This window comes from Bubalus kerabau, chromosome 6 (assembly GCF_029407905.1).
Source record: "Bubalus kerabau isolate K-KA32 ecotype Philippines breed swamp buffalo chromosome 6, PCC_UOA_SB_1v2, whole genome shotgun sequence".
NCBI classification, from domain to species: domain Eukaryota; kingdom Metazoa; phylum Chordata; class Mammalia; order Artiodactyla; family Bovidae; genus Bubalus; species Bubalus kerabau.
The window spans coordinates 50194532-50402078 of NC_073629.1; the positions used below are offsets into that span (position 1 = coordinate 50194532).

The 207547-nt window shown below is 43.9% G+C and overlaps 1 protein-coding gene, 2 long non-coding RNA genes and 1 pseudogene across 3 annotated transcripts; 1 reads left to right on the top strand and 3 right to left on the bottom strand.

Moving 5' to 3' along the window:
- Positions 1-83402: 83402 nt before the first annotated feature.
- LOC129655108 (uncharacterized) lies at positions 83403-85039 on the bottom strand. Its single transcript, XR_008715772.1, has 2 exons — positions 84838-85039; positions 83403-84453 (listed from the first exon to the last, which is right to left on the bottom strand). It is a non-coding gene; the product is annotated as an uncharacterized LOC129655108 (long non-coding RNA).
- On the top strand, positions 83497-202809 carry ABCA4 (ATP binding cassette subfamily A member 4). The gene is made up of 45 exons (XM_055585074.1): positions 83497-84084; positions 101092-101181; positions 103446-103686; positions 104707-104846; positions 105466-105582; positions 106446-106643; positions 120119-120324; positions 121003-121179; positions 123425-123647; positions 130616-130837; positions 132715-132919; positions 138696-138761; positions 142077-142166; positions 144128-144302; positions 151158-151289; positions 152237-152376; positions 152858-152995; positions 153933-154126; positions 155203-155287; positions 158630-158835; positions 159203-159251; positions 163688-163947; positions 164540-164664; positions 165153-165251; positions 166017-166203; positions 168880-168974; positions 170465-170497; positions 171867-171972; positions 172102-172176; positions 172428-172597; positions 174502-174679; positions 181035-181150; positions 182360-182507; positions 185560-185683; positions 186249-186375; positions 189532-189652; positions 190080-190142; positions 191782-191888; positions 193923-194064; positions 195643-195777; positions 196665-196768; positions 196856-196948; positions 198910-199159; positions 200424-200510; positions 202014-202809. The coding sequence occupies exons 1-45, from the start codon at positions 83818-83820 to the stop codon at positions 202047-202049; spliced, it is 6342 nt and encodes a 2113-aa protein (XP_055441049.1). The 5' UTR covers positions 83497-83817; the 3' UTR covers positions 202050-202809.
- Positions 100511-104670, bottom strand: LOC129655109 (uncharacterized). Its single transcript, XR_008715773.1, has 2 exons — positions 103785-104670; positions 100511-100945 (listed from the first exon to the last, which is right to left on the bottom strand). It is a non-coding gene; the product is annotated as an uncharacterized LOC129655109 (long non-coding RNA).
- Positions 202810-206385: 3576 nt separating the features above from the next.
- Positions 206386-207043, bottom strand: LOC129656435 (poly(rC)-binding protein 1-like; annotated as a pseudogene).
- Positions 207044-207547: the final 504 nt, after the last annotated feature.

A 207547-nucleotide genomic window follows, 5' to 3' on the forward strand; every position in this document is an offset into this window, starting at 1 on the left:
GCTCAGTCGTGTCCGACTCTCTGCGACCCCATGAATTGCAGCACGCCAGGCCTCCCTGTCCATCACCAACTCCCGGAGTTCACTCAGACTCAGGTCTATCGAGTCAGTGATGCCATCCAGCCATCTCATCCTCTGTCGTCCCCTTCTCCTCCTGCCCCCAATCCCTCCCAGCATCAGAGTCTTTTCAAATGAGTCAGCTGTTCGCATGAGGTAGCCAGAGTACTGGAGTTTCAGCTTGAGCATCATTCCTTCCAAAGAAATCCCAGGGCTGATCTCCTTCAGAATGGACTGGTTGGATCTCCTTGCAGTCCAAGGGACTCTCAAGAGTCTTCTCCAACACCACAGTTCAAAAGCATCAATTCTTTGGCACTCAGCCTTCTTCACAGTCCAACTCTCACATCCATACATGACCACAGGAAAAACCATAGCCTTGACTAGATGGACCTTTGTTGGCATAAACTCATAATTTTCTTTTAATCTACTGAGACAAGCCAAAGAGTATTTCATCAACAAGTGGCTCTCTGTTTCCCCTCAATTTTTAAACCTCACAAGTTCAAGTTCCACTTCCGGCTCCTGTCTGCCTTGAGGGCTCTCTGGCATCTTGTTCAGCTAAAGCTATCAGCCTGTAGATGTTTTGTGGTTTCCTAGGACATTAAGCAAGTATCTCGGGATGTTGCTGTTTCCAGAGTACCTACAACATCCACTATGCTCTGCTACCCAGTAATGTGGTGGCAGTCATTCATTAGAAGTTGTTTTATGTCACATGGAAAGAATATGAGCCTAGGGAAAAGGGAAGAGTTGGGAGTCCTTTAAGAGCTGCCAGACCACCAGAAAGCTTGTGGAGAGCATACTGTTCAAGATTCCAAGAAGTTATTTGTGAAGGGTTGATCATAACTTCCCTAGATAGACTTGTTTTACGATGGTGTGATCACTCTCATAGAGCCAGACATCCTGGAATGCGAAGTCAAGTGGGCCTCAGGAAGCATCACTACAAACAAAACTAGTGGAGGTAATGGAATTTCAGCCGAGCTATTTCAAATTCTAAAAGATGATGCTGTGAAAGTGCTGCACTCAATATGCCAGCAAATCTGGAAAACTCAGCAGTGGCCACAGGACTGGAAAAGGTCAGTTTTCATTCCAATCCCAAAGAAAGGCAATGCCAAAGAATGTTCAAATGACCACACAATTGCACTCATCTCACACACTAGCAAAATAATGCTCAAAATTCTCCAAGCTAGGCTTCAACAGTACATGAACCATGAACTTCCAGATGTTCAAGCTGGATTTAGTAAAGGCAGAGAGGAACCAGAGATCAAATTGCTAACATCTGTTAGATCATAGAAAAAGCAAGAGAGTTCCAGAAAAAACATCTGCTCTATTGACTATGCCAAAGCCATTGACTGTGTGGATTACAACAAACTATGGAAAATTCTGAAAGAGGTGGGAATACCAGACCACCTTACCTGCCTTCTGAGAAATCTGTAAGCAGGTCAAGAAGCAACAGTTAGAACCGGACATGGAACAACAGACTGGTTCCAAATCGGGAAAGGAGTCCAACAAGGCTGTATATTGTCACCCTGCCTATTTAACTTATATGCAGAGTACATCATGAGAAATGCCAGACTGGATGAAGCACAAGCTGGAATCAAGATTGCTGGGAGAAATATCAATAACTTCAGATATGCATATGACACCACCCTTATGGCAGAAAGTGAAGAACTTAAGAGTCTCTTGATGAAAGTAAAAAGAGGAGAGTGAAAAACTTGCTTAAACCTTAACATTCAGAGAACTAAGATCATGGCATCTGGTCCCATCATTTCATGGCAAATAGATGGGGAAACAATGGAAAGTGAGAGACTTTATTTTTCTGAGCTCCAAAATCACTGCAGGTGGTGACTTCAGCCGTGAAATTAGAAGACACTTGCTCCTTGGAAGAAAAGCTATGACCAACCTAGATGCATATTAAAAAGCAGGGACATTACTTTGCCAACAAAGGTCCATCTAGTTAAGGCTATGGTTTTTCCAGTAGTCATGTATGGATGTGAGAATTGGACTATAAAGAAAGCTGAGCACCAGAGAATTGATGCTTTTGAACTGTGGTATTGGAGAAGACTCTTGAGAGTCCCTTGGACTGCAAGGAGATCCAACCAGTCATTCCTAAAGGAAATTAATCCTGAATTATTCATTGGAAGGACTGATGCTGAAGCTGAAATTCCAATACTTTGGCCACCTGATGAGAAGAACTGACTCATTGGAAAAGACCTTGATGCTGGGAAAGATTGAAGGCGGGAGGGGAAGGGGACGACAGAGGATGAGATGGTTGGATAGCATCACCGGCTCTATGGACATGATTTTGAGTAAACTCCAGGAGTTGGTGATGGCCAGGGAGGCCTCGCGTGCTGCAGTCCATGGGGTCACAAAGAGGCAGAGACGACTGAGCAACTGAACTGAACATGCTGAGAACTTAATTAAAATTTATGTGTATTTAAAATTACTTTGAGTGCACATTTAAAATTACTTTTGGCAACAGAGATAAAGATATGACCCTTGAAAGGGATTTGTTGCCTAGAGGTCTCAAAAGCAAATAGAATCATATGTTCTTGATTTTAAAAATTTGAAGAAGTAACAAAATATACAGAAAATCTTTGTGGAAAAAATTTTAGACTACATCAAGAGGCATTGAAGGAGATCTTAAATGTTATAACATTTTATAACTGTTATATATGGATTGGAAGTCAATATTGTAAAGATATTCATTTACCTTATTTATAGATTCATTGTGATCCCATCCAATATAATTTTTGAACCATCTGAAAGTTGTATAATGATGCCCCATTAATACTACTTGAGTGATACTTTCTTAAAACAAGAATACTCCTGCATAACTAACCATAGTATGACCATCAAAATCAGATTAACATTGACATATGGAAATGGTAAACAGCTCTAATATTCTTGCCTATAAAATCCCATGGGCAGAGGAGCCTGGCAAGCTACAGTCCAAGGGGTCGCAATAATGGACATGACTTAGCAACTAAATCACCATGACTTCTAACCCACAAACCACATTCAGATTTTGCTGATTGCCCCAATAATGTTCCTCTCTGCTCTAGCATCCCACCCAGTCCAGAATCTCATGGTGCATTTTAGTTGTCCTTTTTTCCTCTTCAATATGAAGCAATTTTTCAGTCTTTTCTTTCATGACCTTGACAATTTGGAAAAATATAGGCCAAGTACCTTGTATAAATGTCTCTCAGTTTGAGTTTATCTAATGTTTCCTCATGATTAAACTTGGGATATATGCATTTCCCCCCCTGCCCCCCAGAAATACCACAGAAATGGTGTATTCTTTTCACTATATCATATCAGGTAGTGTACCATGTCAAGTTGTCCCATTGCTAATAATACTAACTTTGATCACTTGGTTAGGATAGTGTCTATCAGGTTTCTCCATTGTAAAAGTTAAAAGAACTTTGTGAGAAGATTGTTTGAGACTGTGTAAGTGTCCTTTTTCTCATCAGATTGTCACCCAATTAGTTTGAGTCCAATAACACTTCTTGCCTGAATCAGTTATTACTATTCTGGTTGTCAAATGGTGAGTTCATTCTTTCTTATGTTTTGACTGATGTTTGCTCATTTGTTTATCCATCTCTATTAGCGAACTCAGATTCCTGCTTTATACAGTAAGTTACAATACATTACTGTCATTTATTTTGATACTGAACTTTCCCTAGACTTGGTCTATTGAAATTCAAACTCACATCTCTGTCCTTTTGACTTTGAGCTTTTATTTTTGGCGCATCAAGGTGTCTCAAGCTTAAAAGTACTTTTTTTTCCTCCTGCCTTAGTCATACTTCCAAGGACCTCTGATTCCTTTAAATGGAGAGTAGTATATGGAAACCAAGAGCTGAGAAGTACTTATTGTTACTCACAAGTCATTGGTTTTAAGCGTGATTGATGGACAGATTAAAAAGATACATGCATGTATACACTATATATATATTTCTATCACATAAATTGAAACCCTTGACTTCACATTGATACCTTCGTTTCTAATTCAGTATGTCAGGGTTTAATCTAGTCTTTTCCTTTCTATACTTGTAATTCTTTCTCTCATAGTGAAAAACCTGACTCCCATAGTCCTAAATACATCATTTGCTTATTCTTCATGTTCCAACCTCCTGCCAGCACCAGCTGCAGCATTGATTCACTAGCCCCAGATATGTCAAGTAAGTCCTCAGCCACTGCTGCCCTGATCCTGACCACACTGCTCCCTAACATGCCACTCAGAGCCCTAGCTTCAACTACAAGGAAAACCGGGCCAGCTGAATCCTTGACTCCAGTGATGTCAACCCTAACCATGACATTTTAATTCCAGATCTTGGTCATCTGGCTGAATTGACCCCAACCTGCAAGGAAGGAAGGGACAAATTGATGATCTTTTGATAAAGAGCAGCTATTAAAGGCTGTATACTATCACTCTGCTTATTTATATGCAGAGTACATCATGCAAAATACTGGGCTGCATAAATATCAAGCTGGAATCAAGATTGCTAGGAGAAACACCAACAACCTCAGATATGCAGATGATATCACTCTAATGGCAGAAAGTGAAGAGGAACTAAAGAACCTCTTGATAAGGGTGAAAAAGAGGGAAAAGCGGGCTTGAAATTCAACATTCAAAAAACTAAAAATCATGCCATCCAGTCCCATCACTTCATGGCAAATAGATGGGAAAAAAGGGGAAACAGTGCCAGATTTTATTTTCTTGGGCTCTAAAATCGCTCCGTACGGTGACTGCAGATATGAAATTAAAAGACACTTGCTTCTCGGAAGGAAAGCTATGACAAACCTAGACAGCATATTAAAAAGCAGAGACATCACTCTGCTGACAAAGATCTGTATAGTCAAAGATAGCCAGTAGTCATGTATGGATGTAAAAGCTGGACCATAAAAAAGGCTGAGCGCTGAAGAATTGGTGCTTTTGAATTGTGCTGGAGAAGACTCGTGAGAGTCCTTTGGACTACAAGGAGATCAAATCAGTCATTCCTAAAGGGAATCAATCTTGAATAGTCAGGATTGGAAGGACTGATGCTGAAGGTGAAGTTCCAATACTTTGGCCACCTGATGCAGAGCCGACTCACTGGAAAGGTGGAAAGGACCCCAATGCTAGGAAAAATTGAGGGCAAAAGGAGAAGAGAGTGGCAGAGGATGAGATGGTTAGATGGCATCACCAACTCAATGGACAGGAATTTGAGCAAACTCTGGGAGATAGTGGGGAATAGAGGAGCCTGGCATGCTATAGTCTATGGGATCTCAAAGTCAGACACAACTTAGCAGCTGAACAATAGCTATTAAATATTTGTTTATTGAATTTACTAGGAAAAGTTTAAAAATGAGTTATTATACATACTTACCAGAAACGTCTAAACATGGATTTATGAACTACATATAAAGTTTTAAATTATGATTTTGCTTTTTGTCTCAAAATCAGATCAGTCGCTCAGTCGTGTCCGACTCTTTGCGACCCCATGAATCGCAGCACGCCAGGCCTCCCTGTCCATCACCAACTCCCGGAGTTCACTGAGACTCATGTCCATCGAGTCAGTGATGCCATCCAGCCATCTCATCCTCTGTTGTCCCTTTCTCCTCCTGCCCCCAATCCCTCCCAGCTTCAGAGTCTTTTCCAATGAAAAGACTTTTCCAGAGTCTTTTTCAACTCTTCGCATGAGGTGGCCAAAGTACTGGAATTTCAGCTTTAGCATCATTCCTTCCAAAGAAATCCCAGGGCTAATCTCCTTCAGAATTTTGTCTCAAAATAGTTGGAAATAATTTTAAAGTTTTAGTATTTCCTGTATAACTAAACCATATCACATATTATGCTATTTCTTAAAATCAACCAGTTTAATTACTCTGCATACATTAAATTAGCATACTTTTCAGAAGATAGAGTAAAAGCAACTAATTGTCCATGTTTCTGAGTTATATGTTTTATTTGGGTTCTTTGTCAGCTTTTAGGTAAACACCAAATGAATAATATTCACACATCACATGGAAACCTGGCTTAATGGTCCTGCCCACTCACTATGCAATATCATGTCTTCCTTATAGTGTTGAAAGAATTGAAGGGATGGTATAGCACTGTGAATAGATCAGTGAGCTTTTCATTGTCTAAGGAGTGCTGATTAATAAGTGAATATGGCTCTAAAATTTAAAAATTTAAGAGACTAAGTGTGGTAAGATCTTATTTACTCTAGTAGGCACAGAGCCTGGAGTATAATAGTTGCTGTCTTCTAAACCAATTTTCTATATCTTACTTCATTTCACATCAGAAGTTTGCTTTTTGAGATCCAAGGAAATAAAATTTTTTTATATCCAACTATTTTCCTCCAAGTTGTGACTAGTCAATTGCCAGTCAAAACATGTAGTGATTAAACACAGGAGAAAGCAGTGACTCTTCCATCTACAAGTTGAGATACATACTTAATAATTCAGAATCAGAATTTTAAATGATTTTTTGTTTTGACTCAAATGCATAAGTATGTATATGGGTGTATGTCACATATAAAGAATAATTGTAGAATGAACTCCCATTAACCCTCAATCCCCTTTAATAGAATGTTAAGAAGCCACCAGAGCCCACTCCCTGATCATGTGACAGTCACTGCCTCTCCCGTCCCAGGTGTAACCGCCATCTTGAATTGTTACTCATTATCTGACTTTTTAAAAAAATTACTAATCTGTGTATTATTTAATTTTGCCTGTTTTTGAAGCTTTTACAAGTAGAATCATCATTGATTTTTTTGTGGCTGGCTTGCTTGCATTCAACATGTTTTGGGGATTAATTCATGTAGATGTTTGTAGCTGCAAACATTTTTCCTGTTTTTTTTAAAAACTGAAGTGTTCCTGTGGAAAATACATACGATTTAGTATTCATCTAACCACCGATAGATATTTCATTTGCTTCTGATTTTTCATCACTATGAACAATGCTGCATTGAAAACTTATTCTTTACTTTTTTTTTTATTTCACTTAAAAAAAAATCTGTTTTGTCATATCATTTAATCATTATCATAGCAGGTATTCTTAACTGCCTTTTTTCAGATAAACAAATAGACTTCAAAGAGATTAAAAAACTTATTACTGGTCATACACCTAATAAGAAAGGGTAATAAGACTTGAGCCCAGGTGTCTGTATTTCAGGCTTCCTGGGTAGCTCTGCTGGTAAAGAATCTGCCTGCAATGCAGGAGACCCCAGTTCAATTCCTGGGTTGGGAGGTTCCCCTGGAGAAGGGATAGGCTACCCACCCCAGTATTCTTGGACTTACCTGGTGGCTCAGATTATAAATTCTGTCATTTCTAAATTATTTCATCTTCATTTTTTCAGCCAAAAGCTGTGACATATTGTGTACTTTCAGGCTTTTATCTTTTTCTTTATAATTGCTAGGATATTGAAGTTAGGGTTATCCATCCAACGTCAAGGTCATTTGTGTGTGTATGTGTATGTGTGTATTTTATTTGGTTAAAATGGGTCTAAAATTGCTGAAATTTTCCTGGGTTATAGTGAGTTTTGTAGGTAAATTTTGCTGATAATGAGAGAATAAAAGAGCAGATAACAATAAATAAACAGTTCTACCCCTCCACACTCTATCTCAAAAGAGTAGTTTGGAAAACAATTCTGTAATGGAGAGCTGCTAAGGATTCTTTACACAGAGAGAATAGGGTTTGCCTGAGATCTCTTACCATCTGCTTGTAATGGGGGAAGGAGTCAGCAGTACAGGTGAGAAATGGGTCCTAAATTAAGCCACTGGCTATGGGGATGATGACCTAAATTCCAGTTTATTTTTAGGAACATAACTGACAGGGATTAGGGACCCATCATGAATGTGGAGTTGGTAAAGGTTGAAGATGGACTTGGGCTGGGTGGAGAAAGACGTACTTAACCTGGAAGCCAGAACATAATACCTCTCTTCATTATCCTAAGTGAAAACAATTTAAGTTAAATATCTTACTTGCTCCTTTAGAAGGATAATTTTCCATCACTGGGAGTTACACAGAGGCAAATTTCATTTCCGTACACTCCAAGGAAGTAATTTATCATTAGAATTTTTTTTGTGTGTGTGTGTTCTTTTTTTTTTTTTTTTACTTTACAATATTGTATTGGTTTTGCCATACATTGACATGAATCCGCCATGGGTGTACATGTGTTCCCCATCCGGAACCCCCCTCCCACCGCCTTCCCCATCCCATCCCTCTGGGATGCATCAAACCTGGACTGGTGATCCATTTCACATATGATAATTTACATGTTTCAATGCCATTCTCCCACATCATCCCACCCTTGCCCTCTCCCACAGAGTCCAAAAGACTGTTCTATACATCTGTGTCTCTTTTACTGTCTCGCATACAGGGTTATTGTTACCATCTTTCTAAATTCCATATATATGCGTTAGTATACTGTATTGGTGTTTTTCTTTCAGTCTTACTTCACTCTGTATAATAGGCTCCAGTTTTTGAATGAAATGTGTTAACTTGTGATTTGCTGAGCTTGCCCAAACTGGAAAAGTTCAAGGCAAAAACAAAATAGCCTCCTTTGTTACTAGGGAGGAAATTGGGCTAGATGATTTGTAGTCTTTTCAAACTCTGATCATGATTTTGTGACCTTGAATTTAAACTGAAGGAGATGTTTATTGGTGCTGCAAATCCTAAAATCACTGCATTAAGCGATTTCAATGTTTTCAGTATGCCACTGTTTTTGATGTCAGCAAGCAAGCATTTAAACCTCATTACCTACAGGACAGAAAGTGAAGAACTAAAGAGCCTCTTGATGAAAGTGGAAGAGGAGAGTGAAAAAGTTGGCTTAAAGCTCAACATTCATAAAATTAAGATCATGGCATCTGGTCCCATCACTTCATGACAAATAGATGGGGAAACAGTGGCAGACTTTATTTTGGGGGGCTCCAAAATCACTGCAGCCATGAAATTAAAAGACACTTGCTCCTTGGAAGAAAAGCTGCGACCAACCTAGACAGCGTATTAAAAAGCAGAGACATCATTTTGCCAACAAAGGTCCATCTAATCAAGGATGTGGTTTTTCCCAGTCATGTATGGATGTGAGAGTTGTACTATAAAGAAAGCTGAGTGCCGAAGAATTAATGCTTTTGAACTGTGATGTTGGAGAATACTCTTGAGAGTCCCTTGGACAGCAAGGAGATCCAACCAGTCCATCCTAAAGGAGATCAGTCCTGAGTATTCATTGGAAGGACTGATGTTGAACTTGAAAACCCAATACTTTGGCCACCTGATGCAAAGAGATGATTCATTTGAAAAGACCCTGATGCTGGGAAAGATTGAAGGCAGGAGAAGGGAATGACAGAGGATGAGATGATTAGATGGCATCACCAACTCAATGGTCATGAATTTGAGGAAACTCCGGGAGTTGGTGATGAACAGAGACGCCTGGTGTGCTGCAGTCCATGGGGTCACAAAGAGTCAGACACAACTGAACTGAACTGACTGACCTACAGGACATCCTTAAAGTGCTAGGGGAAAAAATGTTAACTGAAAGTTCTATTTAGAGTTTAAAATACCTTTCATATACAAAGGTGTTTTTGGCGAACAAAAAGGAGAGTTGGTCACCAGCATGCCTGTGTTAATCAAAATTCTATAGAGAGGTCTTTAGTCAGAAGGAAGCTGATCCCATATGGAAATACAGAAATGCAGGAAAGAATGAGGACCTCTAGAAAGGTTGAATATAAATGAATATTGACCATTAATAAAAATGATAGTAATATGGAGTATAAAATTCATATAGAGTTAAAATATATGGCAACAATAATGGAAAAGTAAAAAAATGGAAGTATAAATTTCCAGCATTATCAGGGGCAAATGTACTAATTTGTAATAACTGCAATCCAGATGTGTGTTGTAATATTAAAAAGAATGGTAAAATAAAGGGAGAGGAAAGTGAAGTATTAGTATTTGAGTAGTCCAAAAGAAGACAGAAGAAAGTAAATGAAAGAGTGCCTCAAATGGAAAACAAATTGATGGTAGATATGAAAGCACTTAAATCAGTGGTTATGTCAAATGAAAATAGACTAAATATTCCAAGTAATAAGCTAATGTTATCAGACTACAGAAGAAAATAAAACCAATGTATTAATATATCCTGTTTACAAGAGATATAACCTTAAGATGCACAGAAAGTACTAGGATGGAAAATGATAAACCATGCAACTACTAATAAAAAAACAGATATAGCTATACTAATGTGAGATAAAACAGATTTAAATCAAGAAGCATTATTAGAGATAAAGAGGGTATTCTGTAATGATAAAGAAGTCAATCTACCAAGAAAATTAAAAATTTTTAAGAACATTGCTTCAAATATGTAAGGCAAATATAGACAAAAGGAAAAGTGGAGAAATTCACAACCATAGGGTTACTTTAACACACTTCTGAACAGACAAAAAGAGCAGTAAAAAGGTAGATCTGAAGAACACAGTTAACAACTTTGACCTAATTGACATGCAGGGAACACTGCCAACAATGACAGAATTCATATTTTGGTTAGGCCCATATATAAAATTTATCCAAACTGATAATAAGCAGTCCATATAAGAAAGCTCCAAAATATTTCAGAGCATTGAAATAATTTAAACTATGCTTTCTGACCTCAGGGAAATTATGCCAGAAATCAGTAATAAAAGCTAGAAGATCCTCAAGTGCCTGGAAATGAAATAGAACACATTTCTAAATAACCCATGGATCAAAGAAGAAGCAGACATTAAGAAATATTTTAAGCCAAATGATAAGGAAGATGTACCATATCAAAAATTGTAGGCTACAACTGAAGCAAAGCTTAGAAATTCATGGCCTTAACTACAGTTACTATGAAAGTTGAGAGGTTAAAATCAATTAAACTTCATCTCAAGAGACAAAAATAAATCAAATCTAAAGAATGTAGAAAAAGGAAAGAATAATTAGAAATAAGTGAAATAGAAAACAAAGTAAAGTAAAAAGCTGGTTCTTTGAAAAGTTTGATATATTCCCAGTAAGACATCAGTAAAAGAGAAAGCAAAGTAACATTAGGAATGAAATCAAGAATATCATTAAAGACACTGCAAACACTACAATTGTAATGCCATAATGAACAACTTATAATGAACAACAAAATTTGAATAAGGACAAATTCCTCCAAAAAATTAAACTGACAGAAAAATCTGAAGAGTTTCCTCTCTTAATGGGAATTGAATCAGGCTTTATTAAAAGCCTTACTAGTGATTTCTTTCAAACATTTAAGGAAGAAATTATTCCAATTTTATATACATTCTTCCAGTAAATAGAAAAAGGGAACATTTCCAAACTTTCTAAGTCCATCTAACCATGATATCACAATCTGTCAAGGACATCAAATACACAGAAAAAGAACTTGCTGTACATAAAGAGGATAACCAAGTGAGGTTAACACTCCCTGTATGCAAATGTAATTTACATTTGAAACATCAGAGTAATTTTCCACCTTGATTTCTTAAAGGGAATAAAACACAGATGTAAATTGAAAAAAGGATTTAATGAATTTCAACATTTATGATAAAAATTAATAGCAAACTATGAATTGTTGAGTCACTAAGTCGTGTCCAACTCTTGTGACTCCATGGACTAGCCCACCAGGCTACTTTGTTCATGGGATTTCCCAGGTAAAAATACTGAGTGTTAGCCATTTCCTTCTCCAGGGGATCTTTCCGACCCAGGGATCAAACCCATGTCTCCTGCATTGCAGGCAGATTCTTTTCACTGAGCCACCTGTGAAGCCCTAAACTGTGCATAAAACTTCCCTAAACTGATAGAAATACAGATCTATTTAGTGGTAAAACACTGAAAGTTTTACCCCTGAGATAGACTACCTGCCATTACTACTTCTATTCAACATTGTTCTAGAGATTCTAGCCATGCAATAAAGGGGGAAAAGAGAAACAAAAGGCATAAAGATAGAAAAGGAAGAAATAAAATAACCATTTGTTTGCAGATGATATCTAATTATGTACACGGAAAATCCAAAGGAATTTACCATTAGAATTAGTAAGTCAATTTAACAACCTTCTTATCAGGTCAGTACTCAAAAGTCATTAATATTCATATATAAACACCAAATAGAAAATGGAATTTAAAGTCAAAACATCAGTGAGCTAGGAAATCTACCATGGGATATGTAGAGATGCTTATACATTGAAATAATTGATACATATACATTTGTATGTATAGGTATATACATATACATAAACATTGATATATATACATGCACAAACAAATATATTTGATACAATTTAAGAAGGACTAAACAGGGGGATATGCCATTTTCATGAATTGGAAAATTCAATATTATGAAGATTGGAGTTCTTCATTTGGAGTTCTCACCAAACTAGTCTGTACATCCAACCCAGTCTTCTTTATTTGTGTTAATTTTTGACAAATATGCCTTAATACTTAAGATAGTGTCATGATCCCCAGAGAAGCAGAGCAGGTGTTTTGAACTTGCCCTTAGTGTCTTCAGAGGGGATAACTTGCCATGGAATATACAGCTAGCAGAGAAGAGGTGGTACATGAACCTGTGGGATTCTTACTGGGACATTTTTTTTTTTCTCCTCTACTCTTCCACCAAAGACTGCTCCAGTCCTATTCTTCCTGGTTATGCTCCTTCTTCCTAGAATCTTGACACTGCCAGAAACATGCTATAGGATTTAACCTACCTCAAAATCCCAGGCTTTTTTTTTTTTTTTAGTGTTCTATGTATTGAAGTGGTCAAACAAGAGATGGCAAGAGTGAATGTCGACATTCTGGGAATCAGCGAACTGAAATGGACTGGAATGGGTGAATTTAACTCAGATGACCATTATATCTACCACTGCGGGCAGGAATCCCTCAGAAGAAATGGAGTGGCCATTATGGTCAACAAAAGAGTCCGAAATGCAGTACTTGGATGCAAATCTCAAAAACGACAGAATGATCTCTGTTCGTTTCCAAGGCAAACCATTCAATATCACAGTAATCCAAGTCTATGCCCCAACCAGTAATGCTGAAGAAGCTGAAGTTGAACGGTCCTATGAAGACCTACAAGACCTTTTAGAACTAACACCCAAAAAAGATGTCCTTTTCATTATAGGGGACTGGAATGCAAAAGTAGGAAGTCAAGAAACACCTGGAGTAACAGGCAAATTTGGCCTTGGAATACGGAATGAAGCAGGGCAAAGAGTAATCGAGTTTGGCCAAGAAAATGCACTGGTCATAGCAAACACCCTCTTCCAACAACACAAGAGAAGACTCTACACATGGACATCAGTAGATGGTCAACACCGAAATCAGATTGAGTATATTCTTTGCAGCCAAAGATGGAGAAGTTCTATACAGTCAGCAAAAACAAGACCAGGAGCTGACTGTGGCTCAGACCATGAACTCCTTATTGCCAAATTCAGACTGAAATTGAAGAAAGTAGGGAAAACCACTAGACCATTCAGGTATGACCTAAATCAAATCCCTTATGATTATACAGTGGAAGTGAGAAATAGATTTAAGGGCCTAGATCTGATAGATAGAGTGCCTGATGAACTATGGAATGAGGTTCGTGACATTGTACAGGAGACAGGGATCAAGACCATCCCCATGGAAAAGAAATGCAGAAAAGCAAAATGGCTGTCTGGGGAGGCCTTACAAATAGCTGTGAAAAGAAGAGAAGTGAAAAGCAAAGGAGAAAGGAAAGATATAAACATCTGAATGCAGAGTTCCAAAGAATAGCAAGAAGAGATAAGAAAGTCTTCTTCAGCGATCAATGCAAAGAAATAGAGGAAAACAACAGAATGGGAAAGACTAGAGATCTCTTCAAGAAAATCAGAGATACCAAAGGAACAATTCATGCAAAGATGGGCTCAATAAAGGACAGAAATGGTATGGACCTAACAGAAGCAGAAGATATTAAGAAGAGGTGGCAAGAATACACAGAAGAACTGTACAAAAAAGATCTTCACGACCCAGATAATCATGGTGGTGTGATCACTCACCTAGAGCCAGACATCCTGGAATGTGAAGTCAAGTGGGCCTTAGAAAGCATCACTACGAACAAAGCTAGTGGAGGTGATAGAATTCCAGTTGAGCTCTTTCAAATCCTGAAAGATGATGCTGTGAAACTGCTGCACTCAATATGCCAGCAAATTTGGAAAACTCAGCAGTGGCCACAGGACTGGAAAAGGTCAGTTTTCATTCTAATCCCAAAAAAGGCAATGCCAAAGAATGCTTAAACTACCGCACAATTGCACTCATCTCACACGCTAGTAAAGAAATGCTCATAATTCTCCAAGCCAGGCTTCAGCAATATGTAAACCGTGAACTTCCTGATGTTTAAGCTGGTTTTAGAAAAGGCAGAGGAACCAGAGATCAAATTGCCAACATCCGCTGGATCATGGAAAAAGCAAGAGAGTTCCAGAAAAACATCTATGTCTGCTTTATTGACTATGCCAAAGCCTTTGACTGTGTGGATCACAATAAACTGTGGAAAATTCTGAAAGAGATGGGAATACCTGACTACCTGATCTGCCCCTTGAGAAATCTGTATGCAGGTCAGGAAGCAACAGTTAGAACTGGACATGGAACAACAGACTGGTTCCAAATAGGAAAAGGAGTATGTCAAGGCTGTATATTGTCACCCTGCTTATTTAACTTCTATGCAGAGTACATCATGAGAAACGCTGGACTGGAAGAAACACAAGCTGGAATCAAGACTGCTGGGAGAAATATCAATAACCTCAGATATGCAGATGACACCACCCTTATGGCATAAAGTGAAGAGGAACTCAAAAGCCTCTTGATGAAAGTGAAAGTGGAGAGTGAAAAAGTTGGCTTAAAGCTCAACATTCAGAAAACAAAGATCCTGGCATCCGGTCCCATCACTTCATGGGAAATAGATGGGGAAACAGTGGAAACAGCATCAGACTTTATTTTTCTGGGCCCCAAAATCACTGCAAATGCTGACTGCAGCCATGAAATTAAAAGATACTTACTCCTTGGAAGGAAAGTTATGACCAACCTAGATAGCATATTCAAAAGCAGAGATATTACTTTGCCAACAAAGGTCCGTCTAGTCAAGGCTATGGTTTTTCCTGTAGTCATGTATGGATGTGAGAGTTGGACTGTGAAGAAGGCTGAGCACTGAAGAATTGATGCTTTTGAACTGTGGTGTTGGAGAAGACTCTTGAGAGTCCCTTGGACTGCAAGGAGATCCAACCAGTCCATTCTGAAGGAGATCAGCCCTGGGATTTCTTTGGAAGGAAAGATGCTAAAGTTGAAACTCCAGTACTTTGGCCACCTCGTGCGAAGAGTTGACTCATTGGAAAAGACTCTGATGCTGGGAGGGATTGGGGCAAGAGGAGAAGGGGATGACAGAGGATGAGATGGCAGGATGGCATCACTGACTCAATGGACATGAGTCTGAGTGAACTCCGGGAGTTGGTGATGGACAGGGATGCCTGGCGTGCTGCTATTCATGGGGTCGCGAAGAGTCGGACACGACTGAGCGACTGAAGTGAACTGAAGTGATGTATTGAAAAACATGTGGAAAGCTGAAAGAATATGTGCTTAGTCATGTCTGACTCTTGTGACCCCATTGACTGTAGCCAGGCTACAGTATGCCAGGCTCCTCTATCTATGTGATTTTCCAGGCAAGAATACTGGAGTGAGTTGCCATTTCCTTCTCCAGGTGATCTTCCTGATCCAGGAATTGAATCCATATCTCTTACATCTCCTGCATTGGCAGGCGGATTCTTTACCATTGAACCACGTGTTTCTACATATTATAGAAATTTTACTCTTATAAATAAAGTCTTTGAATTTAAAGTCAGAAATGACTTCCATGCAGCACTGGGGTTTACAGGCAGATTGTCAACAAATACTTTGAGTCCTACTTTAAAATTATTGCTGTTCAGGGACATTCTGGAGATGTGAGCCTAAATATTTAACTGAATGTTTGTTGTTGTTGTTGTTTTTTTATTTTATTTTATTTTTAAACTTTACATAATTGTATTAGTTTTGCTAAAAACAAAGTTCTAGCTACCCCCAGAAATTAAGACCCAATCTAGAGCAAGCCTTAAATTATTTGGGATCCTGTAAAGATTTTTTGTAATAAAGACAAAAATTTTCCTAGCATGTGAGAGTTGAGTGAGTGGTGTTAATCACATCTTCTTTTGGTTATTCATTGGATAAGCCTTTTGTTTCCTTACTATGTCGCTCTCCTTAAGCTATGTTTAATTTCAAAAGGAAGTTTTTAAAATGTATTTATTTTTGGCCATGTTGGGTCTTTGTTGCTGTGCTCCGGCTTTCTCTGGTTGTAGCAAGGCTAGCTACTCTCTAGTTGCGGAGTGCAGGCTTCTCACTGCGGTGGCTCCTCTTGTTGCAGAGCACGGGCTCTAGGTGTGCGGGCTCAGTGGTTGTAGCATGTGGGCTCAGGTAGTGGAGGCGCGTGGGTTCCGTTGCCCTGCAGCATGTGGACTCTTCCCCAAATAGGAATCAAATCCATGTCCCCTGCATTGGCAGATGGAATCTTACCTGCTGGACCACCAGGGAAGTTCATCAAAGAGAAATTTTTAAAGCCGGTAATCTTACTTGGGCTAAGCTATTATCTGACAGAAGGCTCCCCATAAAAGAATGTGACCAGAGCTTCGCAGGGTTTCCTCATTGTTATCTGACTTCCTTGGACTCACTCTGAAGTCCTCGCCAGTCAGATAATATTTGAAGTATAATGTGTCATAATTCAATGTATAAATGTATAAAACCACCGACATACCTGTTGGCAGTGGAGAGGGAGCACTGAACACTTGTTTGAGGAACTGAGGAACTGTAATTGATTTTAATGACCTATTAGGAATGTGGAGTTGGGAAAGGTGAGACTGGAGTTGGATAAGGTAGAGAATAGTCAGAATCTAGAAACTGGTCACATGATAAATGGTTGAAGACCGGGGGATACATAGCCTGGAAAAGAGGAGAGCTGGGAACAGGACACTTACACTCAGACACTAGAAGAGGAAAGAGATGACAATCAGAATGCTTGCTTGCTCCTGTAGGGAGACATGTGACCACGGCTGGGATTTATAGGTGACAGGGGTCTGCTCAGTAATACAAGGAAGTAATACAAGGAAGTATTTTACAAAGAAGTAATACAGCTGGAATAGATCTAAAATGAAGATGTGGGGGACACATCCAAAACAAAAACTAGATGACCACCCTTTAAGCATAGTTTGAAGGGGGAAATAACCTCTTGGGAGAGAGGATGTTGGGGGCAGGAGGAGAAGGGGACGACAGAGGATGAGATGGCTGGATGGCATCACTGACTCGATGGACTTGAGTCTCAGTGAACTCCAGGAGTTGGTGATAGACAGGGAGGCGTGGCGTGCTGCGATTCATGGGGTCGCAAAGAGTCGGACACGACTGAGCAACTGATCTGATCTGAAAGCACTTTCTAAACTGTGGTGTTGGAGAAGACTCTTGAGAGTCCCTTGGACTGCAAGGAGATCCAACCAGTCCATTCTGAAGGAGATCAGCCCTGGGATTTCTTTCGAGGGAATGATGCTGAAGGTGAGACTCCAGTACTTTGGACACCTCATGCGAAGAGTTGACTCATTGGAAAAGACTCTGATGCTGGGAGGGATTGGGGGCAGGAGGAGAAGGGGACGACAGAGGATGAGATGGCTGGATGGTATCACTGACTCGATGGACGTGAGTCTGAGTGAACTCCGGGAGTTGGTGATGGACAGGGAGGCCTGGCGTGCTGCGATTCATGGGGTCGCAGAGTCGGACACGACTGAGCGACTGAACTGAACTGAACTGAAAGCACTTTCTAAGTCTGAACTGAAGATTGTTAAGGCCTTGAGTTAAGTGTAACCTTCCACTTAGATACAGCCCTGTTTGCAGGAACAGCAAGGAGCAAATAAACCTCATTACCTGGTTGGGCTTCTTCCGAACATGCTTTGAGACAACTGGCAGAGACCTTGGCTGACAGCTCATGTCCTATGAGCTGTCATAGGACAGGATCATTGCTCCTGGTTCCTAGGCTCCTGGCCTACTGGCAACATAAATGTGACGGTACTGTTGTATTTCTATGTTTGTAGATTTTTGTATATTTTATTATAGAAAGCTTTAGGGTACATTGTATTTCTTTATCACTTAATTCAACAAGCATTTAATGACAACTTACCATGAATCATCTATCCACTAAATCAGATCATAGAAACAAAACAGAAACTAAAAAGGACAGGACTTCCTGTCCTTGCAGATCTTACCACCTAATGTTATCAGAAGTTGGCCCTTGGTTCTTTTTTTCACATTTGGAAAAGCCAGAATGGTTAAATATGGCTTTTTTAAGGAATGATAGGTAATTTCTCTGTATACAGTCTGAGAATAGAAAGAACATTATACATTGAAACTAAAATAGTATGACTTGTTCCTAAAATACTGTTATTACCCATATCTAAAATTCTGCAGTGAATAATTAGGAGAGTCATGTCCACAATTTTAGGAAACTTGTTGAAAACAACCATGAGCTCTAACTGAAAATATGTCTTCTGCTGCCCATCTAGATCTGAGTTGTCAATACAGTAACCAGAAGCCACATACGGCTCCTTAAATGGAAATTCATTAAAATTATATAAAATTAAAATTTTAGTTCCTCAGTTATAATAGCCACATTTCAAGTGCTTAATAGCCACATGTGTCTGGTGGTTACCATATTTGACCATGAAGATTTTGTACATTTCTATTATGGCAGAAAGTTCTATTGGTGCTGACCTAAAGAACCATTATATTTAGAAGCTGGATTTGAAGATGTTTAAAAACACAAAAGCATTTGATAACTTTAATACTTATTTATGATAAAGACTTTAGCATACTATCAACAGAGAATGTCATTAAAGTAGTTTAGTTTCCACTAAATGACTTGAATCAGCAGCAATACATGATATTAGGAAAACAGATAATTTGGAAAACCACTTTATTCTGTATATATAAAATATATCTTGATGGTTTGTACAAATATGCATTGATAATATATTAATCAAATATTACAAATTCAACTACAAGGATACCAGTAAACTAATTTATCTAATACGTTTTATAACAGATGGGAAATTCTGCCATGAATCAATACCAAGTAAGGGATGTGTTGTGTAAAGTGAGAATTATCCAGGATCTATCCAGTTTCATAGTTAAGTATATTGGTCTAGCTGCTCCAAAAAAAGGGTCAAACTAGACTTATGAAATCGCTAGGTGTTATTTTTTAATATGCATTTGCCTATGGTCTGATTTATATTCATTATGCACATATATGTATATTTTTATTTCATTAAATATACCATTTTATTCACTGTTTTTCTTTATAATTTATTTAGTTTCAGAGTTCATACATGTTGATAGAAATGTCTCCACTGTTAACTGCAGTTTTATACACTAGTAGAACTAAATTCCATTTTATATTGATCTGCAATCTAGCATCAATAATAAAAGCTAGAATCAATGATAAAATAGTATCAATAATCACAGTGTCCAAAAGAATGGTGACAAAAACCAGCAATTTCCTACTTTCTCTATTTTGCATATTGTGCAAGGTGCTTAATTCCATTGATTTTATTTCATATAACAACTCTGAAATATTTTTTAAAAAAAAAGGTAGAATTAAGCCCAGTAAACTCATAGTCCAGCAGGCCAAGAACATTTTCATAAGATTCCCTATATCATACCCCTACTAAATTGTTCAATCAGGATGTAAAAACCCAGTCTGATTCCTATATATGTGTTTATTTCACTATTCCATTATGTAGGGTTCCCAATTATGAATAATAGTAAATGCCATTTTTTTTTTTTTTTTTTAGTTTAAAAGGCAGACATTTCTATCTCATGATTGTAGAAGCTGGGAAGTCCAAGATCAAAATGTTGGCAGATTTGATGTCTGGTGAGAACCTTCTTCCTGGTTTCCATAATGTCGTTTTCTTGATATACCCTCACATGAAGGAAAGAAAAATATCACTTTCTAAGTACTTACAATATACTAGATAATTCTAAGCACTTTTCATGATTAGATCATTTAGGCCACACGTTGCCATAGATACAATTATGATTCCTTTTGACAGATGAAGACACTGAGGGACAGCTAGATCACCTTGCCCTCTGCAAAGGGGCAGAACTGAGCTAAACTCAAACACTGGGCTTCAGAATCTGCACTCTTATCCATTGTGCTGTGGTGTGCTTAGTTGCTTAGTCATGTCTGACTCCTTGCAACCCCATGGACTATATAGCCCACCAGGCTTCTCTGTCCATGGGGATTCTCCAGGCAAAAATATTGGAGTGGGTTGCCATGGGGATCTTCCCAAGCCAGGGATTGAATCCAGGTCTCCCACATTATGGGCAGATTCTTTACCAGCTGAGCCACCAGGGAAGCCCTCTCTTATCCATTACACTGTAGTTTTTTTCCCTTAGAACTAAAGAAAGCACTTTGGTGCCTAAGGGCATCATCGACACAATGGACATGAGTTTGAGCAAACTCTGGGAAATAGTGAAGAACAAGGAAGACTGGTGTGCTGCAGTACATGGGATCACAAAGAGCTGGCCACGACTTAGCAACTGAACAATAGTCAACTGAAACGTGTCAGGTCCCTTAAGGTATTCTATACACATGGGAAAGGACCTGGGAAATCAAAATAAGACAGCATTGCACTGGAAGCCCAGGGAAGCTCCATAGTCTCAAGTAAGAAGGAAGATCAAATGAGGTGGTAACTGTTAAGTCATTCTGATGGGCTCCTGTCTGCAGGTTGCTGTCCCCAAAACGTGGAAGAAGGACCTGGCAACAGAGCATGCTGTGCTCAGGGTTCTGAAGCTGAAGTTCAAAGCCAGAGTTGTTTGATGTTTTTCAGCAATAAAAAGGAGTGTGAGCAAAGAGCTGGAATTTTCCAGCTGGGAATTTTTCAGGGAAGACTTAGCAAAAAGAGTCAGGGTTTGAAGAAGCTCAGGGAACTAGTTTGAAAAAACATGGACTGTGGGTTAAGTCTGGGAGTAAACTGTAAATAAGAAGAATGGCAATTTTTACCTAAAATAAAACTATTCACTGATTCATGTTGAGGTTTGACAGAAAACAACAAAATTCTGTAAAGCAATTATCCTTCAATTAAAAAATAAATTTAAAAAAAGCTATTCAGTTTTAATCAGACAGGATGAATGTTACAGTCCATGTATTAGTTGATCAGATTAAGAAGGGCATCTAAAGCGTTTAATATGATAGCTCTCACTGTGCTATGGATTTGATGTATCTGAAAAGTGGATTAAGTGAATTGACAAAAGCCTTGGGATTCAGGGCACATGCGTTTGGTTGGTGTAACTTTTCTGAGGTTAATTACCAATATCTGCCTATTGAAATCATGACAACTCTTTGGAACAACAAGTTTACTTCTGTGAATTTGTCTTGTGGAAATTCTTACTGAAATTTTTATAAATAGAACTTCTCAGAAGGAGAGTTTTTTTTTTCTTTTTTTAAAAGCATGTTTTGTAGTTTGTTACATTAATTTAAATACCCACACACACATATATAATTTTACAATTTCATTCAAAGTGTACTATTAATCCTTTAATATATCTTTAGGGATAGGTATTCCTATTGAGTAGGAAACAGTTTCTGTCTACTTAGTAGAAAGAAATATTCACTAATTCCTATGTACTTTTTAAACTGAGAGCAGCTTGTTTTAATAAATTATCTCTCCATTGTTCTGTGAATGAGTCCATCTGTCAATCCACATTTTTTATTAAACATCACATTTGATTTTGATACATAAAGTGATGATCCTTTTTTTTTTTTTCTTGTCAGATGAACTTATTTGCAAAGCAGAAATAGAGACCCAGAGGTAGAGAATAAACTTACAGATACTAAGAGAAGGAAGTGGGTGAGATAAATTGGGAGACTGAGACTGACATAATACACTACTAGGTATAGAATGGGCTTCCCTTGAGGCTCAGCTGGTAAAGAATCCACCTGCATTGTGGGGGACCTAGGTTCAATCCCTGGGTTGGGAAGATCCTCTGGAAAAGGGAAAGGCTACCCACTCCAGTATTTTGGCCTGGAGTTCCAGGACTGTGTATTGGAATTCCTGGAATTCCATGGACTGTATAGTCCATGGGGTCACAGAGTCCAATACAAGTGAGTGACTTTCATTTTCATCTAGGGAATAGATAACTAATGAGAACCTATTGTATAGCAGAAGGAACTCCACTCAGTGGTCTGTGGCAACCTAAATGAGAAGGAAGTCTGAAAAATAAGGGATATATGTATAAGTATAGCTGATCGCACAATTGTACTCATCTCACATGCTAGCAAAGTAATGCTCAAAATTCTCCAAGCCAGGATTCAACAATACGTGAACCGTGAACTTCCAGATGTTTAAGCTGATTTCAGAAAAGGCAGAGGAACCAGAGATCAAATTGCCAACATCTGTTGGATCATGGAAAAAGCAAGAGAGTTCCAGAAAAACATCTACTTCTGCTTTATTGACTATGCCAAAGCCTTTGACTGTGTGAACTGCAACAAACTGTGGAAAATTATTCAAGAGATAGGAATACCAGACCACCTTACCTGCCACCTGAGAAATCTGTATGCAGGTCAAGAAGCAACAGTTAGAATAGGACATGGAAAAACAGACTGGTGCCAAATCGGGAAAGGAGTACGTCAAGGCTGTATATTGTCACCCTGCTTATTTAACTTATCTGCAGAGTACATCATGAGAAATGCTGGACTGGATGAAGCACAAGCTGGAATCAAGATTGCTGGGAGAAATATCAATAACCTCAGATATGCAGATGATACCACCCTTATGGCAGAAAGCGAAGAACTAAACATCCTCTTGATGAAAGTGAAAGGAGAGTGAAAAAGCTGGCTTAAAACTCAACATTCAGAGAACTAAGATCATGGCATCTGGTCCCATCACTTCATGGCAAATAGATGGGACAACAATGGAAACAGTGAGAGACTTTATTTTGGGGGGTTCAAAATCATTGCAGATGGTGACTGCAGACATGAAATTAAAAGACACTTGCTCCTTGGAAGAAAAGTTATGACCAACCTAGACACATGGCATCCCACTCCAGTACTCTTGCCTGGAAAATCTCATGGACAGAGGACCCTGGTGGGCTGCAGTCCATGGGGTCATGAAGAGTCGGACATGACTGAGCAACTTCACTTTCATGCATTGGAGAAGGAAATGGCAAGCCACTCCAATGTTCTTGCCTGGAGAGTCCCAGGGACAGAGGAGCCTGGTGGGCTGCCATCTATGGGGTTGCACAGAGTCGGACATGACTGAAGCGACTTAGCAGCAGCAACAGATGCATATTAAAAAGCAGAGACATTATTTTGCCAACAAAGGTCCATTTAGTCAAAGCTATGGTTTTTCCAGTAGTCATGTATGGATGTGAGAGTTGGACTATAAAGAAAACTGATCACCGAAGAATTGATGCTTTTAAACTGTGGTGCTGGAGAAGACTCTTGAGAGTCCCTTGGACTGCAAGGATATCCAACCAATCCATCCTAAAGGAGATCAGTTCTGAATATTCATTGAAAGGACTGATGCTGAATATGAAACTCCAATACTTTGGCCACCTGATGCGAAGAACTGACTCATTTGAAAAGACCCTGATACTGGGCAAGACTGAAGGTGAGAGGCAAAGGGGACGACAGAGAATGAGATGGTTGGATGGCATCACCAACTCAATGGACTAAAGTTTGAGTAAACTCCAGGCGTTTGTGATGGACAGAGAGGACCTGGCATGCTGCAGTCCATGGGGTCACAAAGAGTTGGACACATCGGAGTGACTGAACTGAACTGATTGCTGATTCACTTTGCTGCATAACAGAAAGCAACACAATATTATAAAGCAACTATACTCCAATGGTTTTTCTTGTGGTCGTGTATAGATATGAGAGTTGGACTGTGAAGAAGGCTGAGCGCCAAAGAATTGATGCTTTTGAACTGTGGTGTTGGAGAAGACTCTTGAGAGTCCCTTGGACTGCAAGGAGATCCAACCAGTCCATTCTGAAGGAGATCAGCCCTGGGATTTCTTTGGAAGGAATGATGCTCAAGCTGAAACTCCAGTACTTTGGCCACCTCATGCAAAGAGTTGACTCATTGGAAAAGACTCTGCTGCTGGGAGGGATTGGGGGCAGGAGGAGAAGGAGACGACAGAGGATGAGATGGCTGGATGGTATCACTGACTCGATGGACATGAGTCTGAGTGAACTCTGGGAGTTGGTGATGGACAGGGAGGCCTGGCATGCTGCGATTCATGGGGTCGCAAAGAGTCGGAGACAACTGAGTGACTGATCTGATCTGATCTGATACTCCAATAAAATTTTTTTCAAAAGATAAAATCATATACCTACTTGAAGTGCTCAAAACATCATTCCTCTCTAAAATGAAAAATCTCTAATCAAATTCCTTTAAAATCTGACTATACTTGTAACTCTGCCTATACACAGACTTCTTGTAAGTTCTTCTAATGAGAGAAAGAAAGAAATAGGAAATGTAAAGACAAGTTTTGCACGTGTTCTTCTGTAGAATCTGGAATATGACCATCTTGTCCATCATGGTGAAACTATCCAAGAGAAGTTAAGCAATTTAGTTTTGCTGGATATGAACCTAGGCTGGTGGACTTCCAAGACTGTGGTCATCCTGTTACCTCATGATACAGAGTTCATTCCAAGAAACGTTGATCGTGATAAAATAGCTAATTGTACTGAGAATTTGTTAGATCAGGTACTGTTCTAAGCACTTTGCATCTATCTCTCAACAAACTTTAGCGAGTTCTCTATTGATTTATAAGGTTACACATCTATAAACTCAGTCAAACTTAGCTACTAATTAAATGCCCTTCAAATTTGCTTTGTAAAAAATTAATTGACATTCCATTTTTTAAAAAAAATTAGGTTTTGGCCTTGAAACAAGATACTCTTTTTTAAAAAATCAGTAAGTATCCAGATCTTGCTCAGCTTTAAATTCTTGAGCTACTTTCAGGGCACTGAGAATGTTGCAGCCCAAATATGCTAATGATGTTCTAGGAATCCCTCAGAAGAAATGGAGTAGCCATCATGGTCAACAAAAGAGTCCGAAATGCAGTACTTGGATGCAAATCTCAAAAACGACAGAATGATCTCTGTTCATTTCAAAGGCAAACCATTCAATATCACAGTAATCCAAGTCTATGCCCCAACCAGTAACGCTGAAGAAGCTGAAGTTGAACGGTTCTATGAAGACCTACAAGACCTTTTAGAACTAACACCCAAAAAAGATGTCCTTTTCATTATAGGGGACTGGAATGCAAAAGTAGGAAGTCAAGAAACACCTGGAGTAACAGGCAAATTTGGCCTTGGAATACGGAATGAAGCAGGGCAAAGACTAATCGAGTTTGGCCAAGAAAATGCACTGGTCATAGCAAACACCCTCTTCCAACAACACAAGAGAAGACTCTACACATGGACATCACCAGATGGTCAACACCAAAATCAGATTGATTATATTCTTTGCAGCCAAAGATGGAGAAGCTCTATACAGTCAGCAAAAACAAGACCAGGAGCTGACTGTGGCTCAGACCATAAACTCCTTATTGCCAAATTCAGACTGAAATTGAAGAAAGTAGGGAAAACCACTAGACCATTCAGGTATGACCTAAATCAAATCCCTTATGATTATACAGTGGAAGTGAGAAATAGATTTAAGGGCCTAGATCTGATAGATAGAGTGCCTGATGAACTATGGAATGAGGTTCGTGACATTGTACAGGAGACAGGGATCAAGACCATCCCCATGGAAAAGAAATGCAGAAAAGCAAAATGGCTGTCTGGGGAGGTCTTACAAATAGCTGTGAAAAGAAGAGAAGTGAAAAGCAATGGAGACAAGGAAAGATACGAGCATCTGAATGCAGAGTTCCAAAGAATGGCAAGAAGAGATAAGAAAGCCTTCCTCAGTGATCAGTGCAAAGAAATAGAGGAAAACAACAGAATGGGAAAGACTAGAGATCTCTTCAAGAAAATTAGAGATACCAAGGGGACATTTCATGCAAAGATGGGCTCGATAAAGGACAGAAATGGTATGGACCTAACAGAAGCAGAAGATATTAAGAAGAGGTGGCAAGAATACACAGGAGAACTGTACAAAAAAGATCTTCACGACCCACATAATCATGATGGTGTGATCACTGACCTAGAGCCAGACATCCTGGAATGTGAAGTCAAGTGGGCCTTAGAAAGCATCACTATGAACAAAACTAGTGGAGCGGATGGAATTCCAGTTGAGCTATTTCAAATTCTGAAAGATGATGCTGTGGAAGTGCTGCACTCAATATGCCAGCAAATTTGGAAAACTCAGCAGTGGCCACAGGACTGGAAAAGGTCAGTTTTCATTCCAATCCCAAAGAAAGGCAATGCTAAAGAATGCTCAAACTACTGCACAATTGCACTCATCTCACACGCTAGTAAAGTAATGCTCAAAATTCTCCAAGCAAGGCTTCAGTAATATGTGAACCGTGAACTTCCTGATGTTCAAGCTGGTTTTAGAAAAGGCAGAGGCACCAGAGATCAAATTGCCAACATCTTCTGGATCATGGAAAAAGCAAGAGAGTTCCAGAAAAACATCTATTTCTGCTTTATTGACTATGCCAAAGCCTTTGACTCTGTGGATCACAATAAACTGTGGAAAATTCTGAAAGAGACGGGAATACCAGACCACCTGACCTGCCTCTTGAGAAATTTGTATGCAGGTCAGGAAGCAACAGTTAGAACTGGACATGGAACAACAGACTGGTTCCAAATAGGAAAAGGAGTATGTCAAGGCTGTATATTGTCACCCTGCTTATTGAACTTCTATGCAGAGTACATCATGAGAAATGCTGGGCTGGAGGAAGCACAAGCTGGAATCAAGATTTCTGGGAGAAATATCAATAACCTCAGATATGCAGATGACACCACCCTTATGGCAGAAAGTGAAGAGGAACTCAAAAGCCTCTTGATGAAAGTGAAAGTGGAGAGTGAAAAAGTTGGCTTAAAGCTCAACATTCAGAAAACGAAGATCATGGCATCCGGTCCCATCACTTCATGGGAAATAGATGGGGAAACAGTGGAAACAGTGGAAACAGTGTCAGACTTTATTTTGGGGGGCTCCAAAATCCCTGCAGATGGTGACTGCAGCCATGAAATTAAAAGACGCTTACTCCTTGGAAGGAAAGTTATGACCAACCTAGACAGCATATTCAAAAGCAGAGACATTACTTTGCCAACAAAGGTCCGTCTAGTCAAGGCTATGGTTTTTCCAGTGGTCATGTATGGATGTGAGAGTTGGACTGTGAAGAAGGCTGAGCGCCAAAGAATTGATGCTTTTGAACTGTGGTGTTGGAGAAGACTCTTGAGAGTCCCTTGGACTGCAAGGAGATCCAACCAGTCCATTCTGAAGGAGATCAGCCCTGGGATTTCTTTCGAGGGAATGATACTGAAGCTGAAACTGCAGTACTTTGGCCACCTCATGCGAAGAGTTGACTCACTGGAAAAGACTCTGCTGCTGGGAGGAATTGGGGGCAGGAGGAGAAGGGGACGACAGAGGATGAGATGGCTGGATGGCATCACTGACTTGATGGACATGAGTCTGAGTGAACTCCGGGAGTTGGTGATGGACAGGGAGGCCTGGCGTGCTGCGATTCATGGGGTCGCGAAGACTCAGACACGACTGAGTGACTGAACTGAACTGAACTGATTAGTCTCTTGAGTGACTTCTGAGCAGTACAAGCATCAATATATTTTGTGTTTTGAAACATAAATAGAACACACTGATGTTTAAATTGTAAAGTTTCATTGATTTTTTTTTTTTTTGCTCCTGTAAAATGGACTCTTAATCTACCTTCAATAAGTACAGTTGTCAAGCTGATAGATACACTCAGTAAGAAGCAGTTTCACTTTCTTGAGTGCAACTAAGCGCTTATTTATAGAACTGAATTTCTGACTACAATGGTTAAAAAAATAAAAAACCTCCACTGGTATAAATTACAAAGTTATGAAAAGAGATGACAAGACTTAACAGTTGTCTTGTTAATAAACATAAGCTTTTGTATTCCAAATGTAGACAGCTTCTTTCTAATATTTTCTGTAATAGTCAAAGGCTAGCAAATATATTTATATATTTTTATTTCAGGATTGAAGTTTTTACCAGTGACAGTCATCTGGATTGTACAAAGAAGATGCACAGAGGCCTGTTTCTGAATCACATGGTTTAGTTATAGCTCGTTACTTAGATTTTAAAATGTTAATAGTTTACCATTCAGCACTTGGGCTTTGATATATGTAAATTTTAAACTTTCAGTTAGATTCAAGGTGGCAATAAATATTTTGTATAATGGTGAAAAAGTCCAGGACTGAGTTACATATTAAAAAAACAGAATGTACAAAAAGGAAAGAAGAAATATTGGGAGAGGGATGAGTGTTTTAAAGCCATCAAACCACATTACAAATATTACTATTTCCTGAACTTCACAATTCAGATGAGATTACTTGCATTTTTTCATTATAGAAGTACAGATATAAAACTGTCAACGACTAACATAGACACACTACTATGTATAACATAAGCAACAAGGACCTACTGTAAAGCCCAGGGAACTGTATTCAATATCTTCTATTAATACTAACCTATAGTGGAAAAGAATCTGAAAAAGAAATTATATATATATAACTGAATCACTTTGCTATACACCTGAAACTCACACATTATAAATTAACTATACTTCAATTAAAAAAAATAAAACTGTCAACAACTGAAATATGAGCATAAAAATAAATAAAATACAGTTTTAAGCTTTTTCACAATTTTATAAGACATTTAAAACTTGGTTATGTTTATATTTACACATATAGATATATATAATGTGTAATTTTATTTTTTCATATGTGAACAGTGCACAGATTGTTAACTAGTATAGAGATCAGGTTAATTTAAGCTTGCTTATGATTAGTTGAGTAAGTCAAGTTATTTAGAATATGATACATGGCTTAGTTCAGACCACATCTGACTTGCCACATATTTTTGTTAATAAAATCTTATTGGGACCCAATCATGTCCATTCATTTTCAGTGTCTGTGGCTGCTTTCCTTCAGAGTTGAGTAGTTGGAGCAGAGACCCTACGGCCTGCAAAACCAAAAATATTTACTGTCTGTCCCTTTATAGAAAAAAATTTGCTGACCTCTGTATTTGATGAGTCAGATGGTGCGCTAAATATTACACTTGCTATTACAATAAATGTTTTACGTACAGGAATTCCCTCTTCTGTGTTTTGACTAATGTGTCTAAAATAGAATATAAGACTGGCCAAGATAGCCTAAATGTCCATATTAGTATGTGCATATTATGTCTACCCATAGCAAATGTTTTATATGACCTTGTTATAGCTGATTTATATATATATATATATCTCATATATGTAAACTCAGTATTTGTAACCTATTTCAAGGACTCATGGCTCCTCTGAAATTGTGATCTCTTAGACTTTATTCAAGTCTGAGCCACTCACATGGTTTTCAACATTTTGAATCATACTTCTTTTGGCTATGAGATAAAATAAATTTCACAGGAAGTTGTATTACAGTACTGAATGTCATTAAGAAAGAGAGGGAAAAAAAAATAGCCCACTCTCTTTGCCTTAATAGCTTTGTTTTTAGTCCTTAGTGCTTGAAATATAAAAGCATTGTATTGTTTATGGAAACCTAAAAGAAATCATGGTAACTATGGCATCACTGACTCAATGGACACAAGTTTGAGCAAACTTAGGGAGATAGCAAAGGACAGGGAAGGCTGGCGTGCAGCAGTTCATGGGGTCACAAAGAGTTGGACATGATTTAGCAACTGAACAACAGTAACAACTTATTGAGCCTCCAACATGTCAGGCCCTGTTAGGTACTCTACACACATCATCTCATTTCATCCACATAAGCTTAAAAAATATGTTGGTGTATTATGCCTGTTTTACATATGAGGGCATGAAGGCTTAATTAAGACACTTGTCCAGGCTCACACAACCAGTAATCGACAGAGCAAGGACTCACACATTGAACTGTCAGATTACAAAATCAGGACTCTTAATCTTACCATTAAATAATAGGTGTTAGTATTTATGCACTTCAGAATACCTTCACATGTCTTTTGGCATGTTGAGACAACCAAGTCAGAGAATATAATGGAATTACCTGGTGAACTGACATCTTTGTTTGCCCTCACTGGCAAACCTCCTTGGGAGTATCGTTTCCTGCTGCCATTTCTTCCTTCTTAGTTCATCTCCCTTTTCCATTCCCCAGCACTTACCAACCTACATACATTGAGGTGAGTCAGGAAGTCCTGCTTCAGGGGTCTCAAGTATCTCATTCTATCTATAATCCTCAGCTTATAGACACTTTCCAGCTTCTGAAGCCATTTAACAAGAATATATGTTGCTATTTCTATTGTGGAAGTCACTAGTTTGGAAAGAGATTTATTACAAATGGGCAGAGATATCTGACTGATAGAAAAAGACAATAATAGCGCTGAGTTTATAAACCTACTGACTACCACGAGTTATGCCAGTGTAAAGGAGAGTGTCTGAGGAGGTGGTGAACTCTAGTTTAATCTGGCTTTATGACTAGAAGACTTAGTTACAAAGATGGGCAGACATTTGGAAATGTTTCTTATGGTGTGCATTTGGACAATGAATACAGAGATGGATAATGAGTGTTTCCTGTGATGAATTCTCTATTTTGAGATCTCAAAAGCAAATGGAATTAAATTCTTTCTTCCTTAGTTCACTTACTTGAGAAATGATACCATGACTTTATTAGGTATAATGCTTCTTATATTTGTCAGTACTGGAGTTTACTCCAGGAATTCATGGATGGTTCTGTAATTTAAAAATTATTAATATTATTTTATCTAGGGATGAAGTGGAGTAACAGCCTAAAATATCAATATGCATTATACTTTGTGGATGAACAATACCAGAGGCATCCTGATATAGAAAAACATAGCAAAAATACCTATCACTACTATTACTTAACTACGATTTAATATTGTACTAGAAATATTGGCTAGTACAATTAAGCAAGAGAAGGAATGTAGAGGGAAAAAGCTTGGAAACGACAAGATAAAATGATCACTATCTGTAGATGAAACATGATCGTAAACCTAAAACCTCAAAGAGAATCACTGACAAACTGCAAATAATAAGAGACTTTGGTAAAATAGTGGAGTGTAATAAAATCCTGATGTAATGAAGAGCACCTGACATCTATATTGAACTAGTATCACTGACACAGCTGTTGATAATGGTTTCTACTGAGGAATAAACACAAAACTGACTGTTTAGTTTGGATTTTCTGAAAAATCCTCAAGCAGATGTCCTCAAATCACCCAACGAAATCTTCCTAAACCAAAACAGAGACTATGATAAGTTAATTAAGCAATTTTTTCTAAGTAGCCTATTAAAAAAAACTCAATGGAATTTTTGGTATTTTTATCATATGAGGACTACCTTGGCTTTGTTCCCTCCCCTATAATAATAGTGGTCCTACCTGAAACTTTTCAATTTATGTGAATAGGGTCTTTTGAGCATTTTCAAAGAAAAAGCAACTTTCCAGGCAAGGTTGTTGCAGCTATTTCAATAATCATTGTGCATATGTCCGCTTTAATAATACTTAAAATCAGATGATGCTGACCCAGTTAGAGCTAAGGATTAAAGAAATCTGCTTAGAACTGAATTGGATCCACTAGAGCAACTGCCAAGAGAAATGCATTCCACAGAATGCCCTTCAGAGAACCTCTCATTAGCCAGACTGCAAACCTTTGATTTCTTTTCACTTGATATACAACTGCCTAGAATTCACTTAAACATGGATGTAATATATGTTCATATATGTTCACAGCATATTGGTCTAGTTTTTCTTTTTTTTTTTGTGGACAAAATATACAGTCTTTTGCAGAAATTAGTTATTTGCAGTTCTACCTTAAAATATAAAAATCATATAATTTTAATACAAATTGTATACACTGTAGGTATACCTTTTATGTAATTTTAATACAACTTCAAATACATCTGAAGATGTTAAAGCATTGCCTTTTAAACTAGAAGCACTTTTTCTGACTATAAACCTTTAATTTGAAATTCACACACACACAAAAAGCAGTAACAACAGCAGAGTGTATTATTCCTCCCGTCAACCAAATGTAATAGAACCTACCCAGAGAAATCTCTGTGCTTTCCCTAACCTCTGACAATATTGCATTTATCCTTGCATCTATTCATTTGTTTCTGCGTCGAACTTGATGCTATCTACCACTATTGTCTTTTGTCTAATAGGTACCCTTACTGCTGCTGCAAATGCTAAGTCGCTTCAGTCATGTCCGACTCTGTGTGACCCCATAGACGGCAGCCCACCAGGCTCCCCCATCCCTGGGATTCTCCAGGCAAGAACACTGGAGTGGGTTGCCATTTCCTTCTCTAATGCCTGAAAGTGAAAAGTGAAAGTGAAATCGCTCAGTCCTGTCTGACTCTTAGCGACCCCATGGACTGCAGCCCACCAGGCTTCTCCGTCCATGGGATTTTCCAGGCAAGAGTACTGGAGTGAGGTGCCATTGCCTTCTCTGGGTATCCTTACTACTTGTCCTATAACAGATTTATTTACATCAATATTACCTATTGTAGACTAAAATTCATGGATGGTAGGATTTTTACCACCACAGCTTTGAACCTTGGCTCTTCATTAAGATCACCTAGAAGGTTTATATTCTGTCGCAAGGATATTGCTCCTGATGAATCAGCAGATGTTGGGTGGGCCCCATACTTCAGTATTTTTATAAAGTGTTATAGGTAATTCTGACATATAGGTAAGAGTTGGGAGGCACTCTTTTTAATATTATGCTTAATTCCATCCATTGCACCCAGCATAACTGACCCATAGACAACCCTCAAAAACCGCTTATGATACAAACCCTTTTGAGTCAGGTCCTAACAAGGGTCCTCCTGTCCTGTGTCACTCATACCAATAGAAGGAGACCGAGTTCAGTTTGGAAGCAAAGGAAAGCTTTGTTCTCCTTCTTCTTTTTAAAAATATTTATTTATTTGGCTATGGTGGTTGTGTCATGCCTTACTTGTGGCATGCTATTTCTTTCTTGCCACAAGTGGTAACTTTACTTGCACTGTGCAGGATCTTTTTCAGTTGTGGCACGCAAACTCTTAGTTGAAGCATGTGGGATCTAGTTCCCTGACCAGGGATCAAACTTCACCCGCTGCGTTGGAAGCCTAGTGTCCTAGCCAGGACCACCAGTGAAGTCCCAAGCTTTTATCAAAGACTGGAGCGGTGCAAGGTCTCACTCTAGTGTATACACTCTCCAGAAAGACCGTTGGCACTGCTGCTTTATAGGGTTCTCCTTAGCGGGGGTTGTGGGGAGGTGATGGTGGTGAGGAGGAGAGCGGGACCGGTGGGAGCTCCTGCTGGTCCGGCGCAGGCGTGTTGCTCACGGCACTCTCGCCAGATTGTCGCAGTGCCAGGCGCAGGGTCTCTGCACTCCGCCGACAACGGCCACCGCCATCTTGAATTGAGGTGTCACGTGCACATACCTGCAGAGCTGTGTCTGACGCAGCCATTTTGTACTTGGAACACTGGCCTGAAGAGGGACTCTGCATGCAGTACCCGATGAGCAGGTGAAAATAGATGAAGCACAAAGAAAAAAGGTTAGACTTTATTACCCAGGTTCTATTTTTATTTCCGGAAAATTGTTAATGGATTTTGCCCATGACAAGTCCCGCCTCTGCCTTTTGTCCTGCTCCTCATTCACGAGGGGTGCTGAGAGGCAGGTCCATCTTCTATAACCACTTTCTGCTGCTTTGGGCATCACGAACCCAGTTGGAGGAGCAGAACTTCTCCCCAGCTACACTTTAGTGTCACCAGACCTCAGTCCTGATGTTCCTATCTCTGAGCAATCACCAGTTGTCTAATCTTTTAGAGACAAAGGGCACCAGACAATTTAATAAGACACATGGCCAAATTAAGACACCAGACAATAGAAGACACATTAAGAATAATGGTTCTTATTATTCAATGTGCAGATGTTCAAGCTGGTTTTAGAAAAGGCAGAGGAACCAGAGATCAAATTGCCAACATCTGCTGGATCATCAAAACAAGAGAGTTCCAGAAAAACATCTATTTCTACTTTATTGACTACACCAAAGCCTTTGACTCTGTGGATCACAATAAACTGTGGAAAATTCTGAAAGAGATGGGAATACCAGACCACCTGACCTGCCTCTTGAGAAACCTGTACACAGGTCAGGAAGCAACAGTTAGAACAGGACATGGAACAACAGACTGGTTCCAAATAGGAAAAGGAGTACGTCAAGGCTGTATATTGTCACCCTGCTTATTTAACTTCTATGCAGAGTACATCATGAGAAACGCTGGACTGGAAGAAACACAAGCTGGAATCAAGATTGCGGGGAGAAATATCAATAACCTCAGATATGCAGATGACACTACCCTTATGGCAGAAAGTGAAGAGGAACTCAAAAGCCTCTTGATGAAAGTGAAAGTGGAGAGTGAAAAAGTTGGCTTAAAGCTCAACATTCAGAAAACGAAGATCATGGCATCTGGTCCCGTCACTTCATGGGAAATAGATGGGGAAACAGTGTCAGACTTTATTTTTCTGGGCTCCAAAATCACTGCAGATGGTGACAGCAGCCATGAAATTAAAAGATGCTTACTCCTTGGAAGGAAAGTTATGACCAACCTAGATAGTATATTCAAAAGCAGAGACATTACTTTGCCAACAAAGGTCCGTCTAGTCAAGGCTATGGTTTTTCCTGTGGTCATGTATGGATGTGAGAGTTGGACTCTGAAGAAAGCTGAGCACCAAAGAATTGATGCTTTTGAACTGTGGTGTTGGAGAAGACTTTTGAGAGTCCCTTGGACTGCAAGGAGATCCAACCAGTCCATTCTAAAGGAGATCAGCCCTGGGATTTCTTTGGAAGGAAAGATGCTAAAGCTGAAACTTCAGTACTTTGGCCACCTCATGTCAAGAATTGACTCATTGGAAAAGACTCTGCTGCTGGGAGGGATTGGGGCAGGAGAAGAAGGGGACGGCAGAGGATGAGATGGCTGGATGGCATCACTGACTCGATGGACATGAGTCTGAGTGAACTCCGGGAGTTGGTGATGGACAGGGAGGCCTGGTGTGCTGCAGTTCATGGGGTTGCAAAGAGTCGGACACGACTGAGCGACTGAACTGAACTGAAGAATAATGGTCACATGTCAGTTTTTTCCTGAAAGTGAAGGTGTCTAGGTCTTTTACCCATAGGCAAAAGTGTGCTCTGATGACAAGGCTCACTGCTGTGGCCCGAATCTCTCCGAGTCAAACTTTTCTTGTTTTCCAGAAGAGAAACTTCAGGTCAGAGAGAAGTTCCATGAGTAGTCAAGGAGGTTCATTGCCCCAGGTTGTGTCTCTGGACGTTTGGGTTTGTGGGCCCTCTTCACCTGAGTGTGATGTCCCCACAGAGTGATCCCTGCAACTGCAGGGCAGAATGGGTAGTTAGGATCACCAAGCAGGATCTGTTCCACATAGGACTGAGCTGATCTTGTGAGCTGCTGGTTTTTCAGGTTTTTAGATACACCCAGTTTCCTGGTCAGGTGCGGGTAGCACCTGGTTATCATATACCATGAGGGCTTGCATGGTTTCTCCTACCTGGAGGGCACACTTCAGTTGCTCTGTTTCAACTAAGGAGGTTAAGGGGATAAGAGGGTTAAGGTATCCCTTCTTTCAGGCTTGGGGAATGGGTCTACCATACATGAGTTCACATGGACTTCACTTTAACTTATTCCTTGATGCTAACCACATGCAGAGCAGGGCTATCAGAAGCAACTTAATGCAATTTTCTTGAGTCTCCTGACCTAGTCTGGCTGAGGCTCTTGTCAAAGTCTGATTGAATCTCTACTTTACCTGACAATTGGGGTCTCCAGACTGAGAGCAAGGTCAATTTTTATGCCCAGGGCACTCATAATCCCCTTCATCACTTGAGACACAAATGCTAGACCATTACTGCTTTGGAGGGATATTGGGAACCCAAGCCTGGGGATTATTTCTTTTAGTAATGCCTTAGCCATTTCAGCTGCCATTTTGGTTCTAGCATAGAATACTTGTATCTACCCAGAAAATGTGTCTACTAGCACCCCAGATGGCACTAGTGGTAAAGAATCCACCTACCAAGGCCAGAGACATAAGAAACACAAGTTCGACCCCTGGGTCAGGAAGATCCTGTGGAGGAGGGCGTGGCAACCCACTCCAGTATTCTTGCCTGGAGAATCCCTTGGACAGAAGAGCCTGGCGGGCTACAGTCCATGGTGTTGTGGAGAGTCAGACACAACTGAAGCGACTTAGCACATGCACACAGCACCAAGAGAAATCTGAAATTTTCTGGTACTTGGCAATGGCAGTGACATGTCTTGGCATGACAGTGAAATCAATCTACCAGTCTTCTCCAGGTTCCCTTCACAGGTGGCTCAGCGGTAAAGAATCCGCCTGCCAAGAAGGAGACCTGGGTCGATCCTTGGGTTGGGAAGATCCCTTGGAGAAGGAAATGGCAACCCACTCCAGTATTCTTGCCTGGAGAATCCTATAGATACAGGAGCCTGGCAGGCTATAATCCATGGGGTCATAAAGAGTCTGACATGACTGAGCAACTTAACAGCAACAGCAGCATAGTGCTTCCAAAAGCTTCAATATGCTTAAGCCATGTTTCACCTGTTTATTCTCCACAGTAAGTATACCCTGTTTCTTTACAAACAGCCCTGTGTCCATGTAGGATGCCAGATGCATATTGGGAATCTGTGTAAACATCTAAGGTCATCCCTGTCCTGAGCTCTATGGCTCAGGTGAGGGCTATCAGCTCAGCCTTCAGGCCAGAAGTCCCAGGGGTAGGCATCTTGTTTCCATGACATGGGTCTGGGAAGTTGTTATGTATCCCACCAGCTTTTTCCTCTCTTGTGAAACTGCTCCCACCTGTGAACCATTCTTCTTTGGCATTGGGAGAGGCTCACTTCTTAGGTTAGAGTGACTAGAGTAGGTTGTTTTATAGAGTCATGCTCCAGGGAGAGCAGAGTGGCAGGATTTAGCATGTAACAGGTATTTATGGCAGCCATTGGACTATTTAAAAGTCCAACATGAATTTCTATCTATCTTCTGAGGAATAGCATTCAGTTCCCTTAGAACATACTAAGGCCTGAACCCGGTGTGGAGTCCATATAGTGACTGGCTGACCAAACCTCAACTTTTCAGCCTCCTTTAGCTGTCAATGCAGTAGACGCAAGTTCAGTCCCTGGGTCGGGAAGATCCTCTGGAGAAGGAAATGGCAATCTGCTCCAGTATTCTTGCCAGGGAAATTCCATGGACAGAGGAGCCTGATGGGCTACAGTCCACGGGGCTGCAAAAATCGGATACAACTTAGCAACTACACAAGTAGCTGGTACAGCCCTTCTCTCATGAATGTAAAGGTCAAAATGATTAGCTAAATCTGGGAGGGCCGGGGATGGGTCCGAAATAATTGTTTTTTCAATTCTTGAAGGGCCCTTTTTGCTTTCTGAATTCCATTCAAAGAGATCGTCATCTTTCAACTTTTCACATAGGGGCCTAGATCATACTTAAGGATCCAAATGTGGCAAAACCTGGCCATCCCCAGGAAACCCCAAAGCTGTTTTCTAGTTTTAAAAGGGGTGAGGCTGCTAATGGCTTGTGACTCTGGGGCTAATGGAGTACAGAAGAAGGCATCTTTTAAATCTACCACATAATACCCGGTCCTGGTGGACAATAGAGTGACCAGCAGGGCATAGGGATTAGGGACTACTGGATGCATTTTCTCAGTTGCTTCATTGACAGCCCTGAGGGAGAATAGGGGTATTACAGCCCAACTGGCATAGTCTAACGAAGCCCTGGTCAGTTAAACCCTGTATAATAGGGGTGGTGCCCAATAAGGCCTCCCAACAGAGAGCGTACTGTTTGCCATTGAGTCATGTATGTCAGGGTTTTATCTGGACTATCACAGGACTGGCTTTTATAGCTCATCCCACCAGTCCCTGGGCTCAGACCTCAGGATTTATTCTGGAGAGATTGATTTATTCTGTCTGGGGAAGTTTATCTTTAGTCATTAATATTATCATCTTGTGCCCTTTGTTTAAGGGGATGCTGGTCTGCAGTTTGTCTCCCAATATGTGGATAGTAACCCCAAATTTATGCAGGACACCTCTTCCTAGCAGGGGTATAAGGCATTCAGGGACATACAGGAAGGAATGAGTGATGTGTGTTGATCCAATTAACATTCTAAAGGTTCTATGAATGCCCATTCTTAGACCTTCCCTGTTATCCCCTCTATTGTTTTATAACTCTTGTCACTGAGTTTGCCTGATCTGGTGTTCAGAATCGAGTAAGTGGCACTGGTGTCGACTAAGAATTCCTCTGTTTTTCCCACTATGTCCAGTGTCAGCCAGGGCTCCTCAGGGTTCAGTAGGAATGCCAGCCTGAGTCTCCTGGCCCCATCATTCTTTATCTTTGTTGACTATCTATCTTCAAGGGTAGTGGTTGGGATCTGCCATTTCTGTCCTCCTTCAGGAGTGGCAAGGGCATTCTTGTCCCTCTTATTTATATATGGTGAAGATTGGATCCTAGTTTCCTTGGCTTGCTAGCCCTCAGTGGGGCCCTGGAGTCACTCAAAGGAGTTGAGAGTCTTCATGGGTGGTTAGTCCAGATTCCTGACATTGGAAGGCAACAGCCAGTAGATGGGCTTGCCTCTGGGCCTTTTTATCCTCTGACTTCTCCTCCATGAAAAGTGAAAGTGCAAGTCACTCAGCCGTGTCCAACTCTTTGCGACCCCATGGACCACACACTCCATGGAATTCTCTAGGCCAGAATACTGGAGTGGGTAGCCTTTCCCTTCTCCAGGGGAATCTTCCTAACCCAGGAATCAAACCCAGGTCTCCCACACTGCGGGTGATTCTTTACCAGCTGAGCCACAGGGAAGCCCAAGAATACTGGCTGCTAATGGGCTAGAAATAGAGAATTCCTCCTCTGTATCTCAGTTATTAAACACCTGGTAGGCAATCTTGATCAGGCGAGTGGTAGGAATGTCTGCGTCTATTTCCAGTTTCTCAAGTTTATGTGCTTTGGGAAATGAAATATAACCTAAGGATTGCATTTGCTTCCAATGAAGGAAGGGTTGGTGATACTATAGATTTGGAGGCATCCCCTGAGGTCCTTTAGTAATGCCAAAGGGTTTTCCATTGCTCCTGATTGATTTCCTTTATCTTGTTTCAATTGACAAGATTTTTCCAGGATTCCCTTTAGGATCACATTTTTATAGTGGGTCAGACTCTGTCTTCCATTTCTTTCTTCATTATCTCAGTGGTCCCAGGTAAGTTCATTATCTGGGATCACTTGATTCCCTGGTCTGAAAATAGCATGACCAGCATTGTTTCTGTTCTCTATGTCTACTTCCTCTTGGATTTTTGAGAAGACTGTGGCCTCTTCTTCCTCTCTTAGGAGTAAGTTGAGGAGGGTCTAGATGTTAGCTAGCCCACCTATCGTGGGGTGATGGATCTGAAAGATTCCCCTAATCATATGCAGGAACCCCTCTGGATCTTCTCTCAATGACTTCCTGTGACTTTTCTAGTTATATGGATCAGAAATGGTAAATGGAATGTATACCTAGATAAGCCCTCCTTCTCTATCAGGGACGTGCCTCAAATGCAGTACTTTTGTACTTGCTGGACCGGGTTCTTGGGGATTTGGGCCTGTAGCCCAAATCGCGATATATGAAAGGAAAAGTTTTGGGAGGGAACAGTAGAAAGAGGATTAGAAAAGAGATCAAGAAGGTCCTCAGGGTGAGGGTCAAGGACTGGTATTACCCCAGTGGAGGAGAGTCCACATTCCTTTTGAAGGTCTTTGTTCTAAGGCTATTAAAAACTGGACATAGGGAATTCATCTGATTTCTTTTGTCTCTCACATAACAGGTCCAACTGTAAAATAATGTAATTTAGAGACCTCTCAGCAGGCCAACTCCCAGTTGGAGTTTGGGGCCAGGCTATATTACATGATTCATAGCTCAGGAAATTTTGGGAAGCAGCACCAACTACTAATGGTTTCCTCAAAAGATCACAATAGAAGGTATAACTGATATAACTGGAGGTCCCCCTTAAGTTTGTAAAGATCTGTACTTGGGTCAGAACATTCCTCAGAAGTTTAGATGGGACTAACTGCCCAGATCACTGAGGCAGGTGGTATTCTGTGCTGATAACAGGAGGAGTTCCCATGGAACGTCAGTCAAGAATCACCCAATTTGCCTCATAAGCAGAGTGGGGAGAAGAGATTGAGGGTGGGTGTTCCCTGTTCTTGCCAGTAGCTCACAGGGCTTCCTGATCATGGGATTCCTGGTTCTGCAAGTGGCTCACATGCTCACCAGCCCACTTCAGAGAAACTAGCGCTGCCTGGAAGAGGTCAAGTCACAGTCCCATTCCTACCTTGGGACACTTTCACATTTGAGCATTGGATTGAGTGTCCTCATTCTGAGTTAGCAGGTGGTCCTTGTTACCTACTCCCTTTTCCAGTCTCACCTCTTGGCTCACAGGGCTGGCCACTTTCCTTAACCAAACCGCAAGTGATAATGGAGAATGCTACTGTTGATCCCCAGAGTTTCGCAAAGAAGCAGAAAGCCCTAGGGCAGCCACTGTTGCCTTGTAGAGAAGTCAAGAGGAGATAGCATTACTGGCAAAGCAGAAACAAGACTGCAATGGTTCCCTCTCATCCACAGGTTCCCTTTGTCCCTGGGCTTCTGATATCATGAAAGACCAGCCAGAGGCAATAGACAGACAGGTGTGAGGTTTCAATCTCCAATCCCCAATGATTCCATATTATGATCCCTTCAAGAGGGGCACAGTCCAGATTACTCTGGGAGCTACACTGTGTGTGTACCATATCGAAGTGTTGGGTTGCTGGGCTGAGTTGCTTTGAATTTGGCTGAAGGCTGCCACTGTTCTACCCCATCAGGGTGTACTCAAAGATCAGAGTCAGTCATCCTCACGTGAACCTCCAAAGCCTCTGCAGTCCTCTGCAGGCAGTACCCCATGAGCAAGTGAGACTAGACCAAGTACAAAGGGAAGAAAGGGATTAGCCTTTATCATCCAGATTCTATTTTTATGTCCTGAAAATTGTTAATGGACTTTGCTGGTGATATTTATGTAATTGGTGAACTGGTTTGACATGGAGCTTCACTTGAAAGGTAAATGACAGTCATAATATCAATTAAGTAAGTCAAGTAAGTCCAATGATTCCAAGTAAACAGAATACTGACAAAGCCATAACTGCACTTGTTTGAGTTGTGTCATTTGAGCCAACCAAATTATTGACTTAACCTGGACAGACCTAACCTTTTGTAATTAAAAAAAAATTTTTTTTCAAGGAGATTCTGGTTGCCAGCAGTCTGTGTTTGCAGAAAGAATATGCCTTTGTTGTCATAAACAGTCTTTATGGAGTCCTTTTCTTTGAATTAAAAATGAGTAAATAACCATGTGTTCAAAGAAGAGCTTCAAATAAAAGATCCCAGAGCTGAGTTACAACATTCCCAAAGATTTGCTTGTGATTGGAAGTCAGTATTACATTTTCTTAGTATAAACTAATTCCACTTTTAAGTAGTTCCTACAACAGCAATTGGTTTGTAGTAATCCTAGTCATGAGAATTAATAAGACTTGGATGACAGTGTCTGAAGGCAAACCCTGGCACCCCAGTGAAAGGCTGGCCTATCTTTCTGTTCTTTAGGTTGTTCCTCAAAGGTGAGGTGCAGCAGAATCACCTGGAAACCTTGATAAACATGCAGATTCCTGGGCCTCACCCCCAGAGACTCTGAGTGGCTTAGCCACCAAGGCTGAGAATATGTATGTTTAACAGCTGTTGATTCTGATGCAGGGGGTGTGACACCTATAGAAGGATTGGATTGTGCTGTTTTGTTTTCTTGTTTTTTTCTCTTTCCAATATCTGAAGGTAACTTGTGCAAGGGCTTAACAGCCTAAGCCATCATGGGAGTTTTCCTGTGCTAGGCAGGTATTAAACTGTTTTTTGTTTTAATCTGTTTTTTAACACATGTATTTGTATACCAAAGAATTTATATGCCCCTTGGACATATTTATTCCTAGTTGAAATTCAGTCTTGAAGCCAATGTTTTCAAGTCTAGTGAATTAAACTCTCACCAAAGCAGTTGGGAATGTTTTTACAAATCCTACCCTTTGATCCTAATGAAAATAGAATACAGACAGTACTAAAACAACTGCAGATATAATTCATAATCTAATCAAGAGAAAACACTGCTAAGTAATCTGACCCAATAGCAGTTCTCAAAAGTGCAGCAGCAGTGGTAAACCATGTTGCAAAATTACTCAGTAGTAATGATGATGATTTAGACTGTGAAGCCTTTGTGGTCGGGGAGGAGAGAAAACAAGGAATAATGATGCTTTCCAACTGTTTGCGTGCCACTGGGATTTTCCCTGTTTGGGGTTTAGGGACTGTGAGAGGGACGTGAGGTTAGCATGTGCCCCTTCTCTCTGCCCTCAACTTTTCTAGTTATTTTCCTCCTTTCTCCCTTGCTCTCTATTTTTGTTTTCCTTTCTTTTTTCTCGAGAATATGTGTGACATCTGGGCCCTAGAGCCCATTGAAGGGGGTTATTTGACCTTTTTAAAAGATGACTGGGTGATACATTGACCTGCAGGTTCTCAGCCAAAGGTCTCCTCTTCAGGATTGAAAGGGCACAACAGTTTGTAAAACCAACCCGTTTTTTTTCCTTTCTTTGAGTGCCCACAGCGGTAATTAAAGTCTATTGTGATACTTTCTGAAACAGGGAGGAAATAGGAAATTAACATCCTGAAGCTGAATTGGAATCCAGACAAGTTGCCAACCTGTAGCTGAGTCACTAAACGATCTGGAAGCTATTTGCCATCTAGCGAGACAGAAGGAGGTTAGGATGGAAATCACTGAAAAACAGATGACTCAGTTTTCCTTTTTAGAAAATGTTCAATTCCAGCTGCCTGATTTCCCAGTTTAAATAAAAGGGATAAAACCGCAACAGGCCAATGGCATCTAGGACGGAGAGTAATAACCGCTACCTGCATTCGTATCAATCGAAAGGCACTCACTGAGGCGCTGGGGAACTTTATGCAGAAGCTTATGACATTTTGTTGGGCTTCCCTGCTGGCTCAGATGGTAAAGACTCTGCCTACAATTCAGGAGACCCAGGTTCAGTCCCTGAGTCAGGAAGATCCCCTGGAGAAGGGCATGGCAACCCACTCCAGTATTCTTGCCTGGAGAATCCATGGACGGAAGAGCCTGGTGGGCTCAGTTCATGGATCCCAAAGAGTCGGACCCAACTGAATGACTAACACACACACAATGACATTATCTACCCGCAAGAGGAGATATAAGTCAAAGGAAGATTCAACCATGTAGTTATTTCCTGCTTTGTCAGAGACTCACGTGGCAGGAAAGAATGAGAAGTCCTGTTTCCATCCCAGCTTTTCTATTTATGCACTGTGTGGCACTGGCAGGTCATTCAGCCCCTTTGAGTGTGTTGCCTCATCTGTGAAATTAGAATAATATCTGCATGACAAGGCAGCTGTGATGGATAGGTGAATTAGTATACTTGAGGTAATGTACATTTTCAGCCCTATAAAAATGTAAAGCATCTTTGTTGCTGTGAAGGTATTTGCAGGGGTTGGCCATGGTTACTTGGTCACAGTAATAAGGTGAGAGAGGCCAGTGTACTGTTACTGCATTTAGAGGGGAAATAGTGAGTGTTTGAATGAAGATACTCATTATCATAGATTTATTTTTCTAAGTATGAAGATGACCTCCGTTTGAAAGTTCAATTATACCACCTTTAATTTCAAAATATTAGGTAGCAAATGCATCAACAGTAGGCATTTCTTACCAAAGTAATAATAATAGCCATCATCTAATGTTTTCTTTAGACTGAGCATAGTGATAACAAACTCTTCCCTTTGTACCATCAGACTGAGCCATAGCCCCAAAATGTAAGCATTCTTCCCAGCCACTGTAGACAACAGCCCTACACCAATAAGTATTATTATGCCCACTTTAGAGATAATGAAACTGATCAAAATTAAAATTTAAAAAATTCCCCAAGGGCATATACCTAATAAGCAGAGACATAGACTTTTTAACCCAAGTATATCTGACCCTAAAGCATGTGTCTTTAACTACCAAAATCTTGAAGAGAATGGAAACCACACTGTTTTCCACTGAATTGGAACAGAAGTCTTGTCTCTGTGACAAGCTGACCTTGACTTAAGGTCCTGTCTTTGAAATCGGTACATGATGATGAGAGTAGCTTAGACACAGGCACACACACACACACACACACAAACACACACACCTCCTTTATACCTGGCTCCTGTCAGCCATGAGTTTGTTATGAAGGAGACATGTGTTATAACTGACTGATAAAGGGCCAGAAAGCTTAGCTCATATTGCTGATTACCTATGTATCTTTGTGTAAGTGATTTAAAATCCGAGCCCTAATATCTGCTTTGAGTGAAGGTCATAATGTTTATCTAACCCACCTCATAGGGAGTTGTGAGGGTCAAGTGGAATGGTGCGCATAAAAGTATGTTAAGATATTAAAGAAAGGGGAGGGTGTTGTTAGGAGTTTCTCAACCAGTAAGAGACTGAGAGAAGGTTTGGTAAGTAATATAGAAAAAAAGAAAAAAAGGAACCATTAATGCTCTGCAATAGTCACTCCTTTTATTTCCCACGCCACTTCCATCACCTCACAGAATGCTGCCTCAGTATACAATAGTCCGATTATCTAAAAAAGTGGCTTTCAAAGTATGATGTGCCGACTGGTGGGACACAAGATTATTTCAAGAGGTACTTGAAAATGTATTTTAATAGTCTTGTTTATTAGAACAATATAGAATAGAAAAATATCAAAATACTGTGATTTCCCAAATTATTTTTGAGAATTCAGCTAAGCATAAAAAGTGAATCAATTGAAAATTAAATATAATGAAGTGCAGGTATTACACAGATCCAGCAAACATGGCAAAAGTAGAAGGCAAAATATGTTAGGAAGCACTGACAAAAGTGCTCTATTTGAAAACGAAGTCTTATGTCAGAGGAGCTTGTTGGAGCTATCTCCTGTTGATCTCTATTGATCTCTTGTCTTCAACAACAGTAAGAATAACAGTAAAGAGCTCTGTTGACATTCTCTCCAAAGCTCACCCCATACTCCCACCTTCCCTACTCTGGTTGAATGTACTTGCCCCACAAGGAAGGCAATTTGAGCCAAAGTATTGTTTTATTCCTTCTCCAAAAAATACACTTTTCACCCTACATTACACAGAATTCAAACCATGGGTGCACCTCTACACAGGGCATGAGTCTCTACTTTGAAAAATGAGAATTTACTCTTAGTATCATAAACATACTTCAGAAAGAAAGCCTAAGGGCTCTGGAAAAGTCTGCAACAGTCCTACTGGGACTGATTGCTCAGTTCAGGCCTTGAATATTTGCCAGGCCCTAGCTGGATCTTATGGAGAAGGCAATGGCAACCCACTCCAGTACTCTTGTCTGGAAAATCCCATGGGCGGAGGAGCCTGGTAGGCTGCAGTCCATGGGGCCGCTAAGAAGACTGAGCGACTTCACTTTCACTTTTCACTTTCATGCATTGGAGAAAGAAATGGCAACCCACTCCAGTGTTCTTGCCTGGAGAACCCCAGGGACGGGGGAGCCTGGTAGAAGGCCGTCTATGGGGTTGCGCAAAGTCGGACACGACTGAAGCAACTTAGCAGCAGCAGCAGCTGCATCTTAACTGCTAAAGGTTAAAAGCTAGTGACAACTCTTCTACTGCAAGGCTTGTTTTGCAAGCCTTTGATGACAGGGCTTTCATTTAGGATGGCTTCTCCAGGCTTGTTGAGAAACCAGTATTGACCTCATGTGACCTCAAAAGAAAGCAACATAGACTTCTATATTAAGGGACTTCAGTGGACCATGTTGGATTTTTCTCCAAATATAATCTAGTAACTTAAATAGCGATTAAAACTAAAATAAAGAAGCATCATTTATTAAGAAAAGAAAAATCCCTTCATGTATTTTCCTGAGAAGTTCCTGGTCTAATAGAGACATTTTCTCTTACTAGCAGTCACACAGCTAAGGGCAGTCTGACATCCAAACCAGGGTCTCTCTGGTTCCAAAGACAGGGACTTTCTCCCATACCACAGTCCTTGTACTCAAATCTTTACTGATTGATATCAAAGAGCAGCACTTTGGAAATCATTTAATTTCATTAAGAAGAAAAGAGAATCAGAATTTAATTAAGCTATGGAGACGGAAATGCTTGCACAGCATTCATGGGGATTCCCGGGAGACTGTTGGGGAAATGCTGGGACCCCATCGCTGCCTCGGCTCTTGGTGTTAGATAAAATGACTAAGCCACATTCCTGCTGGGGCTGAGCTAGAAATGAATCCAAAGCAGGAGCGAAGGCTGGCACACACCCCGCAGCTCTGCGTGTGGATCTTGCCCCATCCCCCTGCCCCAACAGATGCAAAGAGCAGGGGAGACGGAGGGCCAGGGGGGCCCTGAGTGCTGGGAATCATTAAGGCAGGGGGTGATATGGAGCTGTTTGAAGAGAGAGATTTCCCTCACCCGACAGAGGTTTTTCTCCCTTTGACAAATTTAGCTGAAGGAATCTGACAGCAAACCACAAGCTTTCTTTGTCAGGCTGAGCAGGCAAGAATCATGTGAAATATTTTCCCACGCCACTTCACCACCTCATAGAACGCTGCCTAAGTGTTCAATAGTCTCTGTTTTCCTCCTGTTTTTCTGTGCTCAAGGTCAAACAGTTACTGGAAAGCTGACATCGTTGTTGGCCGTTGCGTGGTTTTGCCACTTGGCGGGTAAATTGGAGCAAGCCCTTCCTCTTGGTTCGCCTGTGGTGAGTTGCCCATTGTTGAGTTATGCAGACCTCTCGGCAGTCTGCAGAGACTTAACTTGTTAACCTCCTGACAGCAAATTCCCAAGGAGGGGCACCAAGCCTTCCTTGGTGTTATAAGGAAGATATATCTTCCACATGGGCACTCAAATTGTTGCTATTATTTGTCTCACTAAATGGATCACCACAAAGAACTTGTTCTGAATTAGTCCGGGTCCCTGAGTCTCAGTTATTTTTGGCACTGAAATACCTCTTTTCCTCTGTTCTTTAAGCTTACCCCTTGGTTGTGCTGCTTGCCTCTAGCTGGAGTCCTTCGGAATGTCTGGTTCTGGAAGCTGAGCTCATGATGCCCTGAGATTCCAGATTGGCAGGTCTGGCCCTGGGAGTGAGGTTACTCAGGTGTTATCAGACTCTGCCCACAGCCAGCAGCTCATACCCCCACTGAGGCCCATGTGATAACATCCCAGACTAATGGTCTGCTATGAAACACTCCTCAGCATCCCCTAAAACTCTGTTATCTGACAAGCATTTTGTACTTAATTCCCAGAAAATGTGAAATCTCTGGGCTCTTGTGGGTTTTCTGAATGTCAAGTCAGCACAACTCTAAACAGCTTTTGAAGTGAGTACATAGAATGTGCTTGGAATAGCAACCTGCCTCCTCATTTTTGATAACAGCTTGATTTAGTTTTATTTATTCTGTTAGAACAGAGTCCTTTATACTGGGGCAAGTGGGCTACCCTCCTCCCCCACCTCCAAGAGTCCTCAAAGACTTTCCCAAGATACCAGACCAAGACAGCTGACATGGATACATTTCCAGAGCTTCAATTTCCAGATGATTATTTCCCCAAATTTATCTGCCTTTGATGGAAATGAGGATGCCAGTCAGGCTGAAGAATGAGAAGAAATTCAGATCGACTCCACAAACAAGGCTGGGACTGGGCATCCAGGGAAGAGAGGAGGGTGATATGCGAGTCCACGCGGCCTTGTGGAGCATGCCTTGAGGTGGAGGTGAGACCCAGGAACCCAGATCTTGTTTCCCCAGGGACAGCTGACCTTTCATAGGGTCTTGCCCTCCCAGAGCAGAAGTAACTGTGACTGGGATAGGAATCTCCAGAAAACACTTCAGTTGGTGCTGGTTATCGGTTTAAACCGTCAAGTTGAATTAATAACAAGACCCTACCTGTGACTTGCCAATTCATTAGGTGAATATAGTGACAAGTATGTTTGGGGGAGGAGGGGTTCAATGAATAATTTCACCCCTAAGAGCTCTACACACTGCAGATCTGTTACTCTCCCTTTATAAATGGCTCAACATGCACTTTGCTTAACAAAAAGCTCAAAGGAGGACAAAAGAAAGATGAGAAATAAACTTGCATGTTTGTCTCTCATTCAGTTCACAAGGTATTTTCACATTATCTCATTTAATCCTCTTATTTTTCCTTTGCCACGTTTAAGACAGGAACCACTAGAGTGAGGTCCCTTAGCTCCTGGCCTCCACTCTCTGAAGTGAATCTGCCCCTGCTCCTTGTGTATGGCAAAAACCACCACAATATTGTAAAGTAATTAGCCTCCAATTAAAATTAAAAAAAAAAAAAGAATTGGAGAAAAAAAAAAATCCTTCCCACAATGATTGTGGGATGCAAGGTGTCCATGCCCCTGCCCAAGGCTAATTCTACTTCCTCCCCTTCCTTGGGGCCACATTAATCATCCCCACTAGCTTTAGCATCTTCCTTTCAAAGTACTCTTTTCCCCACATATTAACAAGGTCAAATCTCTCCTGTCTTCAGGGAAAGAAAGCCTGACTGACCTGATGTCCCTCCGTGCGTCTCATGCCTCAGTCCTCTGCTGTCTGGGGTCTACCTCCCGTGAGACTGTTCTCTCAGAGGCCAGTCATCCTACCTAATAGACAGCTTTCAGTCTTCATTCTACTCAACCTCCTTTCTTGAGCCATTTGGCACTTTGAACCAATTCCCCCTCCTTGAAACATCCTGTTTCCATGGTTTCCAGGGTATCGCTTTTTCCAGACCTTTTCCCATCACCTCTAGCTAATCCTGCTCAAGTGCCTTTGCTGGGTTCTCTTTGTTCACCTGCTTTTTAAGAAACTATTATTATTGAAGTATAATATACACATAGAGAAGTGTCCAAGTCCTAAGTTTACCGGCTAATAACTTCCACAAACTGAACACACCAAAATAACTAGCACCCAGGTCAAAACACTGTTTCCAGTGCCCCCAGAAATCACCTTTGCAGCTGCCATGCAGCCAACTTGCCCCCGCAAAGAGTAGCCACTCTCCTGATTTTGAAAATAAGGCATGAGTTTTGCCTGGGCTTGAACTTCATATAAATGTGAACTATGAATGCTTTGTATCTGGCTTCTTTTGCTTGTCATGTGTATATGGGAGAATTAGCTATCATTTTCTGACTTTGTTCCCACTCATTGCTGTATGAGCTTTGACTGAGAGAACACACCACAATTCATTTATCCATTCTTCTGTGATGGCTGTTTGGTGAATTTCCAAGGTTTTGCTATTAGAAGGCATGATAACAGCAGAACACTCATGCACCTGCTTTTAAATGGTGAATTCTCTAGATTTCCATCCTAAACCTCTCCCTCTACCTTGTCACCCAGAGAAGCTCTGGAATATTTGAGGGGCAGATGGGCAAAGATGGCTTAGACATGAAAGCCAGTGTCCCTTCTCACTAAATAAGAAAGAAGCGGCTAGAAGTATTTCACATAATTTTTTTCAATTACGATTTTCGAAAGTTTAAATTTAGCATCTTCAAGTTAGCCCAACAACAACCTGGATTCCAGAACTCTTATACCAAAGATTAAAGAAGTGCCGGGTAGTGTGCAAGGGCTCCCTGTTGGCTCAGCTGGTAAAGAGCCTGCCCGCAGTGTGGCAGACCCAGGTTTGATCAAGAAGATCCTCTGAAGAAGGGAATGGCTACCCACCCCGGTATTCTTGTCTGGAGAATTCCATGGATAGAGGAATATTCCATGGATAGCTCCATGGGGTCGAAAAGAGTCGGACATGAATGAGTGACCAGGCACATAGGTAATGTGCAAGATTCTCATAAGAGAGATTAATTTAGAAAGTTTGTTTTTCAGCATATAGGGCCGTTGACTCCATAGTACTACTGAAAGTTTACATTCTCTTATTTTGGTCATTAGCTTCTACTCCACAAAAATTGGCAGGGCTTGGACCTCTTGATGACACAGTGTAAATGTTCTAGCAAGGTACAGTAGACAGTGTGCGTGCCAGTCTTGCTGCAGTAATCAACCAAGTCAAAGCAACCTGTGACAGCTGCAGGTCACAAGGCTCACCGATAAGACCACGTCAAGTAAGAGTCAAGACCAATTAATAGATGACACTGAGCTGTGGATACTATACGTAAAACCAAAGTTCTGGGGTTATACTTGCATCAAGTCTGTAAAGGGATTTTTAATGTATTTTGCTACTGCTTTATTTGATAATTCAGAAATTATTTTTATTTTGGTATAACCATTCTCAAAAAAAAGGTCAGTTCAAATCTAGTAGTATAATTAGCAATCCATAGAAAAAGATATTAATTTTATACTATCCTGAGGAGGTAGAAAAAAAAAAAATCTCATGCTCTTTCTCACTTCCCAAAATTTCATGATTCACGAAATTTTTTATTTCATGAAATAAATATTTAAATATAAGACTTGTAGAGATTATTTTTATCCTTCAAATATAAGACATGTAGAGATTATTTTCTGAAGCAATTCTTCTACTCTGTGCCAAATGGTTTGGAAATAGTCATCGTTTCCCTCTGATGATAAACTATGTGATATTGCTTCTCCTTTTAAAACAAAGAAAAAAATGTGTTTACAGTTTCCCTTTGAGGCTCTTTAGAAAGAATTCTTGTAACACTTAGTGAACAGTAAATAAATGTTAAACAAAAAGCTGGCTCAAAATTGGAAACAAATATCAATATCACACTTGATTCATTGGCCACCAAAGTATAATATGTAAAGAATCAGTTGACATAATTTTCAGTTTAGATCATCGATGAAAGTATAGTCCCAGCTAAGAATTCACAATGGCTGATGTGCTTTGACCCTGCCCCACATCTTCCCACTTGTTATGCCTGCATGCTGCTTAGCATGTTTTAAAAAATTGTCAACCTTTTCCTAATAGAAGAGGAACTGACAGTGTTGAACATTTTCAAATTCCTTTGCTTTCTTAAAAGATCCTCATGACAGTGTCAGTTCAGTTCAGTTCAGTCGCTCAGTTGTGTCCGACTCTTTGCAACCCCATGAATCGCAGCATGCCAGGCCTCCCTGTCCATCACCAACTCCCAGAGTTCACCCAAACCCATGTTCATTGAGTCGGTGATGCCATCCAACCATCTCATCCTCTGCCGTCCCCTTCTCCTCCTGCCCTCAATCTTTCCCGGCATCAGGGTCTTTTCAAATGAGTCAGCTCTTTGCATCAGGTGGCCAAAGTATTGGAGTTTCAGCTTCAACATCAGTCCTTCCAATGAACACCCAGGACTGATCTCCTTTACCATGGACTGGTTGGATCTCCTTGCAGTCCAAGGGACTCTCAAGAGTCTTCTCCGACACCACAGTTCAAAAGCATCAATTCTTTGGCGCTCAGCCTTCTTCACAGTCCAACTCTCACATCCATACATGACCAGTGGAAAAACCAAAGCTTCAACTAGACGGACCTTTGTTGGCAAAGTAATGTCTCTGCTTTTGAATATGCTATCTAGGTTGGTCATAACTTTCCTTCCAAGGAGTAAGCGTCTTTTAATTTCATGGCTGCAGTCACCATCTGCAGTGATTTTGGAGCCCCCCAAAATAAAGTCTGACACTGTTTCCACTGTTTCCCCATCTATTTCCCATGAAGTGATAGGACTGGATGCCATGATCTTAGTTTTTGAATGCTGAGCTTTAAGCCAACTTTTTCACTCTCCTCTTTCACCTTCATCAAGAGGCTCTTTAGTTCTTCACTTTCTGCCATAAGGGTGGTGTCATCTGCATATCTGAGGTTATTGATATTTCTCCCAGAAATCTTGATTCCAGCTTGTGCTTCCTCCAGCCCAGCATTTCTCAGGATGTACTCTGCATAGAAGTTAAATAAGCAGGGTGACAATATACAGCCTTGACGTACTCCTTTTCCTATTTGGAACCAGTCTGTTGTTCCATGTCCAGTTCTAACTGTTGCTTCCTGACCTGCATACAGATTTCTCAAGAGGCAGGTCAGGTGGTCTGGTATTCCCATCTCTTTCAGGATTTTCCACAGTTTATTGTGATCCACACAGTCAAAGGCTTTGGCAGAGTCAATAAAGCAGAAATAGATGCTTTTCTGGAACTGTCTTGCTTTATCCATGATCCAGTGGATGTTGGCAATTTGATCTCTGGTTTCTCTGCCTTTTCTAAAACCAGCTTGAATATCAGGAAGTTCACGGTTCACATATTGCTGAAGCCTGGCTTGGAGAATTTTGAGCATTACTTTACTAGTGTGTGAGATGAGTGCAATTGTGTGGTAGTTTGAGCATTCTTTGGCATTGCCTTTCTTAGGGATTGGAATGAAAACTGACCTTTTCCAGTCCTGTGGCCACTGCTGAATTTTCCAAATTTGCTGGCATATTGAGTGCAGCACTTTCACAGTGTTATCTTTCAGGATTTGAAATAGCTCAACTGGAATTTCATCACCTCCACTAGATTTGTTCGTAGTGATGCTTTCTAAGGCCCACTTGACTTCACATTCCAGGATGTCTGGCTCTAGGTGAGTGATCACACCATTATGATTATCTGGGTCGTGAAGCTCTTTTTTGTACAGTTCTTCTGTGTATTCTTCCCACCTCTTCTTAATATCTTCTGCTTCTGTTAGGTCCCTACCATTTCTCTCCTTTATTGTGCCCATCTTTGCATGAAATATTCCCTTGGTATCTCTAATTTTCTTTTTTTTTTTCTCTCTAATTTTCTTGAAGAGATCTCTAGTCTTTCCCATTCTATTGTTTTTTTCTATTTCTTTGCATTGATTGCTGAGGAAGGCTTTCTTATCTCTCCTTGCTATTCTTTGGAACTCTGACAGTGTAGTTCTTTAAACTTTGCTGCAATTCTGTTGAGTTTTCTGCTATATTAATATTGTAATTATGTACCTACCTAGGTACTTTATTCAGATACATCTCACAGGCTGCAAACCAATTTTTGCCCTATGTCAGTTGTCCAGGGGATAGCCTCTCCTTGATTACAATAACTCACATTAGTCAGGAGTTCTTTGGTTGCAAGTGATAGACGCCAAACTTGAGCTAAGTTAGGAAAAGTGGATTTTATTGGAAGGACTGGGGTGTCTTACAGCTAAATTGCCTGGAAGAAAAGCTAGAGAGCGGCTGTGTCCCGGGGACAGCTGGAAGCAGGGCCACAGCTGGAAGGAGGGCCACAGCTGCAGCTGAGACTGCTGCTCTCGGCCTGTCTCTCCTGTGCATTCCTGTCATTCCCTCTCACTGCAGATCAGATTTCTCTCCATAGTGGGGTACACAGCCTGGAGGCCACTGCCAGTCCATGGCATGTGGGTGTGCATGCACGTGCCCACAGAGCCTCTCAGTTGTCTGTCAGTTGTGTCTGACTCTTTGCGACCCCATGAACTGTAGCCAGCCAGGCTCCTCTGTCTATGGGATTCTACAAGCAAGAATACTGGAGTGCGTTGCCATTATCTTCTCCAGGGGATCTTCCCAAGCCAGGGATCAAATCCACGCCCTATAGCACTTTCAAACAAAGTAGAAGGCAGAGACAGCTCCACAGTTGCGTGGTTTGGTGAGAAGAGGCATCTTCATGAATTGAAAAATGCACACGTTTTTCTTGGATACAAGAACAACCTATACCAGGGCCCATGGTTTGGTCAGTAAAAGTAAGTGAGATTTCACCCACTCCACTCTTCACCTACACAAAGTACCAGCTGGACCTAATGACCTAGCATGGCCTCTGATTTCTCTACCAACTTCTGTGCTTTCATAATGATAAACTCAAGCTTCTCTCAGGCCCACAATAAAACATTCTGTGACTAGGCTCTGAGTGACTCAACTAAGGTCAGAAAACCACTCGTGACCAATCAGCTCTGACCGCAGACCCACAGCATTTCCTAGTCTACTGTAGACCCTTTCCTTGGCATTGGGGTCATCCCCAGAAGAGAACAAGTCTGTGAGTCAGGCAGCCAATCTGTTGGCAGCTCCTACCCAGGTTTGGATAATTTTTTTTTGGAGAAAATTACATAAACTGAATTGTATTCATTTATTGTACTATTGGGGCTTCACAGGCGGCGCTAGCAGTAAAGAACCCACCTGCCAATGCAGGAGAGTTAAGAGAACACGGGTTCAATCCCTGGGTCAGGAATATCCCCTGGAGAAGGGCATGGTAACCCACTCCAGCATTCTTGCCTGGAGAATCCCATGAACACAGGAGTCTGGCGGGCTTCAGCCTGCAGAGTCAGACTGGACTGAGCACAGCACATCACACTACACTATTACCTTATCAAATATTATTGAATAAGTTAAGGAGATGTTATTCGTTACAATTGAAGGAGTTTGAGAATTTAACTGCCAATTATTTAGTTTTAAATCTGGTAGGAGTAAACTCTGGAGAAGGCAATGGCACCCCACTCCAGTACTTTCGCCTGGAAAATCCCTTGGACGGAGGAACCTAGTAGGCTGCAGTCCATGGGGTCGCACAGAGTCGGACACGAACGACTGAGCGACTTCACTTTCACTTTTCACTTTCATGGTTTGGAGAAGGAAATGGCAACCCGCTCCAGTGTTCTTGCCTGGAGAATCCCAGGGACGGGGGAGCCTGGTGGGCTGCCATCTCTGGGGTCACACAGAGTCAGACACGACTGAAGTGACTTAGCAGCAGCAGCAGCAGCGGCAGCAGGAATAAACTCAAAGTTAGAAAGCAAAATATTTTCCCTTTTGTCTTACACTGTGATGTCTGAAAACTGTCTTTATGCTTATGACATAGATTCATACTGCTTCCCACCCCACCTGTAATCACCGTTTTCAAAGAAATATGTGTCCAATGATGGATTAGGGGAACATTGTATTTTCTTCAGCTTGTTTCAAATGAACTATTGTTATCTATTGGTATCAGTTCATTATCAAGTTTATCTCCACTCCAACATTGCAGTGTTTCTAATTCATTTAGCTTACATATTTTCCTGAGTATTTTCTCCAAGAAGAAACTTCTTAAAATTATAAATTATTTTTCTCTGCTACAGAATTTTTGCAGAATAACTGGTATAAGTAATAGAATGTTTCTTTCTTGATCACACTGCATTTCAACCCTCAGAAATAGAAATGAAATCTTTAAACTTCACCATTTGTCTTGAATTTCTGTACTTTTGAAGATAAATATAGGTTGATATAATCTATCACTTAACTTCACAATTCCCAAACCACAAACAATTCCCAATCCTCGTGTAGGGTCCTAGCATGAAACCATTGCATTCCCTACATTTACATCAATTCTAGATTTACTCCCAATCAATTAGTGTTATTGGTGATAACTATCCATGGGGTCACTAAGAGTCGGACTCGACTGAGCGAATTCACTTTCACTTTTCACTTTCATGCATTGAAGAAGGAAATGGCAACTCACTCCAGTATTCTTGCCTGGAGAATCCCAGGGACCGGGGAGCCTGTGGGCTGCCGTCTATGGGGTCGCACAGAGTCGGACACGACTGAAGCGACTTAGTAGCAGCAGCAGCATGCAAGGAGATCCAACCAGTCCATTCTAAAGGAGGTCAGCCCTAGGATTTCTTTGGAAGGAATGATGTTAAAGCTGAAACTCCAGTACTTTGGCCACTTCATGCGAAGAGTTGACTCATTGGAAAAGACTCTGATGCTGGGAGGGATTGGGGGCAGGAGGAGAAGGGGACGACAGAGGATGAGATGGCTGGATGGCATCACCGACTCAATGGATGTGAGTCTGAGTGAACTCCGGGAATTGGTGATGGACAGGGAGGCCTGGCGTGCTGCAATTCATGGGGTCGCAAAGTGTCAGACACGACTGAGCGACTGAACTGAACTGAACTGATAAGAATAAAATGTGAAGTTATTAGCACCATTCTTGATTAACTAGGCATATTCTCAGAAGCATTTGAGAAAACAACATAGGATTTATTTTGACATAATTTTTAAACAACTATAGTTACCTGCAAGGAGTAAGGTGGGGAATTACACTTAAAAATAGCTATAATATTTAAAGAGTAATTGTCCTCAACGTCACCAGTCGTTAGGGAAATACAAATCAAATCACAGGATACCATTTCATACCCGCTAGGATGGCTATTGGGCTTCTCACATGGTGCTATTGGTAAAGAACCTGCCTGCCAATGCAGGAGATGTAAGAGACTTGGGTTCAATCCCTGAGTCGGGAAGATCCCCCTGGAGGAGGGCATGTCAACTCACTCCAGTATATTTGCCTGGAGAATCCCATGGACAGAGGAGCCTAGCGGGCTACAGTCCATAGGGTTGCACAGAATCGGACACGACTGAGGCAACTTAGCACACACGCACAGGATGGCTATTATAAAACAAAACAGAAAATAGTAAGTGTTGGCGAGAATATGGAAAAATTGAAGCTCTTGTGCACTACAGACGGAATGTAAAATGATGCAGCTCTTATGGAAAACAGTCATTTTTAAGAAAATTAAATGTAGATTTACCCTTTGATCTAGCAATTCCACTCCTGGGTGCTTATCCAAAAAAACTGAAGGCAGAGACTTGAACAGATATTTGTGCACCTATGTTCATAGCAACATTATTCACAATAGCCAAAATGTGGAAACAGCACAAATTACTGTGGATCAAAGAGCAATGAAATATTATTTTGCCTTGAGAAGGGAAGAAATTCTAACATAATGCTACAATATGGATGAACCTTAAAGATTATGCTAAGTAAAATAAGCCAGACACAAAGGACAAACACTATTTTTTACTTATGTGGGTACCTATAGTAGTGAAATTCATAAACACAGAAAATAGAATGGGCCTCGGCAGAGGAGGAGGGAATAGTGTTATTGTTTAATGAAGATAGAATTTCAGTTTGGTAGGATGAAAAACTTCTGTAAGTGTACAGTGGTAATGGTTGGACAACAATATAAATGTACCTGGCACTACTGACCTATACACTTAAAAATGGTTAAAATGGTAGATTTTATGTTACATATATTTTGCCACAATAAAAATAGTGTCAACATCAACCAATATTTGTGTAGACAAGAACATCAGTTACATGGGAATAATGCCACTGCAGTATCATCAGTTGAGTTTAACAAAGTGCTCAAAGTTTAACATTTTCTGTTGTAACTCAATGAAAAACAGAATATTTGTATACTGTGACAAGACACAATTTACATAGCAGATATCTGATGACTACAACTTCTTCCCTTTGGGAATTTGAAAGGAGGCATATTTTTTCACCAGCTGTAGCTCCCCACAGCAATTCCACATGCTCTCCAAGTTTATCCTCCCTGGGGAATCTACTTAATCACTCCCAGGGCTTAATCTTCTGTTTATATGCTGATGAGTCCCAAATCTATGTCTCCATCTCAGAACGGCCTGCTGAATATCTCCAGCCAGATAGGGAGGTCATAGGGACCTCAAAGTCAATATGTCAAATCTGAGCCCATCTTCTCTCCCACTTCCTCCTACTTCCCTAGGCCCTCCTCTGGCATTCTCCCAGTTACGGGCAACACCAACTTCACTATACAGCCAGCCAAGCCCTGAACTTTAGTTACTCTAACTGACTTCTCCCTCCTCTTCCTCACCCACTTCCAGTTAGCCACCCAGCCATCTGTGCTGCCTTCCTTTTGTCACTCCAGTCCCTCCCCTATTACCTGCTGCCTTGGCTCAGGCCTTCTATTTCCCCCACCACTCCCTCCCTACTGCCAGAGTGAATTTACCCCTCTTGGCAGCCACTGGATTAAAATCTCCAATAGCTTCCTACATGATTAAACCCATACTCTGTAGCATGCAGCAATATCGTAATGATTCTGCACAGCGCCCACTTCTGTTTGGGTGTGCCTTGCACCCGTGGACCACTGAGCGATCACTTCATGGGGGCCCGGGAAACCTCAGTCGAGTCAAAGGTAATCATCAATTTGTCGGTCTAGTTCCCTTTCTAGTTGCTTCTTTCAGCATTTCTCCATCCATATCCTCCACTTCAGCCTGTTGTACTTCTGGTTTTCCTGGGCAGGATTAAGCTATTCCTGCCTCTCTGGCTTTGCATGGGGTTTAAATGAGATGTTCAGAAATCTGGCATTGTCATGTGTGACCCTAAGCACAGTATTTAATCTAACTAGACTTCTTGTTCCTTGTCTTGTAAACACCTACCATACAAAATTATAGTGAGGATATAATGAAATGACATATGCAAAAGTGGTCTGTAAACCATAAAAATAAAATGTTATTTTGTAATTCATCAAAGCCTAACTTTAATGCCACCACTTTCAACAAACTTATTTGATATCCTAAGCAGAAACCAAAGAATTGATGCTTTTGTATTGTGGTGCAGGGGAAGACTCTTGAGAGTCCCTTGGACAGCAAGGAGATCCAACCAGTCAATCCTAAAGGAAATCAACCCTGAATAGTCATTGGAAGGACTGATGCTGAAACTGAAGCCCCAATACTTTGGCCACCTGATGCAAAAAGCCGACTCATTGGAAAAGGCCCCAGTGCTAGGAAAGATTGAGGGCAGGAGGAGAAGGGGACAACACAGGATGACAGTTGGAGGACATCATCAACTCAATGGACATGAGTCTGAGCAAGCTCTGGGAGACAGTGAAGGACAATGAAGTCTGGAGTGCTGCAGTCCATGGGGTTACAAACAGTCAGACAGGACTTAGCTACTGAACAACAAGCCAGAAACCATTCTCTACCTCTTGGAAACCCTACCATACACAGCCTGTTTGTGCTCATGGATTCCACCACACTCCTTAACTTATCCAAGTTCATGTCTCATGTCTACAACCAGATCATTAATTCCATGAAGTCAGCAGCCATTCCTACTCTATGACTCTTCCTCCACCCTATCAAGGTCTCAAGGGTCTGGAGTCTTTAAAAAAAAAAAGTAACTACTAAGATTTGAAATGGTGGAGACTAAAAGTTCCCAGTGGTGAAGCAGCAGAAAGGCTTCTGTTTGAGATGTTTGGGATCATGGATCCACCTGCAAATGATGAGTCCATCCACCGTGAGCTGGAATATAGTAGCTTATCCACCCACTATTTCTTCTCAAGCCTAGACTGTGTCAGACAAGACTGGCCAATCACAGTCTGTTCTGCTGAGCATGGAGGTTTCCAGAAACTTTTCCACCACAGCTCCAGGTAGCCATGACTAGCTGATCAATTTCAGCACAGGAGAAAAAAACTCTTTACCATCCACTAAACTCAGAGATGCCTACAAATAGCTGACCTAAAGTCACTACAGAGCAAGATAAAGGTTTTTTAAAAGGAGAGATGACTTCAGATCTGGCAAGTGATCTGACTGGGCTTTAAAGTAGTCATCAGTCCTTGGGTGCTGGCTCAGGGCAAGCTATTTCAGAGGACACAGCCCACCCTATATTTATGGGGAGAGATTCTGTCCCAAACTGAAAGGTCAGAGATTCCCAAAGGCATATCCCCTTCAGGAACTCTAGGAACCCCTTTGATGGACAGGGAGTCTGAGGGTCTTGGTTTCCCATGAAATGCCCCCACCTCGATTCACTTGGTGCTCAGTCACTCGTGTGTTCCCAAAAAGAAGCCAACAGAGTGTCAGCCTGCTTTCCTCCACGAAGGGCTTATGTGTAATTAAAAGGGATTATGCTTTGAAGAAAGTAGCCTTTAATCACCCCGTGAAGGACACAGCAGCCTAAGCTAGAGGTGCTCTGGGCACCATTTATGTCCATTGCTGCCTGTGAACCCCTGTCACAGACAGAGGGCTGAAGTGATCTCCGATCTTCCGTGATCACCAGCATGGGCTTTGCCAGACAGATCAAGCTTCTGCTGTGGAAGAATTGGACCCTGCGGAAAAGGCAAAAGGTAAGAGAGGAGACTCTGTGGTCTTGGACTGAGGAGGTGTGGAGCAAATAGACAATGGAGAGAATGGGTGGGGTGGGAGCAGGGAGGGTGAGAAGCCAATGGGTTGGTTGCTATTTGTCACCGAAGCAGCAAGTAATGTCTGGCTCCTCAATGTGCCGCTCTGACAAGTGTCCTTCCCAGGAAGATGCGCTTCTCTGTCCTGAGGTAGCCACCCTCCATCCACAGCCCAGCGTGGCCATACTGTGAAGTCTGCTTTTGCCTGCCCTGCACATGAATCCCTCCCCTGCCCCTGGTTTTTAAGCCTCCGTCTCTGTCTGCATTCCCTTGTGCATTCATACTGTGTGGCAGAAAGAGTCCAAAGCCCTGAAAATCAGGCTCAAAGGAAAACTACGGTTTCCAAGAGCTTCCCAAACCAATGATACTATATTTCATTGGTTTTAAATGGCACACTGTTTTATCACATTTCTGAAATTGAACTACAGCTCACAATCAAATGATACATTCTTTTCTTAGTGTGCAAAAACAACAACCCATTAAAAAAGGTAACAACGCATCTTGATGGTGTCTTAGATTCGATGAGCTATAGTATCTTATCAGCACCACAGATGTTTATTGAGCCTTCCGGTCAGCACACATGTACTGGGCTGAACCAGGGACTTAAAAGGCACAGATCCTACCCTGGACTCATTTCTAGTTTGGCTGAGAGAAACTGAAGTATGTTTTGAGACCAAGAGCAAGAAAAAGGATCACAGGCCAAATATCCCCTGAGAAGAACAGCCAACAGCCACAAGAGATCAGAGGACCCCAAGGGTGTACATGTAAATCCAACTGGCCTCTGTAAATTTTTTCTGGGAAAGGATACAGAGTGAATACGTAACTATAGATAATGCACATTGCTGCGGCCTCAGGTGCATGGAAATGCTGGGTGACTAAAGGAGCCAAGAGAAGAAGAAGCAGGGGAGGATTGAGTGGATAGGACTGAGAGCCAGGCGAGGTAGGAGGAGACGGGGAGGAAGATGGGCTGTGGGGAGGAAGATAACGGATCTGTTCCTAGCCTCGATTTGGAGTGGGTTTTTGTGATCAGGACAGGATTTTCAAGGGTATTGGAAAGGAGGTTGGAGAAGGAAGGGGGCCAACAGATGGAACATCTGAGGACCCCTGATGAGTATCTCAGTCACAGTCCAGTCAGAGGGACTCTAATGGAAGGAGGCATTAGCTGGTAACCGAGCTGGTACCTAGGAGAAGGCAATGGCAACCCACTCCAGTACTCCTGCCTGGAGAATGCCATGGATGGAGGAGCCTGGTAGGCTGTGGTCCATGGAGTTGCGAAGAGTCTGACACGACTGAGCAACTTCGCTTTCACTTTTCACTTTCACGTATTAGAGAAGGAAATGGCAACCCACTTCAGTGTTCTTGCCTGGAGAATCCCAGGGATGGGGGAGCCTGGTGGGCTGCCGTCTATGGGGTCGCACAGAGTGGGACATGACTGAAGTGACTTAGCAGCAGCACCAGCAGCAAGCTGGTACCTGAGGATGTAAAAGAGCTCCAGGTGACATGGAGGCAGCAATTGCAGGATACAATTACCACCCCTACAGCTGAGAGAACCAGGGAGAAAGTGGGATTGCTAAGTCTTAGAAACAGGTGATGTCAGCAGAGCCGAAATGCAGATCTGTGAGGAAGGGACACAACGAGGCCACTGTTGAGGTCTCTGAGCCCAGTCTCAGGCTCAGACCCAAGAGGAGGAAGCCCTGGCTGGCAAGAGGGTTTGGAGCTGAGAGACAATAGGTTAATAACTGGCATGAAAGGGAGAAGCAAGGGCCACAGTCAACCAGTGGACAGATGATTCTTCCCATTTGTGTGTCTTGGACAGGATTTAGGGAGACTGCAGGGGAAGTCAAGTTAGGATCCCTTCCTACTGGGAGACACCATTATCCTCAGGCTACTTTCCTTTGTCAAAGCTGGTATGATTTTCAAACTAGCACTGAAGTGATATGTTACCCCAAGAACCCTATACTAAAAGTAATCAGAGACTTAATCTCTATTTCCAGGAGCTTCCTTTGTAGAATGCAAATAGGCAAAAACTGAAGCAGACTCGTTATTAAATTCATTCATTTATTCATTTGCTCCTTCAGTTAACAGATACTTAATAATCGAGTCATTGGAAAAGACCCTGATCCTGGAAAAGATTGAGGGCAGGAGAAGGGGGCAACAGAGGAGGAGATGGCTGGATGGCATCCCCGATTCAGTGGACCTGAATAGTGAAGGACTGGGAAGTCTGGCGTGCTGCAGTCCACAGGGGCGCAGAGTCAGACATGACTTAGTGACTGAACAACACAGTGATGGCCAGGCACTTGGCCAGGCGCTGGGCACACAGTAACAAGACAATCACGGTCTCCGCCTACATGATGTTTAGTCTAGATTTTCACTCAATTTTACTCTCAACGTGCTCTTCATGGTCCTCTAAAAATGCACCCAGGGACAATAGCTGCTGGCCTGAAATGATTCCATTCCTGTGGCAAGTGTGTTGCTGGTACAGAGAATAACCCTATTTTCAAAACCCCTATCTTCAAAACCCTATTGGCTCAGAGGCCCTCACGGTTTCTGCTTGCTTTCCCTGGTGCTGGTGGGTGGTCTCTGTTCAGGGATTCTATCTTCTCCCCAGTGTGCTTCATGGAGGCAGCATTGCCAGCGCCTCTGTGGTGAGACAGGGCCTTTCAGGCTGAGGACCTTGGCTGGGGGAACCTCCCAGGATGCACATAGTCAGGCCTGACAATCATTTGGTGCCATTGGGATGACGGAGATTGAAGTCTTTGTCTGGTGTGCCTCCAGCTAGCTTCTCCACTGCTACATTCCAGGAATTTCCAGGATGTCTGGGTATGATGGAGATATCCCCACAGCCCCCAGTAGCTCTGATAGGGATCTGTGGCCCCTTCTGTACACTTTTTGGAAGCTTCTGCCTCCACAAAATGATGACTATAAGAAAGAAAAGAAAAAAAACTCACCCAGCCCATAACCCAGCTCCTAGGTTTTTAATTCCTCAGACTTTCATGGTTTTGGATGTTTACTATTGTGGCCAGAGCAAGAGCAAAAACCAGATACCAGATTTCCCCCTTCCTCCTCTCTTTATCCCTTAAGGTCATAAAAGGAAAGTCTTCAGATCTTTGCTTCCCCCACCCCCATCCCTTTGTTTTTCCTTCCTCTGTTGACATTTATCAAGTATTACTGAATGTCTGGCGTCGCACTAAGTATCGCTTCATTTAACCCTCATCTCAATTCTGTGAGACACCCACCACTATTATCCACCATGGGCATCAATGACGTCATTGAGTCTTTGGAGGTTAGTGACTGGTGGGGCTGGACCCAGGGCTCCAGGACAGGCAGACACGCCAGGGACCCCGCACTGCCCCCAGGTAGCAAGCCCTGTGTAGTACGCTGGTCAGGAAGACAACAAAGATAGGGTGACCATCTAGTTTATCATCCAATCCAGGGTAGCTTTAAAAGTGAAAGGAGGCACTAATGATGAGTATACCAGAACATAAGTGTAAAGTGATAACAGACCTGGGAAAGTGGGTTTTATGGTCACTATCTGTGACCTAGGGGCTTCCCTGGTGGCTGAGATGGTAAAGAATCTACTTGCAATGCAGGAGACCTAAGATCAATCCCTGGGTTGGGAAGGTCACCTGGAAAAGGGAATGGCAATCCACTCCAGTATTCTTGCCTGGAGAATTCCATGGACAGAGGAGCCTGCCGGCTACAGTCCATGTCGCAAAGAGCTGGACGTGGCTGAGTGACTAACACTTCCACTTTCTGTGGCCTATTTATCCACGTGTTAAATAGCCCCTGTCCTCATGGAACTCAGAGCCGGGGTGGGAGCAGCTATCTGCGCACAATGACTGAACAGCAAACCATGTGCAGCAGTGGAGAGGAAGGCGGCGAGGGGCAGGAGACGGAGATGAGCTCTGGGAGATCAGAAGAGAGAATGGGGTCGGCAGAGATAAGAGCAGACTCCTCAAGGAGTTCATTCCCCAGAGTATGCATTTCTAGTGATAAGAGCTCTCCCACTGTTCCCTAGCAAGTACACACTTGCTCATATTTCGATGAGGCGGGCACTGTGTTGAGTGAGTTTATAAAGACATATTAGGTGTGTCTCTTGCCCCTTAGAGCCCACAGTCTAGGGCCCCTTGGTGTCATTTCTCTGGTCCCAGCTTCCATATCAGGGCAGGATATTTGGGGAAACCTGAGAATTCATGGAGCTTCCCAGGTGGCTTGGTGGTAAAGAACTCACTTGCCAATGCAGGAAATGCATGTTTGATCCCCAGGTCCATAAGATCCCCTGAAGAAGGAAATGGCATTCCACTCCAGCATTCTCTCCTGGGAAATTCCATGGACAGAGGAGCCTGATGGGCTACAGTTCACGGGGTCGCAGAGAGTCAAACATGACTTAGCGACTTAGCAGGCGCACATGAGGATTTGTAAGAGTAGGGGGCTTATCATTTCCTGGGCCCCAGACCTGGGCATCTGGTATATCCATGACCTTTGATCTAGGGGCCAGAATTAGGTGAGGAGAACCTGGCAGGTGAGGGAAGGCTGGGCAGCTAGTTCCAAACCTCCTCAGGTCCTGGGGCATATTCATTCAGGATGAGAATCCTGTCTGGGCTCTCAGTTGCAGAAGGGGAAATCATGCAGCTGTTTGGATCCTTGGCCACCCGCTTTCAAATTGAAAACAGAGTAGGAGGGAAGAAAACCTAACTGACCAAGGTTTCAAACAACAAGCATGACTCTGCCCTTCCCTGTGACCCCCTCCTCCCCTAAGTAGATTGAGTGGTAAAGGGGGAGGAGGGGGCAAAAAAAAAAAGAGAGAGAACAAGGAAATACCAGTTTGAGAAAAAAAATTTCCACCAGCCCCTTCTGAGCTCAGGCTGGGCTTAATTAGTTACAGACATGTTTAAAGACGAGGGGTGTGGGGGGTAGAGAGCTACTCCGAAAACATGTGTTTAATTACACTGTGGAATTTCTCCCTAGGGTATGCCTGTGCACAGTTGAGCATCAAGGACAAAGATGCCGCTCTGGGATGGGGGCTACACATACAGTTCTGGGGGAGGGGACGAGGTTGTTGTGGGGACTTGTCAGGCTAGAAAGGCTAGAAAAGAATTGCTGGTGGTCTTTGTGCAGGAAGTGAAGTGTGAAATGCAGCCCTACCTAAACAAATGCTCGCAGAGTTGGAACAGTAACACTGACTTCTCCAAAACTGCTTTTCAGAGATTACCAACTACTACTTGGGCCAGTGGTTCTCAGTCCCAGCCACACACTGGAACTACCTGAGAAGTGTTAAAAAACAAACAAAAAATACCAAACTGATGTCCCATGGACAGACACCCTGGTGTAATTGATGTGGGGCATGGCCCAAGCTCCCTACAGATTCCTGCATTCAGTCATGTGAGAACCGCAGACCTAAGTTGATGAAGGTGATCATTTGAGAGGCAGGGACTTTAGGTGGAAAATAGAGGCCCTAACTCAGAGATGTGGTAAAGAGGAAAACCTGCAAAGCTGTACTAGTCCTTGCCCTCAGCAAAGGGTGAAGGAGGAAAGTAAAGTTCTGAACTGGCCTCCCCAGATAGGTGGACTTGCAAAGACCAGATATTTCAAAACTACAAGTGTGAGTGAGTAAGTGGGTAAGAGAATGTGTGACTTACATGACAAAGAGGGATGAGATCCACTAGCCTGGGTTTGGGAATTTTATCCACGGGACAGGTAGGCTAGGCTGGCTGACTCTCCCCTGGCCCAAGATCCTCCATGGAGTAGGGGACAGTGTGTGGTTAGTTTTCTCAGAAAGCCCCATGCTTCCAAACTGAAAACTGAGCAGTTTTGACTCCAGAAAGGGAGAAAAAGGAGGAAACGTGAATGTGAGTGGAGGGCAGACCTAGGACCTTGCAGATAATTTAAATTATAGCTCCTTGCTCTTCAGACTTTACAATGTCCTGTCACTTATAATGTCCCTGTGACCCTGTGGGAAGTGAGAGTCAGTAATAAATGTCTCAAGTCCATAGAATGTTTCCATGTGCCAGACTCTGCTTCAGGTGTTTTACAAACTGAACTCACTTCATTCTCACAGCTGCTCTGAGAGGTAGGTCCTGATAGCACTCCCATTTTACAGATGAGACCCCAAGGCATGGAGAGATCGAATGGGTTACCCGAGGTTGTACAGCTAGTAGACAGAAAAGTCAGCTAAGAACCTCGGCTGTTGACACACTTGTAACCCTCAGTATAAGCTATAGGATAGAATAGGCCGATTTCACAGATGAGAAAACTGAGACTTGGAGATAAAACAAGCCCCAAAGTGATTCCTAACCTAGGTCTCCCCATTCCCAAATCAGCAGCAATGTTTCATATACCAGCCTATTCCCAGGTAGGCATTGCTACATGGAAGGTGGCTGACTTACTAGATGATAGACAGCCAATGCTGCAAGCAGTTGTCTTAAGGAAGAATCAAAGATGTAGAATTTGGACTGGTTGTCTCATTTCCTTGGTGAGGACACCAGGAATAAGTTTTGGTTTCATAGTTTGCACCTATCACTCACATTACTATCTTGCAGAACTTGCTCTCCAACCTTACCAAGTGATGGGGACGGGTTGGAGAGTGGGTGGGATGGGGAAATTTGGGATGGAAGCTGTGAAGCCAGCGTACTGTCCATGAGGGAAGCAGTTTGTTCAATTTGCAAACTGTTGTTTACCTGAGCCACTGAGTCACCTCCAACTTTCCAGAGAAGCCTCCTAGACCAGTCTTGACAAAGATTCACTCATTCCGCCAATATTTACTGGACATTTTTTATAAACTTGGCCCTGTATTGGGTGTAGTGACAAGGACAGACATGGTCCCTGCCCTCAGGAAGCTTATAGCCAGGGAGGGGTCCACCTGCATGAAGGAGTAATGACGATGAGTGCCATGGGAAGAGCTCTAGTGACCAGCAAGAATGGGTGTGTCCTTAACAGTGAAACAGGGTCACTGTGGACAGTTTTTACCCCTCCACCCTTGATTTGCATGGCTTGGGGGAAGGGCCAACATTTTATGACTATCAAGCGTGCTCGGAGTCAGTCCTTTTAATACTGGATGGGACTTGTCCGATATTGGTGTTTTGCCATTTGTGGGGAGAATGTATAGGAGAAGCCTTAAAAACGAGTGGTTTAAGGAAAAATCTACTATTCTTTCTTCTTCCCATAATGTTTGTGTGAGTTTGTCTTCTAATACATCATCCCTAGACATATTTTGGATAAAAGGTTTTGTAAATGTTACAACAGCATAATCACCACCTATCCTGAACATTTTTTTCCTTTTCTTCAATGTATTGTCTTTTTTCTCTCATTGACTTATGTTATGATTTGTAATAATCTGCTTGCCAGCAGACCTAAGCAACAGAGCAGGAACAAAGATTTATTGAGCATATGCTCTGTTGTCTACTGCAGATGGTGATTGCAGCCATGAAATTAAAAGATGCTCACTCCTTGGAATTAAAGTTATGACCAACCTAGATAGCATATTCAAAAGCAGAGACATTACTTTGCCAACAAAGGTCCATCTAGTCAAGGCTATGGTTTTTCCAGTGGTCATGTATGGATGTGAGAGTTGGACTGTGAAGAAAGCTGAGTGCCGAAGAATTGATGCTTTTGAACTGTGGTGTTGGAGAAGACTCTTGAGAGTCCCTTGGACTGCAAGGAGATCCAACCAGTCCATCCTAAAGGAGATTAGTCCCGGGTGTTCATTGGAAGGACTAATGCTAAAGCTGAAACTCCAATACTTTGGCCACTTCATGTGAAGAGTTGATTCATTGGAAAAAGCTCTGATGCTGGGAGGGATTGGGGGCAGGAGGAGAAGGGGATGACAGAGGATGAGATGGCTGGATGGCATCACCGACTCGATGGACACGAGTTTGAGTAAACTCCGGGAGTTGGTGATGGACAGGGAGGCCTGGAGCGCTGCGATTCATGGAGTTGCAGAGAGTCGGACATGACTGAGCGACTGAACTGAACTGAACTGAACTGATGTTGTCTGTCATTCTCATGAAAATTTAAGTACATTAGTCCTAACCCATAGAAAAGGAACAAAGGTTTATTGAGCACCTGCTATGGTGTCCACCATTCTGCTGAGAATTTAAGTACATTTCTTTGGAAGGAACAATAAAGGGTTAAATTTAAAGCCACATGAATAGCCCCTAGCTGATCTATATAGGCTTACATTTCTATTTTCAGCCATCTGCTTAAATTCTGCTTTAGTTTTAATGTGTTTGGGGGTTTGGGTGGAAGAACTATTACATTCCCCAATACATATCTCTTGCTACCAATAATCCCACACCTCCAACCACACCCTGACATGCTATGCCTTGGAGTATGGGCTGCAGCAACCAACTGGTTCTTCTTTGGAGTCAAGAGTCCTTAAACTCTAAATTGAACCTAAATTAAATACCCACGTTCAGTCATATGTTGATATTGATAACTTCTTCCAGTATTGTAAAATCTCATGGCAGTGTGCCCTTCTTTGTTTATTTAAGCAACAAGAAATTGTTGAAGAAAAATGTCAGTAAATTTAGATTTCTGGGTTTGACTTTACTGTGAATCACAGTATTTCATGGAAGGATTTGCACCTTCATTCATTCATTCAGTGACCACACATGAAAGTCCAGTGGCACCATAAGAAAACAGGGCAGTGAGGAGGGGGAGAGCTCTGGGCCTGGAGACAGGAGGCTGGATTTTGGCTCCAATGCCGTCACTGCCCATGAGATACTGCACCAGTCACCTGCCCTTCCTGGGCCCCTGTTTCCTCATCTGCAGAAGGAGAGGTTATCAGGAGACCTTTACTACCTGCGGCATCAGCATTACCTGGGAGCTTGTTAGACATGTGAGATCTGATAGGGCCTTACAGAATCAGAATTTGCATTCACGTGCACAGCAACATCCAAAAAGCACTGAAGCACTTAGCCTGATGATTTTTGATGAACGTACTGTGTTAACAAAGTTTTCAATTGGGTTGGCCAAAATAATCAATTGGATTTGTCCATATCATCTTATAGGAAAACCCGAATGAACTTTTTAGCCAACCCAATAAAATAGAGGCAGACTGGAACCCAGATGGACACCAAGTCTTGGGAGTCCAATATATCAGAGTAGAGGCAGTATGGAAGGTAAGGTCTAAAAAAGGAAGTCCCTTAAATATGCCACAACCAGAGGTCCTGTTGCAGAGACAGACATGGAAATGAAGTGTGTCTGCTCGGGGTATGTTTCCTTTAGTCACTTAGTATCACTGGTCTTTCTCACTTTGTGTTTTGTTTTTCCAGATTCGCTTTGTGGTGGAACTTGTGTGGCCTTTATCTTTATTTCTGGTCTTGATCTGGTTAAGGAATGTCAACCCCCTCTACAGCAAACATGAATGTAAGCATAACAGAGCTGGGGTAGGGGGAGCCTTGGCATGCCTGGAGGTCCCTATCACTTTGTTTAGAAAGGGTCTGGGGACTGGGGGTTGCCAGGATCTGATCTGCTTATCATCATTTCATGCCTAGAATGCAGAAAACAGACATTATGCAAACTAATTTTTAAATCCTGCACATTCTACGCAAATACATGTGGTTACTAAAGAATTGTGTAATTATTTTTTGTTTGGCTGGTGTTTTTCTACACCTAAACTCTTTGTACTTTTAAAGGGAGCAGATTATAGATGAGTTCTTTGAAATATTGGGTTGGCCAAAAAGTTCGTTCAGTTAAGCTGTAGATAAACCCAAACAAATTTTTTGGCCAGCCCTATATTTTGAAGATAGTTTAGGGATATGTTAGGCATGGTGCTAAAGAAAAAATAAGAAGGGATATCACCAGTCCAGGTTTGATGCATGAGACAGGGTGCTCAGGGCTGGTGCACTGGGATGACCCAGAGGGATGGGATGGGGAGGGAGGTGGGTCGGGGGTTCAGGATGGGGAACACATGTACACCCATGGCTGATCCATGTCAATGTATGGCAAAAACCACTACAATATTGTAATTAGCCTCCAATTTAAATAAATAAGAAGGGACAGAAAATAGTGTATTAATAATGTAGTATTTCTTGGACCCCAGAGGTGTCCTGGGACCGAGGATGAGCCTATGTGTGCCTCTCTTACACTATGCCCCTCAGAGAAAGCTTTCACCTGGTTTCTGGCTGGGATGACTTCTTCTGGGCTCTTGGCAGCTGGTGTGGGGTCCTCAGGAGTCATACCAGCTGCTCAGTCCCCTGTTCTGGTTTTCCATCCTCTTGTTAGTGAGTTTCAGGCCCCATGTTCTGAATCAGCCTTCTGTCCATCAAACCCTTGCTGGTTTACCTCACCCCTCAAGGAGCCTATAACCTGGGCTCCCTCTTTAATGCTTGGGGGTAGATGCTTGATACACAGTTGTGGAAGGAATAGACAAACCTCTTCTCCTCCTTAAACATCAGCAATGCATGGAGGCTTCTCGCTCTAACATCACTCCACCCCTTCCATCTCCCCACAACACAGTGTGCTCCTCCTCTGTTCGCCCTTCACAGGTCCATCCATGCCTCTGTTAGGTATGTTTCCATCTCATTACTACCCTGGAAGCTTGAGAGAAGAGACCCTGTCTCCAGCACCCAGCACAGGGCCAGGCGTACATTAGATGCTTCTGCTTCTTAAACGTTGGTACATGAAGGAAAGCACCAGAAGGACCAGGGTCCATCCTGCAGAGGCTCTAGCTCCTAGAACCTGCATCCTTCTTAATGTCAATGTCTAACTCCTTGTCTTCATTTCCTGTCTTAAAGGCCATTTTCCCAACAAGGCGATGCCCTCAGCAGGAATGTTGCCATGGCTCCAGGGAATTTTCTGCAATGTGAACAATCCTTGTTTTCAAAGTCCCACTGCAGGAGAATCTCCAGGAATTGTGTCAAACTATAACAACTCCATGTAAGTGCTGGGATTCCCACCGTACACCCTTTATACTCCTCTTGCCTCGGAGTTCGTGTATGGGCACACAGAGCATGTGCTGCTGAATAAGTGGTCTCGTGGCTTGAGGAAGCCTTAAATTCAAAGGACCAGGGCATGTTTCCACTCTGGAACATTCTGAGAAAGATATGATTTGGACACTAGACCTTCTTAAAAAGCCAAGAGCAGCAAGCAGTTCTCTGGGAGGGGGACAAGAACAGAAGAACCACCAGGAGCTGCTCCCTCCTGTCTGGGCCTACAAGGTCCAGCCTCTCCACCACCGTCTGGGGTTCTACTCCATCTGCCTCTCTCCACTGAGCACTCTGCCCTGCTTCTCAATGCCTCGGCTGGTGCTAGTGGCCCAGTTCATGACGCCTGGGCTTGGGCAATCAGAAGAGCATCTCTGAGTACCATTCAAATTCCTGGGAGCAAATTTGTTTCCCCAGCTTTATTTTCCTTGTCCAATCAGCCTTGGCAAAGGTGTGTGTGTTCATGCATGCAAGGAGGGCTTTGTAGATTAAGTATGGCTGTTAGAACCTGAGTATATGAATGGCTGGAAGGGCAGGTCTCAGAGAAGTGGGTACTGGCTGAAAAGAGCCCCTAATAATATCTCCTATTATCATCCTAAGACTTCTTGGAGGAGGAAACACATAGTGAAAAGAGTTGAGAAGTGACCCAGCCCTGACAAAGTTGGAAGACTTTTGACAACAAATTGCTCAGAGCCTCCGTTATCTTATATGTATAAGGAAGTAAAAATATCTCCTTTTGTCTTGGCAATATTGAGAGGATATATAATGTAGGTATATGCAGCGGGGTCAAGCAGGTGGTATCTTAAAAAATTACACAATGTATTATAATAATGATGAAAATGACAGCTATGTCTTTAATGATGAAGCTCATGCTTACAGCTTGGCAAGGGTGTATAGAGATTTTCAAGAACTCCTCATGGATGCACCAGAGAGCCAGCACCTTGGTCAGGTTTGGAGAGAACTCCGCACCTTGTCCCAGCTCATGAACACCCTCCGGATGCACCCCGAGAGGATTGCAGGTGAGGTGGGCTTCAGTGTTCTTAAGCATCACTTGCTTCTCGTTTGCCTCCTCCACCAAACTGAAAATACAGAAAGGAATTAGATTTGGTTGGAAAAGATACCAGAGGGTGTAGGAAGGGATCTAGAGACAGGAGGAGGCTTACCTTGGTGAGAACTCCTCTTTCTACCAGGCCTGAATGTAGAAAGTTAGGAAGGAGGGCAAGAAAGGTCTCATCCCAGGTAAGTCGCGAGATAGGAGAATGCGGAAAGATATGTGCTCTGGAAAGTCTGAGGCCAGGTGAAGGGGAAAGAGTTCATGGAGCCTGAAAAAGATGTGGACCACATTCACAGAGTCCCAGAGAGTGAGCTACCCAAGACTGTGCAGAAGCAATGCCAAGTAGCAGTAAAGAGCCAGGAAGATCGGTGCACATGTTTGTTGTTGTTATTTCTGTTGTTTAGTCGCTAAGTCATGTCTGACTCTTTGTGACCCCATAGACTGTAGCCTACCAGGCTTCTCTGTCCATGGGATTTCCCAGGCAAGAACACTGGAGTAGGTTGCCATTTCCTCCTCCAGGGGATATTCCCTACCCAGGGATCAAACCCACATTTCCTGCATTCGCAGGTGGATTCTTTACCACCGAGCCACTGGAAGCCCAGAGCATGTGTTTATCACGACATAAATATGTATAGTCCTTCTTTTTATTCTGGTAATATTCAGCGTCCCAGGCCCTGAGGCACAGCAGGTGCAAAGTTGGGGGAAGTAGGATTGGGGGCTGGTAGGGCTGGTAGGGAGGTGCCAGGGAAGGTTCAGGAGGTCAGGGGGTTGAGGGGAGTAATTGGACTACACAGATAGGGTCCAGGCTGCATATGGATGAAGGAGAAGCCAGAAGGACTGAAACTGCCCAAGGGAAATGGAGAGGCAAAAAAATGGAGGCCTCAGAGGGTTCCATGACGCTGGTTACAGACTGAGAAAACAACAGGATAGAAAGATTGACAGCTGTGGTCAGAATGTGAAATATGTGGATTCAGGATTTCAAAGGCATGCAGGACAGATGAGAACAAGCCCCCAGGCATGGCCCTGGAGGTTGAAGTGGAGCAGAGGTGAAGGTTAGGCGACGGGAAGGCAAAGGAAAGCAGGCTAGATGGACACAGATGTTGCGGGGGTGGGAGAGCCCCCTGGAATCCAGAAGCTTGAGGACAGAGGGGGAAGGAGCTCCCTCTCCCATGTCCCCCCTCTCCAGGGGAAGAACTAGAAACAAGCAAAACCCAAACCCAGAAACCCTCCGACATCTCTTTTCAGAGCACAAGTGGATGCCGTGCGGTTTCGCGTCCGCCATAGGCTCCTCTGTAGGTGGTTGGAGTTACTGGCTATGGAAACAGCCTGGGCACCAGGTGGACCACACCCCCTTTTCAGGGGTAAATGAACAGCTGGAAGGCAGCAGGCTGTCCAGGACCCCAGGGGTCAGTGTGGTTGTGGGGGTGGAGAAAAGGCTGCCCGGGTGGGGAAGTTTGTTCAAGGATGGGCTCAGAAGCTGTAAAGGAAGTGGTTTGTGGCTGCTGGGAAATGTCAGCTCTTTGAATGGAGATGAACTGACTATGAGGACGACCTTGCAGGATGACAAGGGTGAGGAAGGTGATGTCCAAGAAGACAGGAGGGGCTGGATAGGACAGCTTCTGGCTAGGGAGAATGGTACGAAACAGTCGCCCAGGGCTCCTCACCCATGCAAGCCAGGTAGTGTGCTGGTCCCTGGAGACAGAGTCATTAGACCAGTGCCCTCCCCCGAGCGATCCCTGGACAGAAGTGGAAGGCCCAGGTCCGCACCCTGTGGGGGCTGCTGGAGGGAAGCAGGGGGCCAAAGAGCATAGGTGAGTCGGTCCAAAGAAAACCCAATCCTCCTGCCACTGGGCCACCTTCTCCCTTCTCTCCCCATTGGAGCAATAAAGCACAGGAGTCTGATCAGATGACGGTTAAGATTCCTTCATTACATTCTACTGCTTCCAAAATCAGTAATGCATACACGTTATGTCGTAAAACTAGATTACAAACACGACCTTCTTTGCTGCTCAGGAGTTTACTAAGAGTAAGGGTTGAAAGAACCGCAGGGCCTTGCAGGGTCTGGGCACAGTTGGCATTTTAATATGAGGGAAATAAGGGGGAGAAGCACCGACAAGGCAGCAGTTTTTCCCAAGGTTGAACAGCAGATGAGAACACGGGCTTGCCCAGCGCCTGGAATGACTATCCACCCTGTTCATCAGTGCACGTTTCACTGCGTTTTCTCATTGTCAGATGGTCTGGCTGGAAGGAAGCAAAAAGGAAGTCATTTCAAACCACAGTGTCTCTGTGGTCTTTCAAGCCTTTATATGAAGACCGAAATCACTGCTTACAAGCCAACACAATGCTAGTTTTGAATCAGCATACAGGTGCTTCTTGTGTCAGCCTTCAGGCTGTGGGGGAACATTCCCCTCATGAGACTGGCTTCGGGGGGGTCTGGGAAAACAGCATTAGAGGAGGCCAGCTGAGACTGTCCAAAGGAATTTGGGGGCTGAGAACACGGACTCTGCAGAACCCCTGTCCTTGGTGGCCATGAGAGGGGAAAGCAGACCATCCCCAACAAAAAGTACAGGGTGTCTGAAGGAATTTCTGGCCAAGCACTAAAGTCCACAGTCAGTAGTGAGGATAGCTTCAGAGTCTGTCCCTGGGCTCCCAGGACCTTGCTGGCTGTGAGCACTGAATCCTCAGCCCCAGGCTGCAGTGGAGGGTTAAGCCTCTGAAAGCAAGATGGGCGGCTGTCACTGGTGTGTACTTTTGCTTGTCAGTTCCCCAGTCACCTGGGAAAGTATGCCAACAGTGACCTAGGGCATTTTCCTTTCCTAGCAAACCTGTAGTACTGCATTCTCCACAGAGGAGGATTAATGGTAAAAAAAACTAGCCGTGAAGCCCCCTCCCCTCTTACCCCCAAGCCAGCTCTGCAGTCTCTCAGTCATCTTTAAACATTGCCCTCTGAGCCTCACGCACGCATTTTCCTGGTCTCCCCACCCCCATCCCAGCCGCCCTGAGTTCCATGGGCCTCAGCAGCCCCTTCCCCCAGCCTCTAATCTTCCCAGGGAAGAGAACAAGAAGAACAACATTTTAAACTACATTTATTTTCTTTTCCTCGGGGCCCCCCAGTTCACATTTCTCCCTCGGGAATCCTGCTGTCTGGTATCGGCCGCTGCTTTCATTCTGGCCCCACATCTCCCTGCAGGGTGGCCCCCACCCTTCCTCAGGTGTGCTGAACCAGCACGCTCTTTCATGCGCCTTCTCCCTGGGGCCACGGCAGCCCAGGCACCTGGGTGGGAATATGGGCCAGGGCCAAGTTGCTGCCAGTTCCCCTTGTTTTGTCCCTTTTCCCAAGCGAGATGTTTGTAGATGTTTGTATGTAAGGTCAGGCGAGGGAGTTAAAGAATAACGAAGAGTTCAATAGTCAGATAGGGTCCTGACTCTCAGGTCAAGACAACAGTTATTTACTGGGTGTCTCCTATTACTCCATAGACATTCACCAAAGCCCTGATTCCATGTCAGGCTCTAGTGCTGGGTGTCACATAGAGATGACTTGGAGGGCTTACATCTCTGTGCCCAGCTAGGTGTGATGGGGAGTGTGATAAAAGCAGTATCTGTAGCTCTCTACTCTCAAGAGACTCTGTGAGTGTGTGTGTGTGTGTGTGTGTGTGTGTTGGGAGTTGTGTTGCTGGATGTCAGAGGATATAGTATGATGCTGTATACAAAGAGATGATTTGGAGATGAACTACCAAGCTGGAGCTCCAGGGGAAGAAAAAAGAGGAATCTGGGTTTGGAAGATAAGTTATTGAAAAGGAGAGAAAGCAAGAAGAAAATAGAGCAGCCCCTCTCAGAACCACTGCTCTCTCCTGGGGTAGTGTCCCCGGTCCATGGTTTCAGCTACCTGAGGTCATCCAGTCTGAAAATGTAAGTGGAAAATTCCAGAAGTAAATAACTCATAGGTTTTAAACTGTGTGTCTTTCTGAGTAGCATGATGAACTCATGCACTTACCTGCCTGGGATGGAAACCATCCCTTTATCCAGGTGTCCTGCCCATTAGTCACTTACTCCCTGGCTTTTCAGATTGACTGTTGGAGTATTACAGTGTTTATGTGCAAGTAAGCCTTATTTGATTTAATAATGGCCCCAAAGTGCAAGACCAATGATGCTGGCAATTCAGATATTCTCTTACTCTGCCTAGTTTATAAATTAAACCTCATCTTAGGTATGTATGTACAGGGAAAAAAACACAGTATATATATATATATATATATATATATATATATATATATATAGGGTTTGGTACTATCTGCATCCACTGGGAGGTCTTGGAATGTATCCACTGAAGATAAAGGGACTATTGCAGTCAGGTCCTCCTTAAGGCTTTGGGTGACACTGGATTCCCTGGTGGTACAACTGTCAGGGTGCTCCATGGTGGTGAGGGAGGCGTCCATGTGATAGAACTTCAGGGTTGGTTCCCTGAAGCTGGCCCCAGCTGCATGGGCAGGCCTGTGGCTGGCCCATCCCCTTTCAAGAGGAAATTAGCAGAACATCAATCTGGAGGCGGCATATACAAAGAAAGTCATGACCTGAACATGAAGGGTGGCTGTCAAGCACTCAGGGAACCTCTTGGCTGCCTGGGGAAGGGAGGATTTGGGAAGAGAGCAGATGAGGCACTGTAGTATTAGAACCTGGAAGGAGCAGGGACATTTGATGATTAAAGTTAAAGAAGAACTAAGAGATAAGCAGTCAACCAGGCTCCTGGCAAAGATAGGATGTAGAGATAAGCATTTTCATGCAACCCAAATACTTGAGTCTGACACAGCTGAGCAACTGGAACTGAAATGAACTGCATGTTGAAATGATTTCTTAAATATCTGGACCCTCTGCCATCTTCTCTGGCTGGTGCCTCCAGAACTGGAGCAGTGGCCAGCTTGAGACTGAAGGTTGGCCCTGGAAGCAGGCAGAGAAGGTGAGTGGGAATTCCCTAGAAAGGGTAAGAATAATATTAATGCAATCAGGACAAGCATTTTTTTTTTTTCAGTTGAGAGCTAAGTACTTTACATTCTTTATTCCAAGTCACTCCCACAACAATCCTAAGAGGCCTATGTGGAAAATGCAGACCCAGAGAGGGTCAATCACTTGCCCCAGGGTCACTGTAATGGTTAGGAATCCTTTATGCCTCCTTATAAAGAAATTTCTGCTTCTAGTGGGTTTGAGTGGAGTGGAAAGAATGTGACTGGGCTGATCAGGGCATGCAACTGCAAGCCCAGGCAATGGACCCTCCCCTTTCCCCACTTGAAGATTTTCTTGCCCCAGACAGCCCCATCAGTCTTAGTCCAAGTCCATACCCTGAAGTTAGAGCCATAGCTGATGTGACAGAAACACCAGGAAGGGTTGTCTGCCCCTTGACAATGGCACTGTAGACACAGCACGTGTCTCCTCCAATTCCACGTGTCTAGGGTTTGAAATCAGTCCTGAATATTCATTGGAAGGACTGATGCTGAAGCTGAAACTCCAATACTTTGGCCACCTGATGCGAAGAGCTGATTCATTTGAAAAGACCCTGATGCTGGGAAAGATTGAAGGTGGGAGGAGAGGGGGAGGACAGAGGATGGGATGGTTCGATGGCATCACCAACTCCATGGGCATGAGTTTGAGTAAACTCCGGGAGTTGGTGATGGACAGGGAGGCCTGGCGTGCTGCAGTCCATGGGGTCGCAAAGAGTAGGACACGACTGAGCGACTGAACTGAACTGAAGGGTTTCTCAGCCTCAGCACTATTGACCATTTGAACTGCATAGTTCTTTGTTTGGTCAGGGAAGCAGGGTTCTTCTGTGCATTGTGGGATATTTAATGGCATCCACTAGTACTTACCCACCAGTATTTTCCAAGTTGTAACAACTAAAAATGTCTCCAGACATTGCCATATATTCCCAGGAGGACAAAACTACTCCTCACCCCACCCCATTGCCCAACACCAACTCTGCAAAGGATCTGATGACCACCACCACCTCCAGACCAACCTAGGTTTTTTCAGCTTGTGTGCCTTCTCACAAATTTTGCCTATCTGCTCCAGCAGTAAATGCTGTGACTGTTTTGGTGACAGGCCTCACCCTTAGGTGCTCCCATGGAGCCCCCAAACAGAGCCTTCCTCTGAGAGTCCAGTTAGAAATCACTTCTAGATATTTTCCCTTATTCGACCCATTTTTCCTTCAACACCCTGCTCTTTTTCTCTTTCGTATGCAGGAAGAGGAATACGAATTCGGGAGGTCCTAAAAGATGATGAAACATTGACACTGTTTCTTGTGAAGAACATTGGTCTGTCTGACTCAGTCGTCTACCTTCTGGTCAACTCCCAAGTCCGTCCAGAGCAGGTAGGTGGATGTCATTGGTCCAGTGGTCCCTGGAGGGGAGGGATAGGCACTGAGCCTGAGAAAGGCAAGGGAGACCTTGAGTTTCTTTTTTCTTTCTTGCTTTCACATTCAGAAGCATTCAGATTCATGCCACATGCTCAGGAGAACACCTCGGGTTCAGTGAGATGATACAGTCCCCATGATGGGATTCTGAAGTGGCACAGAAGCTGGCAGCACTTGAAACACCTCAGAGCTTTAAGACTGGAAGGAACCTAAGAGATCACGTGGCTCAAACTCCCTTTATTGTTGAGGAAACTGAGGTTTATTCATGTAGCCATCAAATACATAGAGAGGTTTTAGGTACCAGAATGCAGTGGGAACAATGCGAGGAAACCCCTGACTCCGGGAGCTCACATTCCAGTGGGGACAACAGGCGATGACCACGTAAGCCAAGGGCACCTACGTGCGTTCCCAGGTCGCGAGGAAGGTCCGGCAGGGTCTGAGTTAGGAAGGGAAGGGGGGGGTAGTTTTCAATGTAATCGTCAGAGAAGGCCTTCCTGAGGAGATGCTATCTAAGCAGATCTTACTGAACAGTAGACCCAGTGCAAATGCCTGTGAGAGGAGAGTGCCAGCTGAGAAACAGGCAAAGCCAGGATCAAGTGTGCTGAGGTGACCTTCAAGGTCATGGAGCCTGATAACAGCTGCACACAGAGCAGACCTCTGCTTTCCTGGGCCGTGTCTCCTCAATGCCAGGCAAACTGCTTGTAACTCCGCTAAATCTGTGTCATCTGTTTTCATAATCTCCTGTATTTGTTCAGAGCATTTTTACCACTAAAGTAAGACTTCCACCTCTCTGAGCACCTGAGCTCCTCACACTAATCCCAAGATGGGCCAAACAGATGAGAAACTTGACATGCCTGGTGGCCGAGAGACTGGTGCCCAGCTATAGAGCTGGAATTGCTGGAGCTGGAGTGGAATCGGGGTCTTCTCATTCCCAGTCTTGGGCCCTTTCATTGGTTCTCAAGGTCCCCAGACCAGGAGCATCAGCAAGGACTGGGAGTAAATTCACAGGCCTCACCCCAGACTGACCAGCACTCTCCACTTTAACAAACCCACTGGATGGTTCTAACAGCTCAGGGGTGAGAACCATGGCTCTAATTTAGGGCTTCATGGGCTCCTGGCCCAGCATCCTGGGTGTGTGGGTTCCTAGTGTGATAAACACAGTGAGAATGCATGATAAGCAGGAGCCTTAGCACAGACATCCTGCCTGCCTCTCCTGGCCAGGACGGCACCTCCTCTAGACTCCGGAAGAATTGTTGTTTAGTCACTAAGTCTTGTCTGACTCATCCTGACCCCATGACTGTAGCCCACCAGCCTCCTCCGTCCAAGGGATTTCCCAGTTAAGAATACTGGAATGGGTTGCCATTTCCTTCTCCAGGGATCAAACCCACATCTCCTGCATTGGCAGGCAGATTCTTTACCTCTGAGCCACTAGAGACTCCAGGGAAGATGGAGATGTAAACAGAAATTTCAGGGCTGTGTCAGTCTTGAGGCAAAGGTCTGCACAGGGTGCCGTCTGAGCCCGGGGAGAGGAGGGGACTTACCCGCCTGCCTGGTTGAGGTTGGTTCTGTTGGATGGGCTTTTCAAACTGGTTCCCAGTACAACAGTGAAGAAACCCATACCTGCCTTTCTGGCTTGTCAGGCCCTGAGGTTTTCATGGAAACTAGACAAGGGGAAATAAGGTTCAGCCCTGACACAGCACATCAGGGCACTTGGAGCGAGGGCAGTGCCCAGGCGCGGCCCCAGTGCATGCCTGGGTAGGCCCTGGGGGTCAGGCCTGGCTGGCTGCCCAGCCCTGCTGGCTCCCCCTCCCACTCCAACCCAATGGCAGGCAGCATGGATTGCTCACTTTCCCCTTTGCTTTCTCTTCAGCTCATAAAACTCAAGTCCTGGAAATGCCTGTGATGACTTCCAGTTGGTAACACAAGGGAGATGGAGATAAGGGCAGGAATTTAGGGGAAATTTCTTTCCAGTTCCTCACCTCTGTGACATTTAGGTCTCCAGCTGCTGTGTTGCTAGCATCAGGGCAACAGCCTTTCATGTGGGGAGGAGACGGGGCCATTGGGGTGTGCCTGTGTTTAGTGTTGCAGGCTCTGATTAGCTGAGGCTTCCCTGAGCTTAGGAAGGAGCTCAGCTCCTGCACTCCAGAGGCCAGTCATGTGGACCCAGCTCCCTCCATGCCTCCTACCCACCCTGCTTCTTAGCCCCAGTGACTTGTGAGTCTTCCTCCTGACCTCCTTCTCCATCTCCAACCAACTCTATAACTCCTGGACAGAACTGTCCCCTGGAACTTTCCTCCATGCTGGCAAAGTTCTCTCTGTGCCATCTATAGGGTAACCATAGCCATGTGTGGCTGGTGGGCATGTGAGATGAGTCTAGTACAAGTGAGGAAGTGAATTTTAAATGCCATTTAATTTTAATTACCTTAACCGATCACATAGGGTGTGCTACTCTCTAACTGATCATCATTATACATGGGATTTTGTTCTTGACTGTCAAGACCGGATATCCCTCTGCCTAGTATCTGAGCACAGCTCCAAAGGGAATAGCATCACCCCCTCGCCCCATCTAGGGAATTATTAGATGACTGAAGTAGCAGAGTACTCTGGCTTATCCCTCACCACACCCCTTACCCACAGCCCAGGAAACTCCTGAACTTTCTTCAAGGCCCATCTCAAATGTTACTTCCTCAATCCAATGGTTTATAAACTCTCCCTTCTTTGTCCCGCCCCTCCCCCTGCCCTACTTGACAAGAAAATTGAGAGCAAAAGTTGTTCAAAATAGCTAAGCAAAAGCTCTGGGTTCAAATCTCAGCAAGGTCACACAGTTAACTGCAAGTTAAATTAATCACTCAATTTCCTCATGTGTAAAATGGAGACTAAAATTTCCTACCATATACAGTGGTTGTGGGAGGTTAAAAGACTTAGTATCTATAAACCACTTAACGCCTGGCACATAGTAAACACTTAATAAATACCAGCTACTTTTACTAGCGATTCTTAATGCTCCCTCTTCTGTGCTCTGGTTTCACTACTTTCAGTCTAGCACTTCAGTTCAGTTCAGTTCAGTTCAGTCGCTCAGTCGTGTCCAACTCTTTGTGATCCCATGAATCGCAGCACGCCAGGCCTCCCTGTCCATCACCAACTCCTGGAGTTCACTCAGACTCACGTCCATTGAGTCAGTGATGCCATCCAGCCATCTCATCCTCTGTCGTCCCCTTCTCCTCTTGCCCCCAATCCCTCCCAGCATCAGAGTCTTTTCCAATGAGTCAACTCTTCACATGAGGTGGCCAAAGTATTGGAGTTTCAGCTTGAGCATCATTCCTTCCAAAGAAATCCCAGGGCTGATCTCCTTCAGAATGGACTAGTTGTATCTCCTTGCAGTCCAAGGGACTCTCAAGAGTCTTCTCCAACACCACAGTTCAAAAGCATCAATTCTTTGGCGCTCAGCCTTCTTCACAGTCCAACTCTCACATCCATACATGACCACTGGAAAAACCATAGCCTTGACTAGATGGACTTTTGTTGGCAGAGTAATGTCTCTGCTTTTGAATATGCTATCTAGGTTGGTCATAACTTTCCTTCCAAGGAGTAAGTGTCTTTTAATTTCATGGCTGCAGTCACCATCTGCAGTGATTTTGGAGCCCCCCAAAATAAAGTCTGACACTGTTTCCCCTGTTTCCCATCTATCTGCCATGAAGTGATGGGACCGGATGCCATGATCTTCGTTTTCTGAATGTTGAGCTTTCAGCCAACTTTTTCACTCTCCTCTTTCACTTTCATCAAGTGGCTTTTTAGTTCCTCTTCACTTTCTGCCATAAAGGTGGTGTCATCTGCATATCTGAGGTTGTTGATATTTCTCCTGGCAATCTTGATTCTAGCTTGTGTTTCTTCCAGCCCAGCGTTTCTCATGATATACTCTGCTGCTGTTTAAATGCCTGCATTTCCAGCTAGCCCATGAGCTTTTTGGAGGGCAGAAAATTTATCTCATTCTCTCTGCATGCCTGGTAACTCTCCTAGTCCCTGCAGAATGGTAACACAGTGAATGAGCATTGAATGAATGAGTGGCACTCGTATGGTGTCCCAGCTTTCCTCCAGCCTGTTGTATAACCCTATCAAGTCACCTAACCCCTTCAGCCTCACTTCTCTCCTCTGAGATACTAGAGGTTTGGACAAAATGAGTTAATTAATTCCCTCCCCTGTGTAGAACCCATGGGACTGTGGAGGCCAAGGAAGTCCATGAGCCTGTTCTGTTCATGGTATTTAACACTTTTGTCCACTGGGAGTCCAGGACTCCAGGAGGCCAGTTACTGTGCTGGGTGGATAAGGGTCCCTGGCCAGGGCTGAGGCCTCCTTTGCCTCTGGAGGCCATCAGGGAACTTGTGCTTTGAGAGTCACTGCCCACGGGAGGTTTCTGATGTGGGTGCTCCAGGGGTTAACATCATTGGATAAAATACAGGGTGCCTAGTTAAATTTGAATTTTAAATAAACAATAAATAATTTTTTCAGCATAAGGATGTTCTATTTGGACTCCATTTGGGACATACTTGTACCAAAAATTGTTCACTGTTTATCTGAAATTCAGATTTAACTGGGCATCCAGTATTGTATATGTAAATCTGGTGAGACAGGAATGGGGAGAGGTGGTCATTCACCATCACTCCAAATGCATTCTAGCTACTCGCCCCGCTCAGCTTCACGCAGTAGATCCTGATGGTACCTTAGCATCATGTGCTAAGAAGGAATGGCTCATGTTGTAAAGTCTCTCTGTTAAAATGAGGCTTGGGAGTGTTTTCATTTTCTGTGGCTGCTGTAACAAATTACCACAAACTTAGTGGCTTAAAACAACACACATTTATTATTTTATGGTTTCAGAGATTACATTCTGAAAGTCAAGGTGCCAGCAGGGCTGTGCTCCTTACTGGGCGGTCTAGAGGAAAGTTCATTTTCTTGCCTTTTCTAGCTTCTAGAGACTGTCTACATTCCTCAGCTGGTGGCCTCCCTTCATCTTCACGGCTAGTAGTGGCCGGTCCAGTCTTCCCTGCATCAAATTATCCTGACATTGTTTATTCTGCTATTCTCTTCCACATTTAAAGGACTCTTGTGATTACATTGGGTTCACCCAGATAATCCCAAATCATCTCCTTATTTTAAAGTCAGATGAATAGCAACCTTAATTTCATCTGCAATCTTTAATTCCCCTCGCCATGCCACATAGCATATTCACAGGGTCTGTGAGTTAGGACATGCAATCACTGGGGGGCCAGTATTCTTCTACACAGGGAGGTTTCCAGTGTTGCTTTTCCTTTCTGCAGTTTGCTCATGGAGTCCCAGACCTGATGCTGAAGGACATCGCCTGCAGCGAGGCCCTCCTGGAGCGTTTCCTGATCTTTCCCCAGCGCCGTGCAGCCCAGACAGTGCGTGGCAGCTTGTGCTCCCTCTCTCAGGGAACCCTACAGTGGATGGAAGACACCCTGTACGCCAACATGGACTTCTTCAAGCTCTTCCACGTGGTAAGGGAGGTGTTCAGCTGCTCGCCCCTTGGGAGGTAATTTCTGGAGGCAGTATGGCCTGGGGACAGGCCACTGGGGACTCATGAATGAACAGTCAGGGAAGGCATAAACTTGGTGTTCAAGACGGGCTCCAGAGGTCCCCAAACCAGCTGACAGTATTTCCAGAACATGGCCCAGACGTCCAGCAGTCACGAGGTTCACCATTAGACTTGCGTTGTGGCAGGCCTAGGCCCGCCCCAGACGTGGGGCCAGCCCTCTTCAGCACCACTGGCAGCATGCAAGGGAGGAGGCCTGGGGGACCCCTGGATTGGCTTCCTGGCTAGGTCATCATGGACATGATGGTTAACCTTTCTTGGCCCTATCACTCATCTGTAAGACAAAAATGATACTTTGAAGAATAGTAGAAAAGATACATTAAAAATATATGCAAAACATTTAATAAATGTCAGTGAATGAGAGCTTTACACTCCCTTCTCTGGGTCTGCTTTTGACCTCAGAGCTTACTGTTTATGGGTAGAAAAGAACAGAGAAAATGTCATAGAAAATTTGCAAAAATTTGGCATGCCTTATCTAGCACAACGCTATGCTCAGAATGACATCCTACGTAGTCTTGGGATTCGATTGTATCTCTTCTTTTGCCCGAAGGGGCCTCCCTGGTGGCTCTCAGATGGTAAAGAATCTGCCCGCAATGAGGGAGACCCAGGTTCAATACCTGGGTCAGGAAATCCCCTGGAGAAGGAAATGGCAACTCACTCCAATATTCTTGCAGAGAATTCCAAGGACAGAGGAGCCTGGTGCGCTACAGTCCATGGGGTCTCAAAGAGTCGGACACGACTGAGTGACTAATATACACACACACACACACACACACACACACACACACACGATGAGAGGGATAGGAGGCTTCAAGCATTTGTTCTCGCACTTCAGAGTGCCTGAAAATCATCAGGGAAGCTGGTAAAAGACGCAAGCTCTAAATTCCTACCCCCAGAGGTTGATTCAGGAAACCTGGGCTGGGCCGCAATCTGCTGTTAACATAGGTGATTCTGATAGAGGTCTTTGTAGGCCACGCTTCAAGAAACACTCAGAATTAGAGTTTTCTAGCATTGAATTGTGTTTTCTCTTTCACCTACATTTTAATATCTGGAACTATATTTCAGGGAGTGCCAGTCAACTGAGAACTTGCCGGAGGAATTTGTGTTTTTGTCTTAAAAAAAACAAAAACAAAAACTGCTCCTTAGTATATTTTTAAAAGAGTTATTAATTGATTTATTTTTGGCTGTTCTGGGTCTTTGTTGCTATTCATGGACTTTCTCTAGTTGCGGCGAGCGGGGGCCACTCTCTAGTTGTGGTCTATGGGCTTCTCACTGCAGTAACTTCTCTTGTTTCAGAACACAGGCTCTGGGGCACGTGGGCTTCAGTAGTTGTGGCATACAGACTTAGTTGTCCCATGGCACGTGGGATCTTCCCAGACCAGGGATCAAACCTGTGTCCCCTGCATTGGCAGGCGGATCCTTAACCACTGCACCACAAGCGAAGCACTGTGGATTTTTGCTTTGCTTTGCTTTTTTTTTTTTAAATTTGCTCTCTCAAGTAGAAAATTTGCCCTAAGCTTGTCTTTAAAAGCAAGGTGAAGGCCTTTAAAAACAAAGTTAAACAAGACCCCACAGTTAATGGCAAGGTTCACACTTCATTCCTTTCAGTGTGACTTTTCCTTGAAATGTCACTCCATAATTTTCCCAGTTCACTGGGGATCCAGAGTGGGTAAAGGGGTCATATCTATGGATGCCACCGATACTGAGAGTCAAGGGCCCCAGAAAAGATCTCTGCCAGGAGAATAAAAAGTCATGCATTTCTAACTTCTCTGTCCAAAGTGCCTCGAGGAACCCAATTTTAGACAGTTCTCAGTTTGTTTTCAGATTCAGACAGGAGAGTGAGTAGGTGATGAAGGTCCTTATTCTGGACAGCTGAACCCCAGCACCATGGGAGACCAGCTCCTGCATTTGTAGGTTTGTATTTGAAGAGCTGTGGGAGGTTCCCTGAGTACCTGGGATATGCAATCCTGTGGGCGCTAGAAAAGGCGTAGGGGCGTGTGTCTCTTTTTGAAGCACCTTTATAGCAAATGTACCTTTGGGGCATGAGGACAGACAGCCTGGATACAGCAGGACAAAGGGCGACCTCGGCACAATGGTTCATTAGGGTCTGGACCCATAACTTAGGCTACTGACTTCAGATGTTTATTTATCATATAAGAAAGACCAGCATGCTTTTTCTTCTGTCTTTATATGCTGCTCTGGCAAGTGTCAGCATTCAGAAACCAGAGAATTTTGGTTGGTCACCCTCACCTCCCTGAGATGGACCCTGGGTGCTTGCCCACCACCCAGGTACACGTGTCCATGCACTCAAACCTGAATTGGACCAGGCACTGAGGCCAAGGGCCCAGCCACGGTCTTCACACCCTTACTGAATTCCCAGCTACCCTGAGACAGACAAACAGGCCATGTCACAGCACTGAGGCTTAGGACATTTGGCCTCTAGAACAGTGGTTTCCAGCGTGGTTGCATACTGAGTTACCTGCGGAGCTTTTAAAAGTTACGAATACCACCTCTCCCCACAGCTGATTGATTTTGATTCAATTGCTTTTAGCATTTAAAAAAAATTATTTACGTATTTTATTTTTGGTGTGCTGGGTCTTCATTGCTGTGTGGGCTTTTCTCTGGTTGTGGAGAGAGGAACTTCTTTAGTTGCAGTGCAGAGGCTTCTCATTGTGATGGCTTCTTTTGCTTCGGAGCACTGGCTTTAGGGAGCTCGGGCTTCAGTGGTGGCGGCATGTGGGTTCAGTAGAAGAGGCGCCCAGGCTCTAGAGCACAGGCTCAATAGATGTGCACACAGGTTTAGTTGTTATGCAGCATGTGGGATCTTTCTGGATCAGGGACTGAACACGTGTCTTCTGCATTTGGCCAGCAGATTCTTTACCACTGAGCCCCTAGGGAAGCTCTCTTTTAGCATTTTTAAAAGCTTCCCAGACATTCTCATTCCAGCCAGGGTTGAGAGTTGTGGACCTACAACATAGGAGTTTGATTTACAGACTTAATTTCTGTAGACCAAGCATGTGAATGAGTGCTAGTCGCTCAGTCGTGTCTGACTCTGCAACCCATAGACTGTAGCCCACCAGGCTACTCTGTTCATGGGATCTTCCGGGCAAGCATACTGGAGTGGGTAGCCATTTCCTTCTCCAGGGGATCTCTCTGACCCAGGGATGGAACCGGGGTCTCCTGAATTGCAGGCGGATTCTTTACTAACTGAGCTATGAGGGAAGCCCAAGCGTAATAATAATAGTACCCAAATGCCCCGAAGGCCTCAGAGCACTTTCACTTTTCACGCCTAAGACCAGGGTGTTGTGCAGAAGTGTCTTCCCTGCTGTTGACCCAGAGACTGCCAAGAGGAGAAAGCCCTGGCAGGAGATGGGCTAACCCTGCAGATAGGGTTGCCCTACCTTCCATCTTCTTGCTCCTGCTTGTCTGTGGGGGAAGACCTGCCCAAGACAGGACACATGGGCCAAGCAAAGAGGACAAACAGCCTAGGTGGTGACCTTGAAACGTGCTTTTCCAGCTGACAAATGGACTAAGTAACTAAATATCTACAAAGAAGGAAACCTACGTGGCTCAGAGGGTAAAGAATCTGTCTGTATTGCAGGCAGATGCAGGTTCGACCCCTGGGTCAGGAAGATCTCCTGGAGAAGGGAATGGCAACCCAGTCCAATATGCTTGCCTGGAGAATCCCAAGGACAGAGGAGCCTGACAGGCTACAGTCCATAGGGTTGCAGAGTTAGACATGACTGAGCAATTAACACCAACATGAAGAAGGAAACCTATAAGGAATTATTTGCAGTAAGATGGGACTTTTGCTCCTATACCCACCCTATCAATGTTTTTAGAAAAACAGTGATGAAACAGGCACAGAAAAGCTCAGGGCAGACCCTCCAACCCTCTCAGAGGGGCATGGGCCAGGCACGGCTGCTCTGAGGCCGGGGCAGAGGCCTCCCTGGGACAGGGCTGTTGTTGCAGCTGGTTGGCAAGCAGCCAAGCTTAGGTCCTGTGCGGGGAATGCGTCTTCCGTTCTCCTGGGCTGTTTTTCAGGCACATGTGTATCAGTGTATAAATAAGCTTTCAGTAAGTGCCAAATTGGTGCTCACTAACAAAGAGAGAGGGGCCAACTCACTAAACCACTGCATGACACCTACCCCTGTTGTGTCAGGACCTGGGCGTGTGGGTGGAAGTTTAACCTCCAAACCGGCCATACAGCCAAGAAAACTAGGAGAAGGGGGCTGGGGACTCAGCACCAACTGGGGCCAGCTGTGTTTTTCCTCAGCCCCTTGGAGATCAGAAGTGAGTGTTGTCATCCTCAAATAATCCAAGTGCAGTACCCACGCCTTCCTCCACCCCACCCATCCCCAGATGTACGCTCGCGTACACACACACACACACACACACACACACACACACACACTCCTCTCTCTCTCTCTCTCTGCCCAGTAACCTAGGCAGACTGGGAAAAAAACAGCAGCCAGCTGACTGGATTTACTCCAAGAAGAATTAGCCCCTCTTGCTTTCACCTGGGTTGAGATGGTTTGAAAGAGCTTGCCTTCACCTGTGGCCTTTTCAGACCTAACGCCCCCAGCTTGAAACCCAGCAGCTCAGACCTGGGCCGAGGTACTGAGACTGCCGAGGCTACCTGAAACGTCTTGCACCTCATAAAAAACGGTGTGTCAGTTTCGGGTGAGGGGTTGGGCTGTTTCCCATCTGATCTGGCCCAAGGCGTGTGTGTCCCTCCCCCTCCTCCTCCTCCCCCTTCAATCCTTCCTGTTTTCTCCCTGACTCCTGGTGCACAGCTTTGAAATCTTGCTGAGAAGCAAATCTGTCCCTTCAGCTCCACATGTTTATTTGTGGAAGTTCGGCAGGGGAACTGAGGCGGGTGCCAAGACCTGCCACGCTGCTGGGAAATCTGCGTTTCCCTCCCTTCCCCCTCTCAATGGACACTGATAGAGGAAATTGGCCTCCCCGGCATTTTGGCCCATGGTTTTCCCCTTTGCAGTCGCTTCCAGTGTGACATGATTCAGCTTTCTTTCCTTTCCCTCAACTACTACTCTGAAACGTTTTTTTGTTTTCTGACTTCATTTTCCCTGTGTCTTTGTGACTAAGGGGTGGCTGAACATTGATTGAGTTCCACAGGAGAAAGGCCAATCTTGGGGGTGCTTGCTACATGCTCTTTTCAATGTCCTGCTTTGTTCTTGGCTCTGCTCCCTAAATTCCTGAATCACTGGGAATAAGTGTGGGTGGACTGCCCCTGCTCAGTGTGAGCTGGCCGTGGTTTCTGCTCTCTTGGATCATTCGTTGCAGTTTGTTAAATTTCAACTATGCGTTTCAGTTTTCGGGTGACGTTGCCGCCTCAAAATTCTCTGGAAAAGCCCCATGTCTCCAGGATTTTGTGATGGTTTCTCCCATTAGTGACTTCACTTCATGATCTCTCTCCTCCCATCTTTGAATCCTTGGGCTGTCAACATTCTCCCATTTTTGCAGGGTGTCTCGGGGGAAGGAAGAGAAAGCAGTGGTGCTCGGTGTCAGCAATGTGGAGGGGAGTGCAGCAGGCTGAGTGAAAAGAAAATCAAGTTAGAAAATAGATTTTTTAGTTTTTTGAAAATTATTTAGCCACAGCAAATACAGCTGATTTATAGCATTAGTATTTGTTCTTTCTACAGCTACAAAATTATGTGTCTATTATAATTCAACATTTTGGCAAGCTGATTTTGATAAAAAAAGAAATGAAATGGAAGAGAGAGGGACATTAATGTATGTTAAATGTATATTAGGATTGTGGGCTTGACTGGCATTGGCCTGCAATGGTTTCTTTTAGGCTCCAGGCACCTACTGGTGCCTGGAGCCTAAAATAGGCCAGGGCTTATTTTCTTACCAGATGAGTTGTAGTTTTATGAATTTAAAAAGGAGAAAAAGACTGAGAGGTCAAAACTAAAGTCACTTAGGACACAAACAGTCCCCTGCAAAGATTGCTCTTAGGATAAAGTGTCCTGGGGTTCTGGCCTTTATTCAGTAGCTGTAGATAGAGCAGCAACGTGTTAGGCAGCCAGTCTTCTCCAAGGTAAACTGGTTTAAAGAAGGATTTCTGCCTCTGAGTTTTCTTATCTCTCCAGAACAGTAGTTCTTAATCTTTTTATAGATTAGGACTGCCTTTGAGAACGTGACAACAGCTCTAAGCCTTTTCCCTACAGAAATGTGAGTTCACACAGACACACAGCAGGTGGGGGCGCTTGAAGCCTCTGAAGTCAGACCCCAAGTTAAGAGCTTTTGCATTAAAATTTCTTTCCTACTTACCATTCATGTATATCCTTTCCAAAAGATTTAAAATACAGCCACAGATTCTTCCTTAATTCTCCTTATCAAGTAATCAGCGTCTCGCCTGAGCACAGGACCCCAGAGACAGAGAAAGGACCAGAAGGCCGACAGCCTGCTGGGGTGCACAAGGTCTCCTGATGGTCAGGGGCCTGGTCCTGGCTCTGCACTGGCCCCTTCCTTGCTGTCATTTGCAAGGAACTCAGCCTCCCCATGTGTAAAATTGAGACAGCAAAACCTATTCCCTGGATCTCATAGGATTCAGTGGTGAAATTTACATTAGAGGTAGAAAAGCACTTTGAAACAAAAAGCATTTTTGCTCTTACAAAAATAAGAATGTGGCTGCTTTGTGGGGGGCCGCCTCATTGCTCCACTCCCAGAAGTGTCCTCCTCAAACACTTAGGTGGGACATTCTTCCTCCCCAGACCCCCAGACCCTCAGACTAGGAAGAGGACTATTTCAAGGGGTAGTCTCTTGGCTGCCCCTAGATTCCAAACTCAGTTTTGCATTCATCAGCCACAAATACTGAAAACAAAACTGAAGTCACCGCGGAAAGAAAAAGGCCCAGTTTCTGTTGAGCCAGAGAGAGTCCCATTACTTGTCTGTTCAAGAGCCCACCCTCTCATTCAGACTCTCTGCCCCTCCTTCCTCCCCAGTTCTGGGAGACAGCTTGTCTCTGTGACCTCTCCCGGTAGAGACAGTTTGGCATTTCCCCACTGCTCTGAGTGATTTAGTCTGAATTCTCTATTCATGACGCATTTCCTGGTACTCAGGGTGTCCCCTCCTGGTTGCCCCCTCACCGCTGAAGCTGGTTTCCTCTCTTTTCATCTGATGCTTCACAACTGTCAGGTTGCAACAAACATGCTTCAAATCTACATTCCTCCAGTTGCCTAGCAACAACTTCCCTCCCGGATAAATCTGGATTTCCTGTAGCGGCCCACAATTAAACACAGTGGGCCCCTCACTGTCTGCCTACCGCTTCGTCTGCTTTTCACCTCTGTCTGGGTGCTTTAAAGACAGAAGCTCACCCTTTACTCCAGAGCCCTCCACCAGTTCCCAGAGGCCACGTTATCCTTGTAAAGACACTTTTAACCCAAGGCTACCTATTCACCCTTGTGTTATATCCTCAACTTAGAAATCAATACTGGTTTCCAGATGGCCTTCTTTGAATCAGAGAAAGTAAAACAAAAATTTCAACTCATAAAACATGCCTTTTTTTGTGCTGACAGCATGGCATCTGTTTGATTAACCTGTCGGATCCAAAGTGTCAGCAAGAATTGCTCAAATGAGACTTTTTTAGTAGCTGCTGCTGCTGCTGCTAAGTCACTTCAGTTCTGTCCGACTCTGTGTGACCCCACAGACAGCAGCCCACGAGGCTCCCCCTTCCCTGGGATTCTCCAGGCAAGAACACTGGAGCGGGTTGCCAATTCCTTCTCCAATGCATGAAAGTGAAAGTGAAGTCACTCAGTCGTGTCCAACTCTTCGCGACCCCATGGATGGCAGCCTACCAGGCTCCTCCGTCCATGCGATTTTCCAGGCAAGAGTAGTGGAGTGGGTTACCATTGCTTTCTCTGTTAGCAGGGAATACAGTTTATTCTGCCTCAAGAAAAAATATTACACAGTCCCAAAGGACAGGCATGTACCTCGTCCCTTGAGAACCCAGAGACTTCATGTAACCAGAATTTTCTTGGCTACGGGGTAGGACCTTGTATCCATTTTTCAAGTTCTGGACCAAGGCCCAGGAACCCCTCAGACCTCCCATAGCTGATGGAAGATGATAGAGACCTACTTTTCTATGGCCCTATCTGTATATCCAATCTTCCTTATGAGATCTAATCAGGTCTTAAACGGGTTGAGTTCAACTTGAGTGCTGAGGACAGTCATGACATAGAAGGGTTACTTGTTGTTTGGGAAATTGAGAGAATTTATTTGGCATAGGAAACAGTGGTGTGCGTGTGTGTGTGTGAGAGAGAGAGATGATGATACTTGCCATTTTGGTCTGTGACCTTTTTTTCCAGAAATGTTTTCATATTTCCATTCAAATAAATTTACAGTCCCTTCCGGTTCTTTTGGCAGGAACAATCCATGCAAATTTGAATAGATACTGGGGGAGGGAGCCTGGGAAAGTTATTTTATAATTTATGGCAACATCAATCAGACAGTTGGTGACCAGACACATATGAAGTGTTCCCTGGGGAGACGGGCTGGGGGAGCACTATTCTGAGATGTCGGTGGTATCTAAAACAGAGGTTCGAGTGCAAGATCCTCATTATTTATCATCTCCACTGGAAAGAGCTAGGAAAGGCATTGCAGCTGTGGTACCAGGGATACAACTGGAACTCAGTAAATATTTATATTAACATAATATTATTAAATTATTTTTAATGGGATATAGTTGCTTTATAATATTGTCAGTTTCTGCTGTGCAACAACATGAATCAGCTATATTCACACATATATCCCCTCTCTCTTGAGCCTCCCTCCCACCCTATACCCATGTAGGTCATCACAGAGCAGCGAGCTGAATTCCCTGTGCTATATGGCAGGTTCCCACTAGCTATCTATTTTACACATGGCAGAGTATATATGTCAGTCCCAATCTCTCAATTCATCCACACCATACCACCCACCATGTCCACACATCTAGTCTCTATATTTGTGTCTCTATTCCTGCCCAGAAAAGAGGGTACCATTTTCTTAGATTCCACATATATATGCACTAATATAAAATATTTGTTTTTCTCTTTCTGATTTACTTCACTCTATATAACAGACAAGACTGAAAAGGAAAATGTTAACCAAACACAAAAACGTACCTCCAGCAGTTGTTCCTCCTGTCCCCCTTCCCCAAATTTCTGGTCTTATTCTTACTGGCTGGCCCTCTAGTCTCTCTTGCCATCTCTCCTTACATTCCTCCTCTTCCTGAAATTCCTGGCCCTCCTGTTCTGTCCATAAACACTGCCCTCACTCTCATGATCATCACCTTGTCTTCTTTCAAAGCATAACCAAGTGTTAGCTTCCCCCATTCCTAGGCAGAGCCGACCACACCCTTTCTGTAAATCACCATTGTATCCTGTAAAAATATCTCTCATTGAACCTAAAATCACAATAGACTGTCTCTTATCCACTAGATTGTGTTTATTTTCTCATTAAATGATACAGTACACATTTATTGCACATTTACTATGTACCATACTCTGAAGATATATTAAAAAAAATGTATTCCTATGTTTAATGAATTTACAGTATAGTAGAAAGACAGAGGGCCTTCCCAGGTGGCTCAGCGATAAAGAATCCACCTGCCAATGTAGGAGACACAGGTTCAACCTCTGGGTCAGGAAGATCCCCTGGATCTCCAACCCGCTCCAGTATTCTTGCCTGAGAAATCCCATGGACAGGGGAGCCTGATGGGCTACAGTCCACAGGGTCACAAAAGAGTCAGACATGACTTAGCAACTAAAACAACAACAACAGAAAGAGAGATGACTTAAAAAAAAAAATAGCAAACCAGTGTAAAAGTGATAAATGGACAGAGGATTTAGGAGCAACTAGACGGGGTACATTAACTTACGGGGAAGCAGGACAAGAAGAGCATGACGGTGAAGGGGAATAAACCTTTCTGGAGAAGATGAGGTGGTTTTACATGACCTGACTGGCCAGTAGGGTGAGGATGGGGTGAGATGGAGTGGGTAGGCTGTTTTATTAGCCCCTAAAATGATAACTTAGCAACTAAGGGCAACAGGGTTTGCAGAGGCCTACAAAAATGTTTGAGATCTAAAAATAAAAAATTAATCATACTCTGGTTTCTCTTCAGATCACATAAATCTTTCACCTTTTACTAAAAATAAAAATAATGGCTTCAAAATACAAAGAAAAAGCTTTAGAATTAAAGTTAATAAACATTAAATTGAATCCTTAAGAAAGGTAATGTTATTCAACTTTATGGTTCAGTTTAATATTCATGAAATTCTAAATTTAAAAACTGGTTTATAGACCAGAGTCTTTCCCTTTACAAACATTACTAAGTATTTGCAGTGATTGCTTAGACATTGTACCAGATCATTCATTAAATGAGTTCAGTTCAGTTCAGTCACTCAGTCGTGTCCTACTCTTTGCAACCCCATGAATTGCAGCATGCCAGGCCTCCCTGTCCATCGCCAATCCCGGAGTCCACCCAAACTCATGTCCATCGAGGCTGTGATGCCATCCAGCCATCTCATCCTCTGTTGTCCCCTTCTCCTCCTACCCTCAATCTTTCCCAGCATCAGAGTCTTTTCCAATGAGTCAGCTCTTCACATCAGTTGGCCAAAGTATTGGAGTTTCACCTTCAACATCAGTCCTTCCAATGAACACCCAGGACTGATCTCCTTTACGATGGACTGGTTGGATCTCCTTGCAGTCAAAGGGACTGTCAAGAGTCTTCTCCAACACCTCAGTTGAAAAGCATCAATTCTTTGGTGCTCAGCTTTCTTCACAGTCCAACTCTCACATCCATACATGACCACTGGAAAAACCATAGCCTTAACTAGATGGACCTTGTAGGCAAAGTAATGTCTCTGCTTTTGAATATGCTATCTAGGTTGGTCATAACTTTCCTTCCAAGGAGTAAGCGTCTTTTAATTTCATGGCTGCAGTCACCATCTGCAGTGATTTTGGAGCCCCAAAAAATAAAGTCTGACACTGTTTCCACTGTTTCCCCATCTATTTCCCATGAAGTGATGGGACCAGATGCCATAATCTTAGTTTTCTGAATGTTGAGCTTTCAGCCAACTTTTTCACTCTCCTCTTTCACTTTCATCAAGAGACTTTTTAGTTCCTCTTCACTTTCTGCCATAGGGTGGTATCATCTGCATATCTGAGGTTATTGATATTTCTCCCGGCAATCTTGATTCCAGCTTGTGCTTCTTCCAGCCCAGCGTTTTTCATCATGTACTCTGCATAGAAGTTAAAGAAGCGGGGTGACAATATACAGCCTTGACATACTTCTTTTCCTATTTGGAACCAGTCCATTGTTCCATGTCCAGTTCTAACTGTTGCTTTCTGACCTGCATACAGGTTTCTCAAAGGCAGGTCAGGTGGTCTGATATTCCCATCTCTTTCAGAATTTTCCACAGTTTATTGTGATCCACACAGTCAAAGGCTTTGGCATAGTCCATAAAGCAGAAGTAGATGTTTTTCTGGAACTGTCTTGCTTTTTCCATGATCCAGTGGATGTTGGCAATTTGATCTCTGATTCCTCTGCCTTTTCTAAAACCAGCTTGAACCTCTGGAAGTTCATGGTTCACATATTGCTGAAACCTGGCTTGGAGAATTTTGAGCATTACTTTACTAGCGTGTGAGATGAGTGCAATTGTGCGGTAGTTTGAGCATTCTTTGGCATTCCCTTTCTTTAGGATTAGAATGAAAACTGACCTTTTTCAGTCCTGTGGCCACTGCTGAATTTTCCAAATTTGCTGACATATTGAGTGCAGCACTTTCACAGCATCATCTTTCAGGATTTGAAATAGCTCAACTGGAATTCCATCACCTCCGCTAGCTTTGTTCATAGTGATGCTTTCTAAGGCCCACTTGACTTCACATTCCAGGATGTCTGGCTCTAGGTCAGTGATCACACCATCGTGATTATCTGGGTCGTGAAGATCTTTTTTGTACAGTTCTTCTGTGTATTCTTGCCACCTCTTCTTAATATCTTCTGCTTCTGTTAGGTTCATACCATTTCTGTCCTTTATCGAGCCCATCTTTGCATGAAATGTTCCCTTGGTATCTCTAATTTTCTTGAGGAGAGCTCTAGTCTTTCCCATTCTGTTGTTTTCCTTTATTTCTTTGCATTGATTGCTGAGGAAGGCTTTCTTATCTCTCCTTGCTATTCTTTGGAACTCTGCATTCAGATGCTTATATCTTTCCTTTTCTCCTTTGCTTTTCACTTTTCTTCTTTTCACAGCTATTTGTAAGGCCTCCTCAGACAGCCATTTTGCTTTTTTCATTTCTTTTCCATGAGGATGGTCCCTGTCTTGATCCCTGTCTCCTGTACAATGTCATGAACCTCCATCCATAGTTCATCAGGCACTCTGTCTATCAGATCTAGTCCCTTAAATCTATTTCTCGCTTCCACTGTATAATCATAAGGGATTTGATTTAGGTCATACCTGAATGGTCTAGTGGTTATCCCCACTTTCTTCAATTTAAGTCTGAATTTGGCAATAAGGAGTTCATGATCTGAGCCACAGTCAGCTCCCAGTCTTGTTTTTGCTGACTGTATAGAGCAGTTAGTCAAAGTCAAATTTCAAAAGTAAAATTAAGAGCCTTAAAAATGTGTATCTATCTACCTGTATCAATATAGCTATAGGCAGAGACACAGATGCTTTAAACATGTGAATTTGAGGCAGGATCAAGTTTTAAGATCAGAGTGTGCCTAGAGTCTATGGAGATGAAGGAGAGAGGATGGAAAGAAGCTGTCCACTGAGGCAAAGCACAGGCATAGATAGTATCTAGTCCACAGTTAAGTGAGGAAAACACACAACAAACTCACAAAGAAGAGAAAGTACTTAAAAGTGATAGGAGCTGTGACTGACTGATTGCTGTCCAGTCTCTGGGTGCATGAACGTGACAGTTGCTTATCTTCTGTGCCTCTGGGCTTCTCGTCTCTCTTAGGTGCCTCCCATCATCTAGGACCCTGCTTGTTTTTCTCTGCACAGCTTCTTTAGTCTCCATCCCTTGATTCCAACTTCTTTCTAAGGCTGTCTTTCCTATTTCTCTTTGCTCCCCTCTCTGCATTTTGATGGCTCATCCTGGCCCACACTCAGATCCAGCACCAGCTTCTAGATCTTCAGGCTTGGATTTTGACAATGGGATGGGGAAGAATCACCCGTGACCCCCAGGCTTCCAGCTCTGGTGACCGGCAGGAGGCAGTGCCACCAACTGAGGAAGGGCATCCCAGAACGGAAGCTGGTTTGGGAGAACATAATGAGATCAGTTTAGGACAAATTGGATTTGAGCAAATTATCCAACAAACAATTGAAAGTTGGAGATGCAGATTTAGAAGTCATCAACAAAAATGTAGTGGATTAAATGATTAAGGGAATGAAAAAACCCAGACAGAGTGTGTGGAGTGAGAAGAGCGAGGGTATGGAGGTCCTCAGGAACCTCAGCACATAATGCAGAAGGTGGAAGCAGAAGCACTTGTTGGACAGGCAGAGAGAGAACAGAGGAAACCAGGCAAGAAGAGTGTCATGGAGGAAAAGAGCATGACCAAATTGTCAAGAGCAGAGAGGTCTGAAAAGACCAGAACCAAAAGCATCCCTTAGACTCTAAAACGGGATTCTAGTGAAAGCATCTTGGTAGGATGATGAAGGTAGGAGACTGGGAAGTGCTGGTGAGGAAATGAATCACTGAATGTGAATTGTTCTTCTAAGAAATGTGGGAATAAAGGGTGGAACAGGGAAGACCTTCTCCCAAGTAAGAGAGAATTCTTCCTGCCTTACTAGCTTTGAAATGGGACATTGATTCTTTTTCTGCTTTTGAACTCAAACTGAAACACCAATTCTTTGTGGGTCTCTGGCCCGCTTGGGCTTCCCTGGTGGCTCAGATGGTAAAGAATCTACCTGCAGTGGAGAAGACCCAGGTTCAATCCCTGTGTTGGGAAGATCCCCTGGAGAAGGGAATGGCTAACCACTCCAGTAGTCTTGCCTAGAGAATTCCATGGACAGAGGAGTCTGACGAACTACAGTCCATGGGGTGGCAAAGAGTTGGACATGACTCAGCGACTAATACGCACTTAGCCTACCAACTCACCCTGAAGATCTTGGGATTGGCCAGCCTCCATAATTTCATGAGCCAATTCCTTATAATAAATCTCTTCCTATCTATCTATCTTCCTATCTACCTATGCACTGCCCTTAGTAAGCATACCATTTCATGAAGTAGCAGGCACCTGCTTGTTGCTATGAGCATTCATTCATCATATTTGATATGTGCCTGAATGTCTACTATGTGCCCAACACACAGACATAGTTCCTGTCTACGTGGAGCTTAGAGTATAATAAGAGAGACAGATAACATGTGAACAGTAGAATAATTACCTATGGTGAAGAGTGCAAGGAAGGAAATAAACAGGGCACCTTAAAAAACTCAACAGAGCAAGGGTATGTGAAGAAGCATATAAAAAGAAGCATCATCTAAATCTACCATGAGAACACTGTCTTTCATATAGATAGTGGTCTTAGGAATCAGCCTTGAAGAATGAGGAAAACTTTACCAAGCAGAGGAAGGAGGCAGACAATGTGCACAGGCCAGGAAGCATGAGAAAGGGACCGGCACTTTAGGGGGTGTAGAATGAAGTCTAGACTCTGAAGGAAAAGTAAGAGACAAGGCTTGAGAGGGAGCCACGCACCAGCTCACGAGAAGTCATGTGTCCAGCACGGGTACTGACCTCTCCTGGAGACAGTAGGGAGCCACGGAGGATCTTTGTGCAGGAGAAGTAACATGATTGTATTGTCATGTCAGGTAACTCAGGCTATAGTGCATCTGAAGGAAGGAGATTAGGGTCAAGAGGCCAGCAAGAAGGCTGTTGTGATAAGATGTTCTGAGAAAGAAGCAGAGAGAACTTAAGCAAAACAGTTTAGTGAGGAAAGAACAAAGAGAGGCAAGAGTATTCATGCAATATTAATTTATTTATGCATGCAAAAACCTTTTTATTTTTAGAATTTTATTATAGAAATAACTATAAAAGAGAAAATAACATCATAAACTCCCATGTACCCATCACCCAGCTTCAACTATTATCAGCATTTGGCTGTTCTTGTCTTATCTGTTCCTTTCGTCCCTGAAGTCTTTTAAAGCAAATCACACACATTTCACCCTCACATATTTCCCTATGTATCTCTAACATAAAAACTTGTTTTAACAAAACCACAGTTCTATGATTACTCCCAACAAAATTAATTCCTCAATAATACCTAATACCCTGTTATGTTAACTTTCCCTTTGCTTGTTACAGGTGGTTTGTTCAGATCAAAGTCAAAATAAGGTTCACAGTAGCATTGTACTTGGTTATGTCTTATATCCCCTTTCATCTGTAATAGTTCTTATTGGAGGTAGTTTGGAAGGCAAGTCAGCAGGACTGAGTGATATCTTACCATTGGCACATATTTTTACCTGCTGGGTTCCTCCCTTCCTACCTACTCTTCTCAGCCCCACCATCTTATGGGAAAACAGGAATTAAAGTACTTTGCCCAACACTGAAGCTATTTTCAAGGAGTTTGCAAAGTAGTCATGGCAAGACCAAAGTCTGGGACCAGTGTAAAGGTTAAGGAGAAAAGACTTTTCTCAAGGTTACAGTTTCAATGGTGGCTTTACTGCTCCTTAGTCTAGAAAATTCTCCTGCTGCTGCTTTGTAGCTCTCACGCATAAGGAGGTCTTTCATATTGCAGTTATAAAGTAAGTGTGAAATGCTAATGCTCCATAAGTGTACATACACTTATTCTTCAGTTCAGAGTCAAAGAGAAATATGAGGGCTCCTGCACCTACAGCCAGGAGAGAGGGGAGCAGGGCCACAGCTAGAAATAGCCAGGCTACTCAAAGCCTAACTCCACCTGCTTCTCTGCTTTGCTGCAGCTGCGTCAGTACCCCCAGCATTTAGGAGAGTGGTACTGGCAAATGAGAAGGCAAGGCTTGTGGCTTGTGGTCCACAAATATATGAATGAGAATTATATGTTGAACTTGTTAAAATGCAGATCCCCTCCAGGCCTACTCAAGGGGCACACTTGAGTCTGAATCACCATCTCAAAAGTTAGAATTCAGTCCTAAAAAAAACAGAGAACTGGTGATTCAATCATTTTGAAACTCTGAAGAATGAAGTGATTCATTCAGGACTAGAACTTGATTTCTGGCAAACAAGGTGTTCACATCAGGCTCCGGGACTCAGAGCCAGAAAACTCGTGAACTTCCACCTTCCCCGCAGCGGTGGAAAACACGCAAACAGCGCTGTATTGCTGCACAGGCCTGGGATCACTAGAACACTAGCGTGAGACAGAGACTCTGAGAGGGAACTACTCTCTCTATTCAAGGCTGCCAGCAGCAGCTTTGAAAAGAAAGGTGCTGGAGTTGGCACGTCCATAAGAGATTGGTGCTGAACAGAGGAAGAAACACAACCTGTCTGGAAAGGACATAAAGGGACAACAATGACAAGGAAGCCTGCGAGTGTCCGCAAAGCCCAGGTGAACCGATGGGCACCCTCTGCACGCAGCCTCCTTTTCGCACCAGCAGCTGCTCTCTTTTCCTTCCTCCAGGAGTCTTGTTTGGTGTTACTAAACCAGCAATCAGAATCACTTTGGTGTATTTAATGTCACCATGAAACTATTTGTGATTGACTAGTTCAGCGGGGTTGAGAATAAGAACCTTTGATTTTCTCAATTAGACAAAAACTTGTTTTTGAAAGCAATCTTGCAGAAGAGGTCCTGTAATCAGAAAGAAGGTAGGAAATGTTTTACCAGCATACCAGAGATCAGATAGCACCAAACGTGCATATGTAGAACTATACACACACACACACACACACACATATATATATGTCTTTAAAATATTTTTTTCCTATCAATTACAGTTTCCCAGACTCCTAGACAGCCGTTCTCAAGGTATGAATCTGAGATCCTGGGGAAGAATATTATCTGATATGTCACCAAGAATTCAAGAAGTAAGTGGCTTGATGATAGTAATATAATTCCATTATATCTTTTCACTGTTTTATCACACTTAATATATGAAATAATTTAATTGTACCTCAGACCCATCCAAGGAGAAATACACTTGATTTTTCCATCTAGCAATTTCAAAACACCTGTTCATATATCCTTAATTTTCCATGCTCCTGAGTTGGAGGCAGACAAAAAGGAACCATTTGTCTAATTTCACACCTAGAAGGAAACAACACTTTAACTGGTATAGTGGATTATCAGGGGACTGACAACTGAATTCAAGTCTTTTCATTCTTTCTGACATGATCCTATATTCTCTTATGCCCTTAAAATCCACATAAATCTATACCATTAATAGTAATAGCATATACTTATAGACTCTAAGTGTCTTACATACTTTACTCATTTCATCACAAAGAGAGTGGCTTTTTGATGTTGTTTTATAAACGATGTGCACATTTTAATCAAATACACAAGCCTTTGCCCATATATAAACGATTTTCCACTCAACAGATGAGAGGTGCTGTGGTCACGATGATGAAGAGACAGATATATGGTCACTGCCTTGTGAAATGTGTAGTCCAGCAGGGAGGAGAGCTGTGAAATAAACAATTAGCTTCACATGTAATGAATATTATGAAAGAGAGGCAAAGGGGAAACATAATTTCCCCCAAACTTTTTTCCCTCCAGTATTCTCAGCTGATTTGGGCTTTGCCAACCTTGAAAACTGCATGGTTAGAATCTGTCCTCATAAAACTAAGCTCAGCCTGGGCAGAGTGCTGTGCAGGGCAAGTTAGAAAAGGGCCCATTGTACTGATGACCACCTGCTGTAGTGGGAGTCTCTATTTAACGTTCTTCTCTTCATAAGCATTTAAAAAATGTATATCAGTGTAATAGGGTTGAAGTTGATAGAGAATTTTTTTTTAAATCTCCAAAGCAAATCAACACTCTTAACTCCATGTGGGAGTTCCAGAAAGTTTCTTGGCTGACTAGATAACAAGTCTAGCATTCGTGAACTGCACTGAAGCAGATGGCCCTGTTTATATTAACTGATACTAGACCATTTGACCCTGGAACAGGCTCTTCATCTCTGAGCGCTTTGATTAAATGAGCAACATAATAATGGTAATAACCTCTTACAAGACTGTCATAAGGCTTACTGCTATTAAAGCAATTTGAGATTCCATCTTTATTATTGAAGCCTAGACTGTGATTATAGGCGTGACTCACTATGTGGATTCTCCACGGCACTCAACAGTCTCAGAGGGCAAGTGTTGGCTTGTGGACAGAGAGGCGATGACAGGTAAACATCACTTATTGCAGTAGGAGAACTATTTTCAGTCTCACCTGATTGAATGGGTTTTTAAGACCTCCATATGCCTTTGAAAACAGGTAACCAAGTGTGTTTGGGGAATAAAAGCAGCATGGTTTTTATTTTGTATTTTCCTTTAAAGTCAAATGGTAGTATGGAAACTGATATCTTGGCAACTCGGGCAGCCCTTAACCTAGTTCTCAGCATTATAGATTCACCTTCAAAAAATGAGGCCAGTGAGTGCCACCAGTACCCATATGGAGAGAGGACCACCAGCCTCTTCTTAGTTTGGTGCAGAATTTAAAGAGTTTTTCCAGGAATGGAGAGTTTATTTGTTCTATATTTGCTTCGATCTTAAAATATATACACACACACATAGACTGAAAGAAACCACAAACCACACATTTCAGGTAAATGGAACAGTCCACATTTGGTAAAGCTAAGCTAATAAGAAGATAATTTTCCAAATATAAGAAACTAATTTCTAAACTATTTGGCCAAAGACCAAATTTGCCCTGACTTTGCCTTTCTAAGACAGAGCTACTCCTCCATTTCATTTCCCAGTTTTTTCCAGTAGCTCCATCTTGGTGGGAATAACAGAACCAAAGAACTGACTTACAAAGAAATATTCTCTACATTTCGCTAAGGATACATTCCCAGGGAATTCACACTAAACAAACTGGGAAAGAGAAGTAATATTAAAATGCTTTTGGAAGTTAACTCTTTTATCTTCTTTAAGGCTCATCCTAGTTTCCTCCTAGGGCCTGAGTGGATGGCAGTAGCTTTTATTTCACACCTGGATTAAAGATCGCCAAGAATACTTATGTTTTCTTTTAAATGTGGAAATCAAACTCATATGCTGAGATCTCCCCAAACTTTGGAGCTTTGGCTTCACAGTGGGTTGTAACTCTGACTGCCTTAGAATGACCTGAAGCCTTTGCCTTGCCATAGTTCATCCACCGGCCAAGTGTTCAAGACTTGCTGTGGGTGACCAGGCCACTTGTGCAGACTGGTGGCCCGGAGACCTTCACACAGCTGATGGGCATCCTGTCTGACCTCTTGTGTGGCTACCCCGAGGGAGGAGGATCTCGGGTGTTCTCCTTCAACTGGTACGAAGACAATAACTATAAGGCCTTTCTAGGGATCGACTCCACAAGGAAAGATCCTATCTATTCTTATGACGAAAGAACAAGTAAGTTTTCTAAGTCCTGCATATAAATTGGCTTCTAATGTTGGGTTAAGCTGATAGGGTAACACTTGCAGGTGAAATTAATCCTGGGGTTGACTTACCCTGGGTTTTGTTGATCAGCTTTGGGCAAAGAGGCTTCTCCTTGCACAGAGTCCATTTCCCCAAGTAGGAAGAGGGGCAGTGCTCAGAAAGAAATCTGGAAGTGAGTCAAGGAAAGAACTGAGACCCGCTTGGAAAGGGAACAGAGGGGACATTTCCTACTGATCTGATTGAACTAGGGTTAAGTTCTAGAGGAAGAGAAAGATAAATGAGGAGGCAGCCCAGAGTTGTAAGCAGAGCTGGGGTCAGAAGGGCTCTGGCAAATAAACATGGCTGGGGGATGTTTTTACAAACACAATGCGGTGAAAATCCGTGTGAGTACTATTGAATCGTGTTCCAAATGGCAAGTTGCTTGCAAGTTATCTTTCCCACTTTTCCCTATTTTTTTTGGCTCCTGTGGGGTAAAGGAGGGTGGGGTATAGATGAAATGCAACCTAACCCACTAGTTAAAAATTAAAGAGGCAATGAGGCACGCACCCAAAGCAGTTGGGCCCCAAGATAGCCACACACAACAAAGAAGTTAAGCGGCTAATTGAAGCGAAATTATTGAAACTAAAGCTGAGATTTCCAGTGAAGGCCTCGTTTGGCCTCTCGGTCCCTTTCATCTGAGAATGTCCTCTGTTCCTTTTAATAATCGCAAGCAGGCTTCTCAACCTTCTTCTAAAGCAGGGGGGAAAAAAAAGAAAGTGAGGGCAAGCCCCGTCCTTTGTTTCTCTGATGAGGCCTTTATTGAGATGCACTGCGGCATTTTGTTACTTACTAATGATGAGCTTGTTATTGGTGGAGTGCAGCCTATTAATTTAGGTTATTTGTCAAATCCTCCAGCATATAGTTGAATGAAACATGTGATTTGAACACACTAATGACTATGTTTAGCTGAATAACAGGGAGTTTCTATAAAATCCGTCCCTTCTCTCCTGACAGCGACCTTTTGTAACGCATTGATCCAGAACCTGGAGTCAAACCCTCTAACCAAAATAGCCTGGAGGGCAGCAAAACCTTTGTTGATGGGAAAAATCCTCTTTACTCCAGATTCCCCTGCAACACGCAGGATACTGAAGAATGTAAGGTCCCAGCTGGTCTTGTCCCTTCTGCCTTCTGCCTCTGGCTGTCCAGTAGAATGAGAGTGTATGTGCATGCATGTGTGTGTATGTGTGAGTGTGTGTGTGTGTTGTACTGTGCCCTCCTGGTGGTAGCCTTCTGTTTGTTTTTTTGCTCAGTGGACACTTGGTTCCTCCCATGGGAAGGCTTTGCACCGGTGCCCCTGCCTGGACCCTCCCTTCTCTATGGAGCCTGCAATGATATTTTCTTCCTCATTGCCTAAATTCTATCCCTTAGAGAGGGGTTCACAGTTCTCTGAAGCCTGGCTTCCGGGAATAGACAAAGATAGGGAGGAAGGGAGGGAGAGCATTTGCTCACAGGGAGTCCAAATCTAGCTTTAATGAGATTCTGAGACAATACATCATCAATATTAGGAATACCACTGAGAAATGAGATTCTGTCAGTCCTGGAGGCTGGGAAATAGCCGATTGTTCTGGGAAATATCAGTTGACTGAGAAAATAAAGACACTTCCTTGAAAACCCTTTCCTAAACATTGAAGGTTAGTGACAGGAAAGGTACAACCAAAGATTCTCTCTTACTTTTTCTCTCTCCATTCTTTTGCTGTCTCTGTCTGATTTTAGGCTAATTCGACGTTTGAAGAGCTGGAGCGTGTCAGGAAGTTGGTCAAAGTCTGGGAAGAAGTAGGGCCCCAGATCTGGTACTTCTTTGACAAGAGCACACAGATGAGCATGATCAGAGTACGGATGGCATTAGAGGTCGGGAGGGAGAGGGGAAGAGAAGGGCCAGGAAAGTTCCATTTGTTTCCTCTTCCCAAAACTTTCCCTGGAATTAGATCAAAATATAACAGGCGCCAGTTTTTGAAGCTGTCCTTAAGTGGAATCATTGACTTTGCATGGGACCTAGGGCTTTGCTGGTGGCTCAGATGATGAAGAATCTGCCTGCAATGCGGGAGACCTGGGTTCTATCCTTAGGTTGGGATGATCCCCTGGAGGAAGGCATAGCAACCCACTCCAGTATTCTTGCTTGGAGAATCCCATGGACAGAGGAGCCTGGTGGGCTACAGTCCGTGGGGTCACAAAGAGTTGGAAACAACTGAGTGACTAAGTACAGCACAGGTTTCTGAAACTGGGGAAATACAAGAACCATCATAAGACAAGTGACCTCCTGAGGTTCTTCACTGTTATGCATATACATGAGGGCCTCCGATTCAAAGGGGCATCTCCACAAGGGGCCAGTTCTGTAACTGCAAAGATAGTCAAATGTGTCTCCCTGGTTCCATTTTCCATTTTGCAAAATCAGGAGATAAGAGTCCTGCGTAGCAGAGATAATTTAAAGGAAACCAAAGAAAATCCTTAAGAAAAAGAAAGCTTCCAATATACCATGTCCCTGCCCCCTCCCCCATCTCTCCTTTCTTATAGAGACCTATGTATAGGGGGAAAACAGGATATAGCTAGATATGCTTTATGATAGAAGAAAACCCACTAGATTTTTAGGGAACCTTAGAGTCTATCCTATTTGTTAAAAATTGGCAACGGCCTAAAAACAAGACCAGAGATCCTGTGGAATTCTAAATGCTGTAATTGTATTGCTTCTTCCCAAGGACACTCTGGAGAACCCAACAGTAAAAGCTTTTTGGAATAGGCAGCTTGGTGAGGAAGGCATCACTGCTGAAGCCGTCCTGAGCTTCCTCTATAACGGGCCTCGAGAGGGCCAGGCTGACGATGTGGACAACTTCAACTGGAGGGATATATTTAACATCACCAATCGTGCCCTACGCCTGGCTAATCAGTATCTGGAGGTAAGGGTAGCAAGTCACCTGAGGGCCACCCAGGACCCCTTCAGGACAGCCCTGTACATGGAGCCAGAGATTCCTTAGCAAGTCAAGTGGTCTTGGGTTTCAAATCTCATTTTCCTCACTCAAAGATGGCCACAGTCCCCAAACAGAGATGGATCTTGTTCTCTATCAGCTTATCCACAATTGAAACAGTTCCCTCTTCACATTTCCTGCCTCCTAACAGCTCCCTAACTCCTTCTTGGCTGCTCCCTTGTAGCCCTCATGGTGTCATGTCTGTCCTTAGCCATCTCTCGTCTGCACTGCCTCAGTGGCTGTCCACCGCTAGTGCCACCGAACCTCAAGTTATGAGGTCCCCCTGCTTGTTAGACACTCCCACCCCCAGGTTCTACAGGCACATCAGACTCAACATGTCCCAAAATAAATTTGCGTTCACCCTCCCTGTAAAATGCATCCTCCTTCAGCATTTCCTACCCTGATCAAGTCCTCTGCATTTTTCCAGATTCTTAAATTAGAGGTTTTAGGGTCACCCTTAGATCACCCTCCGCACAACACTTCTCATTAATTGTGTAACTTTGTGCCAAACTCTGTGCTAAGTGTTTTTACGTACATTAGTCCCTTCAGTCCTCCGACAGCTCCATCAAGTGTTGGTTGTCATCATTCCCACTTTACAGATGTAGAAGCTGAGGCTTAAAGAGTTTAGGTAAGATCCCCATTAGCTATTAGGTGGAGCAGACAGGAGGTAGAGCCTGCTGCCCAGACTCCTGCCCTGCCTCTGTCATGCCCAGTCACTGAGCTTTGTCTTCTCATCTCCTAGTATTTCTCAGCTCCTCCTCTTACCTTCTGGGCTCTCTAAACCCCAGAGGCCTTCTCATCTCTCTACCAGTCCTTCCTAAATCCTCCCTCCCTGGACTCCAGAGTCCATTCTTTGTTGGTTCAGGTTCTTCTCCATGATGACACCAGAGTTACATTCCAAACTCACGTCTGTTAATATCACTCTCACACTTACAGTCTTAATGACCCACCCTCCAGGAAGGCAAGTCCCTTCCAAACCTGCCCCAGCCCGCCTTCCCAGCCTCTGCTCGTTCACACATCTTCAGTTCTGCCCCACTGGCCCTGCCACCACCCTAAAGCACACCCTGGCTTCTCATGGTGTCATTCTTTACAAATGGCTGTTTCTCTGCCAATGTATTGGAGGCTTTTTGTCTAAATAAAGACAATTTATTGGTTGACATAACCTGGAAGTTCAGGGGACCTAGGACACTGTGTCCTTCCCTCTTACCTTGCTGTTTGCCTTGGCCCGACTCTGATCTCAGCAGATCCTCTCCACTGGGTAGTGAGTCAGCTGCTCGCAGCCCTCAGTGGTCATCCTTATACCAAAATATCTGCGGAAAGAGGGAGTGGCTTTCCCACAGCATACACAGTCCGCCTGGACAGTACTGGCCTGGCCACTCTACCTATCACCAGCCCCTTAGGGGACTGTGTACCACCCCGGGGTAAGGGAGGCAGCGTTAGCTTCATCTGAGTCTCATGGACTGAGCAGGGTTACTGTAAAGTGGGGGAAGGTCTTTCCCCAGGAGAAGAAACACAAGGCAGAGAAATCCAAAAGGCTTTCCCTTCCCCATCGATTGAGTGACTATTCATTCATTTTTTGAGACTTAGCTCTCAAATGTCACTTCTGCTTCAACATAGGGTTAGTCATTCACTCCTCTGTGCTTCCCTGGCCCTCTCTTCGCATCTCTCTTAGATCTTGTTCCAGTTAGATTCGTGTCAGCTATTAACATGTCCATCTCCAGCTGATCAGCAGACTGGAGTTATCAGAGTCAGGGAACATATCCTAGTTATGTTCAAATTCTCAACCTCAGATTCCCAGGGAACATCTCTGTCTGGGAGCTTATTGCAGCTACCAATGGGCCTCATGTCATACAGCACATTGACACAGAGAAGATGCTCAAGGAAATAGGAGAAGAAATTAGCCAGTGGACCCCAAGAGCAAGCCCGTCTCCCCCATACTCCGTGGTCCTAAGGATAACTGACTAGTGAAAAAAAAGCCCACCTTCACCTGTCACCACAGCGTTCTTAAAGACTCCCTGCTGCTCTTGGAGCCACCAGAATTCTCCCAGTGTGTGCACCACTTCCTCTCCAGAACCGTGGACATGTCCGCACAGGCTTCCTAGGAGGCCTTTCAGAAGGGGCCAGGTGTGGCAGCAACACAACCAAAGTTCAGGTCATTCAAAGTGATTCCCACTTGTCTGAAGGCAGCAGTGACCATAGGTGCTTTCTACAAAACAGATTTCTGAACACAAACCCAGATGGACTGACTCAGAATTACCAGGGAAGAGGCCTAGTAATCTGTACCTTCACAGACCTATTAGATTGGTGGGGCCTCGGAGTCCCTCGTACAATTACTCAGTTGCTGTTTTCTTCTTGCAATGCCTCTGCCAGCTAAGCCCCCATTCCTGGCCATGCCCACCCCGTCTGCCACTGTGGTTATAATATAGGCAGGATTTGGGGATGGGTTATGGACAGAGGCGCTCTATTTGTTTATTCTTGCTGAATGGAGTTCATTGGGTCTCACAGTGTTTTTTGTGAGGTCCTGTCAGAATACCTCTTATCTTTTGTTTGACTTGATATTTGTATAGTGATGTAAAGGACTTATTTTCTTGAAAGATCAGTTTTTCCACATATCTTGTGCTTAATATAGTACCAAATACCAAATAGATACTTAATATATATTAGATGGTTAAGAATTTAGTTTCTAGAACCAGACCACCTGGGTTCAAATCCCTGCTAATTGTGCCTCAATTTCTGCATCTGTAAAATGGATATATTGATACTTATCTAATAGGCTTGTTATGAGAATTAACTGGGTTAATTCTTGCCAAACACTTAAGACAGTGCCTGGCAATTAGTAAGCACTTAATATTAACTTTTTAGTAAAATACAAACAAACAAACAGAAACTACTGCTTGGGAGGAGGGGAGTGGAATTAGTGAAATTAGGCCCAGCCACTGAGCCCCTCCTGCTGCTCCTCCAGGAATTTCAAAGCTGTAATCTCATCTAACATCAGCCACCAGCATGTCCCCAGGGACTTGCAATCCCATTAGCCCAGCCAAGTGCTCCTAAGCAAAGACTAGGATAGCCACCAGTTAGTGGCCTGCCCCAGGGGTTCCTAACAGGGGTTTTGATGGTGGCAGAAACCCAGCAGGTAACTGTGCTGAGGTTTCTGATCTTCCTGCCCTCAGGAGTGGTGGGGGGAGGAAAAGTGAGGACCAGTGACCTGAAAAGAGAAGAAGGGGGTGAAGAGTAGTGAAGAAGAATCTGATCCTTGCAACTGGTCCCGGGATGTTCTGTTTTTGTCTTTGTGTTTTGGGAAGTCAGGAAGAGCCTTGGAATTGGGAAGTCCAAGGCAGAGCCTTGGAAACTCCCCAGTTCTTATCCTCAGGAGCAGACAGGGCATGAAAACCCCTTCACAGTGGCTGCAGGACTTCTCCAGGACAGGGCAGCAAGCGTGTTCCTGCACAGGCTGTTTAAGGCTTGACTGAGCCTCTCCCCTCTTCAATAATATGACTTTCATTAAAGAGCTTTGAGAACTTCTGGGCCAGACTCAAAGCCTACTTCCCTGCCTGTTCCAAAAAAGAAAAGAAAAAAATCATTTCAGGAAAATTCAGCAAAAAATACTGTAAAACATAAATTATGTTGATCCAGGTCAGCTTTCCTGGTGGCTCAGCTGATAAAGAATCTGCCTGCAATGTGGGAGACCTGGGTTTGATCCCTGAGTTGGGAAGATCACCTGGAGGAGGGAAAGGCTCCCCACTCCAGTATTCAGGCCTGGAGAATTCCATGGACTATACAGTCCATGGGGTTGCAAAGAGTCAAACACGACTGAGCTACTTTCACAGGTCAGTGTGGCATTCAGAAGTGATATTGAACAACAGCAGCTCCAAGAACTAAGAGCAAATTTTGTCATTATAGGAAAGGGGAGTGATTCAATAGGTTCTCTCCTCACCTCATAGAAGTGCTAAATTTTCTTTCTCTCTGCTTGGGGGTAAGGCCTTAGTTACTGGACGTTCCATGGAGTAGGCTGGAGAGCATACCATGCCCCTGGAGCTGCCTTGCTGGGTCATTGTATACCATGTTAGGTCACTGCTTGAGGAAGCTTCTCACCCACCAGTGACGATAAACACCTTGGATCTCGCTTATAAGCTGTATCCCTCTGGGAAATCTACTTTACCTGCCAAGGCTCAATTTTGTCATTTGTAAAATATAGGTAATAACACAACAGATCTCACAGAATGGCTGTGGAGGATGAAGTGAGTGAAGTGTGCAAGGCACTTAGAATGATGGCACTCACTCAGTGCCATTGATTAATTAAGCCTCTGTGTAAATTCTCTGCCCTTGATTCCTCACATCTTAGGTGGGGCTGGCAGTGCCCTCCTTTCCAAGTGGCTGTGACGATGAGACTGGAGAGGGTTGGGCACCTAGCCATTTGATGCATGGCAGCTCTTGCTGTGAACCACAAGGATGTCTACCCTTGAACCACAGGCCATGTGAGGAATGTCCCTTTTTCTCATTTCACGTAAGCATTAACCAGGGATATGAAGCCACTCTTCATATTAACCTTATGAACTGGTTTAGAATCAGGACTGTCAGATTATTCCAGAAGGGTACAAAAGTCTACAGCATGAAAGCATATTATTTCAAGAGCCATGAACTGGATCACAAACAGCTTATGGACAATGATCTTATTTTATGTCTCATCAGTCTTTCAGAAACATAGAACTGGATGGAGGAAGGAGAACACAGGTCGGGGATAGGGAGGGCTTGAGTCATAGGTGGAAGGAAGGAAGGTGTGTTTGAGCCTGCTGTGACCAGCTGCAGTCATCTCGTGCAACACTCCCGCCTGCCCAGTGGGCATAATTGTTACCATTCTATAGAATTAAAGACCTAGTTGCCTAATACACCACAGCAGATAAGAGATGGCTTCAGAATTCTAACCCAGAACTGTCTGGCTGTGAAGAGGAAATTTTTTCTTCTACCATAGGGGCCACATTAGTAGGGAGCTCAGTAAGTTTGGATAAATTATATAATGAGTTGGATGCACGCTTCAGTCGTATCCAACTCTTTGCAACCCTATGGACCATAGCCTGCCAGGCTCCTCTGTCTAAGGGATTCTCCAGGCAAGAGTACTGTAATGGGTTTCCATTTCCCCCTCCAGGGGATCTTTGTGGCCCAGGGATCGAACTCTAGTTCTTTACCTCTAGCACTACCTGGGAAGCCCATTTAATAAATTGGATAAGGACAGTAATTATTTTGTAAAGTTCAGGATAGCAGATACTATTCTTTTTCAGTCTTTTCTGCTTGGAAATAGCTAGGTTTAGAGGCTTCCCAGGTGGCACCAGTGATAAAGAACCCACCTGCCAGGGGTCGGACATGGGTCGAATCTCTTTACTGACTGAGGTACCAAAGCCTTCCTAGTGGTAGTATCTCAAAGAACTGCTACAATTCAATCTAACGGAGGAGAAACAAGTTGCGCAAATCCAAAATGTCACAAATCCTCCAAGCACTGTCAATTATCCTCCAAATTGTCTCTGAAATCCCCCTTCCTCACTCTCTCCATGTACGGCCTCTGTTTACAGGAACCGGTACCAACTCTCCTAGCTGGTTTCTGGGCCTCTGGTCTCTCACTGCTTCTGTTCAGCTCCCACACTGCCCAGTGAGATTTTTCTGAAACTCATCTTGCCATCACTTACTGGTTCTGTGATTTCAGGCAATAATGTTCCCCTGCCTGCTGAAAATAAGGATGATAAGTGAAGTTACAGCCAGGGCAGCGTTTACCAGTGTGGCTGGACTGGGTGTTTGTGATTGGAATGTGCTTTCAACGGTTAGTGCCCGGCTCTGTTGCTTATTAAATATTTTAAGTATGATAACACTCACCTTCCAAAGTTGTTGGAATGATTAAACAAGAAAGCTTTGAGAGCTAAAGTGCCCTGCAGTCAGCCAGACTGTTCTCTTTCCTTGAACCCAGCTACACAGGAAGCATCACCTGGGGGCTTTGGTGGAGTGTGAGTCTTCATGCTCCAACGTGACCTTTTTATTTGTTTCATTATTGTATTTATTTTAGAAACAGACATTTTTAAACAGCTGTGCATTTCCTCTCCCTTTGTTTTCCAGTCATGGTGCATTTCCTCACTTTTTACAGTTGAACATTTCAGATGTCTGTTCACGGTGCCCAGTGTGTTAGATAAAATTTATTGCGGCGCCTCTGGCCTGTACTTCACCATCCCAACCAACACAAACAGCCCAAAGCTATTTTATCCAGTGGCTTTTTCCATGTGGGGAGAAACAAATCTTGAGTGTTAAGGTTTAAATCTGCCAGGAAATTCATTCTGGGATGTTTGCCCACATCCACTGGCATTTTTCAAAAGGAACCCCAGGTGTCTACATTAACACCAGCAGGACCACTTGAGGCATTCATCAGCCACTTTGTTCTCGGCCTGAGAGTGGAAGTTAAAGATGTAAGAGACAAGGTTGCGGAGCCAGCGTCTCTAAGGGTGCAGTGCTTTTCTTATCCCTGAAGATTTATCCCTCACATGTCCTGAACGTATTAGCCAAAAAAGGTCAGCCCAGAGTACCAGTCCCCTTTGATTATCAAGTTCAAGCCAAGAGAATGGTTCTTTCTTTCTTTGCCTCTACTGGATATAGTTTTCCACTTAAGAGATAATTTAATTTATTTATTACTTAATGTGTTTGAATTAGCACTGGGGGGGTCACAGTTGAAGAAGGAAGCCTGCTGCTACTGCAGCTTCTTCTCCCAAGGTGGTGTTTGACTGAGCTGTATAAACAAATGACTGCATTCTCCAGAGGTCCTGAACACAGCTGTCTGCCCTGGAGAAGGCCACACCTCTTCCGGCAGGGTGAACTCTGCTTCCTGCTGAGAATCAGCAAAACAACCAACAAGGAATTGTAGGAATTGTGTAGACTTCAAATGGCAATGACCCTGCCACCCAGATTTTGGCCACAGCAGTTGGAAACTGAAGGAGACAAGGAAACCTCTTCTCTGCTTTACTGCCCTTGGCTATCACAGGGCATTCTAAAAATTCTCTTTGAGATTCTCAACTCTGGTTGCAAAATTTGTCTAGACTATAGCCATGAGACCCCAGAGACACTGTCTTTTTAATCAGTGGAGATGCCCTTTGAATTTTTTCCTGGTCGTGATGCTATCTTCTGCTGAGCCTCTCTCACTAGCCAGTTCTTATCTACCTACAATATTCTTCCCAGCATCCATGATCACACTGTTTCTCTCTGTTTAGAACCAAAGACCTTTTATAAACAGGCTCTGTGACTTCAGTCTCATTAGAATCTACTATGTTTTAACTTAACAAGCCAACCAGACCAGACCAGATGTGTCAAAATTCATGACCTTGGTTAAGGGTGTAGTCATTCACCATTGCTTCCCAAACACACTCATGCACCCACTCACATGAGTATACATGTTCATTAGTCAGGATCTTAACTTCAGGGACCCAGAGTAAGTACCAGTAGGGAATGAGGTCACTTGCTGTGAGGCAGGTAGCCTCCCCATGAGAATGCAAGGATACATTATGAATCATACCTCAGGGTATGACCTAGGGACTTCTGACTCATGTCTAAACCAGCTTCCACAGCTGCTCTGCCTTGACCTCTGGATTAGTTTCATAAGACCTTCCTCTGGATAGAGTTGTCTGACTTTCATCTAATGGACAATGAACAAGCTAGTGAACACCAGTGGCTTAGGATCCATCCCACCACCACCCCTGTTGCCCAGGTGGAAGCTTTGGCTTCTGTTCATAGCATACTTCTAACCAGATGGGGTGCTGCAGATATGTTTGGGATGGATTGTGTTCCCAGCCATATTGTTTTTTTTAAATAACCGTCTTCTTCCCTAGACAAACAGCTATTATAAATGCCTGGGCTTAAATGTCACTAGACTCTTTTAACTTTGAAGATATTTTGCAAAAACAGTGATTAAAATGGTATTGATCACGTCCTCATTATTTGTGAAATAGTTTAGTATCCTACAGGCTTCCCTGGTGGCTCAGACAGTAAAGAATCTGCCTGTAATGCAGGAGACCTGGGTTCGATTCCTGGGTCAGAAAGATCCCCTGGAGAATGGAATGGCAACCAACTCCAGTATTCTTGCCTGGAGAATCCCATGGACAGAGTAGCCTGGTGGGCTACAGTCTATGGGGTCACACAGAGTTGGGCACGACTGAACAACTAACACTCACTCACTCTTAGGATCCTACATAGTTAAAACACAGGTTGTCTCCAGAGGAAGTTTGCTTGTTTCCCTCATAAGAGAGCTTGGAGTGATCATCATAAAGTGGTTGGGAGGATTCACGGGGTTAATATAAGCAAAGTCCTTGGACCAGTTTTGGGTACATAGTAAGCCTTCATTAAGCATCAACTGTTATTCTTACCAGAAGGCAGTGGTTGGCCCTTCCCAAACACACTCATGTGATGCTTAGAACATACCTATAAGGTAGGCACATCTCCGTTTTGCAAATAGAGAAAGAGAGGCCACATGGTTAGCAAACAGCAAAGTAGGGATGGCATTCAAACACTACCCTGTACCATCTTTCTAGAGATGATAATTTGACTTGGAAAATGGGTCAAATGTTTCAGGGTGAAAATGAGTGAGAACCATTTAGATTTTGTTTTTCCAGAGAGTATCAGAGTACCAATCTAGAGAGACACAGCAGGAAACATGGCTGTGAATCAGCTGCCTGATAAAACAGCCAGGATGGAGCCCCGGTCATTGCAGGACTAAACAATATCACTGAAAAATCAGCACTTACTCTACTATAGATTTCCCTTTAAGACATGAAAGAAGAATTCAAAGAGAATGGGTTAGATTGCTCAGAAAGTCATATTATTAAAATGTATTTGTTTTTATTATTATTATTATTTTTGCTTTAATGAGAGTTATACTCTTGTTAACATTATACCAAAAATTCACCTTACACTAATTTCTCCCAGTTTGTCATCTGATTTCAGGTGCATAGGATTATGTTCAAAACACACAGTAGTAAGGTTGTATTTCTTGCAGCATTTGGGACTTCTAAATTTAACTCAATTCAGTATACACTTATTAAGCCCCTTTCATGAGGAAATACTGTTACAGAGACTTAGTAAACAAGACATGGCCCCTGACCTCCGGAAATTTACTATCTTTAGAGCTGTGCTAACAATACAGTAACCAGCAGTCACATGTGACTATTTAAATTTAAATAAAGTGAAAAGGCCAGTTTCTCAGATGCATTAGCCTCATTTCAAGTGCAAAATAGCAGTGTGTGCTTCCTGGCTACCATGTTGGATAGGGCAAAAGTAGAACATTTCCATTGTTGTGGAAAGTTCTACTGGACAGTGCTGGTCTATTGACCAGAAGCAGGAGATCTTGTTCAAGAATTCTGTTACTGCTCTTGTGCTCTTGTGGCTGCTCTTAGAGGAATGTGAAGGAACAGCACTACCCTTCAGGCTTAACATTTGAAGACATGGATCCATATTCTGCTTCTGACCCATATTGACCTTAGACAAGGACCTTTGCCCATCGGATACCAGTTTCCTCATCAGGAAAGCAAAGACATCAAACCATAAGACCTCTATGACTCCTCTGGCCAAGTGCCTTGTGATGCTATGAGGGAATTGATAGACTATTCTCTGTGTGTGTCACAGCTACAAGAAACTGCAAAGAATTCCCATCTCCCTAATAATATTCTTTTTTATTTGGAAGTTTAATTTCAAGTTCACTCTATTTGTCAATACTAAAACTCTATATGTGCCATCCTAAACTTGACAAACTGATTTTTTTTTAAAAAGGGAGATATTATTATTTTTAAATAGATAGATAAGTAATCAGATCAGATCAGATCAGTCGCTCAGTCGTGTCCGACTCTTTGCGACCCCATGAATCGCAGCACGCCAGGCCTCCCTGTCCATCACCAACTCCCGGAGTTCACTGAGACTCACGTCCATCGAGTCAGTGATGCCATCCAGCCATCTCATCCTCTGTCGTCCCCTTCTCCTCCTGCCCCCAATCCCTCCCAGCATCAGAGTCTTTTCCAATGAGTCAGCTCTTCGCATGAGGTGGCCAAAGTACTGGAGTTTCAGCTTCAGCATCAGTCCTTCCAAAGAAATCCCAGGGCTGATCTCCTTCAGAATGGACTGGTTGGATCTCCTTGCAGTCCAAGGGACTCTCAAGAGTCTTCTCCAACACCACAGTTCAAAAGCATCAATTCTTCAGCGCTCAGCCTTCTTCACAGTCCAACTCTCACATCCATACATGACCACAGGAAAAACCATAGCCTTGACTAGATGAACCTTTGTTGGCAAAGTAATGTCTCTGCTTTTGAATATGCTATCTAGGTTGGTCATAACTTTCCTTCTAAGGAGTAAGCATCTTTTAATTTCATGGCTGCAGTCACCATCTGCAGGGATTTTGGAGCCCAGAAAAATAAAGTCTGACACTGTTTCCACTGTTTCCCCATCTATTTCCCATGAAGTGGTGGGACCGGATGCCATGATCTTCATTTTCTGAATGTTGAGCTTTAAGCCAACTTTTTCACTCTCCACTTTCACTTTCATCAAGAGGCTTTTGAGTTCCTCTTCACTTTCTGCCATAAGGGTGGTGTCATCTGCATATCTGAGGTTATTGATATTTCTCCCAGCAGTCTTGATTCCAGCTTGTGTTTCTTCCAGTCCAGCGTTTCTCATGATGTACTCTGCATAGAAGTTAAATAAGCAGGGTGACAATATACAGCCTTGACGAACTCCTTTTCCTATTTGGAACCAGTCCGTTGTACCATGTCCAGTTCTAACTGTTGCTTCCTGACCTGCATACAAATTTCTCAAGAGGCAGGTCAGGTGGTCTGGTATTCCCATCTCTTTCAGAATTTTCCACAGTTTATTGTGATCCACACAGTCAAAGGCTTTGGCATAGTCCATAAAGCAGAAATAGATGTTTTTCTGGAACTCTCTTGCTTTTTCCATGATCCAGTGGATGTTGGCAATTTGATCTCTGGTTCCTCTGCCTTTTCTAAAACAAGCTTGAACATCAGGAAGTTCACGGTTCACATATTGCTGAAGCCTGGCTTGGAGAATTTTGAGCATTACTTTACTAGCGTGTGAGATGAGTGCAATTGTGCGGTAGTTTGAGCATCCTTTGGCATTGCCTTTCTTTGGAATTGGAATGAAAAGTAATAGCTATGCTCTATTTTTTTTTTTTTACCTTTTTATTTTGTATTGGGTTATCCCTGTAGCTCAGATGGTAAAGAATCTGCCTGCAATGCAGGAGACCTGGGTTCAATCCCTGGGTCATGAAGATCCTCTGGAGAAGGAAATGGCAACCCACTCCAGTATTCTTGCCTGGAGAATCCCATGGACAGAAGAATCTGGTGGACTACAGTCCATAGAGTCACAGAGTCAGATATGACTGAGTGACTAACACACACATAGATGATTAACAGTGTTGTGATAGTTTCAGGTGAACAGCAGAGGGACTCAGCCATACATGTGTATCCATTCTCCTCCTAACCCTCCCCCATCCAAGCATGCTGTCTTACTTTATGAGACAATCGTAGCACATGGAGAGCCCATAGATTGGGCTGTACCAGTGGCTCCTGATGTGGGAAGAAGTCTGGACCTAGAGTTGAAAAATGGGGAGAGAAGCCAGACTCTGCCACCATCTAGCTATGTGAGCTCTGCCAGGTCTCCTCCTCAATAAAACTAGGGTTCCAGGTCACTCACCAGGCTCTGTGGAAGAGTTAATGTGTTCCTTTAAGCCTGTGTTACATCAACAGCCTTCTAACCAGGCTTCCAGCTTCCCCTTCCTACCACCAGTGAACTTTGAGAAATATGATCTAATCTCATATGTCACACCTCTGCTTAGAGCCCCACAGTGGTTTCTTGTGGCTTTTTAGGGTTTTGCCAGGAAAACTCCTGACTTTAGCATGGAAAGCCCTGCATCCCATGAAACCTTTCAGTTGGCCAATCACCCTGCAAACCCAGGAGAGCAACTGACCTGGTTCCCACCTGCCTTTTTAGTGCACACCTCTCACCACTCACCTCTGCTCACTTACATTCTTCTCTATACTCTAGGACAACCTGGGTGTGGGCATTTGACAAAATACTGATGCCATGGTCTTGCCTTCTGAGAATCTGACTTCATCGTTTGGAGTGGGACTTAAGTATATTTGTCTTTTAAAATCTCCATGGTGGTTTGAAAGCACCAGGGAAAGGGATCTCTCTTCTGTTCTCACAGGTCTGCAGAAATTCTGTGAGTGATTCTCCATGCCTGAGCTGACCTTTCCCTTGCTTTCTTCCCTTGACTAATTCCTGCTTATTCTCATCCTACTCAAGAGTCTCTTCCTCCAGGCAGCCCTCTAGGATCCCCTCCAGGTAGACTTAGCCTCATTCCACCACCGGGCTGCTTGACTACCCCAGGCCTGCTTCCACCAGAATCTGCATTCTGATTGTTGGCTTACACCAACTCTCTCTCATTAGGTCTGGAGTTTCTTTCAGGAAGAGATTTTATCTTTCTTCCTTGTATCTCTGGAGCCAAACAGGCTCTGGCACTTTGCAGGCTCTCAGTAAGTATTTCGTGAACAGATTAATCAAAGCAAGGCCAGCTGACCTCTTGTGAGTTACATTCTAAGAAAGAAACATCGCACAATAACCCCAGTGTATTATAGAAACAGGAGCTTAAGGAAAAAACACACCCAAGTACAATACAATGCTTTAATGAATCTATAAATTGGACAACACCCAATATTCAAATTAAAAGAAATTCTTAGTTCTGCTCTTTTCTAGATAATGATTTTTTTCTCTTCCAGGGGGAAAAAAGAAAAAGACAGGTTAGGAGACTCCTTCTCTATCCTCATTACCTGTCATAAAATTGTAACTGGAAACGATTTCTCTGACGAAATGCCTTTGGTTTTCTGTTATTTTCTCTCTTCCTCCTCACTCTTCCCTCAGCTGGCCATCCTTGTATGTTTGCAGAGAGGCAGGAAGGTTCACTGCTGGGACTGTTTCTGTCTCCCTTTAAAACTCTTTTATCGGCAGGCTTTCTGATCTTCAAAGCAGCTTGTATCTGATGTGACCCCACTCCCTAGACTCCATGTACTGGGGAGTGAGAGCTGGGAGTATTTTTGTCATTTTGATGACTTGCATGTTTGGACAGCCTTGGACAGCCCAATTGTGCAGTCCTTACTAAATCTGCAGGGATGAGAGCAAGTCAGTGTTTCTAAGCCCCCTTTCACCCCCCAAATCTACACACATTGAAAACTTGACACCAGAGCCCAGAGTTAAGCAAACAGCAAGTTTATAAGTCTTCTTGCTTTTGACCCATCCACTGGGGCAGCAGCCCTGATCCTCTGCCCTGTTTTGCCCTTGAGTCTTTGCCGTTGGTGTTCCTCAGACTCAATCTTTGTGATTATGCACAGTGCTTGATCCTGGATAAGTTTGAAAGCTACGATGATGAATTTCAACTCACTCAGCGAGCCCTGTCCCTGCTGGAGGAAAACAGGTTCTGGGCTGGAGTGGTATTTCCGGACATGCACCCCTGGACCAGTTCCTTACCACCCCACGTGAAGTACAAGATCCGAATGGACATAGATGTGGTGGAGAAAACCAATAAGATCAAAGACAGGTGATGTTTCAGGAGATCTCAGAAGGCCCTGGGTATCCCCAGTGATGTATGAGGCAAGGAAAGGGGGCTCCTGTGGGCTCAGGCCACTCATCTCCTTCTGAGACAGAAGGGTCATTCGGAAAGGCACAGAAAAGCACTTTGGTATCAAAGAACTAAGCTAGACAGTTGACCCTGCTAGTTGGTGGGACCAGGCGAATTCAGCTACATGTGTTTACTTCCTCACCTCAGCACTTGTCCTTGGCTGGCCTTCGAGCAATTTGGAGATGAAAATCTCTAGGTATTGGGTTATCTTCACAGAGATTCTGCAAACGAGGTTTCACCAGAGTCACTGGGAAATTACATTTGTTACAGAGTAAGGGATTGAAACTGGGCTCAGCCTATACATCAGTAAAAATTAAGTTAAATCAGAGGAAGTAAAATAATTTGTAAAGCTCAAAGTAGAGTCCTTGAATGAAAGCCATTACAAATCATGCTGAGGTTAATATTCATCACTGAGATTTAAACTTTGACCCAGAAAACAGAATCAGACAGTGTGGAAAAGTTCAGGAGAGAGTTTCAGGAGAGTGAATGCCAAGTCCCCTCGTGCTTATAACGAGTGAGTTGTCCTGTCCATTCCCATCCACTTCCCTTGTCCATTCCCATCCACATCCCTTGTCCCTGTCTCTGGTTTCTTCTCAGGTACTGGGATTCTGGCCCCAGAGCTGATCCTGTGGAAGACTTCCGGTACATCTGGGGAGGGTTCGCCTATCTGCAGGACATGGTTGAACAGGGGATCAGGAGGAGTCAGGCCCGGGAGGAGGTTCCGGTTGGAATCTATCTCCAGCAGATGCCTTACCCCTGCTTCGTGGATGACTCGTGAGTCAGAGGTCCCAGGCCCCCTCCAGGACAAGCTAATCAGGTTTCTAGGGTGGGATGAAGGGGAGGTGCTCCCCAGGCTTCGATCTCTTTGGAGAAAAATCTTTTTGGGTCCTGGGGTCAGCTCGGGGAGAATAGAGCTCTGATTGAGGAACCTGCCCTGCCCCCTCAGCTGCAGGCAGGGCCAGATGGATAAGTAAAGTGGGAAAAAGGAGTTGGTAGAAAAGGGAAGGTGAAAATTAAAGCAGGGAAAGTGAGGCTGGGGGAGGGAACACAGGCTTTTAAAATTTCCACTATGTAATATGTTTGGTATGTGGAAGAGTTCAGGTCAGTGTTTGCCCAGTGATTGCCAAAACAGCAAAGTAGGATTCTGCATCACAAGTAGGTCCGGTTCCTAGGAGCCTTGGAATAATGCAGCTCCTTCCCTAATTAGCATTCCCATGATGTGTGCTTCATGAAAAGGTGGAGGGGTGTTGGATGAGCTTGGACCCCCTTTCCTGTCCACCCCATCCCCAAGCCTGTACATTTGCTGCCCAGTAGCAAGACATGCTAGTATCCTACTGTTTTCTGAACATGCATTTGGGGGTGGAGCAGTAGAGGGAGGGACAAAGAGGAAGAAGGGGCTGGGAGGGCTCATTTACTGTGGTGGGCGGGGGCAGAAATGTCCCAGGACTGGAGCAGAGATCTGCAATTGGCTTAGGGATTCAACTCCTAGAAAAAAAAAAACAGAAACTGGCAAGTTCACCATAGTGTATATGTGGGTCTGTGGGGTTCAGGGAGGAGAGAAATGTGCACAGCCTGAAGAAAAGAAGAGTCAAATTGCCAGCTGGCCAGGTTGTATAAATAAAACCCCATATGGGTGTAACACCTTAGGCCAATCAGTTCTTCTTGCTCAGCTCTGCAAAAGACTGAAAGAGATAACAGGGACTGTTCCACAGTCAGTTTAGGGTTGGACAATAGGCAGAGATGGGAAATGGAACCAGGAGCAAAAGCCCAGTTCCACTTTTATGATCAGAATAGAAGTGAGTGGCAGGTAGACAGTGAGGAGGCAGGAATTCTGGCCATTCAATGTGGGAGAGCCCTCTGGTGGCAGGTCCCAGAAGGGCGGACTTTATGAATGTATGATTCTCTTCTAGGGCCATCTTAGTGCAACTCTCCCACCCTGGAATTGGGCCCTTACTGTGTTACCCAGCAGTTTTCAATAGATAATAACCTCAAGGGCTTTACTAGCAAGGTCAAGTGTAGGGAAAACATATGTAAAGTTCACACTAGAGTAATTCCAGAATACCAAATTTGCCCTGCTTGCTGGAATGAATATCCATGAATGTACTCCATGAGTATAGGCCGGTGGAATCAGTGACCATTGAATCACTGATTGATTTGTCAGTGGGTCAGTTGCCTTCTAAAAGTGCCACAGTGATTAGTTATTTTGTGCCTCTTCCTGTATAACTGAGGTTTGATCCTCAGGGTAGGCAGTGCTTCACTGGCTGACCCCTTGTGAGCTCAGTTAATGATCTCACCACAACCAGTTCCCTTGGTCCGCCTTCTTGGACTTCAACATCCGTTAGCATGTATCTCTTCCAGTCACATCCTGTATTATCAGTCCTTTCCTGGGAGATCTTATAAGAAGCTATATAACATATATAATATGATTTAATTTACATGTTTATGTATAGAGAGAATTCACCTGTACTAACCAAAAAGCTAACTGAGATCTTATAACGAATGCTGTGTAATATACATATACTGTGTCATATACATAGTACAATTTTATTTACACATTTTACTCACAGAGTTTTCATCAGGGCTAACCAAAAGGCTACCAACTTGCTCTAAGGGAAAAAGTAATCCTTTGGGGCTACCCTAGTGGCTCAGACGGTAAAGAATCCACCTGCCAATGCAGGAGACCCAGATTCAATCCCTGGGTCGGGAAGATCCCCTGGAGGAAGAAATGGCAACCCACTCTAATATTCTTGCCTGGAAAATCCCATCGACAGAGGACCCTGGTGGGCTACAGTCCATGGGCTTGCAAAGAATCAGACACAACTGAGCAACTAACATACAATTTGGGAGGAGGCAGAGTGCAATATATTAAAAGATTCAAGTCCATTGAATGCTCAGTGGAGATTTTTCTGCCTTTTCCCTCCACCTGGGCGTCATTCTCAATCCATTACTTTATTACTCAAACATTTACTCCACCAGATTCAGGGCAATCTACTGTTCTGCTTCTCTCCTCTTGCTTTAGTTTTATGATCATCCTGAACCGCTGTTTCCCTATCTTCATGGTGCTGGCCTGGATCTACTCTGTCTCCATGACTGTAAAGAGCATTGTCTTGGAGAAGGAGTTGAGACTGAAGGAAACCTTGAAAAATCAGGGTGTCTCCAACAGGGTGATTTGGTGTACCTGGTTCCTGGACAGCTTCTCTATCATGTCAATGAGCATCTGCCTGCTGACAATATTCATCATGGTAAGCCAGATGGAGAAGGTCCGGAAAACCTTGAATAGTTTTGTTCCTCTTACTTCCCTTCCTGTTAATGAACTTGTACCTAGATTAGTCATCTCACCAGCAATGATAGCATCACATGTAGCTGTCTTGCCATTTAGGCCAAGATGGAAGACAGAGAGACAAATTCTTCCCCAAGGAGCCGCTGTATCCGAGCATCTTCCCTGCCCCCACTTCCTGCCTGGGGAGCCACAATCTATTAATAGATAGATTATTTAACCCCATTACATGAACTATCTGGAAAAGCTGCTTTAGCAGATCCCAGACTCTGCTAACTGGGTGGTTGTATGCGCAAAGGGTTCTATCTTGTCAAATACAGAAGAAATGAATCTAAGGAGTGTTTTCTTGGGATTACTGTCCCAACCACTAGCTGGAGTGGGAATGTTGAGAGCCTTTTCAATATATTAGGAGAGGAGATCTGGACTGTTTATTAATAACCATCGTGGTCACTCCATTCATTGCTTGACCAAAGAACATTCTGATGCCTACAAAATCTTGGATAGAATTTGGAATCCATCCTTTCCAAGTGACAGATATTTTATCAGCGCAGACAGTATGCATAGGTCATTGTCCACAAATTTACAGCTCCCATTGCAAGCTAAACTTATATATAAAACTTTATTTCATAATACCCTTTTGTGCTTCATGTTCAACTCCTCTACAATAGATGAACTTTTGTACTTATTAAGTGATGGGACATAAATTTAGGTAGTTTTTTACATTTATTTGTTGGGATTTAGTATAAGGCTTAGACTTCAGGCTTTGCAAGCTTCTGATAACTTGTGCCTCTTTGGCATCATGCTATTAAGAGCTTCTTGCACTAAGCAATATGTGTGCTGATGCATAGGCTCTGGCTAAGTGTGTCCCTTGTTTTGCTGGACAATACCTGGTGGCTACTTGATCCAAGAATGTTCCATCACATATCTTGGCCAGCCAACACATATCCAGTTAAACCAAATCCTGTCCCTTCTCTTTGCAGTAAAATGTACTAAGTCTGAATGGTTTTGGTGTAAGTGTTGCATTGAGATTCAGTGAACAGTGGCCTTAGCCAAACCCTGGGCTAGAGCCCTATCAAAACCAATGCTGATTTTGAAGTCAGCCTGCTCAGTCTGACCAGACCCAGATATAGCATTAAGTACTCAAAGGGTCCTGGAGTTCCACGGAGAGGAGGGGAGAAGCTGAGTAACTTGTCTTCCTCTAGGGATCTTTGTTCCTTCCCACCCTTCAGTCTACTCTTTTCCTCACTACTAAGACATTTAGTGTCCTCAGAATCAAAGGAGTCAAAATACATGAGCATCTGACTCATGCAAAATGCATAAACATGCATGACGCCTTGTAATGGCCCTGAGACGTGTTGCTGATAAGTGGCATTGAGAGTTGCCTCCCTGAGAATGGGCATTAGGACTTCAAAGCTTTTAGGACGTGAGGTAAAGAATGTTTATGAAGACTTTCTTGTACAAAGGGGTTTCTCCTTGTGGGAACCAGGACATTGTTCCAGTGATGGCGGAAACAGAGCTTTCCACAACAAAATAGGATTTTCCTTTGAATGATGTTCTCATCTTTCCCCTGTCCTTACTTCCCACCTCAACTATGCAGGAAAGAAGCTGGAAGCGGGGACAATGGAAGGGTTCCATTGTTACTCAAGCTATTAAAACAAAAAAGAAAAGTGGTCATAAGAAAAAGCCAAGGCCAACCACTTTCATCTCCGTCTTAAGCCAATGAGAAATTATATAGCCTAGAAGTTTGTAGGACCTTACTTTGATCTGAGATAAGAAATTGATTTCATTCTTTTGAGATTAACAACCATCTTAAAGGTCTTCCAGCCAAAAGCCATGTGCTCAGTCTGGGACTTGCTTTTATTGAGTTGCATGGCTTTAAGGATAAGGAGTGAGATTTCCAGGGTAATGTGGAGAGCTCTTTCATACAAAATCAGGCCTCTGAGTCTTAATCATGATTTTATTTAGATTTCCTCAAAGTTTACTTTTAGTTAAAAGCATGGCTCTTTTCCACCTCCTTTGCCATTTGTTTTATTCCATTATTCAATCTGTTCTGTCAGTGCCCAGCAGGCATGACAGCATGAAGGAAGAAGAAATGGTAGCAGCAGGAGGTAAGTGGCCCATTTTCTTTGTATTCAAATCTTACATGCCCATTACAGATATTGCTCTAGAGGAGAAAATGGCAACCCACTCTGTTATTCTTGCCTTGAAAATTCCATGGACAGAGGAGCTGGTGGACCATGGGGTCACAAGGAGTTGGACACGACTGAGCACACACATCAGTTTCAGTTTCAGTTCAGTCGTTCAGTCCTGTCCGACTCTTTGCGACCCCGTGAACCACAGCACGCCAGGCCTCCCTGTCCATCACCAACTCCCGGAGTTTACCAGACTCATGTCCATTGAGTCAGTGATGCCATCCAGCCATCTCATCCTCTGTCGTCCCCTTCTCCTCCTGCCTTCAATCAGGGTCTTTTCAAATGAGTCAGCTCTTCACATGAGGTGGCCAAAGTATTGGAGTTTTAGCTTCAACATCAGTCCTTCCAATGAACACCCAGGTCTGATCTCATTTAGGATGGACTGGTTGGATCTCCTTGCAGTCCAAGGGACTCTCAAGAGTCTTCTCCAACACCACAGTTCAAAAGCATCAATTCTTCTGCACTCAGCCTTCTTTACAGTCCAACTCTCACATCCAAACATGACTACTGGAAAAACCATAGCCTTGACTAGACGGAACTCTGTTGACAAAAAAATGTCTCTGCTTTTGAATATGCTATCTAGGTTGGTCATAACTTTCCTTCCAAGGAATAAGTGTCTTTTAATTTCATGGCTACAATCACCATCTGCAGTGATTTTGGAGTCCCCCAAAATAAGGCCAGCCACTGTTTCCACTGATTCCCCATCTATTTGCCATGAAGTGATGGGACCGGATGCCATGATCTTAGTTTTCTGAATGTTGAGCTTAAGCCAACTTTTTCACGCTCCTCTTTCACTTTCATCAAGAGGCTCTTTAGTTCTTGTTCACTTTCTGCCATAAAGGTGGCGTCATCTGCATATCTGAGGTGATTGATATTTCTCCCGGCAATCTTGATTCCAGTTTGTGCCTCTTCCAGCCCAGCGTTTCTCATGATGTCCTCTGCATAGAAGTTAAATAAGCAGGGTGATGATATACAGCCTTGATGTGCTCCTTTTCCTATTTGGAACCAGTCTGTTGTTCCATGACCAGTTCTAACTGTTGCTTTCTGACCTGCATATAGGTTTCTCAAGAGGCAGGTCAGGTGGTCTGGTATTCCCATCTCTTTCAGAATTTTCCACAGTTTATTGTGATCCACACTGTCAAAGGCTTTGGCATAGTCAATAAAGCAGAAATAGATGTTTTTCTGGAACTCTCTTGCTTTTTCCATGATCCAGCGGATGTTGGCAATTTGATCTCTGGTTCCTCTGCATTTTCTAAAACCAGCTTGAACATCAGGAAGTTCACGGTTCATATATTGCTGAAGCCTGGTTTGGAGAATTTTGAGCATTACTTTTCTAGCATGTGAGATGAGTGCAATTGTGTGGTAGTTTGAGCATTCTTTGGCATTGCCTTTCTTTAGGATTGGAATGAAAACTGACCTTTCCTGTGGCCACTGCTAAGTTTTCCGAATTTGCTGATATACTGAGTGCAGCACTTTCACAACATCATCATTTAGGATTTGAAATAGTTCAACTGGAATTCCATTACCTCCACTAGCTTTGTTTGTAGTGATGCTTCCTAAGGCCCACTTGACTTCTCAGTCCAGGATGTCTGGCTTTAGGTGAGTGATCACACCATCGTGATTATCTGTGTCATGAAGATCTCTTTTGTATAGTTCTTCTGTGTATTCTTGCCACCTCTTCTTAATATCTTCTGTTTCTGTTAGGTCCATACCATTTCTGTCCTTTATCGAGCCCATCTTTGCATGAAATGTTCCCTTGGTATCTCTAATTTTCTTGAAGAGATCTCTAGTCTTTCCTATTCTATTGTTTTCCTCTATTTCTTTGCATTGATCACTGAGGAAGGCTTTCTTATCTCTTCTTGCTATTCTTTGGAACTCTGCATTCAGATGCTTATATCTTTCCTTTTCTCCTTTGCTTTTCACTTCTCTTCTTTTCACAGGTATTTGTAAGACATCTTCAGACAGCCATTTTGCTTTTTTGCATTTCTTTTCCATGGGGATGGTCTTGATCCCTGTCTCCTGTACAATGTCACGAACCTCCATCCATAGTTCATCAGACACTCTGTCTATCTAGTCCCTTAAATCTATTTCTCACTTTCACTGTATAATCATAAGAGATTTGATTTAGGTCATACCTGAATGGTCTAGTGGTTTTCCCCACTTTCTTCGATTTAAGTCTGAATTTGGCAATAAGGAGTTCATGATCTGACCCACAGTCAGCTCCCGGTCTTGTTTTTGCTGACTGTATTGAGTTTCTCCATCTTTGGCTGCAAAGAATATAATCAATCTGATTTCGGTGTTGACCATCTGGTGATGTCCATGTGTATAGTCTTCTCTTGTGTTGTTGGAAGAGGGTGTTTGCTATGACCAGTGCGTTCTCTTGGCAAAACTCTATTAACCTTTGCTTGCTTCATTCTGTACTCCAAGGCCAAATTTGCCTGTTACTCCAGGTATTTCTTGACTTCCTACTTTTGCATTCCAGTCCCCCATAATGAAAAGGACATCTTTTTTGGGTGTTAGTTCTAGAAGGTCTTGTTCTTCATAGAACTGTTCTACTTCAGCTTCTTCAGCGTTACTGGTCGGAGGACTTGGATTACCTTGATATTGAATGGTTTGCCTTGGAAACAAACAGAGATTATTCTGTCATTTTTGAGATTGCATCCAAGTACTGCATTTCAAACTCTTTTGTTGACTATGATGGCTACTCCATTTCTTCTAAGGGATTCCTGCCCACAGTAGAAGATATAATGGTCATCTGAGTTAAATTCACCCATTCCAGTCCATTTTAGTTTGCTGATTCCTAGAATGTCAACATTCACTCTTGCCATTTCCTGTTTGACCACTTCCAATTTGCCTTGATTCCTGGACCTAACATTCCAGGTTCCTATGCAGTATAGCTCTTCAGAGCATCGGACTTTGCTTCTATCATCAGTCCCATCCACAACCGGGTGTTGTTTTTGCTTTGGCTCCCTCCCTTCATTCTTTCTGGAGTTATTTCTCCACTGATCTCCAGTAGCATACTGGGCACCTACTGACCTGGGGAGTTCATCTTTCAGTGTCCTTTCTTTTTGCCTTTTCATACTGTTCATGGGGTTCTCAAGGCAAGAATACTGAAGTGGTTTGCCATTCCCTTCTCCAGTGGACCACATTCTGTCAGTACACACATACAAACTCACACACACACACACACACACACACAGATTGCTAATTGGTTTCTCTTCTCTACTTAGAGAAACCCAGTGCTTTAGGGTACCACTACCAAATAATCAGAACCAATTCAAGAGGTAAAGCAATTTGTACCTTTATGTTCCCAAGAAAAGAACAGGACGATCTATACATATTTGGAGTTATGTGCAAAGCGTAAAAATCCTCATAGGAGGCCTATTGCAAAAGAGAAACAAGTAGGCTTGATCAATTTTAACATCTCAATTTATCTGCTAATGTAATTGTATAGTAGCTCACTCATTAAAAATAGCTAGTTTGGTTCTATTTTCTACATAGCCAATGATTGACCCATTAGTTCACATGAAAGGTACTGAATATTGTCCACAGATTCTGTGAAATGTATTTCTATAATATCATGTGCTGCAAGGATTAATCCACTTTCAAGTGATGTGGATTAACTACAGACATTTTCACCAATGTGAGAGGCAAATCTCAGAATATAAGTATAAATGATTAAGTCAGCAGACCAGGTGGTGGTGATTTAGTCTCTAAGTCATGTCCAACTCTTGCAACCCCATGGACTATAGCCTGCCAGGTTCCTCTGTCCATGGGATTTTTCAGGAAAGGATACTGGAGTGGATTGCCATTTCCCAGAACCAAAGCAAAATGTTAAAGCTTGTTGGGTGATCTCCCACATCCCTCTTTTGTTCCTCATAAATTCAGTATATCACAGGAACTACTGATGCTCCAAGACCCCCTTTGCAGATCTTCCTCCCTGCTCGAGGCTCCTTCCTCCACACTTTCCTCTTCCCAAGGATTTCATTACTGAACCATAACAATTACTCAGTACTGATAGGTAGCTCAATATGTTATCCTCCTAGGAGAAAATAACATAATTAGAATTAAAGGACCTCAACATATTGAGTTGGAGAAGGCAATGGCACCCCACTCCAGCACTCTTGCCTGGAAAATACCATGGATGGAGGAGCCTGGTAGGGTGCAGTCCATGGGGTCGCTAAGAGTCGGGCACGACTGAGCGACTTCACTTTCACTTTTCACTTTCATGCATTGGAGCAGGAAATGGCAACCCACTTCAGTGTTCTTGCTTGGAGAATACCAGGGACGGGGGAGCCTGGTGGGCTGCCGTCTATGGGGTCGCACAGAGTCGGACACGACTGAAGTGACTTAGCAGCAGCAGCAGCAACATATTGAGTATTAAGTGTGGAAAATTAGACACTAACAGGGCTTCCCTGGTAGCTCAGATGGTAAAGAATCTGCCTGAGATGCAGAAAACTGGGGTTCGATCCCTGGATTGGAAAGATTCCCTGGAGAAGGGAATGGCTACCCACTCCATTATTCTTGTCTGGAGAATTCCATGGACAGAGGGGTGTGGTGGGCTACAGTCCATGGTATCACAAAGAGTCAGATACGACTAAGCGACTAACACACACTGGGCTCATGGGAAAGATCCCTTTGGGGCGGAGGGCTTCTGAACGCATAGAGATCACTTCCTAAAGGGGTGGAGCTCCTGGATGTGGATGGAAATTACTGACTCAAGTGGCCACTTTGGTTTCAGCATGGAAGGATCCTGCATTACAGCAATCCGCTCGTCCTCTTCCTGTTCCTGTTGGCTTTCTCCATTGCTACGATCATGCAGTGCTTCCTGCTCAGCACCTTCTTCTCCAGGGCCAGTCTGGCAGCAGCCTGTAGTGGTGTCATCTACTTCACCCTCTACCTGCCACATATTCTCTGCTTCGCTTGGCAGGACCGAATTACAGCCGACATGAAGATGGCTGTGGTAAGGGACCCTGGGCTTACACCTAGAATATGATGCATTCCACTTGCAGGGTATGTAGCAGTCTGAGAGGACTGGCTCACCCTTTAGGGGGTCCACTTTGCCTTTGGCAGAAATGGACATAAGGTTTAAAGGCACAGGTACAAAAGTAGGAGTAGTCTTCATCTTGAGCAACCTAACAGTTCCTCTTCACCAAATCTGCTTGATAAGTCTGCCCTGGGAAGTAATCGAAAATCAGTTCAGCTCATGGGTCCCTTTGTGTATCCATAAGAGGAGAAAAATGGGGCCCATTTCACTCAGTTCTTTTTTTTTCCCCTAACATCTGAGAAGATTCATAAGGGAGGGAGCTTCTCCCTTACTAATCTGCCCAGAAAGATGTTTCCATAAATTAAAAGTTTTTGTTTATCTGTAAAATAATTTGAATCAGAGTAGCTCTAATGTGTCTTTGTCATGTTCTACCACAGCACTCAGACAGGGGTGCACAAACGAGCCAGTTGGGCCCTCTTCCCAGGAGAGGTCTCCAGAAATTAACTCTGGATTGCCTGAAAGACCTCTTCACAATGCCCAAACAACATGTTTGTTTGTTTGTTTGTTTTTCTCTAATTGTTTTCAAATGATCTATGTCCACTCTGTTATTAAACAGATTAAATAGCTTCTAAGCCCTGTAGGATGCAAATTTGTTTGTCCTCCAAAATCTCCCTATGCATGGTTCTTTGTACAATGCAGTTGAGAAAGGACTGTCACCTGCATCTCACTGGGGAAAATTTAAGTTGAACTTGTTCTCATGACTCAAGCTTATTTGGCTCAAGTGCTGCCAGGGCATCTGCCTTTTATTTCTCATGTTAAATAAGAATTAATTACTGTCATTTATGGCACCTAATTTTCTAACAATGGGCAAGAAATTCTTATGACTCTGGCTGTTGGCAGAGCTGGGCTATCTTGGTATACTGTGTAGACAGTTGGTACTTAGAAGCCACAACTAGTTCTTTGCATGTGTGGATCTACCAGGAAGCTATAGTTCTGGCTGCTCTGTGGACCAGGGCTGGGCTGAGATTTTTTTAATGGTTTTTGTGAAGATATAGCTAGGGAATCCCTTCCTTCTGCAGAGAGATGCTCTGAACCCCATCCTGTGTCCTGCAAACTAGAGGTAGGCCTCCCAGCAGAGCAAGTGGGAATAGCTCATCCCTCTGTATGTGCGTATGTGCTTTCTGCCATGCCAGGGAGCAACTGCGGGGATGTGGCTGGGGGACTTCCTCTTTAGACTTTCTGCATACCACTTATTCAGTTACTTGTGCTCTTCAAGGAGATTCTAAGAAAAAGATTTTCCCTAGTCTGGAAATGAGAAAAGGTGATAGTCATTATAAGCTGAGGATTTTTGGCTTAACATTGCTCAGGAGGTCATGAGACAATATCCTGTCTAGCCTCCTAGTCTGCTCTAAAACACTGATGACTTTATGGACAGTTCTATTGGGATTCTCACAAAGCAGCTCAAGTTAGCTTCTTTGTTGTACCAAAACCTGTGAGATTTTATGGAAGAGGTAGGTAGAGGCAGGGAAAGGTAGGAAGACAAGCTTGAGGACCTTTGGTCCTTCGCTGTGCTGTGCTGTGCTGTGTTGTGTTGTCTTCCCTAGTGTACCACTGTGATCCACTGGACAGGTGAAAGGTGGCCAAGTAGGTATTGGGCAGGGGTCCCTGAGGCCTGAGAAGTATTCCCAGAACTCTCTTACTGTGGGAAGACTGCCTTAACCCCTCCCTGGGGTGGTCTTAGACCAGAATACATTGTAGACCCTCCATCGGCCTTCCTCCGTACCTTGTGGGTTCTGTTGGGTTGGGTTAAAGATCCTCTGCTCATCTTTTATGCCTTCTTTGCCCCACTGCAGAGCCTGCTGTCTCCTGTGGCATTTGGGTTTGGCACTGAGTACCTTGCTCGTTTTGAAGAGCAAGGTGTGGGGCTGCAGTGGAGCAATATTGGGAACAGTCCCATGGAAGGGGATGAATTCAGTTTTCTGATGTCCATGAAGATGATGCTCCTTGATGCTGCTCTGTATGGCTTGCTTGCCTGGTATCTTGACCAGGTGTTTCCAGGTAAGGGTCCTCCTCCATAGGGTAAAGGTAATTATGTTCTTTAGTTCCTCTGCCTTTTCACTCTAGTTTAAATCTTAATCAAATATCCCATGCTTTTGGATTGGAAGAATTAATATTGTTCAAATAGCCATACTTCCCAACACAATCTACAGATTTAATGTGATCCCTATTGAATTACTCCAGTATTCTGGCCTGGAGAATTCCATGGACTGAATAGTCCATGGGGTCGCAAATAGTCAGATATGACTGAGTGACTTTCACTTACTCACTCACTATCAAATTACTCAAGATATTTTTCACAGAACTAGGACAAGTAATCCTAAAATTTATGTGGAACCATGAAAGACTCAAAATTGCCAAAGTAATCCTGGGGGAAAAGAACAAAGCTGGAAGCATAACCTCCCAGACTTCAGACAGTACTACAAAACTATAGGAATCAAAACAGCATGGTATTGGAGCAAAAACAGACAAATGGATCAATGAAACAGAATAGAGAGCCCATAAGTAAATCCACACAACTACACCCAATTAATCTTTGATAAAGGAGGTAAGTATATACAATAGAGAAAATACAGTCTCTTTAGCAAGTCCATTCTGAAGGAGATCAGCCCTGGGATTTCTTTGGAAGGAATGATGCTAAAGCGGAATCTCCAGTACTTTGGCCACCTCATGCAAAGTTAACTCATTGGAAAAGACTCTGATGCTGGGAGGGATTGGGGGCAGGAGGAGAAGGGGACGACAGAGGATGAGGTGGCTGGATGGCATCACTGACTCGATGGATGTGAGTCTGAGTGAACTCTGGGAGTTGGTGATGGACAGGGAGGCCTGGCGTGCTGCGATTCATGGGGTCACAAAGAGTTGGACACAACTGAGCGACTGAACTGACTGACTAGCAAGTGGTGTTGGGAAAGCTGGACAGCTACATGTAAATCAATGAAATTAGAACACACCCTCACACTGTACACAAAAATAAACTCAAAAATGTTTAAAGACTTAAAATATAAGACGTGATACCATAAAATCCTAGAAAGGGATATAGGCAAAACACTCTTGAACATAAATTATAGGAATGTTTTCCCAGGTCAGTCTCCCAAGGCAAAAGAAATAAAAGCAAGAATAAACAAATGGAACATAATCAAACTTCTTAGATTTTGCACAGCAAAACAGGCATAAAGCAAAAAGACAGTCTATGGACTGGAAGAAAATGATTGCAAACGATGCATTAGACAAGGGATTAATTTCCAAAACATATGAACAGCTTACACAATTAAACAGCAAAAACAAACAAACAAATCTAAAAATGGGCAGAAGACATTTATTCAAAGAAGAATAGATATTTATTCAAAGAAGACATACAAATGATCAATGAGCTCATGAAAAGATGCTCAACACTGCTAATTATTAAAGAAATGCAAATCAAAAATATAGTGAGGTACTAGTCAGAATTCAAAAGCAGAGACATTACTTTGCCAACAAAGGTCCGTCTATTCAAGGCTATGGTTTTTCCAGTGGCATGTATGGATGTGAAAGTTGGACTGTGAAGAAAGCTGAGCACCAAAGAATTGATGCTTTTGAACTGTGGTGTTGGAGAAGACTCTTGAGAGTCCCTTGGACAGCAAGAAGATCCAACCAGTCCATTCTAAAGGAGATCAGTCCTGGATGTTCTTTGGAAGGACTGATGCTAAAGCTGAAACTCCAATACTTTGGCCACCTGATGCAAAGAGTTGACTCATTGGAAAAGACTCTGATGCTGGGAGGGATTGGGGGCAGGAGGAGAAGGGGATGACAGAGGATGAGATGGCTGGATGGCATCACTGACTCGATGGACATGGGTTTGGGTGAACTCCGGGAGTTAGTGAGAGATGGGGAGGCCTGGCATGCTGCGATTCATGGGATCGCAAAGAGTCGGACACAACCGAGAGACTAAACTGAACAGAGTCAGAATGGCCATCATTAATAAGTCTACAAATAACAAATGCTGGAGAGGGTGTGGAGAAAAGGGAACCGAACCCTCCTATACTATGGGTGGGAATGTAAATCGATACAGCCACTATGGAAGGTAGTCTGGAGGTTCCTTAAAAAACTAAAAATAGAGCTCCCATATAATTCATCAATCCCATTCCTGGGCATATAGCCAGAGAAAACTGTAATTTGAAAAGATACATGCACCTGAATATAAAGCAGCAGTATTTATAATAGCCAAGGAATAGAAGCAAACTGTATGTCCATTGACAGAGGAATGGATAAAGAATATATATACAATGGAATACTACTCAGCCATAAAAAGAATGAAATAATGCCATTTGCAGTGATGTGAGTGGACCTAGATATTGTCAAACTGAGTGAAGTAAGTCAGATACAGAAAGACAAATATCACATGATATCACTTATATGTGGAATGTAAAAACATGGTGCAAATGTTTTGTTATTTACAAAAGAGAAATAGACTCACAGACATAGAAACTTATAGGGACTTTCCTGATGGTCCAGGAACTAAGAATTTGCACTCCCAATGCAGGGGGCCTGGGTTCAATCCCTGGTCCAGGAACCAGATCCCACACTCCACAACTAAAAAACTAGATCCTGCATCCCACATGTTACAATGAAGATTGAATATCCTGCATGCCACAACTAAGACCTAGAGCAGCAAAATAAATAAATAAAAATAAATAAATATTTTTAAAAAGAAGAAAAAAAGAGAATGAACTTATGGTTACGAAAGGTGATAGCAGGGTGGGGGGGATAAATTAGGAGTTTGTGATTAACATATACACAATACTATATATAATGTAGATAAACAACAGAGACCTGCTGTACAGCACAGGGAACTATATTTAATATCTTATAACAACATATATTGGGAAAGAAATATAGGAAAGAAATAAAAAAAGGAATATAAATATAGGTATGGTGTACAGCAAAGTGATTCTACCAAAACCAACACAACATTTTATATCAACTATACTTCAATTTTTTCAAAATCTTATTCTTTCTGAAGTCTTTCAGCTTGAACTCTCAGAACCCATATTTAAATCTTAAATCCAGGAACCAGAAATCCATCAGTGAATGCTTGACTCACCTTTAGAAACAGATTCCGAATATGATCCCTTGTCACCAACTCTACACAGCCTTCTCAGTCCAAGCCTCCTCCTTCCATCATCATCTCTTACAGTCTGTTCTCCACAATGTGTTCAGGGAGATCCTTTCAGAATCTAGGTCAGGTGGTGTCAATCCTCTGTTCAAATTCTTCAGAAGATGTCAGGGTAAGAAGATGCTGAATTCACCTTCCCTCATAGAGAACTGAGTCTTTAGCTTCATATGCCACCATTTCCTCTTTTAAAAAAACTTAAAGTCTGGCTGAGTGATAACTACACATCAGGCAAAGCAGGTAGGGGAGTCTAAGACACAGTTTCACCATAATCCCCACCCTTGGCACAGTGATCCATAACCAGGAGGGATCACAGAACCCAACACCCATTTGCTAATTGTATTCATCATAATATTGGAAGTCCTAGCCACAGCAATCAGACAAGAAAAAGAAATTAAAGACATCCAAATCAGAAAAGAGGTACATTTATACATAGTAACATTTGTAGATGACATTATTTTATGTATAGAAAACTCTAAGTGAAAGTGAAGTCACTCAGTTGTGTCCAACTCTTTGTGACCCGTGGACTGTAGCCCACCAAGCTCCTCTGTCCATGGGATTCTCCAGGCAAGAATACCGGAGTGGGTTGCCATTTCCTTCTCCAGAGAAGTTTTTAGAAAACTCTATAAAGTTTAGGAAACTCTAAGGACTCCATCAAAAAAAAAAACAAAAAACAGTTAGAACTAATTTTAAAATGTAGTAAAATTGCAGGATACAAATTACATACACAAGAATCTCTGAGCACCGAAGAATTGATGCTTTTGAACTGTGGTGTTGGAAAGGACTCTCGAGAGTCCCTTGGACTGCAAGGAGATCAAACCAGTCCATCCTAAAGGAAATCAGTCCTGGGTGTTCATTAGAAGGGCTGATGCTTAAGCTGAAGCTCCAATACTTTAGCCACCTGATGCAAAGAACTGATTCATTCATTGGAAAAGACCATGATGCTGGTAAAGACTGAAGGCAGGACAAGAAGGGGACGACAGAGGATGAGATGGTTGTATGGTATCACTGACTTGATGGACATGAGTTTGAGCAAGCTCTGGGAGTTGGTGATGGACAGGGAAGCCTGGTGTGCTGCAGTCCATGGGGTCAGAAAGAGTTGGACATGACTGAGCAACTGAACTGAACTGATGAATAACAAGGGCACTTCTATCATTCAGGAAACTCCAAAGGTTTTAAGAGCTCTGTACCAGGAACTGTGGACAAAGATCAAGTATTATTTTGTATTCTACACACACCTCAATATATCTCTTTTGGGGGAAGAGAGAGTCAAAGGACATAATTCAACCTTATAACAGTAAATTCAAAGAAATATACTTGACTTTCTCAGCCTCCATTTTTTCCATCTCACTGGGCCATTAGAGAGAGGTATAATAAGTGAAAATTAATTAGATTGAAAATATAATTTGTGCATATTTCAAGAGCTTTCTTTTAGCCAAGCTAAAGCTTTAATATGATCAACCACTATGTACTAAGCAGCACCAATGTATTAGGCTCAGTAGCACAGGTACTCAGAGAAGAAAAAGTGGAAAAAACTGACTCAAGCCTGTCCTTGAGGGATTACAGTCTAGCATCGGCCATAAGGCACAGGGTAACTATTAAATAAGCAAAGATAATATTCTCACAAAAACATTTATAGGCAGCAAGATAAGAGAACTGTACTAGAAACTTGGTAGTTGATTCTTTGAAACTCAAGTGGATCCAGTAAGATCCAGTAGGTTAAGATTAGTGGTGTTGGGCTTCCCTGGTGGCTCAATGATGAAGAATCCACCTGCCAATGTAGGAGACGCGGGTTTGATCCCCGGTCCAGGAAGATACCACATACCATACAGCAACTAAACCCATGTGCCAAAACTATTGAGCCTTTGCTCTAGAGCCTGGGAACTGAAATTACTGAGCCCACACACTGCAACTACTGAAGGCTGTGTGCTCTGGAGCCTGTGTTTTGCAACAAGAGAAGCCACCGCAATGAGAAGCCCATGCACCACACTAGAGGGTAGTCCCCACTCACTGCAACTAGAGATAAGCCCCTGCAGCAGTAAAGAACTAGCACAGCCAAAAATAATTAATTAAAAAAAAATCAGTGGTATTAGAACCAGACTACCAATGTTGGAATTCTTACACCTCTATTAAATTAGCTGTGACATTGGGCAGAAGCTTCAAATTCAGTGTACCGTAATTTCTTTATCTACGAGAATAGTAATACTACCTATCCCTTTGTGTTGTTTTGGGGATTAAATTATTTAGCACATTGAAGGGGCTCACAGTTATGTTTGACACAGAAAGAACAGTCAACAAATGTTATGATTATCATCACTATTATTATCTGGTAACTGTTGAAAAGAGCATGCTTAAATTCTCTAATTAAATGGTTTCTTGGAAAACTAATGTTAGCTAAGATCATCAGTCTTAGTGTTGCTGATTTCACCCCCAAAACATGACCTTTTGAATTGAAGCATATTAGAAGTAGTCTTAGAGGAAGCATCTGGATAGCCATGTAATACTTATGAACTATAAATATATATAGTTACAACCTGAGGTTCAGGTAGATAAATTCTAGATCGTATAGAACTATGGTAAGATTGAACTACTTAGGCTTTTTCTCTTTATTTGCCTATCTATCTTTAGGGGACTATGGAACCCCACTTCCTTGGTACTTCCTTCTACAAGAGTCTTACTGGCTAGGTGGTGAAGGTGAGTTGTTTAAATTTTTTTTATTAAGAAAGAAAAACAAATGTTTGAAATTAACTCCTTTGGCTCTGTATTGGATATGTGTGCATTGTAGAGGTGGTTCTTACATGAAGTGTGAGATTCCTGATTAGTTAGCTGTCTGCTGGGGGCTCTGTTCCTTAGTGCATCATCACGGGCTCTGGGAGCCCCTATTTTGTGAGTGACTGGACCAGGGTAATGGCTGAGCATTGATAAGCCCTTGCATCCTGGTTGTGCCCAGTGGATTAAAGTGTATGCTTAAAAGAAAGCCAGACCACTTGAGGGTGCAAACGAGGTTTGCAACTTCTCAATTTAAAGCAAACAGATCTATAGAATCTGGAAAAGAAAGTTGTGGTATATATACACAGTGAAATATTACTCAGCTATTAAAACTGAGTAATATTTTTTAATATTACTATTAAATAGCTATTAAAAATAGCTATTAAAGCTATTAAAAAGAACACATTTGAGTCATTTCTAATGAGGTGGATGAAACAGGAGCCTATTATACAGAGTGAAGTAAGTCAGAAAGAAAAACACCAATACAGTATATTAACACATATATATGGAATTTAGAAAGATGATAATGACGACCTTATGTACAAGACAGCAAAAGAGACATAAAGAACAGACTTTTGGACTCTGTGGGAGAAGGCAAGGGGGGCGATTATTTGAGAGAATAGCACTGAAACATGTATATTACCATATGTCAAATAGATGACCAGTTCAAGTTCAATGCATGAAACAGGGCACTCAAAGCCGGTACACTGGGACAACCCAGAGGGATGAGATGGGGAGGGAGGTGGGAGGGGGGTTCAGGACCAGGGGACAATGTGCACCCGTGGCTGATTCAGATTGATGTGTGGCAAAAACTGCCACAATATTGTAAAGTAATTAACCTCCAATTAAAATAATTAATTAAATAATAAAGCAGACAGATCTAGAGAATCAGAGAAATCCATCTTCTGCTGTGTCTCCTCGTGTGGTTTTTAGTCCTCTCCACTTTTTCAAATATAAATAAATTTATTTTCCCAAAGCAATAAGTTTATTTTCCTGGCATCCAGAGGCTGGGGCAGACTCCCAGATTCCCTTAGTGTTGGTCTTTCTTGTGATTGGAAAAGAGGGTTAAAAGGACATTTGCCCAGAATGCATCATAAATAAAATTTACCTTTCTTCCTGAACAGGACAGAAGCCAAAGGAGAGTTCTAGAAGTGGGGGATGGAGAGGGGAGCTGCGGACTATGGACTCCTGTGAGGGATGAGGAGATAGAGAAATTCCAGAGCTGAGAGCTGGGGGCGCCCCTGGAGCTAGGAGTCTCTGGAAGCAAAGGAGATGCTTTCCAATCTGCTTGTTCCTTACCTACTTGCCCTTTACTTTGTATTATTGGGCCTGGGCCAGGATTTAGCCTTTAAGCACTAAGATAAATGTTTGTTTTCTCTAGGGGATTAGTCTAGGACCTTTAAAAGGTTTGCAGTGGGGGTTGCCTTTTTTTTTAATGAGTCAAACAAACAACATTTCAACAGCTCAGTGGTTTTTTTCCCCCCCATTATGTTGCCTTGTCTGTCTTTCTTGTCTATCTAGTAAACTTTTAAATTTCTACTATAATAAAGTTATAACCTATCATAAATGGGAATTTTCAACACAGAAGTCTGTTCCTGAAATGTTTCTAATTTCAGTGAGTATCAAGACTTTGTGGACTTCTTTTTCCCTCTATAATCTCAACAGACATGCTGCTTCTAAAAAGAAAAATCTTAAGACAAATGCGCTCCTTCAAAAGTGAGTCACATGTATTTTTGCCAACAGAAGCTAAATATTTTTCACCTGTCTCACAAGCTAGACTGAAATAGATTCCTAAATTTCTCTAAAATTAGAAAAGAGCTGAGTTTTTCCACCTACTCCGCTCCGTTCACAGATGAAGACATGGAGCCCAAGAGACATCTAATGTCTAACCCAGTTCCTGTTGGCCATTTTGGACAAAATCTGGAATTGGGACATGCATTTCCTGGCAAGGAACTCACTCCAGTGACTAGGAGAATATTTCCTCCTGCTATTTTATTATTATACATTTAATGCAGTATGATGGCTAGTAAAGTGATCAAAGGGATTGTGGGCAATAGATTTAAGTCCTTCAGGAAACAGAAGTGCCAGTGGGGGCCAGTCCCTAACCAGGGCCCAGTGCGCGTCACCCACCACACAGCCTGCAGTCTACAGACAGCAGTGTGGGCGGAGAGGCCTCGGCCGACTGCGGCCTTAGGACATCAGCCTGCTCGCAGATGTGCACCTGTAGCCAGGGCCTTTAGATGCTTGGCGATGACGGTTTCCTCCCGCCTCTGCTTTCTTCTCTAGCTGGCTTATGTGCTTCTCTTCCCCTTTCAGGGTGTTGTGATGTCCTTTTATTTCAGTTAATGAATTTATTTTTTGTGTTGGAGAATAGTTGCTCTAGAGTGTTGTCTTAGTTTCTAAGTGCAGCAGAGCAAGTCAGCTGCGTGTGTATATATATCCCCTCTTCCTTGGATTTCCTTCCGATTTAGATTACCACAGAGCATTGAGTAGAGTTCCCTGTGCTGTATAATGTGTTCTCATTAGTTATCTATTTTGTCCTTTGAAACCAAATGTGAAGTTTACAAAAAGTGCCTCTGTGAGGGCGAGGGGTATGGGTGTTGTGTGTGCCAGAGTATGTGTGAGTGTGAGAATATGTGCGTGAGTGTTTACACAATTTGTGCAAGCCTGTCCAACAGCCAGGCTCAACTCTGGTGTTAATCCCCAAATACTTGAATGCCCATAAAAGTATTGATAGATTTCTCAGGTAAACAATGTCTCCGTCTGCCTGCCCATCATATCAGCTTGAATGGACTTTTACTGAAGATTCACCATGACTTTGACATGTTTTGGATTGGAGTGAAAAGTACCATTAGTGAGCTGAAAAAAAAATTAACCCATTTAAAAGTCAATCCTGGTTTTAATTTTTTTTTAAATCACAATTGCTGGCACTGTGAGCTCCACCTGAGGATAAGTGAAACTCCTAGTACAAAACTCCCTCTGTGCTCACCAATGGCTGCCAAATCAGACCTCTGGGAAGCAATCCCTCTGCCCAGACCCTGTGGGAACTTCACAGCCCCACAGGTCAGAGGCTGGCAGAGCCCTCCTTGGGGCTGGTCCTGGCAATGTTGGCCTGGCCTTCTAAGGGAACTGTGCTTTCCAGCTATGGTAGGAAACTCTGCTCTCCTCTTCTCTTGTTTCCTGTCTTTCCTGATTCTCAGCCTTCACCAGGAGAGTAACAGCGGCTTCTGGTTTGTGCAGGGTGTTCAACCAGAGAAGAAAGAGCCTTGGAAAAGACAGAACCAATAACAGAGGAAATGGAGGACCCGGAACACCCAGAAGGAATAAATGGTAAAAAACAAAAAACCCTCAATAAAGAATGCAGAACAGAGGCAAGAGAAGGTTCAGAATACTGTAAAGGGCAAGAGCAGAACATCTCCTGAGTGGGGTGAAATGGAACCCAGGAAGCTGACTCTCTTGACAGGGGTTAAACCTGATACCTTCTCTAGGGTCCAGCTGCCCATGTGTGGAATGAATGGTCCAGCCAGACATTAACACATATTTCCTGGAGAAAGCAAATCCCAAGTATATGGTGTGTTTGTGCCCTTGTTAGGCAAACCCCCAGTGAATTGCACAAATGTGCTGACTTCCGAGGATTTAGCAAGAACAATAACTTGGGTCACTGGGACTTCAAGCGGATATGAGCTATAAGGAAAGACAAAAATAAATGCTCCTGTGCACAGGGGGAGAGAGTCTAGAGGAGCTGACTACACTTCATTTGTGATTTACAAATCTAGAGGTCCATTCATTCAAGCCATCAAAGGCCTTTCCTGACCATAGAAGTTACTTAATAATTCCTCAATTCATAGACCAAGTTTGCAAGTGTTCTCTTGGCCTTTACCTCCCTTACCTTCCCTCTTGAACCAGGTCTGTCCCGGTTCCCCCACCCCCACCCCACCCCAACCATGTTCTTCTTTCCTCAAGCATATGGATTTCTCTAGAATTCCTCTGTGGATTCTGAAATGCTCCGCTATTGTTACCCCGGGTACAGAGAGGCAGCATGGCCTCTGGACTTCACCTGATGTTGCAGGAGAAGGTCCAGCCTCCGTGTGTCTGACGCACCCCAGGTGCCATTTCACAAAGCTGAGGTTGGAGACCTGTGATTCCTGCAGTTTCTAGTCAGCAGAACCTTTGGGAAGACCCTCCTCCCAGAGTGGAATTCCAAGACCAAATTCAGAGGGTGGGGATCCAGTCCCACCTCAACTGTCAGCAAGGCCAGAGGAGGCACAGAGAGAAGCAGCACTGGGATTTCCCCCTCCCCCCTTTCTTTGGCAGGGTCATAAGTGCTCAGAATTATAATATTAAGGTGACAAATTAAGTAACACATATAAATGAAAAGTGTTAGTCACTCAGTCATGTCTGACTCTTTGTGACCGCATGGACTATAGCCCATCAGTTGCTCTGCCCATGGAATTTTCCAGGCAAGAATACTGGAGTGGGTAGCCATTCCCTTCTCCAGGGGATGTTCCCAACCCAAGGATGCAACCCAGGTCTCCTGCACTGCAGGCAGATTCTTTACCATCTGAGCCGCCAGGGAAGCCCCATCACTGTCTTGTGTGAACTAAAGCAGGGAAAGACTCGAAGCCAGGGAGAAGTGGACACCAAGTGGACCTCATACTGGAGGGGAGTATGGAGTTTAAAAGTGGAGGGACAGAGTTTGAGGGACAGTGGTGAGAAAGAGTGGACTGTCCTACCCTAATTGGAGAAACTGGAGCGCTAAAAAGCAAGTAGTCAGCGTTAGTAGAGTTGACTCAAAGATGTGAGCCAAGGTGACTAGGAGAATGGACATAAGATAGCCTGAAGGAAGACACTGTTTGGGAAAGAGAATGAGGACCCTGAGCTGTTCCAAGAAATTCCTGAGGAAATCCCCTGCAGACTGTCAGAAATGAAGGCCTGGGACTGAAGGCTGAGCTTAGGGCTAACTCTCCATACAGACAATGAGCGCATCTGCATTCAAATCCCAGCTCTGCCACTCACAAACCATGTGACCTTGATTGGACTCTTGATATCTCTTTAGGTTTCCTCATCTGTAGAAATGGCATGGTAATATATATAAAGCACTTGAAACAATGCTTGGCACAGAGTAACAGCTCAATAAATGTTAGACACTATTATTACCATTATTATTCTGTAGTCACCGTGATAAAGTTATAGTTAAAGCCATAGGTACAGAAGACAATGGTCTCAACAAGGAACCTTGGGTAGTGTGTACGTGAAGCCATTGTTACATCATGTTCATTTTTTCCAACAAGACTGCTTCTTTGAACGTGAGCTTCCAGGCTTGGTTCCCGGAGTATGTGTGAAGAATCTGGTAAAGATATTTGAGCCCTATGGCAGGCCAGCCGTGGACCATCTTAACATTACCTTCTATGAAAGTCAGATTACCGCATTCCTCGGTCACAATGGAGCAGGGAAAACCACGACCTTGTGAGTCTTTGATCATTTTCTGACTCTCTTCTTCCTCTATTAGCTTCAGTCTATTCTTTCTCACTCCAGGGCTTCCCTGGTGACTCAGGTAAAGAGGCTGGCTGCAGTGTGGGAGACCCGGGTTCAATCCCTGGGTTGGGAAGATCTCCTGAAGAAGGAAATGGCAGCCCACTCCGGTATTCCTGCCTGGAGAATCCCATGGACAGAGGAGCCTGGCAGGCTACAGTCCATGGGGTCGCAAAGAGTCGGACACAATTGAGCAACTTCACATTCTTTCCCACAGAAGTTTAGTGAGAAAAATGTGTTCTATATGTGTGTGCAAGGAAGGTATAGTATACTGCAGTTTTCAAAGCTTGCTCACATTTATCATTTTATTAGATCATGAAGTTGGAGAGAGAGGTGAAGTAGTAAGTTCATTGCCCCCTTGGTGCCAGGGATGGGACATCCAGAGAGCGAAGTGACTTTCCAAGGAAGCCACGTTGTGGTGGTTCCATGGATGCAAGAACCGGATCGTCTCTTGTCTTTGATGCTGTGAGCTGGTCCCACTATCCCCAACATCCCCAGCATTTCTATCATGACGGTGGTGATAAAGTCTTGACCACTACCATCACCTGCCCTCCATCTGTAGAGCATTGTGTACGCTTGCATGCTAAGTCATTTCGGTTCAATTCAGTCACTCAGTCGTATCTGACTCTTTGCAACCCCATGGACTGCAGGACACCAGGCTTCCCTGTTCATCACCAACTCCTGGGGCTTGCTCAAACTCACGTCCATAGAGTTGGGGATGCCATCCAACCATCTCATCCTCTGTTGTCCCCTTCTCCTCCTGCCTTCAATCTTTCCCAGCATCAGGGTCTTTTCCAATGACTCAGTTCTTCACATCAGGTGGCCAAAGTATCAGAGTTTCATCTTCAGCATCAGTTCTTCCAATGAATATTCAAGACTGATTTTGTTTGGATGGACTGGTTTGATCTCCTTGCAGTCCAAGGGACTCTCAAGAGTCTTCTCCAACACCACAGTTCAAAAGCATCAATTCTTCAGTGCTCAGCTTTCTTTCACATCCATACATGACTACTGGAAAAACCATAGCTTTGACTAGACAGACCTTTGTTGGCAGAGTAATGTCTCTGCTTTTTAATATGCTGTCTAGGTTGATCATAGCTTTTCTTCCAAGGAGCAAGCATCTTTTAATTTCATGGCTGCAGTCACCATCTGCAGTGATTTTGGAGCCCCCCAAAATAAAGCCTCTCACTGTTTCCATTGTTTCCCCAACTATTTGCCATGATGTGATGGGACCAGATGCCACGATCTTACTTTTCTGAATGTTGAGTTTTAGGCCAACTTTTTCACTCTGCTCTTTCACTTTCATCAAGAGGCTCTTTAGTTCTTCACTTTCTGCCATAAGGGTGGTGTCATTTTCATATCTGAGGTTATTGACATTTCTCCCAGGAATCTTGATCCTAGCTTGTGCTTCATCCAGCCTGGCATTTCACATGATGTTCTCTGCATGTAAGTTAAATAAGCCAGGTGACAATATACAGCCTTGACATACTCCTTTCCCGATTTGGTACCAGTCTGTTGTTCCAAGTCTAGTTCTGTTACTTCTTGACCTGCATACAGTTTTCTCAGGATGCAGGTCAGGTGGTCTGGTATTCCCAGCTCTTTCAGAATTTTCCACAGTTTGTTGTGATCCACACAGTCAAAGGCTTTGGCATAGTCAATAAAGCAGAAATAGATGTTTTTTCTGCAACTCTTTTGCTTTTTCCATGATCCAGCAGATGTTGGCAATTTGATCTCTGGTTCCTCTGCCTTTTCTAAATCCAGTTTGAACATCTGGACATTCACAGTTCACATACTATTGAAGACTAGCTTGGAGAATTTTGAGCATTACTTTGCTAGAGTGTGAGATGAGTGCAATTGTGCAGTAATTTGAGCATTCTTTGGCATTGCCTTTTTTTGGGATTGGAATTGAAAACTGACCCTTTCCAGTCCTGTGGCCACTGCCGAGTTTTCCATATTTGCTAGCACATTGAGTGCAGCTCAATGTGCACTTTCACAGCATCATCTTTTAGGATTTGAAATAGCTCAACTGGAATTCCATCACCCCAACTAGCTTTGTTTGTAGTGATGCTTCCTAACGCTCACTTGACTTTGCATTCCAGTGATCACACCACTGTGGTTATCTGGGTCATGAAGATCTTTTTTGTATAGTTCTTCTGTATATTCTTGCCACCTCTTCTTAATATCTTCTGCTTCTCTTAGGTCCATACCATTCTGTCCTTTATTGTGCCCATCTTTGCATGAAATGTTCCCTTGGTATCTAATTTTCTTGAGGAGATCTCTAGTCTTTCCCATTCTGTTGTTTCCCTCTATTTCTTTGCACTGATACTGAGGAAGGCTTTCTTATCTCTCCTTGCTCTTCTTTGGAACTCTGCATTCAAATGCCTATGTCTTTCCTTTTCTTCTTTGCCTTTAACTTCTGTTCTCTTCTCAGCTATTTGTTAGGCCTCCTCAGACAACCATTTTGCCTTTTTGCATTTCTTTTTCTTGGGGATGGTCTTGATCACTGCCTCCTGAACAATGTCACGAACCTCAGTGCATAGTTCTTCAGACACTCTGTCTATCAGATCTAATCCCTTGAATCTATTTGTCACTTCCACTGTATAATCATAAGGGATTTGATTTAGGTCATACCTGAATGGTCTAGTGGTTTTCCCTACTTTCTTCAATTTCAGTCTGAATTTGGCAATAAGGAGTTCATGATCTGAGCCACAGTCAGCTCCTGGTCTTGTTTTTGCTGACTGTATAGAGCTTCTCCATCTTTGGCTGCAAAGATTAAATCAATCTGATTTCAGTATTGACCGTCTTGTGATGTCCATGTGTAGAGCCTCCTCTTGTGTTGTTGGAAGAGTGTGTTTGCTACAACTAATGTGTTCTCTTGGCAAAACTCTGTTAGCCTTTGACCTGCTTCGTTTTGTACTCCAAGGCCAAATTTGTCTGTTACTCTAGGTGTCTCTTGACTTCCTACTTTTGCATTCCAGTCTCTATAATAAAAAAGGACATCTTTTTGGGTGTTAGTTTTAGAAGATCTTGTAGGTCTTCATAGAACCGTTCAACTTCAGCTTCTTCAGCATTGCTGGTGTTGGGGCACAGACTTGGATTACTCTGATATTGAATGGTTTGCCTTGGAAACGAACAGAGATTATTCTGTCGTTTTTGAGATTGCATCCAAGTACTGCATTTAGGACTCTTTTGTTGACTATTATGGCTACTCTATTTCTTCCAAGGGATTCTTGTCCACAGTAGATATAATGGTCACCTGAGTTAAATTCACCCATTCCAGTCTATCTTAGTCAACTGATTCCTAAATTGTTGATGTTCACTCTTGCCATCTCCTGTTTGACCACTTCCAATTTGCCTTGATTCATGGACCTAACATTCCAGGTTCCTATGCAATATTGCTCTTTACAGCATTGGACTTTACTTCCATCACCAGTCACATCCACAACTGGGTATTGTTTTTGTTTAGGCTCCATCTCTTCATTCTTTCTGGACTTATTTCTCCACTGATGTCCCATAGCATATTGGGCACCTACCGACCTGGGGAGTTCATCTTTCAGTGTCCTATCTTTTTGCCTTTTCATGCTGTTCATGGGGTTCTCAAGGCTGGAATACTGAAGTGGTTTGCCATTCCCTTCTCCAGTGGACCACATTTTGTCCAAACTCTCCACCACAACCCGTCCATCTTGGGTGGCCCTACATGGCATGGCTCATAGTTTCATTGAGTTAGACAAGGCGGTGGTCCATGTGATCAGTTTGGTTGGTTTTCTGTGATTGTGGTTTTCATTCTGTCTGCCCTCTGATGGATAAGGATAAGAGGCTTATGGAAGTTTCCTGATGGGAGAGACTGACTGGGGGGGAAACTGGGTCTTGTTCTGATGGGCAGGGCCATGCTCAGTAAGTCTTTAATCCAATTGTCTGTTGAGGGCTGTGTTCCCTCCCTGTTGTTTCACCTGAGGGCAACCTATGGTTGAGGTAATGAAGATAATGGGGACCTCTTTCAAAAGATCCCATGCAAGCACTGCCACACTCGGTGCCCCTGACCCTGCAACAGGCCACTGTGGACCCACGCCTCCGCTGGAGACTCCTGGACACTCACGGGCAAGTCTGGGTCAGTCTCTTGTAGGGTCACTGCTCCTTTCTCCTGGGTCCTGGTGCACACAAGGTTCTGTTTGTGCCCTCCAAGAGTCTGTTTCCCCAGTCCTGTGTAAGTTCTGGTGGCTCTATGGCAGGGTTAATGGCGACCTCCTCCAAGAGGGTTTATGCCATACCCAGGTCTGCTGCACCCAGAGCCCCTGCCCCCTGCGGCAGGCCACTGCTCACCTGTACCTTTGCAGGAGACACTCAAACACAGTTCTGGCTCAGTCTCTGTGGGGTCTCTGGGACCTAGTGTACACAGGTTTTTTTGAGCCCTCTGAGCATCTCTGCCAATTAGGGATTTGATTCTAAATGCAATTTCACCTCTCCTACCATCTTACTGGTGCTACTCCTTTGCCCCTGGATGTGGGGTATCTTTTTTGGTGGGATCCAACATTCTCCAGTCAACAGTTGTTCAGCAGCAAGTTGTAGTTTTGGAGTTCTCACAGGAGAAGATGAGTGCACGTCCTTCTACTCTGCCATCTTATGCCACCAGATTTTTCTCTATCACTCATTAAGAAACATCCCTCTTGGGTTCTCAGTGACTCTTCTGAGAAAAATATTCCCCAATCCCATTAGAGGCTAAGTTACAGCATCAACTTCTCCACACAGGGATGATGTGCCCATCCACATGCAAACCAAGGCAATGATGGAAAGGATTCCTTACATTTGGTTTCTAGGGTCTTCTGATAGATGGCTACCCTCTGAATGCCTTAGTCATTTCAGTCGTGTCCAAGTCTGTGTGACTCTATGGATTGTAGCCTCCTAGGCTCTTTGTCCATGGGATTCTCCAGGCAAGAATACTGGAATGGGTTGCCATGCTCTTCTCCAGGGGATCTTCTAACCCAGGAATCAAACCCACATCTGTTAAGTCTCCTGCATTGGCAGGCGGGTTCTTAACCACTAGCACTACCTGAGAAGCCTGTAGAGCACTACTTACTTTCAAAGAGCATTCCTTTTCCTACCTATGAGGGTTGGTGGTAGCTCTGGAGAAAAGGATACATAAAGAATGCTCACTTACAGCTAGAGATCCCTCTGCAACTCAGCCATCACAGCTTCTGGTGCTGTATTAAAATGTTAGTTGCTTGGTCATGTCCGACTCTTTGCAACCCCATGGACTATAGCCCACCAGGCCCATCTGCCCATGGGATTCTCCAGGTAAGAATACTGGAGTAGGTAGTCATTCCAGTCTCCAGGGGATCTTTCTGACCAAGGGGATCAAACCCTGGTCTCCCACATGACAGGAAGATTCTTTACTGTCTGAGCCACCAGGAAGCCCATCCCTGTAGGGGCTCAGTTAAAGGTATTCAGCACATGGGTCCAAGTTTTGTCTGATATCACCATCACAAAGGGCAAGGTCTTGGTGAGAAGCCCAAGCATTAACATGTGTTTGTTAATTAGCTGATTGAACCCAGGTCTGGGAATTATCACCACAACAATTTTGGATCCAAAATAATAAAAAGCTGAGCAACTAAAAACCAAGTTCAGGAAAGATGAAGGCTCTTCGTGGAAGCCTCAGCTCAGGACACTCTCCTGGCTTTTCTAAGGGACCCAGGTGCCATCCGCAGTAAAGAGAACATGGCCATCTAAGGTTCCCCAAGGAACAGCAGGGGCGGCCCTTTCGAGGGGCAGGGAACCCATGTGAATGCACTCATCAAGTCCTTTGGCTTTTTGCAGAGCCCCAGGAAGGAACAGCCGTGTACACCCTGCGTTGGAATGTTCTCTGAGGGCGGGTTCAGTGCCAATGGAATGTGGGGCTGGTGCCATTCCACTTGGTTCTGTTTCCCTCTAGTGGTTGATCCAACAGACAAGTTCAGAGAGTCTGAGATTGTATCTGACTCAGGAGCAAAGCTGGGAGGAGCAGGACTGACCCATCTCATTTCTCTCCTTGTTAACTAATATGGTCAGAGGACCCCAAACACAAGTATATTACTTCATGCATGAGAAATGCAACATCGCCTGGGGGCTGGAACACAATGCTTAATAAAAGTAGTATAACATTTTTGACTCTTCCTTTATGCTAGCACTGTTCTAAGCGCTTTAGAGGTAATAATTGTATTTAATCCTCACAAAATACCCCATGAAGTGAGAGTCATCATTTCCCATTTTACAAAAATAAGTTAACAGTGGTGGTGGGCTTTTTCTTACTTGGATCCAAAATTGTTGTGAGAATTCCCAGGCCTGGGTTCAGTCAACTAATTAACAAATACGTGTTGAATGCTTGGGCTTCTCACCAAGACCTTGCACTTTGTGTTGGTGACATCAGGCAAAACACAGACCCATGTGCTGAATACCTTTAACTGAGCCCCCGCAGCGCCAGGAGCTGTGATGGCTGAGTGGGGGAGGGATCTCTGGCTATAAGTGAGCATTCTGCAACTGGAAATCCCAGGGGCCCATCGGCACCTGCCTGTGAGCACTAGGGCGTAAGAGAAGCACAGAAGGAAGGCAGATGTACTCACCTTCCTGGGGGCCCTGAGGACACACTAGTGCTAAGCCCTGTCTGGGAAACTGTTGGTTCCTGCCACTAGTGATGGTTTGGGTTTAACTGAGAGGCATGGGTAGAATTACTGAGAATCCTCATTGACCCTGGGGTGGAGGCTGCTGTCCTAAGGTGTTCCAAAGGCCAGGCTCTCTGCCACTAATTTCTGCTTTTGGCAGGTCCATCGTGACCGGTCTGTTGCCACCAACATCCGGGACTGTGCTTGTTGGGGGAAAGGACATTGAAACCAACCTGGATGCTATCCGGCAGAGCCTTGGCATGTGTCCACAGCACAACATCCTGTTCCACCAGTAAGTAGAACAGGAACCGAGACCCTCCCGGTGCCCTAACCTCACCTTGCCCTCCCCTAACATGTTCCCTAGAGTGCAGCTGAGGGATGCTGGCTCTGGGGCCAGAGGCCATACTGTTCAGTGGCTTCCCCCACATTTGGGATCCTTTGTCCTGTTGGCACTGAGAAGGTCCCTCAGAACATGAGACTGTTTCTCTCATGCTCAGTGCTGAGGTCTTCCTGCTCAGGAGACTGGCACTGCCTTCTCTCTGCCAGGGTGGCTGGTCCTGGGGCCCCTTGCTCAGAACTTGCCCAGAAGTCTGGTCACTCTCAGGGACCATGAGGGGACACACAGAGGGGACCATGGCTCCTGTTTTCCTCTTCAGCCAGGCATTAAAAACTGACTTTTGAAGAAGTTTTTCAGTTGCTTTTTTTCCAAACTTTTCTTACATAAAAAATTATATACAGTCATTGAATAAAGGAAGGAGGGATCACAGGAAGGAAGGCAATATAGATTGAAACTAAAAATCACCTGTAATTTCACCATCCATAGGAAACCACTGTTAACACTTTGATATATAATTTTTCAAAGCTTTCTCTTATGAATGTATAGCTATACATATATCTGAAATTATAAAACAGAATAAAACTCTGCTTACCATTTAGTAACCATTATTTTAATGGTTTTTTAAACCTAAGATATCATGAACATTTTTGCATGCTGTTATGTATTCTTCTACAAAATAATTTTTAATGTATACATACTATTCCATTGTATAATGTGCTATTTAAGCTTTCAGATATTTTGGTAGGATCAGTATTTTGTCTCATTTTTCTGTTATGAACACCACCACGATGAGCATCATGATTGCTAAACCTCTGTGCTCATCTTTAATTATCTCTATAAGGTAAACTGTTACAAGTGGAAACGCTGAGCGCATTGTGTTTCTCACCGCCCCATCCCCATAGCCTCACCGTGGCTGAACACATCCTGTTCTATGCACAGCTGAAAGGGAAGTCCTGGGACGAGGCCCAGCTGGAGATGGAAGCAATGCTAGAGGACACAGGCCTCCACCACAAGAGGAACGAAGAGGCTCAGGATCTGTCAGGTGCTTGGTATTGGAAAATGGGCTTCGGATGGCCAATCCACGGTTTCCCAGTGCACGGGGCCTTGTATATATGCATGTGTGCTTGTGTGTGTGTGTGTGTATTCTTAGACTTGTAACAGGAGAGCTCCTAAGGGTTGGAATAATCTATAAAGTTATTCTGAGCATCTAAGAGAAACCCAACTCTGGATTATTTTCTACATAGAACACTATCCTGCAGCAGCCTGGGCTCTATGTGCTCTGAGGTTTATGTGTTTGAACTAAAAATGTGAGAACAATCTTCACATGGTCTGATCCTGGGAGGCAGGGATTTTCTGTTGTGTATTATAAGGCCTGAACCACTAGGGTTCTAAACACTGTGGACATCTAAGGAGGCAGCTTGAAGCTGCTGCTGGATCTAAGTTACCTTCTTTATGTGGTCAGCCCTGGGCCGATCCTTCACATGGTCCACAGCTCCTGTGACCCCGCCGCCTCATCCCTCTAGGTGGCGTGCAGAGGAAGCTGTCTGTGGCCATTGCCTTCGTGGGAGATGCCAAGGTGGTGGTTCTGGATGAGCCCACCTCTGGGGTGGACCCCTACTCACGTCGCTCAATCTGGGACCTGCTCCTGAAGTATCGCTCAGGTAATGGCCACTGCACATCACCTGTGCTCTCGCTGAGGCTGAATGTGTGTGATCTACTCGCTTACACCTGGCATCTTGCAGCTCAGTGTAGTAACAGCCACAACTACGCTCAGATGTGGCATTATCACTGGCTTGGGGAGCCTAAGTTCCAGGTGAAGCCTCCTGAGTTTTTTTTACCCAAATATAAGCAGGGAATTACTGATGAAGCAGCCTACTTCCCAAAATGCTCTAGAAAGTTCTCTCAACCCAAAACCCTTCTGCCTGGAACAATGGGAGCAGCTCTAAGTAAAATTCCCCCTTGACAAAGGGACCCGAATTATCTACGAAAACCAGGTGTGAGGGTGAGGAGCCTATATTCAGTGCTGTGGATGGAAATAACTCAGCGGGACGCTCCCTCCTCTGTCCTGGCACCTGAAACCAGATGCACAGACCCAGACAAGACAGCAAGCAGAACCACCATAAAAGTAACAGTGTGGTTTAAGCCTGTGCTGTATTTGCCTTCCTGGAATCCTCATTACCATTTTATTTTAAGGACATCTCTATCTAGTATGAAAGAATGTAAGTGTGAGTGTGTGTGTGTGTGTGTTCTTTGCAGAAATGATAAATGTAGCACTTAATGATCCAGAGAATATACTATAGAACTCAATAGATACTGACTGACAGTAATAAATATATCCCATACATGGTGGTTTATTTGCATCAGGCCCTATGCTAAGGAAGAAATACTCTATAAAATAGCGCTTTACAATATGCAGGATGCTATAAAGTGGTAGCTATTGTTATTTTTTATTCTAATATTCTAGACTGTATTGCAGAATACTTGTTTTTATTTATTAACTCCCAGTTTTGCAACCCATGGAATATGGAGTTTGCTATACACTTTCTCCCATCCATACCCAGGCCTGCCTGGTAATTCCCCTGACCCCTGCCTCTGCAGGCAGAACCATCATCATGTCCACTCACCACATGGACGAGGCCGACATCCTCGGGGACCGCATCGCCATCATATCCCAGGGACGGCTGTACTGCTCTGGAACCCCACTGTTCCTGAAGAACTGCTTTGGCACAGGCTTCTACTTAACCTTGGTGCGCAGGATGAAGACTATTCAGAGCCAAGGAAGAGGCCGCGAGGTTTGTGTCTGTCCAGGGAAAGAGCCTGTCCTGGGTGAGAAGGAACGTCATTCCAGACACTTCTACCCAAATCAGACTCCAGCCAGCAGAACTGACCTCTTTGTTTCTGGAACCATTTGTAGATTTTGATAAAAGAACATTCTGAACTCTCCTACAGAAATGCTTTAGCCAACTAGCTTAAAAGACCTGAAATTATTACAGGCCAGAATCCTAAACTACACACGTGGTTTCGTGCAACATAGAAGGAAGGGAATGACATTCTGCAAGGTTACACTGTTTAAAGGACAGTAGTTATTCAAGCTTCCTTTTTTCATTCAAACATTTATGTTAGCTAGTTAAACCCAAATTTCATTGGCAAATGAAAGCTAAGAAAAAGCTTCCCTAGTAACTATAACCCGGAAATGGTGACACGAAAAAAGTGCCAACCAGCAGAGACCACCTCAGCGTGTCAAGAATCCCAGGTTCAAGTGTGGGCTTCAAGGTGAACAGACTGTGTCGCCTTAAGCAAATTCTTTAATTCCTCGTTGTTGTTGGGTTTTTTCCACATAGAAAGTGAAGCTGATAATTACCACTCTGCTTCCCAGGGATGTGGTGAAGATAAATGAGATAGAGTATGATAAATGTGCTTTGGGCTCCTAAAAAGGCACTGCTCACCTTCCAGTTGTCCTGTCATGCCTGTTTTATTGTATTATAGCATTATCTACGCCTTCAGCCCTGTAGTTCAGGTGTCTGGCTGCTTCTGGGTTTTCCAGTCCTGGGTAGATTTCCAGAGCCCAGTGTGCATCCCCGGAGAGGGAGAAGCAGAAAGTCTCACATGGGCCGACCAACAGCTGTCACATAAGTGATGGCAAGCCAAAGGAATCCTTTAATGCTCTCTCCGTGCCTGATTCACACACTCTCAGAACAAAATCAGACAGCCACACCCTCAAATGTTCAGATGAAGTAATAGATTAAAACAGTGAAGAAAAATGTGTTGAGCACACTTGATGTGAGAAACAAAGCATGGTGGTGACGGCGGTGGGCATCAGGGACGTCAGGGAGGCGCTGTAGAAGTGATTCCCGTCCGTCTCTTGTAGGGGACCTGCAGCTGTGCGTCTAAGGGCTTCTCCATCAGGTGTCCGGCCTGTGCTGAGGCGATAACTCCAGAACAAGTCTTGGACGGTAAGGACTCAAGCAGATTGTACCTTGGTCCTGGTCTGGCCGTCATCTCCAGGTCTTGTTGGTGTGTCCAGCTGTCGAGCACTTCAATGGGAGCAAAGAGAACACTCTGTGTGCTTCTGAAGCTCACGGTCATGCAGTTGCTCATCTTCTTTGAGTTTTTGTCTCCTCCTCCATTCCCAAAGAATGTTGAAGTCTTGGGCTTATAAGCCCTCTCCCTTTAATGAGGAACCCAGTCTTTGTTTACTCCTAGCCCTTGCCCATAATAAGCCTGCGTTTCTGGGGTCCCCCCGCCTGGATCCAAGCCACTTTCCTCAGTATCTGGAGAGGAGGTCTTCGAATGGTGCCAGCTGGAGCCTATGAGCCTCGGTGATGCACAGTCCTCACAGTGAACTTCTCCAGAGAGTCAGGTTGTGTGGTGTGGATGCAAAATCTGTGGGTTAACGCATAGCCCTGTTTGTTACACTCCCAGATTTTCTCTCAGTTTCCTAATTTTGAGTGATTCTCCCTTGGATTAGATACAGTGTGTTAAACCTTGTAAGGGGCACCTCCACCTCCAGAAAGATGCAAAACAGAGACTCTCACTGTGGAAGCACTCATGGGGCTATGACTTCCTGGCCCCAGAGTGCTTGTCAACAGCTCTTTCTATTCTCCGCTAATGCCTGCCTCTCATCCTTCCCTGGTTGGGGGCGGTGGAGGGGGGCCTGGGTGGAGGAGAAGGGACGGGGAGGGGGTTGTCCTCAGAATTGGAATACCATATTCCCCATATTCCTAAGTAGGAACAAAACTAAACCTATGTGCTGATCCAAGTTAAGGGGAAAGTATTTGCTTTTTAAAGACAAAGTTTCCTAAGCACAAATATTTTTCTAACTAAAATCTGAAACAAGAAAACAGGCAGTTTGTGCACTATGCTTAAAGCTGAGGGAAAATGCCCGGAGTTGCATCATATTTACTCTCTCACCCTCTCTCGCACTGACAGAACCTGTGGTGAACACAAACATATCTTCTTAGACCATTTCTGTGTCTTTTTCCTAGTCTGCCTTGCTGTAGGCCCCTCCCTGCTTTCCAAATAATTTTTTTGAAATGAATATGTTTAATTACTGGGGCTTCCCAGGTGGCACTAGTGGGGAAGAACCTGCCTGCCAAAGCAGGAAACATAAGAAGAATGGGTTGGACCCCTCGACTGGGAAGATCCCCTGGAGGAGGGCATGGCAACCCACTCAAGTATTCTTGCTTGGAGAATCCCATGGACAGAGGAGCCTGGCAGGCTACAGTCCACAGGGTTGCAAAGAGTCAGACACGACTGAAGTGAAACACACACCCCAAAGTCAATATGCAAACAGAGCCTGCTGGGTGGGGTAAATTTTTTAACTATTACTTTATTTCTAAATAAAGGTTTATTTTCTTTGAATAGAAGAGGGATGCTGTGAATAGTGGGAAGCACAATAAGTTGTTGTGCCCCAAACAAGAGAAGGAAGATCATTTCAATTCCCATTAGCTCCTTGAGAGGCTTTCCACTCGTACAGACTCGCAAACCACACACACTGGCAGACCCCCTTGCCAGACGCTGAAAGCCCTGCTGCCCTGAAGGACCACTTCTGGAAAGGCTGACACACACATCTAAGACACAATTCCTGGGAATCCAGCAGCTTCAGGTTCGATTTCCTTCCTCAGAGAACAATGAACGTGACCCCCAGAGAGAAGTTAGGGCAGAGCTGCTTCCTCCCACGAGGAGCCCTCTAGCCCCTGCATGAAGTCATCTGGAACTGTAGACAATTGAGCCTCATTTGCATGTTTGACATAAAACAAGCCTTCCAGTCCAGCTAGGCAGAAGGATTTGGGTTGAAAGCCACGAAATCCCTCCTCTTGAGTCATTTCTGAAACAAAGAAAGAAGAGAACTCACTGGGTGATCCTGACTCTGGGAGGGTTACTTGCAAAACACACAAGAGTTAGGCTCTGGGCGCCCAGAATCCCTTCCCCTTTGACCTGCTTCTCAGAACAGTATGCTAGGGAACTGTCTCTTTAAATGCATGTTAATTAGATTTTTAACAAGTGTTTTTATTTGTTTAATTTGGGGCCATCCCTGCAGCATGTGGGATATTACTCCCTGACCAGGATTCAAACCTGTGCCCCCTGCGTTGGAAGGCAGAGTCTTAACTACTGGACTGCTGGGGAAATCCCTAGATTTTTAATTTTAAAGTAACATATGCTCATGCATAAAATTCAATTCTGATTGCATGAGTATATCAGGTAAATATCTGATACTGGATACTTCCCTTTACCCCATGCTGTGCTTCCTGCACTCCATCCCCTTGTCCTTCTCCACAGCTTCTCAAACTCCTTCTGCATTTCCTGTGAGCTGGGATTTTTTGTTTATTTGAGGAAGCAGATGCAATTCCAAGGGAAGTGGTGCAGTCCTCCAAAAAGCTGGGCCAGGCCTGGGTGTGTGATATAAGAAGTGGGGTTCTCATCTAGCTTGGTCACCAGGTCCGGGTCTACTTCTTGGTCAAGTCCCATATACCCTGGGGCTTCCCAGGTGGCATTAGTGGTAAAAAATCTGCCTGTCAATGCAGGAGACATAAGAGAAGTGAGTTCAATCCCTGAAGTGGGAGGATCTCCCGGAAGAGGGCATGGCAACCCACTCTTGTATGCTTGCCTGGAGAATCTCATGGACAGCGGAGCCTGGTGGGCTACAGCCCATAGGGTCACAAAGAGTTGGACACGACTGAAGCAACTTGGCACACACACACACACACACACCTTTGGCCAGACCAGAAAAATGAAAGCAATTTTGACTCAGGTTTGTGGTGATTAAGAATGAGCAACATTGATGACAAGAGCTTTCTTACTTCAGATGATGTTCATAATAAGAAGAGCAGCTATCACTCATCTATGGGCCAGACACAACATTCTCAGTGGTTTCTGTAGATTAACTCATCCAAGCCTCACACATAACAATAATATGGGTGCCACTATTTTTCTCTTATGCAGATGAAGAAACTATGGTATGACCTGCCTGATGTTCCATATAGCTAGTAAAGAACAGAACATTTGATCAAACAAAGGAGAAAACTGGCACAGGAATGTTATGTGAGCTCCCCAAGGTTACACAGCTAATTTGGGGGGAGTTGGCCTTCCATCTCCATCTCCCTTTCAGTGCCTGTCACAGGGTCAACTAAGTTAAAAACAGACATGATGGAGCAATATTCCTCCACAAGAATCACTACTGCTAAAGGAGATGGGCCTTCCTCAAACGCAAAACAGAAGAAAGTAGAGGACCTGGGTAAGATCCCTGTCTTCCAGCTTCTGGAAAACAGTTGATGTCAGCCTTTTTCTTGTCTTAGGGGATGTGAACGAACTGACCGATATGGTTCACCACCACGTTCCAGAGGCGAAGCTGGTAGAATGCATTGGTCAAGAACTTATCTTCCTTCTTCCAAATAAGAATTTCAAGCAGAGAGCATATGCTAGCCTTTTCAGAGAGCTGGAGGAGACGCTGGCTGACCTGGGACTCAGCAGTTTTGGAATTTCTGACACTCCCCTGGAAGAGGTGAGGCAGAGACTCCCGCTGGTTTCTGTCAGGCACCAGAGAGGTAGTTCCTTGCCAAAGTCTAACACAAAAGTCTAGAAGGGAAATTTTGTGCAAGCAAAAAGCTGTAATTCCTTGCCCAAGCGTAGCAGCTGTCTTCACTTTTGGCTTACTTCCTCCTGCCTTCATCCATACTCACACATATTTTACATAGCTGTGGTCACCATGTGCACACACTTCTGTATTTACAGAAGAATATGTTCTTAGATAAAGAGTCGTAATGTATTCCCTTCCCATTATGAAGCAATACCCAACAAAACTGAGCCTGGGTTAGATTTTCTATAGACTGGGAATGCCTAAACCAAATTCTCTTTTTCCTTCTGGACAGATTTTCCTGAAGGTCACAGAGGCTTTGGATTCAGGACATCTGTTTGCTGGTATGGCGCCCACGTGTGCAGTTTGCCCCCTCACTAAACCCTCATGCTCTATCTCGAAAACCTAAGGGAAAAGTCATGGAAAACAAAGTAGACTAACACTCCTGCATCCTATTTATCTGACCCCCAAATAACAGGCCTTTTGAGTTCTTGGTTATATGACACAGGAAAGGTAAGTGGAATTGGGTCCAGGTGGGAAGATGCTGGGTGAGTCGGGAGTCTTAAGAAGGTCAGGCTGGGAGCTCTGCCACCGCCAAGCTTCGCATCCCGCTTCCTGGTCTCCTGTCCCTTCCACATCACCACCCTCATCTTCTCCTCTTCTCTCTACCAGGCCTGTGATCCACTCTGCCTGCAGGGGTGACAGCTCACAGAGCTCTTAAGACAATACAATCCAGATGCAGCTGGACACCTGGCCTCTTTGAGATGGAGATAAAACAGTTCTGAGCCCTCATTTAGTGCCCTGAGGAATTTTGAAACTGTGGGGACCATAAACGTTGTGGGTTCTGGGGGTTTCTTATCCCCTTCCACAATTTCTACCAAATCTCAGAGCCACAAAAAGCACTCACGATTTAAGTGGTCTTTACTGTGGAGGATGGAGAATGGGAGGATGGACGTGCAGGAGGACTTACCTGCCACAACACAGGCCACTTCTGATAGAAAAACTGACATCCACCCAGTCTGATAAAATCCTCTCCCCGGCTTCTCCCTTCTTGTTCCATTTCCCTCTCCCTGGTCATGTGCAGAGCTCCGAAGCAATTCACCTTTGCTGACGTGGGCACCTGCCACGGGTTACCTCTTTCTACCCAGTGTGACATACCACAGCATTTTTCTGTACAAAGATTGTTTCCTCTCTGTTTCTGGTGCCTGCTCTTAAGTCATGGTTTTCATCTTGCTTTGTAAGTGATCCCGGCTATGTCTAGAACTATCAGTGATCCAATATATCAGCCCAAATGTGTGCCAGGATCCAGGTAGGTTGTGTGGTGGCCAGAAGAGGTGGCCATCCAGGCAGGGTGGGGAGTAAAGAACAGTGCTCTGGAGGGAGTGAGAGCACCTAGCCACAGGGCCCAGGTCTTCTTTCCAGCTTTTCAGACACAGGAATTAAATTCCCACAACTCACCCAAGGGCAAAAACTCCCATTAACCAAGACCAGAATGAAAACATGATAATTTATATTAGAAACTATGATGAACTCAAGAATTGGGGCCTTTAATCTGCACAGAGTGCTTCTGCTTAATAATTAGTCCTCTTAGAAGAATAAATAAATTCGGAGAAGGCACTGGCAACCCACTCCAGTACTCTTGCCTGGAAAATCCCATGGACGGAGAAGCCTAGTGGGCTGCAGTCCATGGGGTCATGAAGAGTTGGACACGACTGAGCGTCTTCACTTTCACTTTTCACTTTCATGCATTGCAGAAGGAAATGGCAACCCACTCCAGTGTTCTTGCCTGGAGAATCCCAGGGACGGGGGAGCCTGGTGGGCTGCCGTCTGTGGAGTCACACAGAGTTGGACACGACTGAAGCGACTTAGCAGCAGCAGCAGCAGAAGAATAAATTATAAATCAGAAGAGTGGTCATTCTGGATATATTAATAGAATAGGATATTCCAAAGAGACAGAGGTAGGAGTTGAGTGTAGCCTCTACAATGAAGCAGGCCAAACACCAAACGTGAATTCTATAATTTGTTGATTGAGTGGCTTTGGGTGCATGTGTGCTAAGTTACTTCGGTCACGTCCGACTCTTTGCCTGCCAGGCTCCTCTGTCCATGGGATTCTCCAGGTAAGAGTACTAGAGTAGATTGACATGCCCTCCTCCAGGAGATCTTCCCGACCTAGGTCAGGGTCTAAGCCGCATCTTATGTCTCCTACATTGGCAGATGGGTTCTTTACCACTAGTGCCACCTCAGGAGCCCCTTTGGGTAGATACTTAGCCTCTTTTTTTGTTTATGAACACTCTTAAGATTCATTCCCTTAATAACTTCCATGGATAACATATAGCTGTGTTAATTAAATTTATCATGTCATACATTATATCCCTAGTACTTATTAATATTTAGTTTCTTTGTACCTCAGTTTCCTCATACGCCAAATGGGGATGATAATAGTATCCACCTTTGAAGGTTGTTGTTCACTCACTCAGTCATGTCCAACTCTTTGTGACCCAATGGACTGCAGCACACCAGGCCTCCCTGTCCTTCACCATCTTCTGGAGCTTGCTCAAACTCATGTCCATTGAGTCAGGGATGCCATCCAACCATCTCATCCTCTGTTATCCCCTTCTCCTCCTCCCTTCAATCTTTCCCAGCACTGGGGTCTTTTCTAATGAGCCAACTCTTCACATTAGGTGGCCAAAGTATTGGAACTTCAGCTTCAGCATCAATCCTTCCAATGAATATTCAGGACTGACTTCCTTTAGGATGGACTGGTTTGATCTCCTTGCAGTCCAAGGGAACTCTCAAGAGTCTTCTCCAACACTACTGTTCAAAAGCATCAATTCTTCAGCACTCAGCCTTCTTTATGGTCCAACTCTCACATCCATACATGATTACTGGAAAAACCATAGCTTTGACTAGACAGACCTTCGTTGGCAAAGTGATGTCTCTGCTTTTTAATACACTGTCTAGCTTTGTCATAGCTAGGTTATTGAGAGAATTAAATGAGTTAAAGCATGCTAAGTCTTAACGCAGTATGCAATTTCTGTTAATGATTCAGCAATACCCTCATCTCAGCACTTACAAATATCTCTTACCTCAAACTCAGCCATAGCTTATACTTTACAAAAAACTAAATATCCATTGTTTTATTTCCTTGTCACTATAACCCTATGAGGCTGGTAGGGCAGGGATTGGCCCCATCTGGGGAAAAGAAATTAAAAGTGTTAGTCACTCAGTTGTGTCCATCTCTTTGCAACTCCATGGACTGTGGCCAACCAGATTCCTCTGTCCATGGGATTTTCCAGGCAAGAACATCTGGCGAAACAGCTCTTATAAATTGGATGACTTGCCTTAAAGTCATATAGGCTTCTGAGTCTTATTCCTTGGTCTCAGTTCTCAAATCTAGGGCCCTCAATTACACACTCCTACTGTCTCCCATTTTTCAGATTGCTAATTGCATTTGTCTGAAAGGGCTGTTTTTGAGGCCGGCATTTTTCTGATCTTGTCTTCAGAGTCTGAAGGAGCTGTGGCTGTCTATGGAGTCATACATTGCATGGTACCAAGAGACTCCAGGCCATTTCTGAAGGATGTCTCACTGCCAGTGGCCTCTAGAGGGTAGCAGAGAGCCAGGGACAAACGGGCCTGAAGCCCTCAACTCTGATCTGAACAGTGGCCTCCAGCCTGGATGGGGTTTCAGGGAGAGAGCACAGCTCAGAGGACAGGCATGAAGACAGGCAGCAGAAATCCTGCCAGAGGGAGGGCCGGCCACAGCGAAGGCGTCAAAGCCAAGCCCAGATCAGGAGAAAGGAGGCAGAACTGGGGCGCTGGTGCTGAGTAGTCAGTGAGCCTGCAGATGGTCACCCTCTGAGTAGTGAGCCTGGTACACGGCTGGTGCCTGTGGACATTAGCTGAAAGAATGACTCAGCTGACCCAGCTCCCTCTGCAGTTGAGAGAGACGTGGGGACCAGCCAGCCATCCTCTAAGCTCTCTAGGTCCAACAGCACATTCTGCAAGTACATTTTAATTAACTCTAGCTTCAAAATAGCTGATGACTTGCGATGGTTTATAAAGCACATTCACATGTGTTAGCTCATTTAATCTTCATAATAACCCTTTTCTTGTTTTCATTTTACAGATGAGAAAACTCAGATTCAGACAGATTGAGTCATTAAGACAAATTTGCACATCTAGTAAGTTAGAGTCAGGATTCACACCCAGGTCTGCTAACTCCTAGTTTATTGGTCTTTCTACTTTCTACTTCTCGGTGACCTCTAAAAATATAGAAAGAAACACAGGTTATACATGAATATATTTTGCTGTTAAATTCAAATAATACAAAAAAGGCTAACCCTTCCCACTTTATCCCCTGCCCCATCCAGCTCTGCCCCTGAAGTGATCTTTTAACAATTAACAGGTATTCTTTCAGAACTTTGTACATGTGTACACATCGTGAGTGTATGTGTATACATAAAACATGTTTCTTTCCATATGACACATGTGCTAACATAAATATGATCTTATTACACGTATTGTTCTGAAACTTTTTTTTTTGCTTTTATGTTTTGAACCTCTCTATCTTGTCCTCTTTAACTGTATAGAGATTTTTTAAGCAGTTTCAGGCAATTCTGTCAAAAATGATTTATATCAGAAAGTAGAATTTAAAAAATTTTATTAACCTTCCTGACAGATATTTTGTTTCTAACTTAGATGAAGGGAAAACTAACACAGTGAGAAAAAAATTGACCTTGTGAATGTTTTTCTAAGTTACTCATTCCATCCTCCAAACCAGGAGGCACTCAGCAGAAAAGAGAAAACATCAACTTTCGACACCCCTGTTCGGGTCCTAGCGAGAAGGCCGGACAGACTCCCCAGGGCTCCAGCAGCCAGCCCGGAGAGCCAGCTGCTCACCCGGAGGGCCAGCCTCCGCCGGAGCAGGAGGGACACAGCCGACTGAACTCAGGAGCGCAGCTTATTGTCCAGCACGTGCAGGCACTGCTGGTCAAGAGGTTCCAGCACACCATCCGCAGCCACAAGGACTTCCTGGCCCAGGTATTACCGCGGTCTTTGGCTGTGCCTGTTTACTCGTGGCCTCCCTGGCCTCCCCGTCCTCTCCCAGACTTTCTTGGGCATGTGGGGTCAGACATAGCCACGGCTACCATCTTTGGGTTCTGTCAGCTTTGTTTTCTCCTTGCCAACCTTTGCTTCTTCTTGGTAACATGAAGCTTCTTTGTAAGTATTCTAGTACACTTAGCAGAGAAAATAGCATAATAATGAATATATTAATATTGGTTTTATTTTTACAGGGGAAGGTAAAATCATGTTTTTATTCATTTTTTGCAGACCTTATGTCATTGTCTGCTTTTTCTCTTTAGATTTTTTGTTCAGAAGCAGAAACTCTGGTTTACCTCTGGCTGAGCACTGGCCTACTTTAGGGTTCAATACTGGCCTGCTTTAACTACCCTTCAAAGGGGGGAACGTTCTCTGTTCTCCTTCACAACTTGCCTTTGCACATCCGCACGTCATGTTAATCTCTATTAGGGGCTAGTTATGAGGCTGCTGGATAAATGTTTAAAAGACTGTGTGTGTGTGTGTGTGTGTGTAACATACCATAGCCTAAGTTACCATGTTTATTTTCCCACAGATTGTGCTCCCGGCCACTTTTGTGTTTTTGGCTCTAATGCTTTCCCTCATCATCCCTCCTTTTGGTGAATATCCTGCTTTGACCCTTCACCCCTGGATGTATGGACAGCAGTACACCTTCTTCAGGTGTGTAGACTCGCCCCCAAAGGTCATCATTCACCTCCTTGGGTTGTGGGGCCCTTGGGTCCCCTGCTGCCTGGTAGGGCCCTGACCTTCCCACTCTCTGGGACAGTCACCAGTGTGATAGGGGTCCTCAGGCTGCCCTCGGAAAGAAAGATAACTTACCTGCCACTTGGGAAAGGTGACCTCCATGTGGATACCCAAGACTGCCAGGAGTAAAGGAAAGAGAAGGCAGATGGTGGGTGAGTGGGTTTAAGTTCCCTTGTTTTGAATTGCAGACATGATGTGGCATCAGACTACTGAGTGTGTTCAGGCAGCCTACCTACCCCCTTCTCAGGAGACCCATAGCCACATCAAGGCAGCATCCTATGCCCTGTGTACAGGCCTGGCACACAGTACCCATTCAGTAGACATTTGTTGAGTTGCATGTTGGTGGCTTTGTTCCTCTGTCCCAGTCACATGTCCACTGTCTATGCCCCTCTCACTCTGTCTAGCATGGACCAGCCGGACAGTGAATGGCTCTCAGCACTTGCAGATGTCCTTGTGAATAAGCCAGGCTTTGGCAACCGCTGCCTGAAGGAAGAGTGGCTTCCGTAAGTCCCTATGCTCCCCTGCTGTAACACCAACAGCTGCCCTGGGAGACCCCAATAGTGGGAGCCTAGGACAGCATGGTTGGTGAGACCCCATCTATATTACTCAGACACTTCCGTATCCCTGAGCAGCACTCACCTGGCCTCTCCTTCAACACCTGCGTGCAGGGGTGTTCACTAGCTTTCAGGAAGCCTTTGCATCACTGGATAAGTCTCTATTTCTATAATTCTCAATAAAGTTCCAAACTGAGTTGACATATGCTACTCACAACTTATTCGAAAGGAATCTGAAGGAGGAAGGAGAGAGATGGGGGTGTGCTCTTGTGTAAATGGACCTAGAATGGCATTACTTACATATATGGCCAACTTTCAATATTGCTTTCAGTGTAGAGAAGAGAGTTCTAGAGGAAAAGTCATGCTTTTATTCATTGGTGGTTGAAATACACCAAGAATTTAAAATGTTCAGTATAATTTTAAATGCTTTTTTCATCTAGTCTTTTTCAGAGTTATTTGTGAGGACCAAAATAGACTAATTTCAAATTCTTATATTTGTTCCCTTAACAGAGCTGCCAGCAGATAAAAGGAAAATTAAGTCATTCTAGATGATCTTTGGCCAGACCCACACCCCCTAGTCAATCAACAAAATTCTAGTCTTGATTTTTTTTGAGCAGAAACCTTTAAGAGTAGAAGAAAATGCATGGGTCTCATTTTTAGGAGTTTTTATAAACTTTGAATCTGAGTGTGGAATATGCTCTTGTCTTCCATGAGGGAGTTCCCCTGTGGAAATTCAAGCCCCTGGAAGACTCCATCTGTGTCCCCGGACGTCACCCACTTGCTCCAACAGCAGAAATGGACAGCGGACCAACCTTCACCTTCCTGCAGGTGCAGCACCAGAGAGAAGCTCACCATGCTCCCTGAGTGCCCTGAGGGCGCAGGGGGCCTCCCACCCCCACAGGTACCTCCACCTCCAGGGGCCACCAGGGCCCCGAGCCTGCCTGCAACTGCAGCCATTGTACCTCCTGAGTTTCTAGACAACTAACATTTCAAACTAACAGCTAAGTGAAGGACTAAGTGAGGCTCTGGGTCCTCACCAACTGAAGGAAGTCACTGACCAAAAGTTTCATTTCCATTAAACACTCCCATTCAATCTAGTAAGAAAACATCTTTAAGTAAATAATACATCATGCATGCTTACTATAGAAAAATTAGAAAATACAGAGAAGTCAGAACAAAAATATTTCACCCTATCACTTGGCAATAACCACCAAAACATTTAGTTTTTATTTGTTCAAACAGGATTATATTCAAAATGTTGTCCTGAAACCTGCTATCAATAACATATCGTGAACATATGTCCACATCAGTAAATATACACCTACCTCATCATAGTATGCCTCCACACTATCCTACGGTTTGGATTTACTTTAATTTATTTCATCTCTCATTGGAGAAAGCAATGGCAACCCACTCCAGTACTCTTGCCTGGAAAATCCCATGGATGGAGGAGCCTGGTAGGCTACAGTCCATGGGGTCACAAAGAGTCAGACACAACTAAGCGACTTCACTCACTCACTTCATACTGTATCACTGGAGAAGAAAATGGAAACCCACTCCAGTATTCTTGCCTGGAGAATCCCATGGACAGGGGAGTTCATGGGGTCGCAGAGAGTCAGACATGACTGAAGTGACTGAGCAAGCAAGCAAGCATCTCACGCTGCTGATAGGTGCTTTCCTGATAGCTCAGTTGGTAAAGAATCTGCCTGCAATGCAGGAGACCCTAGTTCAATTCCTGGGTCAGGAAGATCCCCTGGAGAAGGGAAAGGCTATGCAGTCCATGGAGTCGCAAAGAGTTGGACATGAATGAGCAACTTTCACTCATTGCTGAACATGTGGGTTTTCAATTTTTCTCTGTTATAAACAATGTTGTAGTGTTCATTCAAGTGCACACTTATTAATAATCTTAATTAAGAAGTTTGCCACGTGCTGTGTAATTGACATACATACACACACATGCACACCACACAGAGTTAGCAATCTATGTTTCTCAAGGATATCAGCAATCTTGGCTCTGAGCAGCATCCTCATGGAGTTCTAAATTCCATAATGTATCACAATGGGCTTCTCCATGGGGTTTCAGAGACAGTGAGCTGGGCCAGAGAAGTCTTACTTTGTCTAAGGTTGATAACAGGCCTCCAAGCTGACTAGGACAGAGCTGGGTCCTATACGGTCATCTCTCATGATTTGCCAATGAATGAATGAACAGATCCCCAAGAGGCAGTGGGATGAGCACCATCATTGGCATCAGAGAGCCATGGATGGGTTACTTGGCCTCTCTAATAAATTGGAGATAATTTCCTCACTTATAAATTGAAGATAACTACACTTTCTTAGGGGTCCCAGATGGCTCAGCTGGTAAGGAACCTGCCTGCCAATGCAGGAGACATAAGACACGTGAGTTCAATCCCTGGGTCAGAAAGATCCCCTGGAGGAGGGCACAGCAACCCACTCCAGTATTCCTGCCTGGAGAATCCTTATGGACAGAGCAGCCTGGCAGACTACAGTCCATAGGGTCACAAAGAGTCAGACATGACTGAGGCGACTTACCGTGCACGTCTGCCTCTGGGTGGCACTCTTGACACCCAGGTTCATGACTGACCAGAAACTAAATGCTATGTATTCTTATATTTAAAGTGCCACCTGGTGGTCAAACTCACGCACTTTTGAATTCTCTAAAATCTTTTGATTACCTCGAGTTCTAGATGAATTTTCAAAGTGATGTAAATTGTAAGGCACTGTTTGATTTCTTTCATTCACATCTCAATTTATTGTGTCAACTCTATGCCAGATACTATTCTGGGTGCTGGGGACACAACAGCTAACAAGTCAGAAAAAGTCCTGGCTCTCTTAGAATTTGTATCCTATCCTACAGACAAAAACAAGTAAACAGATTGGAAGGAAAATTTCAGATAGACATGAAGTTGTGAAGACAATACTACCATGTGTGACTGGATACAGAAAATACTTCTCTGAGGAATAAACTTTGGGCTGAGATTTGAACGATGACAAGTTAGCCATGAGAGGTTGTCCAAGGAGAGGGAGGGAATGAGAGGTGTGCATCTGAGAAACAGAAGTGGGGAGGTCAGGGAGCGAGGGGGTACCTACAGGTGAACTCAGCCTTGGTAACGAATTTGGATCTGATCCTATGGCTTATTGGAGTGTGGTAAGCAAGGCAAATGGTATATTCTGATTGATTTTTTTTTAAGCTCAGTCTGGCTACTGAATGGAGAATGGATTGTGGAGGGCCAGGGTGGAAGCAGAGACCAGTTTGGAAGTGTCTGTAGAGGCCCAGGTGACGCCTGGGTGGAGACTTGGTCTAGGGTGATATGGTAGAGCTGGAGACATGCAGTTGGATTGGAGATTGATTCTGAAGTGAGAAGTATCCTGGGTCATCAATGGAATAAAGAAAAAAGAGGGCTCGAAAGTGACTTTCACATCATTGCTGTGGGAACTAGGGAGACACCAATCCTTTACTGTCTTCCCAGTAGTTGAGTCTACAAATAATTTTTGGAAAAGAACAAGTAGTTTCACCTTGAATTCAGAAGTAATTAATGCAGATATGTCCTTGCTTCAGAGAATACAACGCAGCACTGAAATTCTGCAGGACCTTACAGACAGGAATGTCTCCGACTTCCTGGTAAAAACATATCCTGCTCTTATCCGAAGCAGGTAAGATACTTTTTTATACTTTTCATCCTGGGTCCCTTGGGAAAATATTAACTAAGATCAGAAGATAATTTTCTCTCATGACTTTTCAACAATCAGGGCAGTGGAATTTTTTTTTTTTTTCCTAATTTGAAAGTCTCAACTGATAGAAAAGACAACTGGGGCATATACCAGTCAAATGCAACTTATGATTAATTTTGATCTGTTTTTGGTTTTGTTTAGCCCAAGCAAAGTTTAACCCATGCACTACTACAAGTAAAATAAGAAAGTATAGAATTTTTCCAAAACACAGTCTCATATTTTAAGTTGTTCAAAAAGAGAGGTAAAGTTTGGAGGGAGGAAGGAGAGTAAGGGGGACAGGGAGAAGACAAAGAGAGAATTAAAAAAGGAAAAGTAAGAAGCAACAAGGAGAAAGAAAACAATGAGACCAAGATAGGAGCGAGGCAGTGGGAGAGAGTCCATGTGAGCCCACAGGTTGTCCAGGTTAACTGTACTGTCGTACTCTAACTGTGAATTAGCCCTGGTATCACTGCCCTTTCCAATGCCAGGCACTCCTCTCAGCTCTGCAGCTGTTCTCATTGAGCTCCATCCAGGATGGCCCAACTTCAGCAGCCCCATCACAGCAAACAGTGAGACAAGAGCATGCTATGGAGAGAGGGTTATAGGGGACCCTGGTCTAAGCCCCATGTTCTCTGGAATTTTAAAATAAAACATACTGTCTAACTTTAGGCGTATTTTCAGTTGCTTCCCCTCCCAGTCCCTAAGCAAAGGATTAATGGACTCAGTTAACTACAACACACTGCAGATGGTGAAAGCAGCTGCTGAGAAAGGAGTGCCAAGCCAGCAGTTAGCAAATGAGGAACACCATTCAAGCACGAAAATACAAGCAGAGTGCATAGAATTTATTCAATAATGCAGTAAACAATGACCGCATCCCACCCTTTGTTCTCAGCAGCACATTTGCAATGTGGAATTTTGGATTTTGTGCTTTGTGGTGAAGATAGTTTGTGAGGACTGAACTATGAGGACTAGAGCTGGTTCTGTGTGTTTCCTATCTTGTAATTTTGTCCCTTGTTGGCTGGAAGTCAGTCCCTTAACTCTGCACTAGGAGTAATTCAGAACTTCCTCCAAGCGTGCAGGTGATTATGAGAGTCTCGTTCTTGCCAGATGCAAGAGGGGAGGGCTGCAGCCTTCATTCCACGCTGGCATGGTCATTGTCATATTTCCTGGGTCCAGATCATCTGATAGATGACCTTACAACAGGGCCAGCCAGAAGGCCTAGCAGACAGGATGTGACTGGAGGGCAAGGGTTAGAAAACATCAGTCTTTTCTCCACAGATTTTTTTCAGGCTCAGCCCTTGGCCTGTGAGGGGCTATCAGGAAATACAAAAATGCCCCTTGAAGACTGGGACACCCCAGTGGGCATTTGGGAAAGAAAATTAACACTTCTGTATATTTGTTGTATTCACTGTATGATTTGTTTCGGCTTTCAGTTTGAAGAGCAAATTCTGGGTCAATGAACAGAGGTAAGAAACTATTTTTGTAAGAAATTAAAATCTCAGAGTGATCTATTTTAAATTATTGTGCATTAAAAAAGTCACACCTCAGTCATGTGAATGAGCTGTTCTGTACGTGCCCAGGAATTCGTAAGACATGTCTTAAGGGACACGTGGCTACAGACACCCTATGCCCAGAACATGCTCAGTGGTAAATCTCCTTGGAGGACATAAATGAGAGGGGATACTTCCTGAAGAGGAGTTCCAGAGCACTCTCCCTCCAGGGAGGTTCTAAAACCTCCAAGCAAATAACAGTTTATAACAAGAGCACGAGTACCCTACGCCCTGGCATTCCTTGGCCCATTCCATTTAAGGCTCCGGGAGTCTGTCCCAGCCCCTGACTCACCCTGTTCCTGGGTATCCAGGAGGTTCATTGTGGTTCCTGAGGTTTGAGAATCCTCCAGAGACAGTCTACGAGTGAGCTGGCCTCCCTAGGGTCCCTCAGGAACAGGGCCTCTAGAATGAATGTGGAGCTGATGTTGACTTGATTTCCTGGGCAGGATCTAGGCCATGAAAGTAAAATTCAGCTTTCAGAATCATTCCCTAGAAGGTAGTGAGGGGCCTCAACTGAAGCAGAAAGGTAGGGAGGTGGGGAGGACAAGTTGAGTCTCTGAGAAATAAAGTTCTCCTCCTCTGCCTCCCCTACTCAATACATTTTGTTTGTTGAGAAGTTTGGCTTTTATGCTGCCATTGAAGAGTTTTAAGCCAGAGAGTGACACGCCCAGGCCAGTGTTAGGGCACCAGTGTGGAGGGTGTGTTAGACAGGGCGAGACCCAAGGCTAGGATCGTAGTTGAAGACCAGATAGGAGTCAACGCAGGGAGTGGTGAGGGACTCCCTGAGTCGGGGATGGGTGAGAGGCACCAAGAGAGGGTGGCAGACTGGGCAAGTGAGTCCAGCACACTAGAAGTACCTGCAAAGTATAGAAGCAGCACAGGGGGAAAGTCAGGGAAGACCTCAAAGAGAAGATAACACAGGACAGATGAGTTGGAAAGGCACCCAGAAAAACTAGCAGCCCTGCAAAGGCAAAGAGACCACGCTGAGCTTGTGGCATGACTGGATGGCTGGAACGGGCCACTGGAGATCAGGCATAAGGAGGGTGAAGTTGGAGAGGTTGGCAGACACCAAGCTCAGAAGGAGTCAGGACTGCACCCTGGAGATAAGGAAGAAGCTGTGAAAAGTTGGTTTGTAAAGTGAAGCCATGTTTCCCACTAGTGCAGACTATTCCTGCAAAAATGCACCTTTTCCTACAGAAACTGAGAGCTATGGCAGCCATGAGGTACACACACATGGTCACATGGTTCATGACATAGAACTGAGGACTTCTTGTTCCCTTGTCAGGTATGGAGGAATTTCTATCGGAGGAAAGCTCCCAGCTCCCCCCTTCACTGGAGAAGCACTTGTCGGATTTTTAAGTGACCTTGGCCAGTTAATGAATGTGAGCGGGGTATGTAAACAGACTGGAGATTTGGTGGGACTTTCAACTGACCACTTATAGAAATGATCATGAGTGCTAAGAAGAGGTGGTGAGGGGGAGTGGGAAAAACCCTCTTGTTTGTTTTTTATGGCTTTCTAGGGCCCTATGACCAGAGAGGCTGCTAAAGAAATGCCTGCTTTCCTTAAACAACTAGAAACTGAAGACAATATTAAGGTATTGGCCCTGCGTGATCTGCCCTAGAGCTAAAAACTCACATGAGCTGGTGGCTGTTTTATTTTCCCAGCTTAATTAAATTCCACCCCCACTCCTGTTGGAATCAGGCATGAAATGTCTCCCAGCTGCCAAAACCTTCCTCCTGCTCCCATTCCTTTTCCTGCAGCTCATTTTTTTTCTTTAAATAGCTGCTGTTCGTGCAGAGTGTCCTGTGGAGTAGAGCCTAACGAAGCCACCTTCCTGTCCTCTAGGTGTGGTTTAACAACAAAGGTTGGCATGCTCTGGTCAGCTTCCTCAACGTGGCCCACAACGCCATCTTACGGGCTAGCCTGCACAAGGACAAGAACCCCGAGGAGTATGGCATCACCATCATAAGCCAGCCCTTGAACCTGACCAAGGAGCAGCTCTCTGAGATCACAGTGTAAGCCACCGTGCCCCCCGCCTCACAGAGTTCTTGTCACCTTCTCCACTCTGAACACCGCAAGAGGATTTTCTCTAGCAGGAGCTGCCAGACTGGATGGCAAGCTTGTTTAATCAGGTGCACAGAAACATAAGATTCCTTGTGCCAAACTGCTTGGCCATTCTTTCTCCTTACTTATTTGGAAAGTAAGCATATGTTTGGTTCCATTCCCTTTTTGCTTTTGGTAACACATTGCTCCTGGAACTTACACAAAGCGTCTCCTTTCTGTTATCCAAAATGACTGCCAGTAACTGGGAAGTTCAGTAAATCTTTCATTGCCGCAGCAGTGATTATCTTAGATTCCGGTAATTTCCCCCAGACGGTCAGGCTTTGGACCTGTCAACATATCCTTACCTTCCTAAAGCATAGGCTCAGCTTCAAGCAGTAAAAACATTGGTCTTTTGCAATTTGTAGCATGTTTGCCTTATCAAAGGTCTATATTTGGTGAGAGTGCTTTTGTTAGTACAGACTCCTTCTGGAAGGCAGTAAGGGGGCCCTGTATACTCCAAGTGCACTGACCATGCCCAAGGTCATGGCTAAACTTGGATCTGAAGCCATAGGGACCTTCCTTGGGACACCACTGAGGCCCTAGACTGAGGAAAAATAGTCTATGTCCATTCCCACTTAACCTAAGTTTCTGTACTTTCTGCCAAGCCTTTTGAATATGAAATATGAGATAGGAGTCTTGTGATTATAAGAATAATATATAAAATAGTATATGTTCATTAAATAACGTTTATAGAAGAGAGTTTTAAGAACTAAGTTTCTATAACCCAACAATTTAGGGTATTTCCTATAACCACTTTTTGGTGTTTCCTTCTGATCATTTGTTCTAATCTTACTATATGTGTGGATCAAGCTGTCTGTCATTTTAACAGGGGCATCGACCAGCATATATAGTGCTTTTGTGGGAATTAGTGAAAGGTGCTTCACGTGGCGCTAGTGGTAAAGAACCCACCTGCAATACAGGAGATGTAAAGAGACATGGGTTCAATCCCTGGATCAGGAAGATCCCCTGGAGGAGAACATGGCAACTTACTCCAGTATTCTTGCCTGGAGAATTTCACGGACAGAGGAGCCTGGCAGGCTACAGTTCACAGGGTCGCAAAGGGTTGGACATGACTGAAGCGACATAGTATGAACACATGTTCCTTTGTCAAGATGGGCAATGGCCCACACCAGAGTTCATGGCTCGTATGTGAAGCCTGGGTTAGATTTCAGCCCACACTTGCCCCATCAGGCAGATGCTTTCTATCTGATCCAGGAAAGAGTGAATATTGCCAAGTGCCTGCATAACCATCGTGTTCCCTTCTCACTTAAACTTACATTATAATGTAACATTTCTCTGTGTTCTGATGTGTTTCTTAAATGCATGATTTAATAACTTATTGCCTTTAAAAATGTACTTCTTTTCACAAACCATGTATTTATCTACATAAAAATTTATGAGTATCTATAGACAAATTATATAAAAGCATTATAGTGCATGATATTTTTGAGGTAAAAATCCATTCCTATACACAATCAACAAATAATTAGAAAACGTAATACAAAGAAAATGTATCTAGACTTTCATATTAACAGGGAACCGTGTATGATATCACATACTTTGTTTATATATTACATAACCTTAACATTCAACATCACCTAGAACAGGAAACACACAAATCCCCACTTCACCTTCACCTTGACCCAGTTTGATTTAGACAGTCCCGTGGGATGACAAGCTTCAGGTTAAGAAAGGGGATTCTGGAGGCTGTTCCCTGGGTGAGGTGAGGACTTTCCAGAGCCTCATCTTGTCCTTCTGCTTCTACGCCTCCTCCTTCACCTGCCTCTCTCTCCCCATGTCTCCTGTCCTTCTGCAGACTGACCACTTCTGTGGACGCTGTAGTGGCCATCTGCGTGATTTTTGCCATGTCCTTCGTCCCTGCCAGCTTTGTCCTTTATTTGATCCAGGAGAGGGTGAACAAGGCCAAGCACCTCCAGTTTGTCAGTGGAGTGAGCCCCACCACCTATTGGCTGACCAACTTCCTCTGGGACATCGTAAGTATCAGGTCATGGCACCGCTCTCGCCACCCTGGGCCCAAGGGTGTTTGTGTCTGTTCTGACTGAAGGAACACAGCAGGGTGGGGCTCTCATGTGGCCAGGGCTGCCAGAGGGTGCCATGCCCAGGGCCCAAGCTGGGGAAAGAAGCAGGGCGCAGCTCAGCAACTGAGGTGGGGGGTGCTCAGTTGTCCTGCACAAGGGGCCTTCTGACCCACCAAAAACTCGCTGCTCGGCAGGCCTGAGGCTGGCCTTCCTGGGAATAATCTGGAGCTGAAGAGGTAATATAAAGAGGTCCTTCACCCTACATGCTCCTCTTAAATCTCACCACACCCTCAAAGTGGGTGAAATGGAACCTCCCCTGTGGTCGAGTCACCATAAACATAGGATATCCAGTTAAATTTAAATTTCAGATAAAACAATGAATAATTTTAGGTATAGTTTATCCTAGTTCAGTTCAGGTCAGTCACTCAGTCATGTCCGACTCTTTGCGACCCCATGAATCGCAGCACGCCAGACCTCCCTGTCCATCACCAGCTCCCGGAGTTCACCCAAACCCATGTCCATCGAGTCAGTGATGCCATCCAGCCATCTCATCCTCTGTCGTCCCCTGCTCCTCCTGCCCCCAATCCCTCCCAGCATCAGAGTCTTTTCCCATGAGTCAACTCTTTGCATGAGGTGGCCAAAGTGTTGAAGTTTCAGCTTCGGCATCAGTCCTTCCAATGAACACCCAGGTCTGATCTCATTTAGGATGGACTGGTTGGATCTCTTTCCAGTCCAAGGACCTCTGAAGAGTCTTCTCCAACACCACAGTTCAAAAGCATCAATTCTTCGGCACTCAGCTTTCTTCACAGTCCAACTCTCACATCCATACATGACCACTGGAAAAACCATAGCCTTGACTAGACGGACCTTTGTTGGCAAAGTAATGTCTCTGCTTTTGAATATGCTATCTAGGTTGGTCATAACTTTCCTTCCAAGGAGTAAGCATCTTTTAATTTCACGGCTGCAATCACCATCTGCAGTGATTTTGGAGCCGAAAAAATAAAGTCTGACACCGTTTCCACTGTTTCCCCATCTATTTCCCATGAAGTGATGGGACCAGATGCCATGATGTTAGTTTTCTGAATGTTGAGCTTTAAGCCAACTTTTTCACTCTCCACTTTCACTTTCATCAAGAGGCTTTTGAGTTCCTCTTCACTTTCTGCCATAAGGGTGGTGTCATTTGCATATCTGAGGTTATTGATATTTCTCCTGGCAATCTTGATTCCAACTTGTGCTTCTTCCAGCCCAGTGTTTCTCATGATGTACTCTGCATATAAGTTAAATAAGCAGGGTGACAATATACAGCCTTGACGTACTCCTTTTCCTATTTGGAACCAGTCTGTTGTTCTATGTCCAGTTCTAACTGTTGCTTCCTGACATATAAACCTGCATATAGGTTTCTCAAGAGGCAGGTCAGGTGGTCTGGTATTCCCATCTCTTTCAGAATTTTTCAGTTTATTGTGATCCACACAGTCAAAGGCTTTGGCATAGTCAATAAAGCAGACATAGATGTTTTTCTGGAACTCTTGCTTTTTCCATGATCCAGCGGATGTTGGCAATTTGATCTCTGGTTTCTCTGCCTTTTCTAAAACTAGCTTGAACATCTGGAAGTTCACGGTTCACGTATTGCTGAAGCCTGGCTTAGAGAATTTTGAGCATTACTTTACTAGCATGTGAGATGAATGCAATTGTACAGTAGTTTGAGCATTCTTTGGCATTGCCTTTCTTTGGGATTGGAATGAAAACTGACCTTTTCCAGTCCTGTGGCCACTGCTGAGTTTTCCAAATTTGCTGGCATATTGAGTACAGCACTTTCACAGCATTATCTTTCAGGATTTGAAATAGTTCAACTGGAATTCCATCACCTCCACTAGCTTTGTTCGTAGTGGTGCTTCCTAAGGCCCACTTGACTTCACATTCCAGGATGTCTGGCTCTAGGTGAGTGATCACACCATCATGATTATCTTGGTCATGAAGCTCTTTTTTGTACAGCTCTTCTGTGTATTCTTGCCACCTCTTCTTAATATCCTTTGCTTCTGTTAGGTCCATACCATTTCTGTCCTTTATCGAGCCCATCTTTGCATGAAATGTTCCCTTGGTGTCTCTAATTTTCTTGAAGAGATCTCTAGTCTTTCCCATTCTGTTGTTTTCCTCTATTTCCTTGCACTGATCACTGAGGAAGGCTTTCTTATCTCTCCTTGCTATTCTTTGGAACTCTGCATTCAGATGCTTATATCTTTCCTTTTCTCCTTTGCTTTTCGCTTCTCTTCTTTTCACAGCTATTTGTAGGAGTTTATCCTAATTCCCCCTCAAATATTGCATTCTTACCCAAAAAACATTTATCAGTTTTTGGCCTGAAATTCAAGTTTAATTGCATGTTCAACATTTTTATTTGCTAAATCTGGAAACCCTATCCAGGGGCCTTATTTTGATTTCCCAACCAGATCTTCATTATATTAGATGAGCTACCACTTCAGAGAACATGAAGAAAAAGCTATGTATCAAATCAGAAGCAGACTACTACCTCAGAATCAGAATTGGTGGGGGAAGAAAGGAGTCAGGATGGGCTACTTACTTTACTACAGATAACAGGGTCCAAATGACTTGACAGCAAAGGTCTGGTTATAATGTGGGAGTTGTTTGACACCAATTCCAGTCTATTCCAGGCATCTTGGGACCAAGATGCTTTGTTTTATCTCGACATTCTAAGACTAACATGAAGATGTTAGTCTTCCACTTCATGTGAAGATAGACTATATCATGATGGAGACCAACACAACCTTTTCCACTATGATTTTTAATAATGATGACAGATTTAGGGTTTATGAAGACATGATCTCTTCTCTCTTACTCAACTTACTAAGCAGCCATCATTTAACAGTATAAAACCAGAAATCACCGGTAGCAACTAATCTTTTCTCTAGCTTCTGTCTACCTGAGAAAACACTTATGAACACATGGGGAGGAGGCCAGAGACAATAAGCCTCCCTCTGAACAAGAACATCACTTGTAGTCACTCATGTTGGCCTGTGCTTTAAACATGAGAGAAGCTAGGCTCTCCTGCACTGAAAAGCTATTAAAGTGCTGGTTTTGCATCCTATTTTTTTTTTAAGACAAGGAATAGAATTTACAGTTGAGGCTGACCCATGCATGTGCCTGGCTATAGACAGAGATCTCTGAGTCTAAGGAGAAATTTGTGGACAGAAAGACAAAGCGAGTGTCTGAATGGGAGATGATTCTAGCAAAGTAGACACTTGGCAGTCTAATGAAGAGCTTGGAAATGGTGACTATGATGCCAGCAGGCTTCCTGATGCTCTAGAATTTTAAGAATGGCCTGGAATCAATTCAAGGAGCTATATTGTTGGGACTGAGCACCCTCGTTGGCCAATGGTAAAAAGATAACATTGGCCTGGAGGTCATTGTTGAATAAATGAACAAACACATTGTTTATATCATTCACTCAGCACATAGGTGATGTTGTAAGTTCTTCTTTTTAATATATCATCTGTTTTTCTTTTCTTTTAAAGTTTGAAATAACCACAAACTTATAAAAACATTGAAAATACAGTTTGAAACTTTTTTTGAGTCATTTGAGAGTAACTTCTTCATAAGACGCACACACACACACACACACACACACACACATTGCATTTCGTTGCCCTGTCTCTTCAGTCTCCTTCAGCCTGGTTTGGATCCTTCCTCTATCCTTAACACTCATAACTTGACACTTTTGAAGATCGTAGACCAGTTGTTTTGCACAATGTCCATTAGTTGAGATTTGCCTAATGTTTCCCCATGATTGGCTTCAGGTCATAGCAGCAGTCTTATGAATGGATGCTCTATCCTGCTCACTACACCCTATAAGGTAGCTTCTAATTTCAATTTGTCCTAGTACTGGTGATCACTTCTGTCACTTGATTAAGATGGTGTCTGCTGAGCTTGTTCACTGTAAAGTTACTCTTTTTCCCTTATAATTAATCAGGATTTGGAGGGAGGTACTTTGAAGCTAGGGCTTCCCTGGTGGCTCAATGGTAAAAATCCACCTGCCAATGCAGGAAACATAGGTTCAATCTCTGGGTCAGGAAGATCCCTTAGAAAAGGAAATGGCAACCCACTCCAGTATTCTTGCCTAGGAAATCCTATGGACAGAGAAGCCTAGCAGGCTACAGTCCATGGTCTCACAAAGAGTTGGACACCACTGAGCATGCACACACTCACACACACAAACACACAAACACAGAAGAGTCTTATGGGCTAAAGTCCATGGGGTCGCCAAAGAGTTGGACATGACTGAGTGACTAAACAACAACAGACATTTAAAAATTATTTCTACATCTCCCTTATCTTTCCAGGGTTTGAGACCTAAATTACCATTAAATGAAAGAATTAAGTAAGTTCTAATTTGATATCAATTTTCCAGGATACTAAATATTTTTCAATGAAAAATATTGGGGTATCAATGATATTTTTAGATGCCCTCCACAATAAGATGAGAGGAGTTATTTAGAAACTTAAAACTTCCACTGAAGAAAACACAGTTTTTAAAGTTTTCTAGCCTCATGGAGTCCTACTGAAACAGAGTAAGTTCCCCAACAACAAAGTAATCTTTTAAATTTCATCTAACACAAAAGTAAAACTGTAACAATACTCAAGAGGTTGCTTTACCTCAAAGGAAAAAAGATCTGTAAGGCAGCTGAGAGGTCACTTTCTTCAAGTCTGTTTCTGGAACGTGGACGTCAGTCACGCACAGACACCTCCTTCCCCAGGACATGACTCAGTGACTGAACAACAACTTTGAAGTTATGTAAATATCCTGTTTTTTTTAATCAAACTTTCCATTTATTCATATGTTTATTTATGCTTTTATGGAGTCACAGTTCCTGTGTTAATCCAGATTACAATCTGATACCATTCTTACTGATTTTGGTGCTCAGATTATCCCGTTTGGCCAGTGGGAACTCCTCCACGCCAGCTCCCATGCCCTTTGGACTTGTGTCCACGTGTTCCTTGAATTCATCCAAGTTCTCTGCCCAGTCCTACCCTGGAGTCAGTCATCTCCCCAAGGAGTTCTGGGTCCTTCCAGTGGGAAATGTCCTTCAAAACCAAGACTTTGGTGGTGAATATATTCACTGCCCCTGGGGTATCAGTGGTCCCAGGCCTTCACAGTGGAGACAACTAGGTGAGATGTGCACGTATCTACATAGACATGCACACATTACATCTATACTTCATCTATATGCTGAACTAAACTGAACAATTGTTGTTATTGCTATTTAGTCACTAAGTTGTGTCCAACTCTTTTGCAACCCTATGGACTGTAGCCTGCCAGAGTCCTCTGTTCATGGGATTTCCCTGGAAGGAATATTGGAGTAGGATGCCATTTCCTTCTCCACTGGATCTTCCCAACCCAGGGATTGAACCTGCCTCCGCCACTGGCAGGAGGACTCTTTACCACTGAGGGACCTGGGCATTCAACAAAACTGAACAAAACATTTATTAAAAAAACACCACCAGTTCCAATCCAGCACTACAGGTTCACTCTGGCTTCTGTCTTTCCATATTTGTAACTCCCTTCTCCAAAAGTGAACAACTGGTTGCTGTTGCCCCTGACTCATTTACCTGCCTGAGCTACACACCTGTATGTAGCAAGTTCCCCATCTCTGCCTTCGTCCTCCCAGCTGTGTGGACACCCTCCTCTCCCTCCTTCAGCCACCCGCCTTCTTGCGCAGGCCCTCTCCATTCTGCTCTGGCTCTGATATCGCACACCAGATCAGCTCCTGTAAGGACACCATCCTGACCCCGCCTGGGGCTCCAGCACCCCGTACCAAGTCACCTCCATGGATGTCCTTCTTAGGTTCTCATTCTGCTTGGGACCATTCTGACTCCTCCCCTACCCTCACCATGGCTGCCCACCTTTCCCTGTCCAGCCTGACGGACTAAATTCTGTTAAGAGAGGGGAGGAAGTGATGTGAGGCCAAGGATTATACTATAAATTTTTCTGAATTCTGGAGACATGCTTAGAAAGTAGAATCAACAGGACTTTGAGACCGATTAGAAAGAGGAGAAATCAGGTGGAATTTTATAATTCATTGTTTCAAAAGATACAACTGAAGGTTCCCTGTGCAGGGAGGTGGGGGTGAAGTAGGGTAGGAGGACGAAGGACACCTTTACATACGTTTGCTAGCCAAGAGCTGTTTATACAAATAGAGTCAGAATCCCAAACTGGAGGAGCCTGGCCCAGCCCGTGTCTTACTGAATGAGAAACAGAGGTGCAGAGATTAAGGACCTTGCTCCTTCTTCTCTCTTCAAGATGAATTACACTGTGAGTGCTGCACTGGTGGTGGGCATCTTCATCGGGTTTCAGAAGAAAGCCTACACTTCTTCAGACAACCTTCCAGCCCTTGCTGCGCTGCTCATGCTGTATGGGTGAGTCGTGTGGGCCCTTAGCTAATGGGAAGGGAAGCCAGGGGAGGAGCTTGCTCTTCTGACAGAAAACCTGGGTTTCCAGTGTCCAGATCAGCTTCTAGTTCCTGGCAGGGTCTGTGGCTGCTGATCAGGAATCTGGCTGGCTTCTGTTTCTGACTCCATGCATGGAGGTGTTCCTGCAGCCGCGTGCACTCAGGAACAATGGAGACACCCCATATGGTTTGAATCTTAATCTTCCTCCACTCAAACTATGGCCTGACCAAAGTCTGAGAATCCATCACTGCCCAGTTCCTCACTCAGCTATGACTGTCATTCATCTGTGGTCAATCTGTCCATCTCAGTGTCTCCTGTACCAGCCAAAAGTTATTTGTACATAGAAGACTACAGCTGAGAAGTCATTCCTGGGTCAGGACCAGAAAATAACACAAGGATTAAATCCAATAGAATTACAGAGCATACAACTTTATATCCAAGCCCACCACTTACTATACATACAACTGCTGCTGCTGCTAAGTCACTTCAGTCGTGTCTGACTGTGCGACCCCACAGACGGCAGCCCACCAGGCTCCCCCTTCCCTGGGATTCTCCAGGCAAGAACATGGGAGTGGGTTGCCATTTCCTTCTCCAATGCATGAAAGGAAAAGTGAAAGTGAAGTCATACATATAACTGTAGACAAGTAATTCACCGCACTGGGGCCTGAGTTTCCCCATCTGCAAAATGGAGATCAGGATGCCTGGCCCTTCCTACAGGGCCCAGCAGTGTCTTGCCAGAGCAATGGCCTCTCTTCATCTCTCTTAGAGAATTCAGGAACAAGTGTGAATGTGACATATCAGCTCCAGTGAACTATGAATATTAGCCTGTTGGAATCTCAGCCCAGCTTTGCTGATCCAGACTAGAATGGAAAGTGATGCAGGGTAGAGAATGCTCCTATATATTGTGTAAGGCTTTATGATTTACAAGGCACATTCACAGCTACTATCTCATTGTTCCTCACAAGAACTCCACGAGGTGGTCAGGAAAGGCATTGTTGTCTCCATTCAAAGATGAAGACCAAAGACCAAGGAAGGGAGCATCTCTTTGGTTCCCCTGGACTCTTCATCAGTTCAAACATACCACCCCGTGTGAGAGGGGGATGAATTATATCTAGGGGCACAGCAGGTGGGGTGGAAATTGGAACTCCATCAACTGACTTGTGTCATTTCACACAGGTGGGCAGTCATTCCCATGATGTATCCGGCATCCTTCCTGTTCGATATCCCCAGCACTGCCTATGTGGCCTTATCTTGTGCTAATCTGTTCATTGGCATCAACAGCAGTGCCATCACTTTCGTCCTGGAATTATTTGAGAATAACCGGGTAAGTGTGCCTTTCTTGGGTCCTTCGTTTGATTATTGGGACACTAGAGCGTGTGTGCGGAGAAGGCAATGGCACCCCACTCCAGTGCTCTTGCCTGGAAAATCCCGTGGACGGAGGAACCTTGTAGGCTGCAGTCCATGGGGTCGCTAAGAGTCAGACACAACTGAGTGACTTCACTTTCACTTCTCACTTTAATGCATTGGAGAAGGAAATGGCAACCCACTCCAGTGTTCTTGCCTGGAGAATCCCAGGGACGGGGAGCCTGGTGGGCTGCCGTCTATGGGGTCACACAGAGTCGGACACAACTGAAGCGACTTAGCAGCAGCAGCAGCAAAGAGTGTGTGATGGTCAAGCAGAGCCAGGGGCAAACTCCGTGTCTGTGCATTCTTAGTGTGTAAATGAATGTTGCTTCTTCCTTTCCTTTATCCCTCCCCTCTTCCCTTCCTTTCTTTGTTTCTTTAAGCTCTTTGTTCATTCATATGCTTTGAATGTCATGGTTTTCTGGACCCTTTCTGCAATTTATAAAGGACCTTTCATAATTTTAAGCTTTTAGATCTTACTTCTTCAAGAAAGTATCCTTGGGGACTTTGGGTCTTAGGTTTTACACATACATATACACAAGGTAACTCATTCGTGTAATTTCAGAATTTAAAAAGAACAGAAAAGCATACATAAGTCTCCTCCTTACTCCTGTTTCCCACTTGCCTAGTTCTATTCTCCAGAGGCAACGTTTTGTTTGAATTTCTTACGTATTCTGAAGTGCGTGCATGGGTGTTCAGTATGCTGACATATAAACAAATACATATATGATCTTTCTCCCAATTTCAGACACTTATTGTAACAGAAAAATATGAAACTTAACCCTGAGATTAGGGTCAGGAATCTGCAGTGCTGAATGACCCACTTTCATGAGCTATGCTGTGCAGTCGTCACATGCACACCCCCAGACTGCTCCTTGCCCAGCAAGAACTGGCAGAATGAATACTAAAATAGTGGCAGTGCCCAGGGCTGTCTTTGCTCTGCGCTTGCTCCCCCGGTCCTCTGTGTCTGAGCCTGGCTGTCCTGGAAACACTCCCGAGGATCAGTGGGCTCTCCCGTGTGCCTGTGTCCCCAGCACCTCTCTTGCCCTTCTCTCTCAGAAGGCCTTTGCAGTTGAGAGGGTGGGCACCAGCCAGCATGTCTGCACACCTGTCCTGTGGCCCCTCTTCCACGCCTGCTTCCAGGCCTTGCTGGGAGGACCCAAGGCAAACCTGCATTAACCACCCAGTCCCATGGCTTCCGGAGAGCAACTCTTTCCCTGACCTCATCAGGCTTTCTGTAGCCACTAAGCAAGAAGCAAAACCCCAGCTGTCCCATGACTGATAAAAAATGTACCACATCACAGTCAGACCCCAGAAAGGAGGTGGATGAGAACACAGACTCCACTAATGACCAGAGCATCCTGGAAGACTGAATATGCTGCTCTTTGGAGTTGCTTTTATCACAGGCTCACAGCTCACCACATCTTGATAGAGTATGTTACTTCAAAATAAAGAGCTTAAACCAACTTAAAACATCCCACTCCTGCAGGCTGCACTCATTTAGCCAACAATTACTGAGTGCGTACCCCTCCCCTGCATAAAAAAGCTGGCTGCTTCCCCCTAAATTGTGGAATAGACGGATGCTGCAGAAATTCCCAGAATCCCACAGGAGGCTCCTCAGGTCACAGAGACATCCACTAGGAGAGCACCGTGTGATGAATGTGCCAGTATAAACCAGTGTGGCCCCAGGAACTCCCTTCCGGTGAGGAAATGATCTGCATGCTGAATTAGGAACTGATATAAGCGGAGGTTCATAACCTCCCATGAGACAGTGTGTGACAGAACATCAAAGGAGCAAGACTGATAAAGCACCGCAGACCAGAGTGGGCCAAAAGAGCTGGACTATGGGGTCAGCAGGACCTCAATAGAGGAATTCCATTCAAACCTGGTTTGGAATAAGTAGTATTTTATTAACCCACTTAATAAACAGTGAAGTACCTACAATGAGCTAATCAGGTGTCAGGTGCTTAGGAAGGACACCAAAATAATTTAGACCCAGTCCCTGCTCTCTGGGCACCAGTGACTAGTGCAGAAAATAAGCAGGTAGAAAAAAAAATTAATCATGGTGATGTGGTAAGTCCTCTAAGAGAGGGTTCGATGTTTTTCCATGGGAACCTGGAAAGGTTTAGGCAAGAAGAGAGTATTTGAGCTAGGTTTCTAAAGAAGGCCAGGAATCTACCAGAGAAGAGGAGGGGAAAGAGCATTCTTTTCACTAATAGCAATGGTTAATAGAAGTTACAAGTGCAAGGGCCTAGAGATAAGAACGTAGTGCCTTCCAGGAAGAGTGTGGGGGGACGATGGGGAGGGTAGATAGACGGCGATGAGGTGATGTAAGCAAAAGTGCAGAGGCCAGAGAGGAAGGAGGTTGTATGGCAGAGACGGGCCAGAAAAGCAGGTCCGCCTCAGCCCCTTGTGTCCTCTCTGCCTGACACTGACACCGGAGGCTCATACAGCAAATGCAGTCTACCACCTGAAAAATAAGTCCCCCAGCACAACCAGGCAGCAGGCAGGATCTCCGGCCATCTTTTCTGCTGGTGGCAGTTGCAGACAGCCCTTGCTGTCCTCTGGGAGCTGAGAGGCAGAGCTAGAAGATGCTCAGGGGCCCTCTCCGCTTTGGTACGAGCTAGGCTACGACACTGCCAGTGACAGAGCCTGAGCCCCAACACAGCCCGCAGCTGTACCAAAGGAGGGAGAGTTCAGGCCACAGGCCCAGCAGCCGCTGCATCTCCTGGTAACAAAAGCCTGGGAGGCTTCCTGTGTAATTTCAAAGTGAGTCTGCAGTGAAAGCTCCCCAAGCAGGCTGCTGGCTAGGGACACCTCCTGTGAGTATTCCCAAGCCTCCTATCTGCTTGACAGATCCCTCCAGCAGCCAGGCCCCTCTGGCTGAACACCATCCCCTGGCCCTACTCCACTCAGGAGGGGGCGGACAGGCTTGGCCCCATCACTGACTGTCCTGCTTTTCTATATTTCAGACGCTGCTCAGGATCAATGCCATGTTGAGGAAGCTGCTCATTATCTTCCCCCACTTCTGCCTGGGCCGGGGTCTCATTGACCTGGCACTGAGCCAGGCAGTGACAGACGTCTATGCCCGGTTTGGTGGGTAGCAGTCATGTGGCCCTGGATCCTCCAAGACTGGGAGGGCTCCAATGGGAGTTTCTATGACCAACCTGCAGCCTGAACTGGGGCTGGGGGCACCTGGTTGGTCTGGGATTTTTTCCTGATACTAGAAGGAATCAGGGTGCTTCTGTGTCCATGGTTGAGGAGCATAGGAGGGATCAGGGACAGTTCCTACTCTGACTTGAGCCAATATGAGACTCGGGTGATGGCTCAGATGGTAAAGAATCCACCTGCATTGCAGGAGACTTGGTTCAATCCCTGGGTTGGAAAGATCCCCTGGAAAAGGTCATGACAACCACTCCAGTATTCTTGCCTGGAGAATCTCCATGGACAGAGGAGCCTGGAGGACTGCATGCAGTCCATGGGGTCGAAAAGAGTCAGACACAACTGAGAAACTAAACACAACACAGAGACTCGGGTTTGTCACTGACTTAATCCCTCGCATAAGGCGTGGTCTAGCTGAGCCTAGTGTTGTAACTAGGTCTTTCGGGACGGCTGGGGCAGCAGGACTTATCTGTTATTTTCTGGTGGTCTGCATCCCCAGGTGAGGAGCACTCTTCAAATCCATTCCAGTGGGACCTGATTGGGAAGAAGCTGGCTGCCATGGCAGTAGAAGGTGTGGTCTACTTCCTCTTGACGCTCCTCATCCAATACCAGTTCTTCAGCCGATGGTATGCTCCGCCACCACCCCGAGGGCACCAAGCCCAGCTCCTCACATCTGTCAGTCAGGGGACTTGATTTCACATCCATGTGGTCATCTCTTTCCTTATGAGCCCCACTGCATAAAGACTGTTATGCTCTCAAAGCCCGGCTTGTTCTGAATAATGCAAGGAGAGACACATTAAAACAGTCACATTAGAATTTGTGAAAATTTTAAAGTGTTTAGAATACAGTGCAATTAATTTCAATCACTAGTATTTAATCCCATTCATTTAATAAACATAATCATATTAAATTGGATCATAGCATCACAAATGATAATGATTAATTGATATCCAAAGTACTAGGAAATCAATACATGCATTCATGAGGAAATAGACAAATCAGACCCCTTTGCTAATTAGAGATTTGAGAGTTGGGACAGGGCAGAGGGGGGAAGAGAGTAATGCAGGGGGTGATATTTGAGGTGAAGGCGGCCAGGTGCAGTGTGGTGGGGGTGGAGCAGTGGTCATGCCCCCCTGGTTGGGGAGCAAGAGGGTTGTCTGCCAACCCAGACCCAGCCCAGCCATGCCTTTCTTCCCATTCTCTTGCTCAAGGCCCTGCCTCATTCTGAACTGGGTGCTCAGGTTTCCAGAAGGCAGCCCCCTCTGCAACCCAAGTTGATATTTACTGGCCTCGGCTCAGAGCCCTGAACTGCAAGTCACTGGGCACTCAGAACAAGCTTTCCTGGACAGTGTTTGTCCCCTACCCTCTTACCCTCTCAGGCCAAATGTGGTCACATATAAATAAAGATTCAGAGGGCTTGTCTTTAGCTTTTAATCCTCAGGGAATTCAGTTATTGGAAAGAGGTGGAATAAGATAATGAATGTCAACACACTTAGAATAAAAAAACATGACCAGAAAGTGATTCTAGCATGAGGATTTGTCCATGGGACCCTCAGTCCTTGCAGGCCCCCCTCTGCAGCTTTGGCCACCTCTTTTTTTTGGGGGGAGGCACCTCTTTAAGAGGCCTTGGGTGGGAGAGAAGCAAGAGTTATTTACTAAAACAGACACATTAGCTTCAAACTCTGGTGTCAACACATCAAGTGTGTACTTCTGTATTAGAGCAGAAAGAGGACCAGAGAAGTGTTCCGAATCTCTGGCTTCAAGAAGACAACAGTGTCCATCCTGAGAAACAACCAGGAAAGGAGAGAAATGAGAGGAGGGAAGAACGGGTGCTCTTGGTAGTGGGTATGCCCACATGTGGGGAGTTCAGGATGGCTGTGAAAGGAGAGGGTGGGGGTGGTGAGAGATGAGTCTGGAGAAGAAGGCAGAGTCAGTTCATGAAATGCCCCCTCACCTTGGTGAGGACTTAGAATATAAGCCTGAGGACAGCAAAAAGTTGTTGGGGTGTTTTAATCAGGGAAATGACATGATCTGCTAGCATTAGAAACAGAGAGATCAGACAGGAAGCTGCTTTGTTACCTAGGCAAGAGACAGGGGTAGCCTGGAAAGAAGCGAGGGTGTTAGGAGATGAAGTAAAAGAAGTTGATGGAGTAAATAGTAAGAAGTTTGTTAGACAAAACTTTGTAATGAACTGGATATGGCCAGGGACGGATGGAGGAGAGCATGTAGGTCAGGGTATTCAGGGTGTTCAGAGAAGAGGCTGTGTTGTTAAGGATGGTGAGATTCTGCTCCGCAGGGCAGGAGAACAAGAACACTGAGCCGCTGGAAATGCCTGCAGGAGCTGGGAGCTGGGAAAGCCTAACCTGGGCTGGGAGCTATGGGTAGGTGGGTAGAGGGAGGAGTCAGTCCAAGAGATAAATGGGTAAGATCTCACATGCCACACAACATGGCCAAAAAAAAAAAAAAAAAGCTTTTTAACGTGTGGGGAGAAAATTTAGGTATCTACTTAAAGCTTTTCAAAATTATGTTGAGTGTACATATTCAAAAGGGTTTGAGTATTACTGAATTAATTACTGGAGAGTAATTGTGCTGCAAGGGAACCATCCAGTGCAAGGAGGCAGGGCTCTGAGCTGCAGGACCTGACCTGACAGAAGTGCCTGCCCCTCTGCAAACCTATCTCCTCAAATGGACAATAAGGAGATTGGATATAATTCTGCTACTCTCTGTTTCTTGAGTCACTAACTGGGTGGGCCAGGACATTTGGAATGTAATTTCTCTACCAATGTTGTTGTTTGTCAGTCACTAATTCACGTCCGACTCTTTGTTGACCCCATGGACTGTAGCACGCCAGGCTTTCCTGTCCTTCACCATCTCCCAGAGCTTGCTCAAACTCACGTCCGTTGAGTCAGTGATGCCATCCAACTATCTCATTCTCTGTTGCCCCCTTCTCCTCCTGCCCTCAGCCTTTCCCAGCATCACTGGTCTTTTCCAGTGAGTCAGCTCTTCTCATTAGGTGGCCAAAGTATTGAAGTTTCAGCTTCAGGATCAGTCCTTCCCATGAATATTCAGGGTTGATTTCCTTTAGGATTGACTGATTTGATCTCAGTGCTGTCCAAGGGACTCTACCAATAATAACACCATTAATTGCAATAATAAAACCCTCTACAATTTTTTGAATGAAAAAAAAAAGGAGAAAGATTAATGGGAGGATGAGTGGGAAGGGTAGGTGGGGCCTGACTGCAGGTCTCTGGGATTTCAGCTGAGAAGTTAGGGTTTTAACCTACAGCTGATGGAAAACTATAGTTTGGGACAGGAGATAACCTGATGGACTAAAAGAAGTAGGAGGCTTGGTTGCTAGTAACTATCCTTTGTTGAGTGCTTACCATAGATGAAGGGTTCTATCATGATAGCAGCTACCACGTTTTGAGTCTTGACTCTATGCCAGACCCTGTGCCAAGTTCTTCTTTACCACAATCCCATGAGATAGACGCTCTTACCACCCCTCCCTGTCTTATGGTTGAAGGAGGCGAGGTTCAGCAACATCCCCACAGTCACACACAGGGAGGCCAGGACCAGAAACCAGGGCAGACTCTGGTCTCGAGCGCTTGCCTTCTCTGCCTAATGCCCGACACCTTTCCTGTGCAGAGTCCTTTTGAGAGTCAAGCGTTAGGGGTGGAAGGCTGGGCTGGGGTCGAGGCCAGTGAATGAGCAGAGGGTAAGATGAAAGGACAGAGCTAAGGACACTGTGCACCAGCCCCCTCCATCCTCTTTTCTTCCTCTAGGACTACCGAGCCTGCAAAGGAGCCCATCACAGATGAAGATGATGATGTGGCTGAAGAAAGGCAGAGAATTATTAGTGGAGGAAATAAAACTGATATCTTAAGGCTAAATGAACTCACCAAGGTAAGGGAATAGATACAGGAATGTTAGTTTGGAGGTGCCAGTTGGACTAAGATGGCACGAAGCTATAATTTACCTTCTGAAGAATAGGCAATATGCTAATGCAAGCAATTCCTTTCCCCAGTGTTATGTGAGATTGTCATCTTTGTTATAACTAGTCTTCCAAGAACTTTCAATGCTCTTTCCCTAGCATTTATCCTGGGCACTGACACAGGGCCTCAGCAAGAGCCGCTGCAGCTGAGCCCTGCTAATGAATCTTCCTGCACTCCACTTCTGCACAGAGGCTCAGCTTCAACACTCTCAGTGCTCACAGCACCTCTGTGCACATCCATGTCGATGTGTAACCTTCACCTAAGCCATCGTTTGCTCTCCTGCCCTCCCCCTGTTTAACCCTCTATTAGTCCTCAGTCCACTTTCTCTGATCTTGCAGGTTTATTCAGGCACCTCCAGCCCAGCAGTGGACAGGCTGTGTGTGGGAGTCCGCCCCGGAGAGGTGGGTACTCTGTGGGCCACATGTGAAAGAACCTCAGGAAACCAGCTCCCATGCATGTCTCTGGTCTCCTCTGAAACAGAGCTGATCAACAGACATAAAACACAAGCCACGTAGGTCATTCTAATTGTCTAGTAGCCATAGGGGAAAAAGCAGGTGAAATTAGTCTTAATCATTAATTTCGTACTTCGACATGTAAGTCATATAAAATGTTTTTTATATTTTACATTATTTTTTGTTACTGTTCTAAATCTTCAAAATCTAGTGTGCATTTAAGCTCATAGTACATGTAGACGCATTTCAAATGCTCAGCAGTCACTGTCAAGGAGGGAAATTCTGCTTCCTACTACCCTTTTAGGTTCTGGAGCCAGGGCTCTGTCAACTGGACTGATAAAGATGGAGTAAGGAGAGAAAAGCAAAGAGAAAGCTTGTTAGCATGTGCACTGCACATGCACAGGAGAAATGACTACCCTGAAGGGGTGGTAGGAACTTGGGCTCATGTAGCACCTTAGCCGGAGAAGGCAATGACACCCCACTCCAGTACTCTTGCCTGGAGAATCCCATGGACGGAGGAGCCTGGTAGGCTGCAGTCCATGGGGTCGCTAAGAGTAGGACACGACTGAGCGACTTCACTTTCACTTTTCACTTTCATGCATTGGAGAAGGAAATGGCAACCCACTCCAGTGTTCTTGCCTGGAGAATCCCAGGGACAGAGGAGCCTGTTGGGCTGCCGTCTGTGGGGTCGCACAGAGTCGGACACAACTGACGCAACTTAGCAGCAGCAGCAGCAGCAGCAGCAGCAGCACCTTAGCAGAGGAACAATACATTTTTAGGGAAATTACAAGGCAAAGGAGATGGACTTACAGTTTCTAGCAGGGTGGGTTGCAGGCAAGTGTACAGGTAAACCGTTTGTGACCCCATGGACTGTAGCCTGTCAGGCTCCTCTGTCGATGGAATTTTCCAGAATACTGGAGTGGGTAGCCACTCCTTCTTCAAGGGATCTTCCCGACCCAGGGATCAAACCCACATCTCCTGTGTTTCCTGCATTGCAGTCAGTTTCTTTACCATCTGAGCCACCAGAGAAGCCCTGTATGTGTAAATAATGGCAGATAAAGGCTAGTTATTAAAGCTTGTGATATAGATTCCTCTAGTGTCGTCTCTCAGAGAAGGCAAAGGCACCCTACTCCAGTACTCTTGCCTGGAAAATCCCATGGATGGAGGAGCCTGGTGGGCTGCGGTCCATGGGGTTGCTAAGAGTCAGACACGACTGAAGGGACTCAGCAGCAGCAGCAGTGTCGTCTCCAGGCTAGTAAGAGTCTAAAGTTGTCTCCAGTGATTACTTTAGTCCATCTTGATAGAGAGGAAAAGGGAACACCTTGTAAATTTATGTCCTGCTTTGAGGCAAATAAGGAGAGGGCAGACAGCTTGTCTTATATCTGCTTCTTCCCATTTGCCTTCAGCTTACAATCACCCTCATGCCAAATGACACATTCTGCTTCCATACGCCATAAATGGCTAATCACCTTTATACGGCAGCATGGGTCCAGCATGCCTCCCTTCACCACATACACTTGCCCTGGGGCCTGACACTCTGACCTTCTGGGGCTCCAGGGCGAGGCCAATTCTGTGTGTTCTCCCTCAGTGCTTTGGCCTCCTGGGCGTGAACGGAGCTGGCAAAACCACCACATTCAAGATGCTCACTGGGGACACCGCAGTGACCTCAGGCGATGCCACTGTCGCAGGCAAGAGGTGAGTGTCCGGCTATCCTGTCTCAGGGTGTCTCTCCCAGGTCCTGAGGCACGTCCTCAGCCCCACCCTGTATCTGAGGATGACTCTGAGAGCCTGAAGGATCTGTGTGGAGGTACAGACCTCCCAGCAAACATGGTCTGAAAAGTCTATCTGGAGAACTGAATTGAATTGTGATTGTTAAAAGATTCCTCCATTAGCATGAATTCTCAGAAAATTCTGGAAGCACCAAATCAGTGGTCATCCTTTGTGGGTCATAAGCCTCTGACCCTTTGATCATGTGATGAACACTGCTGCTGCTAAGTCACTTCAGTCGTGTCCGACTCTATGTGACCCCATAGACGGCAGCCCACCAGGCTCCCCCGTCCCTGGGATTCTTGTACTTATAAAAATTGCTTCCCATTACCTCTCTTCATATGTTCTTTACAAACAGTTTCAGGGAATTAGCTGAGCCCTGAAGCACAGTTATGACCCTACAGGAACCCCTAGGACCCAGATTAAGAACGTCTGTGATGAAGCACCCTTTCTCTGGGTTGAGTATCTACATGGCGCTTGTTCAGGAGTCCTCGGAAGCTTTAATCTGCATTGGCTATTTCTGTGCCAACACTTGGCTTTGCTGGCCAAGATTCTTTTATAAAGGGAGAACTGGCATGTGCCCTTGGATTCTGGGAGAGTGCCTGCTGCTCTCTGAAATAAGGAACATGGAAACAGACTGGTCTTGGACAGGACAGGACAGGACAGAAAACATGAGCTGGCATTGTCTGCCTCTTTACAAGCTGCTCCTGGAATAGCAGAGCTCACACATATTGTGCCCAGAGAAAATCTCTGTCCTGGTTTATGAGTGGAGTTAGGCACTGCTGACATCAAACCAACTTCTGCTTACCCGGGAAAGCCATCATCAACGTGGCCCAATGCTCCCTGGGTGAGGAGAGTCCTACGCATTCTTCACTGGCTCAGACAGGATGAATTTGGTTCCCCAGCCTTCCCAGCCTTGATGTTGGGTCTAGAGCAAAGGGAATGGCAGAGGTGGAGCCAGACCATGACTGGTTCCATCTCATCTTCAGATCTAGCTTGGCCTACAACCAAGCAAATGACTTCATGATGGGAAACAAAAGGGAAGAGGGCAGGGAGTGGAGAGCAAGGGGATGAAATAGGATTTACCATGAGACATCAAAATGAGACACAGGTAAAGTCAAGACAGAAGCTAGAAAGAAACTATAGGTTTAAGGCACAGGATTGGGGCTCTTAAGTGTAGGAGTTCCGGTGGATTTGGTGAAGTACCCTCCTTGCTTCCCTGGGCAATTTTAACTGGCCGTACCTAAGTGGTTCTGTCATAGTAGGGAAGTACATGGCCTCTCTCTGTCCCATACCACTGCATCCATCCTTCAATCTTAGACCCTAAGCTATGAGAGAAGGAGGAAGAAAATTGGACCAGTCTATGGTCAGTTTGTTTTTTCATCAAGGCAATATATTTTTTAGCAGAGGAGAATATATTGATTAGAGGGAGTTGATAGAACTCATTTCATCTCTTCATCTCTTCTGCCAGTCTCTTGCTCTGTGTGGTGATCTGATTGGTTCCTCTTTCATTGACAGTATCTCTGTCATTAAATACAAGACGGAAAGTTCACTTCAATTGGGAAGCATGCATCTTCTCTAGCTACTTCCCAAATATTTGAAATGGATCAAAAAACATTGCTCATTTTCTTAAGTTTGATCTTCCCTTTGTTTTTAAACTCACATATGAGGTGATCCAATCTAAAATCACAGCTGTCTTCAGGTAACAGGTATTCAATTTATCCTAGATAGGGGAATCTAGGAGAATCCAACTGGATTCAAAGCTCAGAACTCCTGGAGTTTATCAGTTTCTAACCAAAGAGCCCTTACTTTGATTCCTAAATGTTGTTCACATTTTTAAAGCAAAAATGGGAAAAGAGGAGAGGGAGCTTTAATATCGTTTTGGCTGAAACTCCTCCAGTCCCAGATCTCTGGTCACCCATTTTGTGAAGGAAACCTACTAATTGTTTTTTCTTCTTGCAGTATTTTGACCAATATTTCTGACGTCCATCAAAGTATGGGCTACTGTCCTCAGTTTGATGCAATCGATGACCTGCTTACTGGGCGAGAACATCTTTACCTTTATGCCCGGCTTCGAGGTGTACCAGCAGAGGAAATTGAGAGGGTAAATTAGCTTGGTTTATTGTGTCCACTTAATAGTTTGGTAAACCATGAACCTGCTTCATGAGAATGCATTTATTTAGATATGGGAAAACTAGAGCATGCTATCCATTAATTCATTCAACAAATGCTCAACTGAGTGTCTGCTGTGTGCCAAGTACTCTTCTGGAAAACAAGGGTATAGCAGTCAACAAACTAGATGAAAAAAAATTCCCACCGTCCTATCTAACAAAATGATATATGCATTTACCCTTTGATCCAGCCATCCCACTGCTGGGCATTTACCCTGAAGACACACATCCCACAGTACAAAAAGACATATTCAAAAATGTATATTCACTACACTTTAGTCATAAAATATCGGAAATAGCTAAATGTTCAGGCATATAGGAAATTGAATAATTTATGCCATAAATACATGCAACAAGGTCTTATGCAGCTATTTAAAAAAACCCAGGATTTCCCTGGTGGTCTTCCCTGGAAGCACAATTAAGACTCTGTGCTTCCACTGCCAGGGGCATGGGTTTGATCCCTTGTTGGGGTACTAAGATCCCACATCCTGTGCCTGGTGTCACCAAAAAGAAAAATCAAAACCAAAAAAATAGCTCTGTGAATGATACTGACTTTTTTTCAAGGAGATACTGTTAAATGAAGAAAGCAAAGTGTAAAAGAGCACAGGTAGAATGCTACTTTTTCATGTAAGAAAGTAGGGCAAATAAGAAAGCATAAATATGTCTGCTTACCTTTACAAATAGAGATACAGGAAGGATAAACTGGAAAGCAACGAATGTGGTGATCAGCAAGAGGGAAATAGGGTGAAAGGGAAATGGGAGGGAATAATACTTCTGTCAGGATATTTTTTTGTATAGTTTAAACTTTTAGAATCACTAACATTCTACATATTCAAAAAATAAAACTAAATCAGTAAGAATGAGAAAGAGGTAAAAGTGAAAACAAAAAGAAATCCTAACACTGAAAGCAAATTAAAACCAATTAATCCAATTTTATTTCAAATGAATGTAATACTCATACGGAAGGGGAGGAAAAGAACTAATACAAATAACTGAAGACACAATATTTGATTGTATATCCTCAGTCCTGGGCAGGCAGAGTGGAGAGAACTACAAATAAGCTGTGAGCTCTTCTTAGTCAATTTGTTTTTTATAGAGGCATGGGCAAAGCACTCCTGAAAAAATTTTGCATGTTTTATAGGACTAAGTAAATGAATAAGTGGGTTTATGTCATTTGGGGCCAGAGTTCTTCCTCTTCCACTCCTAACCATAGTCCATCCAGGACACTGGGTAAGAGGCATTGTCCTGCTCTGGAAAGGCTGAAGACTATTTCTCAGGGAGTTGCATCCAATGGATGTGAAGCAGACCAAACCATACTGGGATCTAAGGATCTGAGGGTGGAAAGGAGACGCCTGGCCCTTGAAGGCCATGAGCCACTCCATACGTCATCACGTTTCGGCCTCACTGGGTCTGTCATCCTGGAGGAGTGAGATCTAGGAGCCCAAGACTTTGAATTGGTGGGGTGTTTGCTTGTTTGTTTTTCCCAAATGGGATTTCTTTCTCCTCCCTAGGTGACAAACTGGAGTATTCAGAGCCTGGGCCTGTCTCTCTATGCAGACCGCCTGGCCGGCACCTACAGTGGAGGAAATAAGCGGAAACTCTCCACAGCCATTGCGCTCATAGGCTGCCCACCACTGGTGCTGCTGGTGAGGACCCTGGAGGCCACCTGAGGGCTCGCGAGAGCCGAGGGCTGCATCTCTGTGGCTGAGCCAGCAGATTTAGGAACTGCAGCGGTCTCTGATTGTCTGGGTTGTTCCTATACCGCTCATGTTGAGTCAATCAGTCCAATGTTTGGTTCACAGCTCTTGGGGGAAACCAGAGTCAAAACACATTATTACTTTGAGTTCCTGGGAAGCCTCTAGTAGGGCTTCAGGCTCACAGCAGGGAAATTCAGCCCTTCTGCAGAATGTCAGTGACTGGCCAAAACTTACTTCTTCCTGAGGAGGCCTGTGAAGGTGAAAGTCGCTCAGTCATGTCCAACTCTTTCTATGGACTGTAGCCTGCCAGGCTCTTCTATCCATGGAATTCTCCAGGCAAGAATACTGGAGTGGGTTGCCTCTTTGAGGTCCTAATTGGACAGGAGCGCTGGCCTGGAGCAAAGGCTCATGTGGTTCTCGCCAAAGCTAGACCAGGCCCAAGGCCCTGTTCCCAGGCAGTCTGGGGTTCATGAGGGCATGGGTCTTGAAGGGACCCTGAAAAGTCACCTGAGCTTTCTTCCAGCCTCCTTGCAAGCACATGTAGAGATTTTTATTTTCTTTTTTAAAAATAGTTCTATCATTGTTTTAATGAATTTTAACTCATTCATGGGCTACAGATCTAGAGGCGTGCTGATGTTTCTTCATGCTCCTGATTCACCCCCTGCCTTCCATGGCCTTGGCTCCCTTCCCCGGCTCTTGCCCACTGGGGAGTGACTTTGTGCACTGTCTGCCAGAGAGCAATGTTGATCAGAGAGAGGAAGGTGCAGCCAAGGAGGGTGCAGGAACTGGGGGAGGCTGGCTCCCAGCCTGGCCCTCTGCCCTCTGCCTCCCTGCAGGATGAGCCCACCACAGGCATGGACCCCCAGGCACGCCGCATGCTGTGGAACACCATCATGGGCATCATCAGAGAAGGGAGAGCCGTGGTCCTCACTTCCCACAGGCAAGAGATTCCCAGGGGCTGAGGTGGGGCAGGCGGGTGATGGAGTCCAGTCCTCTCAGCCCTCACCTGCTCTCTCCCTGCCCCCAGCATGGAAGAGTGCGAGGCCCTGTGTACCCGGCTGGCCATCATGGTGAAGGGTGCCTTTCAGTGTCTGGGCACCATCCAGCACCTCAAGTCCAAGTAAGGATATGGTGGGGGGTTGTCTTTGTTACCTTCGGGGGAGAAGTGGGGAGTCAACAAGGCCTTGTGCTCTTTTCTGACATGTGAGACGTCTTGCTGCTCCCCCATGCCATGGGCAGAGGTATCTGAGCCTGATTCTGCGGCAGCAGGTGGAGAAAACCGGTGTGCCGAATGTAGCTCTTCTTTATTGGGCTAACGGCCTGTGGCTGAAGGCTTGCTGAGGCTCCAGATGTCCCCATCTGTTCTGAAAGGGGCAAATGCAGAGCCCAGTTGGGATGAGAGAGGGTCATTACCACTGCCTCGTTATCACACCACTTATCCCAACAGTCCAGAACCCGTGACCTATTTAATGAGTCCACAACCAGCATAGGAGCAACCCAGAGACCAAACAGCCTGAACAGTCAGTTTCTTTCTGGCATGTCATATGCTTTTTTTTCTCTTTCTTTTTTATTTTTTAAATTATGAAAGTATTATAACATATTTACAGGAGACTTGGAAAATACAGAATCATATGCTTTTGAGTTTGGGAAATGACCATGTATTATATGACAAACCAGCAATGCCAGTAATCTTTAGTAGGATTATCCTGTCCTGATAAATTGTAAACTGCTGTAAATAACGTGTTATTAATGACAGTTTGTGTGCCAAAGTGGACAATCACTTAAAATGAGATTTGGATAATAATGCCATACTCCCTTGCTTTCTGATATGTTTTATAAACTAGGAAGGGTGGACTTTAAATTATTACTTATTTATCAAACACATTTTGAGAGCCCAGAATAGAAAAAGTCACCATGGCAGTTGGTGAAAGGAGGAACACATAACCCACTGCATCTGTGCCAAGACACTTCGTCTCGATGTTCCAGGGGAGTGTCTTGCACAGCACACGTCAGGCTTCAAATACATCATATGCAACAACAATTGAGGTGAAGGTCTAATAGGTTAGCTGCATCTGGGCACTAGACCCATAACGTCTTGAGTAACTACAGCTTGGACACTATACAGGGACTTCAGCATGTGAGGTCACCAGACCCATGTCAGCAGCTTCCAGTGTCCACCTGCTGGAGAACGTATGCTCCCTACCCCCTTTCCCTCTCAGTCCTCAGTTTCCTGTAGGAGAGCAGGTGAGCAGGAACATTCCTGTGTGAAGGATGGTCACTTTTCTGGGGGTGAAAGGTAAAGGCATTTTACTGTAAAGGGAAACAACCCTGGAACCTGGATGGAGCACTGAAATAAGTATACAATGAGGTAAGTGTGAAGGGATGCCATCTAGCCATGCACTCACTCTCTAGTGGACCATTTATCCACATGCGAGTGACCTGATGAGTGAAGAAGGGAGGCATCCATGGCCCTGGACCTGGCAGCTCCATTTGTTCTGGAAGCTTCCCCAGGGAAGCACTGCCTTCCCAAGCCTTTTCTCCCACCAGGCCAGTCTCTTAAAGGCCCAGACAGTCTTTCCACCTCTGAGGAAGCCCTGGGCAACCTGTGATCTCTGCACAGGGCTCAGACAACCTTTGACTTCAGCACATACATTAAAGGGAATGGAGCAGGGAACACCTGTGTCTCCAGAAGGTGGACACAGGAAGCTGTGACATAGACCTGGAGACCCACTTCACCACGTGAGGCATTAAGACCTCTAAAAACTAGTGTCAAACCACCTCTCCAGGAACTATCATGGCCCTTTCGGTCCTAGTTTTAAACACGCACACAAGATCTATTTTGGTTTAGTTGCTAAGTTGTGTCTGACTCTTTTGCGACCCCATGGAGCCCACCAGGCTCTTCTGTCCATGAGATTTTCCAGGCAAGAATGCTGGAGTGGGTAGCTGCTTCCTTTTCTTCTCGAGATCTATAGTATGGGCCTTTAATCCCCAATATTTGTGATAAGTCTAGTCCTCATTTCAGGATTTCCTTAGATCCAGCTGCTAACAGGCCTGTTCCGCACTGCCATGTGCATCCCCCAGGTTTGGAGATGGCTACATTGTCACGATGAAAATCAGATCCCCAAAGGACGACTTGCTTCCTGACCTGGGTCCCGTGGAGCAGTTCTTCCAGGGCAACTTCCCAGGCAGCGTCCAGAGGGAGAGGCACCACAACATGCTGCAGTTCCAGGTCTCCTCCTCCTCCCTGGCCAGGATCTTCCGGCTGCTCGTCTCCCACAAGGACAGCCTGCTCATCGAGGAGTACTCAGTCACGCAGACCACACTGGACCAGGCAAGGCTGGGGGTGCCCAGCTGGGCAAAGCCTGGGCTGCAGTGCCCAGCTCAGCTGGAATCTACACAAGGGCAAGGGAGGATGTGCCCAAGTGCCAAGTCCTTCTGTCCATTAGGGCAAACTTGGAAACTCAGAAATGGTTTTCTAAGAGTATTTCAGTCATCCACAGACTTCACTGACTTTTTTACAGCATTCTTCCTCACAACACTATGATGTTTTTTCTCCTTCCCAGTTTGTGGCGATGGCCCTTTTTTCCTTTCAAATCATCTCTACTGATGCTTAATTTAAATACAATAGAATACACCTATTTAAAGTGTACAATTCAGTGAGTTTTGATAAATGTATGTGCCATGTGTCAGGTTTTTTTAACGTGATCATTTTTTATTGTGGTAAAATATGTATATAAAATATATGTAATTATCATTTTAAGTGGCATTAAGTATATTCACATTGTTGTACAACCATCACCACCATCCATCTCTAGAAATTTTTCATCTTCCCAAACTGCAACTCTGTACTCATCAAGCAGTAACTCCCAAGAACTGCTCCCCTGGCCACTGTTTTACATTCTGTTGACTACTCCACATACCTCGAAGACGTGGAATCACACAGTATTTGTCCTTCTGCGTCTATCTTATTTCAGTTAACATAATGCCCTCAAGGTAAATCCATGTGGGAGCCTGTGTCAGAATATCCTCCCTTTTTAAGGTTGAATAATATTCAGTTGTGTGTACATACCATGTTTTGTTATCCATTCATCCATATGGACGTTTGTTTCTGGGTTTCATTGGTTTTTATTTGTTCTTTTTAAAATAAATATCCTTAAAGATTACTCAGCGTAGCAGAAGAAACAGGCAAGTCTCTGCTTACTCTCTGAGGAGCTGGCTCCCAGCCCCTTCTTGCCAGCATAAGTAGATGGAGGCAGGGACAAGAGTTGGTCACACTGCACGTTGAATTGAGAATAGAAAACTGGAGCAATCAACTCCCGTCTTCCTGGTTTTGATTTTTTAGTTATTCCTGTAGAGGTTTAGGAGGCTACCACTAGCTGAGACTCTGCCTCGTTTACCCATAATCCCCTGCGGGCACGCCTTTGGCTTAGCTCACGAGTCTAAGAAGAAGCCCTGTGCCCTGGGCAGGACACAGGCTGCTCCAGCAGGGCTGTACATTAACTGTGGGAAACAACAGAGTGAGTGGGTGGGAGGGTAGGTAGAGGGTGCCCTTTTCTGGAACTATCTACCTACTCTTGCCCTTCTCTTGCCTCCAGGTATTTGTGAACTTTGCTAAACAGCAGAATGAAACTTACGACCTCCCTTTGCACCCTCGAGCTGCAGGAGCCAGCCGACAGGCCAAGGTACCCCTGCCACCCCTTCCCTGTCCACTGCTTGGGGCAGATCCTTGGCTTAGGGACCCAACTGACACACTGGGCCTGCAGAGGCCCCAGACATGCCTCCTGCAGACAGTCCCACCCATAGCAGCCCTCATCTCCTCTCTGCCACTCCTCACTTGTCTGGGCCGAAGGTAGCTGTGTACCTTCCTTTTATAATCAGGAAACTTGTGGATGGTATCGGAGAACATTTTTGAAAAGATCTTTCTCATATATTTTTGCTTATAGCAAAAAAAAAAAATTGGATTTTGGAAATAAGCAGGGAAGATAGGAGAGAATATTAAAATATTTCAGTTGTTGGGATACTTGACATATACATCTGGTCTTATGTTTGAGTTTCAAAGTAAGCAAATTAACTGGCACTCATTTCACTGGTGGTCTCATTTGGCTAAATATTATTCTCTGTTTTATGAAGAGGTCTCTTTGCTCTTTATAAAAATTTCAAGATGATGAAGGAAGTAACAGTAAAAGGTATGTACCCTGGCCTGTCATAACTCTTGGGATACGTGCCTCCACATTCCTGCCCTGACACAGCACCCACGTAAGGAACACATTCATCCCAGTTCCCCAGAAAGAGATCAAAAGAGAGCTGGAGAAAGTCCTGGAGGAGGCGACCTAAGCCTGGGGTGTTAAAGGATCAAATTAATTCAGCCATCCTCTCCTGACTTACCTGGAGAGTAAATCAAATAAAATCAAAGTATTTTTTTCAATAAGCCTAATTTCCCATAAAGTTCTCATTCCTCCCGGTTTCCTGATTGTGAGAAAAACCAGGTGCAGGTAATGATTGAAACATTCCTTTCCAAGGCACTATTTGTGATGCATTTTCCCCATTTCTCTTGACCAGCAGAGACCTAATGGCTACTTGGCAAGGCTGACTTTGCCCAGAAATACCTACGTAAAGGCATCTGTCCAGGGAAAATTAGTTCTGCTGAGATTTTCCAGCCATTCTTTCTGATTTATAAATCTTATATTTGCTGTTTACACCAGCAGAAAATTATTCTTTGAAAGTAGTTGCAGTTACAAATTCCTTTTGTAACTCAAAATGAATAATTTGGTTTCAAAAGTTTTTCCTAAAACTGTCAGTGGTCTCCTCACCCCCATCTGGCATGTGCCCTCTTAAAGGGGTAATACCAGGTCATCTCTGGACCTGACAAGGGGCATTCATGATCTGCCATCTGCAGCAGTTAACTCCAAACTTTCCCTCTTACTAGATGTGATCGTTTTCTATTTTGTCTGTCACATTTTAGCATACGGATACTAGAAAACCTACTGCAGCATATTTATTAAATCAGCATTTTTCCATAATAAATGTGTGGTTCAAAACCTAACCCTGACTCTGTGACATACAACCTTTATAAAGCTTTGCAAAAACTCTCCTGCAGAGCATTGTACATAAGTAAATGTCATGAAACAAATAGTAATTATGTTTTTGTTTACATTATCCCATTTTAAAACAATTTTCTTCTACAGGAAGTGGACAAAGGGAATTCTGCACCTCAAGGATGACCTTAATTATGATTTCTTGGCTTTTAAGACAGTAAGGACATGATAACTTCCTTGGGCTAAAAAAACAAACCAAAAGGCACTATAAGAAATGTTACAGAGGGTGTGGCTAATGTACATGTCAACATGTACGTGCATGGTAGGGCATGAATCTTTAAAACATCTGGATCGTAGAGTCAGAACCTGCAGAATCATCGGCTCCAAACATTACAGACAAGGAAATAAACATAACCTGTAAACTTGGATGATCTGATAGACTTCAGTGCCCTCAGCTAAGCTTCCTTCAGAGCTTGACCGACGACTATTTAACTTAAAGTCTAAAAGCCATCGAACCAGAACACCGAGATGAAGACAGTCCATCTGATCTGCTTCTACACTGCTCAGGTTTTCTGCTGCAGCTCAAAAAGAACTGTAGGCAGCTGAAAAGGCAGGAGCCTTTGCCATATGGTCATTCACACCAGCCAGCATAAGCAATCCCTTGGCAGCAGAAATGAACACAGAGGAGGCACACAGTAGACTCCAAATGGAGGCTTTTTCAGAAGGAAACAGGAACTGACTCGCTCACCTGGAACACCTGATGGGGAAACTTACCCAACCAAGGAGTACAAAACGCGTTTCATCCAGACCACAGAAGGAGAAGCCTTGGTCCGACTTCCTCCTGGCCATGGCCTCCATACTGCTCTCATTTCAAGTGGATCTGCTTTTTGTGTGTGTGTATGTGTGTGTGTGTTATTTTTCAAGAGAAAATAAAGTGCAAACATACTTTCAACAAACTATCCCAATTCACTCCTCTCCCTGCGTGCACCATCTGGTGTAGTTTTGGACATTCCCTATACCCATAATGCTTGCCATCATTGCATGAGCTTATGTGAGGGTAATTGCCCCAGGAGTGCCAGTCACAGCAAGCTTCTGTAATGAGCTGGTCTCGATGTTGCATGTCAAGGCTGCTTCACAGGGTTTGAGACAACACCCAGCTGGCAATGCATGTAGACATTATCCACTGTCAGCTGGGTATTATTTGCATCTAGGATTAGTTCCCTGCTGCTGCTGCTGCTAAGTCACTTTAATCGTGTCCAACTCTGTGCGACCCCATAGATGGCAGCCCACCAGGCTTCCCCGTCCCTGGGATTCTCCAGGCAAGAACACTGGAGTGGGTTGCCATTTCCTTCTCCAATGCATGAAAGTGAAAAGTGAAAGAGAAGTTGCACAGTCGTGTCCGACTCTTCGCAACTCCATGGACTGCAGCCTACCAGGCTCCTCCGTCCATGGGATTTTCTAGGCAAAAGTACTGGAGTGGGGTGCCATTGGAAACTAAATCCCGCAAGCCACAAAGTACCACAAAAAATAAATAAATAAAAATTTTGAAATACTAGTCATGAAACATAAGCAGGGAAACTTCGAGAGGGAGGAGGCATGCACATACTTAGCCTGAGCTTGAGGAAAATTCAAGTTGGAAACTAGACCCAAATCTCCTGAGAACATGTTTAATTTATTGAAAACTTTCCCAATCTGGTTTAATAAGAGAGATTTACAAAGAAGAGGAGGAGAAAATGGAGTCAGTTTAGAAAACAAGACCACTTGGGAGGTGTTCCAGGAGTATGACTTGCTGCCATATTTTCTAATTTCCTGTTCTTCTTTGGGGAACTCAAGATTTTAGAACAGCTGAGATTAAGAGGATCTCTTTCAGTCTAAGTAAAGAGCTCATAGAGAGCTTGATTTGTTCCTGCGCTCTAGATCTCCTAGAGAAAGAAGAGGAAAGCGGGGCAGAAAACAAGTCAGCAGAGCTCTGGGCTTGGGAGAAAGGGTCTCTGTGGCAGCCTAAGTATTTGCACAGGACCAGTGAGGAGGAAGTTAGCACCAGCAGCCTGAGGGGCTTGTGGAGAAAGGGGAAAGGTTTTCCCCTAGAAGGACAGCAGTATCACCTTCCTAAAACAGGCCGCAGAAGCTCTCAGCCCTCTGGACCCAGGCTATGTGGGGCTTGGTTTCCTCAGTGTGGTACTTCAATGCCTCAGCAGGTCCTCTGAGATGAACATGACTCCTGGGGTCCACAGGGCGTAACTGCTGCCACATTTGTCCAAGGTGTTTGTCAAGTTCAAGAAAGCAGAGGCACTAGAAGTTTCAGATTCAGAGACTTAAAGGCTTGTAGAGCTAAGAAAAAAAAAAAGACTCAGTTTTCAAAAACGAAATCTTTATGTAATTGTTTGATTTACACTGTTTTGACAGAAAAGGAAACCAAGTCCCAGAAGGATTCAACTACTCGGCCGGCCATCCAGGCTTCCCTTCAGGCCTCGCTCTGGTCCTCCTCTTGTTACTTCACTCGCATGTCTGAAGACACATGCCCATCAGACCCAGAATTCCCTGCCCAGCTGGTGTAAAGTCTGCCTCTAGGGCCCGGTGGGCCTCTTTCCTGGGTCATCGATGGTCCTTGATCTCTCAGGCTCAAGTCTGCTCATGGCTGAGGGCTCTTGGGAAAGCAGGAAAGCGATGAAAAGAGGGGTAAGCCATGGGGCAGCTGGCTCTGCATCACCACCGTCCAACACAGGACTCCAAGGAATCCAAGAAGTTGATAGTTGAGCCTACCTCACCAAGGAGGGCATTATTTAGCAGTTTCTTTGCTTAGTTTATTACTTTAAGAATTGAGACATACATGATATGGGAATCCCTCAAAGCTACTCTCTTCAGAGCCTTTCCCAAAGCTCACCATGACACATAGTCAGCTTTTCAAGCAGCTGTCTGATATCAAGGCTCAGGCATGTGTGTCTCATCAGTCAAGCTTTGGCCAAACCAGTCATCCTCTTGGTTCAGTACCTTAGTAACTTTCCTAAGGGACCACAGCACCTTGTAGCCAAATCCCTTAGTCCTGGGTTGTGGTGAGTTTCAGGAAGGACACGTCATCTACAAAGCACTGCACACACAGCACCTAGTTGACAGGATCCCTGGCACACAGCTCTGCAATTGTGCTATTCTCATTTTCCGCCAGAACTTGGCAATCTCTTTGGTCTTGAATGATACTGACTGCTGAGTCCATCTTCTTATGCCAGCTAGAGAAGGAAAAGATAAGAGAGGAGGGGAGAAAAGGGCAGGAGCATCCAGTGCTCCACATCCTGGGTCTAAAGCAGGGCACAAGATACAGCCAATGTCTCTGTGGTATTAATATTCTCATGCGTTATTGTTCAGTTGATAAGCAATGTCCAACTCTTTGGGACCCTATGGTCTGCAGCACGCCAGGCACTTCTGTCCCCCCTTATCTCCTGGAGTTTGCTCAGACTCATGTCCATTGAGTCAGTGATGGTATTTAACCATCTCATCCTCTGCCGCCCCCTTCTCCTTTTGCCTTCAGTCTTTCACAGCATCACAGTCTCTCCAATGAACCAGCTCTTCACATCAGGTGACCAAAGTATTGAAGCTTCAGCTTCAGCATCAGTCTTTCCAATGAATACTCAGGGTTAATTTCCTTTAGAATTGACTGGTTTGATTTCCTTGCAGTCCAAGGGACTCTCAAGAGTCATCTCCAGCACCAGTTTGAAATCATCAATTCTTCAGCACTCAGCCTTCTTTATGGTCCAACTCTCACATCCTCACATTCTCATGTGGGGGTCATCAACCTTTCTGAAGGGGCCAGAGAGTACAATGGACTAAATGAATTGTTTCCAATTCATGCAATGGATGCTATATAGCAGTGGAAATGAATTAATTAAAAATATGTATTTCAAAATAGATAAATCTCAAAACTTAATGATTAGCAAAATAGCCAACAGCAGCAGGATATAAATAGCAAGACCTTCTCTGGCTACTCAATCTAAATTTTCAACTGTCCCATCCCCATCCTGACATCATACGCACTTCTATGCTTTTTCTTAAATCCTTGGAAGTTATATTATCAAACATACTGTATGTTTTTACTTTCTCTTCTTGTTTATTGTTTCTCTGCTCCCCTAAATACAAACTCCACGAGGGCAGAAATTTTTGTTTAGTTTCTTATTTTTTCTGGTTGTTGTTAACCAAACCATTTTTAATTTTTAAATTCTTGGCATTACAGAACTAAACTGAAATGTAACATTCTGCTCTTACATTTCTTATCAACAAACATAACTATACTTCATGAGCCAAAAAGCCCAAAACAAAACTAAAAACAGAAAAGCTTGTGAAACTAAATACGAATTCCAGCATTAACAGCTGAACAGAGAATGTGATTTTTAAATTTTTAGCAAATGATACAAAGTTGTATAGAAACTGAACACTTAGAAATAATTTAAAACCTGAAAATCACTGACCAGAAATCACACAATTTGATTATGTGGACACAAGATTAAAAGCTTATGAGTGAATCTACATTGTTCTAGCTACAGCACCTGCCCTTCTCAGAGGAAAGCCTGGCATTGATTAGATTCTGCGCCACACTAACACTGGCCACAGAATCAGTGATAGCAATCTGCCTTCCAGGACAGCCTTCCATTGGGTCAGCAGTTTTGATCTGGGCCCTGGATATCTGGCAGATCTCATTAATGTTGGTGCCTTGGCCCCTGACTAAGTAACCAATTAAGCTATTTAGAATGGTGCGTTCGTGGGTGGTTTGACTAAAGGCATCCAAACTTGCCCAATAGCCTTTTATCTCTGGAAAGCTGGAGTCAATTCTGGTAAATCCAGTCTCACCACGAATCACAGCAAAGTGATGCCATCTGGTTCAACTTAGCCATATAGAGTGGAGAAATGGTGTGTTGCCCTTGAATTGAGTAGGCATGCAGTCGTGGTTCCTCTGGGTCATGGGTGGTGTAGGGGTAGCTTGCAGCATCACTGCACCCACCTTGGCAGCCCTCACAGATGACAGAGAGATATCCGGCATGGGCTGGTACAAATGGTCATGACTCTTCATTTGGGGACCCAGAGAGCATCTCTAGCATGCCCAGGCAGAGCTGCTTGGCATGCTCAGTGATAGAGCACAGAATGCTAGCGATGATGATGGCCCACTCAGTGAAGCTGCCCAGCATATTTCCCATCCCCAGTGTTAAAAACAGTGCCTGGCCATAGGAGTCACTCAGTAAGTATCAATATTTGTTGAATTAATGACTAAATAGTGTACCCTGACATTTTTATAAAATCTAAAACACGTGAAAGCACTAAAGATTATTTATAGATACATGTGTGTGCAGTGAAAAATATTATGCTTGAGGATTATGAACACCAAATTCAGGTGTGACTGCTTCTAGGTGTGAAGGAGGGAATGACATTCAGGGTGAGATGCAAGGAAGGTCTAACTGTATGTGTAATATTCAAATTTCTTAAAAATACCTGAAGCAAGCATTGTCGTATGTCAAGAGTTGATAAAACCAAGTGGTGGATACATAGGTATTTTTAAGATTACTCTCTCCACTTTTTGTAGGCTTGAAATAGTTCATTTAAAAACTATCCTATCCATGGGACTTCCCTGTTGGTCCAGTGGTAAAGAATCTGCCTTGCAGTGCAAGGGACGCAGATTTGATCTCTGATCGGGGAGCTAAGAT

Bases quoted from the DNA above. Each gene is read 5' to 3' on its own strand.
- ABCA4 (XM_055585074.1), top strand. From the start codon at position 83,818: ATGCAATCACTGGGGGGCCAGTATTCTTCTACACAGGGAGGTTTCCAG. The intron at 189,653-190,079 runs GTAAGGGAATAG...CTGATCTTGCAG, and splicing joins GGCTAAATGAACTCACCAAG to GTTTATTCAGGCACCTCCAG. The intron at 191,889-193,922 runs GTGAGTGTCCGG...TTCTTCTTGCAG, and splicing joins GCCACTGTCGCAGGCAAGAG to TATTTTGACCAATATTTCTG.